This window comes from Camelus bactrianus, chromosome 12, assembly GCF_048773025.1.
Source record: "Camelus bactrianus isolate YW-2024 breed Bactrian camel chromosome 12, ASM4877302v1, whole genome shotgun sequence".
Taxonomy (NCBI): Eukaryota; Metazoa; Chordata; class Mammalia; order Artiodactyla; family Camelidae; genus Camelus; species Camelus bactrianus.
The window spans coordinates 43,385,858-43,674,215 of NC_133550.1; the positions used below are offsets into that span (position 1 = coordinate 43,385,858).

General features: G+C 41.1%; 3 protein-coding genes and 1 long non-coding RNA gene across 45 annotated transcripts; 3 read left to right on the forward strand and 1 right to left on the reverse strand.

Moving 5' to 3' along the window:
* The first annotated feature begins 19,865 nt into the window (after window positions 1-19,865).
* POC1B (POC1 centriolar protein B) lies at window positions 19,866-104,951 on the forward strand. Of its 4 annotated transcripts, none has more exons than XR_012510747.1 (12): window positions 19,866-20,026; window positions 20,694-20,778; window positions 42,020-42,191; window positions 46,369-46,548; window positions 61,757-61,864; window positions 61,992-62,107; window positions 63,250-63,383; window positions 65,450-65,518; window positions 66,234-66,386; window positions 73,659-73,681; window positions 73,978-74,058; window positions 100,875-101,014. XR_012510747.1 is itself a non-coding variant. In XM_074375312.1 (12 exons), exons 1-12 carry the CDS (start codon window positions 20,012-20,014, stop codon window positions 104,324-104,326), a joined length of 1,434 nt encoding a protein of 477 aa, XP_074231413.1. In that variant the 5' UTR covers window positions 19,870-20,011; the 3' UTR covers window positions 104,327-104,951. The 4 variants fall into 4 exon arrangements, 3 of the variants coding, with proteins under 3 accessions (XP_074231414.1, XP_074231413.1, XP_045370791.2); XM_074375312.1 differs by lacking the exon at window positions 73,659-73,681 and adding an exon at window positions 104,222-104,951 and having other exon boundaries at window positions 19,870-20,026; window positions 100,875-101,090; XM_074375313.1 differs by lacking the exons at window positions 73,659-73,681; window positions 73,978-74,058 and adding an exon at window positions 104,222-104,951 and having other exon boundaries at window positions 19,869-20,026; window positions 100,875-101,090.
* On the forward strand, window positions 21,079-25,937 carry GALNT4 (polypeptide N-acetylgalactosaminyltransferase 4). Its single transcript, XM_010952459.3, has one exon. It carries the CDS (start codon window positions 21,355-21,357, stop codon window positions 23,101-23,103), a length of 1,749 nt encoding a protein of 582 aa, XP_010950761.1. The 5' UTR covers window positions 21,079-21,354; the 3' UTR covers window positions 23,104-25,937.
* Window positions 94,240-172,928, reverse strand: LOC105067004 (uncharacterized). 39 transcript variants are annotated; one of them, XR_012510762.1, is made up of 14 exons: window positions 172,130-172,928; window positions 167,731-167,816; window positions 167,559-167,642; window positions 164,628-164,770; window positions 156,009-156,177; window positions 127,742-127,855; window positions 118,981-126,217; window positions 117,758-117,893; window positions 104,924-105,004; window positions 103,616-104,278; window positions 103,126-103,236; window positions 102,183-102,375; window positions 101,576-101,739; window positions 98,127-100,972 (listed from the first exon to the last, which is right to left on the reverse strand). It is a non-coding gene; the product is annotated as an uncharacterized LOC105067004 (long non-coding RNA). The 39 variants fall into 39 exon arrangements; XR_012510778.1 differs by lacking the exons at window positions 164,628-164,770; window positions 167,559-167,642 and having other exon boundaries at window positions 118,981-119,050; window positions 120,427-120,474; window positions 121,108-126,217; window positions 171,715-172,928; XR_012510774.1 differs by lacking the exons at window positions 164,628-164,770; window positions 167,559-167,642 and having other exon boundaries at window positions 118,981-119,075; window positions 120,427-120,474; window positions 121,108-126,217; window positions 171,715-172,928.
* A 218-nt stretch (window positions 172,929-173,146) lies between these two features.
* On the forward strand, window positions 173,147-177,558 carry DUSP6 (dual specificity phosphatase 6). The gene is made up of 3 exons (XM_010952457.3): window positions 173,147-174,001; window positions 174,601-175,038; window positions 176,071-177,558. Exons 1-3 carry the CDS (start codon window positions 173,602-173,604, stop codon window positions 176,376-176,378), a joined length of 1,146 nt encoding a protein of 381 aa, XP_010950759.1. The 5' UTR covers window positions 173,147-173,601; the 3' UTR covers window positions 176,379-177,558.
* Window positions 177,559-288,358: the final 110,800 nt, after the last annotated feature.

Consider the following 288,358-nt stretch of genomic DNA (forward strand, 5'->3'; position numbering starts at 1 on the left):
TTAAGGGGATACAACTCAGGCCATATCACCAACCAAATAAGTAAATATAACGGCAGGTAGTCGTGTGTGGTAGGAAAAGAAAGTGGATGAGACTAGAGCAGTTTGAGGTCAGTTGATGATAATAGGCTTCTCTGAAGAGATGACATTAAGCAGAGGCTTCAGTGAGAGGCAGGAAGCAGTTCAAAGGGGAGATGGGTCAGTCTGAGGGACCAATGAGACAGAGGCTCTGGGCAGAAGAATGCTGGGTCACAGCAGGTAGATGTTTAGGGACCAGATAGAGTTGATCAGGGAGAAAGAACAGACGTTCTTAGTGAAGTAGCCTATAGGCTTCCTGCTCAGTCCCAAGTGGGAACCACCTTGACTCATCTGGTCCCAGTGTCTGGAGGTTACAAAGGGGAGGGAGTCTAAATGTATGTAGAACACTAAGTCTCTCTAATAATAAGAGCTCAAGTCTCAAGAAATTTTGGCCTGTCCCCAGAGACCTGAAATAATTCATTCAACAATTTGCAATAATTCGAAAGCTCTTCCTATGTGCCAGGTACTGTGTAATTACTCATTATCATGGCTTGGCAGAGAAACTGGAAAAATGTCCTTGGATCTTATTTTCCTGGGAGGTAATTACTGCAGTGGTAAGTCAACTAGTCCTGTTGCGGGCTCGGAATACCTTGGACAGAACTGGCCATTTTGTCTTTCTGTTTTGCTCAGTCCTTCTCTTGGAGGGGTCCAGGCCTTAGTCTTTGGTTCTCCTCTCTTTTTACGTTCTCTTTCCAATTATCTCATCTAATCTTATAAATATAATCTCTATGCCTAGTAACCTGAAATTTACATTCACATCCACATATTTACCTCGGACTCTAGACTGATCTATACTTAACTACCTACTTGACCTCTCCATTAGGATGTCTGATAGACATCCCAAACTGACCGTGCCCAAGACTGAGCTCATAATCCTCCTCCCAAGTCTTCCTCTAGCCACAGTCTTCCTCTTCTTAGTTAGTGACAGCTTCATCCTTGTTTAGTCCTGAAACCTCCCAACCATGCTAGACTCCTCTCTTTTCTCAAATCTCCTTTCCAACTCTTCAACAAAGTCTGTTGGTTGAAATTCAAAATAGATCCGAACTCTGACAATTATGTCCATGTCCACCACCACCAGCCCAGTCTAAGCCCCATCGTTTTTCAGCTAGATTATTGCAACAGCCCCCTGGCTGGTCTCACTGCTAATGCTCTCCCTCCTTTGTAGTCTAGGCACAGAATAGCAGCCAGACATTTTCAAAATGTAAGTCAGCTCCTGCCACTCCCTTACTCAACTTCTTGCAGGGGAGCCCCCATTTCAAGGGAAGTAAAAAACAAAATCTTGCAGCAGCTTACAGTGATCTTTATTCTCATTAATTCCCTGGCCTCACATCTACTCCTTTCCTCTTGGCTAACCTCATCCTAATCACACTGGCTTCTTTGGTGTGAACTCTTCAGTTCCTTTCCTGCCCCAGTGTTCCCTCTGCTTGGATTCTCTCCCTACAGCTATACTCATGGGTATATCTACTTTACATCTCTGCTTAAGTACCACCATCTTAGTGACACCTACCTGAACATCTTATTTAAAATTGCAATCTTCCCCACCATACTCCCTATCTCCCTTACCCTGCTCGATTTTCTTGAGTATTTCTTATCACCATATGATACATCATGCAATTTCCTTATTGTTTGTTGTTAATTGTTTGTCTCCTCTCATGAAGCTCAGAAGGTCGAGTTCTGCCTGTTTTGCTCACTCATGTAATCTCAGGGGTCTAGAGTAGTGTCTGGTACGTAATAGATGCTCAGTAAATATTTGCTTTCTGAATTGTTCTTGATGCAGATATGTTGCCCTCCCCACAAAACTATAGACTATATTTAATGCAGTGCCTTGTATTCTAGGCCTTTGATAAATGATTTTGACGGGCTGGTTAGCTAGAAGAATGTACCAATTGTGCAGCATGTCACAAAATTTTCTAATCTAGTTTCTAGTTCGTGAAAACTTTTGTGAGAATGTCATCATTATATAAAACACATTTCATTTTTTCCTTCTTATTGGAGTGTAATAGACATGTACAGTAAGACCTCTATCATGAGTGCACAGCCTATAGTAATTACACGAAATGAAGCCTCCCGTGTAACTAGTGCCCAGAGGAGGAAGCACAGCATTACCAGCTGCTGGATGCCCTCTTGTGCTGCCTTTCCTGACTCCTGGTATCATAGATTAATTTAAGCACATTTATTTTAAAGACTCCATATTGGGATGTCAACGGTTTCAATAATGGTTATATAAAACTGATCGTATAGAATTGATCTGATTTTTCCCCTTGCTGACAAAGAAAATATAAAAAGGAAACATGTTTTAAAAAGCACAAACAAGGCGGGGAGGGTCCAGGTCAGTGGTAGAGTGCATGCCTAGCATGCACAAGGTCCTGGGTTCAATCCCTAGTGTCTTCTATTTAAAAAAAAAAATTAAATAAATCTAATTACCTCCCCCCCCAAAAAAAAAGTTTAAAAAAATCAAAACATAAGGAATTTATCAGGTGCTCACATTTCAGAACAGACTTTCTGGAAAAAATTAATTAAACATAGATGTTGGATGCATCTACTTTTACCACATGGATAGACTATGAGATACATTATTTGTTAGAAATATATGTCCAGTGCTAAGTTATTATTCTTTTATTGCTCTCTGGGCTTGAATATTGATGCTGTTATGTCTGTAAGGATTTTCTCACATAAAGTAGGAATAAGCTTGCTGAAGAATCATTCCATTTAAATTCAGGGGTAAAGAACTCGCACATCTGTGGGTGAGTGTTATTCTGTATCCCTTCCCATCCCAGTTCTGTTCTCAGCACCTCTCTTCCTTGCAGAAGCAGATGACTCAGACTTCCTACTCTTTCCTGCCATACCTCTGGCCTCAGGGAATTCTGCAGAAAAAAAATCAGAAGACAGGGGGCCACTGGCCTGATGTAAGGATAGATCTGTCTAGGGTGGCTCTGCAAGTCAGAAGGAAACCTCCCAGTGGACAGAACTTTGGGCACTATGTCTGGTTGACGTGAAAAAAGAGATAACTTGCGTTTCGTGAAATACACTGTTTCATGGGTAGTGGGTAATGGGTTGGCCAACTAATCAGGTACTTTTAAAAACATTAATTGGAAGATTGGTGCCAAGATCATCTGAAGGGAAATTATGTCATGGACCTCTAGGAATGACCACAGTCCATGGAGCTACTTGAGCCCCGTGTTGGTGCCCCTCAGGGGACACCCACTGCATGGAAGGCTAAGTAAGGAGATGGCCAGGATGGCCTCAGCCTGGTTTGTCAGTGAGCCTCCTTCCCTGGCCGTCTCTGTGCTTGCATAAATGCCCCAAGTCCCAGGAGCTGTGGGAGCAGCAATGGAGGCACAAACATACACTTCCTCTCCCCACAGCTGATCTGGCCACAGCTGCTGCGGAGGGTCCAACCTTCTAAACCAGAAGCCAATGCTGAGCCCATATTTGGCACCGTCTCCTGTGAGTGCCAGCCACTCAGTTTCATTATTTTAGACCACTCTATTTTGAAAAGGGCAGTGAGGTGTCTTTAGGGAATGGTTGCACACTCTGGAGTGTGAGTCCCCTTTCCTGCCCACAGTGCTTCTGCCAGCACCAGCATATGTGTTTGGTAGGCAGCCTGATTCCAACCCCAGGTATTACTCACATCATTGCCTCTGACTGAGGAGCTCCTTGACAGTGAAATAACTGTGATACTGAGCTTACATCTTGAAATCCATGGTTTTTACATCACCTGCAAGCACCTGGCTTGGTGGATGATAAAATGACATATTGAAAGCTTGGTATATAAAGCCGGGAGGAGACAACATCCCACTGTGAGGTTGGGGTGTTCTTCAAGTGGTCAGATTGAGGGTCAATACAAGATGTTGAGTGAATGGCTCCGGGAACCCAGGAGTGGAGGTGAGAGTGGCTTCTCTCCCTGTAACCCTTCATAACCTGCTTCAAGAAGATTTTCTTCCTGTCCCTGAAATGGTGTATCTAGTGAATTTGAGGTCCTTTTGCCAAACAGAGAGGGGATATTTCCACTAGACAGCACTGCAATTGCCACCTGGCTGTTTCAGGCTGCTTGTGACACTATTTAGGGGCAGAGAGTTGGGTGTCTGTGTGGGCTGGTGGGAGTGATTCTGTTTATCAAGGAGAAATTGGATTGTGGCTACAAAGTGCGGACAACGCCACATCTGGAGCCCGTGGGATTTACTGCATTCCCCGTCCAACAGTCATGGTCAGTGGGACCAGTGCAGCCCGATAAAGACAGGGCACTAAGCGCTGAGTCCTGCGGGGCTGAAGGTGTGGCTCCTCCCTCAGGCAAGACGCCTTCACTGCCAAGGCGCCAGTGGAGGGGAAGGGCGTTATGGAATGAGTTGGGGAAGAGGGAAGTCAGGGTTGCCACGTTAGATCTGCTCAGATGCGGGGCTCTGGCCCCTGCATGTCATTGTAATGGTTTCTTTGTCACTCCTTCCTGGTTGCCTGGCACCTGGTGGTGGCTGCAGTCACAGTGTAGTTTCCAGAAAGGAGAGGACTGAACTGTGTCACCCTCAGTGACGAGACTGAGTATCCCCAGTGTTGGGGACTGAGACTCTTTAGCTGAGGAAAGGACGAGAATGGAAGCTGGCTGACAACAGGGTGGCCTGGGCCGGTTATTCTCAGCTGTTTTCTCAGCCCTTCCTGGCCAGGCTCTGTGGCCTGGGACGCTGACCTGCTCCCCGTGCCCTCTGACTGGGAGGCGCTGGCAAGAGGTGGGAGGGCGGGAGGAGGAGGGCCAGGTCAGGGGTGCCTCCCCCCGCGCACTCCCCGCCTGGCCTCACCACAGCCCGGGCAGAGGCTCTCAGCAGGCCTCCGGGGGTGAGGGCTAATCCCTGGGTGTCTCCCCAGATCTGGTCGGTTCTGTTAACCCTGCCCACGCCTCTGTAAATAATCCCTGCGTGAAATGCTTTCCAGTTAAACCCCTGTGAGGGTGCCAGCTGTTTCCTGCCAAGATGTCAATGGATAGAGGGGGAAAGCGCTGAGAAGGGGCAGTGCTGCACCGCGGGCTGCTGTGAGGGGAAGGGGACTCACAGGCCAGAAAGGCCAGCGTGTTGCAGCAGGCCAGAATACACGCCTTTTCACAGGCTGAAGAAAACAGTATCTCTACTGGTCAGAGTTCATGGTTTATTTATTTATTGTTTAAAGTGTTGTCAGGCAATAAATGTGTTAAAAAAGTTTTTTTATGTTAAAAAAAATGGAAAAATAAAGTGTGATCAAGTAGAAAAAGCCCGTGAAGCTAACTGGATTCTGCCTAAGACTGATGGGTTTCTTCAGATGCAGGATGACACCGTCAGCGCTAAAACTGGGAGAGTCTGGGACAAACTGGGGGCGGGTGGTTACCGTTATCGGTGACTTTAGTCAGGACCCCTGAGTCCTTCCCAGATGCCCCTGCTGAAGGGACATTCCAGGCAAAAGAACACTGTTCCAGAACCCTCTGCTCCCTCCCGTCTGTCCTCTATCAATGGCAGACGCCACTGATCATGCATGGCATTCTTCCTCATTAGCCCTACGTGCAGTCTGAGAATCCTTCTTAGCCCAGTGGTTCAGGCAGCCAGTGTCAACTGCTCTGAGTTGGAATGCCAGGCAAGAACCTGTCTGCCACCTCGGAAATAGAGCTTTGACCCCAAACCCAACAGTTGCTCTGGACCAAGCAGAGCCTCCAGAACTCCTTTGCCCCTTAACCCTGGACCTTGCCACAGTAGCAGACAATGTGGCCTTCTGGGCTCCTTCACACCCGACCAAGAGCCTGATCTTGTCTCTCTCTGTGTCTCTCCATCTATTGTCAAAGGCTGACAGTGTGTTGTTAGAACAGCAGCTCACACCTTGTACATTAACAACATGCCTAGCATCGTTCTAAGTGTATTTATTTATTACCTATAGTATAGAGACGAGGAAACGGAAAGTGATCTAAGGGACTGGCCCTGGGTCGCACAGGTAGCATGTAGTAGATTCAGGACTCGCATCTGCTCAGTCAGGCTCTGAAATCTCTTAAGTGTTATTCTGCAGGGCCTCTCACCTTGTTCACCTGGGCGTTCCTGGCACCCGGCTCAAAGCTTGGCAGGTAATCAGTATTCAGTCATTAAATAGGTGCTTAAAATTGTTAAATGAAGATAAATCCTAACAGAAAGCTTTCTCTCTTTTTAAGCCTCCTTTTCTCTGGAGCCTGCCATGGTTTTATTAGGCTTCTAAGCAAGGGCAGCCTTTGACCCAGCTGCTTAAAAACCAGCAGCCTGGGAGGAAACAAAAAGGAATGGTCCGATGTAATGTAGGTCCAATCCAGGCACTCTCAGTCCCCTAATCTATAAAATGGAAATTAAAATGGCATTTACCTCAGAGAGTTGTACTAAATGCTGGACTAAAACTTGGCACACAGTGAATAACAGTGTAAGCTTTGATTGCTTTAATTAGTATTACTACAAATCAATCCAAACGTAGTAAATCTAAGTGCAAAGGGGAAATCTCCCATTCTGGGAGCAATTCCTTTCCACCTCCGAGTTCCCCTGGCTGAGGGCTCTTTCTGTGGAGTCTCTTTGGTCCGCAGTCTGTTTCCTCTCTGGACTGAGAAAGGAAAGAAATCCTTGAGCTCCCTCTAGAGGCCAGTGGTGCTCCAACTCTGAAATCTTCGATGACGTCCTGGGACCCACAGGATGTTTTTTGAGATTTTGTTTATTCCTCCAGATGTTTGTCCCCTGTTCTGTGCTGGATGTGTTCTGTTTGTCCCTCTGTACCTCTCTATCATTCTCCACTGTGCTCTGGCCCCAGGATGCTGACCTGTAGAGATTGCATCCATTGGCTCCCTTGCCCACTGACTTCCAGCAAAGTCCTATCATGCAGACTCCGAGATCTCTGGTGCCTTGGTGGCTCCCCACGTACTCCCTTCAGATCTAGGGACGGAGATGGCTTTGTGCTGTTACTACCCACCATAATACAGCACATCTCAGTTGTTTCCCTTAATCCTGCCCACAGCATTGTAAATAGCCCCTCTGTTAAGCTCTCCTCAGTCTGTGGCATCTGGCTCCTGACAGGTTCTACTCATACAGGTTGACACTCTCATCTCTCTCTCACCTCCCCGGTACCCTGCATTCCAAAGAACCATCTGCTTACAGTTTCCACAATATAATCATGCTGCTTAGCGCTCTAGGATTCTCACATTCACTCATCCATCTGCAGTGCCCTTACACACTCCATGTCCAACCCCAGTACAATCCACTCTCCTCCCTGCCTCTACCTGACCCCAATCCCTTTTCCTCTTTAGAGGTCATGGCTCAATGGGCACATCTTCTATTCAGTTCTTCCTGATCTCCTGCGGTGTACAGTTTTTCAGTCATCTTGTCAGCATCCATGATATTTCCATCCTACTGGGTAGCAGCCTTGCATTTTGGCTGGGTTTCCCTTTTCTCTACTGTCTGCGGAGAATCCTGGGTAGTTTAATTATGTTCCATTGACTGGATTAATTAATACAAGCCTAATCCAGCCAGAACATGACATTTCCCTGGCCATAGGGATTTCTTCACAGGTGTTCTACTCAGCAGGAAACTGAGGATCTTTGATCACTAGTTTCAGGAAGCGATGCTCTCCCCTTCAGAAGTGAACAGGAAACATGTAGTTACATCTGCTGCTGGTTGCCGTCTTGTAACCAAGAAGAACGCCAGCCTGAGGAAGAAGCTAGCAAGGATGGAGGCAGAGCCGAGACAGCCACTGGGAAACAGAGCCATGGCCTCGATCAAACTGGGCCCATGTCAGTTACGCAAAGCCAGCCTGAGATGGGTTTTCAGTTGCACAAACTAAAAATATCAGCAGCATTTGTGTTAACAAAAAAGCAAGATTTGTAGTGTGCATTTAGTAAACAACTTAATACTTTTCTTCTGCCCATTCAAACTCACCCAAAAGGCTATTTCTTCCTCTGTCCTTGGATAGAATCTTGGTGGGGTGCCGGGGGAGAGGGGAGCCCCATACTTTATCTGTTCTTCCTGATAATAAAATGTCTTCCACTCACCTTTAATTCAAAACAGTTTTACTTCAGTAATTAAAATATCCATCTCTATGTAATGATTAAACCTCTGAAATAATCATTCACTATTCAAGCCTCTTCCTTCCCCCAACTCCATCCCCTAAGAGGTGCACTGGGTGTTGAATGGGAGAAAGCAATGTTTCTATTTCCCCACCTAATGGAAAGAGTAGCAGATTTTTGTCTCTATTTCCCCCTTTTTCCCACTTGCTAAGAGGTATCTGGCTCCTCCTGGGTTGCAGCAGATGAGGGAGGAAAGATATGAAACAAGGAAGATCTTCCTCGTGTGGACACTTTGAAGTAATGTGGTGATGGTTCCTGCCCTTCAGATGTTTAAAACCAGCTCTCCCTGAGTTTGGCCCAGAGAGAGCTGTTCTCATGGGCACTTTCCTGGGTTCTCAGAGGACCTCACTGGGAACACTCAGCTGGACTCTCTGTGATGTGGGCAAAGCACTTTCCTTTATACATCACTCTCATTTCCTCCCCAGATCCCAGGACTCTGGCGGTCCATCCTCTTGTTGGGTCTGAGGCCTCTCTTCAGGCTCTCAGCCTGCAGGCCAGCCCTCTTCCTCTCTGCCGCCCATACAGCTCACGGGTGGTCCTGGAGAGGTGCTCCTGTACCCTGGCCCCCACCCTCACAGGGAAAACAGCCTGCTCCCAGGGCAGTCTGGGCTCTGCCCTCACAGTAGCCACCACATCCTCTTGGTTTTTGACTTCATAGGCATGTGCCACATCGCAGTCACTGGACTCAGCAAACCCCAAACATTACCTATCCAGAGGATAGCTTAATCTCCTCTCAGCAGGCTTGAGGGGAGGGAGGGATATCCCCTACGCATTCCCCGACAGGCATGGGCAACGGGGCTGAGACACCAACACAAGGATACACGCTTCAAAAATAATGCTCTTATTTCCAGACTCACCCCTGAGATGGATATTTGCTGAGAGTCACAGAACTGGCCTCGCCTTGCAAGTCCTGCACAGGTGTCTCAATTCTTCCCTTTCAGATGTGGACTAATCACCACCATTGTGATCAGCCTTCAGCAGAAAGGCAGGAAGAATCACTCTGTAACATCCTAACCCACATCCACGCGTCATCCCAGGTAAGAATTCGCTGCTGTGGAGATGAATCCTGTAGAGATGTTCCTTCAAGTATTGATAGCACATCGATGCACTCGAGTACATCAATTCCTCTACTGAACTGTAAACTTGGAAAGTCAGGGACCAAGTCAGGTGAACAAAGCTGGAGGCTCGTGAACCAAATCCAGCCTGGGGGACTGGGCTAACTCATTCTCCAGCTCCAGTTTGTTGCATAGGGAGGGACTGCCCTGGCGGTGAGGGTATTGCAGGTTGGCCAGGAGAGTAGGGGAGGGGGCGGGGCACACAGCTCTGCCTCTGCCCGGCTCCTCCCTCTTCATGTCTGTCTGTCTGGAAAGAGGGAATATTCTAGTTTGCTCTCTTGATTGTAGGGTAAACTCTGCTTTGTTGGGGTGAAGGGCTGGATTGGGGGAGGCTACGGTTGGTTCATTTCAGGAGCCTGCTAGCAATCCTGTTTGGTTGTATACTTAACACGTAAGCGAAATCCTTTACTGTTGCAGCATCTGTGGTATCAAGGCTGGCTTTTCACCTCCATCTCTCTGAACCCTGTAGGGCCCAACTACTTCTCCATTCAGGTGGGAAAGGGAGTTCTTATTGAGGACACTCTTAGCACCATCACAATCCACAGACATGATTTTTCCCCCCACGTAGTCTTTAAATTTTTTCCAAATCAGTTTACAGCTTTTAAAATGTGGGAGAATTGAACTAAAAGCCTAGATTTCCAGCTTATCATGATAATTTCAGTGGTTCGGTGACATGCGTTCCTCACAGCAACCATTTCTGAAACTGAGTAGCAGCGGCCCCCTTTAGGTGAGAGAGGCAGGCACTGTTCAGTTCTCCCCACTGCCAGTCGGGCTAGAGTCCCTGGATTTAGCAAATAAAAATGCACGATGTCCCATTTAAAGTTGAAGTTCAGATAAACAGCGACTTGATTTTATCTTACCATTTTCAACGTATGTTCTGTGTAATTTGCACAGTTCAGTTAGGGCTCCTGTGTTTCATCTGGTAACCTTACAGTCTAGCCTGTCTCATTTTTGTTATTTGCTTGGACCTAGAATGTAAGTGAGTTTTCTACCCTTGTACTCATTTTTACTTATATTTTTATCTAAAATATTGCCTGGTTCCTAGTAGTGTGCTTAATAATGTTTGTAACATGGATACATCAGTGTAGTCTGAGGACCAAAATCATATGCTGTAGAGAGTGTCACTAAGCACACAAGATGGATAAAATGTCATAACATCTCACTGAGCTCATTTTGAAGGAAGATGACACGTTTGTGGTTGCGGGCCAGCCCTGGCCTGGAATTCTGGAGCATTGAATTGCGGGCTCGGCTCCATCAGGGTGTAGCCGAATGGACTCGGGAAAGTCCGTGAGCCTTCGCTGGATCTCTAGTTTCTCATCTTTAATAGGAGGGAACTGAAAGACTTTCCAGGGTCTCTACCAAAGCTAATGTTTTGGGGTTTGTTGTTGTTGTTGTTGTTGTTGTTGTTGTTGTTGTTGTTGTTGTTGTTGTTGTTGTTGTTGTTCTGAATATTCATCAGGAAAAAATTAGCATGTGCAGAATTTGACAGCAGTATTTGTCAGCAGCAGCAGGAGAAAAGTCAATTAGTGACTCTGAGTTGGTGATAATAAATCAGCTCACATTTGAATAGGTTACTTTTTCATGTCTCCAGGCACTATTCAGGAACTCCTGTCTAACACAGGAAATAGAAGCTTGGAAGAGTATATAGTATATTGCTTTTTTTCACTGGTGTATACGTTTATCAAAATTAATCAAATTGTGCATCTGAAATGTGTGTAGTTTACTGTATAGGAATCATACAATACAGGTGTTAGAAAAAAAAAGACGCCATTAACTATCCACTGTGATTTTATAAGAGCTATTTAGTGGGTAAATATATAAATGATCACACCTCATACCAAGTCAAAAAACTAAAACAGTGATTTTTTTTTTAGTTTGTCTTATAATGAAGAAACTATGGTATATAAGGTGAGTTGAGGGAATTGCCAATTATTTGAAACACTATGGACACCAGGAGAAGATCTGCCCATAGTGGTGAAACAACATTATTCTAACAAGTGCCAGGCACTATGCTAAGTGCTTTCATTGAAATCAAGGTTTCTCAGCTTTGGCACTATTGACATTTGGGGCTGGATGGTTGTGAGGGGCTGTCCTCTGCATTGTGGGATATTTAGCAACATCCTTGATTTCCACCCAGCAGAAGCCAGGAGCACCCACACCCCTAGTTGTGACAATCATAAATGTATCTCTCTAGACATGTCAAATGTCCCCTGGGGCGGCGGGGGGAGTGGATTGTTGCTAGTTAAGCACCACTGATTTAAATGATCCGATTGAACTGAGTAGTTCACACAACCCAGCACGGTAAGGTCCCTGCTGTCTCCATTGTGTGGAGGACTTGCTGTGGTCAGTGCCGACCTGAGAGGGAGTCTACCTGTCTCTCATTGTTTCTCACTTAGCTTTCAGGGTGCCCAAGCAGTGCAGCCTGTGCCGGATGCCTCACCAGACTCAGTCAGAAACAGCTTCTGCTTCTCCCTGTCCCCTCTCTCCCTGAGACTCCGGCCAAGTCCCTGGGACTGGGGAAGCTAAGAGACCACACTGCTGTGCTCTGCCCTGCCTCCCTTCTCCCTTTGCTGATAAGAGAGTGTTTACCCAGGAGATAGAGGGATAAGTCTCCAACTGCTATTAAACACTTCCTATCTGCCAGGCAGCAGATGGTAATAATACCTATATTAGCTCTGTGGTGCTAAATTCTAAAATGAATGACTCTCATTTATCTTATGGAAATGAATGGAAATTTCCAGGCCACTCTCCGAGCTTTTCTCTTTCCAATTACTTACTCCTCTTGACTTGAAAACACTTCTGGTACTTAACTTTTCACTAGCATAAACATAGTTGAGTCCTTTACTAATCAGTTACATCTTGTTTGTAATGTTTTCATTCTGATCCTGTGAGGATGACTGATAGAAAGTTTATATTAATATATATAACTATGTATATATATATATGTATAAAATAAGTGGTTATCTGTGTTTATTCATTTAAAGAAATATTTTTATTTTCTTATTTTTAAGTATGAAAAGCAGTGGTTTTCAGTATGTTTTTCAAGTTGTGAAACTGTCACCATTATTTAATTCCAGAACATTTTCATTATCCCCCAAAGAAGTCCCTTTCTCATTAGTAGTCACTTCTCATTCTTTCCTCCCCCCCAGGCCCTGGCAACCACAAATCCTCCTTCTGTCTCTGTGGATTTGTCTATTCTAAACATTTCTTGTGAATGGAATTGAGTATTGTTTACTGGCTTTTTTCACCTAGCATAATGTTTTCATGTTTCATCTCTGTTGTAGCACGAATCATTCCTTTTTATTGCTGGATAATATTCCATTGTATGGATGTACCACATTTTGTTTACCCATTAATCAGTTGATGGACATGTAGGTTATTTCTACCTTCCGCTATTATGAGGAATACTGCTATGAACATCTGTGCACCAACAGTGCAAAAGGGTTCCCTTTTCTCCACATTCTTACCAACACATGTTATCTCTTGTCCTCTTGTTGATAGCCATTCTAACAAGTGTGTATGCTGATTTCGCATCCTGTAACTTTATCAAATTTGTTTATTAGGTCTAACAGTTTTTTAGTAGAGTCTTTAGGATGTTCTATGTACAGGATCATATCACCAGCAAACAGACAACTTTACTTCTTCTTTTCCCACTTAGATACCTTGTATTTCTTTTTCTTGCCTAATTGCTCTGTCTAGGACTTCCAGTACTCTGTTGAACAGGAGTGGTGAGAGTGGGCACCTCTTGTCTTGTTCCTGATCTTGGAGGGAAAGCTTTCAACCTTTCACAGTTGAGTATGATATTAGCTCTGGGTTTGTCATATGTGGACTTTATGATCTTGAGGTATATTTCTTCTACTTCTAATCTGTTGAGAGTTTTTATCATAAAAGTATATAGAATTTTGCCAAGTGCTTTTGTTCTATGTCTATTAAGATGATCGTGTGATTTTTGTCTTTCATTCTTCTAATGTGGTATATCATATTTATTGATTTGCATATGTTGAAATATCCTTGCAACCTAGGATTATTCATCTTTTTGATTATAGCCATCCTAGTAGCTGTGAAGTAGTATCTCATTGTGGTTTTGATTTTCATTTCTCCAGTGACTAATGATGTTGGGCATATTTTCATGTGCTTATTGGCCATTTATACATCTTCTTTAGTGAAATGGCTTTTGAAATCATTTGCCTGTTTTTTAGTTGTGAGGCATACATGTTTGAAGAAAAATAAAAGTGTAACATGATAATAGAATGAAAAGGGGCATGATTTAAAAAAAAAAAAAAAAAGCTTGTGAGACCTAAACGAAGTAAAAGAAGGGGGTCATGCAAAGATTTTAGAGAAGTCAAGGCAGAGGGAACAGCAAGGGCTAGGAAGAAATAAAACATGGTAATTGTGTAGGGAATGACTGGAAAGAGGAGCCACACTAGGGCAGTATCTGAAGCCTCTTTGAGGAGTGTCACTTAAGCAAAGGCCTGCCAGCCATCTTCAATTCCATCTTCCCCTTCATCCCTCTTACACAGTCACTTGACAAGTCCTAGAGATGCTTCACATCAACTGGCCTTCCAATGCATAAGCTTATGATTAGGATGGAGATGGAAAGGAGTGGGGCATGTAATACCTTTTCTTCCTAATGGGAAAAAAGAAAATTCTTACAAGTGGAAACCTGATACAACTGTCAAAATACATGGAATCAGCTAGGTAGATTGTGAGTTCATGGTTTTATTTGTTCTGAAACGGTAAAAGCTACATCCTTTAAAAAAAAAAAAAATCAGTATTAAACTGTAAGCCCTAAAATAGGAGTTACCAGTGTCTCAAGGCATATCAGAAAACCATTTATCAACAGGTACTATTGGTTTAGGACCAAGGACAGCATTTCACAGTTTTTCTGCCCCCTCCCTTCATTTTGCTTATGTCACACTTGCACACATCTATCAATTTCTTTACATTCCTACTGCCAGTATTCCAATAATTCCAGAATGCCCCATGTATTTCTAAGTGCCCTCTATTCTACTGAAATTCATCCCATGAATGGGATGCCTTTATTTGTGTGTTTTCTTCCCCTTCAAAACTTTTTTTTTTTTCAATTGTGGTAAGATAGACACAACATAGAATTTACTATTTAACCATTTATATGTGTATAGTTCAGTGACACCAAGTATGTTCACATTGTTGTGCAACTATTACCATCTTCCACCTCCAGAACATCTTCATCTTTGCAAACTGAAACTGTTTCCATTAAATAGTAATTCCCCATCTCCTTCTCCCCCTCATTCCCTGGCAAACACCATTTACTCCCTATCTCCTGTCCCCCCACCCCCCACCACTTTTTACTAAGTCCGCTGATTGCTACAGAATGATTCATGGATAGTAATAAGCATGGCACCTAGGAAATATAAATGCAAATCCTTAGACTCCAGACCTACTGAACCAGAAGCTCTCAACTGGGACCCAACAATCTGCATTTTAACAAGTCCTTCAGGTAATCCAAATGCCCATTTCCTGTAGGCGTTTCCTGCTAGGGCTTAAGTATTGGCCTGGGGGAGGTATGTGGTTGGATATGAAATAAGACTTGGTTTGAGGCTCAGACCATGTAGCCACAAAGTGCATTTTAAAGAAGTCTTGTGGCATGATTTGCCCAATGGCTCCCAAATATTGATGCACATTATAATCACCTGGAAGGCTTGTTTGAGAACATACGGATTTCTGATATTCACAGCAGACTTTCTAAATCAAAAATCTCTGGGGTGGGGCCCAAGAACTGGCACTTTTAACAAGCTACCTTGGTGATTCATATATATTTGTTGGCAATATGCAGGATAGATAGACACAGGTAAGTCTTGAAGTCAGAAGATAAGTTAGAGATTATGGAAATACTCCAGGAAGTAGAGGAAGAGGGCCTAGAGAGTGGCTGGAGCCCAAAGAAGAGAAAGACGGGAAAATAAAGTATGTTGTAAGGATATAGTTGGTAGGATTTGGCAGCTTAATGTTGACTGACATAAGTCACTCACGGTCTTTGAAAAAAAAGGTTAATAATTTGGAAGGATCTGGTACTTCCTTTTCTATGTATTCTCCTATACTTACAAGGAACTCTATCCAGAAGAGAGTTATACTGCTGAGCAACAGGTTACAAAGTAGTTGACCCTTGAACAATGCAAGGGTTAGGGGTTCCGACCCTCAGGGCAGTTGAAAATCTATGTGTAACTTTTGACTCTGCAAACACTTTTGCTAATAGCCTACTGTTAATTGGATGCCTTATCTACAATATACACAGTCTGTTAACACCTCTTTTGTATATATGTTATATACTGAATTCTTACAATAAAGTAGAGAAAAGAAAATGTTATTAATAAAATCATAAGGGAGAGAAAATACATTTACAGTACTCTACCGACGCCAGAGGTTGATGCTGTTTACAAGACGAATCATCAGTCTGTAGCTACATCAATATTGTCTTATGTAATACAAAGCACCTGTAGATGTTGTACATATCACTAACACTAGACATTAAAAATGAGAAGATAATGTGAAAAAGAAATCCATATTTATTTACAGGTGTGATGATTCATGCATTGATAATGAAGCAGCAGCAAAATGATTGCTTTGTGGTAGCTTAGCGTAATCAATACAAATGCTTTACAGTGGCCTAGCCTATATGCTAATGAAGCAACATAAAATTTTTATGGCATATGGTGTTACAGTCATATTCATAGTACAGTATTGGAAACACTTACATTAAAGAAAAACACCTGTGATAATAGGCTGATATCCAGTTTCTCCAATTACAAGAGATAGAGGCATACTGTATGGTAATGAAATTCTTTGAAAGCAAAGTTATAAAACAGTAAGAAGACTAACACATTATTAATTTAATATTAAATATCACTCACCTTATGCCTATGTAAGGATAGACGACAATCTACATAATTTTATGCATTCGTGACATACCTAAATTTCTCTTAATTTTTTTCAATATTCCTAGGCTACAGTTTGAAAGTTTTTTTTTTAATTGTTGCAAGTTTCCAAAAATGTTTCCAATATATTTACTGGAAAAAAAATCTACATATAAATGGGCCTGTGCAGTTCAAACCCATGTTGTTGAAGTGTCAACTGTATTTTCAGTCCAAGGGCCACATAAGGAAATGAACAGTAGATGGCACTTTTGTGCTGTGCCTGAATCTTCAACCTTTGAAGGGAACTCAGAATGACTCCTGCTAAAATAAACAACCCTTCATAGTGCTCAAGTGGATAAATTCAATTTCTAGTTTGAGGGGGACCTGGAAAAGGAGGGCTAATTAAAGAATCAGTTTTTAAATATTGTGGCTCTCACCTAGGTGAATAAATCTGCAACTTGAAGAGGTCCCCAGTAATTACTGTAGCAAGTAGAATTACATGAATTCAAGCAGGCTTGGGGTTAGAAAAAAAACAATCCCAACTTGGGCCACGTTTCCAAATGTCAACCTTTGAGCTTTAGCTGTTTGCAAAGGTTAGGAATAGCAAAAAGGGATAAAATAAAATATGGAAAAGAATCATAGAAGGTGCAGTCTGGAGTAATAAATGAGGACAGTGAAATGGAAATAAAGAAGATACCATATTTTATTTTTCTATTTGTAATACTTACTGGTAAAATATTGGGTAGGATACAGAATTTTACATATTTACAATACAGTTGCAACCTCCGAAAAAGCATCATGACTTAGTGGTTAAGAAAGTGGAGTCTGAAAGGACCCACTATAATCTAAAGCTCTAAAACAACAACAACAACAAAATAAAACAAAATAAAATCTAAAGCTCTGCCACTTCCTACCTGTGACTAAGCAATGTAATGTCTCTGTGTGTCAGTTTCCTCATCTGTAAAATGGAAGTGGTAATATTTTCTCTCTATAATGTGCAATAGGATTAATATAATTAACACTGCTGTGTGTTATATATTAAAGTTATGAATGTAAACCCTGAGAGCTCTCATCATGAGGAAAAAATTTATTTTATTTTATTTTGTATCTGTATGAGATGATGGATGTTCACTAAACTTACTGTGGTAATCATTTTATGATACATGAAAGTCAAATCATTATGCTGCACACCTTAGACTTATACAGTGCTATATAAGTCAATAATATCTCAACAAAACTGGAAAAATAAAAAAATAATATTATCTGTCTTATAAAATTCTTATAAGAATTGTGTCAAAATTTGTAAGATGCTTAGAAAAGTACCTGGCATGTGGTGAGCCTATCACAGGTAGGCAATACATTTTTTAAAAGTCGGCTTTTAGGTGATGGGACAATAGGTGATTTTTTTCTTGTATTCAATTAAAAACATCTATTTTTTGATAATCGGAAAAAAGTTTAAAAATTTTTTTTACTAAAAGACTTAGAGAAAAATCCATACTTAAAATTTCTCTTTTCTTTTGAGCTAGCTTCTACATCTCCAACTTTTTCTTTTTCTTTTAATCTGCTGTACCCAATGTTAGACATATTTTGGCTTTGAAAATCTTGAAGTCCTCAGAGTTTCCAGAATTATTATTTATTTTATTATTATTATTATTTTATTATAGTCAGACATATATAAATTTTACCATTCTAACTATTTTAAGTGTACAATTCACTGGCATTAAATATATTCACAATGTTTTGCAACAATCACTGCTACCTGTTTCCAGAACTTCATCATCTCAGACAGAAACGGCATCCATTAAACAATAACTCTCCCTTCTTCCTTATCTCCATCCCCTGGTAACCTCTGTTCCACTCTCTGTGTTTATGAATCCACCTAATTGAGGTACCCTATATAAGTGGAATCATACGATGTATATTCCTCTATGTCTGGCTTATTCACCTAGCATTATGTTTTAAGGTTCATCCATGTTGTAGCATGTATCAGAGTTTCATTCCTTTTTATGACTGAATAACAGTCCATTGTATGTATCACATTTTTAAATGGATTCATCTGTTAGATATGTGAATTGTGTCCTCTTACTGGTTTTTGTGAATAATGCTGCTATGAATATTGATCTACAAGTGTTTGTTCCACTCCCTACTTTTATACTTTGGGATATATACCTAGGAGTTCACTTTTTGAGGAACTGCTGAACTGTTTCCCCAGTGCTACATCATTTTGCATTCCCACCAGCATCCAGCATTATTTCTAAATATATCAGACTTCTTTTTTTTTAAGTCAAACCTAGACTGGGAATAAGTAGCAAAGAAAACTGCCACAGTTGGCTAAGTTGTTGGTATCAACACTTTTGACACATCACCTCCTAGATTAGAGCAATGTTTCTCAAAGTACACAGCTGAGACTCCCATGGCAAATATCTAAGGGGCTTATTATGTCTGTGGACCCTCGATCCCACCCCAGATGTGTTGAATCAGCATCTTTGGGAATGAGGTCACCTAAATCATCATTATGCTTGATAAAATGTGAGACTCAGAAATCTAGATTGTTAAGTTCTCGAAGACAGGGGAAAATATCTCAGTCACCTTTGTATCCCTTGGAGCTAAATATACAGGAGATATTCAACAAACATACACTTGAACTAATACTGCAGGCTAAAGCTATTTCCTTTTTGCTTAATTGCTATGTACAGGATTCATTAAAACTAAATTCTATCGCTAGACAGCTAGTAAGAGAACCTGTAATTTCAGTGTGTAGTACACCTTTCATTTGCATAGAACGGGTATCTTACCAGCTGTGGTCTATTATTGCTATCTTGTGCTGCCAGGAATCTTAATTCTAGAGATTATTTTCAGCTGAGTCCCTTCATGCTTTGAGGCAGGGTAAAAAGAGGATATGGACTTGGAACTGGAAGAGCTGTCTATGTGTGATCTTTGATAATTATATGTAAAATATCTAAGAATGAAGTTTATAATTTGTAGACATTGGTAACATTTTGTAACTATATTAACCTCGTAGTTGCTGAAGCTCAAATGATATTATGTGTAAGAAAGCCTACTGTAGAAATGGCTATAGTTACTATATAGCCTAATCTTTAAACAAACAAAATACATGTTTCTAAGTTTTCCTAAAAACGTTAAATATGTTGCTGTATCAATTTGCTGCTCTAAAGCATGCGCAAATGAGCAGATTAGAGTAGAAACAAACGCACAGCAGAAAAACATTAAGTGGATGCACAACATCCATTCATTCGTTCATCACATTTATCCGGCATCTACATGCATATGACGCCGGGCATTGTGTGAAAAATAGTGATTAAATGCATTCAAACCTATCCTCCAGAGGTTTAGTTCCTTTGCGTGTATTAATAAATAGCAAGCTGCCCCACTTCATATCAAAGCTCTTTCCCAGGTTATAACAAGCTGTCTGGGACCCGCTTGAAATTCGCGCGCCCTGTCTCTTTAACGCGTAATAGAACTCTGATTGCATCGATCACAGAGTCGGTACCTTCTCCCCACATCTGTCTCTTTTCTATTCCGGTTACTACTCCCTTTCTGGGTGTCAAGCGGAGTGGGTGGGGGTCGCAGTAAACGTTGGCTTTGGTGTGTGGAGGCACCTGACTCCGGGGCGTCCCGCATGCCAGCTGCGGCGCCGGCGGAGCCTCGGGGCTCGGCTGGCCATGCCTGGAGCACGGGGTTTGACTGGGCCGCCGTTGTTGTAGTGACCGGGAGGTGCTGCCGCTCCGGGCGGACGGTTCCGGGCACCGCACGGTCCCCACTCCTACCCCGGCCCCTCCCTTCCCCCGGTTCCCCCCACCGGCAGGAGCTGGGAGCCGACTGCTCCCCTCATGGCCTCCGCCCCGGTAAGGACGGGATGGGGGACTCCTCCCCGGAGCCGGTCCTGTGGGCTGGGGGGGCCAGGTCGGTGCCGCGCCCGCACCTGGCGGAAGATGGAGGCAGGTGTCCTCAGCCGGGCCCTGAGCCGCTAGCTCCTCGCTCCTCGCCCCGGGGCGCCCGCGACTCATCCTCCGCCACTGGGGCGTCGGGAGCGCCGAGCCCTGGCCGGGCTCCCGGGCGGCTCCTCACCGAGTCTCGGAGCTCCGACAGCCCGGGCAGCCCCATGGCCCCCGGAATTCTCTAAGGGTTCTCGTGGAGCGCCTGCGTCAGAATCACCGGGGAGGTTTTCAAAAAGTACGGAAGCCGGGGCCCCGCCTCGCACCTGTGACTGCGCGCCGGCGGGCGGGGCCCCGGAACGTGTATTTCAGTCAAGCTGCCCAGGTGGTCCCTCTCATTCGCTCGGTTCTGGGAAGCGCGAGTGTAGGATTTTGCCGGCTCTGCGGGGGTAGCTGGCCCTCGGCGTCCCCCTGTAGGGGCGGCCGCGTGTGCTCGCTTCGGACGCTCCCGCTCCGCACCCACCGCGGATGAGGACGTTCCCGGGCCGGCCCCCGGGGGAGGGGACAGCGTTGAACCCCGAACCCCCCAATTCGAGGTCTGCACCTGCTTTCAAAACTTGACAACTTTCCTTCCCAGGAGGACCCCGTTCTGGAGCGTTATTTTAAGGGCCACAAAGCTGCCATCACCTCCGTGGACTTTAGTCCCAACGGCAAACAACTTGGTAAGTTTTATTCTTTTTTTCTTTGGGTAATGAGACGCTTAACCTGTCGGAACCCTTGCCTCCTGTCCACGCTGGCCCCCGGGAGAACCACAGAGGCTCTGTGGGTGGGGGTGGTGTTGAAAGCGTTCGGAGACGCAGTCGGAGCCAGAGTGGGTTCGAGCTGGAGCCACCCCGGTCGTCCCCGCCGCCCCTCCAGCCGGGCCCCGCAGAGTCGCCTATAGGCCTGGACCTGACCGAGGACTTTCGCGAATTAGACACCAGGGGGAGTAGGTGGAAAGGGGAGGGGTTTGTCCTCGGCCTCGGGAGGGTGGGGTGTTGGCTGGAGAGTTTGTGAAAAGTTGAGAGACGAACAGGAGGAAGTGGGGAGAGAGGAGTTGGGGCTGTACCGGAGGCCGAGCACAGAGAGGCCCCAGGTGACCCCTGGGAAGCCCCCGTGGCTGGAAGGGAGCCGAGTGCCTGCATGAAAGGAGGGACCTGCTTGGAAGTTCGTTCCTACCTGAGCCGGGAACTCTAGCTTCGGGTTCGGCAGCCCTTCCCCTGCGTGGTGACTCTGGTGTCCGCGTCTGCGCCCCAGCCATGAGGATCCGGATGGCCGTGAGGTGGACGTGGGCAGGCAAAAGCTGCCTTCTGCTGGCGCTTTTAACAGTGGCCTATCTCCTGGTGGAACTCTCCGTCTCCACTTTCCATGCCTCCTCAGGAGCCGGCCTGGCCAGGGATCGGGGGCCAGGACGGTCCTCAGACCCCGGGAAAGAGGCAGTGGATTTGTCTCGACCGCTTTATGAGAAGCCCCCTGCAGATTCCCACGCAACTGGGGAATGGGGGAAAGCAAGCAAACTTCAACTCAACACGGGTGAACTGAAGCAGCAAGAAGAACTCATTGAGAGATATGCCATTAACATTTACCTCAGCGACAGGATTTCCCTGCACCGCCACATAGAGGATAAAAGAATGTATGAGTGTAAATCCAAGAAGTTTAACTATAGGAGGCTGCCCACCACGTCTGTTATCATTGCTTTCTATAATGAAGCTTGGTCGACTTTGCTCCGCACCATCCACAGTGTTTTAGAAACTTCTCCTGCAGTCCTTTTGAAGGAGATCATCTTAGTCGATGACTTGAGTGACAGAGTTTATTTGAAGGCACAACTTGAAACTTATATCAGCAATCTCGATAGAGTCCGCTTGATTAGGACAAATAAGCGGGAGGGTCTGGTTAGGGCCCGTCTGATTGGGGCCACTTTTGCCACTGGGGATGTCCTCACTTTCCTGGATTGTCACTGTGAGTGTAATACAGGTTGGTTGGAACCACTTTTGGAAAGGATCGCTGAAGATGAGACAGCAATTGTTTGTCCTGTCATAGACACCATTGATTGGAATACTTTTGAATTCTATATGCAGACTGGGGAGCCCATGATTGGTGGTTTTGACTGGCGTTTAACGTTCCAGTGGCATTCTGTCCCCAAACATGAAAGGGACAGGCGGAAATCGAGAATTGACCCAATCAGGTCACCCACCATGGCTGGAGGACTGTTTGCTGTCAGCAAGCAATATTTTCAGTACCTTGGAACTTACGACACTGGGATGGAAGTGTGGGGAGGTGAAAACCTGGAGCTGTCTTTTAGGGTGTGGCAGTGTGGAGGTAAACTGGAGATCCACCCATGTTCCCACGTGGGCCACGTGTTCCCCAAGCGGGCACCCTATGCTCGGCCCAATTTCCTACAGAATACTGCTCGGGCAGCGGAAGTGTGGATGGACGAGTACAAAGAGCACTTCTATAATCGAAACCCTCCAGCAAGGAAGGAAGCTTATGGCGACATTTCTGAAAGAAAATTACTACGAGAACGGCTGAGGTGCAAAAGCTTTGACTGGTATTTGAAAAATGTGTTTTCTAATCTACATGTTCCAGAGGATAGGCCAGGCTGGCATGGAGCTATTCGCAGTATGGGGATCTCTTCTGAATGTTTAGATTATAATTCTCCTGACAACAACCCCACAGGTGCTAACCTTTCACTGTTTGGATGCCACGGTCAAGGAGGCAATCAATTCTTTGAATATACTTCAAACAAAGAAATAAGGTTTAATTCTGTGACAGAGTTATGTGCAGAGGTTCCTGAGCAAAAAAATCACGTAGGAATGCAAAATTGTCCCAAAGATGGGTTTCCTGTTCCAGCAAACATTATTTGGCATTTTAAAGAAGATGGAACCATTTTTCATCCCCACTCAGGACTGTGTCTTAGCTCTTACCGGACACCTGAGGGCCGACCTAATGTTCAGATGAGAACTTGTGATGCTCTAGATAAAAATCAAATCTGGAAGTTTGAGAAATAGAAGAACACAATGGCAGTTTCGTCCTAAGCTGATACTAGCTTCAGGAAAGTCAAAGAGCCTTCAGAGAGCGTCAGTGAAGATTTATTTTATCAGCGTTCACCCAGTGGTCACCTGTGAGAGCTCTGTAAAAGCTGTGGATTATTTTGGTATAAAACACTGAAACTGGGTGCACAGAGAGCTGCTGTTTAATATTTCAAAGTGCCTCACTTATGGGTTGTTTCATTTAAGAGCCTTGTCGATACGGTCTCTTACTTCTTAAAGAAGTTGACTGTGACTTGTGATATAGAAAACATTTAAGTGCTGGACTTAACGATTGTAAAAGTCCAGGCACAATGAGGGATGATTTATGTTGATGGGTAAGTTCACTGCACATCCCATTTTTTAACAAAACTCAGAAATGTGCAGTTTGAGCTATTGCTACTTTGGTTGTACATAGAATTTGAATTTCATTTAGCCAGCACATTAAATTTTAGGTTTTGTTCTTTTTTTTAATTCTAATTTTCCTTTACTCAAAGAGCAATCAAGGAAAGTTAATCTTAAGGAGAAAGGCCTGGTTTAGACATATATGTGTCATCGGATGTTAATTTGAATGTGAGTTTAGAGATCTTTTAAATATACAGACATCTCAGAAGAATATGCCCACATCTGAATGAAATGGGAGATATTTACATTCCATACTTTGCAAACTTGAGCTCTTGAACTTAACTGATCTATATGGATACCTCATATTGCTCTGATGTTGTAAGCTGTCCTCTCTGTGAACTTGTTTGTGTGTGTATAGGGCATTTTCTGATTGCACTTCCTTAAGCTATGAATGTATTGGAGAGAGGGACTCATTCAGAATACTGTGCTTCCCTTTGTTAATGCTTAATCACTTAAAGTAAACACAGTGGGGGCCAACTATGTTTACTGAAATGTGTGAAACTGAAAGTGGGCCCTGTTCCACAAAGGCTGCCGAGCTCTTCTATGAGTTCTTGCTGATAAGGACTTTTAAGGATTGATTTTAAGACAAGGGAGAAGGACTGGCTTGTTAATGGTGGATGCTACCTTCCAGCTCGTTTTCAGCACCTAGCCTGGAGCCTGGCACTTAGGCAGCCGTCGTTAAGAGGGTGAATGAATGAATGAATGAATGTGCCTCTGGTCAGATCTTTTGGGCCTCAGTGTTCTCATCCGTGAAGTATCCGTGTCTGGGTAGATCTCAAAGAGCCCTCCAGCTTCTGGAATGTTACGCTTCTACAGTCAGTCACTGTGCAGTCTTTACAACGGTTTTATCTCCTCCCTGTTAACCTAGGTAATGTTGAGCAACGTTCAGTTCAGTTATGAAGCTGGAAGAGGGGAGTGGCTTTAAAAATTAAGTGAGCTGAGCTCAACTGAAGTGGTTTGTTTTGGACTGAGTGGAAAGTTGTTATGGTCAGTGTTTGTATTCCTTTTATTTTGACAACTGCTGAAACAATTTTTGTTTTCTGTCTTTAATCTTTCAAACTCTAAAAGTGGTCTTTGGGGCTAAGAATATGAATATTCCCAAACAAAATTATTTGAGAAGTAAACATAATTAAAAAAATTATTTTTACTGTTATTCTAATGTTATGTCCAGAAAGCACAGGCTGAATTTAGAATTAAGTTCCAGTTAGTTCACTTTGGTCTAGATTTATGAGAAATGCATGCTCCATAAAGAATCAGTCCAAGTACTCACAAGTTGTTTTCAGTGTCTACCTGATGACTTGGAGAGTAGAACTTTTGCAAAATTTAAATTTGGGAAACATTTTTAGGATAACCATTTCAAAAAGTAAAATTGCTACAGATTTTGAATAGTTTGTTTCTTTTATATTACTTAAAGTGAAAATGAGTTAATAACTTCCTATATGTTATGTAGCAAAGAATTGTCCAAATTCCACGTGCAATGTGCGTGGCCCTGAATTTTGCAGAAGGGTTGATTGGTAGCAGATACCCTCCTAAACCCACCCTCACCCCTTGCTCAGTCTGCCTTATTGTTTTTAAAATCACCCTTTCTCTTTTATTTATTTTTGTTGTTCTTCTTAGCCCCTTATCATATGGGAGATTTGAAATATTCTGGTTGTATTTATTGGAATTGTTTTTATTCTGGTATCTTACTGCTCCTGTCAAAAGGGAAAGGGAGCACCAAGAAGTAAAGCGCTTAGTTCTTTACTTACTTTTTGCCTAAATTGCAGGGTGTGACGCATTAATCTTTGTGGAAGAAAATTTAGGCTAGTGTTTTATTTATATCAATAATTGGGAATAGGTAGGTCATTCATCCCTCACAATAATGGAAGTGAAGAACAAGAAGAACAAGACTTTTGCATCTGATATATAGGCATTTCCGATTTAAGTCCAAAAACACACTGTAAAACTACAAACAAAATATATTTTGATTCCTTACTTCTAATTTATTGGTACCAAAGTTCTCTTTTGCTGTAGATAATTAAGAGTTGATCTTTTAAATTAATTTACATGCTTAAAAGCAGTTTTAGTAAAAATTTGGTAGACAAGAAGTTTCAACTTTAAATGGTCACTATATCATTTAGCGTCCAATTCTGTGAATAGATTGACTACCTAAATAGGCATTTTTAGCAGTCTTTTTTTTTTAATGGTAATCTAATCATCTGCAAGATCTCTATAAGTGAAAATAACTTGTTTGTAAAAGAAAATCTGTCTATGCACCCAGCAGTAGGCTCCTGAGTATTCATTATATGTTGGCAAATCAAACTTTTCTAGGTTGGTGACAGGAGGTTATTTTTAAGTTGTGTATTTTTAGTTAGTTTCAATTTTAATTAACTAAGGGTCTCAATTTTGATTAATAAAATACTTAGCTTTGACTTGTTTGTCCTTTTGAATTGCTGTTTTAATAATACTTTTAAATGAGCACAAAGAATGTTAAGGTTCAGGTTAATCTCTTTTGAATGATGAATTTTTTTCTGGGTGATGAATGGTTTCCATCCTTTTTTTCCTTTTGTTAATGGTGTTTGCAATATTGATTAAGACATTTGAAATAAAGTGTGTGCCTAATTTTTAGAAATGGATTCTGATGATTTTAGTCTATGGGATCACTCCTCCTGTGTACACATTTGTTGATGGTAACAGAAGTAAGTTAAGCTTGTAATTGTTTAACTTATTTGAAAATGCAGACAGTAGAAGATTTTTAAAAAGTCAAATCTCCTGTATTATTTTGCAAAGTCTCATTAACGAGCAAGTATTCTGAATTGGTATTAACACTATTAATGCATTAACTACTCATAGACAAACTGGAAATGATCAGGGATCTCTGGGACCCACTGGGGGCACTATAAAAGGAAGCAGGTGGCCACCTGTGTACATTAGCACAAATTTAAAAACCTGGTCTGAAAAGAAATACGTCTGTCTTATAAACTGCATAGCCTCACATTTCCCTCATCCCTCTCTCTGCATCACCCTGTCCCTAAGTGCATTTCCCGCCCACCAGTAGCATCTTTCTTCCTCTTTAATGATTCCTGCCTAACGCCCTTCAGCCCTTCCTCTCCCAGCCTGACATTGCCTGAGCATCAATAGTCTAAGGGCTCTGTTTATGTATCAAATGTTTTACAGCCACTTTCAGGGTATGTGTAGTCAAGCTGAATATACTTTCACTGATCTTATTTTTTTAATATAGTTTTAAAGGTTATTATAAATACGTGTGTTATGATCTTGCTAATACTGAGAAATATAATCTTCCTAGTAAGTTTCTAAGTGACTGTAACCCTATACAAATCATCTAATCTCTCTGTTTCAATTTCATAAGTGTAAAAAAAAAAAAGACTGGAAAATCCATAGAGACAGGACATTAGTGGTTTCCAGGGGCTGGGGGAGGAAGAAATAGAGAATGATTGCTAATGAGGATGGGTTTTTTGGAGAATGTGGTAGTGGTGATGAGAATGTTCTGGAACTAGTGACAATGGTTGTTTGAATTTGGGCAAAACAATGAGATTGTACACTTCAAAAGGGTGAATTTATGGTGTGTGAATTGTACCGCAATAGAAAAAAAACAAAACAAAACCTTGGTGGAGAAAAAGAGTCTGGAGAATTTCATGTTTTGCAGGAAAGATTGCTCTTTTCTATGTCCCTCTGAGCATTCTAGACTTTAAAACAGGCCAGCAACATTTATTATTAATACTTGAGTCATTCTGTAATTCAGCAGAATTAAGGAAGTTATATATGTGAATTTCCCAGCTTGTTATTAGGCTGCAGGTAGAAATCAGTTTGTATCAGTTTTTCCTAAAATTTCAGAAAAACTTGAATCAATCCCTTTCAACAGGAGGTAGATATTATTATAAAAGGTGAAATGAGTTCCTGAAGTGTATCGTTGTTTATGGCAGAACTGAAGTCTACCAAGGTCCTTCCAACTTGCTAGTAATCTGGTACTGTTTTTCCTTTTGTGCCAGCTTGATCACTTCCCCAGGCTGGCCTGGGAGGAGTGTCACCTGCAGGCCAGCAGTGTCCTCAGCTGTCTGGTCACCATTCTAATCTATTTACTTACACTTACCTAATCCTGTTCAAAAAAGGAATAGGAGGTACTCTGTTTACTTAGTACTCTTTTTTTGTTGTTGTTAATTCTGCTGTGTCAGGTGCTTGGGTGTACAAACAGGTGTACAAAACAGATGTGCTTCTTATGGTGGTATGAGGAATTCACGGTCCAGTGACAGAGACAAATTTAACAAGTAAACATCCAAATCATGTGCAGGTACAACTCGAAACAGGGAAATGGCTGAATGCTGTGAAGAAAGGGAACAGGCTTCTTTGAGGGATGATAACCAGTTTATGGGATCAAAGAACACTTCTGTGTGGAAGTTAGATTTAACTCAAGACCTTAAAGGAAAGTTGCGTAGGCAAAGGCTAGAGGCAGAATAGCATATGCAAAGGTGGGAAAGATCTTGCCGTTGATCAAGGAAATAAAAGAAGGCCAGAATGGGTAGAGCTGTAAACAAAGAAAGAAAGAGAGCTCTGGGAGATGAAATTGCAAGGGGAGACAGAGGCAGCTTGCATAAATCCTTGGAGGCTATAATGGGTTAAATGGTGACCCTCCAAAAGATGTGTCCATATCCTAATCTCTGTAACCTGTAATGTGACCTTGTTTGAAAGAAAAGGTCTTTGCAGTTCCCATGATCAAAGATCCCGAGCAAGGATCATACTGAATTATCTGCCAGAGGCAGAGGTTGGAATGACAGCCTCCAGCCAAGGAGATCCTGAAGGCCCCCGAAGCTGGAAAAGGCAAGGAATGAAATCTCTGGATTCTTTAGGGGGAGTGTGGTCCTGCCAACACCTTGATTTTGACTTCTGGCCTCCAGAACTGTGAGAGAATCCATTTGTTGTTTTAAGCCTTCAAGTTTTTGCTAATTTGTTATGGCAGCCACAGGAAATGAAATTTTAGGTTTTGTTCTGACAGTTGTGGGAAGTTTTTGAAGAATTTTACATAAGGGAATGACACAACTTGATTTATACCTCAAAAATTTCCCTTTGGTTACTACGTGGAGATTGAACTACTGTTAGTAGAGAAATCAATTAGGAGCTATTATAGTAATATAATAATCTCAGCAGGAGATGATGGTGGTTCAGACTAGGGCGGCAGTCCTCTACCTTGGGTGATGGTCTGGGAGAGAGAGAAATTTGGGAGTTAGTAGCATACAAATGGTATATAAAGTCATGGGAATAGGTGAAGTCCTCTGGGAAGAATATAGAATCATGAGGGCAAATGCCTCATTTCTGAGTCCTGAAGATCTCCAGCTTTTATATCAGAAAAGGAGATAACAAAAGAATCAAGGAAGGAGTAGTTGGGAAAATAGGAAGGAAAGCCATTATAATAGAGTATCATGACAGCCAAGCTGTGAATAGAGCAGGGTACAAATGTTGACAAGAGGGGAGAAGATACTAAATAGTCACTAGAGAGAGTTGGGGAGGGAGTTAAAGAGCTGAGCACTGCTGGGCAGTGTGGAAGACCCATGTGCAATTGGTGACCGTGAATTTACAGCGCTCCCAGTCTTCCCGGGGTGTGTCTCACAGTCCTCACGGGCACAGATACAGTCTAAGAAAAGGCAGAGTGGCTGGAATTTTTCCAGGGGAATTTGAAGGAAGGAGGAAAAGTCAAAGGATTGAAGATACGTGTAAGAGAGGGATTATAAATTGGATTAGGAGAGAAATGAAGATGAATAAATTGGATAGTGAAATGAAGATCGTGAAAAGAGAGCCTCGGTGGAGAACGTAGGTCAGTGGATTAGAGTTCTGGATGAGATAGAAGCTGCTGAACAAGAAGGCTCTAAGGAAAGCATGTTGCCCAAGGACGGTGGGTTCAGTTAAGGGTCAGGGAGGTGTTCGTTCTGCCAGGAGCCAGGGTGTGACCATGGAATGGGTTGCTGAGGGAGCATGGAAGAAAAGGTCTTTGGAGAGGCCTGGTTGTCCCTGGGTCTGAAATGTTCTTCGGCACATCACTCTGCTTGGCTGGCTCCCTCTTGTCCTTTGTGCCTCTGCTTAAAGTGCCACTCCATTCAGATCACTCCCTCTGAATTAAGTATTCTACCCCCACACAAAATTCTCGTTATGACATCCTGCTTTATCTGTCATGTCTCTTAGCGTGATTTAAAATGGTATGTTTGCCTGCAGGTTGACTTGTTTCCCTCTTTTCCACTTGAATTTAAGCTCCCCATGTAGAGTTTTTGCCTATTTTGTTACTTAGGACTCCCCACACTGCACCCACCATGCTTTATATGTTGTTGGGGTGAGGTATCTGCTGAAGGAACTAATAATACAGAGAGTTGGAACAGAAAGAAAGACTGTGAGCTGAAGTAGGTGAAACAGGAAAGAGAAAATGATTGTCACTTGAAAGGGTTGTAGGGAACTTGATGTCCCCAAGCAGAGTCAAAGTGTGAGTAGTTAAGTAGGAGGAGGGACTTTTGGAGAGGAGGCTGTATCTATAAGGGAGATCACATGGTGGGTGTTGCTCTGGCCCGGCAGTAGCTCTGGGGAAGGAGAGAAGGCCTGGGTCCCAGGGTCAGCTAAGGGGATATCGGAGCATTATGGAATGAGTGCAGGACGACTGATGACCAGAGGGGCTGAAGGCTTAAACTTTTGGCTATGACAGGGGGCACGGAGCATGAAGTGTGGTGGATTTACACTCAATAGCCTCTTGGAAGGTGATGGGCCCTTGTGTTTCACAGGGTAGTTTGGGAGGTGATAGGAGGGGAAAGGATGGAGGAAACGATAACCTGTGAAAGGCCCTCCCTTATGGAGGCAAAAACAGACAGCTCAGTAGCTTTGCTGAAGTGTGTAGCCAGTAAGCCGCACAGCCTGGCTGAGCCCGATTTCCAGTCACCTTCTGGAGCTGCACTCTTTCCATTAGGCCAGTTCCCCAGAGGGCTGCAGTCAAGTTTATACAAACTTTAGAAGAGTTTGAAAGTATTTTCACATGATTTGCATAATCTGAGCTACATTTTAGAAGTTTCCATTTAAAATTACGTAATTTTAACGTTGAAGTTGTCACCCCCCCGCCTTTGCCCTCTGGGTTACCCTGTCATTGACTCAATCCCTGTTAACCTATGGGATGTTTATAGACTAACTGATGGTAAAGTACAAATTTATTTTTCCTTGTTCTGACTGAAGAGAAACAGAATGGAATTTGGAATTTTTAAGTTATTTTCCTCACAGTGAAACCACCATAAAACTTTGCCAGAAGTTCTTTTTCTGTTATGGTTCTTGATGGTAGCCTGTGCAGCAGCTTTATATACTGTTATAGTTTAAAATATTAGTCCCAAGTGCTAAAGTAATCTCCAGAGTGCACTGAGAGGCAGTTGCAGAGTGCAGTGTTTCTCAGATTTCGACGTACATCGGAATTAACTGAGAAAGTGTTCACAAGTTCAGATTCCTAGGTCTCACTCTAAAGAATGTAACTTACTAGAAATACGCATTTTTATAACAAGGTCCCCAGTAATTCTAATGGAGATAATCCGTAAATCCCTAGTGCTTCTCAAATCATTGGGTTCTTGGTTAAATGCCCAGGCTTTGGAGTCGGATAGAACTGGGCTATCCTTGGAGCTCTGCAACTTTCCATCCTGCGTGACTGGGGGCAGGTCAGTTAACGTCACCAAGCCTCGTTTCCTCATCCATGAAAGAGGGATAATGATAGTTACCTGCTTTGTGAGGGTTAAGTGAAAGAATGCCTACGAAGTTCTTCAGAGTACTTGGCCCGTAGTCACAACTCAGCGAGAGTTTGTGTTGCTGTGATTGTCAGTCCTCATCAAGATATGGGTTTGAACAAGTTAAATTTCTTTAGAATGTCATTACTAAAGATTATTTTTTAAAGGAACCACAACTCCATTGAGACTCTGTTTACACTACCAAGTTAATTACTTAGTGTCAGGTAGCAGGAAAATTATTCCCTCATTCAGGGCAGAGGAATTTCAAGTTAGTGCCACCACTAAATTATATTATTGCACAGTGCTTGGATAGTACCAGCTAATTCTGAAAGTACTGCATAGGGCATTAACGTTTATCTAGTGATGATGAGAATATTGCCATTCTATTACGCAGCCCTCTCCCGTATTGCCGTCTGGTTATGGATGTGTGTGCCTGGGTATTACATTTTCTCTTCTTAAAAATGTTTATGGTGAACTCCTTCTTGTAGATTTCCTTAGAAGATTTCCTTGTTTATATTTCCCTGAAGAAGGTGATCCAGTGTTTCTGTTGTGACCCAAAGAACAGCATGAATCTAGAAATGCAACAGAAAGTACAAAAGCATAGAGACCTCAAACTACACAGTTGAGGTTCATTGTGGTGGTGGATTTTAAAGTAGGACATAATGAGGGTAGAAAATATATTGAAGGACTTCCAAAATAACTGAAAAATTCAAGAATTTCTGTATCAATGTGATTGAGTTATTAGAACTCTCTTGAATATGGAATGAAAAGGCCTGAGAGGGATATACTCCAAATTTATAAAGCTGTGAGAGATACTATATTATGTACATGGAACTTTTTAGTAAATTCTAAAATATGTACTCTGAGCCATCGGTAATTCTTTTGGGAATTTAGCACAGTGGTATCATGCACATGTCAGGAACGACACATGTACATCACAGCATCATTTGTAAAATTACAAGACCCTAAACAACCTAAATAGTGTAGACAGTTTAAATAAATTAAGGGATAGCTGCACCATGGAATACTATGCAGCTGTTGAAAAGGCTAAGGCAGACTTCTGCCTCCAGTCATGACAGTAGCTGGTAACCAAACTTGCTCTCCAGCTGAAACCAACTGTAAAATGAGAATATAGGAGGCAGCTGTTTTCAGGCATTGAGCAACAGAGAATGTGAAGCTGTGCTCTTTGCAAGAAGGAAACACAAGGTGAGCCCCACTCAGTCACCTTGGCTTTCTCCCTGGGGGCACTCTTCGTGCTGCACAGCAGAGAGGTGGTGACAGCCTGGCCGAGCTGAGGCACCAGAAGTTATAGTTCTGGCTGTGACGGGGCTGAAATGTGTGGCAGGATTCCTGAGAAGTTGCTGCTGAGTGGGGAAGGCGGCCACAGGTGAGGTTTGGCTGAGGTTTAGGTTGAGGGTCTGTGAGGTCTAGCAGAGGTCACTTTCTGCCGGGCTGGAGGAGGACTGGTGATCCCAGTGACCATGCAGGGCTGGAAGTCCCTACAGCTCTAGCTGGGACAAAGGGGGAAATCCGGCCAAGCACCTCAGCTGAGACACCAGGGAGACAGGCCTTGGGCATCAGGACCACACCTGAAATAAAGGGCATGCCTGAAAACTAAATTCAGACCTGAAGGAGATCCACTCTGACAACGGATAAAACCAAGTCTGACAAGATCGCAAAGGAGTAAAACTGCACCCTGAACTCTAGTTAGTAGGATTGCTTTCTGCCGTGGTGTGGATGGGTGGGTGGTTCTGAAAGTGTGTACTTTAACACTTGAACAGAAATATATTGAATGTAATGGGAGCCAGGTTTTTTTACTGTGTAAATGTGAGAACAGGGAGGGCTGGCATGTGTTCTGTGGCGTTAGATTGGAAGTGGAGTTATCAGCGTGAACTCATAATTTTTAGTATCTTTATCTTCATTTCTCCCTATGGATAGATACAGCTTTCTGTTTATATCCAACTTCTTAGTTCTGTGTGCCGAGATTTCTGTTTATATCTTATTTCTTAGCTCTGTTCACTGACACACCAGTATCAATGAGGAAACATAGTTTCCAGATCTTGGTTTCTGAATACCATTCTGTATTAAAAGGAATCAGAGCTTCTTGAGGGGAAAATGGCCAATTCCAGGGCTGGCACAGGGAAAGTGCATCTTAGAACATCTTGGAATTCTAGAAATAATAAAGTACTCAAAGAATAATGGATGCACATCAGAAGGGCACCGAGGCCAGCCTTAAGGGGCTCTTGCTAGCCAAATCTGGAACAATATGAGTCAGATGATAGTTTTGAATTATAACCCATTGAGTAAAATAATCTATGAGTCCACATTGACATAAGCAAGTAAATGAATAAATAGATAAATGGAGAAAAAGAGATTCTTCCTTAAAATAATAAGTTAACAACTTAAATATTAGTTCATTAATTAAGCATTAATTAGTAAATTATAGGAAAATTGTGGGTTGGAAAATCATTGAAGGATGCTAAGATTAAGTGAATGACAGTTAATTGAGGAAGAGGATATTTTTATAGTTTAAAGTATCTCCCTACAAAAAGCTTATTAATTACAAAGGAGAAAAATTTTAACATTACAAGGCAAAAACCACCTAAACCAAGTGATCAAAGTTAATCTCACCAATACTAGGACAAACAGGTACCACGTGTACCCTAATAAGATGCACTGATAAGGGCACAACATAATTTCTGTGGCATTCTTGTCAAAAATGGATATCCTGAATCTAATGACAAGGAAACATCAGGAAAAACATTGATGAACTTGCTACAAAAATAATAGGTCTTCAGTCCTCAAAAATAGCAAGACCAAGAGTGATCTATAAAATTTTCCTCTTATTTTACAGGAGACTAAAGACACATGGCAATTAATGTCCTGCATGTTCTGGGTTATATCATGAATTAGAGAAAATAGCTATAATTGGCAAAGTCCATATATGTGCTGTGGATGAGATAATAATCTATTAAATAGTATTTAATTTCCTGATTTTGTTAATTATACTGTGGTTTATGTGAGTAAATGTCCTTTTTCTTAGGAAAGACGTACTGAAGTGTTTAGTATTAAAGAGACGTTATGTCTCTAACTTGATTTCCAATAGGTAAGAAAAAATATGCATCTATAAAAGTGTTTATGTAGAGAGACAATAATAAAGCAAATGGACAATGATGGCAAAATCCAAGGTAAAGAAGATACAGGTGTTTCTTGTACTATCTTGTACTATTCTGTAAGCTTGAAATTACCACAATAAAAATTTATCAGAATCTTCTGATCTGTAGTCAGACACAGTATCCAGAGCACCACTGGCCCCACCAGTGATTGGATAAAGAAGTTATGGTGTGGATATAAATGTATATATATAGTGGGATACTACTCAGCCATAAAAAGAATGAAATAATGCCATTTGCAGCAACATGGATGGACATAGAGATTGATATTAAGTGAAGTAAATCAGACAGAGAAAGACAAATATCATATGGTATCACTTACACGTGGAATCTAAAATGTGATACAAATGAATTTGTCTATAAAACAGAAGCAGGCTCACGTAGAAAGTGATCTTACAGTTACCAAAGGGGGAAGGGTCAGAGAGGGCTAAATTAGGAGTTTGGGATTAGCAGATACAAACTACTATATAGAAAATAGATAAACAACAAGGTCCTACTGTATAGCACAGGGGAGTATATTCAATATCTTATAATAAACTATAATGGAAAAGAATATGAAAAAGAATATATATGTATAACTGAATCACTTTGCTGTACACTGGAAACTAACACAACATTGTAAATCAACTATATTTTAATAAAAAAATTATCGAAAATTAGTGGGGAAAGAATAAGGCTGCTCTCTGTGTTGATGAAGCATGATCTCCTGTACGTAATTCTAAGTGGGCTGGGGAGGGGAGGATAGGGAGCAAAATGCAGAATGACAGGAATGCTATGCTACCATTTGTATAAAAAATAACGTAATATCTTTGTATGGTGCCAGATGGCAACTAGACTTGTGGTGATCACTTTGAAAGGTATAGAAATATCCTATCACTATGTCATGTCATGTACCAGAAACTAACACAGTGTTGTATGTAGATCAGTTATGCTTCAAAAACAAACAAACTCATAGGAAAAAAGATCAGATCTGTGGTTACCAGAGATGAGAGTGGGAGGAGGGGGAATTGGATGAAAGTAGTCAAAAGCTACACACTTTCAATTATAAGATAAATAAGTACTCGGGATGTAGTGTACAACATGACAAAGATAATTAACACTGCTGTATGTTATACATGAAAGGTATTAGAAGAGTAAATCCTGAGTTCTCATCACAAAGAAAAACATTTTTTCCTATTTCTTCAATGTTGTATCCGTACGAGGTGATGGATGCTCACTAAACTTGTTATAGTAATCATTTTATGGTATATCTAAGTCAAGTCATTATGCTGTACACCTTAAGCTCATACAGTGAGGTCTATCAAATTATACCTCAATAAAACTGAAAGAAAAAATAAAAATGACCTAAAAAAACAACATGATTAGACTCATATTTAAGCACACAGGAGAGAGGATACTCATTTTCTCTTAGAATATTCAAGAAAATGCCTTCAGGAAGGGGGACCGGGTGGCCGAGGGATGGACGGAAATTTGGTAAATACTCTTGTAATATTGGAATTCTGTATCATATACATTTATGACCAATAGAAAAGATAACTTAACAACAAATGCAGAAATTGGAGGCAGTGCCATTTCTTTCCAGAAAAAGATACTCCTCACAGAGCAAACCTCTAATTAACTGTAGTTGATTTTGGTTAAATCAGTGAGAGAGCTCGGGTTGACTGAAGTTATTGCTGCTTCTGGCGTCGCAATAACTGTTGGCCTTTTGGACATTATGGAGAGCAAACCATTTGCATTCTCTTTATTGTCACCTCCAGAAACGTGGCACTGGCTTACGTGAGCATGGACTTTGTTCTTTCTTCTGTCCTAGTGAGGATTTCTTGAAATAATGGATTATTGTTATAGACTATAAATAAATTCTTTTTAAATAGGTAGATTACCAGTTAAACTTTTCTCTTAATTTTCTCCCTTTGACATTTTATCTCAAAATAGACCAGTCAGATGACGACTGGTACAAGCTTTGACATTCTGAATGATGTGGTAATGTTTATAGAGGGTGTGGCTCCCTGAAAATGTATGAAAGCAAATTCCAAGTTGACACTGTGCAGAACTGGCTCCAATAATCAAATACCTTCTATCATCATGGTATAAGGGTTTGGCGGGGCAAGGATAAGGAAGTAAGGGGGAAGTTCAGTGTTGGTTTTCATGGTTTCTAATAAGAATGCATTCATGGGGTTTTTGTAGATTGTTGGTCTTTTTTCTGTTTTCTTGAGATTTGGAAGAAAAGGTGGAATGTAGCCTGAACCTCACAGCTCTAACTGGCACATCTCTGCCTCTGGAGTTTCATAATTATTAGGGCTTGGAAATACCACCTCGCTCTAAGGTTTGGCTGTCCTGTCTGTCCTTTAACTCATGTGTTCATCCTGCCCTCTCAGTCTCTTCTCTTTAGTGAACCTCGTGCTGATAATGGCAAGTGTTGCTTTAATAGGAATATGTAGCCATCAACTCTAAATTTATGATTTTGGAGCATCCACTATGGTTAAGATACCCTTTTCCTTTTCAGCCAAAATATGTGAAGGCTCAAGTCCTGTGTCACCTTCTCGGTTAAGCACCATATTCTCATCCCACTGTCCCCTTCCCTTCCAATTCATTATTGCTTCACCAGGATCCTATAATACTATTTTTTCCTGCCTTGCCATGTTGATTATTAGCGACCCTGTAAACCTTCAGTGAGTTAATGAATCATTATCTCTCTCTACTGCCTCTCTCCCATTTTCTCCTCAGCCCACATCATTCCAGCTTTGATCCCACCACTTCACTGAAACAATTCTTACTGCCAAACCAGCATTTGGCCAACGGCCGGCTTCTTGGGCAAATGACCTGTGTAGGTCCTACACTTGTTTAATGCTCTGCTATCACTGTCTTGACATTCTTAATGATTCTTCTGCAAGGGCCCCTAGATTTATGTTTTACACTAGACCCCACAAATTATATCACTGGTCCTGTCCTGTTCAGGCCTGATCTTACTAAATCTCTCCGAAGCACCTGACACAGCTTGCCACCCTTTTGGAACACGTACTGAATTCCTGGACACCGTGGTCCCCTTGCCCCTCCGACTTTACTCATGGCTCCTTCCTTTGCTCTTCCTTATCTCCAGGTTAAGTACCTTCATCCTCTCCTTCATCTAGACTCCTTTCCTGAGTGAGCTCTTCCAGTTTCCAGTCCTTAATGTATTTATCTAGATGGCTGGTGCTGACAGTAACAAAAACTAAAACTAGCAATAATAGCTACATTTGAGTGTTTTCTGTGTGCCAGGCACGTCTTACAAGTATTATTTTCCTTAATACTTTAAATGCCTTAATCTCATTAAATGTCTCTAAGATTCACCTGGGTGCCCAGGCCAAAAGCTGGCACCCTTGTTTTCTTTTCTCTTTCTCTCCCTCACACCTAATGTATTGGCGAGCCTTGCGGACTCTCCATTTACGATGTATCTTGGTTCTGATCACTTCTCCTGAGTCGGGGGGAAGGGGGCAAGGCACAACCACTGAAGGAATAACACAGCATTGAGGACAGGACACACTGGTTAGAACCAAGATGGTGGAAGATTCAACTTCCAGTAGACCTTGAGCCTCATGGCACAGCCACAGTCACCAAGATAGCCCCTAGGCTGACGATTAAAGGTCAAAAAGTGGTTGGGAGCCCAATTCCTAGAAATCCCTCCCCCTCCCCCAAAGTAGTTGGAATAATCCTCCTATTCCATATGCTAATCATATGCTAATTAGCATATGAAATTAATGAGCTCATAATAACTAGCAACTCTGCACCTCATGGTCGCTCTCTCTCTCTTGCCTTCTGAGATGGACCGCACTCTGTGGAGTACGCATCTACTTTTGTTTTAAACACCTCCACACCTCTTAGTCTCTCTCCCTCTCACCCTTTGGAGATGGCCCACATGCTGCCTATGAAGTATGTATCTCCTAAGCTGTTTCCCCTTCTGAGTGAGTCAGACCCCACTCTGTCTGTGGAGTGTATATCTCTCTAAGTAAACTTGCTCTCACTTTACTGTGTCTTGCTCTTGAATTCTTTTCCTGTGCTAGACAAGAACCTGTTCTCTGGCACCACTCCCACTTCCACAGCCTTCTGCTTAGACCACACCACCACCTTCTCCTGGCTGGATTATTGCAATAGTCTCCTAATAGATTTTCTTCTTCCCCTGTGTATACTCCTCACAACAGCCAGAGTGAGAGTTGTTTGTTTTGTTTAAACATTTTATTGAATGTATAAGATATGTACCACAATTGGACAACTTGCTGAATTTTCACAGTGTGACATGCTCATTTTGCCAACACCCAGAGCAAGAAACAACATTACCAGTCCCCTCAGAAGCCCCTTGTGCTCCCTTCTAGCCTTTATCATCCCTCTCTGCCACCCACATAATCTCTGTGCTGACTCCACAGATCAGGTTTGCTTGTTCTTCATATAAATGAAATTTCAGGACACAGTAGGTACACTGTGTGAATATACCACAACTTATGTAACCGTTCTACTTTGATAGATAGTTGAGTTTCTAGTTTTGATCTACTTTGAATAGTAGTTTCACAAACATATCTGTACATGACTTCTGCTAAACATGCATACAAATTTCTGTAGGTATATATCTAGGAGTGGAATCGCTGAGTCACATGGTAAGTGCACATTCAGCTACAGTGGGTTTCAAGACAATTTTCCAAGTGGGGTTATAACCACCGCATTATGTGAGAGTTCTGGTTGTTCCACATCCTCACCAAGAGTTTGTGTTATTTATCTTTCTTATTGTAGCCATTCTGTTAACTGTGTACTGATAGCTCATTGTGGTTTTAACTTGTACTTTCTTGGTGACTAATGGATTTGAGCACTTTTTCATATGTGTCAGCCATTTGGCCATTTGAATATCCTTTATGAACTGACTGTTTAAGCCCTTTCCTATTTGCCTATTGTGTTCTTTTGCCTTTCCATATTGATTTGTAGGATTCTTTATGTATTCTTTGTTATATGTTGGATTAATGTTTGAAAGTATATTCTTCCTCTCTGTGGCTTGCCTTTTCACTTGCTTAGTGGTATCTTTCAATGAAAAATATTTCTTGATTTTAGTACAAATTTTCATTCTTTTCCTGTAGTAATTTTAGTAGGTTAGTATTTTTCATGTCCTGTTTAAGCAATCTTTGCCTACCCCAGAGGCCATGAAAATTCTCTCCTTTGCCCTTTTCTAAAAGCTTATTGTGTTACCTATCACATTTAGATCTGCAATTTGCATGTAATTATTTTTGTGTATAGTATAAAGTGTAGGAGTCAAGATACATTTTTTTTCCTTATGAAAGAATAACCAGTTGACCCAACGTAATGTTTTGTAAAAACCATCCTTTTGTCACTGTCAGAGTGGCAGTTTTCCTAAATAAGATCTCAAGATCCCCCTGCTCAGAGTCCTTCAATGGCTTAGAATTAAACACACACCCCTCACCAAGGCTCCTTACCTTTGCCAGCATCTGCTTTCTCCTCGCTTCCACGGTTCTCTTTCTCCCCTCCCCTCTGGACATGCTGGTCTCCTTGCTGTTTCTCAGGCTTCCAAGTGCATTGTTGTCTCAGGCCCTCGCACATGGGGTTCTTTCTGCCCAGAGTGCTCTTTCTTCACTACTTAGCCTGGATTACTCCTCATTTCTTTGTTCAAATGCCCCTTCCTCGGTAAGGACCATTAATCACCCCAAAGAACATTAAGGATATGGTCAAAAAGTATAAGCTTCCACTGGAAGTACTAGGAATACAATTATGTGATTAATATAATTAACACTGCTGTATGTTGTATATGAACGTTGTTAAAAGAGTAAATCATGAGTTCTCATCATGGGAAAAACATTTTTTTCTCTTTCTTTAATGAAAAATATGAGATGATGGATGCTCACTAGACCTATTTTGGTAGTCATTTCATGATGTATATCTCAAAACTGGAAGGAAAAAAAGAAATAATATATAAAAGTCCTCTGAACAAGAATGAAAATTTGTACTAAAATCAAGAAATATTTTTCATTGAAAGATACCACTAAGCAAGTGAAAAGGCAAGCCACAGAAAGGAAGAATATCCTTTCAAACATTAATCCAACATGTAACAACATATAACAATGAACTATCTCCTATTCTGTTGCAATTCCTTAAGAGTAAGAGGTTGTGTCTTATTTCCTCCTGCAGATCTTGTTTGCAGTGTAATACCTTAGAACTCAAATAGAGTCCTAAGTATAATACATGTGGTAATTCGTTGTTCTCCCTACTTTGTCTACATTAACCCCAGATAATTCAAACCATGATTTATTTAATTATTTGATAACTATAATGGAGCATCAACTTTTTGTACTTTAAAAAAATGGGGGTAATATACAGCTTATGAACTCACTTTAAGTATTTCGTATGGGAACAATGTGTAGGCTAAGTCCAAGTGAATTTTATTGATAGCTCAGGAACTTAAAAGGCTTTCAGTGACTTAGTATTTTCCTTATCAGTAACACTAATCATATTTCAAGTTTATCAAGTTGTATTTTTTTCTACATATTCTATGATCTAGACTTAGTGATTCTCATTGACATGGTTCTATCATTGGGGCTGTTTTGGGGCTACATGGATATATAAAATTTATTTTGGGGGCAAGAGTTAGATCCATCTTTTATTTGTTTCTTTATTCTTTGTCCAAGGCATTTATTTCCACCACTGGTTCCATTTGTTTTCCTTTTCTTAAAGCCTTAAGCTGATGTCTGAATCACATGATTCTTTTCTTAATTGTACAATGTCATAGCAGAGCAAAAAGAGTCTTTAAGATCATTTTATCTAGCTATAAAAGACATTACTGGGTCAATTAACAAGAAAACAGTAGATTAAAGTATTGCCAGTGATAAACTTTCTGAAGTTGATTATTGTGATACTGTTATGTAAGAGAATATCTTTATTCTTATCTAGAAAAATACACTTAAGTGTTTAGGAATAAAGGTGCCATGATGATGTATTTACTTACCCCCAAATGGTGCGGGAAGAAAAAAATTGTGTACGTGTGTGCACGCACACATGCACGCTTGTGTGCAGAAAGAGAGAGTGAGCACGGGAGTAAATTATAAACCGAACAGCACAAAATAGTAACAACAGGTGGGTCTGGTAATGAGTATATTACTGTTCTTTACACTGTTATTATGACTGTTCTGGAACTGTGAAATGGTGTCCACATACACAGTTTTTTAAAGTCATGTCATTTAGCCCTCTTAGGAAGAGCATTCCGTCCGTATGACACAGAAGGTAAGTTGCTTTCCCAGTCACCGTGAGAGACAGAACTGACTCCCAGTCCTATGTCTCTGTTATATTGTGCTGTCTTCTTCTAGTGAATAGTCACCGAGTTCTAACCAAAACAGGAGCCAGTAATCCTGCTGTGTGACTACGCAGGACGCAACGAGGCTTACATATTAGTGATGTGGCTTTGGGTTTCTTTTACAAATATTTCTGCCATTACCTGTCAGACTTACAACCCCCAGCCCCTCTGTTGCCTGGATGTCTGGTTATTAGATATGCTGCCCATTGTAATGAGACATGCCTACTTTGCTTTTTAACACACAGTGGTTTTGTTCTTCTGTTTCTTGATAGCTACTGGTTCTTGGGATACGTTTCTCATGCTATGGAATTTCAAGCCGCAAGCTAGAGCTTTCAGATACGTGGGTCACAAGGATGTTGTAACCAGCGTGCAGTTTTCTCCGCTTGGAAACTTACTGGCATCTGCTTCAAGAGACAGAACTGTTAGACTCTGGATTCCTGATAAGTAAGAGAAACAAAGAAACATCTAACATGCTCTGAATTTAGGAATGAGAGGGAAAACTGGAGACTGGCTGTTCCTTATGCCCTTCTTGGAATGCCTAACCCTCCAGTTACCTGCTCATACTTAGTCACAACCAAGGTGTACTGCCCTTGTCATAAAGTCACACTATTTCATAACATTTTTGTCCTTATCTTTAACTCATAGTTATGTCTTCTATTTGGAAACTATTTCTAACTGTGGAAATATGCCTAATATGTCTTAAGGCGTTTTTCTTGGGGGGAGCATGTTTAGGAAGGGTGATGGTTATCAACCCCTTCATAAACCTGATACAAGCTTTAGATCCTCTCCCCAGAGACACACATTGGTCTGTGGAACCAAATATTTACAGTTTATTAACCTACTGTTGCCCATTCGTGGATCCTCTAGGGGACTTTGAACCTCTTTGAACCTTTAAAAACCCCTGTGCCAGAATTCTTAGACGCATATCATTCACTTTTGGCCTCCAGAATTTTCTTGTTAAAGAACGTTTCTGACAAATGTATGAACCCCATGGCATTTGCGTATGGTCCTGTCCTGTCCTAACAAAGCTCTCTGTAAGAGTCTTTTCAAACCCCAGCTGGTAACCCATCTATTTTAAGCAATTATCGAGCCATGGTTTTTTTTAAAGTTTTTAAACTCTTAATTATATACATTTTCAAACATACATGAAAGTGGAATGGATAGCTTGGCAGCTCCCTCCCCACCATACCCATCAACCAGATCCAACAGTTACCAGTGTTCTGTCAACCTTGTTTTATCTGTTCCTCCTCTACCCCCATTCTTTTTTTCCTGGAGTACGTGTCTTTAGAACAAATCCCACATGTCATATAATTTCCCCCCATCAAGACTTTAGAGATTAAGAAACAAGCATTTTCCTTCACTCCACAGTGGCAGGACTTGCTTTGTGGTACATGACTGAACAGGCTGAGGCACTCCTGAGTGAATGAAAGTTCCCAGGGCACTTTCCTGCCAGTGGACACTTTTTCCCCTGCCACTACCCAAGGGAAACTCCGTGCTGAGAAATCTGAACATTATCTCGAGGTAGCAAAAGCGATTGAGGAGATGCGACATGTTATCATGACAGTGCAGAGGGCAATGTAGAAGGAATTGTAAGGGAAGGTATTTTCTAAGATCCTTAACCTTGGGAATTTAGGACCAGTGGTTTACCGTTTTCAGCACAGCATGCCTCAGTCTCCCATTACTAATTCAAGGAAATCTCGGTGAATAAACTGCCTAAGGGTAGATAAGCTAAAAGCACACTGAATTATTAAATTGTACTGGCCAATTAAAGTGCAGCAGTTAGGCTTGTGTCGCTGTCTGTGGTTCCTCTTTCTAAATCATATCATACTGGGGCCAGGGCAGTAGTGGATCATGGCGATGAGAAGGAGACTGACGAATCAGTTGTCTGTCGCTGTGTTAACAGTCCCCAGAACTTAGTAGCTTAGTAAAATAACTATCATTTCTCACAGTTTTGTGGGTTTCCTCTGCCCTGTTGGTGATGGTTATTCCTCACACAGCCCCATAAAGCTGGCAGCTGGGCTGGCAGGTCCAGTGCCTCACTCACAGGCCTGCAGCTGTGGTGCTGGCTGTTGCTGGGATGCCTTGGTTTTCCATGTGCCCTTTCTCCGTTAGCAGCAGGATTTCCTTACAGCGTGGCAGCTAGATCTAGGACAGTAAAAGCCATAGCTGCTAGACTTTTTAAAGGCTGGACCTGAAACTTGCACAGTGTCCCTTCTGCCACACCCTGTTGGTCAAAGTAAGTGACACCGCCTGCAGAGATTCAAAGGGAGGGGCAGTCGGTGGAGTCCACATCCTGTGGTGGGGGAGTGGTGGTGTGTGCACAGGCATGACGGGAATTGCAGGTGAATGCATACCACGGCTGGTGGCTGGCAGGCTAGGAAAGGAGTGGGAGCCAGGTGGGAAGCAGGTGTGGCCTGGTGCTTGCCCCAGTGGGCAGTCAAGAGAATTCGGGCAGAAAGGGCAGGTCGTTGTGTGGGAGGCGGAAAGTTAAGGCAGGGTGAGGAACTGGAAATCTGCTAAGCACCAGCACAGTGAACACGATGCAGTCTTATCTTGGTTTCTTAAATGCTTCCTGTTGAGACCGGATCCGTATCTGGCAGTCTCTAGGTGGAGGAGGGGCTTTCAGAAAGAAGGCAAACAGGACTGCCTCCTGGAGCATGGAGGGCAGCACTGAGATCAGGGCAGATCTTCGTGATACTGACTGTCTCTTGGCTTCCTGGTCAAAGCAGGTGCCAAGCCTTCTGTTTATTTTCTCTAGACTTCATGCTTAAAATCAGGCTTCTACTGAATTCTATTCACAGAACTTTCCCTTGAAACCTCCCTGAACTAGTCCCTGAATACTCACTCCTATGTTTTAAAAAAATACTGATTTTAGTTGTCCTGGTGTAATACCATATATAACAGGTGGTGGAGATTTATAACAGTCTCCTCTGCTTTCTACAGACCACTGTAAGGGTAAGCCAGGTTGGACCTAAGAACATTTAAGTATTAACTCTTCCCAGCAGAATTCAGCAAAAATGTGTTGAGCTCTCTTTATATGCCTGACATTGTGCTAAATGATAGTCTTTTAGGGATGAGTAAACCATTGTCTTCTAAAAAATTACTGCTTTATAGGAGAGAACCAGGTCTATTTTTTTAAAAAGTACTGTACAATGTAATAAGCAAAATAGATGTAGCGGAGAGGGACGGTGAAGACTCTGGGTTAGTCGAGGGGGCTTTGGGAGTAGGGGGCATAGTCAGGCTAAGAAGGAGTAAGTACTAAGCCACAGGTATATCTGAAGCACTGTGACTGTTGTAAATGCGCAAAGTTCAGTGCAGTGGCAGGATGTCTCGCCAAAGAGCTTGGGCGTTGTACTTTTCCTTGGAGAGCAGCCTGTGACACGTTTACACTGGGATTGACACGCTTGGAATTTACACACTTAGCAAGGTTATAAACGCAGTATGTAGGTGACCGGAGGGGGATAAAAGATTAGAGCAGGGAGACCAGTTAAGAGGCTTTTGCTGTAATCTAGGTGAAGGATATTGAGGGTGTATCTGCTTTAGTGCAAGCATAGCTGGGGTAGAAAGAAGAGGAGGGATTCAGAAGATGTCTAGGAGCCCGTAGCAGTATCTCTGTGGCTGAGTAGGTTTGCTGACCTGTTGGATGTTGGGGAGGAGGGGAGGAGCTGAGGGTAACTTGCAGGCTTCTGCAAATTCTGCTGCCTGATCTTTTTCAAACAGTAATGGTGATTTTCCCCATAAGGCGTCACCTGTATAAATATGACTCTCTGAATGGAAAACTGGCTCGGTCTGAATGTAGTATAAAGTGAAAGCGCCTCGGGACTTGGGAACGTTGACGCGGAGTAGTGTTTCTCAGCCTGTCCCTAATTGTTTCAACATTTTTTCTGTTGCTTCTCCTTAAACACCACACAGTATTTTCTCCAGCATTTTTTTTTCACTATTCTCTTTTTTCTAGATACAAAAAAATACATCTGAAAATTCAAGGTGTTGAGTACTGAAGTATGTTATTACCATTTATCTTGTTTTATCTGTGAATGTAAGATCGGGCCTAGGGGTAAGTGAGGCCTTTAGTTACACCCCAGGGGTCTCAGTTCCCATTCCTGGTGGGTGAAAACAGGAAAGTCAGATCTCTGAGGGACATTCTGTGTGGAGGCAAATAACACAGAGGACATCTCCTTCCCAACCCAGAATGCCAGTCCACACAACTTCACATGACCCGTTTGAAAACACTGCCTTAGAGCTCTTCATTTAGTGAATCTTAGCTTTTCTAGGTTGCAGGTTCTTTAGGCTGTATGTTGCTGTCTCTAGAGGAACAACTTAAAATGCATGTTAGAGATGTGTTCAAAATATTATTTCCCTAGCTTCCAATTAAAACAAAATCAGCAAATGCATTTTAGGGTGAGGACCACCAGGGTCTCTCTTATTAAGTATCAGCTGTGACTTTAATTAACAAAACCAACTTGAAACAGCACTGATGAGGAATACAGTACAACACAGCCTTTTCACACTTTGTTCAGTTTTTAGAAGAGTTAAGCTATTTTATGTTTCAAAGTATGTATACTGATTAGATATTGATTATAATCAAATCCAATGTTATAAATATCAAACTGTTTATTTCCAGGAGAGGGAAGTCCTCTGAATTTAAAGCTCACACAGCTCCAGTTCGAAGTGTGGACTTTTCAGCTGATGGGCAGTTTCTAGCTACAGCTTCCGAAGACAAATCCATCAAAGTATGGAACATGTATCGCCAGCGCTTCCTGTATTCCTTGTACCGACATACGCACTGGGTGCGCTGCGCCAAGTAAGTGCCAAGTCTCACACTATGGTTTCGACATTTTTTCCTGCTAAAGTCCATGTTTTACCACTCAACCCCCAGAAAAGGAGACTGAGGGCAAATTTATTCATTCATCCATTCATTCATTTATTCTTTCAGCAAATATTTATTGTGTGCCTGCTACGTGGCAGGAATAGTAGTAAACAAAACAGTCAAAACCCGCTGCTTTCAAATGACGCTTATGTTCTAGAGAGGGAAGCATGACGATAAACAAATAAGCAATTAGAGATGGTAGGTCAGATGGTGGTAAGTGCTGTGGAGAAAAACAGAGCTGGCTGGGAAGGCATCTGCTGGTTTAAACAGGGTGTTCAGCGACTGCTCACAGAGAGGGTGGCCTTTGAGCAGAGACCCGAGGAGGGCAGGGAGTGAGGCTTGAAGCTGTTTGGGAAAGAAGAGTCCTGCATAGAGTGAACAGGAGTAAAAGGCCTGAAGTGGGAGCCTGGTGCCTGTGTGAGGACAAGCGAGAAGGCTGGCGTGGCAGAGAGCAGGGGGAGGCAGGGGAAAGGAACAGCCATGATGGACACGCTGAGTGATGAGATGCACTGGAGCGTGTTCTTGTCTCCGACTTACATTTTAGTGGGATCGCTTTGACTGCTGGTGGAGAACAGCCTGTCAAAAGTCAGGGCAGAAGCCAGGAGGTGCTGTGAGGGGCCACTGCAGTAGTTCTCATCTGGGTTTGGTCTGGAGTGGTGGCCCTGGAGATTCCAAGAAGTGGTTGGATTTTAGATAATCTATACGGTTGACCCTTGAACAACACAGGTTGGAACTGCAAGGGTCCACCTACACGTGGATTTTTCAATAGTAAATACCAGTGTGCTACACGAACCAAAGTTGGTTATGTCTGCGGATGCAGAACCGCAAATATGGAGGAACCTCGGCTTCAGAGGCCAGACTGATTTTGATTACATGTGGATTTTGACTTTACAGAAGGTCGCCGTCCCAAGGCCTTATGTTGCTCAAGAGTCAGCTGTAGTTTGAAGTTACAGCCAGCAGTACTTGTTGTCATGTTGGACGTGACAGGAAAGAGAAGAACCAAGAATGACTCCGTAATCTTCGGCAGCAGTCTGTTGGGACAGGTGTTAGGAATGTCAGCAAACAGCCGTGGGGCCCTCAGTCCCTAAGACTGTGTATCTCATTTCACCATCAGAGCCGGCCTGGGAGGGAAGAGCTGTTGTTTTAATTTCTCCATTTTGCAGATGAGAAAACTGAGTTTCAAGAGTTAGTTAGAGCTCATCTAGGTGAAACGGATTAAAAACGCAAAGAAATTCTTTTCCACTTCTTAAGGGGGCTAGTTGGTGATGTGTTCACAGCCTTGGAGTTGGGAAGGAGAGACGAGAACCAGGGCTCCAGTGCTGTCGTCTCTCTCTCTCTCTCTCTCTCCCTCCCTTTCCCAAATGCCAGCTTCAGTCTTTCAGACACTCTGGTGTGAGGTCACCACCAACTCTGGGCTGACATCCTCACAGCTTTGTGACCGGAGAGGGGACGCTGCTCCCAGCTCCAGTTAGAGAAGTACCGGGGGTGACTCTGACTCAGCCAGGACCCTGTGTCCATCCCTCCACCAGGAGTGAGATGCTGTGATTGTCCAAGTTCATCCAGGTACCCAACGGAGACCAGCTGCCCTGGCTGGGGAGGAGGGGCCACACCAACCATGTGCTCTGGTGGTGGAGAGAGAAGACAGTTCTCACAGGAAGGGGGCGGGCACAGAGGTAGTCACTGGGGGGACACTGTGGACCCTGCGGTAACCTGGCTTTGTGCCCACTGTGTGACATAACACGCTGGGTGTCCCCAGCTGGCATGTGTTGGGCGGGGGTATGAGCCCAGCTCTGTCTTGCCTGACAGCTCACCTTTGTTGTGCTCTTACCCTTGTTATGTTCTCAGTGGGACATTATCGCTCAGGAGGGGTTGATTATAATTTGTGCTAATGAGTCTAAGAAGAATAAAAAAAAGATAAACAGAAGGTCATACTTTTAGTCAGTAGTTTTTTCTTCTAAGGGTCTCAGCTACTTTTGACTCCAGCCATCTCAGTATTATTTCTGTACATGCTATGTATCTGTGTGGTTACGAGCACGGACGTGGAACCTAAATATATAGGTTCAGATCCCAGCCCCGCCACTTACTAGCTGTGTGACCTTTGGGGAAGTTACCTAACTTCTCACACCCTAGCTTTCTTACCTGTAAAATTAGCATGTTAGTAGTAACCTGCCACCTAGGTTGTCATGGCCTTTAAATGTGCAAATGTGCATGGAACACCCACTTAATAATCACTAGATAAATCTTAGCCATCATCCTTGTCACCATCATTGGATATCTCATTCTTGTTTAATTTTTAAATACATTATGTAACTTGAGTTGATAATTTTCCCTACCCAAGGAAGTAACATGTGACTGTCCCAAGAGGCTGGTCAAAACATTTGTATTTATATATAAAACGATGTTAATATGAAGAGGAGGCAGAGCTCTATCATCCAGTGGATGGGGCCCAGACAACAGAGGTACAGGTGACCGGGCCGGCTCTGGGAGGAGCCATTTAGCTCCCACCTACTAGGTGCCAACTCTGGATGTGTCCATCAGGGAGCTCAACATAAGCAGAAGCACCGAATGTTGATTTAGCTAATCAAGACAGAGTATGCCATGTGCATTCTGACTAGTAATAATAGCTATTAGTGTCCTATGTCTATTTCCTTTCAAAAATAATTTGAAGTGGTTTATGATAAGTGACATACCGATGTATACGTCAGTCACTGGAGGGAATGGGGAGACAGTGCTATCTAGAGCCATGTCACCTTGGTTAGTGCAAATTTGGCACGAGGAGATATAGCCTGAGTGGCCTGCAGCCAGGGTATTAATGGAATGATGGTGGCTGACATAGTTTCATTTTCTAATAAGAAGAATTTCTATCAAGTTGTTCAGATAAGAGAAAATTTTTCCTGGACTAAATGCTAGGAGATACTTTATTCCTTGCCCTTGTATTGAATTCTTTATGTATAATATAAACGTTAAAAAGAAAAAAGTAACACTAATGTAAGACAGAACTTATGAAAGTTTGAAAAGTCGTCAATAATGTGAAGTTTTGGATTTCAAAACATTCCTTTAATAATCATAGCCCCTGATATGTGCCACATATCTGTGCTGGGTTTTAAGTACGTGGAGATGAAAGACACCCTTAGCCTCAAGGAGCTCTTATAATGTAATGGAAAAATAGATACGAATAATTATGAAGGGATGTGTCCCATGGGAAGATGATACGCACGATGATAAGGAAGTGTGCGGTGGGGCGCTGACCTAGACTTGTGTAAGGAAGAGTCACAGGGACATTCCAAGCCCCAAACTGAGGGGAGGGAAGGAGAAGAGGAGGCAGCAGCTCATTGTCTGATGGGAGCAGGTGGCAAATCGGAACCTTGTGCTCTGTCTACCTGGCATCTATTCCCTATTTTCTGGAAACAGTGCCCAAGTGTTCCTGAGGAGCCAGCCCTCCCCGACGGTCCCTCTACACGTTCCAGAATGCCCCATCTCCAGTCCAGCTGCAGGCTCAGCTCAGGTTTGCCGTCCGGAACCGAGCATCCCCCGTCCTATGAGAGCCAGTGAGTCTTGTTGGAACTACAGGCTCTTGTTGTGGGATTGCTACCTTTAGGCTTATTTAAACCTGTACTGCTTTGTGTACGTGCACAAAGAACTGACCTGAGAAAGATGCTGATTCTTTCAGAGGAGAGGGGAGCTGTAAGGTGAAGGCAGAAGACAGAAACTGCTGTCTAGTTACGTGGTGTGGTTTCTGGATGTAGCCATACCTGGAAGTATTTGCTTGCGTGCGTGTGCGTGTCTGTGTGTGTGTGTATGTGTGTGTGAGAGAGAGAGAGATGAGCCTTAAAAAATTCCCTTTCACTTTTTTTTTTTTTTTAATGCGCTTTCCAAAGGAAATAATGGTGAAGCAGAGTTTGGGAAAGTGGCAGTTATCTTTGCATCCAGTCATGGTCCCTGTTTTATCTCCATCCCCAGCACTGCCTTGGTTTTCAGCTTCATTATCCTTTGTGAAGACTTTGGCAATAAACTAAATGTTTTCCATGACTACAGATTTGTGTTTATTCCCTTTCCCCTACAGCCTGCAAAGAGACCTTTGTGAATGCAGATCTGGTTGTGCAGTTCCTCAGGTGAAAACCACCCAGTGACTCCCTGCCCAGGCATACTTGTCCCGGCATATCTGCTCTGTCTTCTTTTATAACCTCGTCTTTTGTCCCGTTCACCATTCACCTTACTGCAGCTACGCAAGGCTCCCCAAGTGTGCGATGCTCTGTACGTTCTGTGCCTCTCTGTGTGTTCCCTTCACGCCTGGGATGCCCCCACTTCCACCCTCCCTTCGCCATCCTGCTTTGCATCTCTTCCTTCGAGAAATATTTCCGGTTCTCTCAGGCGGAGCCTGCTGTGATTCCCTTCTGCCACCACAGTGCCCTGTTAGTGAGGGCTGTGCCAGCTTAGGCCTCTCTTCCCTTTAGACTTTGAATTACAAGTGTTTCATTCGCTGTGTCTTCCCATGCCAGGGACTGCTGTACTTTCTGTAGGTACCACAGAAAGCAAATGAGACAGAATTCCTCCTCTCATGGAGCTCCCTCTACCAAAGGGAGACAGGCAGTAATCAAATATACCAGTGATAAGTGCTCTGCAGAAAGATACTGTAGGGTAACAGGATGGAGCAACAGGGATGGGAGGTGCTCTTTTACACACAGCGGCCAGGGGAGCCAGCTCTGCTAAGGTGGCGTTGACTGAAGTGAGGGAGCTGGTAAGGTGGGTGTCAGGGGAGAGTGTCCAATTCAGAGTCAGATACAGCGAGAGAGAGACTGCGGAGCGTCAGGTATAGGGTGGGGAAGGCTCAGAGGAATGGTGCAAAAACGTGGGTTGAATGAATTGATGAAGGGTTGACCTCTAATGTGCAGGTGGCTTTGGTGGGAGTTTTCATGGGCTCCTTCAGAAAAGAGTCATTTTTGTGGATTTTTAAATATCAAACTCAGAACTGCTATACACACATGTTATGCATGGGGAATATGTGGCTTCACTACTTTTTTGTTTTCTCTGTTGAGATCGACAGTTTTTCTACTCCACACACCTGGTCTTAATGGAATGCCTTCAACTTGCTGGAACCTTGTGGTTCTGAGGATTTTTTTGATCAGTTGTGTTCTTACTGTTTGGAATGAGTGATTCATGTGGAATTCTGCAGAGGCCTCTGGAGGAATGTTCTTTGATAAATAATTTGGTTAAATTTAATGAATAAGGATTTCATCTTTTTGGCAACTTCCCACATACGCGCTTGACCACATGAGTTCTTTGTCACTCATTTGTTACCATCTTTTTTCTTGGCTCATCTTACTGCAGCTGGAGACCAAGAGAGCTGAGAGGGCTTAGTTGACCACTCAGGCCCAGGCTATCGGTGTTTGTGCAGCTTCCTGAGAACTTCACTTTGATGAGGTCATCCTAGCCTAGGACTTTCTTCCAAAGGTCTGAAGGATTAGAAGTCCTGCCTTCGCTCTTTACCCAGAGGTGAGAAGGCTCAGGGGGAATGGAGTCAGGCTTCACAAGTGTTAGAGAGTCTGAAATGTGAGCCAGATCCCAGTTTACTCATTTACAGTGATGACGCTAACTTTCAGAGGGACTGGAACATTTGCCTGCCTCAGTCAGAGCCTTCTTCCTCTGCCGACAAAGTCAGAACCAGGGCTCAGTGGGCTCTGGAACTAAGGCAAGAAAGTTTGTTCAAAAAATCTTGGTGGATAGTTTTCTCAGGTTAGGATAGCGCAATGGGCCCACCTCCTCCACATTACATTCCTGCCAAGGAAACTGCATGATCGGTTCTGCTGGTCAGGTACTGTCTCCTCTGGGCTGGCTGGAGACATGCCGATTGCTCTTGCCTCTGGCGGTTGCTGGGCACCTTCTCTCTGTTGACATGGTGTCTTTCAGGTGGTGCAGTGTAATTGGCTAGTTTCACTAGCATGTGATCTGAGAATATGACGTAACTCCTCTGGGCCTTAGTCTGCTACCCTATAAAATGGGTACTAAGGGGTACCTTCCTCATAGAGTCATTCTGGAAATTAAACAAGTTCATAAATGTAAATAATGTCAGCTATTAACTGGAACTCACGTTCCAGTTTTTTCTCCTAGGGATTATACTGGAGTCACCTTTAGGCTGTGTTCCAAAGTCATTCACACAACTGCACATAATGCTTGAGGTTGCTGCTCCAGGTAACTACTCTCAACCTTTGGATGCATTTTATGTACCTAACTATAGACGGTAACTTTGTTTTAAAGTCCTTGGGTCTGAAAATCTTTGCCTTTTAATTGAAGTGCTTAGACCACTTGAATTTATGTAACTAGTCCTATGGTTAGGATTAAGTCTACAATCTCACTCTTTGTTTTCTATTTGTTTCATTTGTTTATTTCTTTTTACTACTTTTGGATCAATTGAGTGTTTCTTAGTATCCTATTTTCTCCTCTATTGGCTTTTTAGCTTTTCTCTTTGTCTTGTATTTTTGTTTCGTGGGAACCTCTAGAGGTTACAGTATGCATTCTTAACATATCACAGTCTATTCCTGAATTAATTTCATGCCATTCTATATACAATATTAGAACTTATAAAAATTCTAATGTTAAAATTTACAAAAATATATCTCCATTTACCCACCTCTTGACAGTTTTACTTCTGCATAGGATATGCACCCACATACATAAAGGAACCATTTTCTTCTAAAGAAAATAAGAAGCAAAAAGGCTTTTATATTTACGGCCATATTTACCTTTTCCAGCACTCTTTATTCCTTTGTGTAGATCCAGGTTTCCATCTCATGTCATTTCCCTTCACCCTAAAAAACTTCATTTACTATTTCTAATATTACAGGGCTCCTGGTAATGAGTTCTCTCAGCTTTTTGTTTATCCTTTTTAGAGGATATTTTTGCTGAGATGTAGAATTTTATTTCAGTGGCTAATTCTTCTTTCAGCACTTTAAAGACATCATTCCTGGTTTGTGTTTTTTATATGAAAGCAGCATATTCCCCTGTATGTAATGTGTGTTTTCTTTCTCTCCTGCTCTAGGATTTTTGTTTTTAGTGATTAATCTTTTGTTTTCAGTTATTTGACCATGATGAACCTAGACAGGGCTTTGTATATTTTTCTTGTGGTTCACTGGACTGTGTGGATCTATGGACTGATATTTTCATCATGTTTGGAAAAATTTTGTGTTTTCTTCATATATTATTTCTCTACCCTAATTTTTTTCTCATCTCTTTTTGGAACTCCAAGTTCATGTTTGACCACTTGCTATCGTCCCACCATTTATTGAGGCTTTGTTCATTTTCTCAAGCTTTTTTTCCTCTTTGTACTTAAGTTTGCATAGTTTCTACTGGCCTGTCTTCAAGTTCACTGGTGCTTTTTGTCCATGCAGTGTCCAATCCACTGTAAGCTTATCCATTTCTCTGATGAGATTTTCCATTTGCTTGCTCGTTACACCCATCTTTTCCTTAAATCCTTGAACATATTTATAATAACTATTTTAAAGTCTTTGTCTGCCAATTCCAACATTTATGGCAAATCTGGGTCAAAGTTTTTTGCTTCTTTGTATGTTTTTTTAATTTTTTGTTGTATGCTAAGTGTATGAGAGTATGGATCACTCTGTCTTCTAAAACATGTTGAATTTTGTTCTGGCAAACAATTAACTTCTCCTGGCCCAGCTAGATTTTGTTGGATTTAGACTTTTTAGGGTGGATCTAGAGTAGCCTTTATTGTTGAGCTGTATGGTACTAGTGGCCTTTCTGAGGCCTCAGCTGAATGCCTGGAGTGCTCACCCAAATCTGTTCAGAGCTTGAACATCTCTCAGTGCTGTGTAGTCATGGGAATCTCTGTTCAGCTCACAGTCTCCGTTCTCTACCAAGCCTTGTTTCCTTGTGCATAAGCAGGTTTGTATTGACCACTCATTGGGACTCATAGGCAAATTTTGGGGGGTTTCTGCTCTTCAGAGCTCCTCTCTTCTACCCTGCCTTCAAAATTCCAGCCAAGCCCTTTAGCAGATCTGAATTCTGACTCCTGTTTCCTCTGCCTAGTGAGACTACAGCTATTTCTTTGGGCTCTACGTCCTTATGCCATGGTCTGAAAAATGCTCCTATGTAGAAATCGAGGATGGATTTCTCACTTGTTTTTTCTCTCTTAAGATTCATAACCCTGTGCTTTCTCTTTTCCAGTAACTAAAAACAGTTGCTTTGTATATTTTGCTGACTTGTGTGATTGTTTATGCTTGGGGAGTAAGTCTGATAATCATTACTCCCCCCATCTAGAATGGGAAGTTTTGCCTGAGGAATTTACTGGAAATTGACAAGCCAATTTCAAAAGTCATTGTGAATGAGTTAAATGTGCGAGAATAGCCAAGAAAAAAATGATAAGAAAAAATTGGAAGAAACTTGTCCAACCACCTCTCAGAACACAGTATAAGACTATAGGAATTAAAATATGGTGATCATGGTACAGGATTAGGAAAATAGATTGTAGAAAGCCTAGATGCAGACCCCATATATGTTTTCTGATAAAGATGGCATTTCCAATCAGTGGGGAAGTAGATGAATAATTATTTAATATGTAGTTAAGATAATATTAAGTAGCTATTTAGTATGTAGTTAAGATAATTAGACTTCTATTTTGAAAAATATACAGTTGAATCTTTATTGCACACCAAACATTTACAAAAATTGTAGATGAATTAAACAACTAAACATTAAAACTAGTCTAAGTGATACTGCTTTTCCTCCCAATGCATGGACAGTATATTTATGAATGTAGAGGGTCAGTAGAGCAGTGATTTCTCCCTTTAGTATTTGAATTTTAAATGTGCCATGGACTTAAGTCATTAAAATTCTATGTCTGTCTGGGCCCAGTGCTTATTTTGAGTTGTCCCTGGAGCCCAGACTTACTCCATGTGGCACAGAGATAGTGCCCATTACTGTAAGAAGAGGTGAAGAGCTGTGTCCTCTTGTTTGACTAACTATTGTTTGGGATCGTGCATATCGATTCACAGAAATATTTTTAAGGTGTCTCATCTATTGAGATATATTCATGCTTTCAAAATATAAATTAGTATAGTCTTTTTAGAAATTAATTTGTAAAATATTTTAGGAGTCTTTGTTATAGTGATTCCACAATTGGAAATTTACCCTAAATACTCTTTTGTATTCAAAAGAAAAAACTTTGTATTTAAAGATATTGCTTTCATCATAATTTATAATGATGAGAAAATGGAAATCACCAAATTTTCCGAGTAAAGAAAGCTGGTTAAGTAAATTTAAATTACTGTGTAGCCATTGAAAGAGGGATATGTGCAAATAATGAGATGGAAACATGTTTATGTGTGAGGTAAGAGGAGCAAAATTCAGAATTCATGATTATAATAAACATGAACAAAAGATAAAGTACCTCTCTTACACAAAACATTTTGTGACTTTGTTGGGTGATAGCACTGTGGGCTTTTTTTTACTTACTATATTTCCCAGTTTTGTTTTGTTTTAAACAAGCAATTTGTCCTTAATGAGTAATGAAGAAAACATGTGTCATTTGAAATACCTACATATGCAGATGAAAAACAGCATTTTTTTAGTGGCAGAAGAATTTTTCTAAAAGTTAAAATTTTTATAGCTCTGTTTTTTTTTTTTTTAATAGTATATATTGTGAGATGACTTATGTTTCTTTAGGGTGTCCTCAGCCAAAAATAGACGCTAATGAGACAACTTTTCCAACATTACTGGTTTTTTAGCATTAATTTTTAGGGGGAAAATCTGACCTTAATTTTCAATTTTTGCTAGTGTTACAAGTGATCTTTGATCATCTGAATTGCAAAATTTTTTTAAATTTTGCTCAAATACATATAATATAAAATTTACCATTTAACCACTTTCAAATATATAGTTCAATGGAGTTAAATACATTCATGTTGTGCAAAAAGTTGCAAAGGTTTTAAACATTAACTTTTGTTAGCTATAACATTGTTAGTCCCAATTCCCTTAAAAAGTCTTTTTAAATGCCCTGCATATTTACTGAGGACCTCCTCAGTGCCATGGACTGTGTCTGGGGATACAAGACTGAATAAGACAGATACGGTTTCTCTCTTCTTGGAGTTTACATTCTGTTAGGGGAGCAAATAGAATGGTTGTAAGTGAGCTTACTCTAAGACACTTACTGGGGAGCAAACCTTCTGTGGGAGAGGAGTTCAGAAAAGCTTTTCCTGAGGAACTGACCCTGAACAGAGACTTGAAGGAGCAGTAAAGTCCTCTTAGGAATTTTAAACTAGGCCGAGTAGGGAGCAGTGTTTGAAGCACAGGGACCGGCATGTGCGGAAACACTTGGGGCTCGGGAAGGACCTGAGAGAAGAGGGGTGTGGTGCCAGGAATTGTAAGGTAATGGAGTTGAAGAGACAGGACGGCAGATCCTGGAGGACCTGGCAAGCAGGGGTAAGGATGTCAGACTTTTTCCCAAAGGAAATTAAAACTGAAGGGTTTTAATCAGAAAACTTTGATTTAAGATTTAAAGATCACTTCTGTTGCTTGTGGAGAATAGAAGACAGCAGGACCTATTAAGGTTTGAAGAGGCAGGGCCCGATAGTGGATTGGAATGTGGTGAGTGGAGGAGAAAGGAATCAAGCTTGACTCCTAGGTTTCTGGCTTGAGAAACCATTTTCTGAGAAAAGGAACACTGAAGAAGGAGCAGTCTGGAGAGGACGATGATGAGTTCAGATCTGAACAAGTTTAGAGTCAGAGGTGCCTCCAGGATATCCAAGAGGAAACGCTTAGTAGGCAGTTGTACTTATGGGTGGAGATCCCAGGAAAGGAGTCTGGGCACGTAAATGGTAAATGACCCAACAAGTAATTAGCATGTTTTGTGCCATACTTAAATCTTTTTATATCTCTTTTTATCTGTATTTTGTGTCCCAGCAGTTACAGGAATGAATCCTGTTACTACATTCAACAGATGATTTCTTTCTAATGCTGACCAACACTTAAAAAAAAAATAAATGTTTTGCTTATTGCCTTGAACTTCACCTTCAGTATATAAACCCCAAACCCCATCAAAGCAAACTCTGAGACTTCCAATTTTTTGTTTTAATGAGTCTATGAAAGTTTTAGGTCTGAATGCAATCCAAACTCTCTCATTATCCAAATAGAAAGCAGTGGCCAGGGTGGTTCTTAGTTTCACAAGGTTGCATAGCTGGGCAGTTGCAAAGTTGGCCTTAGAATCCAGGACTCGGTACTGACTGAGCAGTCTTACTTTCACTGTTTTTTACTGCTTTCCCCTCTTATTGAATATTTGCTGGCTTCAGAGTACCTCTTACTAACCATATGTTTCTTAAGGGACATCGAACAGTGCCTACTCTGGTCTCAGAGCCCTGAGGGCCAGAAATGTGGGATTTTGTGGGGGTTTTTGGGGGAGAATATTATTCTTTCTGTATTTCCTTCATTCTTTCATTTTTTCCCCACTATGCCTTTTCTATCCCTTACTTGAATTCCTTTTTTCTTTTTTTCCCCTACACAGTTGGAGCCAGTGGGTATGGCTGATATTGGATGCTAAATAGATGTCCATCAGCCCTTGGAATCCAGATTGGTCCTCAGGGACCATATCTAATTCCTAAATGTGGCATGTCTGCCTCCCAAGTTAAACTTCTAGTTCCTTCTCCCGTTTGGAGGGCTGATGGTTTGAGTCATAAGCTCTCATCTCAGAAAGCTTAGCCCTTCCTCCATGCAGCTGCGTGTCTGGTGGGTGTCGGGGTTGTGTGCCTTTGTTGTTGTTGTTTTTCTCCCAGCTTTACTGAGATATAATTGACACATAACCTTATATAAGTGTAAGGTGCACTCTGTGATGATTTGACACATGTATGTATATATTGTTTTTATAGAATATTTGGTCTGATGATAGGGAATATCCAAATGAAATTTTGATTTCCTATGAAAGCACTTTAAAGTTTCTCAGGGATCATGGACCTGTGTGTCTCACTAGTGAATGAAGAACTCAATGACTGTGCATGTGGACCTACAACTTTATATATAGTTTCAGGAACTCCATAGATTCAAAGTTAAAGAACTCCTGTTATGTGACTCTCAAGGACATGTAAACCAGTTTTTCTAGAAAAAAGTTCACGATTTTCCTTTTTTCCTCCAATGAGTACCAATATATTTGAAGGGATTGACTAATAATTCAGTTAACTTCTCCAGTGCCTTACAGACAGTCCATGTCTGCTGATCCATTAGTCACTGTTGTTAATGTCCATCTCGGTGACACACTCTCTGGATGTTTTAAAAAGTGGTTGGGTGGTACTGAGTTAGAGAGTTAGAAACTTATTGGTAATGTCTTGGTAGAAATTTTATATCCTCTTAACAGTCTCAAAATTAATAACCTGGTTAGTTATCGTTTGAGCCCTGACAAAAAGAGGACTGTCCTTTTCTGATAAAAGTCAGGGCAAAGAGAAGCCTGTTTTATTGGTGCTAACCCATTTCTGTGTATCCAATTAAAAATAAAAGGGAGAAGAAGATACAAACCTCCAGCCCCTCCAAAGGCAAAAAAAAAAAAAAAAGCAAAACAAAAAAACACCACACAGAGAGTGTATGCAGGGATTATAATGTGGTGTCCAGAGTGGGTGGCGTGCTTACCTGAGTTCCCCTGGGTTGTGTAGAGCTGGAGGTTGGAACACCCCCTCCTCGGGCACCAGCTTCTTTCGTCCCGGCCAGCTCCTCTCCTCTCCACTTATCCGAAGCTCACATTACTTTCGTTTCTCTAGTGCTGGGGAAATTTCTCCAGGCTATAGCCCCCTGCCCAGGATGAATTTCTGGCTGGTCAGGATACCTTCTTTTCCATATTCACAAGTTGTTTTAAAATCCTATTTCTTCTATGGAGCTTCTCGTGACAAACTGGCACCTTTTTGTTACAAACTGTTTTCTTATTATCTAAAAGTATATTATTTGTGTGCCGTCCCTCCATCCTTCTCCTTATAATGAAAGCCTCATGAGGGCAGGGGTATTATCGATCTCACTCACCACGATATTCCTGTTACCCAGGACGGAGCCCAGTGCCTGGGCTGGCAGGTGCTCAATTAAGTGTTTGAATGAATTAATGAACGGATATTTTCCCCATCAGCCCCTCAAGGTCTCTGATAGGGTATGACATCAGACACACTGGTTTTTATTAAAGGATAGACTGGCGGTTAGCCTGTCAGGCAGAGCCCAGTCACATAGCCTCCTAAGAGCATTTGCCTTGTGGTTTCCCTCCACTTCAGAACTTTCTGTGGTTACACAGAAGCCACACGGAACTTCCTGTGCTCTCATTTGGTTAGTAGAAGAAACCTTTCTTTCTGTCAGAGACTTAAGCAGAGTGGCTGAGAGGTTTGGCTCTAGAGCCAGACTGGCGGGTTCACATCTTCCTGCCTGTGTGACTGGCGGTTACTGATCCTCTCTACTTGCCTTGGTTTAGTCATCTGTAAATGAGGCTGCAATAGCACTTGTTTTGTACGGTTATTTTGAGGAGTAAATGAGTTGCTACAGGTAAAGTGTTAAGAACCATTCTAGGACATAGATGCTCAGTAAATGCAGGCAGGATAATGGTGATGCTGCTGATGGTGGTGGAGGTATTTGGCCAATAACGTCATAGAGTGAGAATATTTGTACTTTGCTTTTAGTCTGATCATTCCATTTTATTACATTGTTTTCACCATTGCTTTCTTAAAATACAAGAATCTGGTCATCTGTTAGAAATATTCTTATTTAAAATGTTCACATTAAGTAATTTTTTAAAAGATAGCTTGTTAAGAAGCACAGTTTGATTCCTTGCACTAGTTGTTTACAATTATTATGCAAAGTTTATTTTCATGGGGGTACTGAATAGGTTGTTTTCCCCAGAGTCTATAGACCAAAATAAGTTTCATTTATTTGGAACATTTCTACAATACTATCTTTCATATTTGAATCTTCTTCACTCCTCACATTTTTTTCTGAAGGGAAAGATTAATAAAATATGTCATCATACAATCAATTTGAACTACCCAGTGTGGAAGATATTTCCTTGGAAGGTTATTTTCTTGAATTTTTAAAGACTAGTTCACATAGAATTTAATTATGCTTCTATATCCCTTTTAAAATATGGTGAATTCATAAATTCTAGATTCAGAGTTTCTGTTAGGAAGAATTATTTTTAGGCCAGCCTTAAGGACAGGGAGGAAGAGGGAGGGAACAGTGAGAGAGAACAAAAAGAAAAACCTTCAGTTATAATCCACACCCTTAGTTGATGGCTTTTACAGTAATCTGGCCAAAGAGGGAAACTACAAGTAAAACTGAAACCTAATCAGTTCTATGACCTAAATCTGTGTTTTTTGGGTTTTATTATTACTAAAATATTAAAATGAAAACACTATTCATAGTTTCCTAATACTCTAAAAAATTTCATTTTCTTTTTGGTCTTCTGCTCTTCTGTCTCTGTTCTAAAATGGCACTTAAGGGAAAAAAAGAACCTTGGAAAGGATCTTAAAAGGAGAGAGAGCATAAAAGCAGTAGACAAGATGTCTGAGAATTTTCTCCTTTGGTTTTTGATGAGGCATGTGGATAAAAGGTGTGTCCATGAAGTTCTGTAGAAGTGAGTTTTCCTATTTTCAGTCGATTGGAGCTGTCTGGCCTCCCCACGAACAGGAAGTTACAGGCTTGGGGAGGTGATTTTTTTGTTGATATCATCTAATTTTAATTCTCAACTCACCAGTCCTTTTCATTGTTTTACAAAAAGCTTCACTGCAGGGTTGGTAGGATGAGTAATAGAGGCTCTCTTGGGTCACATGGATAACAGTGGAAAATGACAAAATAGGAAAAAGAAGTAAAGAGTACTTAAAAAAAAAAACAAGGTACTTGGCTTGGAAGCAGTGCAGACCTAGGGCAGAGGCCATGAAACTAAATTATTTAAACAAAAGAGTGAAAGGTGAAAAGAAACTGGCTTAGTCTACATAGTATGTTTTGATCTTTACAATGGTCTGTCAGTGTCATTTATGTGCTTAATTTTAGTTGGAAAGATTTTGGTAGCAGACTGTAACTTTGCTGCCTGTACAATGACAGTGGCCTGTGGCATTTCATATGCACAGCCTGATTGTGATTGTCAGGGGCCTTCTGCAGAAGTAATTTTTCTTGTGTTTTCCAGGTTTTCACCTGATGGAAGACTAATTGTATCATGCAGTGAAGATAAAACTATTAAAATCTGGGACACCACAAATAAGCAGTGTGTTAATAACTTCTCAGATTTTGTAGGGTAAGTCCAGTTCTCTTTTTGCATTTATATGGTTTTGTTTGCTAAGGAGACATTTAATTATTACAATTCAAATAAAGAGATGAGAGTAAAGAGAAATTACAATATTAAACCATCTTATTCTTCCTAGGTTTGCAAATTTTGTGGCTTTTAACCCTAATGGCACATGCATAGCTTCAGCGGGTTCTGATCATACCGTGAAAATCTGGGATATAAGAGTGAACAAATTACTCCAACATTATCAAGGTAACAGTTCCCATAACAAAATTCAGTTGTTGGGTGGGCTCCTCTGGGAAATTCTTACACCGACGGACTGTTCTTCTTCACGTGGGCTCGGTCCTCTTAGGGAGAGTCATGAGCTGCCTTTGGACTGACTAGAGAACAGTTTGCCCCCATCAGCAGCTTGGTCTGAGGAGCTGGGGTGGGTGCCCAAGTGCAGAGGAAGGTGTGGGGACCTTAAAAATGATGCCAGGGCTGAGATTAAAAAAAAAAAAATTACTGGGAGATTTTCAAACTTTGGTTATCTGCTTTGTATGAGAAGTATGGGAGAGAAATTAACTCAGAAGGATTTTCATGAGCACAAATAGGTGTTATAGCTGGTAGAAAACAGCATTCTACTGTGCCTATGTATTGAAGTTAAAAGAGAATTGAATCGATTTCTTAGAGTATAGTGGATTTGTGTTAAATCCACATTTCTCTTTCTTAATAAATATGGTATTTACCATGTAGCAGTCACTGTGCTAAATCCTCACAACAGCCCTAAGAGGTATTATTATTATTACCTCCATTTTAAAGATAAGGAAATTGAGGCTTAAAGAGGCGAAGTAACTTGCTAAAATAATTGATAGAACTGACATGGGTCTTTCTGTTTACAAAGTACATTTTTACAAAGTACATTGCCAAGCAAACTTTTGATCGCTGTGTTATACTGCCTCCTATTGGAAGGATGGTGTCGAGAAGTGAATTCTCAAGCTGTCAAGACTGCCCTTCTCCAAATCCATCTCCATACTCTTCACCCCTTGTCCCAAGCCACTAATTGGTCATTACATTTAGTTTAAGGCTAGGTTGTATACCTTATGTGAGCTGGTGGTTATCAACTATTGCTTATACTGACAATGTATCTGACAGTTTTTAGTTACGTGGTTAATAAGATCATCTTTCCATGACACTCATTTGTAAAGCTATTCTGACTCGTGAGCTAGAAGCTTAAGCTGTTTGATACCAAACTACTTATTTGTTTTGGGGAGCTATAGGGAATTTTGGTGCTGTGGAGACATTGCCTCTAATTGATTCTTATTTCCAACCTAATACTGATAATAGGGTAAAGGGGCATCTTTAGAATCAAGAATTGTTCTCTTAGCTTTTTGCTTTTATTTTCTACAAATCAGTTCACAGCGGTGGAGTTAATTGTGTGTCATTCCATCCTTCGGGTAACTATCTCATCACTGCTTCTTCAGATGGTACACTTAAGATTCTGGATCTCTTAGAAGGAAGGCTCATATATACACTTCAAGGACATACGGTATGAATACTAAGACTTCTGCTTCTTAAATAATATATATTTTACAGTTTTGATCCATTTTATTATATGGCTTTATTGTTTATCCAAGTGTAGTGTACATTGCTGCTATCACAAAATTTATTTTTTGCTTCCAAGGCTATGTTTTTATTCTCTGAAGGCAATTCTTAGGAATATTATTTATTGTAATTCTTGTTAAAATCAACATGTATCTTTCAGTGGCCATTAAATTAATCCTCCACTGCTGTCTTCATCAGTATGTAGTATAGGTGTGACCGGTTAAATGGTGATGGATACGTTTTCTCCTTACTTCTGATCTTTCCCCTCACATGGAGCCTGTCCCACTAGCTCTGACCCTCTGAGCTTCTCACACCCCGCACTCACTCCTTTTGCTAATCTGTTTGGTGAGTTTAGAAGAAGAAATCTCTTGGGAGCCTGTCCTCTCTGTTTTCCTCTGATACTTCTTGTGGGGAGGCCTGCTGTTGTCCAGTCTTGTCTGTGACTGGATTCTCAAATCTGACTCATTCTGGGATTCAGTTCTAGAAAGCCCATTTGCCCACAGATAAAGCCACATTCTCGCTTTACAAGCCTTCATCAGTACCAAAGGTGATATTCCTTTGTCTCATATTTCACTTGGTTTAGAACCCAGTGGGGAAGTGGGTGCTGTCTATGGAGACTGTTCAATCACATACACACACACACACTCACACTCACACTCACAAAGATAATAATGAAGGAAAACTTTTTCAAGTGTAGAAACTATTCTTCCTTTCTGGGTAAATACTCAAACTTCTCTAAATTTTTTAGAATGCATCCTCTTTTTTTTTCTTTTTTTTATAAGCGGTACTAGGTACTTCCTTTTAACCAAGTTATAAGCTATTTATATCCAGAAATAGAATGGGCTTTGTGGTCTAGGGGAGGTTTTTTCCTGCCTTCATATATCCTGCTGGACTTCCTGCTTGCTTTATTGTTTGTTCCGCAGCTGTGTTAGAGTGAAGCAGAAATAGACACTAACCAGCTCCGACACATGCGTATCCACGGATTTAGGCTGGATAAACAACCAATAAAAGTTGTCAAGGATTTAAATATCCATGGAGGAAGTACAGAGTAATGTAAAAAGATAAATACAATAATATCGGAGGAAAATACTACACATGAAGACGGAATTTTTCACAGTCCGGAGGGGAAGGTGTTTATGAGGCTGTAATAACATGAGTCTACTTGAAAAATAAAAGATGTTCCTCCCCCTCCAAAAAAGTGTTCTCATATAGATAAAGGACATACTGAAAACGAACAGAATACACTAATATTTTTGAGATGAGAAGTCATTACTCTTATCTTGACTGATAAACTGACTGAGAGGTCATGCTGTGACTGTGCCAAGTTGTGGTCTTGTCCGGTTCCACGGCCATGGCTTAGTTTCATGTTCTCCTTACCTCTCACCCAGGTGACTGCAGTAACCTCCTGTCTGGCCTCCAGCCGTTCATTCTTGCTCCAGCTCATCATTCTCACAGTCGTGGTATCAGTGTGCATCGGTCATAGCCCTTCTATCTCTGTCCTGCTCTTAAAACTTTGAGTGGCTCACTGTTGCCCACGTGAAGGGAGAACTCAGTGAAACCTGTTGTGGTCAGGGAATGATGTCTTGTCACACAGCCTCGTTCCCATCACCTGCAGAGTTCTCATTCAGTTTCTGCTCTGATTTGTTGAAGAATCCAAAGCCAGAAAATCTTAACAGATCTTTTGTTTTTTATTCGTTTTTAATTTTTAGGTATTATTTATTTTCTTAATAACTTACACACACAGGCTTTTCTTTAAAAAGAAGAAATGTATGTTTTCTCATTTTTATTAGTATCTCTTTTTCACTTAGTATCATTTAGAGGTGTTTTAATGTAGAGCTGGGTTGTGTTTTTTGCTTCTCTTTGCTGCATTAGTTACTAGCAACTAGGTATTTTCTCACAGACTTATTATATAGATAGTCTGCATAAATTAGGATGAAAAATTAATGCTCCTCTTGGCCGTGAAAACACATTACCAAGTACTTTTTTCTTTTATCTCCCTTTATTTCTTAGGGGCCTGTCTTTACTGTTTCATTTTCAAAAGGTGGAGAGCTGTTTACCTCAGGAGGTGCGGATGCACAGGTTTGTAAATCTCTCAGCAACCTCTTTGATTTGGTCAGAGGAGAGGAATCTGAGACCTCGGCTAAGATTTTTACAACCAGCTAGCTTGTATATGTTACAATGATTATCAGTGAGTTTATATTTTAATTTAATGCCAGGAAGTCTGGTATCTCATAGCTGAAATAGTGCCAGTTCTGATAGTTTTTGGAACTCAAATAGCAGTTATTTTCTTTTGCTCATCTTTACACTTAATTGTACATGAACCTGGAGCCTAATATTGGTGTGGGCCTTTCACTTGAATTTTTGCCTAATCTATTGGCTGTATGTCTCATTTTTCAAATGTTAAGCTTCTTAAGGGTGGTAAATTTAAATTGTTTGTGTAGGAAATCTGCATTTATTTGAAATGATCAAAAGTCATTCAGAGCCAGACTTGTTGAATAAAGTGGATGATAAAGCCTAAAACATGATTTTGGGCATTGGGGGAAAAAAAAAGAGGACTTTAAGGAATAAGGTATTTTCTTAATATGAATTTTATAATGGACGTAAAGGCAATTCAAAATGCTAAATCTCTCCCTACCACCCTTAAAAAAAGTGTTGAGACGTAGTAACATTGTTGGAATATATATATATAGCCTTTCTGAGTATTTTGAGAGACAATTCTATATGTTAATTTTTTAAAAATCACTTCTGCCTGTACATGCAAATCAATAACTGCGAACCTGGTCAATTTTCATAGGTCTTATTATGGAGGACTAACTTTGATGAACTGACTTGTAAAGATATTTTTAAAAGAAACCTCAAAAGATTGCACTTTGATTCACCACCACATCTTCTTGACATCTACCCAAGAACACCACATCCCCATGAGCGAAAAGTTGAAACTGTTGAAGTGAGTACCTTGTGCGTGTTTGTCCTACCATTTCTAAGTGCACACTTGGGAGCTATTGGTCAACTTAGATGCTTGAAATTATACTTAATTATATAAAATCTAGTCCTGCTTTAAGACAGCAGCACTTCAAGAAACAATTACTTTTACTAATAAAATAAAACCATAAATAGGATAGTGTGTAACAGTGCTAAAGCCTGTCTCATATGTGCTTCTTGAAGACTTAGAAATAAAACTTCAAAAATATGTTAATGATAATGGGAAATGAGAAATCAAATCTAAGGCTTCTGGTGACTGTAAAGGCTGGGCGAGCTTCAGATTCTAGACGTGTTGAGGGAGCTCATATGATGGCTGTCATGAGAAAGGGCTGAGGGACAAGAATTTTTATAACAGTTATTGAAATAGGTATGTTGAAGCCCTTTTATAACAACAACAAAAAAATCTCATGGACAGTGAAAAGAAGAGATTTAAGCATTGAACCCAATAATCGGGGCTGTTTTACTGTTTTCCAACATATATTTTCAAATATATTAGTATCTACTTAGCTCGAAATTTTTATTGACAAGTTCCGTTAGGTCCTATAGATTTAAATGTTCTACTCCTTTCAAAGAAAAAATTCATCTTTTCTGGATACTTAGCTGGTCTTAGTCTATTTCTTAGCATTGTGCTTGATTCTTCTTAAATTCTTTTCTCTCAGCAAGAGCTGCTATCAGGAAATCACTATCATCTATTCATCTGAAATCTTCCCCCATCATTGGCAAAGTCTTTCTTTGCTTTTAGAGTAGGTATTTTGAATTCTTAAGACATCATTTCTAAGTGGCAGTTTACAGCCGCCTCCTGCTTGTTATTCATGCTGTGGTTCCAGACCACCTTCTGTGGCCTCTGGGTCCCTCACCCCATGTCAGTTCTTTAATTTTGGTTTGCTTGGTCTTGGTCTTTTCTGTTACCTCAGGCATTTCTGTTAGTCTCAGGGTGTGTGCACGCAAGTACGCAAGTTTAAGCTTTTATAACTTTTAAACCTTTTGGACTGTTTTCTAGATTTTTTTTAACCTAGCCACATTTTGGAGAGTTCTTTCCTTGTTTTTCCATGATGGTGTTTATTTTCAGTTCTTTGCTATAATTTTTATCCTTTCTAACTTCTGATCATCTTTCCATATCCTCTAAAGTGTTTACTGTTGTACTTTACTACTTCTTCGTGCCACTGATTGTATTATTGTTTTTCCCCTTTGATTTCTTTGAAAGAAAGAATGTAATGCAATTTGTTTTTGGTTCGTCACATTTTTCTTTCAGTTTGTACAATTGTAGATGCATTTGTTGATCCTCTGTGAGCGTATGCATCACATAAAATGTATGTGAAATGTATTTTAAATTGACTTGAGTTTCCTTTTCTTGTTTTACCCAAGCTGGCTTTATTGGCTCGTGATGTTTTTTATTCTAGTGTTTCTGTGGCTCAGCTGGGAGTGATCATTGCTGCTGCCCTCTTGCCGGCTCAGCCGCCTCCCTTTCCAGAGTTGAGGGTGGCAGAGCTGCAGGCTGAGCCCGGTCTCCTTACTCCTAACTCAGTGATGCTTCCATGACATCACGCCGCCTCAGTGTTAAGGGCTCAGCCGTCTTCTCTGTGATTTACTCTCAGCCCCAGCCCACTTAAGAGTGTTAGGCTTTCTTTAAAATGTCAACGAGTTGTCTGAGGAGCTCTGCTCTGACAGTGCTGCCAGAAAGCAGTGAAACCAGCTGGGTTGCTGAGTGTGGCTAGGTCAGGATGACCCAGGCCATGTGGAGCCACTCTCCACCCATTTTTCACATATACACTTAAAAAATCTCCTAAAAACTGGCTTTTCATCTTGGAATTACAATTCAGTTACACTGTACAGATTGATGAGCACTGTGACTAAATTAGGTTTGTTGCCTTAAGAAAGTCAGCCTCTGTGTACGGTTTAAATTATCTGTAAGCTCATACATACTTACTGAATGGGGATAGAAGTAAAGTTATAGTAGCAATTGTAGTATCTATCATTTATCTACCTAGAAACATTTTAGAAAATGGCACTTCTGGGAAAACAGATGTCAGAATATATAATTCAGTTTCTAATCCTAGGGGATCAGAGACCAATTCATAAAGAGTTGTGAATCCATTTCTTTCCCTCTTCTTTGTTATGAAAGATGATTAGGGGGAACTAATGCTCTGTCTTCCTAAGCTTAAACAAGTAATTATGATTTGCCACTCTAAATATGGCTTGTAAAAACGAGAGTGTTGAAGAGAATGTCCTTGGAGAGTATGTAGATTATACACACAGACGGTCTTTACAACTCCACTTTCTGTTTTTAGCATAGTTAGCAAAAGGCTTGGTACTTACTGGATGCCCAGTAACAGTATTTATTGAACACTTACTAAATGTCAGCTACTACATTACATTTACTGTGTACTTGAATTAAGTATACTATATGACTTAAATTGGTCAGAATTCAGATTTTGTGATATAAAATGCAGAGAAGTGATAGGATTCTGCATACGAACAACCAACTATTCTTTTTTTTCTTGAAAATCTCTTATAATAAAGCATGAGTGTAAAGTTTTCTGGACAGAGACCATCTTTAATATTATGAATGAATAATTGTTAAATATCAAATTATTTTTAAAGACTTTAAATGAATGTCTAGTAATCCCTCCCAGAGCCAAAAGACTCTTAATTTTAAAATATCACTTAGAATAGAATAGTATGAATCAGAAGTTGTATTGTGTTCATTTAAGATGAGCAAATTTTACTTTGAAATACTAAATTGGATAGATTAGATTTTTTTCCAAAGCTTTAGGCAAGGTCAGTTTACATACATTACTTTGGAAATGTCTGGAAACTAGCAAAACTTTTTTTTTTTTTGAGGTCAGAGTTCCTGATTAAAAGAGTGAAAACATATTCCTAGATGAGGTGAAATCAGTGGCATCTAGGTGACCTAATTTCCCTGACTTCTCTTTTTGCAGTAACCACGAATGTTTCATTTCTGGGTTTGAAGTAACATAACATTCCTATGATTTGTATTTTCTGTGTTCTCTGTGAGGCTCAAATATTTGAATTGCATACTCTTCAATCTTTTGAGTGAGACTGTTTGGACTTTTGCAAAAACCACCCACTTGCCAGCCTTCAGGGTACCTCTTGTTTGAAGGTGAGGAATCCTGCGTAGTGTTAGACCTTGGATACTGGCTGACTGCATTTATAAACTACTACTTCCTGCATGGAGAGAGCGGGTGATAGGCAGATTGCTCTTGGAACAAGTGAGAGAAGAAGGCATGAAGCATAAAGTCTTTCCCTTCACCATGTCAGACAGACCTCTCTTCCGTCCCTTCTGTTCATCTGACAGCAGAGCCTGTGCGCCGTGCCTAGCCTGGGCACTCTGTCTTAGTTAAAACAAAAGGGCTACTTCTTTCTTTTTTGGGTGGGACAGAAGCCCATTTTTAAAATAAGCTATCTTAACCCTGCCTGTGTCGCACAATGTCACATCACTAATTCATGCTGACTTCGTCTTCTTCAGACTGTCACAAGCTGAGCTGCACGTCCCGCCCCTAGACAAGAGCAAACGTTGCTTCTTGAAGGAGGAACTAAAACTTAATGTGTGTGCCTGACACTTTTCTCCCGAGCAGTGCCCTGCTCTTTTGCTTATTTCGGTGGGAAGATGTAGAGCCGTGCTAAGGGATGCTAGTAGATCTTGGTAACAGAAGGGGGTCGAAGTAGCTATTCCAGAATAATTGCAGAAGATAGTAAGTAGGGGTCATGGTTAGTTATTTGAGAAGAATTTGTTAATGTTTTGATGGTTTCTAATTCTATAATGGCCAGGTGAGATTGCCTTAATCTACAAATTGCATAGGAAATGCTGTACAATATTGAGCAGGAAGGAAAACTTCCTTTAACTTAACTAAATATTTATATAAAAATATTTTGTGGCCGTGATTTATAGTTGAAAACTACAGGTGATCAGTTTAAATCTTGGAGCCTGAGATTGGGTCTTTATCTTAACCTTCTATTAAGGTTGAAACATTATAATTTATGATAAAAAAAAATGACCACTCTTCTACCAATTTTGTATTTTAGTTTTAGCCATGGTATATGTTGTTTTGGGCCTCAAAAAATGTTTTTCAGAGATTACCTAATAATAGCAATAGCAGTAATAATAATAATACCTAACACGTGCAACATTATTCTAATTACCTTACATAAATTAAGTTATCAAATCTTCCTAAAAACTATAGAGTAAGTACCATTTTTATCCCATGAGAAATTGAGGCACATGTAAGTTAAATCTTAAAGCTAGTAAGTGGCAACTTGAGAGTTTCAGCCTCGTCACTCTGGTTCTATTCTGTACATTTAACTATTTCGATGCAGTGCTTTAATAGAATCAAAATTTAACTTCAACCTGTTAACGGATAATAAGTATCTATGTGCTAGATACTGCACTGGAACAAGACAGGCAGATTTCTTGCCCTTCAGAATTTGTTAGTGGCAGAGTTTGTGCTCATGGACTTCTCAGTTTGTGGATGTACCAGAACCTCAAAGTGGAATGGTACCTGTGAGGTCATATATACTAACTCTCCCTCGTGCATGAATCCCTTATTCAGTGATGGAGAACTCAGCCTCTCATAAGGCAGCCTACTCCACTTCAAGGCAACTGCAGTTATTGAAGGGCTCTTTCCTTTAATGAAAATGGAAAGCTAAAAGGTACTGTTAATATTCACGGAGGTGAGCTTGCAAAGAACTTAACCGTGTCACTGCCTCGGCATTTTTTCTTCATGGAGAAGTCTATAAGCTTAGTGAGAATTTTCTGCTCCATTTAATGCATGTGGCAGCAGCTTGCAGCAAAATATAGAAAAATATTGTTGCATCAAGACTTGCCCAGCTTGTAGAATCTCAAGGATTTCTCCATGAGAGATGCTGACCATTTCCATGTGATTTAGATTTTTCTGAGTAGTTGCAGTTTCAGATGGCAAACCAGATTGTATTTTTCATTGGTAAACAATTCTAAATGATTATAAATCAATAAAAAATGTTAAAAAAAAATTCTGTATCTACACTAGGTGGCAGTAGATAAAAGAGAATAACATGTCTGCAAGCAGTCTTTTGGAACAGCTAGCCCTAGACTGAAAGGAAAGTGAGTCAGCCTCAACTCTGGCTGATCAGAAGGAGGCTGTGCCGTCTGCTCTGTGGAATGGCCAGAAAGAAATAAAGGCGTTGGCCTGTTGGCCGACTGAGCAGATAGCCCTCCATTCTCACCCTGCACAATTCTAACTCCTTCTTTACCGCAGCGTGGGTGTTGTTGGGCACGTACACCTCTTCCTCTAACACAATTGGCTGGATCTATGTAAAAGCTTCTTAATACTTCCAAAACTACAGCTGTATGCCTCAAACTTGATAAGTGCTTTTGAAATCATTCCACTCCTCTTCCCATAGGCTCAGCCCTTATCACCACAGTCCCTGCTGTCTTGTCCTCGCTATTAATCTCGATACAGGCTAATCTTTCTAAAGCACATTCTAGACTCCAGCTTTTCTGTGCCTTCCCAGATTCCTTCACTGCTCACAATTTGACCCTCGCCACCCTCTCACCCTGTGCAGAAGTATTCTGCCTCTATGCTCAGGATTGCATGGAACCTCATTGCTGTCCCTCTGTTTTTGTCTTCTAAACCTGTTTTAAAGGAGCCTTCTTAAGTTCTGTGTCTTCCCTGGGAAGGCTTTCTCACTAAGTGCTCAGTCAACAGTTTCTTCTTTGAGGTTCGCCAAGACACATTGTTGGTAACTGTTTATTTGATATCAAGTTCTGCTATCTTTGTGGCCCTTTGTTGATTTCTTTGTATTCATAATGTTTAGTAAATAATTAGTGATCACGTGGTTTCTTTTTTTCTTTTGGTCTTTCTGAATTCTGAAATGACTTCCCTCAGAAGTAGTCACCATTCTAGTTAATTATTCCTTTGCTTCTCTTTTTAATTTTACTATATACGTTAGAATCAGTAATTAGATGTTACTTCATTTTGGAAGGTTTTAAACTTTATATAAATGGAATCACACTGCATATGTGTTTTTCTATAGCCTACTTTTCACTTAACATTAAAATCCTGAGATTCGTATGTATGGATTCTGAATTCATACATTCATATGTTGTTTGCACATAGTCATATTTCATTCGTTTTCACTGAGGTATGGGATTCTGATGAATTTACTACAGTAGTAATTCCCATGATTTATGTATTCCACGCTGATAAACATTTGGGGGATTCTGATTGTTGTTTGTTTTTGCCATTACAATGTTGCTATAAACAATGTCAGCATCGAGCTTTCTAGATTTTCCAGTCTACTGGGTGTTAAGTGGTGCTTTGCTTTAATCTTCCCTTTTCTAATTATTACTAATGTTTCTGAAAATCTCTTTATATGCTAGTTAAATGTTAGGTTTTCTATAATTTTTTCTTAGGATTGCTGTTCTTTTCACATTGCTTTGTAGGTTTTTCTTACATATTTTCGATATTTGTCCTTTTTCATTTTTAGACATCATAGTATCTCCTCCTGTTCCATTATCTGATTGTTGACTTTATAGTATCTGTTGTTAAACAGAAATCGTTAATTTTGGAGTAATCAGACAGATCAAATTTTTTTATTTTGTCTTATGGTTTTACTTTTGCAACTTTTAAGATGCCCTTCTCCACCCCAGGTCACAGAGATATTTTTATACATTTACTTCTGTTAACTTTATAGTTTTCACGTAACATTTAGTTTTCTCATTTATCTGCTGTCTGTCTTTGTGTGTAATATTAGGCAGGGATCCATTTAATGACCCAGTTTTCTCAGGTACAAATCATCCTTCCTCTGTTGATCTGTGACACCATTTTTCTTTTGTATTTGTTTTTTATATAGACGGGGCTCTGCTTCTGAGCTCTTTATGGTATAGCTGTCTGTTTGTTTAAGCCTTCTTTAACGTCTTTACGTGAGTTTTATTATTTTTTCCCATAAAAGTCTTATGCATATTTGTTGTATTCTGATGTATTTTAAATTTTTATTGTATTATAAGTGATGAATTTTTAAAATTTGCTTTTTTTTTTTTTTTTACTGTGTGTGGAAGTGCAAACATGCGGTTGTTTTTGTATACTGGTTTGAGATCTTATTACTTTTAATGATATAGCAGTAGATCCTTTGGGGATTTCTTTATAGATAATTATATATGAATGACGATTTTATTTCTTCTGTTCTAATTCTTACATCTTAACACTTTTATTTCCTTTTCTTGTCTTAATGAACTGGCTAGGATATTTTTCTGCATCTTTTGAGGTGGGTCATTTTATTTTATTTTTAAAATCCCTTTATAGATGAATCCCATTGATTTTCTAATGTAGAAACATTTTTTTTCCCCTGGGAAAATTTCAGTTTGGTCCTGATGATCTTTTCTTATATATTGATTTGATAAGCTAATATCTTATTTAAAATTGTTGTATTCATGTCATTGAATGTACCAATATATTTTAGTTTTAGAATATATTAGGAAATACCTCTAAATTGTTACAAATAGCATGCAGTTTCTTATGGTATAAAAATCTAATATTAGCTTTTTTAATATATATACACAGATTAATCCAAAGCTTGATGTAATCGATTTGCAGACCTCCACTCCCCCTGTTGTGGACATCCTTTCTTTTGATTCTACCACAGTAAGTTTCCTTTGGCATTTAAATGGTATTTAATTGTTTGGCACAATTCATTTTCCTTAAAAATTGTGTGGGAGAGGAGATTAAAAAAAAGGCTAAGTAGCCTTACATCTTAACATAGAAAAAACTTTGTACCAGTCATACTTACAATGTGTCTAAATGGCCACAAGGGGGAGCAGCACCAGTTTTAGAAAAGTTTTAATTTGATGACTTTCAATCTAATCCACATTCACTGTCTCATCTCCTATTAGGGTGCCGCCCACGTGACACTCCACTTGCTGTCACAGAACAGATTCCTTCTTTGGTAATTGCCTTTCAGAGGTGCTAAACTTACTTCTGGTCTCATTAGAAGCTGTAATCGAAGTAGCCATTTCCCTTTGTTCATCTCTCTTGATGGATGATGCAGAAATTAAGAAGTACTTCTAACACATGCAATTTTGTTTTTAAAAAATTGCATACATACAGTTTATTTACTCAGTGTGTCCAAAGTCTTCAAAAATTGAGAGTTTTAGCCTTTCCACTTGAGACTGCTTAATCTTTGCAAGGCAGGTCACTTCTGCCGTCAGCTCTGCTAGTCAGGGCAAAAGCAGTCATGAAAACAAATGGGAGGAGTGGCATGGTCTTTGGCAACACTACTGTGATGATGTCAGTATAGTTAAATATTTGGGGTAAATTAACACGTGGCCAGAAAAAACAAACAAACACTTGACGTTACATTACAAACTCTCCACTAGATCTCAAGAATTATACCTATTGTAAAGGAATTCTGCAGAGGACTAGTCTATCTTCAGTCTGTCTTGTATCAGGAAGAAGTCTGCTTATTAAAGGGTCTTTTCAGTGTTAGTCCCATGGCACAGAAAACTCCTAGGTGACTCATGAGAAGTTCCAGAGGCAGGAAGTCAGCTGGAGGGTCAACCTAGGGACTGATTGTCGAAGAAGTCCAGGAATCATTGGTGACAACTGGAACTTCAAGTGGGTCTGTGGCCTTGTCTGTTACAACGTTCATGTTTGTAAAATAACCCTGTGAGCATTCCTGCATGAATAACTTACTTACAACATTAAAAATTAACTAGACACTGAGTTCTTGCCACAGTTCTTACCTTATAGTAGGTGCTCAACATATTTATGGTTCAGTGAATTACCCGAAAGGCATGCTGTTGGAATGTACAAATTGTGGTGAGTTGGATTTTTTCTGTCCTGGAGCTGCTTTCTTTTGAGGTAGTCTTCAGGCTTAATTGCATGTTTCTGGACTGGAGGATATCAGAGATCATCAGAAACCTTGGGTCCATGCTTTGAGACTCACTCTCCCTGCTGGAGCCCTTCCAAGTTTGCAAAGCCTCATGACCCGAGGAATCCAGGTGTTCTTGATAGTGTGCTATAGAGGTGGGCATACCTGTCACCTAGCACGTGATGGCAGGGTGTCTGTCCCTGGGTGGGGATGCAGATGTGCCAGAGTCAGTGTGTCTAAGTCACAGGGCCCTAACTCAGAAGTACAGTATGTGGGACTTTGAGAAGACAGAGCACTGACAAGTGTGCAGTTGTGCTACAGAAAAGGATAATAAGACTGAAAAATACAGTTGTTCTTCACATAAGGAATAATATTAGGCTGAATTATGTGAAATTGCCACTATGTAGGCAAAACGGTCTAATATCAATGATTTCCCATGGTTCAACCCAATATATAAGCATTAAAAGAAAGACTCCACTGTTGTTTGAAGTTGTGTGCTTGATGCTACATAAAAACAAAACAAACAAGAAAACACAGACAAAAGCTTGTTTGCTCTAAATTGGTTTGGGATTAGGCTGCTGAAGTCCCAGCTAGGTAGATTTGTTTAAAATCTGGAAGATAGCTGCTTACTTCCAGGCAAGCTAAAGACTCCTGATTTTGTTTATTTTACTAACACATTTTCTGAAGATATAGGTGCTCCTAAAGCATTTAGATTTTTATGAGGAATATCTTTAAAGTGCTTTCCTTTATATTTTCAAAGTATGTATCTTTCTTTTAGCTCATTGGGTTAGGAAACTAAAGTGAAGTCACTATAATTATTTGCCTTTCCATTAATCTAGTGGTAAGTAATTCTTAATCTGTAATCTCCTCTATATATTGGCTACTTTTCTTTTGCGTCTGCATGACAAATCAGACATAATTGTAAAGGAGATTTGTTTCTATTCTGGCATGAAGCACTATTGTGGTGTGAACTTTGCATGTGATTATAATTTAAAAACCTAGTGAAATATTGGAAGCCAAAAAAAGCAGTGTTTGAAGGTGGTTTGGGTTTTTGTTATTGTGGTTACTGTTTATTTGGGGGGATCGTTTGTTTAGTTTTTGTAGACTGGAAGAGTATTTCCTTAAAAATGCATTTTCATCAAGATGAGATATAAAAAGGTTACTCTTCAAACCTTATTTTGTGAAATTTCTTAGTAGGAGAAAAGCAGATTTATTCCGGTGTAAGAAATAGTTGGCTTCTACTCCTGTTTTGACTTGATTTAATATTATATTCAGGATGATTTATAGGTTAGAGTGTACTGCTGTCTTGTCTGTGCTCTGAGGCCTTCCTACTACAGAGGAGAAACGATGGCATACAAACAGTTGGTGTCTTCGAGGCTTGCACTTGTGTCTCTCCTGCCAGGCAGGAAATTTGATACAATATTTCAGGATCAAAATAAGCTGTTGCCAATCTGTATTTTTAAAGCTATGTTGTAAAAAAATGTTTCTGTAACGGGATAGATATACTGGCTGTCACATAGACATAGTTTTAAAATGTTGATCTCAAATTTCTGAGTCTTTATTCCAATTATGTTGTCACTTGTCATATCCTGATTTTTTAAATATTATTTAGTTCAAGATTCTCACTGAGTCTTTTACTATTTTCATTTATTTGTCATCAAAATTGTAAGAGGGCATTTAGCATTAGCATTGACATGTGACACGGCTACGTGGGGTGTTCCAGATCCTCCCGCATCGTCAGCCCTTCTCCCCTAGAAGGCAAGCAAGACTGGAATTTCTCTTCTGTATCTTACTATGAAGTATTAAAAAAAAATCCTGGCTAAACAAAATTTGTTTAAAATACTCAATGATTATTAAAATTGTTATTTTTAGGTAAATATATTCCTAAATTTTGATGTATTTTACTATTATTTATTCCACAAATGAACAAAATGAAGTTGACAATCTTGCTAGTATCCTTCTGATTGACTGTCAGAACACTGGGCTCTTCTCAGAGAACAGGAGGAGTACTCTCGTACTCATTTTGGCAACTGTGTAGGTGATGGGCATGCCTTTCTTTAGGATTGGGACAGTTTTCAGGTTAAATTAATTCTTCACAATAAACTGAGAATTTACAATTTCATTATAGGAAAAAAATCAAGGTTTATAGTCTTTTTTGCTCCATCAGTCAAAATATTTAAAGCCAAACTGGATGGAGGGGTTATCCGAGATACTGAAGACAGGATGTCATGCTGGCTGCCTGACCTCAAGAAACTTAAAACCTAGCTAGAGAGGAATTTCGTTAGTACAAGAAACAAGTGGCAGTTTCAGTGTACTTCAGATGCCAAGTGTAATGATTGTCAGTTCGTGACCTGACCAGAGATGGGTAAGGTTTTGATAGGGACATTCCAGCTGGTGGAAAGTATAGATGCCTCAGAAGTAACTGAAAATACAGTATGTACCTCAGTAATAAAAGTGCCCCCATCTAATCCTGAGTCTTTACAGCGCCTGACTCAGTGGATAGCAGCTGTGTGGTAGGATACTGGGAGCACACCCACTCACACACTTTTGGTTCTCAGTGTTTCTTGAGTAATGATGTGCCACTCACTGTTCCTGACTTTAGAAAATGTGGACAAAACAGAAATACCTGCCCCAGAGAAGCCTACATTCTATATTCTAGTGGCGGAGACAGGCAATTCACAGATTCAAAAAAAAAAAAGACTGTATAGTATAGTAAATGGAAAAAATGCAATGGCGTGGAAAGCACTGAAGTCAGATAGGAAGACGGGTGCATTTGGATAGTTTGGCCGGGACAAGAGTCCTGTGAAGGGCGACGGTTTAGTAAAGAACTGAAGGAATGAAGGGATCAAGTGAGATGAGTATCTGGGGAGGCACTCCAGGCCAGTGAGAGCGTGCCAAAGGCGAGACTGGGAGTGAGGAGGAGCCCCTGGAGGGTTTCCTTTGGGGGTGGGGGGGCGTGATCTGACTTACGTCTTAACAGGTTCACTCTGGCTGCTGTGTTGAGAATCAGCTGAGGGTGGTGGTGGAGGGGAGCAAAGAGACTAATTAGGACACTAATGGAACAATCAGACAGGAGGCAGGTGTCCCTTGATCCAGGGTGGTAGCGGAGGAGGTGGTGGTGAGTGATCTGATGCTGCATGTATTTGGAAGGCAGGGCCAAGAGGATTTCGTGACAGACTGGATGTCAGCTGTGGGATTCCCTGTCTCCTTTCCCCAGGGAACAGTAAGGTGCAGCCCTGAGTAATTTCAGGTTAGCCCAGATCATCTCTCATCATTTTGCCAGAAGGGCTGTTGAGAGAAAAAGACTTGTGGTTTCCTGTCTTCTTTTCTGGGATCAGGAAAGTGATCAGCTGAATCAGTGCAAGAGATACTGTGCTGTTTCTGTGACTTTGAGAAGCACAGTCGTAAAACATAGTCTTCCTTCCTAAGTGTCCTTTGGATTTGCATTTTTCAGCAAAGTTCACTAGTTTCCCTTTTGGAAAAATTGTTGCATCAACCTATTTTTAGGAAGAAAAAGTTATACCCTTTCATGGAGGTTGTCATATGGTATATGCTCTCTGAAAAAATGTTAATGTATTGACAAAATATATGGACATAAAAAGAGTAAAAGTGCAGATACAGAGAGGATATCTCCATGGATGTTGTGGCAACAGTGCATCCTGGTAACTAGACAACATTGCGTAACTAGTTCAGAGTTATTCCAGCTTCTAACTGCTTATGTAAGCAAAGATTTGGAAAGACTTACTTGAAAGAACACAGTGTATGCAAACTTAAATGTCTCAAGACTAAAATTTATAACTTTAAAAGTGTAAAGTGGTAATATACAATGTGTTGTCCCCAGATACCCCATTTACTTTTCCAGGAAAATGTATAAAAATCATGGTGCACAAACCTCCTGCTTCCACTGCTTTTCTGCATGCTAGCATTCCTGTATTTACATATAGACAACCTCTAAATTTGGAGGAAGGTGAAGTTCTAAGTTTTTAAACTTTGCAATGGTTTGTAAGGTAGCATTTGATTTAGAAGCTTAGTGCATATGATTTCTGAAACTAGGTATGTTCGTAAGTTTGTTGTTGCTTACTTAGATTTAGGAAAAAGACATTTTTATGGTATCTTTAGGCAATGGTTCAGTGGCCCGTGGTGTTTATCTTCTGCCCACCCCCACCTTGAGTGTTTGAAAGAAGATGAACGTAGGCATGTGTAAAGTCTGCCTCTGGACTCACTAGTTGCTGGTGCTTTTCACAGTCTATCCTCATTTTATTAAATGATGTTTAGTTTTCATTTCAAATGATAGTGAATATGTCGGGTGGGATACAGTGAAACAGTATTTTTTTTTATCCATTGACTCAAAAAGTTAGTGTGTATACATACATATATTCATTTTCATATTCTTTTTCATTAAAGGTTATTACAAGAAATTGAATATATGTATGCATATGCATGACTGGGACATTGTGCTGTACACCAGGAAATGACACATTGTAACAATTAAAAAAATAAAATAGAATAAAATTAAGGTCACACATTCTTAAAAAAAAGTTAACATAATTCTAAGATGCTTAGTAAAAAGAGGAATGCTTATCGGGCTTGAGAAGCAATTTTAAAGCATCACCCTTAAAACGGAAAGAAATGAAGTAATTAAAGTGTCAAAGCTTTTAAAAAGAAGACATACAGGATAATTAACAGAAGTAAATAAGAAAAAATACACTTCCACAAATCTCTTTCCATTTAGAATAAAAATAACATTTATATTTTTTTCAGATGCAAGTTAGAGAAAACATCAGAGAAGAAGAGATTATTTCCAAATTAGTTGCATCCTTGCTTTTGAAGTACATCATGACCCATATGTTATAAAAACTACCAACAGTTGTGACTGTGATAGCTGACCTTTAAAAAAACGTGTTTTGGGATTGTAAGAAAAAAGCCAACCAACTAAAACTTTTTAGTCTGTTAAAAGAACGTGGCTGGGGTTTTTTTTTTTTTAAGCTGATTAACTAAGACAGTACCACTGTAAAAAGAGATTAATAGTGTGGATCAGAGGCTTTCTTTTTTCCTCCAAATAAAATTTACTTTTTGATTTAAAAAAAATAATAATCATAAGTCCCCAGTGTTTGATTTAACTTTCCTGAAGAATTTGCTAATTTGAGCTTCTTTCCCTTTAAGTTTCAAGGTCACAGGGAAAGAAAGCTTATCATCAATAAGTGTTTCCTCTTAGCGAAAAGTTTATACTGATTACATTTTTAAGCATGATCTCACTTAAACGATACTTTATGCAGTGAAACTGGTCTTTATAACCTGTTGATAAAAGTGATTTAGGACTTAACTTTTCTTCATGAAATGTAAAAAAGAAGAGGGTGGTGTGGAATTCTACAAAAGGATTTTATAAAACATGCTGTTTGGGAGCCCAACAGAGTAAATAAGTTTTTGAATTTCCTTTAGAAAATTAGCACATTTTTGGGAACTGGAGGTTTTGAAGTTCCAGGTATTATTTCTGCCTTCCAACTTCCTGAGCTACTGTATTTCTAAACCGCCACAGTCATCTGGACAGTCCCGGGCCTGGGAATCTCAGCCGCATCCCCGGTTCCCACAGCTGAGACTGAGGCATGCCGAAAATGCCCGACAGCCCTCAGCCCACACGTCCAGGAACAACTGGTTCCTTCCTCTTCCTGTGGAAGAGCAACATCCTCTGAGATGAGAGACATGCACCCTGAGGAATGCAAGAACAGCAGTGCGCTTTTCACACAGGAAATGACTCCGGGAGCGCTGGGAAAGGCTGGTCTCCTGGACCGGCAGCCCGAGCTGAGCTTCCTGCTGGCCTGGAGGAGGGTCTGCCGCGGAGCCAGATGCCATCCGTGGGCCTGTCCCAGTTCCGTGGAAGGTAGTGAGCCGCGCTTTCAGCTGCTGAGTACATCTGCAGCCATCTGGTTTTGAGTGATTTGGTGCCGCTTATGCAGCAGAGCCGGTTGGCTTTTCTGCTGCTTTATTTAGCCACCTGACAGCTACTTACTTGGTGGAAGTAGTCAGTAAGTCTGCCAAAGTGAATTTTTCAGTCAGTTCTTTGTGCTACAGGAATAAGTCAGATAATGTAAACTATATTAGGGCTTCAGAGAGGTTAAAATCCTCATAATCTGAGTGAACTGGTATGGATGCCCAGTGCTGGTCTCACCTAGTTCGTTCTGTCTTTCAGTTTCCTCGCGTTTACTTTCTGAGATAGCCAGGCATCAGTAGAAGACATCGTACAATGTGCACAATCATACATCCTCAAGCATACATGAAACTCTGTTGCTTTAAACCAACCCACCCACCAACCCCTGTCATTTAAAAATGAAGATTGACTTGAAATGACTTTTACAACTGAAGAATGTTCTGGTATAATTTGACCTATTTTCCCCCCTAATTCCTACAGTATTTTCTTTTTCCTTTGCTTGAGATAATGATGGCCGCTACAAAGGCCAGTTTTTATATCATGCTTTCTTTCTAAATTGCTTTCCAAATCACTGCAGAATTTTGGTGGGTTTCAGCATTTATGGTGGCAAAATTCTTTTACTTTTCATGTATTTGTTTGGATTATTTTACTGAAGCACATAAAGAGTTACTTGTTATTTGTTTTAAGTTGAGGAGAGATGGAGAAGGAATGCCAGGCATTTCCTCTTCCTTTTCAGAATGTCTTTTTAATGAACATTCCTCTTCCCTTCTCTGAACAAACCATCTCAACTCAGCAGGGGGCCTCTGAGTGTCTAGTTTCCAACAAACCAACCTCTGTCCTCTGTTCCCCCAGCCCCAGAGAGGTAGTTGCTTCATGCCTTTACTATGTCTTCTCACCTCTGTGCTGCCTTTTAGCCTTTGCAAACTTCCAAACCTGTTTAACTAGTTCCCTAGATTAAGTTCTCTCTGCCAAAATAACTGTCGTGGTTTCTGTTTTTCTGCTGGATCCTGAATGATCATCCTAAAGGTCCTAAAACATCCTAAAAAATAATAAGATGTACGGAGAGAGACTTCTATTCAGGAATGTTTATTTCAACATTATTTATAACATCAACAACAAAAAACTGACACAAGTCAAATGTCCTTTAAGAGAGTATTAGCTAAATAAAAATATAGTATATTGAGATGGGATATTACATAGCCATACCATGTTTAACAACTAAATGCAATGTGTGTGATTCTGGATTTGATTCTGGGTCAGTGGATAAACTGCTGTATAGAACATTTTTAAGACAGTTGATAAAAATTGAATATGGACTTTACCTTCTTGGTAGGGCTCTGCAGTTACTTTTCTTTTACTGTTTCCCCAAGGTCCCTGACCTCACCCTAACACTAACTTTCATTTTTTTGTTGTTGTTCTTTGTTGTTGCTTTTTAAAGAAAGAGTGTTTGTGGGAAGAATTGTGTGTGCATAAGGTTTCTTTGCTATTGTTATTGCTGTTCATTCTGGTGTGTGCAGATATTATTTCCTTTGTGGAATAGTGTCAGTTTCCATCAGATTTGGTTACAGTGTGATTTCTATAGAGTGAATTCTATTTTCCATTGACTTTTATTTTTAAATAGAGCTATGTTTTCTTGGTAAATATTCTGTTTATTGGGCAGGAAATCATGGGCAAGGCTCAAGAGCATGCCCAAGCCCATAATATTTTGGAGTTTTTTCTAGAGATTTGAGGCACTTTTTTTTTTTTTTTCAACTGTGAGCCTGTTTGTAGAACCCAAGCTGTCTCCTCCAACCCTCCTTTTTTCTCTTGCTGTTAGTATTGCTCAGATCATGACTACCCACAGTGACAAGGGACCTAGTCCCTCCAAGTTCAGGGCTCCTTGGGCTCAGTCCCCATCTTTTCTTTGGGAGTGATTATGTAATAGGGTTGTGTTACAGTGTGACACCTTGTCCCCCATAGGTGGACCTTTCAAAAACATCTTGTAATTCACTTGGAAAGTTTTTCTCTTTGAAGCTACAGGTTCAGTAAAATGAATCTGTGCCCTATTTTGTATATTCTCTAATGTTGATATTATGTAAAATAAATTCATTTTAAGTGACATCTAGCATCAGGCAAAGTATAAGAGTAAATGTTATTCTGTATTCATAAATCTGCATTTTAGGGATAATAAAAAATAATTTAATAAAATTTCAGGATAATAAATGATTAATTACTTCTTCTAAACAGAACTAGAAATGCATTAAGATACAGGGAAGACATTTGTGTGCTTTGGAAAGTCAGTTGAAATTTTGAAGAATTTGACTAAGAAATGCACTTACCCAGATTTCTTCTTTTAGAAAATTCTGTGTACTTTCTCTAAAGTTCAGTCGATTGTAAAATTACCGATAAAATTCAAACTGTTAACACTGTTTAAAAATTTATGTTGTTTCTTTTTCAAGAAATTGTTTATATACATTAAGTGTTCTGTGAATTATAAATGCCATAAAACTATGGCTGTTTTACATTTTGGGCACTAATCTATCAGATAGTCAAACCCTCTTCCTCCCAGCTCAGGGAAAAACAATCTCTGATATACAATTAAATGACATGAAAAATTTTAAGCAAATGGCATTATTTTTTCTAAAATCACTATTTTTAAAATCAAGTATACTGATGGGTTTATCAAACAAATGAGAAAACATTTTTCTATTTAAAAATAATCTCCTTTTAAATGTATATGAAACTTTATTTAGAGAGCAGTAGTTCTCCCTAAGATACGTGATTAATATTTTAACCAAGCATTAAAATTTCTTATTTTATGTTATTTCTGTTACTCTGTGCTATGACTGTTTTTATGTATTTACTAGTCGAGAAAAATGACATTCTTGGGGTTTATCACAAACGGTGTTTTATTTGTTTAGTTTTAGTTTTTGCTTTGGCACTTTTTCCAGGCAGTTCTCTTGGCAACAGTGGCATTGCTTCTGCCTGTCATGAGTTTTATGCAATTAAGCTCTTCCATTATATTCCCCATTACAATTTATTTCATGCAAATATTCTAGCTGCTGTATCCAGCTAGTTAACATAATTTTAACTACAGCATTTTTTGTCAATTATTTTTTAACTGTAAGAAAAAAATGAATTTTATGAGAATCTAAGCAGTGAATTCTGAATGGAAAGAAATCAGAATGTACTAAAAGTTTTTGTCTTTTCCTCCTGCCTCTACCCTTCCTGGTAGCAGTCCTCTCACCAGGGTGGAAGAGACTTGGATCTAAGCACACTAAGTAGGATTTAGTTTTTTTTTCCTCTGCTCTTTATACACCTGGCACAAGAAAATCTGGAGTGCTAGTAGACTGTATATGGAGACTAGCCAACCAGCTTGTTAGAGTAGAAAAACCAGTGTTAATTCCTCTCCTGCCATAGCTCTGCAGACCCCACATGAATGCATCTTGACAGCAATAGAAAAATCTCTGAGTAATAACCACAGATAAGCTGGATTTCTGCAGGAGCTGAGCTCAGGGCAGCGAACCTTGTGGTTCTGAGCATCGTGAAGGGAAGTGACTTGGCCTAAGTCAGAGGCTGGCTCAACAGACATTGTTCATTCATTTCTCAAAAATGAACATGTCAGGCTAGATAGGAGCAGGGGGTTGGCAGGGAGGAGGATGAATGTGGGTTATAGTGATAGCTGAAGCCATCATGGAGAGTTCCACAGTGCACTGCAAGTATAAATTGTGGACTTGTGACTAAATCAGGAGTGCAGGTGAGGTGGAATCAGAGAAAGTTTCCCTGAAAAAAGATGTTTGAGCTGAGATGGAAAACCTTGCTATTCAAAATGTGATCCGTGCATGGTTTGCTTGGGCATCATCTGGGAGCTTATTAGAAATGCAGAATCGTGGGTCCCACCCCAGACCTAAGGAATCAGACTGAATTTTAATAAGATTCCCAGGTGATTTATGTGTACATTAAGGTTTGAGAATGGCTGGTCTAAAGCTTCAGTAGGAGTTGGGGTGAGGAGATTAGGAGTACTGGAGTGTTCTAGGCAGAGGGAACTGTGTACGGGAAGACTGGGTAAGGCTTGGTATGCTCTAGGAACTGAGAAGAGGGCTGGAGCCCAGGGACAGGTAGGGGACTGTGGTAGCATGGCAGCCAAGAGAGGAGGGTGGCAAGAGGATGGGAGGGTCACCACTGTTGAAAGCCAGAAGGATTTTTAAAATGATGAATTTAGCAGAGATTTTTGGTTACCTTTTGGGGAGCTTTTTCGATGGAGTAGTACACGTGCAAGCCAGTACGAAATGGGTGAACAGTGAGTGGAGGGGGCGGAGTGAGCAAGGAGACAGCAAGAACAGATTATTCTTTCCTTTATTCAAGACATTCACTGAGCATCTATTAATACCAAGCAGTGAGAATGTACAGATGAAAGGCTAAGTCCAATAATAGTGATATATGCCTGAGCTGCTATGGGAGCACATCAGTAGAGTGGTTAAATAAAGGAGTGTGTGTGTGTGTGTGTGTGTGTGCATGCATGTATGTGCGTGTGCATGTACGCGCATGTGTGAGTGCTGGAAAATTTGGGTGAGGGACAGAAACATTAATAAGAGATAACTTCCCAGAAGGGTTTGAACTTGAGCTGATTCTTTAAGAACTTGCTGCCAATATGGAGAACAAGGACTGAGTTCAGTGTGTGCATAAGCAGTAGGGCTGGAGAGGTGCTGGTGAATTCAGGGAGCTGTGGACATTTCTGGTTGGCTGCAGCACTGGGTGGGGTTGAGGAATAGCAAGAGAAGAGGCAGGAGAGAAAAGGTGAGGCTGGATCATGAATGACCTTGAATGCCGTTTGAAGGTGTTTGGCTTCCCCCTAAGAATTTTAGGAGGACCAGTGAAGGATTTTAAGCAGGAGAGTGACAAGGGCAAATTTGGTTTCAGACCCAGATTACTCTGGAGATGTGAGAAGCAGGGGTTAGAGGGAGGTGAGACTGGAGGCATGAAAATTAGCAGGCAAGTGCAGTAGTAATCCAGACAGGGAGTGAGGACTGCTTGATCTCAGCAAGAAGAGACTGAGCGATGGATCTTGAAGAGAAAAAGTCAAAAGTTCTGTTTACCGATTAGACATAGGAGGAGAGGGAAGAGTCTAGAATACCTCCCAAATTTGGAGCTCCTGGGTAGTTAGTGGCATTGTTTACCAAGGTGAGACAGAGACGGGGCTTGGGTATGGAGTATCCTGTTCAGAAATACAGATCTGAGAATCTGTACTTGAATGATCAAGCCATGCGGTCCCATAGGATGATCCCTAAACTGCAGCTTCATAGTGGATACAGTAACGATTGTGATAAATAGGTGATCATTAATCTCATCTCATTCATCCAGGGGATCATTAGAAGACTGTTTGAATAATGATGGTTATTTGGTAAATATTGTGACTGAAATATAAAGCAGGTAAAACTGGTTGCTTTATAACGTCTGTGAGTAGCAGGTGTGCTTTAGTGGTGTCGCGTGGCTTCCGCCCCGAGAACTTCCTGCTCACGCCTCTGTGTATGTGTTTAGTGTTGATAAGTTTTCATGATTCTTAACCACTCTTTTTATGAAGTTGTAGAATCTAGTTCATATTCTCATTGACTCATGATGTCTGTGAAAAGTACTTTTGAACTTTATAGTAGTGTTTGAATATTATTTCTCCTAGACCTTTCCCCCCCATGGTAATTGGTTTAAAAAAGGAAAGAAAGAAAAACAATCTTTCTTTATAAACACAGTCATTGTTTTTAATCCTTTGGTTTCTGAGTTACTTCCACCAGCAAAATAAGAAAGGAGGAAAACACCCACACCTTTCTATACACAAAAACGTAAGAAAAAAATACATAGTAGGGCTATCAAACAGTAATACTGTTACCATAGCATCCTGTTTTCAGTTATTTATAATGAAATATTTGTTACTGATTTTCTACTTGTAAGCTCTTTGTCCTGAAGATTTTATGCCATAGATTTTCAACTATGTCCAGTTACATAATCTTTATCAAAAGATTAAATATTTTAGATGCAATTAATAGATTTAACTGCTTGATGTTAGATTGGCTTCCTGTATTATTAGGAAATCACTTTTCACCCATTGAAATGATGGGACCAGAAATTTTAAGTAGATATTGGATCTTTATCTACTGTTTTTAAAAATTATTATATACATTTCTCAGGTAGCTGCCTGAAAATGCAAACCTTTTTTAAAACCTATATCTGAAAATGCCTTAATATTTTGTTTAGGATTTGCAGAACACTGGTTTCCATTTTAAATACATATTCAGCATGTACTTGTTCATTTACTACTCAGCTAACATTTTTCAGTATGGCTCGTTCATGTATTTATTGAACTGTCATCTGCCTATAAATAGCTTATTAATTAATTTGAGAAACCAGACACATAGGAAAATATTTTTTAAATTTGAATATAATGGATAAATATTTTTAATTCAACAAGTTATATTAATGCCTTTTGTGTATCTTACATAGGAGGTACTCACCATATTGTCAACTATCTGAGAAAGTGAGATGTGTATTTCACCTTCTAGAAGGGTGCAGTTTAGATTTCAGTGGAGTAGGGAAGGACCTGATATGGTAATATTGGTAATGATAGGTAACTGAATACAAACTGTAGATTAAATTCCTTACCTGTATTCTTACGATTGTATAATGTAACCCAGTATAATTTTCTTCATTTTACAGTTGAAGAAACTAAAGCTTAGGGAAACCAAGTAATTTGTCCAAGGTCACACAGTCACCCATGGAAGTAACAAGTTTAAACCCAAGTCTGTGTGACTTGATGTTCTATCCCTGTACCGCCATATTATATCATAGCATGGATAATTATACAATACCACAGATATCAGAAATGCAAGGAAAACTGAGTATTGCTTTTAAAAAGCAAAATTGAATTTTTATAAAGATTTAGGGCAAAGGCAAATTGCATCTATTTGGGGAAGATGAGGAATGATTTCATTACTTTTGCAAGTGCAAATTAAAGTCAACTAATATAAAATGCATTATGTACACTGAGATCACACAGGAAGCTTTCACTCCCTGCTTTTTGAATGATACAATGCACAATAAATAGACAGAAGGGTGGTTCTCAACACCCAGCTGTGAATATACATTACTGTTATAATCACAGTTGTCATTAATGGTACTAAAATGTTCACATTATGCTAGATGGTGAATAGAACAATAAATAAATATAATATTTGCCCTCTAAAAATGTTCTGTAAAGCTTGCCAATTTTCTGAATGTAGCTTTGTTAAATGATTGCATGGATTCTTGCGTTAAAATTGCCTCTTCATAGTATTAAAACACAGAAAGGAAGCTAGTCTTATTCAAGTGAGCAAAGCATGAGTTCCTTTGTACAATTTAAAAAAATTATCTCATGACTTTTAACACACAGCTCATTTCTTTGAACTTGGCACTTGAAGAGTTCTGAGGAACAGAAAATAGGCCTGTGAAAAAGGTCAAGGAATGGCATTATTTACCTCAGAGAGTAAGCAAGCCCAGGAAATAATTTTTCAGAAATTTATTCTAAATAATCCTTCTGATTCTGTGATGATTTTTGTTTCATAAAAATAATGAGAATAGTTATTTAGGACACAATGTGACTTGTTGGTTTGGTTGGCTTTCTGTGTACATTATTATGATACGAAAGTGGTAGTGCTATATTATTCTTTATGTCTTTTCATTGAATTTTTTAAAGTATAGTTGGAACTTAAAAAGTCAGTTGTTCTTAGATAAAAAGAGAAGTGTTACAGACTCACTGTCAGCGCGTTGCTGTGGGGTTGCACGTCTCACTCACGCACACCTGCAGCGGCTTCCCGCGAGTGCTGGTGTGTGCACAGAGGGGCAGCTTTCACAAAGGTGAACAGTGGCTCTTTTGAGATATCATATGGGTGAAACTAAACCAAATATGACTTTCCAAGTCAAACTTCCACTTTTTCCCAAGATGTAATCCTTACTTGAATATGAAATATCTTTTTAAAAAGTACACCATTGTACACTATAAGCTATTACCAGCCTCAGAATATAGATTCATACACACACATGACCTTTTTTGAACAGGGTGAAGTATCATTATAAATAATGGTTTATTTCTAATCTAGTCATTTCAGCATTCTGCATAAATTATTCTTTTTGAATTCTGTATGTAAGAAATAATAATGAATCCCTTAATCTGTAGACCTTTGGGTTATAGCAGCAGAATTCACAGAAGACATAATGGCTACTTGTTCTCTCAGGAAATTTACAGAAAGTTTTACTGGTGTTATATTTGTCTAGAAGACTGGAAATAGCATTTTTATATTAACTTGGAAGAGAGCGCACTAATTCTAGTTCAGTGCCTACCTGCTCTCTTCCTCTACCTCCCGCAGATAATTCTGGTCAGTATTTTATCATTAATTAAGATTTATCTGGTGCAGTGCAGATTGTAGACTCAGCACAGGGCAGTAGAAGACAAATCTTCCTGTAAGGGACTCATAGTTTATGGTTGCCTAATCATGTAAGAAGTAGAACATAGAAGGAATTTTTTGTACAGATTTTCTTTGTCCTACCCATTCATGGCTTCAAAATTAATAAGCTTCCCTGGAGATGAGAATAAAGATTAAAGACAAAGACAGACAGATTTGTGGCCTCAGCTGTCTTTTTCAAGGGCACTGAATTAATCATTCAGATATTCTGGTTGATAGCTGCACGAGGGTGGGGTGAGGGGTGTTTTTCAAGTCTTCTGACAAAAATAAAAATTCCGATTTGGTTTGAAGAAGAAAAATCAAAGCCCTCAGTAAAACCTTATCCCCAAGGCCTCTTTTTCTCTTTGAAAAAGATGTATGATTTTTCCCAAGGGATAAACAGAAGGCTTTCTCAGCTCAGCGAATTTAGTTTGGGAGACACAAATTTCACATGACACTCTCTGATTTTACCCTAGAAGTATTTTTAAATCAGTCATATTTGACCAGGTGTGTATGTCCCTATAAGGATACACAATACACTGTGCAGATATGTAAGATGGAGGAGAGGTGGTCAGTTTTCTCCTTCAGGACCTATGGCCTTGTCTTCCTAAGAATTTGAGAAATGGAGAGAATTCTGTGTTGTGGTCCTGTGACAGCCCAACATGGGTAACTCTGTAGCCCTCTTTTCTGTTGTTCTGATTAATCTGTCCACTCCTTGGTTAAAGCTGGCTTTTGATCTCCAGGAAGGAACCAAAGACAGAGCAACACTCTGAGTCACTTCTGAAAGACGGCCATCCTCTCTCGGTCAGGACTCTCAGATGAACTCACGGACTGTCTGAATCCTTTGTGCTGATGGTGGACTTAGTGTAAAGCCTCCCACTCACTGACCACCACTTCCTCCAGTCTTCCAAGTCTGATAATTCAGCAACCCCAGGAGGGCCTCCCTCCCATCCACAGAGCTTCTGCCTTTCCACTGCCCACCTTCTGTGTCTGTGTGTCTGCTTGCCCTGTAGTCTACCCTCATAGTCACGCCCTTGCCCCTTTCTCTCTGTTGTACTCACCCCAAAAAACTTTAGCCTGGTTAAATCTATTTCTCTGCCTACTCTCCATCTGCACGCAAGCAACTGGATTTGACTAGACAGCCATGCTGACTGCTCTCCCCTTAAATTTATTTATACAAAGCTCCAGGGGCACTCAGTACTGCCTAGCAGTCATTTGCCAAGTAGTTATCCTCTCGCTGCCCTGTGGTATCAGTGTCCTCTTTCTGCTTGGTCTTCTCCATCAGCACACATTTGAAGTGTATTTCCCATCTTTAGGAAGGAAAGCTTCATCTGACCCCTCATCCCTTTCCAGCTCCTGTCTCACTGCTCTGCTCCCCTTTATAGCAAAACTCCTCAAAAGAATGGCATATGTTTAGTCTTCATTTCTTCACTTTCTACTCTTCTGAATCCACTCCAGTTAAGCTTCCGTCCCCACCACTCCAGTCTTGTTAAAGTCCCAATGGCTCATCCAAATCAGCCTTTCGCAGGACTTGGTCTAGTGATCACTCCCTTCTCTTTGAAACTCTGTTCTTACTGGGCTTCTGGTCCAGTACCACCCCTGCCTCATGGGCCACAAGTCACCTTTCCTGCTCCCTTCCTGCCTTCTGAAAGTCTTTGCAGTTGTTCTCTTGTTTGGCTCCTCCTTCAGTGATCGTAGACCCATGGTTGTAAACACCATGGCCGAGCACCCCAACTCCAAGGCAACAGAAGCTTCTGCACTTGGTCCCCTTCCAGACCTTTCCTTATGTACCTCTTCAGCTGGCTGTTCATTTGTATCCTATATAAAAACTGATAAACATATCTGATCTGATAACTCCCAAACTTATACCTCTAGCCCCAGCCTATCTACGGAAATCTAGAATCATGTATTTCCAGTTGTATCCATGACTTTCCCCCTTGGAAGTCTAATCGGCATCTCAAACCGTAAGATGCCCAAAACTTACTCTCTACTGCTCCTCCATTAAAAAAATACATCATCGGTGGAGCCAAACTGTAATGTAATACTTTACCCAGAATAACTTTTCTTCATAACCCTTGTTACTACCTGACATCACACGTCTATACATTTTCCTACTTCATTCACTGGAGTATAACCCCATGTCAACAGGGTCTCTTTTGTTTATTCATTTCTTGTAGTAGGCAGAATGATGGTCCATAAAGATGTCTGTGTCCTCATCCCCAGAATCTGTGAATGCATTTCTTACAAGGCAAAAGGGGCTATGCAAATCTGATTAAGTTAAGGATCTTGAAATGGGAAGATTATCCTAGATTATGGTCCAGTGCAGTCACAATGGTCCTTACAGGGGAAGGAGGGAGGTATAGGAATTAGACAAGAAGGTATGTCAACGGAAGTAGAGATTGGAGTGATGTGACCTTGAGCCATAGAATGCAGGCATCCTTGAGGAGCTGGAAAAGTCAAGGAACAGATTCTCCTGTAGAGCTCCAGAAGGAACACAGCTCTGCTGACACCTTGATTTTGGCTCTGTAAAACCTATTTGGACCTTCAGAACTTTAAGGTAATAATTGGTGGTGTTTTAAGCCACTAAACCTGTGATAATTTGTTACAGCAGTGGTGGGAAACTAATACACTCCTATATCTCTGGCACTTAGAATTTTCCTGGCACATACGTGTAAATATAACAATTTGTTTGAATAAATGATATGTCTTCATTATTTTTATTTATTTTATTATATATATTTTTTATTGAAGTCTAGTCAGTTTATACAATGTGGCAATTTCTGGTATATAGCTATAGCATAATGCTTCAGTCATACATGAACATATATATATTTATTTTCATATTCTTTTCACCATAAGTTACTACAAGATTATGAATATAGTTCCCTATGCTATATAGTATGAACTTGTTGTTTATCTATTTTATACATATTAGTATCTGCATATCTCAAACTCCCAATTTATCCCTTCCCATCCCCTTTACCCCAGTAACCATAAGTTTATTTTCTATGTGAGTCTGTTTCTGTTTTGTAAATAAGTTAATTTGCCTTTTTTTTTTAGATTCCACATACAAGTGATATATGGTATTTTTCTTTCTCTTTCTGGCTTACTTCACTTAGAATGACAATCTCCAGGTCCATCCATGTTGCTGCAGATGGCATTATTTTATTCTTTTTTTATAGCTGAGTAGTATTCCATTGTACAAATATACCACAGCTTCTTTATCCAGTCATCTGTCAATGGGCATTTAGGTTGTTTCCATGTCTTAGCTATTGTAAATAGTGCCACTATGAACATTCGGGTGCCGGTGTCTTTTTGAATTAGGGTTCCTTCTGGATACATGCCTAGGAGTGAGATTGCTAGGTCATATGGTAAGTCTGTTTTTAGTCTTTAGCGGAACCTCCATACTGTTTGCCACAGTGGCTGCACCAAACTGCCTTCCCACCAGCAGTGTAGGAGGTTCCCTTTTCTCCATAGCCTCTCTAGCATTTATCCTTTGTGGACTTTAGAATGATGGTCATTCTGACTGGTGTGAGGTGATACCTCGTAATTTTGATTTGCATTTCTCTGCTAATTAGCAATGTTGAGCATTTTTTCATGTGCTTATTGGCCATTTGTATGTCTTCACTGGAGAGTTGCTTGTTACGTCTTCTGCCCATTTTTGGATCGGGTTGTGTCTTCATTATTTTACATCTCATATAAAGATTATTAAGGTTTCTAATCCCTACTCTAAATGTTATCATTGAAAATTATCTATTATTTCTTTGAAAAGTAGTATTTGCTCTTATTTTTGTCCAGGCAAAAGATATCCTTTGTTATCCTAGCCTATTTCAGGCAGGCATTTTATAAGTGTGTATGTGCGCACGTGCGTGTGTGTAGTGATTTAAAAAAATCTCAGAATGTCAGGAATGGAAAGGATTTTTAAAGGGCATTCGGTTTGAATTTCCTGATGTTTGTATATTTCTCACAATATCCCTTAACAAGTGATCATTCCAAGTCTATTTTAGAACCTTCAATGATGGGAAACTTACTTGAGCTGGAAGGGTCAGACCACTTTTGGATAGGCTTTTCTGACTTTTGTCTGTTTTGTTCTCTACTTACAGAAATAAACCAAAACTAGAAATGTTAATTATAAACCAAAATTGACTTATTTTAACCCTTTATTAAGGATATATCTGAAGTTCAGGTTGCTGTTTATCTTTACATGTAAAAATGCCTACTTTTGCATACACACTTGTCAGAAAATCCTTATGCTGTTTCATCAGAAACCATCAAATATACTTTGGGATAAAAATCAAGAAGTGATTTGCAGTTAAGTCATAAATGCTTGCGTTACTTCCTCATTGTGCCTCTGAGAAGGCATATAAAACTGATTTTTTTCAGTATGATTCAGTAGAGAACTGTATTGGCTTAACTTTGGACTTTACGTCTCTCCAAATACTGTCAAATTATTACTAATTACATTTTTGTGAATGGCTCAGCTGATTCAGGACAGTCTGCTAAATTTGGCTCGACAGATGTTGAGCCCTGTCTGTGTCTCATGCACTATGCTGGGCACCTGAGAAAGAAAGATGGCAAAGGTGTGCCTCCTCCCCTCAAGAGAGTAGCCCTGATAATCTAGTGGGGAATACAGACATGGAGACACAAGTTTAATGAGAAGTGCTAGATGCTCTACTATGAGGGTGAAGTGGCGCCAGTGATTCGTTCTGACTTGCCAGCCCAGACAGTGGGTGAGTAGGAAGGGGAGGAGGAGGAGGAGAGGAGAGGAGAGGAAAAGAGAATAAATGTAATGCAGGAACTTCTGTATGTAACTGGGCACCACAGTATCTTGAATGGTCCATCATTAATTATATAAGCAGTAATAGTTTAAACGTGTGGCCCTTAATCACGTTGTGGAATGGTTAACTTCCAATAAAAATTTGCTTTCAAATGCCACAATTTTTACTCTTTGTTGATGCGTTAAGAGAATTAATTCTCTAGTGTAAGTGACAAAGGGATATTTATGCATTAAAATTAACCATGTCCTTTAAACCTGTTAAGAGCCGTTCGTCCCTGTAATGTGACAGGCTTCTCAGGGCTGGCGGAGTAGCTGGCAGCAGTTAGCTCTAGCTTTTCCTCTGTTGCATGTGCTCAGGTGGAAGTGGAGCCTTGTCACCTGCAGAAACAAGGATTGCTCAGTTACTCAGGTTTATCCTGTGCACTCGGTGAGGCTGCGCTTCCCATCTTTGAGACGGCACCCCTGGGCTTCTCCAGGGAGGACTTAAGGGTGGTGACTGCCCTGCCCTCCATTTGGAGGAAGCTGTTCCCTGGGAACCTGTAAGCTCCATGGAGGCAGGTGCCACTTCTGACTTGTTCTTTGCTGTAGCTTTAATGCCTCCCGTGGAAGGCCTTCATTTGTGGAATGAACCAGTGAATGCTATTGTTATGCCCCTGTTCTTCAAGTGTCTGCAACAAAGAGATGCGGGGCCATATGTGATTTCTTCCTTGAATGGACCACCACAGCATCCGATCTTTTCTGTGTCTTGCTGGCATTTGTTTGCTGTGCTTCTTGTTTATCCAGTAATGCCAGCGATGTGCCGGGCACTGCGCGGGATGTAGGCCTGCTCTGTCTCAGTTCTCTCACCGCTACAGAGAATCCTCCTCGATTGCAGGCGTCACGTTGTCCTCACATTTAACACTGGTAAATGTTTAGTGTTGTGTCAGTGTCCGATAAGCATTCCCCCAAAAATGAGTATTTAGCAGCTCTGAGGTAGAAGAGGCCCTCGGTGTCCTGGGAGCGGCAGGTACTGCGGCCTCATGTGCCACACTTTTCATAACCCAGAATCTTGAACATATTTTCCCTTTACAGTTTTTTTTATTTTAATTTTATAAATGAGTGCGTTGAAACCTCCCCAGGCTGTGCACCCTGCTCTTCCCCTGTGCAGACAGGATGGTGGGAAGGAATCTGCTAATATCCAGGCTCCTGTGCCTTTGAGAGACAGGAGGACAGATGTGTCGGCTGGCTGATGTTGTGGGATGGCAATCTTGCACTTCTCCCCTCTCTGCCCACTCCCTTTTTCCTGTGTTTATTCATCGCCATGTGTCATATGATAGTAATGTATTTCTTTGCTGATTCCAAACAAGAAAACCATTATTAAGGGAATATTGAGTTCTTTCCTGCCTAGACTTTCTATGGCTTTTAACCTTTTCTTTGCCCATTTCCTATTGCCCTTCTTCACTAACCACACTGACTGCAACCCCCAGGGTCAGTGACTGACTTGTTAATTAGATTGAGGCCTTTTCCCATGAATGGCCAGAGCTGCTGCTACAGTAAGACCAGTGATATCTGCAGCCGTGTGTACATACTTAGGTGTGTTGTGATCCGTGTGAGAAAGACTGTTGTGGTCATAGAGTTTGGTTTCCGTCTGTGAGAATGGTGATAAACTCTGCACGTAAGTGGTTAACATGTTCAAAACTATTCAAGTTTCTGCTAAGTCCAGGGGGTACAGTGGTGAGAAGAGTAGGCACAACACAGTCTAGTGAGGGAGACAGACAACAGACAAGGAACAAATACATAAGGACAAGTCAGATCAGTTACGGAGGAACACGTCAGGATGCCGTGGTAGGAAATGAAAAGTCCACCTTCATTAGGCTGGTCGGGGACTACTTTTCTAAAGATGGGACAATTAAGCTGAAATTTGAAGATCAAAAAGGATTCAGCCATGCTAGGAGGGCAGAGAAGGCAGAGCAGAAGCAATGCTAAAAAAAAAAAAAATCTGTTGGGGGAGGGTATAGCTCCAGTGGGAGAGTGTCTGCTTAGCATGCACGAGGTCCTGGGTTCAATCCCCAGTTCCGCCATTAAAATAAATAAATAAACCTATTTATTTCCTCCCCTCCCCCCCAAAAAAGCAAGACAAACAACAAAAAAATGTTTTTAATAAAATTAGATTAAATGTTTTAAAAAGTCTGACCTTTGAGCAGGAGTTATACATTTTAGGGTGGTTGTGTATGGCCATCCATACATTGTCTCTGGCCAGTGAGGGGCTGCCTGGGATCAGGAATGCAGACTGTGAGTCAGGACGTCATGTCCCGTACTCATCTTTTCACTGCTCTCATTTCAGTGTTTGCCGCCAGTCAGTAGCTGGGGCCCAGGTGGGTAAGTGCTCTATGTTGTTTCCTAAGTTCCCTTTGCTCAGGATGAGAATAAGTGGGCCATGCGTGCTTCTGGGCATGACTAGTGAGGGGCATTAAAAATCCTGTATGTTAACTTACTCTTCTATGATCTATGATTGCTAGTTTTGTTTTTTTTAACTTTTTTTTTTATTGAGTTATAGTCATTTTACAACGTGTCAAATTCCAGCGTAGAGCACAGTTTTTCAAGTTACACATGAACGTTATTCATTGTCATTTTTTTTTCGCTGTGAGCTATATGACTGCTAGGAGTTTTGCTTATGAACATTTCAGGGATGGCTTTAGCTTTTCTTCATCATGTGGAGTTGAGTAATTTAAAGTGTCAGTAGGATTGCTTGGGATGTCTGGATTTTACTGAGCGCTTCATACCCAAAAAAGTCATTTCCATTCAGGTGTTTTAGGTTAACACCCTAATAGTGTCAGGCACATCACAAAGGTGGAAAATTTGGGGGTACAGAGCATAACTGCTCAGAGACCCAGAGGTTTTGGAGGCACATATAGCCTGGTAGGCAATATAGGAAAAGTGTAAGTTCATAGATGTCTGAGGGAGAAAAGTAGAAAAGATAAATTACCAAATGACTGAAGGCACCAGTATGTCCGTTTCAGGAGAACAGGTCTTGGCTCTTGCCACCCGCTGCTGGGCTGTCACCGTTTAGAGCAGTGCCTGGCACAGAGGGAGCTCCAGAAATACTGGTTGTGTGAACAAACAAAAAGAGCCTGAGCAGATACACTCAGCTGGGTAAGAGCAGCATGAAGTGCCTTATGCGTGTTTTAAAATGAACTTGAACTGGGAATGCCGGATTTTCAGTTTTTTATTTTCAACAAATGGTGAGTTAGTAATATTATGACAGAGGGAAATTTGAGGTTTTTATCTTCCCCCCAAAATGGTGGGGAGGGTCATGGAGAACAGTGGCTTTGAACCCACGGTTACAGTACCTGGAGTACTTGGCATCTCTTGGATTTATGACTGGTCATGTTCCATACACCTTTCCTACCTGTGTGGCTTTGGGCAAGTTATTTAGTCTCTCTGTATCTCTTTCCTCATTTGTAAAATGAGAATAGTGGTAGAGCATACCTGAGAGGGTTATTGTGAGGATCAAACCAGTCAGTGTGTGTAAAGCCCTTGAAACAGTGCTGAGCACACAGGAAGCTGTGTATGTGCTGACCGCCACCTCTGTGTTCTCATCGCCATCATCAGAAGTGTGCTTCCCGCATGGAACGCTCCTATGTCAAGTGGTAACCAGAGATGAAGACTGACTAAAATTGTAAAACTTCTGTGATTTCTGTGCTGCATATATTTGGATTCTTTCTTTTCATAATAGCTTTAATGAGATATATAATTCACAGGCTATAAATTCGACACTTTAAATGGTACAGTTTTTAATGGGTTTTAGAATAGTTACAAAGTTGTGCAACCATCACCACCATCTAATTTTCGAATATTTAATCACTTCCCAAATAATTTGAGTATTTTCATCATCCACATACCCTTTATCAGTATCTGCCCATTCTTCTCTCCTCCCAGCCCCTGGCAACCACCAATCTGTCTGTCTTCGTATATTTGTCTATTCTATTTCATATACATGGAATCACATAATATGTGGGGTTTGTGTACAGCTTTTTTAACTTAGCCTAATGTTTTCAAGGTTCATCAAGTTCAACCATGTGTTAGTACCTCATTCTCTTTTGTGAGTGATTGATATCCATTGTGAAGGTAATAGCACATTGTTTTTTCATTCATTACCACAGTATTTTGATGCAGGTAGGGTGTTACCATTTTATTGACTATTATGAATGCCGCTGCTGTGATTTTCATGGACAGGTTTTACACGGATGTTTGTTTTGTTCCTCTTGGGTACATACCAAGGAGTGTAATTGCTGGGTCATATGGTAATTCACGTTTCACATTTTGAGGAATTAAAAACTGTTTTCCAAAGTAGCCGCACCATTTTACAATCCCCCCAGCAGCATATGAGGGTTCCAATTTCTCTGTATCTGCACCAACATTTGTTACATTCTTTTTTATTTTAGTCATCCTACTGGGTATGAAGTGGTATCTCAGTGTGGTTTTGATTTGCATTTTCCTGATAGCTAGTGATTTTGAGCGTCCTTTTATGTGCTTATTGGCCATTTGTATATCTTCTTTAGAGAAATGGTGTGTTCAAATCCTTTGACCATTTTTAATTCGGTTGTCATTTTGTCTTTGAGTTTTAAGAATTCTTTATATGTTCTTTATGAAGAAATCTCTATCAAATATATGATTTCCATAAATCTTCCCCAATTCTTTGGGGTTTTTAACCCCACTTTCTTGGTGTTGTCTTTTGAAGCACAAAAGTTTTAAATTTTGATGAAGTGCAATTGATTACTTGTACTTCTGGGGTTGAATCTAATAAGCCTCAGTCTAATCCAAGGTGAGAAAAATTAACTCCTATATTTTCGTCTAAGATTTGTATCATTTTCGCTCTTACAGTCTACGATCCATTTTAATTTATATGATGTGAGGTAGGGGCCCAGAGTCTTTCTTTTGAATTTAACTATCCAGTTTTCCCAGCACTTTTTAGTGGAAAAAGACAGACTATTCTTCATTAAATTATCTTGGCAACCTTGTCAAAAATGAACTGACCATAAATGTAAGGGCATATTTCTGGACTCTCAGCTCTATTCTATTGATCTGTGTGTCTGTCCTTATGTCAGTACCACACCATCTTGATTACTGTGGTTTATTAGAGAATTTTGAAATTGGGACATGTTAGTCCTCCAACTTTGTCCTTCAATATTATTTTGGCTATTCCTGGTTCTTTGCATTTCTGTATGCATTTTAAGACCAGCTTGTCGATTTCTTTTAAAAAGGCAGCTGAGATTTTGATAGGGATTGCCTTCAATCGGTATGTATCTATTTGGGAAGTATGGCTATCTTAATATTAAGTCTTCCCATTTATTTAAATCGTCTTTAATTACTTTCAGTGATGGTGTGTTTGTAGTTTTCATTATACAAATCTTGTACTTTGTTAAATGTATTCATAAGCATTTTATTCTTTTTGATAATAGATGGATTGTTTTCTTAATTCTATTTTCAGATTTTTCATTGCCTTTTTTATTTTTATTGTGGTAAAATATATATAAGAAAAATTTACCACTTCAATCATTTTTAAGTGTACAGTTCACTTGCATTAAGTATTCTCAATGTTGTGTAACTATCAGCACTATCTATTTTGAGATCTTTTTCATCATTTCAGATTCTTTACTCATTAAGCAACAAGTGCATAAACTCCACATTTCCCCTCCCCGCCAGCTCATAGTAACCTCTCTGAATTTGCCTGTTCCAGGTACCTCATATTAGAAGAATCATACAGTATTTTCCTTTGTGTCTTCTCATTTCACTTAGCATGAGGTTCATCCATGTTGTAGCATGTAACAGAATTACATTTATCTTTATGGTTAAATAATACTCTACTATATGTATATACCACATTTTGTTTATACATTTATCTGTTGATGGGAACCAGATTGTTTCTCTTTTTTGGCTCTTGTGAGTAATGCTGCTGTGAATACTGGTGTAAGTTATCTGTTCAAGTCCCTGCTTTCAGTTCTTTTGGATATATAGTTAGGAGTGGAATTGCTGGATTATATGGTAAGTCTATGTTTTAACTGACGGAGGAGTAGCCATACTGTTTCCATAGCAGTTGACCATTTTATATTCCTACCAGCAGTGCATGAAGGTTCCAATTTCTCCATATTCTCACCAATATTTGTTATTTTCCATTTTTTAAAATAATCCTAACAAGCTTTTTAGTGGTGGAACACCTGATCCTTCAAACAGATAGTGTTTAATTGAAAGAAAAAAAAAATTTCCTCCATTCATTTTTAGCCTTTTTTCCCTTCTTTTAATTGTAATTTCCATAATTTGCTGTAGTTGAGGATGAACCACTCAATGTATTGAAAACATTATATATATATATATATATATATATATATATATATATATATATATCTCACTTTAAAGTTTGGAAACTATTGACACTATCTTTTCCATCTATCTTTACTATCAAAGACTACGGAAACCACTGTTAGAACTCTACCAGAGAAGGGTGAGGAGGTCTGCGGATATTTCTTGAATCCTTCTTTAATGTCAGAATGTTCACCTACAAACTTGAAAAAGAAAACAGAAGACATGAGCGACCTCCCTCCTGAGAGCCAAAGAACCATCCCGCTCGCTGTGGCCGACGCACTAGAGCACATCATGGACCAGCTCAACGTTTTAACACAGGTGCGCTGGCGTGCTTTGTGCTGGGGGGTGTGCTGTGCAAAATAATCCTGGTTACAGCAGGCTGCAGAACTCACAGAGCAGGGGGAAACTGTCTTAGCACAGCAAGCTCAAAGGTGGCAATCAGTATTGCAACACATGCTCTGCTGAGGTAGTTGCTCTGGCAAGACCTTGTGGAGGCGACTGTGAAGAACTGTGATTGTACTGCATGCTATAAATGTATTTGATTATGGGCACTAATGTTCTGCCCTAAGTATTTTTGATGTGGTTTATTCAGATTATTAGGACATTGTCAAAGAAATATATAGGGCCATAAGAAAAATCTATTGGGATGAATCATTTCAGTTAGAGTGAAACAGTGGCAGTGTTTGTAGTCCTTCACTTTGAAGATGATATTCTCACTGCCCAACATCTAACTTCCAGAGCTTCTTACTGTGATGCTGTTTTCTTTAGGAAGTGATCGTTTTTACATCCCCTTTTGGACTTACCTAGTCCTGACGCCAGTTTGCCTTTGCAGAGAGAACATCAGGGTCTTCCAGTTCTTGGTCAGGAGATACAGGTGTCATTTAATGGAAGCTCTATATTAAAATGGACACATCAAAGGCGGTCCTTCCAGCTCTGCTGAGTCAGTGTTTCCTCTGAAGAAGTCATTCTGTTCACCAAAGAGGAACAGTAAGATACTGATACTTGTCAGAGCAGACGCTGTCCCAAGTTTTTAGAAAGGCTATAATATAAATGCAAGCTGTCAATTACTTTTCCAGAGTAAATACTTCAAGTTAAAATAGCTCTTGCATGGAAATTATCTAATTCTTGTTCTCAGCCCTGGCTGTGCATTATAATCACCCGGGCAGTTAAGATGTCAAGATGTCCAGTTCTTATCTCCAGAGAATTCAAGGTCCTGGCATCGCTCTTTTAATACTCTGTTTTGGGTTCAGAGCCAGTAATTAAAATTTTTAGCCTTTAGATAACATCTCAGGGCCTTTGGCATTAAGGGCCACATATGTGGATGTGGGTCCTGACAGACTGTGGGAACGAGCCATGTGAGACCCTGGAGTCAACATAAGATTTGTTCAGTGAAAATCATAGTAAAATCACCAGTTTCCACGTTGCAGTGTGGCGCTAGAGGTGACTTTGTACGTATCAGACACTTCTTTCCTTCAAAGGCAGTTTTTCTCTCCATGCCAGCTCTGACGTCCTCACTGCACTGTCCCAGTGGAGGCTTCTCCCAAACCAGTCTTCCTAGTTTGTCCTCTTCCAGCTCCATGGCCCATTTCCCCTTTTCACCTGACTCAAGGGTAAATGAATTATTATAAACTTTATTGAACTGTTATTTTTTAATGTTGAAAAACTGGGGGTGGGGGAGGTTGTTTTTTACATATGAAAATAGTTAAAAGCAGGCAAAACACACTTGCAAAATGGGAACAGTGTGAATCACGGGCAAGTAGCAAGTAAAATTAACATGTTCTAACTCACTTTAATTACAGATGACTGAACATCTAACTCAGCTGCAGTGTTTATAACTGTACTGAATTATAATCAGAGATAAAGTGAAATTCCATTTAAGATAGTAGCAGTGTTAAAGGTGCTCTAGCAGCAGCTTCAGCATGTGGAACTGCAATAATGTATGTAAAGTATCGGGCAATATGCTTGACACCCGCTAGGCACTCAAGAAGTGGTGCCTAGTATTACCAGCATCGCTATTAATTTCAATGAGTTATTACCAATATAATATGGAATACGAAAGCAAAAGCTATTAGATAAAAAAATCATTAAGACTGATTACCTTCAGCAGCTGATGGGGAATCAATTCATTATCTTGAAACTTGTTGACTAAAGTAAGCCTTCATCCCGCCTTTCCTGTATGAACCCTACCACCAGGTAACCAAATAATATATGAGGGAGGTGTCTGTCTTATAATTTATCCCAACTAGAATATCAGTGGCAATCTCCAGGATCGATAGGTCTAGGCACTGAGTAGTTACTCACATCACGAAAAAACAATCAAACATTGTGCCATCTGATAAAGCAATATACTTACCAAGGGATCCAGCCTGAGTCTCAAACCTCTGAGGCTAGAACAGACTAAGCTGCATCTGGTGTACATAATCCTTAAAGTCCAGACTAGTATACACTGTACAGGTCAAATGGCCTGAAATAGAGGGAGAGGGTGGGGATCTGTAGAGTAAAAGACTATAAATGACATATCAAATCTTAAAAATGGGTAAGACAAAGCTATAGCATCTAGGGGTGCACACTTAACCATAAAGACATGCAGAAAAGGGATGACTACAGCAGGCAGGACCGTGGCCATCATGTCTAGTTCTTGACCTGCGTGCTGGTCGTAAGGGTGTTTTTCTTGTGATAATTCATTAAGTGACACATATTTTTTGCACAACTTCCCAAATCTATTTTATAGTAAAGTTTTTTTGGAAAAGATTGAAGATGCAGTAGTCAATATCACAAAAATTAGATTTCCCAAATTTAAAAGAAGTCATTCATAAACGTGTGTCAAGTAGTCACATACTTACTTAGGAGCTGAAGGCGTTAGGATAGCTGAGATTCATCAAGTCCCACGTGCCAGGCTGCGTAAGCATTTTACATGCTGTATTTCAGTCTTCCTGGCACCTCTGTGAGGTGCTGTTGTCGCCTTCTGGGTGCAGAAATGGGTGCCAATCATATTTTCAAAGTAAACTAGGTATCCAGCTGTCTGGGATAATTAACATAGGTATGGTCCATTGTGGACTGACTGACAGGATGGCCAGTGATGCCGTTTAAGTAGCACCTGGGCCAGGTATATGGCATTCCCTCCCAACCGCACCCCCGCATCCCAGGTCACGTGCAGCCTCTTCCCTGGCGTTGATGCTCTAGGTCAGACGTGAGAATTGTCTTCAGAGTCTTGATCGTTTATTCCTTTTTCCTCAAATGCATCATTGTTTTTTCTTTTCCTGCTCGACAGTGCCTCGCCCCGTGTAGGCTGAGGAAGGAGGGCAGGTTCTGGGGCTCACGACTGAGCCAACCTCCTAGCAAAAGGGTGGGCATTCCAGTTCTGAAACAGGTTCTCCTATGCAGAGATCGCCGTCCTCATCCTCACCACCAGGCACCAGGCATTGATCACTATGTCCTCCTTTTTGCAGACTGTTTCCATCTTGGAGCAGCGACTGACTCTGACAGAGGATAAGCTGAATGACTGCCTTGAAAATCAGCAAAAGCTTTTCAGTGCCATCCAACAGAAAAGTTGAGTAGAAAAGTACAAGCAGGGGCATGAGAAATGAACACATGTGCGCATACGCAGGAAGGTAGTGCGAGATGCTTCATGCAACACAACCATGTGCTAAACGTCATGGCGATATCTAGCCATGATATTTGATTTCAAATACTTTCATTTCAATATCAAAGGACGAAAGGCAGAAAAGGCATAATAAAGGCCTAAACACACAAGTCAATGTCGAGGACTAATTCAAACCATTACTATTTATGATTGCACTAATAAAGTGATAAATATTCAAATGGCTCTATATTTTCCCCCATATTATTTTAAATGTCAGTTTCCTGGTACAAAGGTAACCAAATCTCTTGATTTCATTGTTATTTCAAATTGACCATGTTCATGCAATTCCTTAAAACAAGTAGTGTATTCCTTTAGTAAACAATACCCTTGGGGTTCTGAAATAATTCACTTGCCTCTAAAACAGCATTTTATATGCAGAGAATGAGTTCATGATCTGACTTGCATTTCTTTCAGTTTAAAAAAAATTATTCTTTCTTACCTGTGCGTTAAAAAGACGATCTCATAAAACTCCCAAACCACAAAATTTCCACAGCAAGAATACACTTACCTTAATTAGCAGCAGCATATGGGACATAGGCAGTGGGTTTTGATATAATTTATTGTATACATCATTTATCTTTTGACCAACCTGAAAGAAAACCAAGAGTTAGAAATATGTGAAGCGCACCCATCTTTTTCTTTTGTAGATGAATGCACTGAATGATCTGGGTTGAATCCAAACCTGTGATCCCAGTTTACAAAGACCAAGCATGATTTCAGAATCCTCAAAGCCCAGAACAATGCAACAGCAGTATTTAACGACATACATACGTGTATGTTCACGTGCTTCAGAAGCGGATAGGGCGGTTTTGGTAGCTGAATAGAAGTACTTTAAAAAAAAATTCCCATCGTTATCTTCCTTTTTTTTTTTTTTAAATGAATTGTGATTTGAAACAAAATGAAAATGAGCTGGACATTCTAAAAGATCTTGGTTACAAATTAAGAATTTTGTTATAGAGATTAAATTGAAGAAAAATGAATTTAGTTTGCATTTCTGTTAACCTGTATCAAGAACAGAGAAGGTGGGAGAAAGCCATCCACATTAATGATGCCTGAAGGCATAACATGGGGAATTTACTGTCTATGTTTTGGAAAAGAAACCGTGAAGTCTTATTTATATACGAGTATATATTTAGAAATCTTTCTCAAAGCAGTTTTCAATTGTATTTATGAGGTGGTTTTGTTTATCATCTCGTGTTTTTCAAGTGCCTTTTATATGATACTAAGTGTGAACTTCTAGACAGTTTCAAGGGTTTATAAAGACCAAGTGGCACTGTATTTTATAACCTCATCGAGAAGACTATGAAATGTCGTACTGATTTGTTTACTCTTTTTATATGCTTCAAACAATAAAGGCATTTTACCTTTGAAGAAAGTTGTTTCTTTTTAAACGATTAAAATCTGGAAATACTAAACTTACCATCTGGGTCACTCAACTTTAAAACATTCATAACAATCTCCCGGAGAACTTGTCAAAACAGTTTCCTGGGCCCTATCCCTGGGGCTTGTGACTCACCAGGTCTGGTGGCGCCCAGGCATTTGCACCATTACCAAGCTCACAGGAGGCCTGATGCCCCTGGCCTCGGGCCCACACTTCAGAAACCCCTGACTAGCTCTAGCCACTTCCTGCAACACAGTGTGGCCACATGCTTTCCCAGTCACAGACCTTCGTAAGTGATAGAAAAACAGCGATGACATAAGTTTAAATGCTTAGACAGTTTTTCAAAAGGGTTATTTTAGAATCCCCCCAACACACACCTTGTTTTTAAGCTTTGGAGGATTCGTCATCAGAGTCCAGCCTCTCATCTGTCCTAGCTTGTGTGTTTACATCCCCACTCGGAAGATGTGGAAGGCAGTTTCTGAACATGTCCCAAACCAAACTCTGCTGTGCCCCGCCCCCCAACCACCACCCACCAGTCACCCTCCCCGGGCCGTCCCACCTCCGTGAGTGGCAACTCTCCTTCGAGGCATTCAGACTGAAGCCCTCAGTCATCCTTGATTCCTCTGTCTCATACTCCACGGTCCATCACTTCAGCAAATCTTACGAGAATGTCTGGCTTACCTGGTTATTTCTCACACCTCCACCAGCCACCGGGGCCCAAGCCACCATCGTCCCTCACCTGGATGACTGCAGTGACACCCTTGCACGGCAGGTCAGAGTGGTTCTTGAAAAGCCTGAACTAGAACACGTGGCTCTTCAGCTCAGCTTTCAGGGCTCCCCATCTTACTTGGGGTAAAAGCCCCAGACTGGACAGTAGTGATGTGCTCCCCTCCCTCCCGGGTCACCCTTACTCACTGCCCTCTGGCCACAGTGGCCTCTTTGCTTCCCTGAAGAAGCAAAACCGCTCCCACCTGAGGGCATCTGTACTTGCCATTTCCTCTGCCTGGAACTCTGTCCCCAGGGATCCCTCATAACATTCCAGCCCTGCTCACATGTTGCCTTTCCCAAGGTGCTCTTCCTAACCACCCTTATGAAATGGTGCCCTCCATCCACTCCCTGCGTATCTTTGGTACGACACAGACTGCAACACAGTTCCATTCTACCTCTTCCACTGTGAGCTGACCTTCTCAAAAAGCCAGCTCTGTCATTAGACTCCCCACCTAGCACAGTGCCTCATTCATAGGAGGAGCTCAGCAGATAGGTGTGAACTGAAAAAAAAAATGCACAACCTAAAAGCTGAGAATAATGTTTCATTCAGCAGACTTACTGAGGACTTAAGCCCACAAACTTTCAGCTCTGAGGGACTGTTTCTGAAGAGGTAAGACAGGAGCCAGGATACATAGGAGTTTTTGAAAGAAAAACAAAAACAGGTTGTCAGAACATCAAAAGATTACTGTTAAAGAAAACCAGACATCAAGTTAATGAATCTAGCACTTTTCTATGTATGGGAAGATGCAAGAGTCTGAGCTTACTAAAATCATTCCTTTGATGTGCACCTCATCTAGGGCCAGTATCCTCTTTTTTTCCATCCTGAATCTCCTTGGGGTACTGTCGGGGGCCGCTGCAGTGGCTTTTGGCTTGATGGCCACAACATCCTTTGTTTACTGAAATAGCAGACAGCATTCTTTATCTATGCCACTTCCTCTTGGTCATAAATTCAACCAACATTTGGAGGCATTTCATGACCAACTGTGTCCCACAGCACTAGGAAGGCTCACTCCTAGATCAGGTGAAGATTCTGTTGACAGGCCACTCACTGTGCTGATTCTTTTTGATTAGGCCCTACTGATAATCTAAAATTCTCCAGATCGACTGTCTTACCAGTCAGTTACGATCCAGGAAATGTTTTCCTTTGTTGCTTCTTCCCATATTTAGGGTTGCACGATTACTAGTATTCTGTGTAGAGTTATATATATGATCAGTTGCCTCAAGACTTTTAGCCAGCATTAATTCTGTCAGAGGCCTAGTTACACACTGGGTAATGCGACAATCTTACAAGATAGACAGGATTTAAGTAACAGAGCTAGTAGCGTTAAGTCATAGTACAGAGGAGAGACACAAGGCATAAATAATTTGAAAACAACAGCAAATTGAAACAATGACCAGTATAACGGGTTATAATCTGATCACAATAAGCCATCAAGTCCACAGGAGAGCCAGCCAGAGAAGCCAGATTCTGGAAGGATCAGGGAGAGAGGAAAAGATAAATGTTTCATCTTCATTTATAAAGGCATAGATCATCAATTTGTTGTAGGTCATAATTAAGAGAAAAGGTTTTCTGGAAAACAAAGATTAACAGCCAACATATTTCAGAAAAAAAAAAAAAGTCATAAAATTATCACATTTATCACTTCATTCAGACCCATGGAATTAATTCCTGTTGATCTGGATGAAGTCATCAGATTTTTTTCATTAGAGTTTTGTCATTTCTAACCTAGGTCAGTGGTGTGATATAAGCTATCAAACTTAAAATGTCATAAAGTCCTTTTTATGAATCTTCATGAAGATCTTCATTTCATAAAAGCATCAGAGTAAAACCATGATCGTTTGTAAATACCAAAAGACTTCAAATGGCACAAAGATCTGATGACAATGCCACTGACAAGAAACTTCGATATTTGTGTCGTACAACATTTTAAGATAATAACCAGAATTATGACTGATAACATACTAGGACATATCAGAGGTTTAGGAATTCCATATAAATTTTGGAATATCTGTATTAATGACATTTACCCATACCATATAATCGAACATTTATCTCCAATCGCTTGACAACACTTCAAGTACTTGAACAAGTGAAACAAACCTCACTAGTCTAATATTCCTCTGAGATGCCTCAGGGTTCCTTTGAAGCATCCCAGAGTTAGCTGAAGGTCAAAAGAACTTCAGTTAGAATTTGATATTTGGAAAGTTTGTCGAAAATAGCAAAAAGGTTTCCAAACACTTAGTCAGACAGGATCATAGGTCACTGTGAAACAATACTTACTCACTTAAAGTGAAAAAAGACTTCAAAAGCAAATACAGATCACTTAAATGTAAAGAAAGAATCAAAAGCAGTATTCCAAGAAAACTTTGTTCTCTTAACAGAGAAGGAACTGAATCCAGTCCTGCACCAGTTTATTTTTAATAACAAAATCAATTTACCTGATTAAATTTCATCTAATCCCAGCCTGACCGTGCACAAAACTCCTTTATCAGGGGGCTCCCTTTCCATAAACCTTTCTGTATCCATATTAGTTTGTCCCTTATTTTTCAACTCAGAAACAACCAACTAGGACCAAACAACAACAACAAAAAAATCACTCTTTCTGCTTAAAAAATATCTATTTTCATTCCTCATACCTTCTTTTGCTGAAAACACACATCCTATTTTCCTTGCATATTGAAATGTCTCCTCTATTATTTTGAGTAGCTTTAATTACATATTATAATCTTAACTCTTAAAAACTTTAATCATCTCTAGTGAAAACCAACAAGCAACAAGTGATTATGAACTGTTGGTTCCAGCATTTCCTGATTGGAATAACCCTCGAGAAACTTACAACATGTCATAGCATACTTTCCTTCCTCATTTTGGTACGTGTCTAATAAACCCAAACATCTTTAGTTTCCCTCTTGTAAGGCAACAAAGGTAGGTGAATTCAGACCTGTTTAGCAATTAATGTTCCAGCATTTTATCTTATTTGAAATGAAATGGACATACAGTGAAGTCCCTTCATTTAACTCAGCAAAACTCAAGTTACCAAAAGTCTGGAGAAACTATTTTAGATAACATACCTAAAAGTAATCATTCCTGAAGCGTCCACCTGAAAACCCGTCATTTACTTTTATAAAACATGAAAATATACCCACTTCCTTTCTTGTTGACAAACTCTGCAACAGGAATAACATGAACTTACTGACCTTCAGTAAACCACAAGCTTAAGCTAGCTTTAATGCCAGATATTAACTTAATATTGAGTATTTCTTAGAGCACATGAACTTGAAATTCATCCTGGCCAGTTTCTTTTATATTTAAAAATATTTAATTTGTAAGTGCTTACTTCTAAGTCAATTAAATAGAGATCTTTTATAAACATAATTTTGATAATATTTTCTGGAGGTAGAGTCATATATATAATATACACATAGACATATAAATAGACACAACTAGAGATCCCATAACTTTAACACTTAGATATGAATCAGATATACAATATAAACTTATCAGCTTATAAATAACTGTTGGAATAAATTTAATTTATTTGCTCAAATGACTAAGGCTTTAACTCTTTGTGGAAAAGACAAGAATTTCATCTGGCCTTTACTGAACACTTTAAGGAAGTTAGGAATTAGATTTTAGGTGAGGGAGTTTCTCCACCTGAGTTTTGAGTTTAAAAGGGCCATGTCCCCCCTTTTTTTCCCCTCTATTTCAGATTCCGATTGAACTAATTAGGCTCAGTCTCAGGTCATTGTGGACTATATTTAGATTTCTGATTTGTAGAGATTTGCAAGACAAAGATAGTTGCTTTTAATTCATCAAAGAACTGGTCTGCTGCCTAAATGATAATTAAAAGATTGATTTGCCCAACTACATTTTCTTTATTTTTTATATCAGTGAGAAGATTTCCAACTAAACTGAAATTCAAAAGTTCCACGTTCTAGAGCTTCAGGGTTTTGTTTTTTTTTTTTAATTTTTTTGTTGTTGTTTGATTGTTGTTGTTGGGGGGGAGGTAATTAGGTTTATTTCCTTTATTTTTTTAAAAAAGGAGGTACAGGGGATTGAACCCAGGACCTCATGCATGCTAAGCAGGCACTCTATTAATTGAGCTATACCCTCCTCTCTAGAGCTTCAGGGTTTAAGTCACCAAGCCTTCAAAGCTTACACAAGACATCCAACAAAGGCCCTCTTTCTGAGTGCACAGGTTAGACCCAGAGCAAAGGTTCTAGTATTTGTTTTTTATTAGCCCTGAATATTAGCTTCCAGTTTTTAATTTATATTGTACAGGCTCAGGTAACCCTATTAGTTTCCTTTAGTATATTTAATTATTCTTTCCTGAGGAGCAGATCCAAATGTCCCGTCTTATAATACTGTTAGGGAGTTTAGATAGAAATGAACACTGGGCAGGGGGAAAGGAAAGGGAAATGAACCATCCAGAACACAAGGAACCTGAGCTGTCAGCTAACCAGGGCGCAGGGAACCCGAGTTGTCAATCAATCAATCAATCACAAAACCAGGATAAAAAACAGGAAAAATGAGGGAATGGCGCCATTTTTCCTCTCCTGGATTGGCTCGCTCCCAATCCTCAGGAGTGAACTATCTTTCACTGTTTTTTTTTAATTCACTAATAAAAATCTTGCTTATATCACACTTTTTGAAAAATTATTTTTATTTTCAGGTGACTAAGAACCGAGGTAGTAATTCTTACTTCCCTTTTCCCGGTAACACTGATTTCGGTGCCATGACTGGGATTGCGCGCTTCAACCTAATCTTTCCTCCTCCATCTCCCTCTCCCTCCCCGAGGCCAGCGGAGCACAGGCTCCTGGGGCCGGGCTGTGGAGGCTGGAGCGAGGACAGGGTGCGGGGCTCCCAGCGGCCCTGGGCCAGCCAAGCAGCCAGCGGCCCGTCTGGGGCCGCGCGCCGCCTCCCCCCGCCAGCCCCGCCCGCCACGGAGCTCCAGGGGCAGCTAACCAGGCTTACTCCAGAACCACGGTAAACGCGTCACTTCTGGCCCTTACGCTGGACTGGCCTATAGAGAAGACCGCTGACCGCCTGAAAACCAGGAAGAGGAGAAGATGACACTGTGAGGTAGACAGCTGACTCAAGACCCGGGGCCAGGCCTGTGTACCGATTACTTTATCACTCACACCTTTACATACTGGTCTCTATCCTCGGCTGGGGGTCCTTGCTTCTGCTTTCTGACTTCTGCTATCGAGTTCTCTGAAAAACACCCTTGTTCAATCTCTGACTCTCTTTGTCCCACTGGTCACTGCAAGGTCCTATGGCTCCAACAGGGGTGCCCTCCTCTGAGCTATGACTTACTCACTCTCTGACCTAAAAGAGAACTCCCAGTTTCCCAGTGCGGCTGGGCCTCGCCCCTGGTGCCACTGTTTCAACCTGTGGTGCCCTGGGGACTCTCGTAACTGTATTATTACTCTTATTCACGGGCCAGCAAGTATTTGGCCACGGCTTTCGTACATGGCTTGAGTAACACTGTCCCTGGTGGCCTTTTCTAGAAAACACCACCGTGGACAGTAACCATGGGCTGCAATGTCTCTGACTCCTTTCTGGCTTCATGTCCCTCCGGGGACACTTGCTCAGGCAAGAAAACATCTCTGCCTTAGAAAACTGAGCTGCTGGAGTTCTAGCTCAAGTTCTCCTCTCCTGCTGCCTTCCCCATGCAGGAGCTTCCATAGGGGCCCTCTACCCCTAACTCCCTCCTCAATTTTTGTCCCCTTTCTCCGGCTGTCCCAGTTAGGCAGCTCTCCTGCTCCCGGATCACCAATCACCCACGGGGTTAAAACTGACTATTTCCTTGGACTGCGGAGACACTCAGCTCATGGTAAGACTGTGGCCGCTTTCCCCATCCAGAGAGGAGGCCAGGACACCAGGTCCTCCTTCTGCAGACCAATGACCTGGGGACGCCAGACTCTCTTTGGTCCATGGCTTCAGGGTACTCTTGGCTAAGGCAGAAGACTGACACTTCAGACTACAGCCTGTGGGCTTCACCTCGGGACGCTGAGCTCTGAAGCCCCCGCTTCCACCAGAGTCCTGCCCTGTAGATGGAAAGCCAACAGTTGATCCCTGCTGGGACTCCCCTGGGCTACATCTTAGCCAAAAGCATGGCCCATAAATAGGAGCATAAATTCAAGCACCTTGCTCCAGCTTAATCTCCTCTACAATACACAAGGCAAATGGTCTAAAATACCATATATTCAGATCTTTTATTTGCTGAGGGACAGCAATAATCTCCTAAAGAAATGCAAAATAGCCATCTTGGCCATGGTTGCTATCAGCAACCTGCTGTCTCCAACACCTCCTTGAGAGGGGGACTCCCTTAAACGTACATCCTCCCCTGCTCTCCCTACCATATACCTCTCATTTAAAGGATAAATTTCTCACCCAATCTGCCCCTGATATAAGACAAAAACTCCAAAAGGCAATCCAGGAACCCAGAGTAACTCTTGATAAATACTAACCGTTGCTGCCACAGGTTTTGTTTTGTTTTTTTTTTTTTTTTAATTGAGATCAGGTACAAGAGACCAAGGCTCAGGAGAAGGAAAGAAGGAAAGAGGCCAGGCCTGCCCAGATGAGCAGCCACCGTCCCTAAGTCCTCGGCCCCCAGCAGCACGAGACAAGCCTGACGATCAACACAACATCTGCCGCTGACCTGGCCGTGGGCCAACAAATGTCCCCGTAAGGACAAACCTCCAAGATCTGCCTGCTTTTGGTGTAACAAGCAAGGTCACTGGGTGGCCCTCTGTCCCTCAAGCCAAACGGCCCGTGGCGGAGAACCAGCCTGCGACCTGCAGATGGTTGTCCGGGACTAAAGCAGCCCCCTCCAGTCAGCCCCAATGCAAGAGATCTCCATCCCTGGGCTGCAGCCGCGGGGACAAATGGATGTGGCAGGTGGGACAATAACTTTCCTTTTGGATACTGGGGCCACTTACTCTGTCCTAACTTCCTTCTCCAGACCCTTTCCTCTAGACCCTACAACACACCTATCCTTCTGGTCATTAAGAAGGATGGGACCTACAGACTAGTCCAAAATTTAAAAATCATAAACGAGGCTGTAAGTGCCTCTTCATCCCGTGGTTCCAACCCCCGATGTGTTACTGCAGACATACCTCCAGGAGCCCAGTGGTGCCCCACCTTAGACCTAAACATGCTTTCTCCTGGGTACCGCTTAGTCTCCAGTCCCAATACTTATTAGCCTTTCAGTGGGACTCACCCAGTGGGTGTCAGCGCCAGCTAACCTGGACAGTGCTACCACAGGGGTTAGAGATAGTTCTCACCTCTTTGGGCAAGCTCTGGCCCAAGATTTACAGGACTTACAGCTTTAAAAGGGACTACTCCCCAACATGTAGATGACCTACTTATCTGCTCCCTTACTCAAGAATAGGCTCATCCAACATGCAATCCAAACTCTTGACTTCTTGGCCGAGTGGGGATATAAAGTTTCCAGGTCTAAGGCCAAAATGGTCAAGCAAGAGGTAACTTATCTAGGAGTTGTTCTGACTCCTGGAAACTGTAGCTTTTCCCCTGAAAGAATTCAAGAAATCTTACAACTCCCTAATCCCATTACTCAAAAACAGCTCAGGGCATTACTTGCACTAACAGGTTACTGTAGGCTTTGGATCCCTAACTATGGGTCTATAGCCCAACCTCTATATGACAGTTTAAAGGGTAAGGATGACTCAGTACCCCTCCAGTGGGGTCTTTCCCAACAGGAAGCAATGGAAGAATTAAAAACTCTCCTAGTAAGATCCCTGGCCTTGGGGCTTCCAGATCCCACAAGGCCCTTCCAGTTCTATGTTCACGAGAGAGGAGGAATAGCCTTGGGGGTCCTCACCCAACAGCCCCTGGGACACCTCTCCAAGCAGCTAGATCCCACTGCCCGAGGCTGCCCTTCCTGCCTAAGAGTGTTGGGAGCCCCCTCCACACTCCTGGAGGAAGCTTCTAACCTAACTGTGGGGGCCGCTATACAAGCATAAGCTAACCACCAAGTTTCTGATCTTTTAAAAGGCAAGGGACATTTCTGGCTCTCAGATGCTCAGCTTCTTAAATATCAGGCATTATTTTTGGAAAACCCAGATACTACTGTCTCTGTCCGTGGGACACTCAATCCTGCTACACTATTACCATCACCAGACGAGTCTCTTCCCTTCTACCTATGTCATGAGACTATCCATTTCTCTAGGAGCTAGAACAGATCTCACTGACCAATCCCTGAAAAACCATGATGAGATCTGGCTCACTGATGGGAGCCACATATTCTTGTGAACCTCTTAGCAATCTGCGACTGCTTCTCAAGGGACACTCTGAGTCAAACTTCAAATGGCTATACAACAAGGTAATCAACCAGCCAAGACAGCTTTTATACAAGCCCCTCGATGGACACCGACCCTTCACTCACCACCTGCCCAGTGACAGCCAGCTAGTCTGGGACCCCATCATCACCCCAGATCAGCAGGAAGTAGCTAGAGCGGTCGTCACCCTCTATGTCCCAAAGATTTGGGGTCCTATGACTAGAGCGGGGAATGTTAGGTAGTTTAGATAAAAATGAGCACTGGGCAGGGGGGAGGAAGGGGAAGGGAACAATCTAGAGCACAAGGAACCTGAGCTGTCAATCAACCAGAGCACACAGAACCTGAGTTGTCAATCAATCAATCAATCACAAAACCAGGATATAAAAATAGGAACAATGAGGGAACGGTGTCATTTTTCCTCTCTTGGACTGGCAGCTCCCAATTCTCGGGAGTGGACTATCTTTCACTGTTTTTTTTTTTTAACGTCACTAATAAAAATCTTGCTTATATCATGCTTTTTGTCTCTTGTCAAAAATTCTTTTTCTTCGGGTGACTAAGGACAGAGGTAATTCTTATTTCCCGTTTTCCGGTAACAATACCAAGCTGGGAAAGCATTCCCAGTGAGACATAATGTCCATCAAACAATGCAATTAGGCAGAAGAGATGTAACCATCTCATATAAAGCCTGTTTAAATATACCAATTTTTATAAACTTTCATCTCAGTTCTATCAACTTTCGTACCTTTAGCTTTAGTTTCTGTTAGGATCCAATCAACAAGCCTTGGTCTTACAAGGAGTCCTAAAAGGCTTTTTGCTCCCTGACCATTTTATTTATTTTTATTTTTATTTTGTGTGTGTGTGTGTGTGTGTGTATATATATATATATATATATTTATTTATTTATTTATTGAAGTATAGTCAGTTTACAATGTTGTGTCAATTTCTGGTGTACAGCACAATCATACATGAACATACATATATTTGTTTTCATATTCTTTTCAAAATTTATTATTTGTTGTATATGTATTTTTTTTTATTGAAGTATTATCTACTTCTAAACAGAAGGCTCTGGGGTCCTTAGTGAGGGGTTGAGCCAAGGGACTCAAGCCCTTTTATCTATCTTTCAACTTGATTAATTGTTGGTCAGGTATCTCAGGGTAATTTTCTTCCAGTCTTTAATTTATATATATATAATTTTTTTTTTTAACTGAGGTAAATAGAGCAAACTTGTTTGGAGCCCTTTAATGCTGGGGACCAAAAGGGGGTCCCTTTGGCCCATCCAACCTTAGGTAACGTTGTTTCAAATCCTTGTCTTAATCCCATTAACATCCATTTTATCTCATGTCTTAATGACCATCTAAAGATTTCTTTATCCGTTTGGGACAAATCCTGTTAAAATTTCCACCTTGTTGGGAAGAAGTCTCTAGACTGTCCTTCAGTTTTTTCTTCCTTCCCTTTTAATCAATCTAATTAAAATTAATTATCCAAATGTTTCCATTAGCATCTGTAAGACCCTTTGAGGGGAAGCAGAGACCACAAATAAGGCTTCCCAAACTGTATTTCTGTCTGTTTTAAATTAAGGGAATTCTTAGGTTAACCATTCTATGTATTTCTTCTATACTTTTTTCCACCTTTTAATGTGTTTTTCCCCCCATAGGTACCAATCAAACAGCTGTTTATAATGAGAGCTGTCTAAAAATTTACCAATTTAGAAGTTACTCCTATTTAAAGGATCCATCATCTGGCCATTGACAAGGTGTCTTAATAGTGTCTCAAGACAACAAGATGCAAGAGGTGTTCCCATAAGAAGAATGCTGCCTAAACAAGACCCAGAAAGTTTACTCCCCAAAATCGTCTGAGGCCTTCGTTTTACAGGCAGATGCAATGAAAGTTAAAACGACAAAAGCCCCTGTGAGCTGGCACAGACAAAAGACTGCTCAGAACCCCAGTCTATTCGACTGGCTGCCAAGTGTTGAAGATCAAAATCCTGAAACGATGTTTTATCAGGCTGGCTTTCTCTAACTTAACTGCATACGCAGTAAAAAAGCCCCATCTTAGTCATTTTCAGGGTGATATTTTCTTTAATTCCCCATTACGTAAATACTTGTAAGTACAAGTTTTGTACGTACAGAAGTCTGGCTGGGGTATTAGTTGGAGGCTGACAACCTGTCGTTCCTTTTTCTTTCATTTTGAAAGCTTTGCTCCCCATCCCGAGGTGGGTCTGTCGAGATAAAATCGCTGGTGATGACTGTGTGCTGGGCTACTGTGCTGTTTGTGAGCTTAAGTCTAATTTTTACTAAAGAGTCGTGTCTGCTCTTAAATGTCCTGGTTTCTCCCTCTGCAGCCTAAGACCACCATGGGTGCTCAGGTCTAGAGGTGGCCACTGAGTACGCATGGCCCTGGCTGAGCAAGTTTTAATTACAGTCAGGTTTCCCTACAGGGCAGCTGCACAGTATGAGGGCATGCCTCCACCACTCCCACAAGCTCCTCAGTTGCCTGAAAGTCACTGCCGGCCAGAAAAAAGAAGCCCCTTCTTCAGAGCTGAAAGCTCTCATGAGGTATCTTCACGTTTATTTCTACAAGCTACTAAAGTAGCCAATTCAAGGGGAAAAAACCACAGGCCAGACTCCCACCTAATTACTCAGTCCAGTCCTACTCAGTGTCTTTCAGCAGAGCAAAGTCTTCCCAGTCTTTCAACTGAGAATAAAACCACTGTGTCTAAACTGAGCAAAAATCTTCCCAGTGTCTTTCAACTGAGGATAACCGAGGTACTTCTCCTTAAAACCAAGTTTCAAGGATAATCTACTCCAGAGAAGAGTGTAAAACCACCAAGTAAAACTTAGGATCATCAGCCAGTAATGAGAGATCCGAGAATCGAGGGAGACTCACCCAAATTCATCTGGACTCTGAAGAGTAGGACGGGGACCAGAGGCCCCTGCTGGTACCAGATTTCAGATCCTCGTAGAGTCCAGGTGAAGGAGAGAAGTCTGCTCTGGGTCCCTTAGTTGGTCGCCAAAACTGTCGACTGAAAAAAAAAAAAAACATGCAAAACCTGAAAGTTGAGAATTATGTTTTATTCAATGGACTTACTGAGGACTTAAGCCTAGGACATAAACTCTCAGATAGCTCTGAGGGGTTGCTTCTGAAGAGGTAAGGCAGGAGCCGTGATATACGGGAGTTTTTGAAAAGAAAAAAGAAAAAAAAACAAACAGGTAGTCAGAACATCAAAAGATTACTGTTAAAGAAAACCAGACATCGAGTTAATGAACTTTGCACTTTTCTATGTACAGGAAGATGCATATGCATGTATATGCATGGGAAGAAGTCTGGGCTTATTGAAATTATTCCTTTGATGTGCACCTTAAATAGGGCCGGTATCTGTTTCCTCCATCCTGAGTTCCATTCTGGGTGTGCCACTGGGGTGGGCTGCAGAGGCAGATGGCTTGGTGGCGGTGGGTAACCTGTTTTAACTCCACCCTGAATTCCCCTCAGGGTGCACCGTCGGGTGGGTGGGTGCGGCGGCTGATGACTCAACAGCCACAACATCCCTTGTTTACTGAAATAGCAGGTGACATTCTATGTCCACATAGGTATTGACTAAATGAGAATTTTTATTTATTCAAGTGTTTTTAAAACATTGTTTTCCAATTCTCTTACAGCCAAAAGCAGTTAAAACTGGGCTGAGTGGACTGGAAGAAACAGAATGTACAAAAATTGAGATGATTGATACTTGGTGCTCAGCGGGCACGGCTCTCACCTATTATTTGCAGCACAGTGCTTGAAGCCTGGAAGACCCGCGTGAAAATTCTGGCTTTGCTTTTTCTTTAGGAAAGGCACTTACAAAGCTTAGTTCCCTTAATTGTAAAAGGTGAACGTAATGTGAATTTGTTTATGAAATTAGCACAGTAGCTGTCAGAGTTAAGTGCTCAACAGCTGTTTTGCTATTTATCATTTTGTTTCCCTGAGTTGCATTTCCAAACAGGATTAACTGTAATTGTGGAAAAGATACAGGGACCAATGTTAAGTGGCAACAAATGAAAATGTGAGATTTAATCCAAAGTTAGTACTTCATTTTTAAATTTCAACGGAAAGAATATATAACAGAAACTTGCCTTCCATACACAGAAAACTTCACGATTCAGGCCAAAAGTTGGCCACTGAGTAACCCCAGAGGAACTCAGCCTGAGAATACAAATGCCATAATTACCTGAAATAAAAGGCAGGGCGAAAACAGGAAGTGGGAGAAAGGTCTGGAATGTGAACCAAGTGTCATTAAGACAAAGGCTTCCCTGGAACTCATACTATCCTGGCCTTTCACTATTTGCTTACTGCCTTTTAGGTAAAAGATAAGGCAGTCCAGAGCCTCATTATCACTTCATTCATGAGTGGAGCAAACTTGGAGTCCGTTGTTTTCCGAGATGGTTTCTATGCATTTAAGGGGTGTTAGACTGCACCTCACAGGCCTGCAAGCTTTGTAGTTGCCCAGCCTCAAGACTGAAGAAAGAACCTGGAGTCAGCAGGGATGTCAATGGTTTATTGGCCAGGGAATCTTACACATCCAAACCAAGAGGTCCGGGAGTGACACCCCACCGTATATGGCAGACAGGACATGGTAGCCATCTTTGCTACCGGCGGGAGGAGGCGGCTCCCATCAGCTTCCAGGGAAACCAGCAGCTGGGGCACGTCTCTCGGCCCCTCAGGTTAATGAGCACCACGAAGGCAGCCGTTTCCCTTTAATAAACGAGCAGGTGGAGCCGTTCTGGTCTAAGGATTAGATCAATCACGAGCTGGGGCCGGGGGCAAGCACGTTCACGTGAGTGGGCTGTAGGTTAGGCAGGGATGTACAAAGAGTAAAAGAGCAGCCACCTCGAGTGGCCTGAGCACACACTCCACCCCGTGCACCCTGTACGGCTCTTGCCACCTTGGCCTGCCCCTCCCCCACGATGTCTCTGGGGTCAGGGATGAACAGGCACACAGCAACCAAGTGCCACAAACGCAATCAGACAACAGCAGTTAAGGGGTAACAAGAGTCCAAAAGGTGGGCAAACTTTGGAGCCAGGCACTTATCAGGTCAATTTCTCATGGACTGAAGCCAGAGGAGGATGACAACAGCATCTCGCTGCAGGCCCGGCAATCAAACTCATTCCACAGCGAGGCCACTGCTGTTGCCCAGTCGGTGAACAGACCCCTCCCGCTCAGACTAGGGATGACATGGAAGGTGTCCGACAGGCACGGTACCAGAAGATCATGGCCATTAAGCAAACTACAAGCAGTAACAGGGTTCTGCACTAATACTGCCCCTGCCTGGGGTTCATCCTGGCCTGCAGTACCGTTCTGCCTGTCCACCCTTAGTCCCCATAGCTGGTGCCAAATACTGGAGAGGCCCAGAACAACAGAGCCCAAGGTTAACACAATGGTGCCTTTCTCCACCCTTACGGGTCTGGATTAACTACTTTAGCAGTCTTAGGTGGGGCCGGGTACCTAAGACGTGGAACCTACTAGTCCTTTTCTAATCCTCTTCCCCATGGGGCAGCAAACCCAAACCACCGGGGACTTACCTGCCAGTCCCAGGGCCGCTTTATAACGTGTTTCTCTGAGGGTAGAGCCTGTGGCAAGGGGAAACATGGTCATTGTTCTGACCAATAGCTGGCAACTGTCCTTCAGGGGTCAACAGTTGAACTCAGATTGTGTTTTGACTAGTTGCCTCTGGGTTAACCTGGCAGAGACACTGGGACCACTGTGCCTGGGGTGCTCAGTTACAACTCATAGGGCTTGAATCAGCCCCCCATCCCTGTGTTGAGAGAGCACATTTCCATCTGAATCGCTAAGTAGCCCCCTCATCCTTTCCATCAGCCTGGGGGCAGTATGGTTGTAAGGTAGGTGGAAATGCTTGCGTGTGTCATTTTCATAGCCCCATTCCCTGAACTTCACGGCCAGTAAAGTGTGGGGTTTTTTTTGCATTGCTGGACTAATTCAGGTTGGCCTTTTGTAAGGACTTCCACCTGTCCTCAGGCACTACAGGCTGCATAGAGCTGTTGTTCCCTCACACTATATCGTCACTCTGTCCCCTTCCATAGCTGGGACCAGAGGCCCAAGGGTACTCATTACTTTGCTGTTGCCAAAGGCCCCAACCAAACCCTTCTGGGTAACCGGCCACGTCCAATTCACAAGTCTGTCCCTGTAATTGTTCAGGGGTGGTGGGTCTGGGGTATGCCTGTATTTTGTAAACAATCCAGGACCTTGGGTTTTGTCTGTATTCACCAGCCATCCCTGTGCTGTGAGTGCCAGGCTGCTACCTTAAACTGGAAAAAAGACTGAGGTTAACAGGATATTTCAACATAACAGAAGAGAAAGACATCTCTCTGGCAGCCAGCTGGCCCAGGGCCCACGTGCTAGAGGACGCAGCCCTGGGACTCCCCCCACGGCTTTCAGGCCCCACAAGCCAGTGGACAGCCAGGAGCTCCCTGGAATGCTCCAGTCCTGTCCGCGTTTCCCGACACCTTGGTGCTCACGGGAGTCTCCTCGGCCTCTTGGCCGGCTTGCCAATGGTTGGGCTGCACCCCGAAGGCCTGCAAGGCCTGGACTTGCCCAGCCTTGAGTCTGAAGGAGGAGCTCGGAGACAGCAACGGACACATCAGTGGTTTACCGCACAAGGGGTCTTACCTGCCCAAACCGCGACGTCCTGGAGTGACACTCGCGCGGTGTGGAGCCGCGCGCAGGACGCGGCAGCCATCTTCGCGCCTTGGGCCGGGGTGGGGGAGGGGAGTGCCCATTTATAGGGCAACTGCCGTAAGGCGGGCTCATCAGTTACCAGGGAAACCAGCAGCTGGGGCATCTCCCTCAGCCTCTCAGGTTAACGACCATCACGAGGGCAGCTAGTGCCCTTTAATAAACTGCAGGTGGAGCCATTCTGGCCTAAGGACTAGAACACTCACTAGCCGGGCCGGAAGCAAGCACCTTCACGTGAGTGGGCTGTGGATAAAGCAGGGGCTGGCTGACCAGGGGATGTACAAAGAGCAACAGAACAGCCATCTTGAGTGTCCTGAGCACACAAGAGGATTAGAAGATATACTGTCCCTGGGTAGAAATATTGGACTGCTGAGGAAAAAAAAAAAAAAAAGAGTATTTGGAGGTTACTGACAAATAATTATGCTCAACTCATGAGCAAATTTAATGATAAAAACAGATGGGTCTATAGTAGATATTTAAGTCGAATTACATCAATACACTATATGCTTCATTTTCCCTGATGGCGTGCCCAACATTTTGCTCCAGCAAGTCATGAGGTCTTAGACTTCATGCACCAGAGGATTTATGAATGTACACTGAATCTAGGAACACAGCGTAACTGCCAGGTTTTCTGTCTTCCATAAGCCCCAACTATGACTCAGCCAGATAACACAATGGTAGCCTGGTCTTACTAGGAAAATAGGTCACTGGCTTGCCAAGAGGCAGAGGTTGATAGGGGTGGAGAGGGTGTGTTTAACTACTTTTTTCTTTGCAAAATCTTATCAGAATCTTGCCTTTTCTTTTGAGTCAAATCTCAGGCATGTTCCTATTAAAGATAAAGACTCTGATTTGAGATTCTCATAATAAGGTAGATTTCACAACAAAAGCAGTAAAGAAAAACAGCTCAGTCATCTAAAACTTCTAAACTGATAAAGCAAAAAGTATATGAATAGGAAAAATCGGCAGAAATGCAATATATAATATATAATTAGGAATATCAACAGTTCGGAAGTAGAATTTAATTAATCCACACGACATAAAGTGATATAAAATTAATAAGGCAGATTTAACCTATGTGCCAGAAACTACATGGAAATACAAGCAAGCTTGGTTTTGTGCCCAAGTGTATTTTAGGTAAAAATTGACCATATTCTGTACCACACAGTTTAAGTTAAACTCTGCATTCTATATATCCAGAAAATAAATCAAAAAATTAGAAATAACAAAATAAAATACTCAATCACACAGAAAGTATGAAAAAAAAAAAAAAAACTCAACTAAATAATATTCTGGCCAGAGGGCCAAAATGTACTGAAGAATATTTTAAAATACAAATAGAAATGCAATATGTCAAATTAGATGGGATACTGCCAAAACAATAAAAGTACAAACCAAGCATCTCCCTAAAAATGTAAAAAGTGATCAAAACAAGTAAAAGGAAAATACAACAAACCTGTATAAGGAAATGTGAAAAACTGTTGGTGTTTTGAACATTTTTAAGTGAATCATTAACCAGAAGAAAAAAAAAACTTGTTTTTGCTTCAAAAGGAGTTAATAAAAACATGGTTAACTTAAAATTTGGTCATTTAGGTTACCATTGAACATTTTTAAAGTAAGTATCAGCCATAAGTCAGAATGTGAAAATTGGAGAAATCTAATGGAAATGTGATTTATGTTACTGTTTATTTTGAGAGTTTTCTTTTAGTGGCTCTTGAATAGCAGCTCAGTATGCACTTTTAATCTAGCGTGGTGTTGACAGGAGATGGAACGTCAGGCTGGCTTTTATGGAGCTGCTTTGACACAGTTCTTTTTACTGCCATGCCCTAATCCTTCTGCAGACTCCTGGTTTGGAAGCAGACGTGTGCCTGGGACAAGTCTGAAGTCTGTGACCAGGAAATTCTTTCCTCCCGTCTCATTCTGTGAACAGTAGTTTCTAAGAGCTCTCATTAAGAAAATTAATCACCCGTCTCATTCTTCTACCTCTGTTCCAAAAGTGACACAAAACCAGGAGCTGGCAGGATGAGAATGGCATCTATCCACTTCTAAATATTTACTTCAAAATGATTTCGTGTTAGCAAGATGACACATGTAAAAGCTCTTGAAAAGAAAAAAAAATTTGGTATGTATCACATTCAGATGAGACGCCACTCTGCCTTACTCAAGAAACCATTACTGTTTGTCCAAGATACTCCAGGGGCCAGGAGGACAGAGAAGGAGAAGCACGTCAGTGGGGTAAGGACTCGGGGAGCTCTCTGCTGAATACACAGGGGGACCCCGCCGCGACTGGGCCAAAGGGCTTCTTGTTGAGTTGACTTCAGAAATACTTTTGCATCTTGTAATTCTAACGAAATACAGCCGCTATCTTATTAGGTTGTTTCCTCTGCTTAATCCCCAAAGGAAATCCCTTTGCTTTTCAAGGATAAAAAGTTAGCAGAACAAAGAGAAACTCAGGGGAAGCGCCTGAGCTTTTGCTACAGAATTTCACTGAAGCCTTTCCAAGACCCGAGGATGGGACCCGAGGGCTATTCACTGTTGATTCCTACACCTGGACCGAATGTCAAGGTCTGCGAGGAGATGAATCATTTAGAAACCCGGCGTTCTTGCAGGGCGCTGTCGCTTTTGTAGAACTCTAACAACAACTGTGTCGAAGGCAAAAATCACATAAAAAGTTCAAAGCTGTTAAATCCTCTTTCAGCAAGTAAGACTCAGAATTGCTGAGGGCAAAGACCCGCAGTGTCTGGTGATGTTGATCATTCTTTCTCTGAAAAGAAGAGATTAAAGATATGACACAGGGAGAGAAGAGACAAAACCGCTTGAGGTGGCAGTTCTCACTCAGGGAACGCCTGTCTTCTTCATTTTCGTTTCCACTTTGTGCTTAAATGGAGTGATTTAGGCAAAAGAAACAGAACTTGATTTTGAACCATAGAAATCATGATCAGGAGAAACGCGTACACGAAAGGAGTTGTGGGCACCAGGCTCCCAACTTAGTTATTTCCGATACAGTACACGCTTATTCAAGAGAGCACATCCCAGCTCAGCTCACACGCAAGGGTGTTCCGGAATCAGCAATGGGAAGTAGTTACACCGTCGCTGTAAAAAGCGAGAGGTGATAAAATCCTACATTTATTCACTGTTGATATAAGCATTTGATGTTTTAGATGGACTGGAATAATCCAGTTGCTGTAAAGCCAAAACGTCTTGTAAGCAGCTCTTCCCAGCCCCTGCTCTGTACCCCCTGTTATCTACTACTGTTGATCAGGTTGGCTGCTGGCTTAGCCAGAGTTGCAGACTGGCATTCAGCAGACGTGTTTTGTTTGGCCTCTGTAGTATTTTTTTTTAAAATTATGTGTCCAGGTTTAAAAAGCAAACAATTTCACATGAAAATCCAGATTTCTGGCTTCCATTGAAAAATAGGAAGAACTGGTATTATATGAATGTCATACAATACACATTACATTTTATAGCTTACATCGGTCCATATCAGGCATCCAGTTTCACATGGTGCTGCCTTCCAGTCCACTTGTCTGCTTGTCTTTGGGGTCTGGACCTGCTGTGTTGAATCAGTATCTGAAGAGTGTGGCTTGTGTGTCTCAGAGGTACAGCTCTCATGATCCTGAAGGCTTGGAAATGGTAGAACTAAGGAAACACACTTCTTCATTTGGAAGAAACAGAAATACTGTGACAGACAAGCGCCAGAACCTGGGTCACGAGCACAGTCCCTTCACGCCTGAGCCAGCCCTCTTTCCACTGTTCTAAGCTGCCTCCTTTGGTTTACATTTCAAAACGATAAATATATTTCAAAAACCATAGAGCTTTAAAATAATCATATGTTAAAAGTGGGGAAAAGAAAGAAAAATCACACTCTGTATGATAAGAACAGTGTTAACGTGTTGAGAAAAGACTTTGGGCAGCAGCATTGGGGAATTTTTTTCTTCTATTTTCCAAACTTTCTTAATAATTATGTATTAATTTTTATAATGAAGTAAAACTGTATTTTGAAACATTCTAAACAAATCGAAGCAGACGCTTTGCCTGGTCGTGACCATCCCACCTCCCTGTGCCAGAAACTCACTTCCTCTTGCTTCCCCGCCTGAGACGGGAGGGGAAGTCTGGGGGTGGCCCAACATTTTCAGAACCTTCAGTCTTGAACACAGTGGTGGGAAAGTGCCAAGCAGAATTCTGGAGGCAGAGTTACAGATTCTAACCTTGAGTGGAAAAGAAGAGAAAAAAAAAAAAAAAGCCAAACAAAAGCACAGGCCTTTTGATGCACCCAGTTACAGCGACCTGCATTCGACAATATCCTAAAGTTGATGCAACCAGTAGGTTTTCTATTCCCTGCAGCCAAAAAATATACATAAGAACATTGAAATTTTCTTTCAGGTACTTACCTTCCAAATCCTATGGAAGCAAATTGAAATAGGAGCCAATCCTTTTGATTATCTTGCCCAATGAAGAGGAGTCATCAGGAGATCAGTAGAAAACTCCTCATCGTGTTCCCCTCAAGGGCATACAGAGCATCTTCCATTTTCATTCATTCTTCACAGGTTTGGTTTTAACAATCCTTTTGGGAGTCCTGGGGCCGATCAGGTAGGGAAATCCTTGCCCTGATAATTCAAAAAGCTGAAAAGAAGGTATATGTTTGATTTCCTAAAAGTGTTCTGCTTACGCTGGAGACGCAGAGCACACACTTAGGATGGGCTGCCTGTTTGATGTGCTTCATTTGTGATGCTGGTTATTGGGGGTGAGGAGGTGGGACTAAGAACTTTAGAGAGAGGCTGGCGGAGAGAGAGGAGGGCCGAGAAGCTGCAACAGCTGGCAGTCATTTCAGAAGGATGGTTTAAATGTTTGGAGATGGTTACCCTGGAGAAGAGAAGACTTGGAAAACACGAGAACTCTTAGTTAAACTCTTGTGGGTTCAAGGATTGGAGATTCCTTCGATATGTTTCTTGTGATGCTGAAATTTTTAGAAGGATACATGTGAAGATAAAGAAGGTAAGAATCACGGAGACAATGCCCAGCAGGGGCCAGTGGAGGGGAGGCCAGCTTACCCCTTGGCAGGGAAATTGTAGCTTAGAATAGAAGATGGAACACTTAAGACCAGCTCCTACCCTGAGACGCTATGAGCCTGTGATTTTCACCTGCTGAACTGGCTGGTCACTGCAGAAGTAACTCTGGGACCAGAGGAGACTCACACATCTGAGATGGCCTTGAGGAGTCTTGTGCCTCAAGGCTCTGACTCTTCTCTGAGGCAGCTATTCGACAAGAAATAGGCTTAAGGGGTCACTTGTATCCCAAAGTGACCCTAAAAAATTTTAAATCCAAGTCATTACTAGGGTTGGATTAAAAGAGTAGCAAGTACTTGATGGTAGGAGGCCTAAGTCTCTCAGCTGGTGTCACTATTTTGAATTGAACCAATAAAGTCCTCACATTGAGAGTGTGTGTGTGTGTGTGTGTGTGTGTGTGTATGTGTTTGATCTAACACACCTCATCACATAGTAATTTATCAAATGAATTAGACAGTAACTTAATAACAAGGGGCTGATAACTTCAAGAATGGCAACCAGAGTAGCTGTAGGAGTAACTTGTGACATTAATTTTTGGTAATTTCTTGGGTCTTTTCCTCTGGGGCAGTATTTAGGGGAAGGAAAAGAAGCAGGGGCAGGAACAGAAGGAAGAAGAGCAAGTGTTTAACCAGGCACCTGCTCTGGGACAGGCCTGGGCACTTTCCAAGGCTCCCTACAGTGAGCAGGCTGAGCCCTAGGACCTGTCTCTCACCCACCCAGGGTGATGGTCCATCTTCAAAAGCCAGCTGTGGTCCTCTGAAAGCACAGCGCTTGTGGCATTAACATGGACTATTTCCTGGGAAGGAGGGAAAATCCGACCCATGTTGATTTCTGTTCTTTGTTTGCATGAGATCAAACTCAAGCCTGGATGAGTATTGGCAACTTCTTGGCTGTAGCCCAGCTGACCCAGGCAAAGTTACTTACAAATATCTGAATTCACTGATGCTCTTTGGGAATTACTGCAAGTGTAATAATGACACATTGCTCAGTTCTTAGCACTTTGTGAGGATCTGCCTTGAGAAGGATTTTACTTCAAAATTAGGAGGCAAAAGGTTGAGATGAAGGCTTAAAGAAAAACCACCTTTGGAATTCAGCCTCCAGTGGGGGAACTGGCGAGCAATCTGTGTTCAGTCTTCTTTTCAGAAGTGTCCTGATTGTAGCTGTGCTCCTGGAGACCCGGGCTTGCTGGGTGTGGCTAAAGAAAAAGAAAAATCCAACTGTGGGAAAGCATGCGAAGAAAAGAAGAAAAGAAAAAAAATGGAAAAGGCAACTCAATTCACTGGCCTTGTTATCCTCCCTCAGTGGGTCAGCCAGTGCCTCTGCCCCTGCCGTCAACACTCAGAGGACCCCTTCCTCACCCCAGGACAGGCTAACCAGGTGTGGAACTGCCTGAAATGCTGGTGATCATCTCGGGAGCCTTTTGTGGGGAGAGGCTTACCCAGGCCAACTGCAACAGCCCCAGGCCTCTGCTGGCTTAAGTTCCACCTTGTGGAGGACATCCTGATACCTCCGCCCCCAACATCCATCCCACCCCGTCCCCACTGTGTAGCCACCGTGTATGAATGGGTGAGCCCCGGCGGGTCCAAGCTAAGCAATCCCATTTCCCTGGATCTGGTGGTTGGTTCAGGAGCAGTCTGAGCAGGATGGGTACAATATGTTCTTTGCCTGTCTGTGAAGGCGGAAGGATTAGACCCAGTCGCTGCTTACAGCATCTTCAAATCTGGTGACGGAAGTCCCCCTACAGAGAAACTGACACACACAAGAAGGCAGAGCTGCAAGAATAACAAACAGACTGAGCCTGAGGCCCGGCTGCTTTCACACCTTTCCCATCAGCATCCTCAGTGGTTCACACAGCCTTTGGGACCAAGTACCTGGAGAAACACACGGTCACTGGCTGTTATGTGATAGATGTTAAGTGGGAGGGAAAGCGTTCCATGGCCAAAAATGTTTGCAACATACTGAATGACACAAAATGCAGCCATCTGTAAGCCATTTAGAAACGAATCCATTTTATAAATGTCCAGGAAGGAGCGGCTACATGAAGCATTATGTAGACTTTTTCAACTCAGAACCAAACGGACTATTTGTTCTTGTTGCCGTTTGTTTTCTGAGAACATATTAGCGTTTCAAGAAACAGTCTGGAAAGCTTTGCTGAATCACTGTCAGGTATTTACACCCTAGGAAGTAGCAAGGGAGAGAAGACAGCAGGCACTGGACTTGGAATGTGAGAGAAGCCAGGACAAGAAGCAGAACTGCATCCTTCCCAGACCTACCCCAAAGCTCCTGGAACTGAGAGGACTTGCTCAGAGGGTGATGTGCTGGCTGGCTGTGCACCATCAACACCCCGGCCCCGGCCCATATGCAATTCAGCAGGCCTGCAGGGGCCCAGGCAAGGGATATACATATATAATACAGATCTAAATAGATAGATGTTATCTTTCTATATCTTAGACATAATATAATAGCTATCCATAGATACAGATATTTGCTACAGACACTTTTGCTTTATTATTATCTACGTATCTATCTTTCTCTACCATCTGTCTAGCTAGCTAGTCTATTTTCTTGAAACAATTGAAAAGTTGCAGACAGGAAGCCCCAGTCCCACCAGAAGTGTCAATGTGAATTTACTAAAAGACAAGGGCACCCTTCTGCATGATACCCACAATTCAGCCACCAAAAGCAGGAAGTTAGATTTATATAGTATCACTATGTAATCTGTTCATCCCACTCACATTTCACCTTTGTTCTAATATGTACCCCCAATTCTTTTTCTTCTGTTTCTCGTTCCAATTCAGGATAATGTGTCACATTCACTTTTTTTTCCTTTCTTTTTTTTATTGATTTATAATCATTTTACAATGTTGTGTCAAACTCCAGTGTAGAGCACAATTTTTCAGCCATACATGCATTCACTTTTGATGTCTCTTTCGTATTATTCAATCTGGAACGATTCTTCAATCTGTCCTTGTCATGATGACCTCTAAATTTTTGAGGATTTCACACCAGTTATTTAGTAGAATCTCCCTCCAGTTGGATTTCTATCATGTTTCCTTATGGTCAGTGCTATTTGCATTTTGGCAGAAATTATCATGGAAGTGGGGCTGTGTTTCTCTCAGTATGCCACATCAAAGGACACAATGTCAATCTGTCCCATTCTTGGAGATGCTTATTTTGATCTCTGGTCAGAGTCAGGCAGGTGTATTTAAAATAATAAACTTGAGCTAAAATGCCACCATCCCAACTACAGAGTTACCTTTGCTCCAGCCACACACAAGACGACAGGAAAAGAGCACAGAATGAAAAGGAAAGCGCAAGAAAGTGTATTACTGAGGACAACCAGACTTTCTCTGTTCAATAATTTCCTTGATTATGAGTGAGGAGAAAAACATGGTTTTTCTTTTTCTCCCTTTGAACAGAAAAGGGCATGTTATGGTTGGCACATTCAGGAAGTATCAAGTTTGCTGTTAAACAGATTATGAAACAAGTTAACACAACATCAAACCATGAGATTATTCTAGGTCATGTTTCTGTCGCTTATTCAGTCACCTATCTGCGTGAATCAATTTTAACCTCCAAAGTTATCCAGTGTGTAATCCAAACATTCATAGTGCATTAAGTTGCAAGTGGATCAGAGAAATGCCACCTTGGGGCTGGAAATTCCAACTGTGGAGCAGCTGTTTCAAAGGTAGGTGGCACCTTTCAGACACAAGGCAGACAGCCTTCTAAAGAACACTCAGGATACCCTGTTTGGAAGGGGGCAGCACCAGAATCCCTTTCTAGAAGGGGCTTAGAACAGCAATCTGGCTAAAAGAGGGATGGCTAAGGCTTGTCTTCAAGCTATGTCATAGGCAGAACACTTTTAAAACTTAAATTACATACAACAGATCAATAAAAGTGCGTAAGTCTCCAAATTTGCTTTTAAACCCACCTTATATACTACTGAGACAATGTCCATTATACACACCAAGTAATACGATTATTTTTATTTGTAGTTTCTTCTATCAGGCCAGTGGGCATTATCGATTCAAACCAGGTGGTGTGTCACAATTCAAGCAAGTCTCAGAACAAAGAGGCCAGATATACGCACCCGTGTTAGCAGCAGGCTGGTGCAAGCCTTGGACAGCTCCCTCTCCGCCACTACAGATGTCAACCAGCATCTTACAGGCATAGACTGAGGGGGACTTGCTGACATAATCACGGCAGGATTGTATAGGCAACATCTGAGTTCTATCAGGCAAGAGGCTACTGCATGATGTGGAGGGACCCAGGCTAAGAGACCTCGGACCTCTTAAGAGTCACCAAAAAAATCTAAAGGTGCCACATGGCAAAGGAACATTGAGCAGGTTCTTATGTTGTTATTTTCTCATTACAAGCTTCTCATTCTGCTTATTACAGAAAAATCAGGAAATATAATCAATAAAAGTATCGGCGATCCATAATCCAATTTGGCATGGACTACCAGTTTTAAACACGTAGATACATATAGACTGACATCGACAAATAAATACATATTTCTAAAACACATGGAAACTTTATACTAAATGTATGCTCGATAGCTTTCAATATCAATGTATACACTTGAAAGTCGGCACAGATTAATAAATTGGTTAAATATAACCAATCTGCTACTGTGAGCCTCTTAGATTGTTTGTAACTTCTTGCTGTTGCAAATAATCGTGCCAGCGAACATCCTGGCAAAGTTCTTTAATCATTTCCTTAAGAAAAAACTTTGGAAGTGATGTTGCCAAGTGAAACTTCATGCATATTTAAGTTTTCTTTCTTTCCTTATTTCCTTGTCCTTAAGTAATATGTGTTTATCTCCTTAACAAATGCTTCCTATTTCAGTGAGAAAATAGAAGATCATTTCCACTCTCCCCCACACCACTTCTCCCACCTTCCAACATCTGTGGGCATGAGCCCTGCCCTCCTTCCTCCTGCAGAACTGGCCTTCCTCTGGGCACTGGATCCCAGACCCCCTCACCTGTCCATAGACACCGCTCCAGCAAGCCTCTTTTCTCCTTCCTGCACCATCAGTTCTTCCTCTCATTCCTGTGGCTCATTCTCACCAGCATGCAAACAACTCTTATTTTTCCCATCTTTAAAAACAAATGCACAGAACCATTCTCTTGGCCCCATTTCCACTTCTAACTACAGATCTATTTCTCCTCTCCCCTTTGCAGCAAACTTCAGAAAGAGTTGTCTTCATTCAATGTTTTCCAATTCTTCCCCTTCTTTCTTAAGCCCACGTTAATCAGACTTTCACCTGCCCTCTCCACCACAGCTGTTCTTGTCAAGGTCACCCATGACCTCCAAGTTGCCACAGCCAATGGGCAACTTGCTTTCAGCCTACCTAGCCAATCAGCAGCAGCTGAAACTGATCATGAATCCCTCTTCCTTCAAAGGGTGTTTTTCCACGAGGGTGCAGGACACCATGAGCCCCTGGTTGCCCTTCTCCTTCACCCCTTCCTTCTCAGCATCCTGGCTGGCTCCTCCTCATCTCCATGATCTTAACTCTAGAGTTTTCCAGGAGGCAGGGTGTGGACACCTTTTTGCTGTTTAAAGGCAGTCTTGTGGTGATCTCGTTCAGTCTCTTCGCGACAGATACGTTAACAAACTCCCAAATGTAACTCTCCAGCCCAGGCTCCTTCTCCCACCTGTACCCTCCCTCCCTACTCCAGATCTAACCACTCCTTGACACTGCAGGTACAGCACGTGCAAAACTGCGCCCCGGGCTTCCCCCGTCCTGCTCCTCCCACAGGTGTGTCTCAGTCAGTGGCAACTACAACTAGGCCATAAACCTCGGAATCCTTCTTGATCTCTCTCTGTCCCCCACACTACCCATCCAAAGCTTCAGCAAACCCTGTGGGTCACACGTTCAGAATGTATCTCGTACCATACCACTGTCACCATCACTCTGGTCTGAGCCACAAAACCATTTTGCCTGGATTGTTGAAACAGCCTCATGACTGGTCTTGCTTCCACTTTGCCCACCTAGAGACTATTCCCAACATAGCCAGAGGGGTAACCCTGAAGGATGTGACAGATAATGTAACTTCTGCTCAACATCAGACAATGACTTTCCCTCTCACTCAGAGTACAAGCAACGTTACTGTAAAGAGTCTCATGTAATCAATCTCTCTCCTCTTGCCTTTCTAGCCTCAGATCCTGTTACCTTCCCCCATCCTTGCCTGCTCGGTCCTCTGCCTCAGGGCCTTTGCACATGTTATTTGTTCTGCATGGAGGGCGCTCACCACAGACACCTGAAAGGCTTACTTCCCCACCTCCTCTTCATTTTTGCTTAACTATCACCTTTCTCTGAGCCCTTCTTGACGCTTGTTTAAAAATCACTTCTCCCACTCCAGTACTCCTGATAGGCTTCTCCACTTTCTTTTTCTCCATATCACTATATATTTTATTTATTTCCTTTGTTGCCTAGATTCCCCCTGCCGCCATGAGAATCTAAGCACTGTGAGATTTGTCGTTGTATCTCCTGCAGCTGAAACAGCCCCCATTATTCAATATATACCAATCGAGTGAAAAAAATCTCTCCAAAAAGTCAGAAAAGTAAAAGGAGAGAATTAGAAAGACACCCATATACTTAAAAAGGAAATTTTATTCAGCCGTGGGAAAGCAAGCAATCCTGCCACTTACAATAACACGGATGGACCCTGGGGGCATTATGCTAAGTGAAATAAGCCTGACAGAGAAAGACAGATACTGTGTGATCTCACTTAAAAGTGGAAACTAAAAAAGATGATAGAAAAGAGAGAAGAGTGGTGGTTACCAGGGGCTGGGGTGAGGGGTATGGGGAGGTGTTGGTTAAAGGGTACAAACTTCCAGTTGCAAGTTGTGGGGGTCTCATGTGCAGCAATGGTGATTATAGCTAACACTGTAGCATATGCTTGACAGTTGCTAAGAGAGTAGATCTTAAATGTTCTCACTACCCCCCAAATGGTAATTATGTAACATGATAGAGGTATTAGCTAAAGTTATGATGGTAATCATTTTGCAATATGTAATTATCATATCAACACACCGTACTCCTTAAACTTATACCATGTTACATGTCAGTCAATTATATCTCAATAAAGCTGGGGAAAAAAATCACCCATAAGCACACTACCCAGAACCACCGTTTACATGCATATACACTCTCATTCTTTTTCCTTTATTTACATGTATTTTCAATGGGGGTCACTTGATACATAATTTTAAAACCTGCTTTAAAATACTTGATATGCATATAATTTAGACTTTGAACACATGCCCCCACATAGCCTTTCAGAAATACCAAGTTACACCTTGCCAGGAGTTCATGAGGGTCCACTTTTGCATCTTCTCCCTCAAATTTGAGCTTATCAGGTTTGTTTTGTGTATAATCCAACCAATATAATAAGTTTGACTCTGATATTGAAATCTTTCTTAGCTGACTTTACTTTCAGTGTCTTCCCAGTTTCCCCTGTCACCCTTATCACTTCTCAATGAACACACACACACCTCCTCTTTCCTAATAATTGCGGGGAGTCAAGAGAATGAAAAGGGAACACTCTTGCTGGAGAAAATTTCCAGAATTGGAGAAGCTAGCTTGTTAAAACTCAGAAAGCCTAACAGACTGAATTAGGTTGTGTGGCTTAGCCGAATGAGGCTACAAGCTATCATTCGCTCGTGACATTCTGACGACTCACACGGACTACTGCTGCCCTGTATAGTCAACCGGCTGTGCGCTGTGTGACTCCGGGGTGGGGGTTGCCACGGACACAGATTTCAGTGAGAAGTCACCCCCCTGGGAGTCATGCCATGTGGCAGCCCCCAAAAGGTCTGGCTAGATTAAGATCAATTCAGTTTTAGGAATCATTTCTGAGATGCTTTCTTTCCCTGGCTCTGCCCTTCCCCCTCATCATCTATCGAGCATTTGTCTAAGAAAAGCAGACTTTCTATTGTGATAGTGAAGTTTTTTAAGTTATATTTTTTGACCCTTTCTCTGGCCAACAAAGAAGAGGATGCAAGCCATCTGGTCCAGTAAAACGACCAGACGTGCCCGCCAAATGCCTTTGCTCACAGGGCTTTCCTGGGGGTGCTTGGGAGGGAAGCAAACAGCTGAGGTTTGAACCCACCTCTGGTGGGTCAGGCAGCCTCTGGCCTCTCTGGACCCTGATGCCTCGTCTGCTTTATCTATCTCCTTGTCCCTCAACCCCAACTCGAGCCCCAGGGAGCATGTGACGGGTCTCAGGTGTTTGAATTGAGTATTTTCTCATTGCTGGAAGAAATTTTCAAACACTTTTTAGACCTAAGAATCTCTTTCTACCAGACCAGGAATCCAACAAACCCTTACCAAAAATGTTAGCAAACAAAATAGGTCAAGGTGGAGCTGCTCTGGCTGAAAAGGTCCTACTTCTCCCCTACTGGGGCTCTCTTGAACCTGTAGGCTTCCCAGAAGCAGAATCTGAAACCCAGGCACCTCTGCTGGACCTCACACACAAAGGGTCCTCCTTCCTCCCGTCCCCATGCAGCCTCTGTTAGATTCCCCTGGAGACCAGAGTGAGGCCTCTGCTTAAGGTGCAAAATTTTAGAAGGGAAGCACCAAAAAACCCCCCAAAATCTCAGCCATCAAGACAAAGAGTATTTTAAGGTAATATTTTCAACAGTCAAAAATTAAAGCAAAAAATCCAAGGTGAACAAGATATTAATGTGTTAAATGAAGACGGATCAGTAGTGGCACCACGCTGAGCCACACTGGAACCTGAGCCAAAAGGACACACCAGCCGTACAGACACATAATCTTGATAATGGTCTTTATCTTGACTCCTGGGTTTCTGGTGTCCCTTTGAATTTTGGGCCCAAAGTGAGTGCCTCCCTCCCCTCACCTGCCTCTCCTGGTACCTGTCCATCCATCCCTCCACACTGTCCTACAGCTGGCTGCTTCTTGTAACTCTCCTCCCCTCTTAGACTCCCTGCGGATACAAGGACCAAGACATACTTGTCTGTATCTCCAACATATGAAGCACGTAGCAGGCGTTTAGTAAATTATCTTTGAAGAAATGAATTGGACCAGCAACCGTTGGCTGTGGGTTTCTCCCATCTCCTCAGCTCTAACTAGCCCTGTGATCCTGGGCAAATCATAACCTCTCTGGCTTGAGCCTACTCCTCCATGAAATGAAAGACTTGGTAATCTCACATGCCCTTCTGCATCTGTCTATAGGAGTCATCCATCTGCAGAGTCCAAGCCTGCCCAGACATTCCTTGCCTCCTGGTTGATGGCATCAGTAAGGCAGCTGCAAGCCTGCTGGGATCTTGCAGCGGATGACGGAGCTACACGGAGCTGCAGGCAGTGGGGCTACGGTGTCACCTGTAAAACCCCCCTAGGCCGGATAATTGCTTTGAACTTACATGTTGCTGGGACTGTATTTTTAAGCCATTTAGGGGATAATTTCTCCAGGAATGCTGTCCTGGTTGGGAAATACAAGCACTGGCCTTTAATTAGACCAACATATGTTAAGAAATACTTTTCTCCTTCAGTTCCATTCCTGTCAGCCTGTTGTCTTTACATGTGGGGAAAGGCCACAGAAGTACTGAAAAGCACATTATGTCTTCCCACCATCCCCTGTCTGTGACTGAGAAGAAAAGAAAGACAAGAGTAGAGCAATTCACCGCAGGTGCGGAAACACGAACCCACGGAGCGCCTACGTCCGTCCACCACGTACGGGCTTCTGTGGGAAGCACTTCAGACAAGGTGCCTGTCCTCAGAGACTTTTCAGACCTTTCCAGGAGAGAAAACGTGAACACAGAAGCACCCTAAGGTGGGGAGATGACCAACTACCAAGATGGTAAGGGCAGGAGGAGTCAGACTAGTGGGAGGAAAGGAGGAAGCAAACCGCCTTTAGGTGTCTACTGTGTGAGGACTTGAAAACCTTCCCTTGTGTTATCTGCGTGACTATCTTTTTTAAGCATTACTATCTCTGTTATACTAATAAGGACTCTAGACTTGGAGCAAAAGCCAATCCGGAAGCACAATTTGCTTTCCCAAAGTGTTCATGTGCAAGTTCTCCAATATGTTGGAAATGGATTACCTGACCTGGACACTTAACCCGATGAGCAAACATTGCTCATCTCACTTCCCCCTCAGTGACACAGGCCTCGGCTTCCAAGCGGATTTTATTTAACTCTCTAATCCAAGGAGTACCTGCTCATTAGGCTATCGCCAAGGTTGGGAACCTCAGGCTGGGGAATTTAAAACAGGCCATTAGTCTTACTTTCACACCAGATATAATTTAAGCCTTGTCACTGGGCCATCAGACACAAAGGCTCCCTACATCTTATTTGGTAGTTCCCAAATTTGGCCACTGGATTCAGTGACCAAAGCTCCCCAGCTGGCTCCCTGGGCTGGGATTTTGCCTTTCTCCTTTGCAGAGGCAAACTAGATCCCGGAGGTTTCCATCAAGGAGGGCTCCAGGGGAAAGCAGCCTCCTCTGTCATTCTAAAGCCAAACCCTTGAAACAAAAGCTTTGGGACAGCAAAGCCTATAAAAACTTGCTGGGAGCTTTTTTCTTTTGTGTCTTTCCTTTTTTTTTTTTAATGAGTTTACCCTGTGGTTGTTCTACCTCCCCTTCCTCCTCTACCCTTGACCCCAGGCAATGGCAAAGGGGGTTGAGATTTAACCATCCAGGAAAGCTGGCAGTTTGGCAGCCTTGGAATGTGGTGGCTTGTTTATCTAGGGGCCAAACACGGGCCAGAAACACACACATCCCAGGCCTCAGCTTCAGTCTGAGGGACCCAACTTCTCATTGGGAAGCAGAGGAACTGAACTAAGTTCTCAAAGATTCATAAAAGTGGGGAGGGTATAGCTCAGTGGTAGAGTGCATACTTAGCACACATGAGGTCATAGGTTTGATCCCCAGTACCTCTGTTAAATTAAAAATTAATAAACATAAAAACAAACCTAATTACCTCCCCCACTAAAAAGCCAAAAACAAAAAATTTTTAAAAAAAGATTCCTAAGATACTGGCCTGTGCGCCTGACCCACCAAGTATTTGTACCTGTAACATAAAGTCAGCTGGATCAGGGGATGACGGTGACTCACCCAGCATTTGCAACTTTTGAGGTAGCAATCCTATCAATTAAAAGGGGGCTTTTAAGATCTTAATTTTTAAAAAAAAACAACAAAAAACAATCCCTTTGTTTTTGTAGGATGAAAATTCTATTCCACACTGGCTCTGTGATTTTTTTTTTTAATTATCCAATGAAATCTTAGTAGAAATATTGGTGCAGAGCTTTTTGAATACAAGATGTAAATCATCACCACAAAGGCTAAGAATATGAACCAGCAGAAAGTATCTGATGGGAACTGTGACGTTTCTGGGTAAGTGGCTGGGATGGCTCCTCCATTCAGGCAGCACAGACTTGCTTTGAGTCAAAAGACACACACGTTTTCCTGGCTCTCAGCTTGCAGTCAAGAACCTGGTGCGTCTTCCCATGACCACATGGAGTCTGGGCAGCGCTGGTGGAGCGTGCCCAGGAGGCGGCCAGTGAGTCCGCAGGGTTGCCCAGGAAGGTGGAACATCCTCTTTGGAAAACACTAGGGACTATAACAGACCCAAGGGGAAGAAGGCAGGATAAGTGGACAGCATGGTCCCTGAAGAGCTGATAATTTAACTGTAGGAAAAGAACCTAAATTCAGAGAACTTATCAACAGCCACTGGACGATAACTGACACTTACTAGCATGGCAAAGCACGACACGGCACACAGGGCCGGCCATCTGTTCCTCGCCTCCACCACCTACCGCAGGTACCGTCTGTGCCTCCCCCCCGCCCCTTCCTTCTCCTGCTCAACTTCTACGCATCCCCAAAGACTCTACTCCAGCATCAGCTGTTCCAGGAAACCTCCTAACATCCCACAAACATGTCTGTGTTTGTGCTTCTGCATGCCTAGCTTGACCATTGCCCTTGCCACATTTTTACTAGGCTTTTTTTCCACGTGGACTGTGACCTCCATGAGGGCAGTGATTAGGACTGACGCATCAGCTCCAGGACCAAGCCCAGTGAGAGTAAATACCCAGCAATAGTTAGAGGACAAATCGATCCACAAATAACTGCTGAGGGTTTGCGATGACAAGGAAGGACAACAGCGTAACCAGGGAGAGCTGCTCAGAGGAGAGCTGAGTAACGTTTGAAGGAAGTGGAACTAATTGGATTGGCAGGAAGAAGACTGGGTATAGGTTTATGGGAAATAGTGGCTGCACTGCTCAGCTCTCACAAAACATCATATGGGGATTAATGAGAATGGAATTAATAAGAGAGGAGAGAGAATAGTTGCAGGACGTGGAAGTACTTTGTATTCTGGATTTGATGGGCAGGCCATATAATTCTTTCCATGACTGTAGTTGAGAGAGTGAGCCAATGCCAGCAGTGCCCTGATCAAATTCTCAACAGACAATCCATATTTGGCTTATTTAAATTCCCTGCGCTTTCAGTTTAATGCAGCATTTCCTTCACGTCCTGTCCGAAATCCTTACGCGTGTTTCAGCGGTGGCTGCAGATTATGGCCATGCAGGACAACAAACCTATCCCCATAAAGAGCAAAGGTTTTTTTTTTTTTTTTTTTTTTTTAAAAAGGCCGCAAGATCTTTATCTTGAAGGAACTTTAATCTCAAGTTTATTATGATTGAGCATCATTTCTCATGTATTTTCGTGTAATGGAAAGCCCTTACTCGAGTCCTGCCATCACAACAGCACCATCAGGAAGAGGAAATGAGCAGGGTTGTTAACCAGAACACGCTGTCCCTTTTTAAACATTAACCATTGTTCAGGTCTATAGACCTGGCGGCTAAAGGCAGTGATGGGAATCCAGAATCACATGCAAAAAAATCCTACCTGTGGAAAATTTTAGAGTTCTCATATCTGCCTTGATCCCTGAGATTATTATAGCATGTGTATATACACATATATACGTATGCATGTAAGTATCTACATACACATACATATCACATTTAAAAATATACAGCACACATTTCTTAGAGAAATAGAAGTACAACTAAACTGACCTATCTCTTATCTGAAAATAGCTCTATCTGACCCGTGTCATGTTTAGACTGAAGTCATCCCAACTGACAGCACTGAAGCCAAGGAGACATCACGCCATTAGAGCACGGCTGTGGAAGAAGTCTGTGCTCCACGGGGAGCTCTGTTTCAGCAGTTAGACAGAACTTGAGCATCCTTGTCACTTGCTGGCCCAGGCTGGGCCCATGTGTGTTATCACTGATTTTTATAATTCAAGGAGCACTGTTCGCTGCTCTCCTGATTTTATTTATTTTTCAATGAATATGAATCATGGAAACGTTTAAACAATTCTATCAGAAATGTGATGGCTGCAAACCATCAACATCACTGTCATTTTCTCATTGAGCACTTACGAGGCCAGTTACGGTGCAAACGACTTCTATACATCAGGGCACAGGACGTGGCGCTTGCTCCTATTCCTGTACTTCTCAAGGTGAATTAAAATACGTTACATAAGCATCTGTCTCCACTAAATCCTGCCACCGCTACAGCCCCCGAGTACAAGGCCTAGGCCTTATTCATTTTGGTCCCCCAGCGTGCTGCACACATTGGACACTCAACACGTTTGTTATATAAATAGAAACAACTTGAAGTGACGAAGTCATATTATTTTGGGCTCTTAAAACAATTATGGTCATGCTATCTTGATACAGTGGTTTGTCTAATAACGAAATCTGGAAACAAACTATATCTCAACATAGGGGAACAGTTAAATATAAGGAATAGAATAACTACTTTGTGATATCAGGGTGACCTCAGAAGCGAAGATTTGTGAAGAGAAATCTTGTAATCCAGAAACAACTTGCGCCATGATACTAAGTTGCACGTATGGTTTGCATACAGTTTGTATGTACAGCAACCGTGTTAAAGAAGATATTCATAGAGTTGGAAAAATACCTGAAAAAAAAACCCAACAAAATTCTAATGGTAGTTAAGGTGGAATAATTGTGGATGTTTTTTCTTATTTTTCACATTTTAATTAAAATCTTATATTAAAAATGTAAACAATTTTAAAAGAAGGAGGGTGGAGGGATAAATTGGGAGTTTGGGATTTGCAAATACCAAGTACTGTATACAAAACAGATAAACAACAAGGCCCTACTGTATAGCCCAGGGAACTATATTCAGTACCTTATAATAGCCTATAGTGAAAAAGAAAATGAAAAGGAATATATATATATATAACTGAATCACTATGCTGTACACCAGAAATTAACATACTGCAAACTGACTATACTTCAGTTTTAAAAAAAAGAAAAAAAGAAAAAACTAAAAAAAAAAAGAAAACAGCAATGATAGTATTTATCATTGGTTAATAAAATAATGGGTGATATTATTTACTTAGCTGATCCTCAGTGTCAAAAACTTTCCACCATCAACCTATATACTTGCTTAATTAAAGGTTTTCTAAAATAATACAGCAAAATAATAGCAGCAAAACCATTAAAAATCTATGTCTTTTTTTGCCCCCCTCAATGGTTTAGAAGACCCATTTGGGTCAAATACTATAAACATCTCTGTGGAATTCCTCAAAATCATGCTTGGTCTAAATGAGGGCTCCTCTGACAGCTGTCCCTGTCCTGTTAGCATGCAGACTGTAAGTAATACTACTACTGAAAGGCTGGCTGCTTAACTTCAATGCTGGGCTGGTTTACAGGGAGGCAGAAGCTTTCTCACGTCTGTTAGACGTGAACTGTACAGTCCGGCGGGCCACACTGCGGGGACCAGGCTGGTAAAACAGACACACTCGATACACTTAGCGTAACAGAAGCACTTCTACCACAAAGGCACTGCCAGGCAGAAGCAGAAATGGCCTGTGTGTCGGGAAGGCTTTCCTTCTAAGTGTCCTGTTGGGGTTTCAGATTGGAACTTCCCCTAGGCTTTCCACCTTCAGATGCTCTCTGGATGTACTGAGTTCTCTTCTTGTTCACCCTGCCTGGCCACAATTTTATTTATTTTATTTTATTATATAAAACAAATAACATATATAATAAAATAAAATAAAGGATGCAATTAGATATATTATTTCCCCACTGCTCTAAGCCTTCTCAGGTCCTTTGTTACTTATTTGTCCCCACAATTCTATCAAAAATATACTGGCATCTTTTGAAGCAGGGTGTCTGTCTTGTTAGCAGAAAGCTCCTATCTTGTTTTAAACACTAAAGTGTCACTTTGCATAGCTCCTGGGTTTAACTAACCTTTATTGGCCAACATGAGAGTTGCCCAATTTCTGGTGGGATAGAATGGGACCTTTCCACTGAGTAAAACAAAATACTAATAAATAAATGTACACCCTAAAAGAGCGCTGGTTCTGCACAAATTAGAAGAGATTATTTGCACACCTCAGGATTAATGATCAATTAGCCGAAGTCCTGATCCTATTAGAAATGCTAATCTCGTGAGAACAGAGAGAACCAACCACTTGTGAAAAGGCTGAGCCGTCCAGGCTGTGCCTGGCCCCACTGTCCTGGCTTTGTGAGAAAGGAAGAAAAAGGGGAGGGGAAAGAATATGTGCTCAGCGCCCACTAGATCCCAGACATTGGGCAAGGGGCTCTCACACACTCAGTGTAGTCAATCCTCATGCCAATCCTTCAAAGCAGGATTACAATCAGCCTTGCTCCTGATGGAAAACCTGAAGATCAACGAGATTAAGTCACTGGACCTGGGCCACACAGCCAGGAAGTGACAAACCTAGAAGTGGGGGGACTTGAACCCAGGGTTTTATGAGTCCAGAGTCTGCCATGTTCTCGTTACAGCAATTGTGGGGTTTGGTTAGACAGTCGGTGGCAACGTTCAGGTTATTAAAGACCAAAGATCAAGGTACAGGTCACCTCTGCATGGCTGAATCCAGTCTCCTGCCGTGACTCCAGGACTCACTCCCACGCTGACTGTATCACATATATTTGAAATGAGAAGTCACGTTATCCCAGATGGACTCCAGCATGTCATGACCTTTGGCATCAGGATTTATGGCCACGGCCCTAATGCTGAACATGTGACCCTGTATCTTTTGAGCAGGGGCTGGCCCATGAGTAGAAAGGGCTTGAGGACCGAGGAGCCATTCTCTCTCCCTAACCAACTTACATTTTTATGGAAATTCCACCATTATAAAATCATTCCTTAGGACGTGCTTTCTCCTCTCCAGAATATCCTATTGAAGTACATAGACCCTTAAAAAGGCAACACCTGAAACTTATTTAGTACCCAGCATCCTGGCAGGAGGTAGCTGGGTGAGGCCTGGAGGCCAGGTACTCCAATAAAAAACCAGGTAGGAGAGTTTTAGAAAAGAAATTTCTCCTTTACTGCATCCTCCCTCACCTTGTGTTCAGTCCTGTCAGTATGTTTCAATTTTTCTCTTGATAAAGTATCAGTAATCATGAGACATTGGGGACATGAGTTTAAATCAACCAGACATGGAAACATGAAATGGACTCAAATGATTGGTTTCATAGAACCACAAACCAAACTAACTTTTAACATTTGTATTTTTAATAAACATTTAATTTTAGAATTGTTTCAGATTTATAGAAAAGTTGTGGAGATATTAGAGAGAGTTCGCATTTATCTTACACCAGTTTCTCCTGTTGGTGACATCTGACATCAGCACGGCACACCCGTCACAACTGAGGAACCCAAAGTGGTATCACATTACAGACCAAAGGCTGTACTTGATTCAGTCTTCCTTAGTTTTCACCTAATGTCCTTTTCTGTTCCCATCCAGCTGTCATGTCTCTTTCAGCTCCTCTAGACGGTCAGTTTCTCAGACTTTCCCTGTTTGTGATGACCTTGACAGTTTGAGGAGTACTGGCCAGGTAATAAAGAAAATGTTTCAATTTGGGTTTATGCGACATTTTTCTCATGGTTAGTCGTGGGCTTTGGGGGGGGGACAACCTCAGAAGGAAAGTGCCTGTCTCATCACACCATATCAAGGGTACCTGACAGACCACTGTTGACTGAACATTTATTTTTAAAGAAAATAAATCATGTGACAAGCCAGTCTGAACAAGAGCCAGACCTGTCCATTTTCTAAAATGACTGAACAGCACAAACTCAGATTGCCAAACTCTCTTGAAACAAATTCATGTTTCCTTCAGTCCAAGTTTCTGGCTATAACATTTGTGCAAGCTCCTTTTGCAGAAAACATTTGGCGCTCCTAAGAAAAAAATGGCTCTTAAATATAGAATATAGTTAAGATGTTACGTATGAAGAATGTCACTGAACCGCCTGTGAGTGAGAGCTGTCGTTCCCGAACACCAGCTGTGGAACCCTGCCTGCTGAGCCCGCAGGCCCCAGGTCCCTGGAAGGCAATATTAGCAATGAACCAGATTTCCACACTTCCCGCCTCCCCTGAATTCACAGCATTGCCAAACTGCCGGGCTGCTGCTAGGAGTTGGTCCCATTACCTTGTAGGGAAAGTGCTGGCAGAGCCACCTTTCCTTTGTGTTGCATAAGAACATCATCTTCATTTCAGCGATTTAACTCTGATTAAATTTAGACGTCAGCCTTTAAAGTTCTCTGAGAAGCTTTTAAACTCAGAAAGGGAAGAGGCATGCCAGTGGGTTCTCTGCAATCCCTTCCTACAGGCTCCTTTCAGAGCAGCTGGGTGAAGCCCAGCATCACTCAGAGAGCGGCCGTTTTCCAGGCAGGGAGGTGCCTGGTTGGAGCGGCTTCTCCCACTCTGCCTGGCCCTGCTGGGGGAAGGTGGCGGGGGCTCCCTGCACCGCCTGCATCTTTCTAGTTTCAATTACTTCCTTCACTTTCTTGATTCTCAGGTAAATATAGTCTGCAGTGGGTTTTTTTTTAAATTTCACTTTTATTACTCATTTTTTTTTTTTTTGGCTCTTTCAATTTTTCCTCTCTTGCTAAACCATCCTATATTTTTCCTCTTCCTGTTTTGGCCCTCCCGTCCCCAGCCCTTGTGCTTTCACTGAACACCCAAGGCTGTTTCCCCTGATGAGTGTGCTTTCCTGTGCTCTCCACTGCCTTCCTGCCATTAGGGTGAGTGCAGGGGAGCCGGGATGCGATGGCACAGCCTTCTTCCCTGCCTGGGGCTGAGGCAGGCCCACTGCAGGGACACACATGGTTCCTTCCCCAGGTCTCCTCCCCACACCCCTTTTAATTTGTTCTCCTAACAATCTCAAGGGTCTTACTGCTGCAAATTGCATTTTAGGGTTTTCATCCCATGTGTTCTGCATGCTCACTGTGCAGAAAACTAAGCAGAACTACCAAATGACCTAAAAAGAGGTCCTGGGAATCCCTGCAGTGGGTTATGGCCACTGCAGATGGCACCGTCTTCCATTTACGAGGATCCTTAAAGGATGTGTAAGAAGGAGTTTTGTAATCAGGGCCATACGCTCCAGGCTTCGTTACCAGGACAGATCTTCCACATTACACAATCCCCAGGTGCTTTGATCTCTGCTGTCCTGGTCAGTATACTCAGCTGGATAAATAACATTAGTCCAAGCACAGCTTCCTGGACACATGGTAAAAAGTGATAATGTCTTACATCTTCTAGAAGCACAGGTGCTTCAGATCAATGAGGCAAATCTTGTGGAAACAACTAATGCTAAGCCAAAAAAGCTTTTATGTTCACAGGTTCAGAACTGGAAGGTAAAAGGAATTTTCTGGGAGCGAAAAATATTCCCTTTAGAGCTAATGGATTGTTAACATTCAGCATGGTTTATTGTGCTCTTAAAAAAGAAGAAAAGAAAAACAACCAAAACAACAAAAGTAATAAAACCTGCACCATCACCATCAGCTTATTACAACAGTTAACTTTCTGCTTATGAGATTTTCAAAGACGACTCCCCTGAAAGCTTGACAAAATACACTATTATGAAACAGATGATCATTCTCCAGGTTTGCTCTTATCAGAACAGATCCAGGTGGAACGGGAGACTCCTACTGGAATATGGCTCACTTCCGATTGTTTAGAAATGTTTCTCATGACTGACTAGATAGCTTCATAATTGGGTTCATGAGGATAAATTTGTCAAGATTCCACTCCACGTGGCATGGATATTCTCAACTCAAACTCTCAAAAGATACTCCTCTGTACATTCATAGGCAAATACCAAAAGACTCATTCTAGCTTTTCTCCAGTTGGGAGCAGTGATGTAGAAGCAAGTCTCATTCTGTTGGTAAAGACTATTGCGTGACTTTAAGAAGATCCTTTATCGTCAGGGTCTCTGCACTCTCGTGCTTAGACTAGGGTCTAGCCCTAATAATCTGTGTCCCTAATTAAAGCAGTGATGAGGAAAGAGGGTTCTGCAGTCAAATAGCTGTGGTTTCAAATAGTGGCTCCACCCTAAAGCAGTTATGTATTGTTGGACAACACAGATAACCTTTTGGAGCCTCAATTTCCTCATCTGTAAAATGGTTACAATAATAGCACCTTCCTGAAAAGGTTGGGGGTAAAGGTTAAATGAGACGATTACATGAAACACTTAGCTTAGGGCCTGGTATTATAGGTGCTGGATAAATGTTAGCTCTCATTCATGGAGGCCACATTATTACAATAAGCGGTTTATCTCTATGTGGTTTCCACCTTTTTCACTAAATTGATCAACTGTTCTTGGGATGGATCAGGCGGATGAGCTATGGAAGACCGAGACGCTTACTGTTATAAATTCAGAGGCATCAGCATTCCTGCTTCTAGGGTTTTTGATGCAAAACAATAATTAGGTGTGTTGTGTCCTCTCTGGACGGCTTCCAATGAACACGACTATCTACTAGGAAAGCAAATGTCCCACGGGAAATGTGGGGTTTTTTTTCCTGAATGGTTTCTGAGCCAGGATGAATAAGGTTCAAAAATAATAATTTTGGACAAATGATAATAGATTATAGGGGCATGTACCTTCTAGAAGTGTATGCCTGTCAGGGGAAATGCTTTCTGTCCCAATCAAGATATTACAGCTAATCCCAATTAAACAGCAGCAGAGCACTTTGTCATAGATGAAAAAGCCAGCAGTGAGTTAGGTGGAAGGGGAGACGTGAGGCCCGTGGTACTGACCAGGGAAGGGAAGGCCAGGTTTCTGGCCCACTTAAGCTAGCCTAGAACACTTGTGAAAGTGTGAGCCTCAGTGTTCTCATCTGCAAAATCAGGATACTGCCTGCCCCGTCCTGGTCACAGGACCAAAGGAGATCAAGTGCAAGAAAGGGCTCTCCAAAACCACGGAACATTCCACAGACGCAAGGTACTCATTTAGATTCCCAAGGAGAAAAACAAATACTGAACTAAGTCATTGGAAGCAAAAGCCTCCCTGAAAGATATTCATTCTCTGAATTTATTCAAAATCAAAGATTTCCTATTTTGATTTTCCTCATATGAAGTGTACCAAACACATCGCTACTTCACACAAACAACCATTTCCACCCAGGGAAGTAAGGACACCCGAATCCCCTTCTCCCATTGGACAGACCCAGGGGCTACCTATGGGCCAAGCAGACTTGAAATCACATTTGCTTTGGTCTCCCTCCTCGATAGCAAGCACCTTGCCTGCCCAGTTCATCAGTACCTGGTCCAGGACAGCACAAAGAGAGAATATATTCTGTATGTACACGGAATAGGCACTCAGCAGATGTTTGCTGAATGAGAGATGACACAGAGATTCTTCCCTACTAGGCTGCTACAGTGGTGTCTGCAGCAAAAGCAAACAATGGAAGAAGAACGGAGAGAAGAAAGGAGAAAAAGGAGGAAGAGGAGAAATTTTAACAGGTTGAGGAGGACTCTGGTCAAGGTTTCAGGAACTCCCTCTCCCATGCACCCCTTTCCCGGCTCCCTCTTGCACCCTAAACTCCATGGGGAGAAGGCTAGTCACTGCTGATTCAGGATACTTTTCAAACCAAAGCTGAAAACAACTTCAAAAGAATGTGACATCTTGAACAAGCAATTCTCCAAGGAAGACATGCAAATGATCAATAGGCATATGAAAAAAATGCTCAATATCACTAATTATCAAAGAAATGCAAATCAAAACTACAATGAGGTATCACCTCACACCAGTCAGAATAGCCATCATTCAAAAATCCACAAATGACAAATGCTGGAGAGGCTGTGAAGAAAAGGGAACCCTCCTACACTGCTGGTGGGAATGCAGTTTGGTGCAGCCACTGTGGAAAACAGTATGGAGATTCCTCAAAAGACTAGGAATAGACTTACCTGCTACTTATCCTGCTCCTGGGCATATATCAAGAAGGAACCCTACTTCAAAATGACACCTGCACCCCAATGTTCATAGCAGCACTATTTACAATAGCCAAGACATGGAAATAGCCTAAATGTGTATCAACAGATGCCTGGATAAAGAAGATATGGTATATTTATACAATGGAATACTATTCAGCCATAAAAACCAACAACATAACGCCATTTGCAGCAACATGGATGCTCCTAGAGAATGTCATTCTAAGTGAAGTAAGCCAGAAAGAGAAAGAAAAATACCATGTTAGATCGCTCATATGTGGAATCTAAAAAACAAAAACAAGAAAACAAAGCATAAATACAAAACAGAAATAGACTCATAGACATAGAATACAAACTTGTGGTTGCCAAGGGGGTGGAGGGTGGGAAGGGATAGACGGGATTTCAAAATTGTAGATTAGATAAACAAGATTATACTGTATAGCACAGGGAAATATACAGACGATCTTATGGTAGCTGAAAAAAATGTGACAATGAATATATGTATGTTCATGTATAACTGAAAAATTGTGCTCTACACTGGAATTTGACACATTGTAAAATGATTATAAATCAATAAAAAATGTTAAAAAAAAAAAAAAAAGAATGTGACATCTTAAGGATACCAAATGCCATGACCAGGAGATGCTGCTTATAGGGAAGTAAAATACAGTCTGATTCTTTTTCAGTTGCTGTCGTGCAGAAACAGTGGTTCCAGCTGACTTTAAAATTGCTGCCTGAATGAAGGAATGAGGATCTTCTGGGAAATACAGGCTTCTAATGGAGGGTTGTGGTTTGAAAAGGTTCCCACGCAGTGATTTTTAAAATGCCTATTGACCTCACTGCAGCGGCTGCTTTTCCATCATAATCTGTTATATAATTACTGTGCAACTTCGGCGCTGCCTCTTACAAAACCGATTTAAACTTACCCACCTAGACCAGCATCACTGACCTTTTTCTAGAATCTGTGGGGCTTATTGGAATTGCACTGGCAGAGCTAGAGAATCTGGGTGATTTCAACAAAATTAACCTCGGGAAAATTGGTTCAAGGGCTCCTTTTCCTTCCCAGGCTTGCGATGGATGCTGTAAAGCCAACGCTTGAATTTGAGTGGCTTGAGAAAAATTGAGTTTGGTGCCTTAGTAAGTGTTTGACCCCAACTGCTTCTCACCACTTTCCAAATCATTGCATATTAAAGCCTGCAGCATGTGAGAAGCTATTTTAGTCCGAATCCTGTGATGGAAATAACAGAAGCAGAGTTTGGATATCTTAAGCAAACAAATGAATTTACTGGAAGGATACAGCAGAGCTCACAGAGCAGAAGGAGAAGCCGAGAAGTGGCTTTGTAAAAGGATGAGAGAAGCTCTAGGAATTCAGGTGTTAGGAACCACCAGTTCCTTTGGCCATTGTTACCAGAGCAAATGATTTAGAAGCATTCTCAGTTTTTGTGTCACTTCCCTCCACACTGAAATTCCGGGTCAAGAGCATCTGGGAGACCCAGTTACAGTTATGTGTGCGGCCTCCCCGTGGGGTAGGCACCAGGATGGACCAGCACTGCTCCCGCGGGGAAACGCGGGTCTCCAGGGAACAGGGCAGGCCCCCCGTCAGGCTGGAGCAGCCTGGCAGGCGGGGAGAGCAGTGCTGAAGGCAGAGCCCTGGCGTGGGTCCTCCTATTCTTACTCGCCCTCCTCCAGCTCCGCCTCTCCCTCGCTGGCCCCCGTCTGCACCGAGCTAGCACGCCAGCCACGCCCACAGCAGGACCCCCGACCCCCAACAGCCTCGGAGGTGCGAGTGGCTTAGAGTTTTTGCAAAAGGAGAAAAATGGGTAAAAGGAATAACACTGGAGAGAGGAATGGGTATCATGCCCTCCTTTCGAGCTGCTGAGTTGGTTTCAGTTCTCCTCGGGCTGACAAATTTTTTATTTCATTTGAGGAAAACTCAAATGATACTGCTCCTGCAGTACTACTGAATCTGCTATTTGTGATTCTGTTTAAGTGTAAGGAGAAAACAAAGATACAGTAATAGCCGATGATTTTTTAAATTCCTTTCCTAGAACTGACTTCTCTAAACTTTTTTATTACATCATTCAATTAATTATAACATGTGTAATTAATTTAAAATGTTCTTTTATTGATGAGACAAACAACAACAAAAAATGGAGGGTGCCAAAGAAGTAGAGAGGTTGCTGGGCAGACCCACCATCCTCATCCCCACCCCCACCCCCGCCGCCACAAGGCAGCACGCTCATTGCACTCTAATCCGTGATGGCTTCTGCTCCAGGGCTTCCATCTAAGTGACCTCTCAGGTGATACAACCTAACAATCTATCATGCACCCGGGACTTCATCCCAATGCAGCCCAGGAATGGAACGAAACAGCACACACTGGAGAAACCTCTTCCAGTATTATGCCTGACAGGGTCTAGTTTGGAGAATATCCAACTCTGCTGTTGCTTCACAAAATATAAGGGCTTGTGGCTCTTTATCTGTTACATCTTTTAAAGCTTTGGGATGTTTTACACAGTTCAGTAGAAAGTTAATAATCGACTTTGATTCATGTTAGAGCAAACCAGTGTGCTCGTTCTGCTTTTCTCTTTTTCCTTTCAGTTCAAATTCCCTCCTCTAGCCCTGCAAATTTCCCTCATGCCTCTGACACTAGAAGCCCACCAAAGCAGAATGGAGCCGATGTTCACTGGACACCTGTCGCACGACAAGCACGACAAGTGTCTGCATGTATGTGTTCACTTACACTTGTAGTATCTTCAGTGAACATGTGTGCAACCCAAGATCCAGTGAGGCTGAAAAACGTTTCCAGGGTCACACAGCTAGTCATTGGTAAGTTCAAGTTGGAACCTATGTCTGTGTGATTTCAAAGCACATTCTTTCCACTGAATTATGTCAATTAAGATAGTTAGATATCAGTTCAGCAGGACCTACTACATATCCCAGGAACAAATTCATGCTAGGAGTTCCTGAAGACCAAAATGCCAGAAGAGATGGCTGAGTGGAAGCAGAAAGAATCTTGTATCTGACATACAGTCTCTTGGTCCTCTCTCTTTCCCGTGGGGAGAACCCAGAGGGTGAGGGAGCCGACTGAGTACCACTGAGTTCAGTGTTGAGTGGCTTAGGTCAGGGAGAAGGATCACCACAGGCTGGGAAACCATAAAGTAACTGTGGAATCTTATAGACTGGACAAAACAAAGGTTTCATTTAAACGGACACTGATTCATTCTTTCATACAATGAGTATTTATTGTTGGTGTCTATGAGTGTCTACAAGGGGCAAGCAACCAGAGATGAATAAGGCACGGTTCTCCCTCCAAAGGCTTCAGTGTCTACTGGGAAGAGAGTGAAGTTAACAAGCTGTCAGAGGACACTAGGATAATATATATTTTCACTGCATTTAGATGCCCCTTCTATAATCAGTGTGTCGTAGGCACATGCTGGGTTTTGACCACGCATTATTCACTTCAATTTGACTTGCTTTTGGAAGGATCGCCTCTCCCTCCCTGGAAGGTCTGGTGAGACTGTTAAACCTTGCTGTCCTCAACCCTCTGCTCACCAACAAATAGCCCCCTCACCTAAGCTGGAACATTTACTCCCTGGAATGAAAACCTTGAAAAGAGGATAGAAAGATAGAAAAAAATCTGCAGAAATGACAGAAGATCATTCATTCTGGGGCAGGGCACTGACAACAGTGTTGAATGGTTCCTAAACCTATCCCATCCCCTCCCCCGCCAGTTGGTTTTTTTTTTTTTTTTTAATCAATTTCAGAGTCTTCTGGTCCCCCCAGAGAGCTGACAAAAATCCTTCTGATAAAGTCACCCTTTTTTTTTTTTCCCAACAGAGGTACTGGGTACTGAACCCTGGACCTTGTGAATGCTAAGCACCCACTCTACCACTGAGCTATCTCCCCCACCCCAGCTAAGTCCCACTGTTAAACAGCAAAAAGGCAAGATCCCCTTGGTGAGTTATGGGTTGTCTGGGGGCAAGACTAAAGGTGGGGAGACCAGTTAGCAGGCTCTTGTAGCAATCCACGTGAGAGATGGCCAGAGACTGAACTCAGTGGCTGGAGAGTGAAAGAAGGAAAGATGGAGTCCTGAATCGGAAGAAACAGAGCTAGCTGGACTTGGTGACTATCGGGTGCAGAGAGCCAGGAGTGTGGAGTGACAGGAAGTCTTTCAGGGAACCAGCGTAGGGCAGCTCCCCTCAGCTCTCTTCTGTTGTCTGGAGGTTATGTTCTGACCTGGCCTTGGTTCTGACAGCATTTTCTTACTTGCTAAGGCTGCCCTCTTCCCCTCTAGCCTCCTAGCCTTGGGAGGAACACATCACTTCCTCCTGAAAAATCATCTCCATTATCTAGGAAACTTGGCAGGAACACCAAATTCCTCTCTTTGCCATGCCTCCTAAGCCCGCAGGGTACATGTTCAGTAGATTCTTGGAAGCAGTCCTGGCCAGCACGGCGTCCTCCAACGTCAGCAAGCACACTCTGATGATGACTGTGTGTCACAAGGATACTACTTACTACACTGTGATCCCATCTGCATCCTCACCTGCGTGACCACAGCCCACGCAGTTCACACAACCTCACCACTCCTTCCCTATGGGGATTCCCAAGGGGTCCTGTGCCATCAGCTCGGCTACAGAGGAAAGGTGTTCAGGTAGTCATGGGCATGCGGAAGGAACCCAGCAGCGCTTGGGTGTGCAGAGATGGACTCAGTGAACTGTGCTCTCTCGCCTCAGAAGGAGCGCACAGAGCACCAGCAAACAGCACCCTCCGTGAGTCAGTGCCCGCTCTGCCTGCCTGTCCTTTGCACCAATCTTTTGAACCAGTAAATACAGGAACACCTATAACTACAACCTCTTATCTGCAGGAAAATAAGCCAGTAGGAAAATTGTGCAAGACACTGAACAAACCATCTACAAGAACCAAGGGCTCCACCCTCCTGAGAAAGCCCCTAAACCCTAGATTTGGGGCGCTAACTTTGATGGAAAAGATGAACTGACCATGCCACTAGTTGGGTCTGTCTTTAGTTTCTCTTTTTGGAAGATGTTTTAGAACCTGAGTATTGAAAAAAAAAAAAAAACCAAAAACTGACAAACCTACTAGTGGCACTTGGAATATCTCATTATTTCCTGGATGATCTTCTAAAATTTAAAAGCAAGCTATTGGTGTGTTCTAGTGGCTCTTGGAACCCCAGCATTTTCAAAACCATGTTACTGAATAACTCCTCTATTTAAGGTTGTCCAAGTAAATAATGTGCTACAGACACTCAAACTGTGAAGGAAATCTTGATGGATGGTAGAAAAAAAAGAAACAAAAATATCTCGCTCACAGTTTATGCTCCCAGGCAATTTTTGCTGGGTGATTAGATTACTGTATTTGTTACAGCTTGATCACCTGTATTTCATCTCAAATAAATTTTCTTCAGTTTCTTTGCCAACAAAGCACACTTGAGAAAAATGCCTCAAAATTAATTTATACTGCTTCACTGGTTTTATGCATTTTATATTTAAGGAAACAACAATTAGGATATTTCCAATGAAGAAAAGAACTCCATTTAAGCTGCCACAAATGTCAAAAGTTCCTGGCTATGCTAACACTTATGTAATTGTCCTGGAAACCCCACGTACCAGAATAGACCTACAACACAAGGCATGACTCACCGAATATTTCTATGCACATACTCTCCCGAAAATGCACTCCAGTTGGTTTTTTTTTTTTTTCCAAAGGGGAAAAAAAAGAAAAAGACAAATTATGGTACATCAAATCCAAAAGTTCTTTCTGCAATTTTTTTGGAAAGTACTGCCCTTACACGATAGCATGAGAAGATGTTGCCGTTTTCATTAATAAAGCAGCCAGATGGGCTAGCATTAAAACAGGTTGAAACTCTGAAATCCTTCCTGAAAGAAAAAAAGTCACATAGAGAACATGTGGGCTCTCAAGTTTCCAAATGGTCCTCATTTCCTCTTGCGACTTTATTCCCAAGTTTGTTTTTGAGAAGTGGTGGCTGGTAGCATATGACTGGTGTCCCAGTCTTGTGAGCAATGTTAAGGAAAATGACACACGCCAGAAAATGCCAATCAGGACAGCCAGGCCTGGCCCATACCAAGGCTCAGATACTCTGAGAGCTTTTTTTGGACACTGTCTCTAGGCCCAAATGCTTGTGGGAATTTACTAAAGCATACTGCATAACTTGTATCCCCAAAAGCCTATGTTTGGTGCTACTTTCAATACCAAGCGAGTGCGTTTTTCAATAGCAATCATCAGAACAGAGTTGAGGACTCCAATCAGAGGTGAGCCAAACCAGGTTTGTTCATGGGAGGGTTCCAGGGGCAGTTTTGCCAGGCAGCGGAAACAGGTTGCAGATGGGTATTCCTCTTTACGCAGCGGTGGGGCAGTTTAGCCACATGGTTGTCATCAGAAATTTTCAACAAGAGGTCTTCAGTCTGTATTCCACCTGAGGGAGCCAAGAGGAGTCTGGTGGACAGCAACCCCCAGAGGACCAAGCAGCCATAGCTGGAAATGCAGCGAGAGCTCAGAGCAGAACCCGGAGCCCAGCCTACCAGGGATGGGTGAGGTGAGCTGCTCACATTTCCTCTGCCTAAGAGCAGACCTGGGCCAATACCTGGGATGGGGCTGAGCTGCAGTGGGCCCCCATGGTCTTAGCCCAGGGCTGAGCCTGAATTCAGGCAAAGACACCAGGCAGATGGCCAAATGCCGCCCACACCAAAGTCCTGGTGGCTCCCAGCCCTGATTTTTCTCCCACAGTGTCATCCCTTTTTGCAAGCTGTTTTTGTTACCTGAAATTCTCAAGCTCAAACTCCTCAGGCTGTACATTCTTCAGGATCCAGTTCACAAAGCATCTTCTCTGTGAAGCCCTTCCTGGCTCCTGACTGTCTTGTCCTGTTTTTCTTAACACATATCTCACCCAAATAGCCTCCAAGCTTCTTGCCAAATGTGCCTTGGCATCTCCTGAGCCGAGCAGAGCACCAGCATAGCATAAGATCTGAATAAGTAATTGATGATAACTAAATGAATGGAATGACTGTACAATTCAGTTCACTGAACGGAGTAAGTATTTACTAAATGAAAACTGATCAATAAACAGGTTAATGCCTAAACTGATTAACAAGTCCATGTATTGACAAGAGACACAAAATAATAACAGACGCTAACACTTGTGTCCTGCTGACTGTCCTGGGCTCCCGTGCTTAGTCCTTTGCATAGATTATCTTCTTCCATCTTCACAACTCAAGAGATAAATGCTCTCATAAAAACCCATTTTACAGATGAGAAAATGGAGGCACCATGCTAGAGTCTTTAAGAACGCAGCCTGATCTGGGAGCTGTTTACTCTACTCAGCAGTAGGATCCTGGGCCCTTCACTAGCCACAGGGGACGTGGTGACTGTTGACGGTGGAGGGAGATGTCATCCAGCTCTTCTTGTCTCTTTGCCTCCCTCCCTCTCCCCTCCCTGTGTCTTGCATTAACAAGAAGAATACATTCCACGCAGTTCAACTGCTGGGTCCCACATGGTACCTGCCCCTTCCTCTCCCGATGGGTGAGGCCGTACTGGAAGGGGCAAGAGCTTTCGCCCACTGCCCCCAATTCTCCTTTGAGCTCTTTACCTTGCTAGCATCAAGGTGTAGCTGTGGCAGAAGCTGAAGTGAAATGATAAGGCATTTTCCTGTTTGTTTGGTATTTGTGTATCTCCCTTGTTCCGAGACCCCCAGAAGTAGTTACATCTCCCTCTTCAGTCCATACTCCACCCCATGAGGTAAGTGTCCTTATCCCCAACAAACACAGGAGGCACCTGAGAGTCCCAGAGGTTTAGCAATTCGTCTGGTGTCCCAGAAGCTGGACACAGAGCCGGGATTTGAACTGAGGACCATCTGCCTCCAATGTGAGGCAATTCAATAAATACGTATGACACACCTCTTTTTTGGGGGTGCTCATGAACACACAGCATGCTGTCACTAAGACCCTTTGGTGTCAGGAACATGCCTGTAATCACCTTCTCAGGCTATTGGCCAAGGCCTCCTTTAAAGCACGACTCTGGTGACAGCTTTTTGGCTTCCTTATTAGAAAAAGTCACAAAGATGCCACTCACTGGTGTGATGCTAGCGCATGATGGCGAGAAGCCACGCATGATGGCGAGTACGACCGTCTCCAGCTGAGAAGTCCAGAATCCTTGCCCTGACTTCCGCCCTTCTCTCCTCTTCTGCTCTTGCCAGACTAATGCGCTCGCTCAGAGTTTACATACAGCCATTTCTGTCGACCTGTTCGTGACGGATGATGAGAGCCTGTTATGAAACAAGGCACCAGTAGGAGACAGGAGCCCAGAGCCCACACCCACACTGTTTGCTTTGTGAAATTCCAGACTGTTGAATCTGCTCTACCTCAGCCTAAGAACTCCAGATTCCACTTTTCTTAATGACTTTCCCCTCCTTAAATGCCTACACAGTTATCTCTGAAAAAGGAGAAAAAGAATAGATGAATCATGTGCAGGAAACGGGGGGAGGAGAGCTGTGTGGCTGGAGCAGCATATGGCTGAGCGTGTGGGCACACAGCTGTCTGTGTTGTTCCTTCCACCACCCTCTGGAAGCAAGTCCTTTGGACGTGTACTTTCATTCCAGGGTGGGGGCTGCACCCGTTTCAGGTACTAACATGTAATTCCACACCTGCTCAGATTCTTCTCGAAACTCCAGGGGAAGTGGGAAAGTCAGGCTTGGCTCACAGAGGACTGTTGATCCTCTCCCTGAAGTTGTGACGTTAAATCTTCTAAAGAAAAGGTAATAAACTACTTTCATTTCATGGCCACAGAATTTCTCATGCTGTCTTCTCTCTCCTGCAGGATGTGAAGTGAGTGTGTGAATATTGCTTGTGTCACAGTGTAAACTCTCTAAGCTCATAAGGGATTGACAAATGCCCAGGTGGGAGCTGGAGGAGAGAGACATTCAGATAGAAATGTGCATTAAGCCGGTAAACACAAATTGTTCTTGGTGGGGCTTTTGATGGTGGGGGTCATGGAAAGGACATACAGACACTATGATGTTGGGGACAAGTGCCCGTGTGTTGCTCCCCACAGTTAGCTTCTTGCTGCCTCTATGACCATTTCGCTTGGATAACTAAGTTTCTAGAATCCCAAGAATCCAAGAGAACACACATTTTTGAAAAACTGACTCTTTTCAGAAGGCTTCATTTAGGCCCTCCGGTTAGTTCTACGTAAATTTCCCAAAGTTACCTGGATGTATATACTAGGATAAGTAATTGTGGTTATTTTAGTTTTAGATGTGTGCAACTCATTTCATCAACAGACTCTCTCCCATTGATTTTTCCCCACCACGTCCCTCACTGCCACCTGCCCTCCCTCCCCTAGAACCATCGCACAGGACCCTGATGTGAGTACAGAGGGATAAGGGCTTGAAGGGCTTGTCATTTTTTAGTGCAAGAGGAGTTTTGGTAAAATATGTGTCTAGAAGTTGAGGTTTCTTAGCACAAATTATTATCTATCACTTGTAACAAAGAAATGTGGTTAAGAGCATTTTTTATTAATGAACACTCCTTTAGAATCAACTTTTATAATAAAAGTCATCTGATTAAGAATGAGTAAACTCAGTCTAGAAATCAATCTGAATAATCATACAAAATATTTCAGCAATCATAAATCCTGCTACTAATAGAATTTCCACCCCCATACTGATGATGATTTGATGACTTGTTTATCTCAAAGTCATTCATATTAACCTTCACAAAAGCACTCATTCTTGGACCCTCAAAAGCTTTGAAATTATTCTTCATGATTTAAAAATACGACTCTACTGGACTAACTTTTGTGCCCCTCAGGAAGCTCCAGCTCCACCTGACCCCCAAGCCTCAGCGTCTTCCTGAATGGAGAGCCTCCTTGGGGTGGGTGTAACAGGAGTGAGTCTCACTAGCTCCCGGCCCAGGGAGACCGACCAAGACTCAGGTGCCTTATGGAAGACTATTGCCCTCCCAAGCTTTTTTCCCACTTGGCAGCTTCCTAAGATGTGGAATCTGGCTTCCCTTATGGCTCACTAAAGTGGCTGGGGAACAACACAGATATGCAGGGGAGATAAATTTTGAATCAAGGGACCAGAGGCCAGGAAGAGAAATCCTTCCTTTCTCCACCCCCACCCACTGACGCCTTACTTCTCCTTCTCAACTCATCCTGAGTGTCACATTATAATGAAAACTGTTCTCACTCCTCAGGCTTGCTGGGGGTCAAAGAGCATTGGCTTTTGTTTGTTTTGTTTTAATCTCAGAAGAGTATCAGTCATAAACTCAGCCTCAGCCATTATTATCTAACCAAACCGGGAGGGAATTTTAACTCATTAAAATAACAGCCTTAATATACACTTCCAGCATTCACAGCCCTGAGGCAGCTGTGACAGCAGAGTGATGGCACTAAATGTCTAAGAGCCTTTATCCTCAACCCCACCTCTCCTTAAGAAGATACTATCTGGTCCACTAAGTAGAGAAGTGAAAAAGTTCCCTTTCTCAGTCTGGATGTGGTTTCAAGTGTCTTGTTTCTAATTCCCAAACATCACATTGCTCTTGGCAGCTGATACTCTTTAGCTGTTGATTAAAAGATACATATTTTACCCAAAATAGAATATCCTGCATCAAAAGGATTCTGAATATTACTTTGACCTGGCTTTATCACAAGTACACATCACGAGTCTGCTCAGAGTGAACCGCGAGGTCAGGACACAGAGGCCGAGGATGGTATCAGAGGTACCACGATGCATGGAGATGAGGAAGTGGATCGGTGAATAGCAGGCTGCGAGCACCCACACCAAGCTGGGCAGAGTAACCCATCTGAGGAAAGAAATGCTCGCATCCAGCCGTATTGTGGTGAGATGAAACCCACTCACAGGAACGTTAGGTGAGGTGTAGGGAACGTACTTTTCAACCCACGGACCCTTCACTGGTGTGCTAGTTAACTTTAATGCAGATTTTAGATCTCCAATCATCCTTCTTATTAGGAAGAAAATAGACTGTAGGCAGCAGGCTGGACTGAAGGTAGAATGAGTGATTTCTTTTTTTTTTTTAAATCATTGTCTTAGTCAAATTCCCTAGAGAATAAAACCTATGGCAAAGATTCCTCGCCAAGGCTCTGTTGGAAGGTGCAATCCCAGGGCTGCAAAAACGAGGCAGAGAGAGAGCTAAGGCAGAGAAAACAGCGGTGCAGACACCAGGTGGGCATGTCAGGGAGCTGGCCACAAAGTCATAGGAAAATACGAGCCTGTTGTTCATCCTGCAAGTCACCTTGAAGCGATCCACCCCTGGGATTACTAAGCCCCTCTACTTTTTTTTTTCTATCTAAAACTAATAATTGAGTTCTGGTGTTAAAGTTCAGTGGCTACAACCAACTTGATATTATGGTTGAAAAATAAAGCATAAAAATAAAACAGGATTTTTATTTTACATATTTATTTACCAATCAAAAAACTGGAAGAGAATGTGAGTATATCACTCACAGGAAAGGAAATTCAAACAGCCTTTAAACACAGGAAAAGATGCTCTACCTGACTCTTAGTGAGAGAAATGGAAGTTAAAGCTGTCATGAGATATGAAGACTCATCTATCTGACTAGCACAAGGTTTGGGGGCACACTGTGTCAGCTAAGGCACAGGAAAAAACAGCAGTGGCGGGAATGCAAACTTGTACAATCTCCGAAGGAGGCGGTTAGGTGACAGGAAGCAAAATTATAAATTTGCACACTCTGACCAAGCAATTCCACATCTAAGAATTCATCCTACAAATACACACAAAGTGGACACGTGTGTAAAGAGCCTATGTACCTCAGCCTTTGCCTGCAGTTGCAGACAGGATTATGAACAATCTCAATGCCCACCGAGAGGAAGGGTGCATACATAAACCACGCTGTGCTCACGCAGTGAGATGCCATGTGGCCATTAAAAAGACTGAGGGAGCTCTATGTTTTCTGATGTGAGCCCACCTCCAAAGTGCGTTCAGTGAAAATCAACTTGCACTCCTGTAGGCTGCGTCTGCTACAGCTGTGTCATGACGCCACCAGGAAGACTAAATGTATATGTTTGTGTATGGACAGACTCTCTTTGGGAGAACCCACAAGACTGGTTAACAGTGGCTGCCTCTGGAGAAAGGAACTAGAGGTCTAGGAGAGACTTTTACTCTATACCACTTCTTTCGTTTTGAATTTTGTTCCATGCACAATGATCATCTACCCAAATATAACTCAGTAATGTTTCATTTTTTAAGAGAAGAAAAAACTGTATAATAAATGTAGATATTTGAAAAGGGGCATTCATCTCGTTTATGAGAAAACTGTATTCTGCAGTTCCATGTCATCTGGAAGCAGCACTTTATTTATTTATTTTTTCATTTATTATAAAATACACTTACAGGCGGTTTTAGGTTTAGGGCAAAATTGAGCAGGAAGTACAGAAATTTCCCATATACACCCTGTCCCACACATGCACAGTCTCTGCCGTTATCAACATCCCTCACCAGAGTGGAAGCAATGAGCCTACACTCCGATCTTGTTATCACCCAAAGTCCAAAATTCATGTCAGAGCCCACTCTCGGTGTTGTACACCCTGTGGATTTTAACAAATGTATACTGATGTGTATCTGTCATTATAATATCATACAGAAACACTGCCCTACAAAACCTCTGTGCTCCACCAATTCACCCGTCCCAACCTCCAACCCTTGGCAATCACTGATCTTTTTCCTGTCTCCATAGTTTTGCCTTTTCAAGGTCATATAGTTGTACTCATACAGTGTGTAGCCTTTTCAGATTTGCTTCTTTCACTTAGCAATACGCATTTCAGCTCCTTACAAGTCTCTTCATGACTTGGTAACACATTTCTTTTTAGTGCTGAATAATACTCCATTGCCTGGATTGACCACAGTTTGCTCATTCACCAACTGAAGGACATCCTGTTGCTTCTAAGTTTTGGCAGTTATGAATAAAGCCGCTATAAACATCTATGTGCAGGGTTTTTTTGTGGACATGTTTTCAGCTCCTTTGGGTAAATACTAAGGAGTGTGACTGTATCATATGAAGAGTATGTTTAGTTTTGTAAGAAGTTGCCAAACTGCCTTCCAAAGTGGCTGTGCCATTTTGCATTCCCACCAGCAATGGATGAGAGTTCCTGTCACCACACGTCTTTGCCAGCCTTTCGTGTTGTCAGTGTTTCAGGTTTTGGCCACTCTGACAGCTGTGCAGTGGTGTCTCACTGTTGTTTTAATTTGCACTTCCCTGGTGACATAAGATGTGGGGCATCTTTTCATGTGCTTACTCATCATCTCCATATCTTTGGTGAAGTGGCCATTAAGGTCTCTGGCCCTTTTTAAAATCGGGCTGTTCATTTTCTTACTGCTGAGCTTTAAGAGATCTTTGTACATGTTGCATAACAGTCCTTTATCAGATGTGTCTTGTGCAAACATTTTCTCCCAGTCTGTGGCTTGCGCGTATTTTAAAAAAGAAGTGAATAAGCCACCTTTAAAAATTGAAACTGAAATTAGAATTATCAAATGGCCACGTTACTTTATTAGTAAATGAAGAATTCTTTATTCGTATCTGATTCTCTGTTGTCAGCACAGCCAGGTCTCCAGTTGTTTTCTTTGAGAGCTTTGAGGTAAAGGAATCTAATGTGTAATGGATGAGTACGTGCAAATGCAGACTGTGATGTTGTGATATTTACATTGCCCTTAAAATAAGAACTAATTTGTGTGAGGATTAAAAAGGGTTATCCTTCTGTAATTTGTAATCTCTCAACTGCTTTGTGATGAATTTTGCCAGTAAGTTTTTTCCCAAAAATGCATGTTGAGAGAACAAGTGAATCAGAATAATTTACTGTACCAGAGCAAATATTTCCATTTGAGAGAACTAATCATTTATTAATTACATAACAGTACCTTAGAAAGTAGTGAATATTACCTTCTCCTTATGTGTTCCTGACATGTCTCGTTATACAACGTTATAATCATTTAGTTTTCAAGTATAAAATGGAGACCTGTGGAGTTCCTCAGGGTAAGTCCAAGTCGTCCCACCCAGGGATGGAAGGACTCCGTCGGTCACCTAACACCACCATCCTTTTGGATCTTGAACTGTACACTATTCTGACAGCACACTGAACGCTTCCTTTGCAACATTCTCTCTGAGGTCTTGTTCCCACCTTTTAGCTTCTTCATGTCCCCATGTGATTGATCTTCTTATCCCTCAGAAGATCTTGCCTCAACTCAGCAGATGTATTACCGTGGAGTTTTTTGAAAAGGTTGAAAACAGTCATTTGGGCAAAGTTGAAAGCATTTTCAGCCTGAAGTGCATCCTGTAATAGATACCAGTGAGACTTTTCCAAAAAGAGGAGGCAACCCGGCTACGGTTCTGGGTGGTGAAATGGAGATCTAGTTGTCAAAGAGGCCTGCGTAACAGGTGGAAAAGGCACAGCAAGGTGTCCCTTTCTTCCAAGCCAGACTCCCAACACCCCAAACGCAAGAACAACCTGAAGGCATTATGCCCAACTTTTTACTTAAATGACTGTGTTTAACTCCTTCTACTAACATGGGATGCCGCCACCCCATTTTAGCCGTAAGAGTAATAGGAGTGACATGCCTTATACTTTTATTTGTAATGAAAACCAACAGGGAGACAAGATCTTTCTTTACAAAATTTTACTTTACGGAACAGTGTTTGTAACCACACACGTTGCAATGGCATTTTCGTCCTAAAGGCCACGAACGATTGCATTAGAAATGCCACTTCCTGGGTTGTGAGCACTTGGAGCTTCAATAGAAACTTCTCTCCAACAAGTATTTCTGACACTTTTACCCAACTTTTCTGCAGGTTTGAAATTTTTATAATAAAAAGTTAGTGGCAAAAGGTAATTTCTTTCTAGAAATTGGCATTTAGAATAACATTTCCCCCTCTTTCTTACCTACCACTACAAGCACCTCTCAGGACCTGCCTGTGTGAGATGAGATAAGGACTTTGTCATTTTCTATTCCTAGGGAGGGATTCTGGGTCACAGAAGGGCTAAGTGATTGTCCTACCCCAGAAATAAGAGGAATAAAATGAAGCAGGATGGTCAGTACGTTATTTTGGGGACAGGACTATCGAGATGGTAGAGCATCATTTTCTTGGACAACTGCAACTGCTTCCTAATTGGTCTTCCCACCTCACTTTCTCCCCTCCAGCCTACTCACCCCCTTTGTTACCAGAACCATATTCTGAGATCATGCCACATCTGCGATGTGTAAATATCTGCGATGACTTCTCACCGACTAGACAAAAATTCCAAACTTCTTAGCAGGACACCCACAGCCCAGGCCCACCTGGCTTTAAACTACCTTTCCTGTGTTCTTTGCCGCTCTGTGCCCTCCAGACCGCTCAACAGCTCTCCCACGGTCATGCGTGTCCATGGCTCCAGACCTCCGCTCGTGCCACTGGCTCGCTTACGAAGACTGCCTTTCTTCTTCTATCCTTCTGGGACTTGGTGGGAGGGGGGTGGTTTCTGTTTATCTATAGGGATCTACCTCGAATACTATGTTCTCTGGGCCACTTCCCAACACCCAAGGTCAATGAACCCACTTCCTCCTCTTGTTCCTACAGCCCTTTTATTCTATTGCAATTACTACATTTATTTTCTTACATTCTAGCTACCTGGGGATGTGTCTAACCTCCCCAATCAGACTTACTTTTGTGACAGCAAGGTCTGACTCTTACTGATTTCCATACACTCCAGCAATCATTTCAGACCTAGACACACAACGGTGCTCAACGAAACACATGAGGCTGTTACCAAGAGAAACCTTTTAGGCAAAACCACAGACAGATCCGGGTACAGGTTCAGGCCTCTTGAAAAGAAACCAGAGTTTGTGCCAGCTCAAGAATTGAGCTTACAAGGACAAGGTGATCAGTTATGTCAACAGCTGTACTTTTCTGTTAAGAAGTTCTGATATGTGTGGGTGAAGTGCACTAGCTGATTCATCCTTCCAGGCAACCTTTAAGAAAACGTCTGTGCTTTTGGACCAGAGCTAATGGGTGAGGAACCTGGATGTCTCGGATATCAGGTGCTTTTCAAAGCGTGGTCCACCTGTGAGAGCCACTCCTGGCTCCTGCCCCTCTCCAGACATCTCAAGAGTCGCCGAGGGGGGCGTGGACCAAAGCAAGTACCTCCAGCTTCCTCTAAACATTTATTCCAAGACCCACTGGTCTGGCTGGAAACCTCTCCCTAGACAAGGGGAGTGATGGGGAGTGAGTGCTGTGAATTCTAAGCCTGCGGTTCTCAGCTCAGGTTGCAGACTAGAATTCCCTAGGGGAACTTCTGAAACATATCGATGCCTGGGATGCACCTCACATCATTTAGATCAGACGTACTGGAGATGGGACTTGAGCACCTGTATTTTTCACAAGTTTGCTTCTGAGCCAAGGTGGATGTTGGATAAATGTCAGATTCTTTTGATAAAAATCAGAGACCTCTAGTGGTAAGAGGCCCCAGATTTAGGTCACACTCCTCACTCTCACTATAAAAGTACATTTCATACTAAATTTAACTAGACGGAAAAAAAAAAAAACATTTTGGCAAGTGGGTACAGTCATCTAAACTGAGTCCTCTCCACCTCTCTGCATTTTGATTAACATCACCTTGCATAGAAGGGCCAGGCTGAAGGAAAGACAGCAACGTTCCAAAATAAAGCCCAACGGTCTGCATACCTTAAAGGGGCGACGGCGGCGGGGGGAGGGGGGAGCAGGGTCCAGGCTCCAGGTCTGGAGGCTGAGTGGGTACACATGCACGTGGGCTGGCTGCCTTCTTATATCTCAGTCATTCAAGATCCACAGGTCCTGCTGTACCTCCTCTAACAATGATACATCGTAAGTGCCACCAATTTCAGCAACAGAAATAATTTTTTAACACCTTTTATACAAACTTCTCTAAAAAACCCACAGGTTACTGAGCTAAGGTATTGGTTCATATTAGAGAATGTTACAGCTAACTATCCATCTTTAAAGCATTAGAGTGCTATGGTAGCAATCCTGAATTACTCAAAGCAAATTACCATACAGACAACATAACAAAAGAGCAGAGAAATCCCCATCATAAAGGCTTTTTCCCTGGGAAACTGGTTAGGTGAGGCAGGATGGGGGGTGCAATAACCTAGCAAGGCTTTGACTTTAGAGTTTGGGTAAAGAATCTAAAACTTCTGATGGCTCCAGAAAAACCTGGCCGACTTACACCAAAAGATGCACACTTGTCAGACATTTAATAAAAATAACCTTGGAATCACACATGTGCAAAATTACTGTAGAAACTGAGCTAAGCAGGTGGCTCATTCAGTGAAAGCTAGGTGTACTTCCATCATGTGGCCTTCAGCAGAGCACTCTTCACCCACGAGTGGAAGATTCCTCCCCGTCACGGGAGAGTGGCTCCCAGACCCAACTCTGACCCACCCCCTTCTCCCTCCACCTAGAAAGCACTTGCTGGATAGGGTGTCAGAGGAAGGAAGGAACTTCCCAGGGGAGATTTCTTAGATGTGGGAGTCCTTAAAAGCTTGAGTACATAAATGGGTGCTCCCATCAGCGACAGCAGACCCAGATCCCTGAGAATGATGGTCACATCGCTTGGGCCAGTACACTTTCCATTCACCTCCTGCAGACCGTGCAGTCAGTAAGAATGGCTGTGAGTGATGTGACCATCAGCAGATGAGTCTCAGACTGCTGGGAAGTCCCTCCGAAGCAACCAACGTCCACAATGTCCTCAGTTTATCCAGACCTCTCAGCAGACTGAGAAACCAGGATTTCTGGGCTGCCTATGTCAGCAACTAAAAGGGATGGTAAATCAACTGATTCTGTTCTTTAACATTCTTTTTAATTAGAATCTTGCATGGATTTTTTTTTCCATTTCTAAGAACAAAACTGACACTTTAAGGTTTTTCATTAAATAATCCCTTTTTAGCAAAGTCAAGAAATAATTATTAAAAACTGTGTGTATGTTTGTGTGTGTGTATGTTAACAATAAAAATGGGTAACTGTCAATGAATTCTTGTTTCAGGACTGTGCCTACCCCTTTACAAATACAACTCACTGATTACAATAGTCCTGCGATAGACTATCTTCACTTCACAGGTAAGAACACTGAGGTATACAGAGACTATGTGACTGCCTGCAGAGTCACATGCTAGAAAGGTCCAGAATCCAGGCTGGCCTGACTCCAGAACTCTCAGTCTTGATCAGCAAGGTAAAATTTAACACATAACGTAGACGCTACCATTTTATAACCGGTTGCATGAGGTCAATCCTATCGAGCAGGGAGCAGGGTATGCTAAAGCAGCTTTGAAGGGACTGAGATGTTTGAATTCCAGTGTGATGACCTGACATCTGAGCCCAGCCCTCCCTGCTGTAAAGCTGTGTTAAGAGTATTCCTGCTACGCAGAATGATCGTGGTAGTTAGAGTAAACATGGACAAAGCTTGGTGTGGAATTAACTGTAGCTATTATGTTGTTATTTTCAGGATATATTCAAATATCACTTTTGTAATTACCTCACCAAATGGCCTAAAACATTTGAACTGGAGTCTGGAGGCCCCTGGGGTTCCACTAACACATTCTTGGGGAATCTGTGAGCTCTGAAGCGTGGTACACTGAGCTAAAACATCCTTGTATCGTGGACACACATAGTCCTTTCCACTGACTGCTGAGGCAATACTAAGTTGGCAGGAAATTGTACCTCCTTAAAAAAAATAATTAGTTCTTGTACACAACAGTTATTTGTACTGCTCACACCTGCGTAAATAAAGGAACACAAGATGAGGAGAAAAGTCACTCGAGGAAACGTGGCCCACACAAAGAGGTACAGGGCAGGTATTCTGCATGGCCAGTGCCCAGGATGTTGCACACAGGAGGCCTCATGACATGACCAGGGAAGGTTCTGGAAAGATGAATATATATATAGTCCCTCATCTCCCCAGAAGGAAATGTAAGCCTAATTTCCCACTAAAGGTCATCGTGGGTCTTTCGAAATAGTACAATGGGAAGCAAGGTACAACTGTTTCTTTTCCAAAATGAAACAAAAAACAAACCAAAGAGACCAACAGTAAATGAGCTTGGCTACTGCAGATGCAGAGGTGCCAACCTCCCGACAACTTCTCACATGGACATTGACATGTGCTTTTGCATTTCCTACTTTGTGAAAATAAAGGATAAGAGGGAAGAATCAATGAATGTTTTCCCACTGGAAGGAAAGGGACACAAACACCTGAGAGAAGAAACCCATGCTGCTATCTTTCAGTGAATTTCCTTACTAGAGATGAACTTTCAAAGAATATTCCTGATGAAGTCTCTGTGGGATCCTGCTCGTACACTGATGGGTATTCCACCAGGTGATGGGAAGCAGAAACACAAGAAAGCTGATGAAGGGCGTAATTCTTAAGAGCTTAGCCTGACTGGGGCCAAGGTCTGAACGCCACAGCAGTTCATCTGCTCTTCCAGGTTGTGCCATTCTGGCAAAGGGTGAAAGGACCGTCTCCTTTGTAGGGAAGGACCACTCCGTCCCTGTGCCTGTGGATGTGACTCTGACACTACTGCTGTCAAGTCTAACCTCCCCTGTCTTTCCCCCCCATCACTGTGTTATTTGGGAAAAATCACTAACCTGCGCTCAAGGAGACCCCGCAGCTTCTCACCCTGGGATAAGCTGCACAGAGCAGCCGGAGGCAATTCAATTGCAAACCAGGATCTGCAGTCATACGAAGTATTTTACTTTGTGGCTCATATTTGTAACCCGCTTTGGTTTTCTCCATGCACAGCCCATCATTTTGTGTTACCTGAGTTTCCAACTGTTAGTCCTTCGGGCCCCTCGGGTTCCACAGTTCCTGCTGTTCAGACAGAAGCTGCTGTCTTTTTGAGGCACCTGTCAGGAAAGCTCAGCATGAGTTCTGTGAACCCCATATGCCCTTTATTTTAAGTCAGACTATTTCTAACACATTTCTTAAATGCAGTTAAATTCTATTCGGAGGTTTAGCTGTTCTGAAAGCCACCGACTGTCACTTTGAGGGCCTCCCCGGGACCTCTAAAATGAATCCTGAATATACCACAAGATTCCATCTTAAGTCAGACCTTCCAAAACACGCTCTCCCTATTAGCTGAAAATCTGTTAAACTATTTTCACATGATGTGTTAATAAATGTCACTGCAGTCATACAGATTACTCCAAGAAGATTAAAGGTCATGCTAACCCTTTTAGGTCTCGTAAATCACCAGTGTCCTCAAATGCAGGAAAATTCCTGCAAAGGAGGAGTTTCTCCAATAACCAAGCGAACATTTATAACTGAAAGATTCATTTTTAAGGAACTTTCCAGGGGGAAATACCAGGAAGAATTCAAGCACAAGTACTCAGTGCACATACACACACACCACACGCACGCACACACAGACACAAGGCTCTATGAAACTGTTTCTGTGCACTTAGGAAAATGGATCAGAGACAGTCTGCTGTATTCTCCAACCTTTAAATACAGCCCTCTATATGTCAATGACACTCTAAGCAGGGAACTGAGGTTCCTGGAAGTAAGGAAGCCTATGGTTCTTTCAGTCACTAGAACTCTCTTGAGAGAACGTTTCCTGGGGGCCCAGGCAATGGGGCCAAGATGAGGAGATTCAAAGCCAGATCACTAGCAATGGTGAGTCTGCTATGTGCAGAAATGAAGCAGTGAGTTTAAAAAAACATCTTCCTATTTACAACAGCCAAGACATGGAAATAACATAAATGTCCATCTACAGATGACTGGATAAAGAAGTTGTGGTATATTTATATAATGGAACACTACTCAGCCATAAAAAGAATCAAATAATGCCATTTGGAGCAACATGGATGGACCTGGAAATCATATTAAGTGAAGAAAGCCAGAAAGAGAAAGAAAAATACCATTTGACATCACTTATATGTGGAATCTTAAAAAAATGACACAAATTAACTTACTTACCAAACAGAAACAGACTCACACAGAAAACAAGCTTATGGTCACTGCGGGGGAAGGAGGTGAGAAGGGATAAACTGGGAGCTTGAGATTTGCAGGTACCAACTATTATATATAAAAGAGAATAGAAAGCTATACATAAAATAAACTAGAAAAACAACAAGGTCCTACTGTATAGCAGAGAGAACTATATTCAATATCTTGTAGTAATCTATAATAAAAAAGAATATGAAAAGGAATATATGTATGTATATGTATGACTGAAACATTATGCTGTACACCAGAAATTGACACATTGTAACTGAGTATAATTTAATAAAACAACAACAAAACATCATCTTTTGAGTACCTACTTTGTGCCCTACCCTCGTCGTGTGTCACCTTGGCTGTCTCTAATCCTCACAGTCCTCTGAGGTAGGCGTAACTACTCCCCCTCTTATACACTGCTGAATCCCTTTCCTTGCTTTAGTTTTCCATAGCACTGTCACTTTCTTATATACCATATAATTATTTATTTTGTTTATTGTCTGTCCTCAGGAGAATGTAAGCTCCAGGAAGGCAGGTTTTCTTGTCTTTTATTCACTGCTGCATTCCTGGAACCTAGAGTGAGTGAATGAATGAATGAATGGAGGCCCAGAGAGGGTGAATGACTTTCCTCTGTCAAACTACTCATTGGAGACATTTGAACTCAGGCCTATGTGCTACACTGACTCACATCAGGAATGGTTAGTTGTGAAGATTAGAATCTAAGACATACTCTAAGGAAGAGCACAGCATTTACTGGCTGTCTGACTAATGAAGGCAAAGAAAACCACCAGATGTGAAACGAGCAGGAAGGAAATGAGCCTAACTTTTGATCCTTGACATCTTGTGCGGAGGATAAAACATAAATCTGTGAAGCCCAGAAAAGCCTAGTGGTCAAAATTCAAAACGCAGACCTCAAAATGCAAATTTCAGCAAGGAACAGTGAAGCACAGTGGGCATGGTCTCCACAACATCCTGTGTTATGAGGATGTGGAAATCCTTAAGGGTCTGGAGTCAGGCCTCAAATCACCATCCTGCTGTTTGCTACTGTGTGACCTCAGGAAAATTCCTTAATCTCTGTAAATGGGGATAATTTATATGAGTTTCCCGAAGACTGATGGAGATACACATGTATCCATGCCCACCATGTGGTAAATGCTCACTGCATATATTACTTCTACTGGATCAGTTCAGTGTGGTTAGAGAACAGGGTGTTTAAAAGGGTACCAGTAGAGGGAAGTTAGAAAAGTAACTGGGTATACTCTGTATTTGACCGTGTTAAAGGATTTTGACCCTGGTCTGTAACAGCACCTGCTTTTCCTGACAGTTGAACTGAGATGGATTAAACAGCTTAGGGTAGTTCCTCAGAGGATTTCTCCTTAGACTAGGCAGTTCCAGGTGGGCTAGGGCTCAAAGGGCATCTTTGGGATGGAAAGGACACGGGCCATTCTGCAGGTTAGGAGTTCAGAAATTAAAAAATTAATACCAACAGCCAACGGCACACTAACGTTGTTAGGACACTTCACTTTACCCATTTAGTCATCACAGCGATTCAACGAAGCTGATATTTTTATTATTTTCCTGATGCCAAAGTGGAAGACTGCAGCTTAAAAGAGATAGATGATACAATCAAGGTCGCACATTTAGGAAGGGGCGGAAGCACCATTCAAACCCGGGCCGCCCCACTTCAGAGGTCCTTTCTTTACACCGCACTTCTTAGGCCCGAGCGGTCAGAATGCCATTTTATAAAATGTGCTGAGGGACTGCAGGGTTCAGAAACATGGGTGAAGCGAAACGTCTGGATCTTCAGGTTTGACAAGTGTTACGACCATCCTCCCAAATTGGTGCCCCAGCTCAGATAACCGCACTTTAAAAACAGCTAAGTAGAAACCAATTTCCCTTCCTGCCTCTTCTGTTGGAGTTCCTGGGCTGAAAGATGTCACTCTTGTCAGGCCAGCCGCAGGGTATCCTGCCTCTCCTCGCCTGCAGGTAGGTCCCAGTGACAGGAAGGTCTTGGGGAAAGGGACATCTGTTAAAGAGGTGGGAGCGGATCGGAGGCGTCGGCTTCAGCGCAAGCCTCCTCCAGCTAGAACTGGATGATATCCAGTGAAATATGGGAATTCTGTTCCAAGGGATGCCCAAAAAAGGCGCGAGGAGAGGAGTGCGGCAACCCCCACCTTCGCCGAACACGCTCCTCCAGGGGCGGCCTGCCTGCAGCAGAGCTCCAAAATTGGCAACCTGGGCCTCGCAGCCGCCTTTTTTTAGCCTACATTCCCCAAACCAGGGAAGAGGCGGGTGACTAAAAATGCAAATTGGAGCGGGGGCGGCAGCAGGCAGGCCTGTGGGTGCGGGGCGTCTGGCGAGGGGAGACCCCACGACCTCAGGTGCCCTCCGCTCTATCAGCGGTGGGCGCAGAGCGCCGGGAGGGCGCTGGGGAAAGCCGCTCCCCGCCAAGCCGCTGCCCCCCCTTCCGCCTCCCCGGCGGCGGGACAATGCGCGGCCTCTTTTCCGCCGGGGGTTAGGGAGGGGCGGCCGGATTAGGGCCCGCGCCTTCCGGCCGCTGCCGCCCCTCCCATCCCCCCGGCCCCCCGGCCGCGCCGGCCGCACACAGGTGGTTTTCCGCTCGGGAGCGGCAGGCCCCGTCACTTTTATATAACAATAGAGGTCTGCGCGCCGGGAATGCGCCTCCCTGCCGCCGCCGCGGCCCCCGCCCGCCACGCCTCCATCCGGCTCCCCGCCCGCCCTGCCCCGCGGTACCCGGGACGAGCGGGGCTGGCTGGCTGGCCTGGCCAGCACCTCCCCCATTACCTGCTTTCTCTGCAGCGCGGCAGACACGTTCCCCAGCACTCCCAGCTCTTCTCTGGAGCAGGGGCTCCCGGCAGGCACTCCTCCTCCCCCCTCACCCGCCTTAGGCCGCTCAAAAGCCCAAATCCCGCTCTCGGCCCAGCGTCCGTCCTCCGGGGTCGCCCGACGCCCCTCACGGGCTGAGCGCGGAGGCCGCCGGTACTAATGAGAAGCGCAACGCGCAGGTGCGGGCAGTGCTCCGCCAGTACCCAGCGACCCGCAGAGGAGGGGGCTGCTGCTGCAGCAGGGAAGTGGGTAACCCGTCTCGGAAAGTGGGAGTGGGGTGGAAGTCTCCCCTTTGACATGCCTCTCGGTCTACAGTAATCAGTCGCCAAGCCTGTGAGCCCCCGCAGGGTTCAGGCCTTGCGGGAGGACTGACCCAAGCGGATGGTGGGGCAGCCGGCCCGGTTCTGCGCGCCCAGGTGCACCTCGCCGAGGCAGCCCGTCCTGGCCGGTTCCTCTGTTGGAAGCTGAGCTCGCTGCCCAGAAATGATTAACGAGCGCGAACCCCCAGCGCGCAGTGGGTGACGGCGGCGGGGGGAGCTTGGGTCCCCGGAACAATGGCTCCTAACGCCCCAGGCCGTCGCAGAGGAATAAAAGCATTGGACTGCCCAACGAGTTTGTTTCTGCAGCCTTCACTGTTTAAAAAAAATTAATTAATTAAAAAGCTATTTTTTAAAAAGCTTGCTACCTATTATCTGGACAACCAAACATTTGTTTCTTTGCTTGCTTAAAAATGTTTCAACAAAATCCTGGTTTGTTTCAAAAGATGTTGGATTAGCATTTAACACCTCATCGGTCACTAAAGCCCAGGCAGTTCACCAGCCCCAACACAGCCTCGGCTAAAAGAACATCAGAGCAAACAGAACTGGGCTTTTTAAACTGGCAAACAAATGCCACACACTGCCTAAGGGGGAAGGGGGCGGTTAAAGTGAACTCCAGTCCAAATGAGTTTAAAGGGAATAAAAAGGGAAAAAGTCAGCACAAGTTTCCCTAAAGCTAGCTTGCGCGCACAGACGTCGCGAACAAGGGCTTTTGTGCCTGCTAATTGCACCATTTGTGCGCAAAAGTTCCGAGGCGAAGTGTGAACTCTCAACAGAAGGAAACATGAGACAACTGAAGTGCCCTGGTTTGTGTGCCCTGCTCCTCCTCCGCCGCCGCCTCCTCTTCTTTCTCCTTCCTCCCGCCGAGCCCGCTATTGCAGCTTGTTTGCACTGGAGCTTATCCGGAGCGGAAATTCCTTTCCGTTTTTGTGAATGACAAACTCATTAACAATTCATCAACACAACCTGTTCCAGCCGGCCCGTCCCCACGGCAACAGCCCCTTCCGCAGCGCGCTCATTGGCTGGCCCGGAGAATGTATCCATTGAGACGCTAGCTGTTTGTATCCATTGAGGAGCTGCCTCGCGCAGGGGGTGTGCTAGTGCTGAGTCCAAGGGAGAGTGAGCAAATCGAGGCTTGAATAATCCGAGAAAGACGCCCGGGTGGATTTGAGGCGCAGCCTTGGAGGGAGGGATTAGGAGCCGCTGGACTGTTTTTTTTTCCTCCCCTCTCAGTAGCACGGAGTCCGAATTAATTGGATTTCATTCACCGGGGAGGAACAAAACTGTCTGGGCAGCTTCATTCAGAGAGATTCATTGACACCAAGAGCGAGCGGCTGCAGCCAGGTGCAGAGGGAACCACCGGCTTCACTTCTGTCTCTCTTGCCCCAACAGCTCACCCGGTTTGGGAAGGGCGAGGTGGAATTAAAACCCATCTCCGAGAGCGGCGGCTTCTCGCGGCGCTCTCGGCCTATGCCTGCCCCGAGGGGCGTCTGGTAGGCACCCCGCCTTCTCCGGCAGCTCGACCCCCATGATAGATACGCTCAGACCCGTGCCCTTCGCGTCGGAAATGGCGATCAGCAAGACGGTGGCGTGGCTCAACGAGCAGCTGGAGCTGGGCAACGAGCGGCTGCTGTTGATGGACTGCCGGCCGCAGGAGCTGTACGAGTCGTCGCACATCGAGTCAGCAATCAACGTGGCCATCCCGGGCATCATGCTACGGCGCTTGCAGAAGGGCAACTTGCCGGTGCGCGCGCTCTTCACGCGCGGCGAGGACCGGGACCGCTTCACCCGGCGCTGCGGCACCGACACCGTGGTGCTCTACGACGAGAGTAGCAGCGACTGGAACGAGAATACCGGCGGCGAGTCGGTGCTCGGGCTGTTGCTCAAGAAACTCAAGGACGAGGGCTGCCGGGCGTTCTACCTGGAAGGTACGTGCCAGGGGAGCCCCGCTCAGGGGGCAGGGCGCGGGACACGAGGCTGCGGGCTGCAGGCGGGGCACGCGGACTGGAAGCGCCCCTGCTGCGCTTGGCTGGCGCTTCTGTGCCAGGGGCTGTCTACCGGCTCCAGGCTGCGAACCTCACTTGCCCCGGACCGCGAGTGGGGCCCGAGCAGAATCGACCGGCTTCCGGCCACAGGCACGGGCAGTTTCTAACTAGCTCTCCTTCCTACCTGGAATATCCTTCACCTCTCCGTGCTTTCTATCGTTAGATTTTTGAATTCAGATTTGCAGGACGGCAGAGGTCGTTGGGGTGCAGATTGGCACCTTCCAACCCCTTAAAATATTCAGAAAAGTTGCCATTTTGTGCATTTCCGGACTAAAAAGAATAAAGGTTCCCAGGGGAGGCGGGCCCATTCGTTCTATTCGCAAAGGTGCAGATTTAAGTGTCTTTCTCTTATATTTGGCTTGGGGCGGGGGGAGCGGTTGGTAGAGCGCTGTGGTGTGTTTCTGCGCCCGGCTGCGGCTCTCAAAGCTGTGAAAACTACTACGGGATCTCGGGTTACATGATTGCTTTTCTCGTTCTGGCAGGTGGTTTCAGTAAGTTCCAAGCCGAGTTCGCCCTGCATTGCGAGACCAATCTAGACGGCTCGTGTAGCAGCAGCTCGCCACCGTTGCCAGTGCTGGGGCTCGGGGGCCTGCGGATCAGCTCCGACTCCTCCTCGGACATTGAGTCTGACCTTGACCGAGACCCCAATAGTGCAACGGACTCGGATGGCAGCCCGCTTTCCAACAGCCAGCCTTCTTTCCCCGTGGAGATCTTGCCCTTCCTCTACTTGGGCTGTGCCAAGGACTCCACCAACCTGGACGTGTTGGAGGAGTTTGGCATCAAGTACATCTTGAATGTCACCCCCAATTTGCCAAATCTCTTTGAGAACGCAGGAGAGTTCAAATACAAGCAGATCCCCATCTCGGATCATTGGAGCCAAAACCTGTCCCAGTTTTTCCCTGAGGCCATTTCTTTCATAGGTGAGACTAATTAACAGTCCCCTTTTAGACTTTTAAGTGCAAAATTCCTAACCATTCCTAAAGTCTAAACTGTTAACCTCTCTTGTTGCTTGCTAATTTGTCAGACTGCAGGTTTCTAATGTTCCAAGGGCGTTCTTAATTCTGTTTTATCTTCTTCCTAAGGAAATGTGTCTTTGGACAAGGCTGCAGACCACAGGTGTATTTGAAATGCTGTCTGCTTCTTAACTCTGAATGCAGTCATTTGAAAGGGGGACCATTCATAAGTAGACAACAGAATTTTCCTACAATCTCTGGACTCTAGGGGAGGGCCAGAGAGACGTGCTCGTGGTAGACAGGAATTCTAGCATGGCTTTATAATTTTTAAAAGCCCTGGGAGTTGTTTTAGGACACCCAGTTGGTTGTTGGAAAGCCCTGTGAATGCTAGATGTTGTAAGTCAGCTGAATGCTACTGTGATGCCGGTGAACAGTGAGGCAGTGAGGGTAACCTGAGCCCAGCAGGAAGGACTGTGGGCTGAAAGCCTGGAGAAGCGAATCTCCAGGCATTGTAGTGCATTTCCTATTACAAAGGAACTCATTTTCAGGCCATGTCGACATCCTGTTCCTCCTAATGGGCTGTCCCCTGTGACTTCCCTCTCTCTTTTAAAATGCCTGAATACCTCCATTGTTAGCTGCACAACAGTTGGAGAATAATTTAATAGACCCTTGCAGTCTGCTTGTCTGTATAAAAGGCATTCACGACCATATTGCAGGGTTTCTGGTATTCACATGCTGAGGCAAAGAATGCACACATTAAGGAGTTTTTTGCTGGCAGAAACTTAATACAAAAGCTCCCTTTTCAGAAAATATCTGAAATATGTAATTGTGCCCAGTGTCCATGTTTTATCACAGTGATACATTTTCTGCTGCCTGCAGGGTTCAACTGCCGCACACGATTATTTTTTATCTTTTTATTATTATTCAGTTTTCAGACTGATTATTCACAAAGCGTGGTTTTCAGTCTACTGACATTTTGCCTTTCTTGTGTGTTTTCAGATGAAGCTCGGGGCAAAAATTGTGGTGTCTTGGTGCACTGCTTGGCTGGCATCAGCCGCTCGGTCACTGTGACTGTGGCTTATCTTATGCAGAAGCTCAATCTGTCCATGAATGATGCTTATGACATTGTGAAGATGAAGAAATCCAACATCTCCCCCAACTTCAACTTCATGGGCCAGCTGCTGGACTTCGAGAGGACGCTGGGACTCAGCAGCCCCTGTGACAACCGCGTCCCGGCACAGCAGCTCTATTTCACCACCCCCTCCAACCAGAACGTCTACCAGGTGGACTCCCTGCAATCCACGTGAAAGGCTCCCCACTGGGATGTGTCCGCTCCTTTAGCAGTTTCTCTTAGCAGCGTCAGCTGGGCTGCTTTCTTTGTATGTGGCCCCAGGTGTCCACATGACACCAGCTGTCTGTATTAGACAAGGTTACCACGTGTGGAGTCGGTTACCACAAAGGGAGAGATGTGCTCCATTGCTGGAAGAACAGGACATGCTGTACAGATACAGGCAGAGTACGGTTGCTCCACACTCCTGTGTACAGCCTACCCCGGCAGGGACTGGAATTCGAGGCCTTCCAGGTATATAGGGTAGGACCAAATGGTAGGGTTAGGAGCATGTGTTCTTTAGGGCCTTGTGTGACTGTTTCCTTTTGCATCTGGAACTGACTCTACATTGTCTTCAGTGAAGACTGATTCAACTTTGCATATCGAGGAGCCAAAGAGAGGTTTCAGCTCTGTATCTGTAGTATCAGTTGGCAAAAAATAAAAAGAAATAAATAACAAATCAATCAAGTGAATCTGATACTCCATTTGATTATTGTAAATATTTGATTTTGTTTGAATTGTGTTTGTTTTTCCTTTCATGGGTTTAAAAGAAATCATCCAAAGGGAGAAAGAGCAAGTATGCCACTTCTTAACAAAAAAATAGAAACTTTCACTCTTTTGTAATCCAAAGGAGATATCTGCAGCAAGCTTGGCTTTACCGATTCTGAACGAGATTTTCATGGACATTTATATTACAGAGACCTTGTTATGGTGCAGTCTTCAGTCTATTCCTATATCTTCCTTGTGATTTTTTTTTTCTTTTAATGTAGTTTGACTATGCCTTACCTTTGTAAATATTTTGGCTTGTATTGTCTCAGAGGGGATATCTTGGAAGGATACCAAAACAATGGCTCACTTTTTTTCTTTTTAAACTTCAGCTGTGCTAAACAGTATATTACCTCTGTACAAAATTCTTCAGGGAGTGTCACCTCAAATGCAATATTTTAGGTTGGTTTCTTTCCTTTTTCAGAACAATGTGTGTGAAACTGGAAGTGTGTGTGTGCGCACAGGCAGCCCGTCGACAGGCGAAAGGCATATGATTGTGGAGGAGGGAGACTTATGTGGCTCCATTAAATTCACGGTATAAAGTTTTGAGCTGAAACTTATTATAAGAATGTAAAACCTTAAATTATTAATAAATAACTATTTTGGCTATCAAATGTGTATTTCTTAAAATTCTCTCCTTAATTGTACTTAACATAGGAAGGGACACATTTTAGGACTTTCTCAGTTGGGGACTGATGTTGGCCTGTAAAATACCTGTAGGAATAAATAGCAGGGCAGAGTTCTCATCTTTTTAACTCCCAAGAATGTTTTTCAGGTTCAGTCTATGAAATTAATCTTTTGCTTTGAATAAAAATGACAGAAGGGATTGACTTTTTCACTCCTGGACATCTAGTTCAGAGGCATCTAGTTAATAGGCATCTAGTTCTGGCTTATTTAAGAAAATTGAATTCCTCTTAAAGAATGAAGCCATAGAGCACAGCTTGCTGAAGTGTAAGATTTGGATATTCATGAACAGTCACAAAGAGGGGGCACCAGAATAACAAGGTGACTGTCAGTGTTAGCCTCTCCTTCCCTGTGGGCATCTTCTGCTCAATAATACTTAGACACGCCAAGGAGAAAGTAGAGCTAATTCTTCAGGTTGGTAAGTGTCTGACAGTTGTACCTGCAAATTATCCTACTGTTGGAACAACAAATAAATCAGGAATGGTGTCTCCCCTTTCCTTTCTCCTGTACAGGGCAAGGCATAGCTAAGCTTTCTCACTGAGCCTGGATGCGGTTACCATTTCACGCTGGCTCTTGAAGCACTGTCACTCGGGTTCTTATGTGCTTCGCACTTAACTGGTTTAGAATGTGGGCCAGAAACCCCTACTGGACTTGATGTTGAGGTTATTTTGAACAGTTTTCTTTCTAGGTGAAGGCTTAATAGCCTGTCATTTTCCTGGGAACATCCCTCTCCTAGTCCTGAGTGTCTAAATACACAAGTCAAAATAAAAGTAAAGGGCAGGTGTAGGAAATCAAAAGAACAAGATCATACCTACATTACGAGCCCTTTTTGAATGAGCTTAGTCCCTTTATCTATAGGAGGGGAGAAAGATGGGCATACCACCCACACAGTCCATGTGAGATGCCAGTTGGATTGTTTGGTAGGAGGCAAGTGCCCTGATTCTCTGCAATCATATCAAGCTGTACAGAGTGACTTTTAGCAACTAAACATGTATGAAAGGCAAACAGTAACAGTGCAGAAAAATACTGAAGTCAGTCTCCCATGTGGGTGCCCTAAGTCAGCCGAAGCTCCGAAAGGAGAAGTGGGTTGCAGTTCAACTTGGCTCCTGTTAATCCAGTTCTGAACGGTTTCCGCTCCTGGCATTCCCTAAACTGCCTCTTCAAAGTAGGGATTTGCAAGCAGCCTTAGCAATTTCCTGTCCAGCTGCAGCTCAAGTAGCTATGTGCTTCCCCCCGCCCCCAACCCGCCGCCCCTTTTCTCTGATTTCTCTCTCTTTTCTTTTTCCTTCTTTTTTCTTTAATATGGGCGGTGGATAATTTTAGTGCATTTCCTCTTTGTGGATTCTCATCTCCTTTCCTCCTAGAACCTGCAGGCAGCGAGTTCCTACCGCTCTGCTCCAGCCGACAGCTGGCCTCCCCAGCACTTCCTCTCGCTCCACTGTGGGTTTGTTGTTTGTCAGTCCACTTCTGAAATTAATAATGTTTTCTGGCCAAGTGCCATAAGCCATTACCACAAAGGGGAAGTAACACATATGAATAGCAGGAAGCCACGCAGGGTCACAGTGTGCGCTGAACCTGCGGAGGGAGCATAATTGAGCCTGGCCCATTCAGCAAGTGTCTGCCAGTGGCTAGGGGAGCAGGAGCTCCCAGCATTTCAGCAGCTCAAGCTGTGAAAAAAAATTGTTTCCAATAAATTGGTAGCAAATGGTCTTTGTCATCAATCTGAATAAAACAGGGAGCAAGCAGAGTTTAGGGCCCCCATAAAGTTGCCATGTTTGGGATTGCTCCCCCCTCCCCACCGCCAACCTGGCGTCTTGTTTCATAAGACTGGTGAACAGAGGGGTGCCGCCTCCCCTCTGTTGCCACAAAGGGACTCATGGTGAAATGGGGGAGGAGGGGGGTTATGGTTCACACAGGCCAGAAGATTCAAAGAGCGATTCTCTGTCTTTCCTTTTCTTCTATGGAAGGTGAAAGGTTGTAACTGACAGCATGGGCCCCCACCTAGCCCTGCGCCTCCCTTTCTCCCCACTATTCCTCTCCATTCCTTTGGTTCCTTTGTGCTCGAAGGATCCAGGGGAAGGCGATCATTTTGCATCTTGGAGTTGGGCTCACTTCCTGAATGGAGCCCTGCACGGTTACTAGGGCAACCTTTGCCAGCAGCTGCGGCTCCCCGGCCTCCCTCCTTACCTGCTGTCCCCATTAGTGGCTTCCTCAGGTCTCTGAGAAAGTGTTACCTTTCCTGGCTTTCTGCATGGGGCTGGGGGGGTGCGGGTGGATCTTTCCAAGCTGCCGATTTTGGGGGGCTGCAAGAGACAGAAAAATGTGCAGCTTAGTAGTAGAAACTGGTCTTAGAGTTAAAATCAGACTGAGAAAGGGTTATCTGGGGATAGAAATACCAGCACAGCCTTCAAAGCAGTGGAAACGGAGACCCAACAATTAGAAGACCTGAATGCTAACTCTCACTCATGAATCAGATAGCCCTGGGCAAGTCACTGGACCTCACAGAGTTGCTTTTTTCTTTGTCTGTAAAATGAGGGAGTTTTTACTTTTCCCTCTAGGATTCCTTTATAATTCTAGCATTCTGGTACACAGTACTAGATGACAAAATGATGCAGATCAGGGGAAACAAATAATATTTATTAAGGGTGTTACATACTGTAGTTCATGTACAATATTCTCTCATTTGATCTCAAAGTGATTCTGAGAGAGGTCCTATTATTATCCTTATTTTTCAATAAGGAAATTGAGGCAGAGAGACGCCAGCAGTGCTTAAAGTCACCTCGCGGGAACTGGCAGAACTGAGCTTTGAAGCTTTTAGCTCTTGTGGTAAACTGCTTGTCATCTGCATTTGCTTGTCTCTATAAAGTCCCGTGAGGCTGGCCAGGAAGTGGTGACCCCATTTTACAGCCGAGGAAGTGGAGGAAGCAGAGGTTAAGTGACCTGCCAAATCAAACCCAAATTCAACAGCCAAATCAAAAGAGAGCCAGAGGACCCCGGCTAATGTGTTATCAGGAGAGGTATCCTGTCTGTGTAGAAGCTTCCATCCTCCCTCTCCATGGGGAAGTTGCCCTATCTTGGGCCCGTGAGCACATCAATTACAAAACTGATTTTCCTAAGGATCTCGAGAGTGGCTACTGGCTGTCCAGCCGGCCTTGATCCCTGACAGTCCTGCTCTTGCAGGATCACACAGGTGAACCAGAGGTCGTTTCTTCACCCTGATCCCTCTTGGAGGGAAGCTGGGGAGGGGGAGGAGAGATACAGAGAGAGACAGAGACAGGGGGAGAACACAAAGGGCTGCAGAATAAGAGAGGCAGATTAGAAAATAGTGCAGATGTGGAACACAACAAGGGCAGGCCACGTAGCACCTGGCTGTAAGTAAATATTCTTGAAACATCATCTTAAAAAATCAGTCTTCAGACTTTAAACTGCTTCAAAACGATCACTCTGGGTGTAAATTAAATGCAGTTCCTCACACAGTAATAATCATTTCCCAGAACGTTCTACAGTCTTTCAAACACCCTTACTCTTCTTGTGTTCCTATCACAGTTGGCCCTGAATCAGTCCAATTTTGGTGACAGAAACTTCAAACTTCTTTAAAGTCCAAAACTGATTTCCTAAGAGTATTTAAGGGCACAGAACAAAGTTCAAACAATTCACAAATATTTATCCAGGCCTTGATCTGTGTTGCACAGAGTCCATGAAACAAGGTTAAAATAAAAGGCAACCGAAGACTTAACAAGTCCTCAAAAGCTAATGAAGGCAAAGTCATGTCTCGAAGTGTTAACTGCTCAATCTTTCTGCTAGTGCCCCAAATCAAAGCGGAAGCCCCAAGGAACTATGGTGCAAGTCCTTGTATGACTGTATCTGCTGCAACGGTCAAAATAGCATTCTAGATCCTGTATTTTATTTTTTATATGGGAATGGACGAATAACCCACATGTATGCAGTTTGGCCTACCCACTTCCCTATTTTGTCATGGTAAATACCTTTAGAGACTCTGTGCAGTCTTTGTTTCAGACCACCGTACCTCCACAAATGAACTCTCAGACACACAATGGAAAAGAGAAGAAATGTACATTAAATGATAATGACACCTAAAAAGCAACAAGCCAAAAAAAAAAAAAAAAAAGTTGCTTCTTCTAAGCGAGATTTCTTCTTTTCCTGTGTTTGGAGACAAAGTAAGTATTCATTACATTAAAAATTTTTCATGAGGTCTACCTTAACTCCTATTGCAAATACTACCAGGAGAAGGAAGAAAGAGAGGAAGGCACAGAAAGGGGTCTTTGGGAGCACAGAACTCCAAGGACAGTTGTAGCAGGAATGTCCCTTTATCTTATGCTCTGGTTATTATTGCTACCTAACAAACCACCCCTAAACTTAGTGGGTTCAAACAACAATCATTAATTTTGTTCATGGGTCTGCATCTGGGCAGATCTCAGCAGGGAAGGTTGGTGGCTGCTCATTGCGGGATCAGCTGGGTAGCCCAAATCCTCATTTCCGAGATGGCTCACTCACATGGCTGGCAATTGGTTCTGGTTCTCAGCTGGGAGCTCAGCCAAAGGCTGGCACCAGGGAGTTTGATTCTCCCTCATGTGGCCTGAAATTCTCTCACAGTGTGGTACCTGAGATCCATGGGTGAAACCCCAACAGTCAGGTGGAAACAGTGACTTTTAGGACTTAGGCTCAGAAGTCACTTCCTCTGCACACAAAGACCTACCAAGGTTCAAAGAGAGGAGATGAAGGAGGGGCAAGATTCTGGGAGAGCATGTGCGATGGGAAATATGATCACAACCATTTTTGGAAAAGAGAGCCTGCCATGTCTTACATGGAAGCTGCTTCCCCATGAATGTGGGACTCTAAGAAATAATAATAAGCCCTCAAATTAGTCTCATGGCCTCATCTTGAAAACATCATAGTTGTCAACAATGCTGCAATCATTCTTTTAATCTAACTCTCTTTTTGTCTGTCTCTAATGTTCATGACAGAGTAATACCATCAAAACAATCACAAAGATTGGCCCATGAAATAAAAGATAAAATAGTTCTACAAAAGAATATTAATGTTTCCATTTGGGTAGAGAAAAATGTTATGCTTGTGACAGAACCCCCCAAGTTACTGAGTATAGTGATAGCACATTATTTCCATGCAAAATAGTATTCAATTATATTTCATAGTGTTCCATTGCAGGAGACCATCTTCCATGGATGGACAGTTGGGATTTTTCCAGTTTTAACTATTATGAACAATACTGCTAAGAATACTTCTGTTCACATTAACCTGATAGCCATGTGCACGTTTCCCTGGGGATACAAGAGAATGGAATAGGTATAGGCTGGGTACCTCCCCGATTTACACAACGACAAATTGTTTTCAAAGTGCTTGTACCAATTTATATTACCACCAACAGTGTTTGAGTTTTCATATTGTACACTTGATATTGTCAGACTTTTTAAGTTTTTGCTTATCTGGAAGGTAAGTGATTGATAATGATTTGATGACTTATTATGATTTTACTTTTTGGTATTCTGATTCCTAATGAGGTGGAGCGTTTGCCTGGTGTTGATGGACCAAAGGATATTTTATTTTGCAAAGTGCCCATTCAGATCTCTTGCTGAGTTGTCAGCTGGGTTACTTCCGTGGTTTTTTTTTTTTTTTTAATTATTTATTTATTTTAAATTTTAATTTAATTTTTTTTTAATAGAGGTACTGGGGATTGAACCCAGGACCTTGTACATGCTAAGCATGCACTCTACCACTGATCTATACCCTCCCCCATTTTTTCTTTAATCGATATAAGGAGTGCTTGGATATCCTAAATGCTAGTCCTTTATTGATTTTATATATTAAAAATATCAGTGCAGTGCTTTTCAAACTTTGTTCCTCTGGTCCTCCTCAGGGAAGGGCATAGGTGCATATGGGGGCAGATTCTACACTCTATAACTCTAAAAAGTGCCAGAGAGGTAATAACAAAAATGGCAGTGGCCGACCTGCATGACCTTACATGGAGCACTTAGGGCATCAAGGGATTTGTGGCTAAAAATGTTTGAAAACCACTGAATCTATTTAACAAACATGGAAACAGTCAGAGAGATTGAGTTGAAAGACAATTATCTAGACTTAAGTGGGGCTGGTCGAGAAGCATTTTAAGAGGTACTAAATCTTGCACCAAATTTTGAAGAGGGGTGTTTTTTCCACAGACATGTGAAAAGGATGCTAATTATGCTTAGATTTGGGAGTAGAAAAAGCCAACTTCTTTGTAAGGCACAGCAAAAATATTTTTCAAGTTGTAAAACAGACAGCAAAAATCAGGATACCTGGAGATATGGGGGATGAAATTGAACGAGAGTTTGCAGACTGTAGAAAAAACTGCAGTTTTTGGTTGGCTTAGCCTCCCTTCCTAGTTGCATCTTGAATTGGAAAACCTCCAGTGCTTTCCCCCTTGTGTGTACGACCTTATTCTCAGTTAGTTTGCTAGAGCAGCTCACAGAACTCGGGACAACACTTAACTTACATTTACTAGTTTCTTAAAGGATATGATTAAAGACTACAGATGCACAGTTAGATGAAGAGACACATAGGGTGAGACTTTATGTTTTCCAGTGCAGAAGCTTCTGTCTCTGTAGAGTTAAGGTGTGTCACCCTTCCAGGAAGGATGTGTTCACCAAACTGGAAGTTCTTGGAACCCCATACTATTGGAATCTTTATAGAGGCTTCATCGTATAGGCATGATCGAACATTAACTCCCTTTTCAGCCCTTTTCCATTCTCAAGGTAATGAGGGGCAGGGCAGAAAATTCCAAGCTTCTAATCATGGCTTGTTCTTTCTGGTGATCAACTCTCATCCAGAGCCCACCCAGAGTCACCTCATTAGAACAAAAGACACTCTTATTGCCCAGGAAATGACAAGGGTTTCAGGAGCCTCATGTCAGGAACTGGGGACAGAAACCAATATATATATTTCTTATTATAAATCACAATATCACACATCTAGTTACAGAATTCTACTGTATCAGGGAGAATTAGGTTCAGAGGCCTATAACAGAGAACAAAAACTAAAAATCATCAAAACTCACGAGGGTTTATTCTCTTCTGTAAAAGTCAGGAGGTGGGAAATCCTGACCTGGTAAGACCAAGTCGTGGGATTATTTGAGACTCAGGCTAATTCTAGCTTTGATCCCCACTGTCACAAGGTGGCGGCTCCGTGCTTGCCATCATATTCACATTCCAGTCAGGAGGAAGGAGGAGGGAGGGAAGGGAAAAGAGTGCACTTCCCTGCAAAGTCAGTTCCCTTAAAGAAGCTTCCAGGAAATCCTGTACCAGACTTGTATTCTATGAACTCAATGGTCAGAATTAGCCACATGGCCATAGCTAGAGAGACTGGGGAATACAGACTTTTAGCTGGGCATGTGCTTCCCCTAATATAATTGAGGTTCTGCTACTTGGGAAAAAGAGAAGACTGAATGTGAGTCACCCACTTTCTTTCCTGGAGAACACCCTATCCCCACTATAGAGGCAGGTACCTGACCCAGGCCAGGGCAAGAAGAGGGTCTCCTCATTTTCCCATCTCAGTAATTGGCTCAGGGATAAGACATGATTCAAGTTCAACCAAGCCAATAACACTCTGGATTTTGGAAAGGATTTTTTCTTAGGGTTGCTAAGCCCTAGACCTACTGAGTTAGAATCACTGGACATGAGGCCCGGCAATCTGCTTTTTAATAAAAGGTCCACAGGTGATTCTTTTGATTGGCTAATTTGGGAACTACCACGTAAGCCATAAATATGAAGCCAGTTAATTTAATCTAGCATCTCCTCTCTCAGGAGCTTCACAGAACAGCATAAAAGGGAGCTTACAAGGTGTCTTTCATAACATGGGCATCAAAAGTGTATAGTTTAGCTGTAACTGCACCATAAGCTATTATGAGCTCACTACTGTAGACTCTCTGAGAGTTACAATTTTTTTCTAGTTTATTACCTACTCTATAGAGTAGTATTTGAAAATATAAATTGTCCTAAAAATACTTTATTTTAATTTCACCAGGACTTCTAGGTCTGCTTTGCTGGGACTGTGTTCACTCTATCAGAACCCTCTGTGATTTTAGACTCTGACCCACCAACTCTCATATTTTGTCTTTTCAGGCTGACGTGTTTTAAAGTCTCTCTGATTTCTTCAGAAACCCTAATAAGTGACCTTCTTTGGATACATTCCAGTTTCATTATGACATTTTTGAGGTTTAATGACTGGAACTCGACCCGGTATTTCTGAAGCAGACGAATTCTGGTGTCTCAGTGTGCGTGTGTGTGCGCGTGTGTGCATGTGTGCGAGCGCTCACGAGACTGTGCTTTCTGTTTTGTTTTTAACATCCTTCCTGATGATGCTTGCTTTTGTGACTGCGACAATACTTTGGACCGCCTTCTTCAGGGAATGCTCTGCAATGATGCCATCATCCTTTTCCTGGATCACGTCTGCACTTGGAGGCCTTGGTCTCCCGAGAACAAAGTGGGCTCCCTTTTCCTGTGGGCATTACGTGCAGCTGCCTCCCCTGAGTGTCAGTGTTCTCTGCCCACTCACACAGCTGTGGGAGAGCTTCCCAGTGTTTATTCGTGTCACGTTGGTGTTTCAATTATCAGAAAATCTTGGTGTCATTTATCAATCTGAGATTTCACTTTATGGATGTCTACATCGCTTCTGGAAAATGATAAGCAAGACCAGTCCATATACAGATTCGTGAAACACACAATTTTTAATATGTCCTCAAACAGAAGATTAATCATCCCTTTAACGTGCTCCTATAATACGCATCAGCAATCCACAAATAATAATAGAATCTGATTAAAAAATAGTGAGCCTCCTATGAAAATATAGCTTTATGATAATTAAAAAAAATCTTTGCTCCCTGCAACCACAATTCCAGTGAAATTGCTCTTCCCAAATTCTTCTCATAAGGACATTTTGGAATTGCCACTAATTTTTACCCAAAGTTTCACATTCTTAAGGCCCTTCTAATTCCTTGACAAAATCAATCAAAAGTTAAAATGTGTTGTTTTTTTTTTAAAAGAGATGCTGGCTGAGTGGACCATAGGATATCTCAGTTCAGATCCCGTTCTCAGCCGTGGGATGAAAATTACAGGCTCGGTCAGTGGATCCAATCCTCCCAGCTGAGACTCCAGCTCTTTCACTTATTAGCCACGTGACCTTGAACAGGTTACTTAGTCTCTCTGAGCATTGCATTTCCTCATCTGAACAGTGGGAATAATAGTAACACTTAGCTGGTAGAGTGGTTGTGAGCACCGAATGAGACAGCAGATGTAAAGCACCTAGTACGAAAAAATTATGATAGTAAGGCTCTGGGGAGTGGAATTATGGTATATAATTACTCATTCATTTATTTATTTATTCAGTAATAGACATCCTACTGTGTTCAAGAAATGTTCTGGGGCTATTAAAAGATAATAACTTAGATACAAATCTTGACCCTTAAGCCTTGAAATGAAACTAATAATGAACATAAATCATTATGGGGTATAGAGTGACAAACAGAATAAAGTTAAGAACATAGATTCTGGATTTAGACTGCTGTAGGTTCAAATATTAGCTTTATTCCTAACTACCTGTATAACCTTAGACTAGTTGCTTAAACTCATTAAATTTTCCCTCTTCTTATCTGGGGAAAAAAAGATGGAGATAATAAAAGTATTTACCTCAAGGTGTTGTTATCAGGATCCAATGAGAAAATGTATGTAAAGTACTTAGCACTTTTCCTGGTGCATAGAAACTACTGTCACCTATGTCCATAAAACAGATCCAGAAGAGGTACTACAGGAATTCAGAATAGGGAAATGCTTTTTATTCTTTGGAGAAGGGAAGGGTCATGGAAGACTTCCTGCAAGTGGCTGCTAAATCTCAAAGCCAATTTATAAATTTACCAAAGTATGCACATTGAGCTATTACCATGAGCCTAGTCCAGCTACCCCATCAGGGAGATTTCATAGTGATATTAAATTCCCATCTTTCAGATGAGAACACAGAAATTCAGAGAGTTTAAAATAAGTAAATTGTTTGACTCTGAAGCCCAGGTTTTTAACAGCTGCTTTTTCCTCCTTTTCAGTGATGTGGATACTGCCTGCCCTTCCCAGGATGGATGAGGACCCCGGGACAGCTGAATTCCTCATTGCAAGACTGCTGACGAGCATGGAATCACAGTCAAGAGAGTTTGTAGCATACTTCATCCAGGTTATATTAGTGTCAAGACAAATATTCTTGCTCTGTGGTAAAACAATCCCAAACCAACCCAATCCATACCTTTCAGTCACTGGAATGTTCAAGTCTCTTGGAGGATGCTGAGTAATCCTGACAAAGTTTTATCCTCCGGCTTTCTTGTCCTTGTCTTTCTTTCAGGAACTCCAACACCTTCCACGTTGTTAGTCAAGCTATAAACTACAGCTAATTCAAAAACAAATTAGTTACATTACTCACAGATTACTCCTTGTTCTACCCTAATCCCCTGATGAGAGGCAGGAAGCTCTCCAGTTCCACTAATAGTATACTGACGGGTCATTTTCTGATAGTGAGAACAGAATCTACATTTTTGGAGCCCTTTTTTAGAGCCAGATGGATGCTCTATGCAGACTGTCTCCTCTGATCTTACTCTCATATAGGAGTTAAGTACAGGGCTCTGGAGCTAAACTGCTGGGGTCAAATCCTGACTCCATCACTTACTAGCTGTCTGGCTTAAAGCAAACTGGTTAACCTCTCTATGCCTCAGTTTTCTTATCTGGAAAATGAAAATATTGTAGGGCCATAGTGGGAAACAAATTAATTAATATACTTGATTTTGGACAGTATCTTTTTCACTTTAAGTAATTAATACATGTTAGCTCTTTTGGGGAGGAAAAACTTTTCCTCTAAACTCTTAGGTTCAATGCTTGGAGACCTGTGGATCAAACTGACAAAAGATGGATTGGCAAGAGAAAAGACAAACTTTTATTCACATAGGTTTTCAGGAGTTTATAGGAAAATATGACTCAAGGAGGTGGTTAGAATTTAGGGCTTAATACTACCTTAAGAGATGAAGGGGAGGGGGAGAAGGGCACTTACGGGAAAACAAATGACTTTTAGGAAAGATAAATGGGCCCTTAGGAGATGTGGTGGTTTTGTGACAATGTCTGTTAACGTGATTTCCTCTCCTAGTGCTGACTTCTCTCCAGGGATAGAATCAATCTTCCCTGGTTGTGAATCTTCTGGGCAGGGCATTTATGACAATTGAATTCTTTTGGGAGGATCTACTTTAAGGCAGATAAAGGGAGTTTAGGAAAAAAAATTCTTCCCAGTGATCTATTCTGGATCCCTTCAACCTTATCCTCCCCATTCTGCAGATGGGAAAACGGAGGCTTAGCGAGACTGACTGACCTGGGATCACCGAGGCATTAAACAGTGGGGCTGGGCTGTGAACCCAGGCTGATGTGACCCCAGAGCCTTTGATCTTTCCAATGTGAGAGATCAGAGATAAAGGAACTTTAATTTTGTCTCAAAATCCTTAGGAAATATAAATTCTTTGGAATGAATTTAAAATACCTGGGCCTCAGCTTCATCATTTTTGCAACATGAGGTGTTGAATAATAGAGAACTTTGAAGGGTCTTTCTGCCTCAAAATTATTTATTTTAGGTGGTTTAGTATAATGTCTCATAGGAGAAGAAATGATGGCCATGTTTCTAAGAGTGTACCAGAGGAGACACTCTGATATGTGTGCACAAATGTGTGCCCGTGTTCACTCCTCCATATGTGTACACCTGCGTACGTGGTTCAGTTGCTCTAAAAAAGAATGATTGTCTTTGGAAGGAAAAGGGAAGATCTTAAGATGTAGATAGTTTTGTTGTTTGTTTCTATCACACAAGCTGTTGACCTCGGATTCTGCACGTCCTCAGGGAGTGCCTCTCCAAGGCCTTTTCCAAAAGGTGATTGGCAAGGAAGTCCTTCTAAAAGAGATAAGTGGCTTCTTAAAGTAAACTCAGAATAAACGGAGTACAAATTCTGTTTACTAAATATTTCCTGGTTGATAGATACTAACGTGCAGGCCTGCATGGCATATTCTTTGAGGAATGGAAGAAAGGAGAGGTTGAATTCTGTTTCTCTCTCATTTGGGAAAGGTGTTTGAAAGCTGCCCCAGATGGAAGATTACATCATTTCAGAGCAGTAACTCATCTATACAAATAGATGCTACCATGTGGGAGGCGGGCTTACCTTGGAGACCACTGAGAGATGTGAGAGGCTTTTGAAAGTATGCGATACAGTTTGTTAAAATGTGTTCTTTGTAGTTTATTAAATTTGTAGGATTCTTTGCACAAGCACAAACGTTTCTGTGCAGTTTACTTCCCTTTTTGCCAAATACACTGCATTTTGCGTGGTTGTATTTCAGCATTGCAAGGTTTTGCTGCTGATGGTTATTCTAACCAAAGGCTTTTCCCTCCTCACTCTGCGGGCAGATGGAAAGGTTGGAGGCTTAAGCCAGCTGAGCCAAACATTTTTTAATTATTTTTTTTCCTTTTCTTTTTCTTTCTCTCTTTTTCAAAAATCTCTTCTTTCTTAATATTTCCTTTTCAGATGTTGGGCCCTAGTGATGTTAATTTAGTAGCATGATTCTTATATTGATTCTGACTTTTCAAGATGATTTCCTCAGCCTCAGGCTAGGCCGGTTTAATTCTGATTGCCTGGTGCAGTGAGGCCTATAATTATACTAAAAACTAAGCTAATATAGGAAGAGAAATCAAAGGATTACTAGCTGAGACCCAAAGTTGTAAGATAGTGAAAGAAAAACAGTTTGGCTTTTTCCCCTGACATGAGAAGAAACCCAAACCCAAACAAGCAAACCAACCACACAAAACAGAAGAACTGGGTTCTAATCATAAGACGGACTTTAGGAAAGAAAAGTAGACAATCCATTTATTTCGTACCTGTCAAGAACTTTGTTTTTCCCACCAAAATAAATCACAGGTGTACCTACAAGAAAAGAATAAAACCCTAAAAATTGCTGATCATTGGTTCAGATTAAGGAATAGGCTTCAAAACATTAAAACAAAAAACAAACCTCTTTCCTTAAACCTCACTTCTCCCCATCCTTTCCCTACAAGTTGATTTTCTCACACTCCTTAAGTCAAAAAGTGGCCTAACTCTAGTTTCTCTCGGAAGGCATGACTTGTCTGAGCTTCCTCTGTCTCTTTGTGACCTTCTGATGACCTGGGAGTTCCACCCACTCTGGGTAAGTCCTTTTCAGGCCTCAAATCTGCACATCAGTGGGATTCAGTTTTCCTCTTGCTTTAATGGCTCCTCAGACACCCCCCCCCCCCCCCCCCCCCCCCGCTCCTTTGGCAGTCCCACACATTCCCTTTCTTGTTTCTCTAGCCTTTGAGGGCGACAGCCCACCTCTCCTCCCTAGCAGACAGGCTTGTACGGATGGATGGTGATTGACTGATTTACAGTTCTCCTTATGTTTTGTTTCGTTGTTTTGTTTTGTTTTTCTTCTCACCTGGGTTTAAAAGCCAAATTGTGTTTTTCTTAGGCCTTTGAAGCTCAGCTAGTAATCCTTCGACTTCCCTTCCCATGTTGGCCTTTGTTTTTTAGTATAATCATAGCAAGAAATTATAAACCACTCCAAAGTTTGACAAGACATACTTCAGGTGTTAAAAATATGCATAAAGGATTTTTGTATTTTTACATAAACAGGATTATATTCATATATTTTTCCTCAACCAGCTTTTCTAGCTTTGACAACTTATAAAGAACCTCTTTTATCTTCCCTAAGTAGAGTTTTATTTCATCTTAAAAAAATTTTTTTTAATTATATTGTATCCCATGGTATGAATATACAATCATTTATAGGATTGACATTCTATTGAGGAACATTAGCTTGTTTATAATTTTTCACTCTGATCAGCAATACCATAATGAAAATCACTGGTTTATGCTTGCTTAATTATTTCCTTTGGATAAATTCCTGGAAGTGGAATGACTGGGTCAATGACTTCACACATTTTGTATCTGATTCATATTGCCTGCTTGCTCTCTTTCAGACTGGCACCCTTATCTCATTGGACTTTGTTACTTTTTATTGTCTCAGTGAGTAGGGCAGCACCTATTTGAGAAGCTGAGGTTCTCTCCCCTACCTTAGGACATTATGCAACACCAGGTCAAACGTCTTGATGGCAAAAGTATTGATGATAGGGAAAGTAGGGAGATGAGGAGGACATCATGAATTTTCCACCTCCAGCTAACTTCTTCATCTCATGAATTGGGAATAGAAGAAACAATTAACATGCAGGAGAAAAAGCAAATTTTATTAGAGCCCTGTGGGACACATAAATATGGTCTAGGGTGTTTTAACGTCAGCTTCTGTTCTCTTCAACCCATTCCTCTCAAGATAATGAGAGCCTCCAGTTTTGTGCCCTAAATGTAGAAGAAACATTGCAGAAGGCAGTATCCCAGCACAGGAATGAACAGCCAGGGTGGAGATGGGCTGTGTACTTATCGAGGGCCTGCCCTCTATGGTCCAGGTGCTTCACACAGATCGTCTCATTTGATCTCCATAAGAACCCTTTGAGCTGGGTAGTGGTGGTATCATTGCTGTTCTGTATTTACAAGAGGAGGGACCCTAAGCTCTCAAAGGGCTAGCCCACTTGATCAGAAGTGGTAGAATCTGGTTTGGGGTGGGGGGGTGGGTTATCTGCATTAAGGAGCAGCTTTCTCATCCGAGGGAGGAGCTGGGGAGGAGGGTGGGGCAGATGGCTGGGTGGGAGTGGGGGACAAATGCCTTTGTGAGCCTCAGGGAATCTGTTGGCTGTGTCTCTGTTCATAGATCAAGACTCAGAATTGTCCTAAAATGCCCTTGGCTTTTGGCGACAGTAGGGCCTATGTTTGTTTCCAGAAATCGCAGTAGCTATCACAATGAGGCTATGTTCATATGTAATCAGGTTTGACAGGAATTAATTTTTAATAAGAAGTTCCATTCAGATAAACAACTGCCCTTTGGGGCCGTGTCAGGGTCAGTTGCCCAGGGCTGGGCATGGGCACAGTTTGTGCTTTTGGCTGTGTCCTGGGGAGTGTGTGTGTGTGTGTGTGTGTACAGGGGGAGTGGGTGTTAGGATGGGGGGGTACTGACTGGTCTTACTTAGATCTTAAGTCAGCACCAGGCATTGGTCTTACCAGAAGCTGGGGGAGGCAGCTAGCCATTTAGAATTGCCATAAAGAATAAGTATGGTGCCCACACCCCCGAAACCCCTTCTGGTTCTTCATTCCAAGTGCGTTTTCAACACATTTAAGGTCTGGGAGAGGCTTAGGCTGTGGCCTTTACTGTGGTCTTATTTAGTGCCACTTACTCCATGCTGTTATTTAATTTTAACAACAACCCTCCATGGTACCATGTCATCAGTCCCATTTAATAGATGAGGAAAACTAAGTCTCAGAGAGGTTAAATGATTAAGACTGCACATTCAAGTGGGAAGTTGGGAGTGGAGCTCTAGAGTCCCTGCTAAATCATTCTGCATCCTCCTTGTAGAGACAGATCTCCATCCTCACGTTCCTCTGGGACCAGTTACTGGCATCTTGGAGACACTGCTGTTCTAATTCTATCATGTTTACTCCATCTTCCTCACTGAAATTAAACAACCACATTATTTATGACCTGCTACCGATTTTTCCCCATGTCACTCACTCAAACTCTGTGTCACTCACATCCCTTGCCTGTTACCAACACCAATAAAGTCATGTTCATACCAATTTTTGAAGATCTGGGGATTCTGTGTTTTCTCTCTTAGAGGCTGCTTCCAATTTACTGAGGAAATACACACTTTCAGGGGTTTTTTTTTTGGTCCTGTGAAAAGGCAGAATCTCGAGGCTCTTCCTCCTCAGTGTGGGTGACACTGCCATTTCCAGCACTGCAAAATTATCCTCCGGCCACCCCCAAAAGCTTTATCAGGAGACATGGTGACTTCTCTCCGAAATTACACAGGTTGGTTTAAAAATAGAGTGCAGGGTCTCCCTTGTCAGGAGCACTGTCAGACTGCCCACGTTTGACAGCCACTTCTTGGGTACATGTCAGAGCGTTTTAATTTTTATGGAAAAAATTCTGCTTAAGTTATCTGGAGTTACCTGAAACTAACAAAAAGGTTCATTTGAAGCATCATAGGGGCGGCTTTAAAAATGTCTGTTTCCTGATTAAGACTCATGCACGAATGGATTCTCTACACTTCATCATCTTTGCAGAGGGACTGCAAAGCACGAAAATGAATTTTAAAAATATATTCCAGCGGAGGCGAATGTCCTGACGGGAAGAGTTCTGCTGTGTGGAAGTGGATTCAGTTGGGAGGTACAAAGTAGCTTAGGTGCTGGGAATAGATCAGCTTGCCTACTGAGTACACAACAAAGCGGAGTTTTTAAAAAATGGAACAAATAAATAGAAGACAAAACCCAATAAAAACAAAACAAATACAAATAAGTTCTGCAAGTAAAAACAAATTAATTAAAAAAAAAAAATAGAAAACCACCCCACATAGACATGCTGGGAAAGAGAATGTCCTAACAACTTGCGTAAATATTCTCCAGTCCAGTCTTTTCCAACATGATAGGATTGGTTGAACATCTTGTCCTTTGTGTGCGGGAATGTAAAAATCTCCATTTTTTCCATAACCTTTTGCCTCTCCGTTCCTCTCCTCTTATCTGTACTGTCCGTTCCTCCCTTATATGGCTGTCCTCGGAAGTCCAGGAATTTGAGTGTTATGTGAAAGGCTAATCCTAATTGGGCTCAGTGACATTCCTTTCAGATGGGAGATATATGGGGGTCGTCCTGTGAAAGATCAACAAGGACCGGCATCTGCCGCCTGCCTGCATTGCCTCCTTCATTCAAGTCTCTCTAAATACCAGGCTGGGCTCAATGGCCCCACAGCCCTGTTATCCCCTCCCCCACATCCCTTCACTCAGCCCACTGTTTCCTTAATTAGCAGGGCAAAGACGATCTCCTAGCATTTCTTCAACCTTCAACTTTGCGAAAACATGTTTTTGTTTATTATCTCCTTGATTGCATCCAAAAACCTGTGAGATCAGGAGGGCAGGAATTAATCAATCATGTTCGGTTCATAGCTGAGAAGCTTGAGGCTTTCGTAGGTTCTGGTGCTGGCTGATGATTTGCACAGCTCATTAACGACAGAGCCCATTTCCCCTCTCCCAGCCCCAGGCTCCTTGGCGCCTTAGTTGGGTGGTTTTCCCTAAACAGAATGCTTCCTGACTTTGGACATCAGGCACCATCTGTGGATCCAAGTTAGAGATTATTTCGTAATATGAAGCTCATCCAGCTTTCTGCCTCCATATTAAAGAAGCTTTCTTTATCTCAATCTCGATGACTTCATACTTTAGAAAGTGTATTAGTTTCATCCATTCAACAAATATTTATACGGTCTTAGTTTGAAGATGTAGCAGTGAAAAAAACATACAAATTCTCTACCCTCGTGGCGCTTACATTTCAGTGGAGGAGACCAAGACTTAAAGAAATAAATACATCTATGCTAGGTCTGGTGGTAAGAAAGGCTAAGGAAGAAAATAAAGCAAGGTGAATGAAGTATGCATTTAGATGAGATGGTCGGGGAAGGTTTCTCTGCTACAGTGATGTTTGATACCTGAGGATTTGAGGCAGTGGGTGCTGCAGATAGCTGGGTGAGAAGGAAGCATTCTAGGGAGGGTGACAGCATGTGCAAAGGCCCTGGGGTGGGAGAATGCAAACAGGATAGCTGACTGGAGCTGAGAGGGTAGGTGAGTGGTGGGAGATGAAGCCAGGGATGTGGGCAGGGGAAGTGGCAGTGGGATAGAGCCATAGTGAGAATTTTGGCTTTAACTCTGAATGAGATGGGACACTACTGGAGGTGTTTGAGTATGGGGTTCTGGTGTCAAAGAGGGCATTTTGACAAATGTCTGCAGCCTGCTTGGCTGGGGCCCAGCTCTGACCCTTTCCAGCCCAGCCTTTGTCCCACTCAATCTATTTTTGTTGTTCACCAGTGGTGGCTACATAACTTATGTGGCCTAATGCAAAAAGAAAACGTGGGGACGTGTTCAAACAATAAGGAAAAAGATACAGTTAAAGGTACTAAAATATAAAGCTTTTTTCTTCCTTCTGCAGTCACTCTCTTAGCTTGTCATAGTGTTTTAAATTTGCCGTTTAATGTAATTCTAAGAGACATTAACATTTAAAATTATTAGCATTAATTCTACTGTTCATCTTTATATTGCACAATGCCAATATAAACACCAGCTTTAAATGCAAATGTAAGAGCATTTTACTTGTATGTGGAATCACCAAAATTATACATTTCACGTTTTGTACTTTGTATGTGCATATGTATTTTGTTTCTGCCAGAAAAGAGGAAATGCTGCATAAAACGAACTCAACTGTTTCTTCTTTCTTGATATGCAACACATACCAACAGTCTACCTTTTGCTTACTGATGAATAAGAAAGCACTAAAAGGAAAAGGTACTACTGGTTGCCCTAATTTTTCCTTTCTCTCTATGTTACCATTTTTAGGGTAAGTGGTTAGCTAATCCACGGAAGTCCTAGGAGTAACAAAAGATGTGCTAAGATGCCACAGCCTTCTTTCTGCATGTGGAGCACATTCTGGATGGAGTGGAAGACGCGGCCCCAAGGTGTGGTCAGCACCGCCACTTACACAGCCGTGGATGTTATACACTTACCTTGTACTTGCTTCCAGTCGCACTGAACTCCCAAATGTTGGGTCCACGTGATTTCTGTGCTCAGGAGGCATCGCAAACGCTGTGTGCAAATGCGGAGACAATGAATGATAGACAAGCATCCTATGGTGTACTTCTTTTCCCCGCTGTCTCACTGGACCTCACCTAAAAAGTTCAATGACAATATCATTAAGAATTTTAGCACGGTGACGTCAGAACATTAAGCCAAAAGCAGGACCCAAGGGGTACCGGCTGCATGTCCATGGAGCTATCCTGTTTTTCACCCCACTCTTTCTAGAACCAGTCTGGTCTTAGGGTAGGAGAGATTAAAGGGCTGCCTGAGTGCCTGCCCTATGACTTGGCCTGGTGACAGTTCACCCTGCCCGTGAGCAGCGCTGTGAACCAAATCTGGTTGAGAAGATGGTTCTTGCTTGGAACAGAGAGAGTTATCCCAGAAAGCACAAAGAAATATGAGAGAAAGGAACAAAGGAGAGGCTACTTAACACAAGTGAAAGGGAGAGAGCAGGTAGGGATGAGGAAGAGAAAATAACTGATGGCCAAGGCGGCTGCCAGAGATGCTCCCTGACCATCTTGGTGTGGGGGGTGAGGAACCCGGGGCTCAGAGAACGGGGGCCAGCTTGGGAACCCTGGTGGTGTTGGCTGAGTTCAGTCTTAGGGCTGTTGGTAGGGGTCACCTCAAAGAAAAGGGACTACCGATAAAACTGAGAAATAATCAGGGCCCAGGAATAAAGAGGCAAAGTTGGATATGAGTAATTATTAATCTAAAAAGGGATCTGGGCATTAGTTTCCTGATTTTTTCATAAGAAGTGAGGGAGAAATAGTGACTTCAGGATAGTCATTGTGTGTGTATGAGCTCTAACTATCTTTTCATGCACATATATCTTTTATACATGGATATTTTTTCTTTCCTCTCCCTTGGGGGAAGGATGAATGAGTAGAATTACCCGGGGGCAGGATAAAATGTCAAGAAAAGACAAGCTTTCTGAATTTGGAGACAAGTGAGAAATTTGGGCTTCAGTTTCAGACTAGAGAATCATGGCAGGAATGAGACATCAGAAAGGAGCTGGCGGACTGACATTTGTTTGTGATTTATGGAGAAGGTCGTGGGAGTGGAGGTGTCTCCTCAAAGAAGTTGAAGCTCAGGAAACTTCTAGAGAGATCATCCATCTTGGGGAGAAGGGGTGAGGAGGAATTTCCCTGGGGCAAAGATCTGAGAAGATCCTGAGGAGAAAGCTGTGGTCTAGTTGGTGTCGCCCATAGACCAAGGCAAGAGGGGCCTGTCTTGAGTCCCCTGTTTACAGGGGTCCTGTCCTGGGATACCCTGGGCAAGGATTCTGAGAGGCCAAGGGGACAGGCTCTCTTTCAAGACCACATCGTGAATGCCTAGGCTCTGCAAACTCTTGAGGCCTAAGTGCAGTGCCCACGTGGACATCCGCCCTAGGTTTATCCCCCTGATTGCAGGCTGTGGTGCACGACTAGGCTGCGGGGTTGCCAAGGGCCAGCTGTTAGGCAGGGTTTGAACTGCTTGGATGTGCCAGCTGGGTTATCCCCAGGCTGCTTGTGGGGCTGGATGGAACTGAGAGATGGAGAAGGGGTGGGTGGGGGACAGAGGAGGGCTCTCCCCATGTCTCTGTGTTTCAGTGTGCAACTCTGATGGGTCCAAAAATACCAAATTTGAACCTGACCTTCCTTGTTATTAAAAACATAGAATTGGGGGAAGGATATAGCTCACTGGTAGAACGCGTGCTTGGCACGCATAAAGTCATGGGTTTGATCCCCAACACCTCTGTTAAATAAAAAATAACAATAATAAATAAATAAACCTAATTACCCACCTTCTAAAACTGAAGACTGAATTGTTAAAGCCAGAGGATAGAGTATATTTTATTTACCCATTTATTCACTTTTTTTTTTACCTTTACTTATTCCCTTGGTATGTGGGCATTCATTTGTTCTCCCACCCTGGCTCTGCCTCCCTGTGGATTCTTTCATGGCTTGGCTTAGATGAAGGTGGAGGGTGATGAAATTCTGCCTTTTCCCTTCCCCCAACACTGTGATTATTTTGTTATTATCCTTAGCAATTAAGATGGAGACCCTTAAAGACTGGATAGCAGATTCTTCCTGCCTAAATATATTCTGAATTACTTCCCATTGTGTGAATGGATATAGTTGTTTTTAAGTGAAGAATAAAAACATTTTGATGTTTTAGGCACTATTTGTTCCTTTGATCTGTTCCTTGAATGTGAGGGGAAAAAAAAACGGAGGGACCAGAATTACTGGTTAAATTGAGTATCCTGTTTCTGCAGATGACAGGAAGGCATTCCTTCCTCAGGGAACTGGGGCTCAGAGATCCTCTGCAAATCAGAGAAGCCAAGGTCAGTCTGTACAGCCTGCTTTTCCCTCGTCCTTTAAACTCAGATCCCAAATCTCTTTTTCTTTCTCAGACTTGAAATTAGGAGTTTAAAAAAAGAGAAGTAAAACAGCTTGGGTAAGGAGAGCAGTAGATCCTGAATGCTCTGTTGATTTAAAGTTTCAACTTCTGCTTTGGCCCAGGACCTGGAGGCAGAGCTGAGGCCGTTGAGGGGGTGGGGGTGGGGGGGCTTTAAGATTCCTTTCTGGAACACGTGACAGGGCCAATGTATTTTACGGCAGTATGGACAAGATTAACAGATGTGGTTTCGGTTCTTGTCAACAACATGAAGACGTATTTCCTGAGCAATTCTTAGTGTGCTAGATATATGCTGAACATATGATTTGCATTATCTCATAATTAGCAGATTCTAATACAATTATTGATTATTGTTCTCATTTTACAGATAAGGAAATGGAGGATTTAAGACACCTGCCCAAGATTCTAGAGCTAGTCAGTTACTCAGCTGGACCTGAAACCGGTTCTTTTTGATAACAAAGTTCATGCTTTTGACCATGAGGCTACACTGCACAGCTTTCCAATAGGAGGTTTGAGGTTGGGTCAGTTATTGCATTTAATTTGTAGAAGAGCAACATTTAGGCACATTATCTTGTCTGACTTTTTCGATGAATAGTTGTGAAAGCACAGATCCAGAGAGGACAAGTGACTGATTTGGGGTCAAACAGCTGGTTAGTGGCAAAACTAAAATTCAGGTTGTCCTAGATTCTACATTGGCAATTATTCTGCTACATTCTGATGAAGGACTCGTTTGAAAGTGCGGTTGAGTGACGGTGGGTGGGGAAAGTGGGAATGTTCCCTTTTAAAATTCAAACGTGGAGCAGACCGCCAGCCTTTCTTATTTCCCTGCTTTTTCTTTGCCTTGTAATCTGTTCCATGAATTCTGAAAGCTTTCACGAGGAAATCCATTGCTTATGGTTTGACCTTAATATGTCATAGTAGGGATGAAGGTATGTGGTGGTTTCTCCTGCAAAAACAAACATCAAACAGGGGCTTTGTTTCTGTGGTTGTTCCAGCAAACTGTCTTCCTTCTTTTCCTTGGTAGGTAGGGTATAAAAGGTGAGAGAGGCATGCCCCAATTTTCAAGTACCTAATTTACACTTGACTTCCTGTGTGAACAACACTTTGTTCTCCATCTTGCCTAATAGAAATTGTTGGGGAAGGTCACATGATGTCTCTTATTTACTTAAAAAATTTTATCTATTTATTTATTTATTTTTCTTTCTATTTATTTAATTTAATTTTTTAAATGGAAGTATAGTTGGTTTACAATGTTGTGTTAATTTCTAGTGTACAGCATAGAGATTCAGTTATATATATATATATATTTCTTTTCCTATTCTTTTTCATTATAGGTTACTAAAAGATATTGAATATAGTTCCCTGCTATAGAGTAGGACGTTGCTATTTATCTAGTTTATATATAGTAGTTAGTATCTGCAAATCCCAAACTCCCAGTTTATTCCTCCCCTCTCCCCTTTGGTAACCATAAGTTTGTTTTCTATGTTTGTGAGTCTGTTTCTCTTTTGTAAATAAATTCATGTAATTTTGTTTTTTTCAGATTCCACATATAAGTGATATCATATGGTATTTTTCTTTCTCTTTCTGGTTTACTTCACTTAGTATGACAATCTTCAGGTCCATCCATGTTGCTGCAAATGGCATTATTTTATTCTTTTTATGGCTGAGTAGTATTCCATTGTGTGTGTGTGTGTATCACAATGTAAATTGCATAAAAAAGACAAGTTTTAAAAAGGAAACTGAAAATTTTTTGAATCTCCTTTTACTTATGGTTTCCTTTGCTGTGCAGAAGATTGTTAAGTTTCATTAGGTCCCATTTGTTTATTCTTGCTTTTATTTCTTCTAGGAGAAAATTTTTGAAATGTATGTCAGATAATGTTTTGCCTATGTTTTCCTCTAGGAGGTTTATTGTATCTTGTCTTATGTTTAAGTCTTTGATCAATTTTGAGTTGATTTTTGTATATGGTGTAAGGGAGTGTTCTAGCTTCATTGTTTTACATGCTGCTGTCCAGTTTCCCCAACACCATTTGCTGAAGAGACTGTCTTTATTCCATTGTATATTCTTGCCTCCTTTGTCGAAGATTAGTTGACCAAAAGTTTGTGGGTTCATTTCTGGGCTCTCTATTCTGTTCCAATGGTCTCTGAAAATTTTTTGAAACATCAATCTACTATATGGATTCAGAAGTTGTTTCAGTTAGCTTTTGTAGTAGAACCAATGTTCCCAAAATGCGGTGGCCTAAATCACAATCATTTATTTGCTCACAATCCTTTGGGTCAGCAGTCTGTGCAGGGCTCAGCTGGGACTGTGCGTCTCAGCTTTCACTATGGCTGGAGTGGGGACAAAAACACATGGTTGGCGAAGATGTCCGCGAGGGTTCCTTACATCCCCACCCAAAGGCCCCTTGGTAATGTGACTGCCACTCCTCTCACCAAATAGAAGAGTTTATTTCTCTGCTCCTGGAATCTTTAACCAGGTGACTACTCTTGCCCGAGGGGGCACTGGCAAACATGACAAATACTTGCATGATGGGGGCTTGCTCTCTTGCTGCTGGGAACCAGGAGCCCACCTTCTAAAGAAGACTAAACGAATTTCCTGGAGAAGGAGAAGCCGCATGGAGAGACGGGCCAACCATCTTCACTGCGGAGGCTGTCTTAGACCTTTCAGTCCCTGTCAGGTTGACCCAGACCAGAAGAACTTAGAGAAATAAGTCATTGGTCCTAGAAGCCACTTACTCTTCACTTTTTGTTTTTTGTTTTTTGTTTAAAATATCACATTTACTAACCAGATCAAAAGTCTTAGGGATTACAGTGATTTTTTTAAAAAATGATTTTTGTATTCTTAACAGCCTGAATGATTCCCTAGCAATCTGAGGCAGTCTTAAGAAATCTTCTCCCACAAAATGGTGTTACTGGTATCGCTGCCTGACATAGAGCTTGTGAAACCATTGTTGTAAGACAAAAAGTCCTTTCTGGTGAAGAAGTCAGTGAAAGGGAAGTCGAGAACGATGTGCCGGCACCGTGGATTTCCAGAGCTGCTCTAAGCAAGGGCTTTCGCCCCGTCTCCCAGCAAAGGGGATCAATAGCTAAAAAATACCTCCCGAAAATACCTTCAAATGGCACCTGCAACATATTTCTAAATGAATAAAGGTCAAGTGTGTAAACTAGACTAATGGTGCTTAAATGAGTGAAAGAATTAAAAAACAAAGAGGCAATCTGGAGACTCCTTTTACTTCCTCTTGGAATATAACTTTTCTTTAAGAAGAACAGGGAAAATCCTTCCTACTCTTTGACTTCCTGGGTTAGCGGATATTTTCAGGCATTTGGTCTAATCACATCAATGTCTTGAGAAAAACGTTCCATTTGACTTTCAACAGATGTTGTTCATGCATAAAAATCCACCAGGAAATACCTTCTGTTGTGAGTTCACTGTGGATGGAGATCAAACAAGGAAGTGCCTGTTTCCCCACGTTTTCCAAGTTCCTCACTATGGCTCCATGTCCACTGGGACAGACCAGGGGTGGCTGTCTCTAGTGGTTGCATGGCTTTCTGGATCAAAGCCAGCACTAAAGCGGGGCATTGCTCCTGTACACCATGTGTGGCTTGGGACTGGGGCAGCTCCCGGGACACAGGAGGACTGGGCTTGTGGTACGGGGGCCATAAGGATTAGAAGGACTGCAGGGACAGCACTGGAACTGGTGGGTAAGAAGATTCCTGGGGCATGAAAAGCCTAAGCCATTCAGTTTGGGAGTGGTTCGTTTGGCAACTAAAACTAACTGGTATATAAATAGAACAACCTTAGAAGATTGTTTGGAGTATTACTAATCATGAAAACAATGCCAATGCCAATGCCCAGCAGATGAGAACAGCATAAAAATTACTACTACTATAGTAGTACTATATAATTAACATATAACATTGTATTCATTTTAGGTGTACAATATAATGATTTGATATATGTAGATAGTATGAAATGATTGCCAGAATACATTTAGTTAACATTTATCACCATACTTAGTCACTTTTTTTTTCTTATGATGAGAACTACTTAGATTGGCTCTCTTAGAAAGTTTCAAATATATTCTACAGTATTGTTAACTATAGTTACCATGCTGTACCTTTTATGCCAGGACTTACTGAATTTATAATTAGAAGTTTGTGCTTTTTTAAAATTGAAGTATAGTTGATTTATAATGTTGTGTTAGTTTCTCGTGTACAGCATAGTGACTCAGTTATACATATATATATTCTTCTTCATCACAGGTTATACGAGCTATTGAATATAGTTCCCTGTGCCACACAGTAGGTCCTTGTTCATTTTATATATGGTAGTGTGCATCTGTTAATTCCATACTCCTAGTTTATTCCTCCCCCTGCCCTTTCCCCTTTGGTAGCCATAAATTTGTTTTCTATGTTTGTGAGTCTGTTTCTGTTTTGTAAATAAGTTCATTTGTGTCATTTTTTTAGATTTCACATATAAATGACATGATATTTGTCTTTCTCTGTCTGACCTACTTCACTTAGTATGATAATCTCTAGGTCCACCCATGTTGTTGCAAATGACATTATTTTTTCTTTTTTTTATGGCTGAGTAGTATTTCATTCCATTGTGGTATTTAAATACCACATCTTCTTTACCCATTCATCCCTCAATGGACATTGAGGTTGTTTCCATGTCTTTGCTATTGTAACTAGTGCTGCTATGAACGTTGGGGTGCATGTATCTTTCCAAATTAGAGTTTTTTCTGGATACATGCCCAGGAGTGGGATTCCTGGATCATATGGTTACTCTATTTTTAGTTTTTTCAAGGAATTTACATAATTTACATAATGACTGCAGCAAACTACATTCCCATCTAGAAGTCTGTGCTTTCTGACCACCTTCATCCATTTCACCCATCCCCCAACACCTGGTAACCCCCAGAGGTTATTAAAAACTACTGTTATTAAAACTAACAAGGGTGTTAATGAGCCTGACAACCAAAATATCCTGTATTTCCTATACAAAAAGTCCTTGTTGGCAAAGGTCAAAGGATTTTCATAGAATGACCTCATTTAAATGTGTACACTCTGTCAAAAAATGTTTGCCCTACACTTCCATTTGTAATTGCTGACATGTATTCTATGTTACTTAGAGATATTTCTGAGGGGATAGTGTTAATAGAAATATAATCAAGTACAGTATCTGTAGGAATTAGAGATACGAAGGATTGGCTAACTTTTCACATAGAAGGTGAAGGATTGGCTGGCTTTTCACAATTTAGTCAGATTGCTTCCCTCTGGACATCTCAACTATTTGAAGGGAGAAAGGATTTTTACTGTAGGGAGAGACAAAGGAAGGGAGCACTTTGGAAGGCTGGGATGTAGTGGTTGCAACTAAGGGGTGTGGATCAGTACAAATGTGATGAGTTCCTGGAGAAGACGTACAGGAGCTGTGTAAACAGTGTATGGAGTGGGTGATGGTGCTGAAGACAAGGTCTTGGGCTGGTCTTGACTTCAGGAATTGAGGAGAAAATTTCCTATTCCTCTTGCTTCCTATTCCTCAAAGCCCATCACGTTGGAGTTCTTAGCATAGGTTAGATACATTATGACATACAATAGTATTTTCCCAAATATGTTCTTTGTTTCATTAATGTCTCAAAATGTTCAGATGTTAGAGATAAGGAGTAAAATAAATCTGACAAATATAATATATTAAATTCTACTTTTTATTGATGCATATTAGTAACAATGTGTTGAAGACTTTAAGAAATACTATAGTAAAGACATTATTCCCTCTTTTTAAAATCCAATGCTTGTCAATTCTGTTTAAAGATAGAATTATTTCCCTCTATAAAGTGTTTTAACATCTCATAAAACTGGCTTTCACTTGAGAAAAGCTGAGTTAGTTGGCTCAATTCAACCTGTAGTTATGTGTATGTGTGTATATATATATGTATGCATGCATATGCTAAGTATCTTGGACAGATACAAAGATATGTTAGATATGGTATTGGTTTCAGAAAATTAATAGGCACAATGGGGAATATAAAAATGGTACACAAAAATATTATATGAAGTAGAAAGAGATAAGGGCTGTATCAGTATTTCCACTGGAAATAACAAAGCCCAGCTCAAAGTGGCTTGAATGGTAAGAGGGAATGATTGACTTAAGTAACTGGCAAGTTCAGAGGGAGAGCAGGCTTAAGGAGCTTGTTCTATCAGGATCCTGGCTCTATTTCTCCTGCCCTCCTCTGGGTGTCAATTTCATGCTGGCTTTCTTGATGGGAACAACATGTCTTTCCACCAACATGAGTCATATTATCCTTAACTTTCAAGTCCAGGAAAAGAACGTCCCCTCCTACAGCCATTGGTCAAAAGTCCTAAGATTTGTGCTGACTGGACCCCTCCTGAAACAGTCCATATGGCCAGGAAAATGCCAAATACCTGCTGGTTTAGGACCAAGTTACCTGGATCAAAGACTAGGTCAACAGAGATGAGATTACTCTGATCAGCACAGACTCCACTCCAGGAAATAGGGGTGGGCTCAATCTCACTGGAACCCTATGGCCATTACCACAGATCGGAGAGGGTAGAAGGGATGTGGGGGGAAATAACCACAATGTCCACCATGGAAGGACCACAAAGAGTGCTTTAGACCTGTGGATCCAGTGATGGGTTCCATCTGTTGAGAATCTTGGAGTAGGTTTTGATCTGGTTGCTAAGGGCACGAGTTGGCTGTGGATATGAAGGAGAGGAGGGGTAAAGGGCTTTCCAGGAGGAGGGAGCTGCATGAGTCAAGTCAGAGGGGCAGGGCATGGAGGAGCGTGAGTGGAGTGCTCTTAGGCAGATCCATTTGGATGGAATAATCACAACAATGTTTTTATGGGAAAATTCCCTCTGTGTTCCAAGTACTTAAAAAATGAGGTTTTGAAACTCAACCCATTAGTAATTTTGGGAACTCCCTGCTCTTTTGGTGACAGTGGTAGCCCTACTGCCATTTCTGATTGTTTATGTTTATGTTTCATATGTTTATGTTTACATAAACTTGGTACATCCATGCAGAATCTTTTTAGGAAAACTATAGACTTGTTTGAAAAGATGCCAGGTTAGTGCAGGATTGACCAGTGCCACATTTTATAGCAAAGTATTTGTTGACAGAAATAAAATGAATTCCTTTCTACTCCCTAAGGACCTCTTGCTGTTTGTATATTATTATATGTAATAATTTAGATTAGACATAAAATGCAGTTTTAAAAGTCAGATTTTGGAAGGGATGCTGTAAATTTTCCTGTACTAAGTGTTTAGCATTTTGAGTAACTAAAAAGACCATCATCCTGTTCTTAATTTAACATAAATCGCCTAGACAAAATTTTACAGCTGTTAATAGACTGAAGTACATTAACAGTATGAATTAAGGAAAAAAGAAGAGGTGTATGCTTTTGTGTATGGAGAAACCAGATGTGCAGTTACCTACCTGGAAACAGGAAAATAGACCAGTGGATGCTCTAGTATATTTTGAGCTTTTTAAAATTTCTCCTTGATTTTTTCTTTTCATTTTTTAAAAGAGGTCTTCATATTTCTTTATTTAGTTTAGTTTTTTGTTTGCTTATTTTCGCTTTTTTAATTGAGGTATAGTTGATTTACTATTTAGCCATTAAAAAAAGAATGAAATCTTGCCATTTGCAACAACATGGATGGACTTGGAGGGTATGATGCTAAGTAAGGTAAGTCAGCCAGAGAAAGACAAATACTTCATGATATCACTTATATGTGGAATCTAAAAAATGAAACAAATGAGTAAGTATAAGAAAAAGAGACAGACTCACAGATCTAGAGGACAAACTAGTGATTACCAGTGGAGAGAGGGAAGGGGGAGGGGCATGGTGGGGGTAGAGGATTAGGAGGTACAAACCACCATGTATAAAATAAATAAGATACAAAGATTTACTGTACGGTGCAGGGAATATAGCCAATATCTTTCCATTTTCCAATCATTTTAATTTATGCATTTCTTCTTTTCCTTAAAAATCTAGCCTAGCATTCTATGAACCTTCCTATGAAGCAACCACAGGACATTTTTAAGGGACTCAAGTCAGTCCTTATCACTGCCTTTGATGTATAGTCCAGTCTGTCCCTGAATAGCTCCCAGCTTTGGTAGTGGTCATTCTGTTTCCTCACTAGTTGACTCAAAATCCGTAATTACCTCTAGGTCCAAAGGAGAGGATTAACAGACCTTATCCTAATTGCTTATTTTTGTAGAGTTGTTAAAAAAGATTTGGGCTCCAGAAACTGAGGGTGTAGCCAGACAGAAGGCAGCCTGGAGTTCAAAAGTCTTGTAATCTTTGGCTCCACAGGCCTATAAAATTGAAGTGTTGACTGAATGCAAACAGCCTGCAGTCTGAGAGGCCCAGGCCCAAGGAAGGACGAGGGCCCCATGGGTCATCTGAAGAGGCGGGCGGGCGGTGGTTCATAACAATTCTGGACTGACCTATGAATGGACGGCTCCATTTGATCTCCTCTTCCTCGTGGATGCTGGAGCTCTCTGCCACACAACAAAGCTTCTCTTAGTTCCCGTGTTCCTGGAATTTAAGAATAAATGAGGTCTCTTGCAAAGGCCTGGCATGAGAGGAATAAATTGCAAATATTAAGGGATGTTGGTGCAGTAATAATGCACTTTTGTTTCCTGGTGCCACTCGAGGTAATGATTATAGGCTTGTAATTTGTGAGCAAGAAGATTAAGTTCAATATTAAAATGTTATTACAGGCAAGTAGGAGCAGGGGGCTCTTTTGGGAAAATGCAGGAGATCAGTCACCTTCTCACCTCAGAGTATTATAGGTTACCGGAGGTGATAAGATTTAACAAGTATGGAAAGTTTTGCAGGTGAGAAAACTGCTGCTGGAAGCTCTTTCAAGTGACTTTCTTAACAACAAAACTTGCTTTCTCACTCTCCACGGGGTTCTTAGGAAATCCCTGGGTATCTTTACAAAGGAAATTTTTAGTTTTAAAGCATAAACTACATGTTATACCTGATTGATTTGTGGAATAAAAGATACATTATTTAAGAAGATGTAATACAATACCGTATTAAAGCTGGTTATAAAAAAAAGTTAAAAGAACAATGGAGACGGAATTTTTTTTTAAACTAGGCAGAAATTACAAAGGAACAATCGATGGTTATACTCTGTTTCCTTTTCTTTCTAAGCTGCATTTTTTGTCAGCAAGATAATTTTCAATGATTTTAGCAGAAATCTATTTTAAGTAACTTTGAAAAAAGTATAAATGAAAATAAATAATTTAAGATGTTTCCAATAAATCTGTTTTTTTCCCCTTCTTCCTCTTCAGAGGAAGAATCTGTTTTAGAAAATCTTTGTTTTATATTATATTCATATTTTGCTTAAAAATAGGTACATTCTACTTAGTATTTAGACTTTTATGAAGTCTGGAGATTTCCTAAAATTATGTCTATATTATCAACCCCTACACATTATTACATTTAAGTTTCTCTAAAGAAAAAAACAGAGTTTTATACCTAAGGGCATATTTCTTACAACTTGAACTCATTTGTGATCTTTTAAAACAAAAAAACTAAAATAATTTAAGGTACAAATTTATGAAGAGAGAAATCCTTTTTAGGGAGCTTTGATTATTCCCATCTTTTACCCCCATAAACAAGCACTTCTGAATCTGTTATATTCTAGACAGCACTGTCTCTTTGACGATGTGTCTTGCATTGGCAAGATTCTGACTTCCTGAACCCTGGAAAATTTTTTCAACACCTATCGAAAGTCTCAGAAAGTAATTCCTGCCGTTATCCATTTAGAAGGAACGTCTTAATTCTAAATGGAATGACTGACTAATCTGCAAAAAATTATGTCAATTCTGCATATTTTTGGACCCAAGTCTCTGACAGCAGCTCTTTCTCCAACCCCAGGACATTGGTACTACAGGTAGTCAGAGAGAGTGGTTGGATGAAACGTGTGACTTGTGTGGCAGGATTCAGGACTTAACTCACGTGACAATTTGGGTGTACAGAGAAACACAGCTGATCTACTATGTCTATAGCCTGTCCCCTTCTAGAGCTCCCACCTGCCGGTTTGTGACAAACCTTAACTAAATTTCCAGTATGTTTTAAAATTAGTTCAATCTGACAATTTAAAGGACCCCTTTAGGTTATATTCAGTCTCTCATATAAATAAAAATATTCAGTGTCAGAGTTTCTATTTCCTCTTGCCCTGTTTCTAACATTGAGTGGCTGTGAGAGGAAAGGTGAGTGTTGCTCAAACTTGTGCAGCCCTGAGACGAAGATTTGGAGGTATTTACTGTGTGATGTCTTCTGAGCTCCAAGGTCATGGCCGTTGATTGCTGAATTCCCTCCTGGCTCTCAGAGCTGAGATCTGCAGCATATGAAACTATGGGCTGTTCTTTTGGCTCAGGAAATGCTACCAGCGTGGACTCAGGCTGTTTTGCGTCAACCACCCAGTCTCTAGCAGTTCCCCCACCTGGCTTTCTGTTCTGGGGGTCCTCCTCAGCTGTGGAATCCTTATGCTTTGCTGTGGTGGGCTCCATGGTTGGCATCTTGAATTTCACTCTGGATCCAAGCAACAGGGAAATGCAGGTGGCTTGGGAACGCTAAATCTCAAGGCTTTTCTACCTACCCACACTGCTAAGGTTTCTCTGAGTGGCTGAGCTGCAGACTGGATGCTCTACTAAGTGGTCTCCTTTCAGAGTCTAAATTGGGGGTAGCTGATCTCATTGGTGACATATTATCTCCTTTCCTGGTGGAAGCCAAAATGCAAAAAATTGAAGTGTCATGATTACTTTTTTCTTCTCTTCTGTTTTTCACCAATCTTATGTCCAGAAAAGGACAAACTTTCTTTTACTCCCTTTACGATATACCCTCTGTTGGCTATAGAAATGGCTTAGCTGTGAGAGGATAGGCAATCCTTCCATATCATGGTAGAACTCTGTGCTCTAAATCCTCCAGATTCAATTCTTGGTATCCTAAAGGAAACATTAAAGTGATCTGGAAAATCTCTCTATGCAGTATGTCTGGCGAGGCTGTTGTCTTAGCACATTACCCTGTTTTGCATCTCAGAAACTACTTATAACTTTCCTACACCCTGAATTTGCTCTGCAAAAAATACCTATGTTTAACTTGCATGAACAGTATCCCAGTCAGTGGCGACCTCACTTTGAGGAGCTGGGGAAATGAGCTGAGATATGTTGGGTCTGTTCTTTTTTTCTGTGACCCATGGCTTCAGCAATATTCTTGACATTTTGCTAATTAAAATGGAAACTAAATGTGTCCTTATTATGTGTGTGTGTGTGTGTGTCTATGTATGTGTATGTGTGTCTGTGTATATACATATACATATACATATACATATACATATACATATATATACACATACATATATTCTCTTTTGGCCAAAATATAGCCTGCTCAAATGTTCACCATCTATTTTACCTCCCACTTCATTAATCGCTTTCTATTACCTAATCCTTCTTTATCTTTATAGCACTTAGTCTTAGTGAACGTATGTATTTTTATTTGCTTGCCTGCTTATTTTCTGTTTCTCTCACTATGATATAAACTTGAAAAGAGGAAGGTTTTATGTGTTTTGTTCAGCATCGTATTCCAATGCCTTAAACAGGATATGCTCATATTAGGGACTCAATAAATATATGTTGAATAAATGAATTTATAAATAAACGCATGAATGAATAAATCTATATCCAGACTCTCCAGTCAGATGACTTTTGCTTTTCCTTCTAGGTTTAAGGTCTCTCCATAGGCTTATTAACAACAGCTGATTGTCAATGATATTACTCTAGATGATTAAATGGTCATATTCATTGAGCTTAATTCTTTATTTCAAAATGTTTTTGAGCCTGAAAAGCTCATTAGCCTGTTCTCTGGGATTGGAGAAGTGGTATCCTGTTTGTGGAATCAATGGAAGATAAATTTATGCAACATTCAACAAATGCTATAAGCTCTTAATAACACCCTATTCATTTATTCATCACTACATTTTGGTGCCAGCACCACTACTGGACACATAGTAAGCATTCATTCATGTTTATTGAATTGGTTCAGTATAAAAAGTGAGTTCAAAACTTCCAGTTGTGCTTTAAGTCTTTGCATAAATTATCCAAAGTCACTAAACCCCAGATAAAAGTATACTGTTCATGGTATGTTTACTCTAAAAAACAAAGATTATAAATTCTAGTCTGCTTTACTTTGTCTTAATTTAGGTCCTGTTGTTGAGGCATTTCATAGCCAGCTAGAAAAAGCCATTGTCAGTAAGTTCCTTACCATTGACACTTCAGTTTAAACTGTGCTTCGTTCCAACATGCTAGCTGGTTTTAGAGCAGCAGAACAGAACTAGTCACAAATCATTCAGGAAGCCCTTGTTACGGTGGTTGAGGATTGGCACACTCACTTGTTGACTGCATGGGATGACTGATGACTTCAACCTCCTATGCTTGAAGGGGTTGGCCACAAGAATTGTCCAGCTATCCAGGAGTAAGTTGTTCCAGGCCTGTTTCTACAATGAACACAAGTGCTCTCTGCTTTCTCCTGATCATGGCTGTGAGTCATCTCAGCTGCATTCCCCTAGCCATTTGGCTCTCTCGGAAAGGCCTCACCTGTGTTTAGGGCCCGGGCCTGGGGAACTGAGATCTGGCCAAATCACCATGGCCACATGACTGCTGACATATTCCGGCATTTCTCCAGTTGTTCAGTGAAGCAATCCACCTGAGTTATCCTAACTCACTGACGATGCCAGTAGTGCAGTTTGGGGAACATTTCAGCCCCATAGATTTAGACATGGAGTCAGATCGTGCTGTTACTGTCTGCTGATGGTTTGCTGGCATAAAAGTTACACTAATTTTCCATCAGTGTAGTGTGTATATAGTTCATACATAGTAGGCCACTTAAAGCAAAGAGGGGCTGATGGAGAAAAGTCACTTTGTTCAATTAAGAAATGTGTATTAAACACCTATTTGTTATCAACCACTGCACTCAGTAGCCGAGAGGGATACAAGGAGAGCAAAAAATGATTCTTAGACTCATGAATGTATCTAATATTAGCTATTTTTATATTTGCATATAAATAGTACATATTTTGACATGAGAAGACAATTTGTACTTTTTGTTTGCATGTGATATGGGATAAGAGGTTTGCCTTAGACTACAAAGCGTTAAGGAAGATTGCTGATTGATGACTTTTTTTGGTCTTTTGGAACATATAGCATCTCCTAACATTTCTTTTGTTCAAGTACCAGAGCCATTAAATATAGCACTTAAAATTGCATAATAGAAATGTGTGGGTTTTACTGAAACAAATTAAATAAAACTAAAATATTAAAACGTGAGTTATTGAATGGGAAGTGTATCTGTTTTTTAAACATTCTTTGACATTTATTTTCTTTGGATCTTTTTTTTTTTTTTTTTTTTGCTTTCTTTCTTAATGTTGAAAGTACCCAGAAGAAAATCCTATCTGTGGAGACGTATTTTATTCTTTGCTGAAGCCTGCATGGTTTTCACAGTTCCTTTCCGTGTCCAATGTAATAAGGATGATATTTTTAACTTCAAACTCTTGATGATTATTTTTATTTCTCAGGAAAATCCTTTTTTCCACCCTTCTATCCTGCTCACCAGCAGAGAGAAAACAGCACCTTATAAGTCTTCCTTTTTGCCTACGGCATGTTTCATAATGCCAGTGTGCTTCACTTCAGCTCCGCTTCCAAATTTAATTCATTTGTTAGGCCTATTTTTACCTTGAGACATGAAATCTGAATGTGTTGCTAAACTATCAGAGAAAGTGCTTTTCTTTGTGCCTTCCATCTAAGGCAATGTGTGCTTTCCTAATGGTATTATTTATAGCTGTGGGCTGTGACAACGAAGCACAGACCGGCTGCCTACATCACATGTCACACTTTTTTTTTTTTGGTTGGAGTAGTTAGTCATTAGTACTGAATTGTCTGGTCACGAGCAGGGAGAGAGCAAAAATGCAAAATTAAATATACTTCATTTTCACAGTTCTGCTGTGAAATCTGTGGAGGAAATCCCTGAGAGGTGTAACCTGACCAAAGGGTTGCAGGTATATGGTGTTACTCAGCATCTCTTGCCTCATCCCTTCTGCCCTGGAAGTCTGTGTTTGTGACCGTATTAGTCAGGATAGGCTAGTTTATGCTGCAGTAACAAACAACCTTCCCATCCCACTTTCCAAATCTCAGTGATTAATCCTCTACACCATATCCTTTTGTATTGGCTGTTGCTCCATTTCCTGTCATTGGATGGAGCAACCTTTATCTGGAACACTTGGTCCTCCTAGCCAAAGGAAAAGAAGCATGGTGGACCACTTGCCGGATCGGAAAGCCTCTGTGTGACATACCTCATTTCTATTTACATTTCACTGGCTAAAGCAAGTCACATGATCACTTCTGAGTTCGTCAGATCAGTATATATATATATTCCTCCTTCAGGTAGGAGTACCAGGATATTTGGTGAACAAACTACCATAGTGGGGATTTATTTACCTTCATTTGACAATAGTCAACAGAAAGTAAAAAATTTTCAGACAGGGACTGAATCTGGTGACTGAATTTGGCAAAGAACTAGTATCTTTTCTTTTTCTTTAATTTTTATTTTTTGAGGGGAATTAGAAATGAGGTAGAAGGCCTCATTGTTTTGAAGATTAAGCCCTTGAAGGCCAATTTCTAGTGTATTTACATACACGTTATATCTGTATTCATTATAACTTCAGGGTGTCCAGAGTTTTCATGACTGTTATTTTGTCCTTGCTTATGTATCCAGACTCATCTCTCACCACACTCCTGCCTCTGACTCTAGGCTCTGGCTGCAATGAACTATTTCCTATTCTAGGACTTCCCTTGGTACACCTTTTAGTTTTGCCTTGTTTGGCCAACTCCTCCCATCCATTAGAACTTAAAGTCAATATCACTTTTCCTAGTCTTAGTCAGGTGCCACTATGTTCTAAAAGAAGGCTGTCCATGTTTATCTTTACCATAACATTAATCCCATGGAAATATTATTTATCAGTTTTTCACATTGTATACAATTCATCATTGCCCTGGGAGGCCCACAACTGAGCCTGATTTTGCATCACTCTCCTCCACTGACCCTGATGTTCCAGCCACACTGGCCTTCTTTGTTTCGTATAAATAAACCCAATTTGACTACATCTTAGTACCCTCCCACTATCCATTCCTGCTGCCTGTTCTCTCTCGTCTTCAGAACACTGGCCCTTTTTTTCATTCTGGTCTTAGCTTAAGTATCAGTCCCTGAGAGATGCCTTTCTTGAATCCTCAGTCTAAAGGAGCCACCCAGACTCTGGCTATCATATCACCCTGTCTTTGCATAGCCCTTATCACCACCAAGTACCTTCTTATTCATTCATTTGTTTATTATCCGCCTCCTTCTATTAGAATATAAGCCTCAAGAGAGCAGAATCTTTCTGTTCTGGTTACTTCTGTCTTACTAAGGACAGTGTTAGTTATTATTACTGTTAAGTAGTCAATAAATAGCTGTTGATTTTTGAATGAGTTCATGAGATTATAGTAGTTTTTCAAAATCAAGGTTAATGCTTTCATTGTTGTAAGCATTCAATAAATATTTATTATTAAATACACCAGTGAAATTCTAGAGGTTCTTCAAAATCCATGTGAAATCTTATCTTCTGTTGAAAATTTTCACCCATACTATCAATCTTTCATAGCACTTCTTAATATTTTTTAATCTAGTCATAATATCTTCTCATAGTATTTCTATTGATTTCTGTATGCCTCTGACAATGACAGTGTCTTTTACTTTAACTCCCCCTTTGACACTTAGCAAAAGTTTAGAAAAATATATTTTGGGGTAGATTTTTATTCTATTGGTGGATTGTGTCAGAAGACTTTGTCAGGCAAAGTATTACTGTCATAGATTACTCATATCAAAAATGAATTTAACAAGTCAAAGACTCCTACAAAGATCTTGAATCACTCAGACCAAATTTTCATGACCTTCTATGACAGCCTGGAGAGTTAATTTCCATGACTCTATGGAAATTACTTGAGATGGACTATTAAGAAGATACCATATGATTTGGTAATCACTGAAGAAAACTTTTCCATAGTTGGATTCAAGCCTAATTTCTTACTCTTGCAAATGAAACATGCATCAGATTATGGTTTTAACACATTTCCACTTCACTACCAAGGTATATAGCCTTATACAAGTTAGTGACTTCTCTGTGTCTTGGTTTCTTCATCTCTAGGTAGGAGATGATAATAGTATTTACCTCTCAGAGTTAAGAGGATTCAATATGTTAATATATGTAAGTACTTAGAATATTGTCAGGAAAAGAGCAAGGTGCTACACATCTGTTAGCTATCATCATCATTATTTTTAACAATCTAAGTTAAAATCAATGGTGAACTTTTAAGAGATGTTTAAAATTTAAGTTTTTAACTAGCAAACAAAAACAATAAGACAAATTTTAAAGAGTAATAGGTTGGTCCAACTTTCAAGGCTCTTGTTACATATTTTAACTGGTTGTGACATAGTCATGTAAAAAGATCCTTCCTTGATGTGGTAAATTCATCCTTTCTGGTATGGAGATCAATATGTGGGGAGATCAAAAGTAAGAAATACAGGATTGTTTTGGAAGAGATTTTCAAGAATTTATCTTGTCAAGGGAAAGCACTAGCATGATTAAGCTCAAAGAGATAGCAGTATTACGCTATATTTTAGTAATATCCTATCTCCCCGTTTTGATCCCACTGCTTTGACTATTCATATGCGTTGACCTGTCTCAAACTTTCTTTGCATGTTTCGTTTTTTTTGTCTCCCTTTTCCTTATTTTCTTTTGCCTTCCCCAATCATCTATTCTCTTTCTTCCATTCACCCATTCTCTCTCTCTTCCTTGACTTCTTTCTCTTTTCTTTTCTCAATTAAATTGTTTATAATTTTTTTATGGATTGAGAAATAATGGGAATATTTGCGTTAAACATTACTCATAAATAATCTCCATGGAATAAAACTGTCACTGTCTTAAATTGCACATGGTAAAATTTGTTATTGATTAAAAATTAAAGGAAGAATAAGATCTTCTTAACAATGTTTAGATCTACAAATTCTAACCCAGGAATATTGAACTTGGTAGGTAAAACGGCTACAAAGGAAAACTCACAAAGAAAGAAAAAAATCATTAAAAATTAATATGACAAAAAACTTGATGAATTAAATTATTTTATAATTTAGATGGAAAACAAATAATGCCAATAAATTAACCTCAGTTAAATAAAGAAGAAAATTGAAAAAATATTAAAAATGGTTACAGGACTACCTTGAACAAGGAATAATTTGGCTTAGTGGTATTTGCTTTGGGAACTAATTTCCTGATGAAAATTTGATCAACATTGACCTAATCTGATCAAAATGTTTGTACTATAAACAGTCTCAGGGTCAAAATTTCTTCAGAGGCAAAAACAGCTGGGTCAAAATGGGGTTGAACTATAACTACTATTTTGTAATCTGATTTTTATATAACAATTTACTTTGTAGAACTTTCCATGTCATTGAATATTTCTCTGTAATATTTCAATGACTACATATTCCATTTTGTGAAAATGCAATAGTTTACTTAACTAGTCTTCTATTACTAGACTGTTTTAAACTTTCTACTATTACCAGTTTGTGAACAGCATCTTTATAGATAGGTGGCACACTTTTTAGAAAAGGAACATTTCTTGAATCTTTCTATTTCTGTATGGATTTCAGAAATAGATATTGTCTGGAAAACTGCTGTGAAGGAAAAGAGACTCTGTATATCTTTCTGTTTCCTTCATCCAAGTTCTGGTTATTTGGCATTGACTATTTATTAAATAAGAGCCTTTTGGATTAAATTACAACTTTTTAACTTCCAATGTTGTCTGAAACTGTGACAAAATATGAGATAGCATCTGATCTTGGCTTTTAAAGTAAGCAAACCCAAAATACCTCAACTCAAATAGCTCAAAAACAGCATGAAAGGATGGAAATGTCATATAGGAGCTGCTAGGATTTGACCCGTTGCAATTTATTTGACTTATGCTTATTCCAATGCTATTTATAGTCAAAGGTAAATATAATTTTAGGTCTCTTTTTGAAACCACAAGCAGAACCAAAAGTGGTTTCTGTAAAAGGCCAGAAGAAACAGATGGGGGACAAACTAATTTCATACTCATTGGCTAGCAAAGTAAATACAATTCATGAACAGTCATTGAATGAATGAATAAGTAAGTTAGTGAAAACTGAACATTAATTTCATATCTTATGACAAGCAAGATATCTACAAAGTCTATCACCCAGCACCTAATACTGCAAGTTCAGATTTTCAACATGAATTCTTGCCAGATGAATGAAGAAATAAATTCACACGTTTGCTTCCTTGGACACCACTATTTAAAAACGTCTGAGACCAATGTGATCACATTGTAGTGCTGGTTACACCAGGTAGCCAATGGCATGGACTTGGGCTTACGGTGACATTGTGTGACTGGTGATGAATACTTTGAGGAAGTTAGTTTACCTAGCAGAAATAACCAGAGTATAAAACATCTACAAGGTGCCAGGCACACTCCCTTTCTGTAGATGAAGAAACAGAGGCTGAGAAAGTTAAAAACAAACAGACAAAAGGAACAAAAACTCTTTCAAGGTTGCACAGGCAAGAGATTTAGCTGAGATAGTTACCTACTTCTTTATGATCCCAAAGGCTGTGAGCTCGACTACACCCATTGACTCTCTTAAATTTATAATCCAGTATTTCTTAAAATCACTCATAATCCCAGTACCCAGAGACAGTAGCTGGTATTTTATAGAATTTTAGGAATCCTTTCCTTATTTTCAGTAAAAGATATTTGGTATTACACTTTCCATTCTGTATTGTGGTTTCCTTTATTTAATTTTTTTTTCTTTTTCTTTCCACGATTTATTTGAACATTTCCTCATGATATACACCTTAGTGGCAACTTCCCCTACCAGAAACCCAAGGAAATTATAAAATCTTTGAGGGGAGACATTTTAAAAAAGATACATTAACCACAGTGTTGAGGGTAATACTGGGCATAAAGGAGATAATAACAACTATTACAGCTAAATAATATAGTGTTGATTTTGTGCCAGGCATTGGTCTAATTATAATATGGATTAGTTTACTTAGCTTTTTTAAAAAATCCACGTGGCAACATTATCAGTATCCCATTTTCCCTATGAGAAAAGTGTCCAGGTCACTTAAGGTCAGTAAGTGGTGGAGGCAGGTTAAACCCGGTCAGTTTGGCTCTGGAATCCATGGTTCTAACCACTATGCTCATCTACCTAAAATAGATCTGCAATGAATACTTGTCAGCTCTAGGAAATGGGAGTAAAGGTAATTGTGGGTATGCTTTGACATTCTCATGTGTAAAAAGCCTATGTTCATCCCCATTGCTGAACTGCCTGAATTCTAGATTCCTCTGCTAGGCCTTCTAATTTAAAAAACCATCCTTATTTCTCCCAATTTCTCTTTGAACTTTTGATCTGGTGAGACTGGATGCATGACTACACCATATCCATCCCCAGTTTTTAAAACTTGACTCTATCCAAATTTTCTCCACCATTGAAGACAGTTTAGTTCCTGGGTCCTCCACAAAACATTCCCTGTGTCCTTCAGGCTTGGTTTCCTGTCTCTTCTTTGGACTCTTCTGGTCTTTTTGTCTTATTTCTCTTCATACTCCTTAATGTTTCACAAAAAGACACTTTGATTTGTAGTAGGCAGGAAATTAATATTGCTTTGCTGAGTGAAGAAACACCCAAGTGAGTAAGTGAGACTTACACTCTTTTGCAACTGATTGCATCTGCTGTAGTCTTATCTCTGTAAATAGACTATAAGCTCTTGGCAATGCAGGATCAACGTTGACCATTTCTCCATCCCCCAAGCACCTGATACAATCTGAATCAGCACAAGATCCTTAACCAATACGGTGTTATTGTGACTCAGCATGGAGTCCATAAATGGTGAAGATGGTGACCTCTTTCTTTTTTGACAGTATCACTTTGCTGAATTGGTTATAGAGAATAAGACTTACTTATTTTACTCTTTTATTGGATGCACTTACTTTCTTATTTATTTGTGTTTTCTATTTGTTTGTTAAGAATATTTAATGAATGAATCATTTTCAGGGTTAACAAATTGAATTAAAATTAAAAAATATTTTTTAACTGTTGCCGGTGTATAGAAATGCAATTAACTTTTGTGTTTTAAATTTATATTCAGCAACTATTCTAACCTCATGTATTGATTTTATTAATTTAACTATAGATTCTTTCAGATTTCCTATTCATGTAGTCATACTGTCTGACAATAATGACAGCTACGTTTCTTCCTTTTCATTCTTAAAGCTTCTATTAATTTTTATTGGCTTATTTTATTGGCTAGGATATTTAATTTAATATCGAATAAAAGTGGTGATAGGAGGCATCATTGTCTTGTGCCTTGTCTCAAAGAGAAAGTTTTTGTATTGCACCATAAAGTGGGAATTCTTGAATCCTTGGTTTGGTGTTTTCAGCCATTAGCCTTTAAATATTGCTTCCGTCCCATCTGGTCTTTATCTTTTTCATGAATCCTGTTGTATGTTAGAGTTTATTACTGTTATCAGTTCTGTCTCTTTCCATCCTTTTATGTCTCATTTTATTCTGAATATTTCTTTTGATCTAGCCCTAATTTCACAAATTTCCTCTTAATCTCACCTAATCTGTTGTTAAATGCATCCACTGCATCCCCAAATTCAATTGTGCTTTTCAATGAATTTATAAAGCTTCTATGTGGCTCTTTGTTAATACTTTACAGTTCTCTGCCAAAATTCTCAATCTTGTCTTTTGTCTCCATCAACATTATAAATAGTGAATGCTGTATTTTAAACTCTGTGTCTGATTAAGTCCAATACCTTGAAGTACCTGTTGCTTGATTTCTATTGTCTGTTTTTTCTGGTGCTTTTAATTTATGTGATTTTATTTCTCTTGTGCCTGGTTATTTTTGTTTTATTTAGGATATTGTGCAGAATTGTTTAGAGAAATAATCTGAGGTCTAGGATAATCTTACCTTTCTCTAAAGAGAATTAACATTTGCTCTGCCAAGTTTCTGACTGTGTTTGCAATATGGCAAGTTTCAGGTGTGGAAATGATGTAAAGGTGTCCTGCAGTTCCTTAAAGACCTGTTTATTCTGGGTTCATCCTTAAGAAGTATCTTTCAGAGTCTCAACAGAGAGCAAGGAATGTTCACCGGGGCCCTCCTCCTTGGTGGATCCTGGCCCCAAACTTTGTCCCCCTTGCTCTGGCAGATTGTTAAAAGTACTCCAGCTCAGTTTCTCAGCTTCTCAGCTTCTCAGCCACTTTATCTGAAATTGGCATACATCCCCAGGGGAAAAGTGGCCCCAAATGCAGAAATTTTCTTTCTGGGATTCTGCCTTTTCTTGCATCTTTATACATTTTCAGTGCTATGTTGGCTTTTCAATGCCTTCTAGTAGAAATATTTATATCATAGGACTTGTCCTCATTATGTAGTCTGCTATTAGTGAAATCAGAATGTCTCTGTTTTCTTGACTTTTCATTTTAGATTTTTTTGTGCTCCACTCTCTATACTGTTTAAGGGAATGAATCTCTTGAAATTTACTGTATAGTCCTGCTTTTTTTAAAAAAAAAAATCACTGCCATGTGAGTTGCTTGGATATCTAAAACCCTAGCTACTTAAAGTGAACAGAGTGATGGGGGTTTGTTGTAAAAATGGACTGGACATGTTCACTCATACCAAAACACAGCTGGAAAAAGTTGTAAGACCAGTGTTGAAAATAAGCTGTTAAAAAGAAAAGCATCCTGTCAAATTAGACTTTCCTGTATCACAAAAATATTTTATTCCTTTTCATTACAAAATACTGTTTACCTACATAGGTGTGATGATGTTGGCTTTTCTGCTTAGAAAAAGAAGACTGTAATATCATATTTGTATTCCTTAGCAACTCTAAAATAACACATCATAGCATATTAATAGAAGAAAAATAGCAAATTGATCAAGGGACAAGTTTGAGCTTCACATTTCCTTTGGATTTTTAAAAATAACAGCCAGTGGAGAAAAAAATATAACATTTTTTGGGAAGTTCCCTTTTAAGGTTTTTATCAGAAATAACTATGGACAGGATTTATGCCAAACAGAAAGGTATCCTGTTAACTCTGAGAGACACAGTAAAAACAAAAATAAATACTAAATGGTGAAAATAATTGTTTCCCTAGGACTAATAATATATTTTCGTTTCCAGTTATAAACAATGGATATAGATGAGGCTCTATCAAATCCAGAGTGATTTTTTTTCTAAACAATGCAATTCAAATCAGTCCTACAATGGACACCAATTGCACCTAGAAGCAGAAACTCAGTCATCATATGACTTACAAGAAACTACCTAACCTCCATGCTTTGACTCACCCTCTCCCTTCCTTCATTGGGTTCCATCACCACCCGGCTTTCTTTGTATTCCTTGAACACACCATAAAATTTTGCACTTGTTGGTGTTTCTACCCAGAAGCTCTTGTCTTCAGCTTTTCTGTTGGCTGGCCTCATTTTTGTTGTTCAGGTTACAACTTCAATTCCTCAATTAGAACTTTTCTCACAAACAGTCTAAATTAACCTCCTCTTATCTTCGCTGCCCCTAGCTCAATCCATTCTTACAGCTTGTTCCATTTGCTTCATAGCAGGAGCAAAATAAATCCTGGTACTAAGACTGTAACGAAGTTTCCAGTTACCATGACTACCTTTAATCAACGTCTATATGTCTATATCCTGAATCTGGCTAAAAATGTGGACTGCTGTTATCTGGCATAGATTTTGGACTAATAATTAAATCCAGTTATATGAAAAGTCTACCACTCTCTACCAAGGGAAGTTTCAGTTTTCACCTGTGGTAGGTAGAATTCTAAAATGGCCTCCAAGATTCCCACCCCTTGGAGTACGTACACTGTACATACCCAGCTTATGCCTATGAATATAAGGGGCTTCACTCCTGTGATTTAGGTTATATTATGTAGCAAAGGGGAAGGGATTTGGCAAATGGAATGAAGGTTCCACTTGAACTGACTTTGAGTTATTCAGTAAGGAGATAATCCTGAGTGAGTCTGACCTAATCGGATGGGCAGCTGCAAATTCGGAGCCTAAAACATGAACACGACCTACTTCTGTACCAAACTCCTCAGGAATGTGAGTAAGTGCAAATAATTTAACCATGTTAATTTCATGGCATTAGTGCAATCAGTCCTTCCAGAAAAATGAAGAACTCTTTATAATTTAATAAGCCCTTCCTAGTTTCCCTCTTTAAAGCTTATTTTTTAAGTTTACCATGATCTCAAAACAGAGGTCCCTCAGGTTCTTTATATCAATTGCAGTCTGCCAGTGTCTGTCACACGTGGTAAGGCCCCTTTAAACCTTATGTGATAAGAACAATGTGACATAGCTCCACAGACCTGGAGCCTACAAAATAGTAGGCTAGGCCAAAAATCAATGAGGCTGAAGGTAATTGTGAATTTTTTTTTTTTTTTTTTGAATGGTAAATGTTTTGATGGCAAGACTCTTGAAACTGTTCTGCTGATACAGTCACATATTTGTGTAAGAGACAGCAGGAGGCGGATATAGTGCTAGCCATTAGGTTGTGTTATGTTTAAAAGGAACATTAATTCTATTGTTTCTGGTTTAAAAGTAAACTGTATCCACAATGCCTGCCGAGACTCCATCCGATGTTCCGCAATACCCACATTCATTAAGCACTTTATTGCCATCTATTCATTTCATCCCTTTGTCAAGCCCAGGCTCATTCCACAGCCACCCACCCACCCCGCCCCCGCCCTGTTCACCTTGAAGAAGGGGCGCGTTTCCCTTCCTTCTATGTGGCTTTTTTTTTGGAGGGGGGGGCCGATTCCTAATTATTTTCCTGCATTAGTTGAAGCTGCTAGCAAAGTAGCTCCAAGAACAGACTTAAGAGTGACAGATTTTGACTTTCATGTAAAATTATAAACGCGTGTCCATGGAAACAGAAAGGAAAGCAAAACCTGAGATTCCCTTCCTTTTTGTCTTGCCGTGTGGCACCATGAAAAATAACCAGTGGAAACAGTTGAGAACAATTACATGTTGCAGCAAATCCAATATCCCAGGTGTCAGGAAGGCACCGTTTCACAACCTGTGGATTTTTGTCTACTGCTGAGGAGATGCGCTTAAACACCGTGCAGCCGCTATAAATCTCAATGTGCGATTCTAACCTATCATAACCTGAAAGCATCCGAATGTTAGGTTTTAAGAAATATTTGTTTGGCTAGAATGAATGTGACAGTTTTGAAATGACAAAGATGCATTTATCTGTGGATACTTTATTTATTTATTGGTGTACTGCTGTGATGGCTGTGGAAATTTGCCATTGACATTTCCTTCAAGAGAAGCTGCTGGCGAAACATAGTTGATGGAGACCTTCGGCTGCCCTCCCTTAGACTCCATCCTAGTGGCCACTTTTTCGATGGCTGTCCCCAACCAATGACCAGATGGCAGGAAGATCTGGGACCTTTTTCAACAACCAATTTTGGCTCAGCAACTCCCCATTCATCTGGTGGAAACTTATGCAGAATTGCCCTGAAGGCTGACACTCCTCTACCCCATCCCCCTTCCTTCTCTCTTTGCATCTGGCAGTGGGAGCCTCTCCCTGGCTACGCCTGCTCCCTCCTCTTTATCCTTCACTGGTATTCCCCCAACAAATCTTTTGCATGTCTCATCACACTGTGGTGTCTGCTTTTCAGTGGACCCCAGCTGGCACAATGGCCTTTTTCCAGAAAAGAATGTAAAATGGTTTATGTAGGGACCAGTAATACAATAAGAGATTTAAAATAGGCATGGAAAATTAGGAAATGGGAAAATAAAGTTAAGAAAGCTGAATGGAGCCCAAAGGGGGTTATTTACAGAATGAATATTATATATGGGTCACAGATTTGGCTCCAGGAGTGAAGTGTATCTGCCAACAGAAATTGGAAACATGTGAATAATATAATTCCTATTTTACAATTTAGAATAATAACTAATAACCTATAGAAGATGTTGGGAAAATAAAAATTTCTTACTGTCAAAGCAATTTTGACCATGTCTTGATTATCTGTGTTAGGGACTTATAGGAGGGGTATAGATATAGCCAGTTCATGGAAATTTTAAGAAATCAGTTCCATCCGGTATTGGATACACAAGCATATATTGTGCAAATATATAATGTATTTATAGTAGATTTTCTTTTTCTAATATTTTTCTTAGATTCATATTAACATTAGTTGGCATATATCCTAAATTTTACGATGTGTGACAGTAGTGGGAAGAAATGAAAATATCTTGTGGATCTTTCACAGTGGGAGCCTCATGACAGCTATTCTTTGAGAATATGTTGGTACCAGCAGGCCCATCATGTCCTCACGGTTCTTCATATAAGTCAAAGTGACCAATGTCATCTCAAGCCAATCTCGGCCTGAAATCCATGTCTGAACAAGTGTACTGTACATTCAGCGGTCATAAAAATAAACTACTAATTAACTTTACTTATGCACAATATTGTATTCTCCTCTGATGACTAACCTTTTACATTATTTGTTGTGGAAAAGTAACTTCTTGTCAGCGAAGGCTCTAGGGTTAGAGTAGACACTAAGTTGAGCGTAAGTCAGCACTGCAGTTTTGTTGAAAAAGGTCAAACACAACACTAGAATATATAAATATAAATGTGGAACCCTGCATGGACAGAATAACACTAAAATGCTCTCTAATAGGGAAGCAGAATAATAGTGCTTAAACACCACGAGCTGGAGTTGATGAAAGTTAGCCATCATTGTCATATTACCGTCTTCATTTCTGTCTATCAACTCTTACTCTTTCAACCCTTTTTTAGGGGAACATAATTCAGAAAGTTTTAGCCAATTACTTTGAGCCAGAAGACAGGCAGACTCAATCTACAGTTATTACTGTTGTCCCTCTAATACTTGTAAAATACAGTATAGCTATGATGATTGCTTGCTTCATTTTATCTCCATTTAAAAATTATTAGCTCATTACCATATATAATCTTTGCTTTTTACCACCAAACACCATTCCAAGCTTGACTTGGGAGGTCTACTGATATCACATAATGATGTATATTAACTAGAGTCAGTGTTAGAGCATTCAGATGATAGGTCATATGCTAAGCAGTACAATTTAGGGAGAATTCAGGAGTTACTCAGGAAAGAAACAGAGCTTGTTAAAGCGCCAGAAGATCTGTAAGAAATGGAGATACAGAGCATTTTCCTGCTGGAGAAACCAGAATTCTAGCTAATACGGCTTTGAAAAAAATCAAGGTATCATTTACATACAGTCATATGCACCGATCTTAAAAGTTTCATGAATTTTTAAAGAGTGAACGCACTCAGATAAACAGAATCCAGTTTAAGATAATACTGCAGTCCCAATAACCTAGAAACTTCAATCATGCCCTGTGAATAAGTCATTAAGGTAGCCCTCAAAATAACCATTACTCTGATTTCTGGTCATTGTAGACCATTTTTGCCAGTTTTTGAAACTTCCCTCTGTATAGTACTCACTTTTCTTTCTTTCTTTTGTCCTGATTGCTTTAGTTCAACATTATAGTTTTAAGTTTCATCCATGTTATGTGTAGCAGAAATTAATTTTAATATTTATACAGAATTGCACTGCATGACTTACCCATTCCATTGATGAGGGACACCTGAGCTATTGCCAGGTTTTGGCAGTTATGAACAATGCTGCTCTGAACATTCTTTTATATGTCTTTTGGTGCACATAGATACACTTTCCTATTGTGTTTATCTGTCCTAGATTATGTTCAGCTTTAATAGATACAGCTAGATAGCTTTTCAAAGGAGATGTATCAACTTGCACGATAACCAGAAGTGTATGGCATTTTGTTTGTTCCATATGCTTATAGACGAGGGATATTGTCACTTTGCCATCTTTAGCTCAGATCTAATACATTCCTTGTTAATCAGCTGCCATATTCATGAGATAGTGTTCTGAGATCAAGAAGATTTTGGAGATAGAAAAGATGGAGAAGAAATATTTAAAACGTTATGAAGGGACGAGGACAAGCAACGAAACAAAGGAGAGAAGGGAAGGATTACCTGAGTGAGCTGCAGAAAGACTCCTTGTGCATTTTCGGCACCTTCGGAAGAAAACTTCTTCCACCTGATTTGAAGCTCTGATTCCTTGGGTTACAAACCTATGATGATGGGGGAAAGGTAAGTAAATAAAAATAGTAAGCAAATGTAGAATAAAAATTAATAGACCTTCTCTAAGTAAGACCTAAATGTCACTGGAAAGGTCTAGAAGGGAAGTAGTAAGTATTAAATATTTTGTAGTCTTATATATTTTCCCTGTCCGCTGCTTCCATCTAATGCATTTACCCAATATCTTTATGAAGTATTTTTGATATCAAAAAAATTGGAGATGGAAAAGAGAAAAAGGTGATGTCTGATTCCTTCCTTTTCTTTCCTTTGCTCTTTCCCTTCAGACTTTCTTCAGGCTCACCTAACACATCTTTTCTCTGGGGCGTGAAGTGAGGGTGTCAGAAGTGGTTCACCACCCTGTGAAATCTCAAAGGTCCAAGCTAAGCCATCCTCAAGAAGCTAAAGTACTGTTGGCTTATAATGGAGGTGACATGACACTGGATATCTTCTGGGCAAATGACTTTTTATTGATTCTGTTCACCTAATCTTCTAGCTTTGAAGAAAAAAAACTTCTAGTTTAATGGCTTTTTGAAGGGAAGTTCCTAAAGGGTTAAAACCTTCCACATACTTAAAATTTATTGTTCACCTGAGTAATTTTCTGTTTAGTAATGCTAGCTTCAATAAAAAACTGGTAGGGGGAGAGAGACACCATTGAACATAGAGAAACCGTGTCTCTTTGGGTTGGCTTGCTAATTCTGTGCATCCCTCCCTCGCCCCCCGCCCCCTCTGCTAGCCATCTGGAAGAAGGGAACAGGCTTCAAGTTAAATTTGGCGATTTATGAGGCATAGGATACAGAGTTGCTCTGTTCATTTGAATTGAAAATTGGATCCAATTCTGGAGACTTCACGGTAAGCATCAACCTTCTGGATTGAGCTATAAATCTGGAAATGACTCTGTAACATTATTTGCTTTGATTTAATGGGGCAAAACGCTGTCTCACACCTAGCAAAAAAGCAATGGAGCAATAACACTTGAACTGCTGTACTTGTCATCTTTTCTTTTGGCTAAGAATGCTGAATAACTTTAAAAGATTTTTTGCCCAAATTAGCATTAAGTTGAACTGGTCTGATAACCTGGAATCTTTTCCAGGAAACTTCATTGGTGCTGTTCTCTTTATGTTAGCAAGACACTGTCTCTGTTACTATCCTAAATTAGCTGACGGCATGATTTGTGGACTGAAAGTAAGGGGAAAGAGAGGCATACTGCTGCAAAACAATTAATACAACATTGCACAGAATGCCAAAACACACACCTTCTGCTATTACTATGACTTACTTAATCTCCTGTTAATATGTATTCTTATACTACTTGGTACTGAAGGCTTGAGAATATTAATAATAATGTTGGTGAGAGCTGGATTTTCACCAAGAGCATTTTTTACTTTGCAAAAGCAATAATGTTAGAAGCTAAGTGGGTGTCTGTACTTCTTTTTGGCTCTCACAGAGAATTTTTCTGGGGCTACAGGAATATTGGATACTTATTTCCCAGGTAGAACATATCCAAGTAATTAAGAAAATGGACCTAATCTATGAAAAATAGATCCACAGGCCAGCAAGGGTTTAAATATTGGCTGGCTGAGTAATCTCTCTTCATTTTCCTCTTTCTGTTTTTTAAGACAATGTAGACAACATGGAATAGATAATGAACCCACTCTCTGCACGATGTTAACTTCTGCACCACCCAGAGTCCAAAGGCTAAAGGGGCAGTAGAGATTGTCTAGTTTAATCTTTCCTTTGTACGGACGAGATAATATGTGGTTCAAGAAATTAACTGGGGTTGAACCACACCACCTCTCTGCTATCTTTCAATCATCAGATTCTGTATATAAGTCTATAAAATGAGTTGAACTAGAGATGAACAACCATTGACTGTCACTAGGTACATGTTGTAAGAGCCTATGGTTAGAGGAGTGGTTGCAGGAAATCCTTTTATTTCATATTTCATATCTTTTACTCTAAATGAGTTAAAGTCACTTTTCTGAGTGCAAAAAAAATGAATGTGTGAATGAGAATTGGACCTTCTCACATAACATGTTATTTAACAATGAAATATCTTCCTAGCCATCTGGCCATCCACTAACTTACTTATTCAATAATCATGTACCATGTGCTTGACAAGGTGCTGGTTGCCAAGGCTGCAGGGTAAACAATACAGATTCGGTCCTTGCCTTCGAGTGTGACACTTTGACCAGTGGGGACACAGATCTATACAGACACGTATAAAATGTCCCGTCAATCCTAAGGTACACATTCCACTGCTGCCCCCCCCCCCCCATATTTTAATGTATTTGACCTCAGGACACATCCTAAAATTGAAAGAGTGTCATAGCTTAATTAATATCCTTTCTGTTCTCTTCATGATATGTAATATAGTGGCGTGTCTAATAACTGCTGGCATTCTAAATTCGATGCGATATTGAATATATACATATGGCAAGAGCTCCGAAGAAAAAGTGTTATAAGGGAGACTAGCTGGGAGACGATTTTGGATTGGTTGGTGTGGGAAGATGTCCGGGCAAGGTGATGATTAAGCTTGAGGGAGGAGGAGGACCCGGCTGGGTGAGCAGAGGAGACAGGAGGATCTGAGGAAGAGAGAATAGACTTTGTGAATCCCAGGGTGGGAGAGAGCCCGGCCTATCTGGGGAACAGATGGAAGGCCAATGCTGCTGGACCATGCAAGCAGTAGGGTCTTTCAAAAAGCCTGATTCTTTTAGCTCCTTGCAAATGTTTATTCTGGAAAGACCTCTTTCAGATCAGCTGTATTGAAGGCCTTTCCTTTGTGTTTCAGTCATTGTATGGTGCAGCAAAGGCTTGCATAAGCTCTGCCACTGCTTGGGAAAGTCAGTCCAAATTTAACCTTTTTGTTTGAATGGTTTTTTACCTAAGTGTCAGGAGCACATACAATTGTAATTGCGCTGAGTAATTTGGCTTTTTTAAAAAGACTGATGTTACAAGGTGATGTTTCTCCTATTTTGGCTTTATTTTTCTTTGATGACTTGCCATTTTAAAGCAGATACAATATACCTTTTTAAACTGAAACTCTTTAGGGAGAAGGATTATTGAAATTATGTGATTTTAACAGGAAAATAATTTTGCTTGCAATTGTACCCATATAAGATAGTGTTAATAAAATGTGGTGGTTGTGTTAATGCAGATGTAATTCACAGAGGCTCAACTGTGAAGAGCAAATAGTTTTCTGCATAAAAACAAAAGTAAAAAGCAACAAATAAAATTAAATGTAAGTAAATATAAATGTAAAAAATACCCTAAAGTCTAAAACAAAGTTTGCTCTTTTAAATAGGGAAACTGAAACCTGATTTATAAGTAAGTTTGTTAGCAATCGTTAACTGCTACTATCTCCAGGATGAATGGCTGCATATAGTCAAAGAGGCTAATCCACGTTAATGTAGTTTTATTGAAAAACATTTTTGAATCCTCTCCAGGATGAATTATATACCTCCTTCCTCTGTGTGTGATTGAACAATGATTGGTTTATCTCAGGCACATTTATACAGTTGTCTAAAACTGAAAGAAGGGGATGGGGGTATAGCTCAGTTGGTGGAGTGCGTGCTGAGTATGCACGAGGTACTTGGATCAATCCCCAGTACCTCCATTAAAAAAACAAAAAAACGAAAATGAGTAAAATCGAGAAACACTTTTTTCAATGATCAGGTTTACGGAATACATTCCCAAAAAAGCCACAAAGTATTGCATTACTTTATCATATTTTAAAAATTGATTTTGAGTTTTTTTACACCACCACTAACAACCCCCCCCCCCACTTCCAACCCCAACCAAAACCTCTACGTAAATAAGTGCTAAATATCTTCACCACTTGACTCTCATCATTTTTTCCATGATTGTCTTCCAGGCATCTGTTTTGTGTTCCAAATTTGTTTTGCTAGAGGTAATTTTATATAGGCTTTTCTGAATGGTGCATCCACTTTAAAATCCAGGTGCATATTTGCATGAAAGCATTTACAGAAAATAAAGACGATCCTATGAAGAGGAGGAATGACTGAGATCTTTAATGAAAACAGTGCGGTTTCTTAAAAGAGTGGTTCGCTGCCAAATTAGATGTAGGTGGGGTCAGGTCTACCTCCATGTGTGCTGTGCTGAGGCTATTGAGAAGAAATTGTCTCCATGAAGATCCTACAATATTTAGAAACTAGCCGTAAACCCTGCTGTTTCCCAGGAAGTGCAGTAGTTTAACTGAAAACTCCTCCATTCTGCTGGGATTTAATTGACCACACATGGTGGAGAATGAGAGGGAAACTCAGTGGAATACATTCAGTTCCTCTGAGTAAAAAGTCATCCAACCTAAACAGGAAGGAGCAAAATGTGAACGCTAGAGGATGGAACAAAATTGCTCTAATTTCCAAGGTGGAAAGACTCAGATGGCTTTGTATTTTCTTTAAGTTTTTCACATAGAAATGGAAAAAGCAGCAAAGCCCAGCTGAAAAGACTACATTTAAAATAAAATATGGAAAACTTTAAAAACAGAGCTCTGACAGTGAAAAGGGGGAAAATAACTCTTGAAATTTTACACTTAATAATTCATGTTTAATTCAAATAGAGATGATCAATGTGTTAAATGTGTAGTAACCGGCTAAAATCCTCATGTGACATCACATACATCAATTGTGACTGTGCACTTAGATTTAGAATCAAATTGTTTGATTATTTAACTAATATGAATGCTTTTCACTGGGGGCTACTAGCATTGCAAAATGGTGTTAATAGACCTGGTGAAACAAAGAAATTTAAAAAAGCTCCTAATGAGAATAGCAAAAGCAAGGCAGTAAGTTCACAAGAGAACTAGCCACAAGTAAGCTGCTACTATAATGGGGTTTTTATAGATTAAAGACACATTTCCATACATGTATGAACCACTTTTCCTGTTGGTAGGTAGAGGATGAAGTAGAATACCAACACAGGAGTAATATCATTGGTTTTTAGTCTTGTATCTGCCTAGCTTGTGACCTTGGGCACACCACCATAACTTTCTGAACCATTGGTTTTTTATTTAAAAGAATGGAGAAGGATCAAAACATTTCCTGTGACACTTCCTATGAGATTCAGGTAAGAGAATGCATATCAGCACGTGGTAAATGTATCATTAAAGCATCAATATCAATAAAGAGGTATGTTATCACTATTATTATTGTTGTGCTAAAAATTTATGATAGGCAGAAAAGTGTTGACCTACAGTGCTGGCTTCTACTGCTAAAACAAGTCCATGTTTCTTTCCAGGCCTCCAAGAACTGCCAAAATTCTATCGTTCTCATTGGTCTTTCCAAAAGGTGATGACGAAATCATTTAAGTTAGACAGCCAAAAGTTAGCTCTGAGAATTAATTTTGGCTGATTGTACTCAAGATATTTAAGTTTGTCAACAGTTTTTGTTCTCCCAAATGTTTCATAAGGTTAGGAATTTAAAAAGAGAGAGGTCTTCTTGATACAGTCTTTCCTTCTTTTCCCTTTGGGAAACATCACTTTGCTTCACCTTCTTCATGCCGAAGTTGGCCAGGCTTGCAGTTTGGGAACAAACACAGAAAAGTCCCTCCCTGACTGTAAGGAATGAACACCCCAGGGAACTGACCCCTCCCACCCTAGTCTCAAAGGCCAGATGGGCTCTAGACAAATCCTGAGGGTGCAGGCAGTCTGGGGTAGTGAGGGTCAGCTGTGGTGCTGGAAAGTCCCTCTCTGAAAGACACGTGGGGTATCTAGAGTCTGGGGGCTGAAGAGGGCAGAAATGGGACTAACTTGGTGGATTTTGGCTTGTGTCCCTACAGACAGAAGTGTACTGCTTCTTAAGGAGCCAAACCCCAAGGGTCACTGATTAGTGGGCTGCATGGTACAGGTAAGGTTACTAAGTTGCATTGGTTCCCATAACTTTTGTTGCACACCTTATGTTTACAAAAAAGCTCTTTTCCAACAAGTTCATTTCATTGGGGGATTATTGTCAATTAACTGAGCATGACAGGGAATGAAAAAGATTTTTTGTTTACTCTAAGGCCAAAGATGCAGACTCAGGAGGATGTGGTGAAAGATTCTACTTCCTGTCTATTCAAAGAGTGTGAATAGACAGTTTACATAATAGAAAATCCGGTAGGCTCACATGTGGCAAATCATATACAGCCTTGTTTGCAAATAACAAAATGCAAAATGAAAGAAGTTACGGTGTATTTGAAAGTAGATTAAACTCACCAAAGTAAACAATAAGAAAACTCTAAAATTGAATTCTTTCTGGTGATCAGTGTGTCTAGGCTATGTGCTGTGGTGGAAAAAAGCTATTACATTTGGAATGTGAAGTCTTAAATTTGACCTAAACCATAGACAAGTTATTTACCCCTTTGAAGCTCCATTTTTTTTTCTCATCTTTAGAAGTGTGAATAATAGTATCTATCAACCTTATTATAAGGTTTATAACAGATTCAAATAAGTGAATGGAAGAAATTTTCAAATGGTAAATCTATGTATAAATATGTTTTTCTTTCTGTATTTATTAACAGATTAATAAGACAGGTGACAGATTCCAGTTACTTTGTATCCTTTTCAGAAGCAAGTGGGATACAATTTATGCTAAACATATTTAGCAATTTCACTTTTGGACAATGTCAATGAACTGGCTAAATAAACTGTCTCAAAATAACATGAGAGCATTAATTACTAATAAAAATTATAATTTTGTGGACACTATACATTCACAATAAATTCAGATTTAACCATGTTCCTCTCATTTTGCTGGGTGATTTTGTAATGTTAGCATAATTTAATCCACAAAACAATCTTGAGAGGTAGACATTATTTTTCCTGTTTTAACATATGGGGAACTGAAGTGTGTCTGAGTTCATTTAGTAGGGTGATATTTACAAAAAAATATAGTTAATTGAAAAAAGCTGAAAAAAAGGGCAGTGTACGTGCGTTTTACTTAACATTATATGTGAATATCTATGAGGACCTTAATAAAGAATAGAAGACAGTTTGAAGAAACAGAAATGGTTTGGAATAGAATGAATATCTAAACATTTTAAAACCACAATGCCTTTTATAAATTCTAAGATAAAATGATACCCTCAAGGAAAATTTTGTTGGTATGATTAAAAAAAAACCCCACCAAAATAAGACACTATTACCCCAAGGGAAAATTAGTTTAAAAATCATTTAAACTCTAAAAGATATTAGTGTAATTTAATAGTAAAACTAATCTTGCCACAAAACCAGAGACACTGTGACTTAACCTGACACCTAGGGGACAAGGGGAGTTCAGATGATAACCTCCCTGAAAACTAGAAAGAAAAATGGTAGGGGTAAATCATGTCACTTATCATCCCCTAACAAAGGCAGGAACACAATCCTGGAGCATTCCGTGTGTCAGTTAACAGTTAATATGTTATCTGCTCAGTGACATTAAGATGTGGTTCCTAAAGCCCTTTACAAAGACGTTGGCTCTGATGAGTGACAGACAACAAGCCGGGGCAGGCTGGTGAAAGGAAATTCAATTATATTGCTTCTAAACTGTGCATCCTTTGGGTTGAACTCAGATTCAAATACCAAAGAGTAACACTCGACCCTGGATCTCGTTTAGGCAATGCTGAGAGATTTCAGGATTTTGTCTGTGCTGGAGAGGTACACACTTCAGGGCAATCAGGTGGCAGGACCCACAGAAGAATGAATGCCCTTGAATGAGGAGGATGATGGCTGGCGTTTGTGGTCTAAGAGGCATTTCAGAAGCAGGCAGGTCACTCTGGGCCTCAATAGATAATTCTATGCATAATAGAACCAGAGCAGGGATGGCTTTTGTCTAAAGAGTAATTCGAAAAACAGCTGTTCTCTTTGTTTACTCAAGTAGACTGGTCTCCAAGGGGTGGGGGCAGGGGGATGTTCATGCATCTCAGAGGTTGGCTACAGGCAGTAACAGGGTCTGGAAAGAAAATCCTAGAACTGTTATTTATTTCTGTCTAAAAATGTCAGAAAGAGATTCAGCTTACTAGCACGTGTAGAACGGTTGGTGCCAGTACTCCCCAGCAGCCTTCCTGGTTGGGATGTTGGGTAGGCTTGTACTTCGAACAGTGTAGAGGGTTTCCTGAGTGGGGACTGCAGGTCCATATAAGGTGGAGATGCAGAGGAGGCCATTATTCTCACTCTTTTGTTTGCTTTTAGAATATTTCAGAGCAGGATTTAATAAGTGGCTTTTCAGATTGCATTAATCCTGTTTTCACTGAATGAATGCTCACCAAATAGACACGTAGCCTGAAAATGCCCCTTGCAAAGAAATTGCAGATTAAAAAATACTAATCTTGTAAGCACAAGTGAGCAATGGTAACATTAGAGAGGTGGCTTGCTGCTTACTCCTCGTATGAGACATACGACAATGGGAAAGCAATGATCAAAACTGATCTATCAAGAATGAAGGTACGTTTTTTCATTTATCAATAAATGATTTAATATTTAAAATATGGATCCACATCCACTATTTTTTCAGCTTTGTCAAGGTACAGCTGACAAATAAAATTGTAAGATATTTAAAACAGACAACATGAAAGTTTGATAAATGTATACATTGTAAAAGGGTTCCCCACATCGAGTTAACTAACTCATCCATTGCCTCACATATTTACCCTTTTTTTCTTTTTTGGTGAGAACATTTAAGTTCTACTTTCTTAGCAAATTTGAATTATACAATACAGTATTATCAACTTCAGTCATCATGTGATGCATTGGTTCCTCAGACCTTATTCATCTTGTAACTGAAAGTTTGTACATTTTACCAACCTCTCCCCATTTCCCCTACCCCCAAGCACCTGGCAACCACTTTTCTACTCTCTGTGTCTATGAGTTCAACTTTTTTTTCTTTCCTTTTTTTCGATTCCACATAAAAGTGATTCTCTTTGGCTTATTTCGTTTAGGTTCATCTGTGTTGTCACAAATGACAGGATTTCAGGTTCATCTGTGTTGTCACAAATGACAGGATTTCCTTCTTTTTTATGGCTGAATAGTATTCCATCAAGGTGTTTATCAGGTTGGTTTCTTTTGAGGTCTCTTCCTTTGCCTTGTAGATGGTTGTTTTCTTCCTCTTTGTTCATGTGATCTTTCCCTGTGGGCATATATGTCTTTATCTAAATTTCCTCTTCTTACAGGGACAACAGTAATATAAGATTAGGGTCCAACCTAATGACCTCACTTTAACTTAATCACCCATTTAAAGACCTTATTTCCAAATATGATTACATTATGAATTATGAGGGTTAGTACTTTAACACATGAATTTTTTGAGGACACAATTCAGCCCATAATAATAGCCATTAAAATCAAGTACTAAACTGAACGTATAAACAGGCTTTCAAGCCACGGATCATGGTTTTAAACCAATATTTTAGAATGAAGTATCTTTTTCAAAGTTATATACCAATAATAAATACAAATTATTTAAAAATATTCTATATTCCAACTTGACCTCATCCTTTAGAAACTTTTGGGTTAGGTTTATGTTCTATGATATAGTAGTTTTCTACCACTAATTCAATAATTAAACAAAGGCTGTGAAGTACCTGTCATATGCAGGTCCTCTGTTCGAGGCACTTGAGACATATCAGAGAGAAAACCAGACCCTTGGCTTTGTGGAGCTTACGCTCTAGTGGGCAAGAGACGACATTAAGTCAAGAGCATCATCATTAAGACTGAGGGACATATCTCCAGCTACTGGGAGTGTTGCCAGCTGTCAGCCGTCTTTGGGAATTGCCCCTGGCTGAAGAAAGCTGTCTCACCCAAAGTCATGGACTTTTCCCAATGCAGCCTGCATTTACAGAGGTAAAAATGCCCAGACAGCTAGACCAAAGGTCATTCCAGCTCGAGGGCTCCCTGCGGGGTTGGCTGAGGACTTTGTTCAGACTGAATCACAGCCCAACCTCTCCCTCTGCCCAGACTTGCTGCTTTCACTTTCCCCACGGTCTAGAGTCTAGTTTCCTGAGGAATCCAACATGAAACAAATATGATGTTATATATATTCTACTCTACATAACATTATAATAGAATATACTTGTAATATTCTAGTATAGTGTTATACTGTCTTACTGTTAGTCTTCCTCATTAGAATGCAACTCATAAGAGGAAGTAATTTGTCTCTTTTGTTCACTGCTCTATCCACAGCTCCCAAAACAGTGCCTTGAAAGTATTTGTCCCCCAATAAATACTTGTTAAATCACTGAGTAAGTTTGCAAAGTCAGAATAAAAACAGTACTGAATTCACAAGTTAAAATTGTAACAATCCATGAGCAGTCTTTCTACAGTGCTGGGCATATAATATGCACTTAACAAAAGTTGGTAATTATTATGTTATTATGGTATTATGTTCATTTCAAAGATAATTTTTCACACTCATTTTTTTTTAAAGCCAGTAATTCAACTCTATTTGTTTATGTGTCACTTAATCAAAAATTTATTGCCAAGAACTGCATTAGGAACTGGGGCTACTAAGAGGGTAGGAAACCCTCCCTGCCCTTAAAGAGAATTCAGTTCACCGGCATGATCACAGGTCACATTTCATTAGTTATTCCATATTCACCCACTTGTAAACTAGCTTCTTTTGTATATTCTTTCCTTTGTCAAGTGGTCTAACATGTGAGCTTCAGTACTTGTTTTCCAAGTGACTTTTCTCTTTTTCAAGTATTTGGGCAGTACTTCTCAATTGAAATTCGTTTACACACAAATCATTGGGCAACAGCTAGTTGGAAATGAGACAAAAAGATTGTCATATTTCAACCGACATGGTCAAGTTTTCTTAATCTGCTGGCTGTTTATTATTATTATTTTCAATCAGGACATTTGGAAAGGGTTTCATTTGCTAACATTTTCAGTGAAAAATCTCTTTGGCTAAATGCTTCCAAGGATTCCATCAGAAATTTGCCATCTACTTATCCTTGAAGAATTAGCTTAGGTAGTCCATCCTCCAGGAAGTCTTCCCAGGTTAAATTAGCTACCTCTCCTCTCTGCCTCTATTATACCCAGTGGTAGCTTAAGCCATTATTGCACTGTGCACATTTTCGTGGAATTCTGCTTTTGAGTCTGTCTTCTTCACTGGCGGAGAAAGTCCTCTAGAATTGGAAACCTTGTCTTATATATCATTGTGTCTCTCATGCCCATCGCAATGCCTGGCAAGTAACAAGTACTGTAATAATAGGTAACGTTTGCTATGTAGGCAGGCAGTGTCATAACTGCTTTACAAATCCTTATAATGATCCTCTCAAGTAGGTACTATGATTAGCTCCATCTGACAAATGAGGAAACTGAGGCCCAGATAACCTGTCAAGATTACCTGGCTAGTAGTGATCCAGACAGAACTTGAACACAGACAATGTGGTCGTGGAGCCTGCAAGCTCAACCACTGCGCCCCACTGGTAAATGCATTTTGAATTGAACTGTGCATATAAACTATTCGACACAAGGGAAGAACCACGGCAATTTAACCACAATTTAAGCTTAATGCTTTCTTAAGTTCAGACACTTTCATAAGTAGGTATCAGTTCTCAGAAGTAAAGCTTTTTCATATTTTCTAGTTTAAAAGTAGAAGAGTCCATGGCTTACTGAAGTCCTTAGGTCTGTATCCCTACAGTCTTCTGAGAAGCGGTACAATCAGCTTTGGCTCTGCCCCATATCCTGGGACAAAATCTATACTCAGGAATAATAATAGTGTAAACCAACATTTAGTGAGCATTCATGGTGTAACTCACAGCTTGTCAGTGGTGAGTCAGGAGTGTGAATCCACACCGATCACTACTCTGAGCCACTTTCAACAGGACCTTGCTTTGTTTCCTTTATCCACGATTTGGAGCTCAGTAGTCAGCATAATGGACCACGTCCTTTCGTGTGGTGGCTGTCCTTCTTCCTCTGCCTGGTACTCCAATTCTTCTGGGACTGGGATCATGCCTCTTAGCCCCTGTGGTTGAGTATCTAGTACTGTATTCTAGGACTCTGAGTAATTGCAAGTTGTCAGATCTCCTTCTCTCTCAGTATTCTTGTGATCTATGTATCCCTGATGCTTGGATATAAATGAGTAGATTGTTTTAGGTCTGGGAGGGACCCCAAAAGTCACCAATTACAACTACTTGGCTGGTACTTGAAAAAGACACTTGCATCATTCCTGCCAAATGGTTATGTGAATGTTCTTGAAGATCTATTCCATCTTTTGATTATTCTACTAAAAAATTCTATGCTGACATGTAGTCTTGCCCCCATAACTTCCACTACTAGTTTTGGTTCTACTGATCATACAAAACCTAATCTATCTTTTTAGTAACAGACTTTACAATATTTAAACACAATGCTATGTTCTCATGAGTGTTCTTAATATCCATCCCCAAGTCATTTTTCTTATTAGATATTGTTTTGAGTTCCCTTGCTCTGACCATACAGGAAGGGGAAGAGAAAATCGTTTGGAGTCAGACACACCCAGCTTTGAGTCCTGCCTCCGCCACTTAACTGGTTTTGTACATTTCAGTTTCGGTTTCCTCATTTGTAAAATGTTAATAATGACACATAGTTTAAAGAGGAATTGCGAAATTAAAAAGGTGAAATACAACACTTGACACAGAGCAGACACTCGAATAAATGTAAGTGCTGTTGTTTTTATCACCATGTTTTTGTAAGTGGGGATTGAAGAGCCAAAACTGATGCTCAGATGTGATCTGATCATCAGCAAGCAGACTAGACTGTCATCCTTAGACCGTGATGCTAAGGATTATACTAAGACAAAAAACAGTGGTCTTCACTTAATGTTTTCTGTTGATATTTATTATCTCTTGAGGTCTTCTCAACTATCCTGCCAGGGAGAGATTATGCCCATCTTACAGACGAAGGCAGAAGTGCAGAGAGAGGACCTGCACAAGGTCACACAACTAAGAAATGACAGGGTTGAAGCAGCCCGTTTGTCTGACACCAAGACCTCGCTGCCTCCAACATTAGACCTTCACTAATTTATTCTGTGCTGGCAGTCAATACATGGTGGACTCACATCGCACTTACTACTAATGGAGGCCCCTCTCCTGTCACTGCACATTCTTAAGCAAGGTATTGTCCACTTTATATTCAATAGGTTTATTTGTTTGTTGCCCAAATGCAGGTATATTAATTTGCAATGGCTAATATAACAAAATACTACAGACTGGGTGGGTGAGACCATAAAAATTTATTTTCTTACAGTTCTGGAGGCTGGAAATCCAAGATCTACGTGTCTGCAGGTTTGTTTTCTTCTGTGGACTCTCTCCTTGGCTTGCAGATGGCCTGGCCACCTTCTTGCTGTGTCCTCACACGGTCACCCCTCAGCCTGTGGATTGTCAGTGTCCTAATCTCCTCTTCTTATAGAGACACCAGTCAGGTTGGATTACGGCTCACCTTAATGGTCTCATTTTAATCACTCCTTTAAGGGCTTTATCTCCAAGTAAAGTCATTCTGAGGTGCTGGGGGTGAGGGCTTCAATATATGAATTTGGTGGGGATGCAATTCAGCTCATAACAGCAGGGTCTCACACTTATCTCACCAAAAGCCTCCATTTGTTAGACTTGGCTTATTGTTCATTGAAAACTTTTTGAACACCAGTTTTGTTCACCAGCATTCATACCACTTCTAAACTTGCACCATCTGTAAACTCAGTGTGTGTTCTGCCTGTGTATCTTCCCATTAATTAACAAAAAACTGAAGACAACAGAAGTCATTACAGAAATGGAGGGATGGAGCTCGATGATGCCATCCAACTTGCCACCCTCCTGCTGCCTGTTCCACCCTGTAGGTTGCTTGGTCTTCATTTGCTGCTGTCAATGGTTTGGTTATCTGATCATTCTCTACACACTGGTTTTAATTTAACACATGAAGTACAGGTACTGTGTTCAGGCCTATTCTAATAAGAGCATCACTTAATTCAGTCGTTTCCATAACAGAAAACACATCAGACAAGGAGTCAAATGGCCTGAGTTCTAGTCCTGGTTTTATAATGATCTGTGTCACATCAGTATACTATCTGGATTCTCAAGTTTCTCACCTGGAAAAATGGGATAATGCTTGCCCTCCTTCAGGCTTTACAGAATTGGTATCTGATTCCTGTAAACACCTACGTGGAGCCTCTATAAAGGCAAAATGTTAGCCATCCATGGCAGACTGTCAGCAGGCATTTTAAGGTTCACATCTGTCAGCTTATTCTCAGGCCAAGTGGTCCCAGCCCCAGCCAGAAGATGTTTAAATCATCCATCTCCTTGAGGCTGACCACTCTTTCATCTTTTCTTTGTTTCAGGACTCTTTGGAGGAGCATACAGTACAATATTTTTGAAAAATTAAAATGAAATCAAAGAGTTGCTTAAAAAACTCAGAGCTAACCTAGAATTACATATCATTGACCTAGGAAATGTGGGTTAACTTTAAAATCTTGAACCCAATGGAACTAGGAAGGTAAGTCCATTTTAGGGTCATCCTGTGATGCTTTTCTAAGTCAAATAGGAGAAACATTTTAGAATATACCTCTCTATTAATGGATAATCAATATACAGAATAGATGCATCCTTAAAGCTTCCTGAAAAACACATTTCTGTATATTTAATCATATTTTACTATTTATTTCTAATATAATATAAGATGTGATATATATTCTTGTGGAAACTATACATTACACTATCAGATTGAAAAAAAGCTGCCTGGGTCATTTATCCATTCAGGGCAGGATCTAGGCTTCTAAATTGTGTGACAGGGGGACACCAAGAAGCCTTAAAGGAGGTTAAGGTAGAGGAAGGAGGTGAAGAGAGGACTTGCATTCACTGAACATGTACATGTCAGATTTATGTGCTATTTAAACTCTCATTTAATCCTGACAACAATTCTGAGGTAACATAAATATAGCAGCTGGGAGGAGAATATATATAACAGTTGGAAATGTCAGCGTACTCCAAATCGGCTTCTTAAATTGTGAACCACTTCTGTTGATCCTATTTGTGGAATATAACATTGAAAAAATTTTAAATTAAGATTAAAAAGTAAAAAGAAAAATCCTGCTTGCAAGAGGAGGACCAATGTCACACTGGGTAACATAGCAGGTTAACCATCTGGTAACTGGTGCTGCTTTCCATAAGGTTGTCAGTGTCATCCCAGTTTTTCAGATAAGGAAATTGAAGTCCAGAAAATTCAATACTTGTTCCATGTCACACGACTGGCATGTACTGGAGTGAGGATCCAAAGCCACATTTGCCTTCTGAGTGTCTGCTTTTGCACTATGCCCTGAACGCACTGGACTAGCAGGCTGAGATCTCCCCTTGGCTCTTGAGTCCTAACGTATGACCTTGTCGGTCAATTAGCCTCCCCAGATACCAAGTTCCTTCACCCCGGTTGGGGGTAACCTCAGCGTGGATCAGGTAAGTAATCTTTTCCAGTCTTTGAAAAATTATGAAGTGCTATACCAACCCAAAATAGTATTTTTCAAAAGACTCTGAAACCAGATTATATATCAAATTCCTTTCCTGATGTAGCACATTTAGAATCCAACAGAGCTGTCCAATGGAACATTTTGCGACTATGGTGTTCCATATCTGTGCTGTCCAGTGCAGTAGCCCCTTGTCACATGTGGCCATCAAGCAGTTGATATGTAGCTACTGTGACTAAAAAACTGAAGTTTAAGTTTTATTGACTTTTAACTAATGTAAGTTTACACTAAATTGCTACACATTGCTGGGGGTTGTTCTAAAGCATCGTGCATAATGTTGGGTGATTTCACATACACGTATGGATTCTGAATGACTAGTTCATTTTTATATATTCCAGGCATGATCACTAGTCCTTGATGATGGAGCTGGTAAACTGAAATGGGTGTTTACACGTCCCTTAGTTCTCGTATCTCTGAGTCAAGTGTATTAGGTCTCTTATTTTAGGTTTACGAAAACTCAGGGTATTTTAAATTCTCCGGACTCCAGGTGGACGTAATCAATCAATGAATATATGTTAAAAGAATATACATGATGTAATGAGTATATCTCAGTTCCCCTTTCCCTGACTGGGCCTTTCTTATCTGTCTACAGTGGAGGGAATCATACACCACAGGCTTAGACTGAGGTTCAAAGGCATCTAGTGTGTGAATGCCTCTGGCACAGCACACAGTAAGACCTAAATAAATGCCAGGCTCTCTTCCCTCACCCTTGGGATAAAGTGCTGCTTGTAAAGGGAGGAGCACAGTATCCATGTAAGTGGCCTGTGTGGCTACATGTTCATATACAGCTGGGTTTCTTCACTAGTGCCATTCAGTTCTTTGGTTCACAGTTTGTAAGTTTAGCTCACTCATTGGGATAATCTTTGTCCAATTCAGTTTGCATTTGTTTTTGTGATTTTTAAAAATATAAAACCATATATCCAGAGAAAACTCTAATTTGAAAAGATACATGCATCCCAATGTTCATAGCAGTACTTTTTGCAATAGCCAAGACATATAAGCAACCTACATGTCCGTCAACAGATGACTGGAAAAAGAAGACATGGCATGTGTGTGTATATATATATATATATATGATGGAATGTTACTCAGCCATAAAAAAGCATGAAACATTGCCATTTGCAGCAACATGGATGGACCTAAAGGTTATTACATTAAGTAAGCCAGGCAGAGAAAGACAAGTATTATGTATCACTTATACGTAGACACTTAAAAAATGAGACAAATGAACTTTTTTACAAAACAGAAATAGTCTCACAGACATAGAAAACAAATTTATGGTTGCCAGTGGGGAAAGGGCGGTGGGGGGAATAAACTAGGAGTATGGGATTAACAGATACAAACTACCATATATAAAATAAACAACCAGGACATACTGGAGAACACAGGGAACTCTATTCAATATCTTGCAGTAACCTATAATGGAAAAAAATCTGAAAAAGAATATACATATGTAAAACTAAATCACTTTGCTGTACACCCGAAACTAATACAACACTGTAAATGAACCACACTTCAATAAAAAATGGTTTGAAAAATATATAAAACCAGAGAGAGTATTCTCTTCACTCCACAATGCTATCTTCTTCCACCCGAAAATGACTCATTGTAAAATACATTTAATTGAGAGAATTTTAATTTCTATAAATATAAAAAAACCCAACTTCTCTGAAGTAACCATACGATTTTTTTTTTTTTTTTTTGATTCATACACGTTAGAGTTCACTGGAAGAGGAGGATACTCTTTTCTCCTATCCCTCGGTGTGTGTGGGAAGTTGTGAATCAGCACGACTATAAATCTCCAGAAAAACTTATAAGACAGTGACTACAGACGTTCTTAGCTTTGTGACTCAGGGGACATTTTTCTTCAGCGCTATAGTCTTAGTCACCTACTTTCTGGAAATGAAAAAAAGAGAGAGAAAAAACTGTACTAAGAGAAGTTCTAACAAACTTAAAAAGGGCTCCTCTGACCTGTATCCAAACAGCCTGTTCTTATCACTTTCTGGAAGTTCCTGTTGCATTGACATAGTACGTACTGCTTTGATTGTATCTGGCTGAGTAAAGAGCTGTACATTTGCCTTATTCTAACTGATGAGATCTGGGGGAAGAGAACAGTGTTTCCTGGTTGCTCCAAAGCCCTGAGAGATGATTTTGTCTTTGATCATATTTCTCTGCTTGTCTTCTTTAACTCAAGATTGACCTTAAATCCAGGTCCTTTTTTTTCCTTAGAAAGATCCCCAAATCATTTTCAAAGTGAGAGCATAAACAATGTTTCAAAAGGTGACCATTATGAGGTCAACTTTAAAACATTCCAAAAGGAAATTTAAAATATTTTCCTCATATTCCTTCCACCCTGACAAAATGACTTTTATTTCAGTTCAGGCATTATTAATGCAATTGGTCCTAGTAAAAAATGTGTCACTCTGTTTTAAGCTAGTTTTTTTAGTGAAGAGAAAAATAGACATTACAGCAATAAGCCACTACAATATTTTTCAGATAGAAGAGAGTCATCAGGAATAGACTATAACTAGATCAGAATACAATTAGGGATCTAAAGGTCATCATCATGCAAGATTATTTTAACACAAGAACCTGTTAGAGGTATTAAAGAATTATTGTGAGCTATAAATGTAACAACAAAGTCACTAGAACAGGTATCAGGAGAAACGAGTTCTCACTTGAGTTCTGCTGGTAACCAGTTGTATGATCTTGAGTAAATAATTCAGACTTCTTGATGTCTTTCCTCATCTGTGAAATAACATTAGAGCTCCAGAATCTTATGACTCAGAGGATTCTATCTTGTATAAGTTTGTAGAAATAGATATGCAGGCCTTTGTATATAGAAATAAGTGCGAGGAGCCTTTCATCAATAGGTCATACTCTTGGGATTAAGCTGTAATAATATCAATAATGGATTCGATTCAATCTGTCTACATGTTCTCCTACGTAGTTCTTCTTGGGATCAAGGGCAGGAATCTCTCCTTCCTGCTTGTGATGAGGTGTCCTGTCTATGAGCGTGTTAACTTTGGTCTCCCTGACATTCGACTTGAACCAATTAAATGAATGATGTAGCAAGTGCAGTTGCCACAGAGTTTATACCCAATAATGGCCCCAAAGGATTACACATGGCTGGTCCTTGACCCAATAAAAGGCAGTTATAAAAATCCACCAGGCAATTGGAAGCTGTCAAAAGTCATTTCTCAATGAGTCATTTGTCACTGTTAACAAGAATGAATTAGGAACAAGTGGAAAATATTTGTTATTTTTAAGGCAACTAAATTTCAACAGATGAGCAAAAAGTTGTCATTCCACACTGATGAATAACAGTTGGATTATTTTGAAACCAACAATCCTTGATTCCTTCAGGAGCACTTATGAATGCCTATCACTCAAACAGCTTTCTGGTTACCAGTTTCCCAAAGCATATGTGGAAAACCGCTCTCTGCTATTGATGTGCAGCTGGAAAATGTGATGTAAGATTAGAGCCAGGTACAGTCAGACTGGAGAAGTCTAGCCTGGATTTTGTTCTTTTCACAAATCCTTTTCTTCATCTGTAAAGTGAAGCTCTTTTTAGATAATCCCTCAAGATCACGTCCGCTCTAAATATCTGTGACTTCTGAACTTAATGGCCTTAAGTAAGTGGTAAAATCTCAGAATCTTCCTGTTGATCTTGAAATTAGAGGAAAAGTCATTTGTTTGTGACAAATTGCAATCAACAAATTATCTCTCTAAACTATATAGTTATGGTATACTTGTTCTAGGCTTTGTGACTTATGAATGATAAACTCCTGATCTCTGCATATTAAATCATTTTTAATTAGCAATTTAAGTAGTTTTATTAGATAATAGCTCACAGTTTGAAATCCTTATCTAGAGAAGGGTTATTGACCTGTTTTCCATTGGAAATGAACCTTGGATGTAAGCTTTCTGTAATTGTGAAATATAGAGTCTATAGGCATGTAAGTATTCTAAAGAAAATCCAGAAAAAAAGCCCTCACAAAAACCTCAACTCTTTCCATATGAATAATGATATCCTTCTCAGCTTAATAGTCTATAAATCTTGTTTTATTTTCTTTAAAAGGTGTTGGATTGAAGATTCTGAGGAAGCCACTGGCTATAAGCCCTAGTGCTATAAGTTATTTGTAACATACAATTTCCTGGTGAATAACTCCATTATACTTAAAAAGGCAGTTTATTTGCCAGGTTTATGTGTTTGCACAATTATGAAAGGGTTTTCAGATTTAGATAGAGTCCAACACTTGAAATTATTGCAGACAGCCTTGTCATAGCTACAGCTGTACATAAGCCAAGATCCCTTGGAGATGGTGAAACCACCAAATACTACCATGCTGGCTGAGCAAATACTTTGTGCTTTCTCCCAGGTTACTGATAATTCCGAAAGACTGAGACTGCTCTATCCAACTGAAAGATAGCTGTGGTGAGGGAGTTATCAAGTTAATAAACAGGGGATTCAGATATGGGCCCTGAGATGAAAGGTTAAGAGGCAGGGTTTAAATAGCAACTTTGTTTAGTTATCACTCACAGATCTGTTCAAGAAAACCACCTTGTGCAATACTTAAGATCACAGTTTACACTGAGTAAGGGCTATACACTGAAGGACAAGACCTTTTTGTGATTAGCATTTCTTCTTACTTTGAATAATTGGATTGGTGTACATGGACAATCACAAACCATAAATCATCATTGGTAAATGCAACTGTGATTTTCGTAAGTACTTCATTGGTTCTTCCTCCCAGAATCTTAAACCTTCCTCAGTCAATAGTTTCACATGCTATCACAGTTTCTATGTGGGAACGACTACAAGCAGCTTGAAATATTTGGGGGCTTTTTCAAACATCTAATTGAAATCTGTATTCCTTTAGTAAAAATCCCCGTTTTCTCTTTTAAGAGCTTAAAGATCTATAGCATTTCTTTGTTTTTTTCTCTTTGATGAAGAAGCCTCTTTTGAGGGGTTATAACTTTTGAAATGTTATCTGTGTCTCTAAATATTCAAGCAGATGCTTCTCATTTAGATATTTTTTTTCCCACCTGGAAATTGGCTGCTCTGGCTCCTGGATTGGAAATGGCAGTCTGTACACATCTTCTTAATCTTCTAACACAGAGCATCATGGATACACATGGTATTACTTAAACCAACACCCAACCTTTGTAACTGCACACCTGAGGACAATCTGCTCATTTCTTTTGCCATGACACCTACCTGTGTGTATTTAACTCAGAAGCCAGAGATCATAACAGCCCTAGTTTTATACAGTGAATTTCTAGCTAAAAAAACAAAACAAAACAAAAAAACCCCTCAAACCTACTTTGATTTATAAAAATGCTCTCCATTCCAGAATTTCAAGAATCTAAACTTTGCAAAAAAAAAAAAAAAAAAAAAAAAAGCCAGCTATAAGTAACAGTTTTGGATATTAAACTGTCCATTCCAGAATTGCTCAGAGTTTAATAGCCCAGTGCTTTCTGAGCACCTGTTCTTTCTGTGTATCTGGAGAAGGCAGGTGGTATCCTAGAATTACAGATGGTGAATCAGATAAAAATATGGCCAATGTGTCATAGGCATTTCCAGCTTATCCTAATGTACTCCTTTCCTTTTCCCAGCCTCCCTTGTGGTTAAGGTTAGAGACATGTGAGTAGTTTTGGCCAATAAATTGTGAGCAGAAGTGCCATGTCTGTCCTGTTTGCACAAAGATATCAAGAGATAGTTTGCTTCCTTCACTCCTTCTTTTCCCAAGAGTTTCAGTGGTATAGCTATGAGACAGAGGAGAGTGACATGAGACAGAAATAAACTTACTGGGTTAAGCCACTGAGATTCCGGGTTTGCTATTGTAGCAGCTAGTATTAATTAATAAGATAGGTGATACTCCCTATGTTAGAAAGTTATTGGAAAAGCTAGGGCCATTATCTAGATCAAGAAATCACAAACCTGACTTTGAATCAAAATCAACTAGGGGAACCTTAAAAAAATTCCTATTCCTGAGACCCATATAAACAAAAATTTGGAGGGAGGACATATGAATCAATATTTTTATCAAGCTCCCCAGATAATTCTAGATCATTCTCCTCAAGTCTGAACTTCTGCTCCTCAACGTCAAACTCTTTGATTATATTCTGGGGTGATGAGATGGAAAATTAAAAATGATCAGAGAGAACCAGTGGTTTTTAGAGCTAAAACAGGGATCAGCAAACTATAGACCCCAAGGGCCAAATCTTGCCTGCAGTTTGTTTTCATAAATAAAATTTTATTGGAACACACCCACACTCATTGGTTTCCATATTGTCTATGGCTTCTCTCACTGTAAGGGCAGAGTTGAGTGGTTGCAACAGAGATGTTATGGTCTGCAAACCTTAAAATATTTAGTATCTGGCCCTTACAGAAAAGGTTTCTGGACTGCTGATCAACATGATTGTCTCTGTGCTTGAAAAATGTATGAACTCTTGATTTGGCTCTGCCCATAACTGAAAGACTCAAGTTCTCAGCGTTCTTGGTAAATGTAAGAAGGGCTGGTCATAGAAACTTATTTAACTTTTGGATCAGCTATATATTATGGTATCTCCATGCTCCATGGAAGAGTTTAAAGTCATACAAATTCTCATACTATCTCTGTTGAACCAACAGAAACAAAGCCACAGGAAGACAATTGTTTCAACAGAGTCTAGAAAGAGGTGGATAATATTTATAGGGGAAAAAATTACAGTTTCCAAATATATCTGGATTCTTATACTTCTTTCTTACTACAAATGAAGATAAACAGGATTAATATTTAATGGGACCCATTTTCTTTAATGTCTATCTTTCGTTCATGCTCAATTTATATCAAATACTTGGTACAACCCCCAAATTTAAAATAATCTATAATTAAATACACATGTACATAAGTACATTTAAATATGCATATTTAAATACACAATTAAATATAAAATTTCAAGCTGTCTGGTCCAGGAAATTCAAATTTAAAGTGCAATTCTCAGGGGATGGCTATTTTAACCAGCTCCAAATGCAGATTTAAGCTAAAGATCTTTTCAGCTTAATGTATCATCATTGTGGCTTTCCTTTCTTTCCTGTCCATTTCCCCAGTAAAATACTACCAGTCAGAAACCTAGTGAATCACAGCAAAGAAAGTGAATATTCTTCCTTTTTAGTGAACAAGAGGAAAATTCTGTCTTCTTGGCTAAATAATCTCTATTATTGCTCAGTGAAGAAAAGAAGTATGAGTCTTATGTTTGAATCACAAAGAGCCTCACCTAGTTATTTTTGAGGCCCTCAGAAGGAGTTCTGAACAGCTCCACTGCAGAGCAAATACTGAGGTTAGAGTGGAATATAGGTGAAGAATTGCAGGAGCTTTGATGCAGTAGTTTTCTTACACTTAGAAGGAAAAAGTTATGTTTGAGCTACGTTCCCTCACTATGTTAGTTTAAATAACTTCTTGGAACTAGAGAAAAAAGAAAAAGCAAAGCAAAACATACAATTTCATTACACTCCCTAACAGAAATAATTGGTAACATGTGTACCTAATTTTGATTACTCACTCTTCTATTCACTTCTCATTGGTTAATTGAGAGTGGCAGTCCCAATGAAACAACCCCTAGTAGCATGTAATGGCTAATTGTGAGCAGGTTAGAAGCCTCCTTTGTCTTTGAAAAGGTCTCTTAACTCTCCAGGACATGTCTGTTTGGTATTGAAGTCATGACTTGGAATCGGATGATTTAAATTCAAGAAAGTCCTTTAATACTGAGGTTCAAATAAATGAATTTACACCTCATGTCATGTGTTTAGTAGGTGACCAAGACCATGTGCTCTTTACTTCCACTTAGCAGAGAATTATAATGTGTAAGGGATTTAAATTAGGCTGCAACTAGCCTTGCTGTGACAGGAAAAAGTAATGTGGTTAATCCAGTGGGCTAGAATAAGAAGTGGTTCATTTGGGTCGTTGCAGTGACTTCTGATTGAATTCAGGTAATTTCTTCTAAAAAGAGTTCATGCTTCTCTTTCGTCTACTTCTAACTCCAAAACTCCACACCCACTCACTGATTGATGGAGTTAATGTTACCAAATTGCTGGGCTAAACAACATGTCTCTCAAAATGCTTTGACCAGAGGGTTCTATGAAAATATCACGCAGCCAGGCATGCAGCTAAAATTTTGGACTTCTAATACTGGGGAAGAAGCAGAGAACAAAGTTAGAGACATCCAACAATCTCTACCAGGGTCTATCCATGCAGAAACCTAAATAGCTGTGTGTATCTCCCTTTCACACTCCAAGCACATTCACCCCTGCTCTCAAGGGATTCAATTCAAAACCCCATCCAGTTATTGCAATAAACTCAAAGTTTAGGATCTATGGGTGACACTTGTTCCCTTCTATGAGGTCAGAATAGAGTTTCTTTTAGGTGCATACTTTTCTGGTCTTATCTTAACAGGAGTAGTACCCTCATAACTGTATCATGCACTCCTATTTGGAAGAGGAGAGAAGGCAAATACTCCTCAGTCATCAGGCTGTAACAGTTCTCAAATCCTGCTGTACCAGAGTGAAGAGGGAATAAAGATGAGTAAGTCTCCTGCTTAAGGCAGCTGGTGGCTCTTGGTTCTTACATTCTGGCAGGAGCTTTCTTCTTCCATTATCCTCCTGGACCCCATCTGAAGCAGACCTGGGACAATCATGTTCTCTTTCTCAGCTTCCTTCCTGCTGGTGGAGGATTTGGGTTCCAGGGGTGGCCTTAGGGCTTGAATGATCACAGGCTTTGTCAAGCCAGGCTTGTGGTTTACTTATTAACCGTTGTATTTTCTGCTCATCACTGCTTACCTGCATTAGTTTGCCAGAATGAAGTACCACAGATGGGTGGTTTAAACAACAGACATTTATTTCCTCACAGTTCTGGAGGCTACAAGTCCAAGACCGAGTGTCAGTAGGGCTGATTTCTTCTGAGACCGCTCTCCTCAGTGTCAAAACGGCCATCTTCTCCCTGAGTCTTCAAGTGATCTTCCCTCTGTGTGTGTCCATGTCCTAATCTCTTCTTATAAGGACACCAGTCATTGAATGAGGGCCCATTCTAATGGCTTTATTTTAACTTAATTACCTCTTCACATATCCTATCTCTAAATTTAGTCACACTCTGACATACTAAGGATTAGAACTTAAACATATGAATTTTGGGGACCGCAATCCAGCCTATAAGACCCCCCCCCCCTTATGGTTATTTAGAAAATGAGCTTCATGAGATGGCAACCCCTTGACTGATCTTTGTTGCTAGGCTGGCTCCCACTGTCTGTCAGAAAACTCTCATATGACAGAGGCTGAGAACAGATTTATCTCCTGCTAAATCAACAATTCTCTTTTAAAAGGGTTCAGTTTGGGAACAGAAGCAGTTAACTTTTTCCTTCTTAAAAGGCCCCCAATTTAATAGGCTTTTCCAAAAACGTAGGTTGCAAACCATAGACAGAACTACATTCACTCCCGTTTCTGCAACTGGTTAGTTCTAGCTGGAGTTAGTCTTGCTCAGAATTCTTTACTAAAAGGGCAAAGAACCAACATTTTGAATTTTCAGCCATGTGGCCGAAGGCTATGGGTTGGGTTGGCTGGGTATAATAAGAGGCAGTTTAATCAAATATTGAGCCATATTGGAACTTGCTTGCTCACTGCTTGGTATCATACTTTTAAAACAGTGCTAAACATGAAATCTGTTTGGCTATAACTGAGATTCAAAATAACAGTGGCTTAAATAAGATGTAGTCAGTTCAGAGTTGATTCGGCAGGGCCAGACTACAGATACCTGGGACCCAGGCTATTTCCAACTTTCCACTTCATCATCTACTGGGCGTGGTTCTTACTGACGTGGTCCTAACCTGTGCTCCTGCATCCACGTTCCAAGCAGCAGGATGGATAAAGGGGAAGAAGGAGCAGACCCGCTCCCTTTACAGACACATTTCAGAAGTTGTACCTATAAGTTCTGCTTCCATTGCATTGACCAGAACTTTGTCACATCACCCCCTCCTTTCTGGGAGGGAGTCTGGGAAATATGACTGTATTTGGGGTTGCCAACTTTTTAAAATAGTTATCATTGGGGAAGAAGGCAGCATAGATATTGGAGGACAACTAGAGTCTCACAACCAGAACAGTTTGCTTCCACTTTAATCTGATTATCTGAAAGTCTTGTGTGCTTTTTCCATAGCTCTTGCGGTTCACAGTGAAGCCACTAAGGGACAGGAAGAGCCTGAATTTGTTCTGAACTCTAAAAATCAAACTGTATTCAGGGTTATATTAAAGTATATTTAGTGGTATTTTAATTCCAGCAAAAATTGATCTGTGATGTATGGTAATAAATAACAATAATGCATATTAACTATTAAGAACTTGCAATATACCAGGTACTATGCTAAGCATTTCATCTACATTTCCCATTTAGTCTTCCAAGGACTGTGACAGTGCATCCTCCTGGCATCATTTTTTACATGAGAAACTAAAGCGTGGAGGTGTTTAGTAACTTGCTCAAGGGCACGTGGCTTCTAAGTGGTAGAGCTGGTATTTGCTATGTGTATGACTGGTTCTAAACCTGATGTATCGACCTTCTTAGTGTATTAAGGGCAATGGTTCTGAACTGGAGGCAATTTTGCCCCCCCAGGGGCTGTTCGACAGTGTCTCAAAATATTTTTGGTTGTTACAACTGGGAGGCTACTACTGGCATCAAGTGAGTAGAGGCCAGAGATACTGCTCAACAACCCACAATGCACAGGATGACCCCACCCCCCAATAAAGAGTCATCTGGCCTAAAGTGTCCTTGGTGTCACAGCTGAGAAATCCTCATTACCTAACATATTTGGTGGATGCCTTGGTCCTTCCTAAATGAGAGCAGATGATTTAAGTCCATTGCTGATCTCTGGAAATAGGGAATTTCCATTCCTGTGTAAAGGACTACATTTTTCTTAGTCAGTAGGGATCAGTTCTTCATTTTAGAATTTAGTTGATTTACATTTGCAGGGGGGAAGATTGAGGCTTTTGAAGGTGTGGGAGCAAGGAAATTTACAGAGAGAGAATACAAAACAGTATTTGGAAAGTATTTCATACCCTGTACTTCTGAAATTTTTTAATAGAAAATGAAACTTTCATCCCAATTCAAAAAGAAATAACTTCAATTATCCATCCACTATCTTTCTTTGAAAATGACTGTGTATGATATGTATTTTTGGAACATGAGCTGACATTTGATGCTACAGTTAGGCAGTTTGGTTGGATACATTTTAAATACTGTACCTGCTCTAACACCAACAAGGTAACTTTCCTCTAAACAGGCATTTGCTAAACACTTAAAGTAAACAGACCTGGTCCTAGGAATCCCAGGTAGAGATGACTCTGACTTTTTACCCATAAGGAGATTATGGTTTATTGGGGAGAAAGAGCCAGCAAACTAGTCATCCTACTAGGAGGGATTAAAGGACACAACGGGGGTCAGTGACAACAGAACAGGATATGGTACAGCAAGGCGTGGGGACTATGTGCTCACAGAGGAGAAAACTTCTGTCTCTGTAGGGGAGATGGACAAGACAGCGAAGGCTTCCCAGACAAGGGGAGAATTTAGTTAATTCTTAAAGAGGATCAGGAATTGCAGGGCAAGAATAAGAGGATGGGGAGGGAATAAGGGGAGGAAAAAGTCCAGACTACCTGGTACAACTGTGGAGTTTTCTCCTGAAACTCAGCACATACTCTGAGACAGGACTGCTTCTCCCCAGAGAAGGTGGTACCTTTCTCTTTGCATACAATTTCCGTCTATTTTCTGAATCTGGCCTCTAGGACTGCATCTGTATAGAGCGGAGGTCTGTTGAGAATTAGCGTAAATGTATCCTGACAGTGATGGTGAGGACTGACACTCATGGCATTGGATGCAGCCCTCGTAAAGCCAAGGAGGAGTGAAATGTCCTGGCATAGCTCGTACAGTAGGCAGTGAAACTTACGGAGCTGCCAAAGCGCTATCACCTGTGCTTTAGGAAGAGCCCTCCCTGGTGGACTGATGCTGCCGGAGATGAGACTGGAGTCAGGCGTTCACTGTAATGTCACTGGGGCAAGTTTAACTTAGCGTAAGTATAATCAAGACCAATTCCATAATTAGCTTCAATCCTTTGAAACTGACATAAATGGGGAGATCACCTGCTATAAACATCTTACTGGCAGCAGGATATGAATCATAAATAATCCAAATTTGGAGGGAACAATCATCCAAATATGTTTTTTTGACACGAAGAATCAATAAAGTGACCCATGCATCTCTAAAGGCTAGAGAACACTTCAGAATACAGTTTAATTCTTCCTTTACAAATGTTAACTTTACGAGATATCTTCAGAATCTGGATTTCCCCCTAACTGTTTGGGGGAAATTTATCATTCACCAATTTGTGTGTGAAGTAGGAAAAAAAATTAATATGATTCTGTGACATTTGTGATTTGGGAATTTTTTAAAAATTCAGAAACTAGCAGTTTCATTAACTCACAGACTATTAAAATTAGAAAAGACCTTAGAAATATCTTTCAACTTCCTGGTTTTACAAATGAGAAATTTGAGGTCCAAAGATATGGGATTTGCCCAAGTCCACAGTTAGCTACTGGCTGATCTGGGACTCGAACTTAATTTTCTGCCTTCTTAGTCCAGAATTCTCTCCATCAGAAAAAAAAATTTTTTAACCTAAGGATTTTAAAAACTAGTAGTGATTTCTTATTTTAAATTCATAGCAGTTTTCTCCAGTTCTTCTGTCGAATCTGACAAGGGATATACTTCCTCTTAGTTATGTTGCTATTAAACAAGTGGTGAGGACTGATCTTCGGTTTGCTTGTGTTTTGGTTTTCTTCTACTCTTGAAAGGTCTAAAAATTCCTGTGTATTCTCTTGTTCTTGTTAGAAAAAGTGGGGAAACCCCTCTGTAGTCAGAGAAGAGAACCAATTGTGAATGAAAACATTCGTGAGGTTAGGACAAACTCTTTTAAGTTCATGAATATGCACTTAATGATAAAATATTCTGCATTTCCTGCAGGAGAGTGAAATAAGTGGGAAGCTCAGATAATGAAATAAAGTAGCATACGAAAGTCTCTTAAATAGGTTGGAAAAGATTTCCATTAGGACTTTGCAAAACAGCATATGGTTAACCCATTCTTGACTACAATATAGGAATTACTATTTTTTGGCCCAAGAGATACTCTCTCCCAGTCAAATAGGGGGTGTTGCTGCTTCATCTGACCTGGTGTATGAAACCCCAGGTATGGTTTATGAAAAACCATAAACTCTGTGTCAGAGTGGGGCTCTTTCTTCTTTTGGAGTTCTCCAGGCTAGTCCAGGCTTGCTCAGGGGGCCCTCCCCATAAGTTTTGAATTTTTGAAAGATCGAGGCTAAGTGCTGTCATTGTTCCAATAGGGCTCTTTTCTCCAACTCTTTTCTGGGTCAGCATATTCAGATTTTCCCAGATGTAGCTTGGCCTCAGTAAGACTCGATGACTCAAGTTTCTGTTACACAAACAAGAAGGTTTATACTTACTACTTCAGTTTCTGTTGCTACGGTCTCTATTCATTGCATCTTATCCATAACTTGATCCACACCACATCAAGTGTCATGTTAAAAGGTATGTTGTTTGGACATTCAAAAATGTAGCCCGTTTTTGAAGAAAGAGTTAAACCATCTAGACAACGTTCCCTCCTTAATTTTAAGGAACACACGTTGCTAGTGGTCTCACCTCCACATTCATTCTTCCTCTCTTCCTGAGCTTTTATGGACACAGGACTTCCCAGCGTGAGGCTGCATGTCATAGTCTCCCTTGTAACAAGTGTGGCCATGTGACTAAGTTTTGGCCAATGAGTTGTGATCTGAAGTATGTGTGACTTATGCGCTGTGCCCCGCAGCGGTGTGTGGTGTGCTCCCTGACATGACCTTCTCAGTGCAAGGGAGCTGCCTAGAACTCAGAGGTGGAAGCCACACCTTGGAGAGGGCAAAGCCACCCTATCAGCCCTGTACTATTATGTGAGAAAGAAATGATTTCTCTCTATTTAAGTCACTGTATTTTGGGTATTTTTGTTATGTCCTCTAAGCCTCATCCTGATTAATATACGTTGCTGGAGTGTCTAAAATCATTGCAAACCATTTACGCCTGGATGCAGAGGAGGCTGTGCAGACATCTGTAGCAACTACAAGGAAGAATAAGCTTCCCTTCCGGAGTATGTCTCGATGGCAGAATCATTCACAGCCCAACTGCTGAATGGGAAACGACAAGTCCACACCTGCCTGGAAGTTCACTCACTTCTGTCCGGTTCTGCCTTTGAGGAATTTATTACCTAAAACTAAGCCAGGCCCTGATGTTTTCTCAGGCTGTAAGGGTCTCAGCTGACGATGCTATAATGACTTCAGCTTCTGAAACTGGAGGATGTTCAGAAGCACAATTTGGGGGAGAAGAAAATCAACATCTAAAGCAGTCATGGTGTGCCACTGAGCTTAGCCAACTCATAAACATTTCCCTGAGTCCCCACTAAAGCCCTGTAACATTGATATATCTATGCACTGTTTGCAGATGATGAAACATACTGTCAAAGAATTTAAGATGCTTTTTCAAAGTTACACAGTAAGAAGAAAAGCTAAGACTTGAACTCAGGACGTCGAGTCCCAAGGTTACGCTTTTTCTCATCGTAAGGGGTGGTCTATGGAAAGAAAGAAATCCCCTTATCAGAGACACTAAAAAATAAATTTGCTTGATACCCTAGGTACTCAGCAAAAATGCCATCTCTTTAATTTCCACTCCTGCCCTGGCTTACATGCTCTTCCACTGGTGTACCATCCTCTGCTTTATTTTCATGTAGTGGCTCACCTGGATGTGCAGAAACGGGGGGCTAACTGGGAACCTCACAGTATCATTCCTTGAATAACGCTGACTCTAGACAGAACTCTACCAAAATGATGACTGGTTTTTAAAGCCCTTCACAGCCTCTAGCAGAGCGATTCAATTCTTTCCCAACCTTCTCTGGATAGAAATTCTCCCTTTTATATGCCTCAAATCCTTTATGCTGTAATTTGGATACCATGAACATTTTACTGAGTAAGGAAGATGAGCAGAAATACTTATTATTCTTCATTTGAGTCCTCTCTGTGTTAGAAATTTATTGTTTCTTTGTTTTTTTTTAATTTATTTTTTAAATTGAAGTACAGTTGGCTTACAATACTGTGTTAATTTATGGTGTACAGCATAGTGATTCAGTTATACATATAAATATATATTCCTATTCATATTCTTTTTCATTATAGGCTGTTACAAGATGTTGAATATAGTTCCCCAAGACCCAAGTAGGACCTTGCTGTTTATCTGTTTTATATATAGTAGTTAGTATTTGCAAATCCTGAACTCCCAATTTATCCCTCCACCCGCCTCCTTTCCCCCTGGTAACCACAAGTTTGTTATCTATGTCTGTGAGTCTGTTTCTATTTTGTAAACAAGTTCATTTAGAAATTTGTCACATTACTCTTTTATTTCCTCCTTTGGAATAATAATCCAAGTTCCCTTAACTGTCCTCCTCTGCTTCATCTTAGATCTTTGTGGGTTTCTTTGGATATAACCCTTCAAGTTTCACATTTTTTATCTGTGGAACCCCAGACTGGGACAGTAGCCATTGATACTGTTACTTTCTCTGTACACAGCCCTGCACTAAGTGTCATCGTAGTGCGAATTCTTATTTAACCTCCACCACCATTACATGTGCAAAGTACTATTGTTAGCTCTTCTACAATGGAGGAAACAGGCGCTTAGAGAGATTAAGGTGCTGTCTGTGCTTAAATACGAGAGGAGATCATTTAAAAACCTACCGCTCATGAAGGAGGGGATCAGTCTTCACAGTCTCTCGAGTTATATGGCTCTTCTTCAACCTTAAAGCCTGAGATGACTTCAGAAAATTCTGGTCTCTGTAGCTCATAGAAGTCACCTGCAGAATCCCTAATAAAGGAGACAAAGAAATTCAACAGAGATTTATTCATTGTTTTTGTGATGGGTGGGTATAGAGTGGTGATCTCACAATTGCAATGGTTGGATGTCATCACAAATAGCCTTTAAAGAGAGGCCTTCCAAAGCAAGATGCCAGTTATTATATTACATTAAGTGAACACAACAACACAAATATTCACCTGCAGGAGGAATGAACAAAGCAAAGTATCGATGTTATGTGAATGGGTAATTGTGGTTTGGGATACAATTTCTGATGATAACATCAAACAACCTATCCGGAAGCGAAGATGATCTGTCATGAAGACCATGTCAGGTGACACCAATGCCAACACTGTGTATGAAGAATTTGAAGAAAACTGTTTCTTGAAATGTGAGAGTGAAAAAGAAGTTCTAAATTGAGGTTTCTATGGTTTTATATTTACATGACTAAATTAATAAATTTAGTATTAAAAAGTAGATGTTTGATTAGTTCCTCTATATTCCGAAAAGTTCATACAATTCCAGTTGGTAGGAAAAGTTGGAGGAATTCCTAACATTCAGGAATGTACAATAACTTATCCAAGTTCATGTAATGCAATAGCTGGGATTTGTGCCTAGATCTGCCTGATTCATGGGCTCACCGTGAGTACATGGCACAATGAATCCCTAGAATCCTGACCTGAGGACTGCTGTCTGTATTTGTGCTGCTGGATTTTCTTAAGTGTGTTTTAGCAAAGCTGGTGGATGGAATATATTAAATTGTAAGAAATTAAATACCCCATAGGTGTGTTAAGTTTACTATGTACAGTAGAATGAGGAGGGTTCCAATATGTCCTCAGTAATGAATGCTAAGATATTAGTCCTTCTTGTCCTTCTGTTTAGTAGCTCATTTTTATGTTTAAAAGGTAAAGTGTTTTTTTTCTCCAGAATATTTTTTTTGTTCATAGCCTCAGTCCACAGAAGGGAGGGTGGACCTGCACCAGGAAATTCCACTTCCAGGAGTATTTCTGACCCATCATGATGTAAACATTACATAGAGTCTTAGATCATATAACCTCTCTGCCCTGTCTCTCCATTTGGGGAGGGACATTGATGCTTTATACTCACCTATCTCTGTGCAACCCCCGACCCCCCTAAAAAAAACTGGGAAGATATTTGAAACCAATCTTACGCAATATCCCTCTTGCCTTAGGATGAGTAATTACACACGATGGAAAACACATGAAAGTATCTAGTAAGGCTATTCGCTTCTTCCTCTCCCATCCACATACCACTGCCATCCACTCCCATATCTTTTGTTAAAAGCGAAAAGCAACTGATATAAATTATGATACAACTTGGTCTAATGTACCAAATATTTTATTCCATTTATTGCCACAGGCTACTGAGGCTTGCCTTTATTCCCTTCTATAGGAAACTGACTTCCTCTTCCCCTTGGTTGAACTCTACATGACGGAAGCCAATTTATTAGGTCAGTGGCAGTTACTTGGATGTTCAGACATATGGGACACAAAGTGTTTCATTCTGTTTTAAATCAGTTCCTCCTGATGGGCTCCATTCTTTCTACCATTTATGCCACAGGTGAAGTAATGAAGATGCTTATTGTGGCTTCCTGTTAATATTCTAAGGCCCAAGGCTGTGAACAGCAGGGTGTCTGCTCTCCAGCTGTTTTTCCAACAGGAAGAAGGGATAAAATAAACAAAGCATACACAGTAGTCCATTGAAACCACAGGTAATCCACAGCTGCACTAATAACAATCCAGGGTTACCAGACTGGTCCACCATCATAGATCCCCATCAGCAAAAGCAGCCTCAAAATACTTTGAGGATAGTTGGTAGTTTCTTTCAAGTCCTTCATATCCAGAGGCAGATAACTTGTAAAGCCAGATGTGGACCAATGAGGACTAACTCTCCTGCTGGTCTAATGATTTTTAAGTGGAATTCTATGGGATGGAATGAGGGCAACCATGGTTATAAACATGCACAAATTGCTACCATATACCAGTTTGGTCTTGAATTTGAATTTAAAATTTATCTAAATTGACAAACACTTTAAAGTAGGAATCTATGTAACATTCTTGCTAATGCCTTAGTGCTTAATATTAGCAAACAGTATTTCCCCAGACCCTTAACCATAATCCAGCTGATTGAATTATGCAGAATTCTTATTATAGACTTATCTTTTTTAGTGATATAGAAAATGTGGATAATATGCAAGCTTCATGTGAAATGTTTCTTGAAAAAGGGCCTAGAGGCTGATTCCTAAGCTAACTCTGTGTAGACATGTAAGTTTGGAGTCTGAAACTAGTTTCTTTCTTTGATATGATCTTGATAATTTGAAACCTAAGGCAATAGATACCACATAATGCCAAAATGCATTGCTAATTCATGGCCAAGCACCTGACTATTATTTTCAGTGTTCATGACGATGCATCGACAAGGGAAGATCAGCTTACCTCTTCATCATTTATAACAGATAAATCCTAAACTTTTGAAATCCTGCCAATGAATTAAAGATTCTACTTTTTGACAAGGTGTACATTTATTCATCTAAATGAAAGCAACACTCAGTACAGGGCCAAGTATAATTCAGAATGAAATTGAAATTGGATTAAGCAAGCCATGCAAAGTCACAGGCTTGAATGGCCATAGACACTGTTATGGTACCGAAATGGATTTACCAAGCCAGTCATGCTTACCTGCCTGATGGTGACTATAGAAACACTCATGCACTATTTCATCAGAGTTGCTTATTATGCTCAGAACTTATTTCCAACCTTATGGTATTATTTTTCTTGTTATTTTATTTTCTGATAGCCCCCATTAACTAGGGAAAAATCAGTCTCTGAGTAACATTGTCTGAGAAGTTTAAAGGATACTACAGTTTGACTTACAGATAAATGGATGCTTCAAAACTTGCATTTGTACATCATGGACTTAAATTCAGTAAATATTTTGAGAAATTATTTTTTGCCAGTCATAATCAAGACTTCCTATAGCGATCTGAATTTATTAAGAAATCCAACAACATGCTCCTTAGGTTAAGAAATTGATGACTGGATTAAAGCTAACCATATCATCCCTGCTAACAATATGATACAGTAGAAAAAAAACACTGAGCTTGAAGTTGGCAGGCACAGGAACGAATACTCTCTTGACCTTTTCATGCATTGTCAACAAATATTGATCAGGAGTCTGATATGTAAGAGGTTATTGATCACTGACTCTACCCAACAGCATATGAGATAAGGATTACAATTCAATTCCTACTTTCAGGGAGCACACAGACTTGCTAAGAATATAGACCGGAAAACTAAGTATCGCTCCACATCGGGATGAGTGTGGAAGAGAACGGCCTAGCATGAATTTCCTCTTCCATTGTATTCTGATTTCTTTTGAGGGGATTTACCTTTCCATCCACTGTGAGGATGATTTCTAGTGACCATCTCCCATGAGGGAAAATGGAAGAGGATGATCCTCCTCTCCCACACTAGGGTGGTCGCAGGCTGGTGGGGCTGCTGGTCTTGGGATCCAGGGTTGGCCAATTAGACACTGTTCTAGAACTTTGACACCAAGAGGGAGGGACTATTTTCCATGACTCTTTTGGCTAAGAGGCAAATATGCCCTCTGCTTCTTGCCTCTAACTCCCTTGGATTTGGGGTATTTCCAAGCCTGTTCCTCCAGCTACTGTTGAGCTTCTGATAGACTTTCAGGAAGTTCTCTTTTATTAAAGCTACTTTGAGTCTGTTTCTAATGCTTACATTTAGAAATCATGAATCAGTATCATAATCTAGAATGGGGGTGAAAGGAATAGTAGCTTTGACAAAATGGCAGCTTGGAGAAGCTAATGCCTGAGCTGTGCCTTCAGGACAAGAAGGGGTTTCCTAAGTAAGGGAGTTGGAATGGCATTGTAGGTAGAGGAAAGAGCATATGTAGGGCCTGGAGGTTAGAGTGGCTGGGAGCAGATGTTTCTCAGAAGAAATGCAAATAGCTTTGGTGGTGGCTGAGTAGTGCGTGTGTGACAGCTGAGGCCTGGACGTCCTGGAAGAGATGTATGATAATCAGCTCTTTCCTCTACCAGCAGAAACTATGCTTTAGTCATGGTGATGGTACCTGATACGGAGACTGACCTTGAGAAGGGGCTTCGTAAATGTTCAGTGAAAAAGAATGACAGCTGAGTTCAGTTCCTCTGAGGTACTTTCTCCAAAATTTTAGTGTGGGAAGGACTCTGTCAGACTCTGTGTACCTGAAGTGGCCAAAAATCTATGTGCCATCTGGAGGCTGTCCCTTAAAGCTGTGTAATTCCATCCTTGCATGAGGTAACATTGCACGTAGGACATTCCAGACAGTTGGGTTATTTCCTACATTTCCATGCCTCTGAAGAAAAAAAGACTAAGTGGTATCATGCCTCTTGGCTCCTTCAGTGTTTAGCGACGTCTCTGGCCAGGAAAGTTTCTCTCTCTCACCTACATTTTCTATGCGGCAGCTCACCTCACTTCCTGTTGCTCTCCTGCTGGAGGATGTGGGCATTATGCCCTTGTCAGCCTCCAAGGTAATAACGGCCCTTCACATGCTGGGCTTCGATGACTAAATCGCCTTTAGCTTTTCCTTCCAGCTCTCTTCGTCTGTTTCCCAGCCTTTAATCATCTCTGTGGGTCTCTTCTCAACCCTATCCAAGTGCACAAAGTACCTCTTAAGGCACTTTTCAGCCTCAAAACAAACACCAAAGTTTCCAGCCTTGTTCAAACTGGCAAAATAAGATGAGACTTTCTAAGAAAAACTATTTGGGGGAAAAAAGGAAAATACATTTCAGGTGTTTCTGGAATATGAAATGACACACCAGTTAACCAATTAACTTGGAAGAAATCTTTCAATACTGGTGTTCTCAAGCTCATGTCATTTTAGGAGAGATTCTTGTCAAAAGATTCCCCAAAGGAATCAGAAAAGGTCAATGTCAGAAATGTTTCTAGAACATGTCCTATGTTCCAGGCATTTGGCATGGCACTTCGGAGCCAAAGATAAATGAGATGTGGTTCCTACTATGAAAAAGCTCACAGGCTAGTAGTCAAAGCAGAAACTAACTGAAGCTCATTCAGTGCACCAGATACAATAGCACAAAGAATAGGATGAGGAAGAGCCAGGGAGGAAAGGAGGAAGATAGCATCTCTAGCTGGTGAGGTCAGCTTTGAGCAGATTCTTGAAAAAGGACTCAGAGCTTTCCAGGTTTGGAAGGTAGGTGAGAAAGGATGTTTCTTTTCCTGGCTGAGAGGACTGCGTAATAAGAAGTATGGAGACGTGAAACAGCATGATGTGTTCAGTAGCTGGCAAAGGACAGGGCAAGCCTGTGGCAAGAGAAGAGGCTGGGAGGATGAGATCACCTGGGGCTTCATGTGCTACTCAGAGGGTTGGGATTGTTCACGGCAATGGGAGCCATTAAATGCTTGTGAGTAATGTAATCATTTAGGAGGAAGCTGCTGATTATTCTGAGAATCACTCTGCTAAGAAGAGCACATTGGAGGAGGGAGATGGGGCTGGAGTGGGGTTGCAATAGCTGTAGGTTGAGGCTGGGAGAAGAGATGACTGAATGAAACTAAGCAATTTTGAGGAATTTCCATGAAAGTTGGGAATGAGCAAGTAAGGTGGATGCTTAGAGAACATGGTGGGTAAGATAACTCTCGAACGATTTCTCTATTTCAGTTTTAGCTTCCAGAGTCCAACTCCACCAGACTTCAGGTCATACAATTGAACAGCTACGAGGTTGCCTTCCATAGCCAGTGGGGAGAATATTCCAGAATTTGTGTCAGTTTAGGGCTCACAGAATGAGATAAGGAGCTCAGCAGAAAATGAGACAATTCAGCAAATGACAACATCATCCAGGGTGGCCCCCAAGAAGGGAAATAGAGCATTTAGTAATCTGTGGGATTTATGTACTTAGGATCTGTATAAGATCTAGGAGACAAGACAAACCCGAGAAAGTATGCATTTCAGATGCAATCAGACCAGGACTTTACTTACCTAGTGGCTGAGAACAATGGGTGACAGTTGAGTGAGTGTGCAGTTCTGTGATTGCCCAAGTGTGTTGGCATTTTGTCACATTGTGGCTGCTGTGAAAAAAGCTCTTTCTTCGGCACTTCCCTTCTCTGGAGGCTCGTAGTCATGGGACTGAGGGTGAGAAGGAGTCTGAGTGAGTTCTGAGGACAGGTCAGGGTGACTGAGGGAGTCTGGAGTGTGTGTGCTGGGTGAGGGGAGAGGGTGATGAGAGGACACAGAGCAGACCCGGAGAAAGGGGCAATCCTTGTAGGTGACAGGGACTCAGAGGCATAGGGACTCAATGGCACATTTGGCTGAGTCTTGAGGTTTAGGGGATGACGGAGAATGAGGTCAAGCTAGTGAACTTTCTGTCAGGGGCAAGTTCCAAAAATTCATCTGCAAGTCTTTGTCAGTTTGGTTTTAGAATGCTTTGTGTTGACATTTGATTATTTTTCTTAGAAATCTAAGGCACAGAAGGAGCCCTAGTCCAGTGAATAAGTAAAAATGAATTCTTAGGATTGCATTCGGAAAGCTGGCTTCTTCTCTGTAGTTACTTTCTTTGATTCTCTAATCTTAAGAACAGCAATCCCACCAATAGCCATGCTAGGAGTCCGGTGCTTTACATATATCATCGTTCATTTTACAATAATGCTGTAAGGTGGGTTTGATTTTAGAGATAAGGACTCTGCAGCCCAGGAGGCTGATGAAATGCCTGCAGCTGCTCTGCCAGTCAGTGGGGGAGCCAGCATGCAGAACCAGGTCTGTCTGATTCTAAAGGTTCATCTCCCACAACCTCCTCCGTCCTCCCACCTCCCCCAGCTGGCTCTGAAAGTTTTGTCAGAGTTGGCAAAATAGGGTCTGCGGCTGGCTTGTTGGAGATCCTGGCCAGCAACTCACCAATGTTTTTCTGGCTCTGCTGGGCTGGCAAGTGATCTCTGTCAGGATTCAGACTAGAGCAGGGGAAGGTGACGTTCAGGGCCTGAATCATACTGCTGGCTGGCCTTGACTTCAGAGGCCAGTGTTCCTGTGATTGTTCTCTCTCGGGCTTTAATTTATGCCCCTGCCAAACTGTAGCCCTGGTGTCTAAGCCAGAGAGAAAGGTGCACACCAGGCAGCTGGAGGGTTATTAGGCAGCAGTACAGAAGCCTGTTTAATGAAGGGCACTGGAGGGCGTGAGCACGTATGGCCGGGCCCTCTTTCTTTGAGTGCTCTCCCTGGGTGGACGTGGTGTCAGTCATACATGATATGATATCCCTCGGAGGAGGTGATGAGACTTTGCAGAGCTTAGGTGCTACCAGTTGGCATACCTTTAAAAAATTGTATTATATGGGATTTTTTTCTTGGTTCAAAGGATAATCTTGGATTATAAAGTCAGTCAATGGATAGTTTTGGGGCACTGACTATATTTGAAGCACTATTCTTGGTACTTGGGATACATCATTGATTAAAATGGACAAAAATGATTTTCCTCATCAAATGTATAGTCTAACAGATGAACGTTACTCTTCTACGGACATATACTTACAATCAATTTCACTCATTTCCTGAGTGTCAAATAAGTGAAAAGCAGGAGACTTCAAAAATGAATAAGAAGCTAGTTCACAGGCTTATGCTCAGAATAAGACAAGGATGCTTACAAGTATATTATGATGCAGAATATGATAAGTTCTACAATGTAGATATTAAGAGAGTGAAGTGGGCTTTCAAAAGCAGAACAGATATTTGAACATCAGAATTAGGCCTAATGGAGGGGGTGGCAGTAGTGTTGCTTCTCAAAGGACAGGTAGAATTTTGACTGGTGAAGATGGGAAAGTCATATCCGGTGGAAAGAGAAGCATGGTAAAAATGTGGGTGTGTTTGGGGAGGATTGAGAGGCCAAGTTTGAGAGATGAAAGCTGGGTGATACTGTGGAAGGAAAATAAGTAGCTGGGCCTTGTTTTTGTAGAAAAAGGGAAGTCATTCGAGGTTTATGAGTACAGAGAAGCATGATCAGAGGACTTCTTTGGAGGGAAGAGTCATTGATCCTTTGAGCAATTATGTGCTAGGTACTTTAACTTACATTATTTTATATACCCCTGAAATGAACCAGCATTATATGGAGCAAACTGAGGATTAGAAGGTTTGGGAAAATCGCCCCAGATCACACAACTAGAAAGAGATGAAACTGCGATTTGAATATAAATCTATCTGGTTGTGAAATTTTATTTCCCCAGTAGTAGTGTTTACAATCATCCATGTGAGAAGAAACAAGAGCTTGAATGAGGTTGGAGGCAATGAGAATAAAAGGAGATGAATGTTAAGGAAGATGGTTCGAAATCATATGTTGGAAATGGGTCCTGGGAAACCTCTCAATGAGATTTATGAGTGGAGGGGAGGAGAGATAAAAGAGGGGAAGAAGTCAGTGATGACTGAGGTTTTCACCTAGTAGAACAGTGGCGCCTTTAATAGAAGCTGAGGAGTTGGGTGGAAGAACTGGTTTTGTAGAGGAAGAGAATGAAATTGGTTTTGAAGATGCTTGCTTTGAGGTGTTGGAGGGACATCCAGATATCCAGCTAGAAGACTACCCTGCAGGTCTGAGCTCTTGGCCCAAGAACTGGGAGCAATCCATGTAAAGGTGACTGTTCAGTTGGATGATATCATTGGGGGAAGAGATGGAAGGGCCAACCAAGGTTAGGCACTGGGTTTCAGAGTAAAAAGAGCCAACAAATGATTCAATTCTTATTTTTTTGAAAATATAGCCACAGTAAGAGAAAACAAGTGTTTAATTAACAATAATATCCAAGAGCCTTGAGGATATGGGTTTTTAAATGTTCCACAGTGACTCCCATACTCTCTCGTGTGTTTGTTTGAATAACTTTTGGGTTATTTGCATATGTGACCTAGAATGGCTCCTTGGCATCACAATAGTGTTGCTATGTGTTGATGCCTCAGTCCGTCGTATCTATGAGGCTTGGGGTGTTTCTGGATGTGCACTGATGACTCAGACAGAGGCACTCCTGTTTGGGAATCTTTGAGCAACATCTCCAAAAGCCCTGCCTTTTTTCCCCCTCATCTTTTCCATTTAGTTCCTGGAGGAGAACATAATGATGTCTGGGGTCCCGAGTAGGAAGGTACTTTGGGATAAGGCACGGTCAAAACTTTAACCCCACTGGACTCTGAGAGCTTGGATCTGTCCCTCTCTTAGTAAAGAGCTGGAAAACCAGTTCAATCCACTTTGGAGAGGTTATGGAGGAAGACAAATTCAAGCAAGTGATTCATAGATTACAAGTATCATGAAAAACAGGAAACAAGGAAGTAACACTATAATCAATCCTAACAAATGGTAAGTGAATCCTCCCCTTACCGGTGGCAAAAATTGGCTGTGAAGAGTCATGGTGTCCCTTCTAAAGCATCAACATTATTGAATTTATGAAGTGCTGGTTCATGGTGTTTCATTTGCCTTCCCTGCTTTAATTTTTCCCTCTACATTCTTGTGTTCTTTCCTCAGTTCACTTGTTCATGGGCTTTGTTTGGGTCCCTGCCTGGCACAGAGTGAACATTCAATACATTCTGTTGAATCCTTCAGGTCAAAAGTCTACTTCTCCATCAATTCATTCATTCTTTCTCTTATTGGATATCTATTGAGTATTCATTATGTACCAGATTCTGTGCCAGTTCTTAAGGACAAAAAGATGAATCCAAAGCTGTTACTTTCCTAATGAAGCTCATAACCTAGTGGCACAGCAGTGACAAACAGAGTTAAGTTCCACTGGGTCAGCTTAATCACAGATCTCTGCACACTTGACACGGGCTGTAGTGGGGAGGATGGAGAGGAGGAGGGGCAGGGAGAGGTCAGAGGAGGCTTCCGGAAGAAGGAAGCCTCCCTTCCTGTACTTCAGAGATCTCCCGGTATTGATTATTTTTTTGCTCTTTCTTATCTTAGACCTCTTCCTCTCTAGTGCGTCTTTCCCACCAAACTTTACACTTGTTCAAGCTTCTGCTGTCGTGAGAAAAACAACTCTCCTTGGTCCAACATCCCTTTAGTTACTTTTCTCAACTACTTTTTCCTTCTCTCTTGCCTTTCACTTCCAAATCCACTGAATTCTGGCCCTCATCTTCACCCTTCCCTCAAATTGCTCTCAGTAAAGTGGCATCTTAGTCACTAAACCCAATGGAGAATTTCTAGAACTCTTATTTGTCTTCCTGGTTACTTTTGCTGCAATCAACACACCATTCATGATCCTCCTTGGCTTCTCTCACCCCCCAACTCTCCTGGTTTTCCTTCTGCTTCCCTGACTGCCCCTTCTCACTCTGTAATAGACTCCTCTCCTTACAGAGTATCATTTAAAGGTTGGTACTTGTTGGAATTCCTGTCTTCTTGAGAAAATTTGTCTACTCTTATGATTCTAGTACTATTTTTATCATGATGATTCCGGTAAATTTCCCCAGCCAGGATCAATGTTCTGAGCAACAGACTTTTATTTCCGCATTTCTTTATCTATTCAACAATTATTTACTGGTGCCCACTATGACCAAACACTGTTTTAGAGTGACAGACTCAGCAGTAAACAAAGTCCTTGCCTATGTAGTATTTGTATTCTAGTAAAAAAGATAATTCTCTCTCTCTCTCACACACACATACACTCTATCAATGGAGAAAAATAAGGAGACTAGGGAGTGCTGGAGTAGAAGATTTTGCCCATTATTTAGGGGGAGTCAGAAGATGATAATTAAGCAGAGAGTTGAATGAAGAGAGGGCAGGGGATGAGCCAATGCAGATAACTGGGGGAAGAGCTCAACTGTGAGAGGAACGAGCAAGACGAAAGGGTTGTTACCATCATTCTCCATCATCCTTGCCTACGGTGAGTAAGACATCCCAGATGATGAGACTCTTCTACTGGGGACCAGAGGTGGGTCACTGGGGGAACAAGTGACTAGTGTCACTTCTATATTTTTCCTTCTTCCCCTTATACTCAACAAATGCTCTTTCTTTTCTTGCTTCATGATGCTGAATCACACAGGTGGGCTAGGAAGAATTGAAATAGTCTCTGTAAATTACTGGCTATCCCAGAAGCCATTTGGCAACAATTATCTTCCCCCACAAAACCCCTCCTCCACCCCTGTTCTCACCCACAGTGACGGGGATTGTCATCCACCCTGTTGCCCAAGCCAGAAACACAGGCATCACCCTCCCTTACCCCCAATAGCTTATTCATCACCAAGTTCCTGTAGGTGGCCTTTTCTCTCAAATCTATCCACTTCCCTCCATCTCTGTCTCCTCCGCATAAAACCAGTTACTGTTATCTCTGATCTGGATTACCGCCCTGGACTCCCTGCTGGTTTCCTCTCATCTTGTGAGCCCCTCCTCCAATCTATTATCTGTAGGCCAGCTGAGGAGATGTCTTTAAACAGAAACCTAACTTTAAACTTCTATGGCTCCTTATTACAGGAAAAGATCCTATACTGCCCCCAGCATGCCATACTTCAGTGAAACAGAGCTATTTTGGATCCCTCAGAAGAACCATGTTCCTTCTAACACGTGTGTGCCTCGATGTTATCATGCTAGTCCCTTTGTCTGGAGTGTCCTCCCCTCCCTCACTCCCATTTACCTGGCTAACTCCTATTCACACTTCGAGTCTTGACTTGGATGTCACTTCCTCCAGAAAACTTCCAGCTTTGGTTCAGTGTCTGTTTTAGATGCATCAGCCCTCCTCCAGTCATTGTACTTGTCACTGAGCCATACTCATTTGTTTAATTGCCTGTACCCTGACAACAGTGTGTGTTCTGTGAAAGTGGGGACTGCATGAGTCCATTTTATCCCCATAGTCTCATCTCTGTCACAGAGTGGATGTTTGATAGTTATTTCTTGGATGAATGAATGAGCAAATGAAGTGGGATGAGAGCAAAATTAAAAGATGAATACAAGTTACCCAGACAAAGGGGCGGTGAAAATAGAGTGTTCTGAGCTGAAAGTACAGCTTGAATACAGACACAAGTGAGAAACATGGTGAATGAATCCGGTGTTTCTGGGTTATTAGCTTGATTATGGAATTAGCAAGGAACTTCAGAGGTAGTTTTGAGAGACCAGCCAAATTGTGGCAGTTTGTGGGTCAGGTTAAGAGGTTTAGATTTGCTCTTGTATGAGAAACAATGAGGAGCTTACAAGGTCTCCTTTTAGATATTTAATGTGGGCAGCTCTATGAAGATGGAATTTGAGGGCAGCAAGAATGGAGACCAGAAAGAGTGGCTAGGAGGCGTTCTATTGCTTTCTGCCTCTGCCTTAAAATATAACAAATGGTTTTTCATCCCAACTGCTTTTATTATTATTATTATTTTTAATTTTTCTTTTTTAAAAATTTATTTATGCATTTATTTTACAATACATTTAAAAATTGAAGTATAGTTGATGTATAATATTATATGTTATAGGTATACAATATAGTAATTCATAATTTTTAAAGGTTATAGTCCATTATAGTTATTATAAAATATTGGCTATGTTCCCCATGTTGTACATCTTTGTAGTTTATTTTGTACCTGTTAGTTTGTACCTCTTAATTCTCCACCTCCATCTTGCCCCTTCCCCTACTCTCTCCCCACTGGTAACCACTAGTTCCTTCTCTATATCTGTGAGTCTGTTTCTTTTCTGTTATATTCTCTAGTTTGTTGTATTTTTTTAGGTTCCATATGTAAGTGATATCTTACAGTATTTGTCTTTCTCTGTCTGACTCTTCACTTAGCATAATGCCCTCCAAGTCCATTCATGCTGTACACCAGAAACTAATACAACATTTTAAATCAACTGTACTTCAATTAAAAAGCAAACAAACAACCAACCCATTTAAATTATGGGCAGAAGAACTGAACAGACATTTTTCCAAAAAAGGAAATGCAAATGGCCAACAGGAACATGAAAAGTTGCTCAACATCACTAGTATCAGGAAATTTCATCCTAACTTCTAATGTTAAAATTTTATGGTAGTCAGAAATCTAAAATGGCCCCCAGGACCTCTGCTCCCTGGTGTTACTTCTTGATTATGTTACATTACAAGGCAAAAGTGGTTTTTGTAGATGAAATTAAGTTGATTTATCAGTTTTCCTTAAAATAGTGAGATATCTGGGCTGACCTAACAAGATCATATAACTTCTTTAAAAAGTAGAGTTTTCTCTGGCTGATTGCAGAAGTCAGAGAGAAGTAAAGCATCAGAGGGATTCAACATGAAGGAAATTCTCTTGTTGACACCAAAGATGAAGGGACTGTTGAGGGAAGGAACCCAGTGACCTACAAGAGCTAAGAGAGGTCCCTTGCTGAGAGCCAGCAAGGAAGCAGGATCTCAGTACTATGACTGCAAGGAAATGAATTCAGTCAGTGACAATGTGAGCATGAAAGTGGATTGTTTCTCAGAGTTTAAATAAGAACTCAACCTGGTCCACCCTTTGATTTCAGCCCTATCCTACTGAAGAAGCAGACCCAATTGTGCCATGCTGGACTTCTTATCCATTACTATGAGCTAATAAATAGGTGCTTTAAACCATTAAGTTGGTGGAACTTTGTTTTGCAGCAGTAGCAAGCTAATACAAATTTCAGCAAGATACTCTCGTATGACTGTCCATTGTTCATGGAAGAGTTTTAGCCACATCTTTTGTTTTAGAAACAAGTCTTTTTAGACAGATTGTAACACAAAGGTAGCAAACACTAGGACCTCACAGAGTGCCAAATACCATGTTGAACACTTGACAATGGACATCTCACTTAACACTCACTACTGCCTTGTGAGAAGTGAGATTGACTATACCTATTTTATATATGAACCAACTGAAGCTCAGAGAAGCTACAACTTGTCCAGGGTCATTCAAACAGCAGCTGGCAGATCTGGAACTTGACCTCAGGTTGCCTTACTCCATCATATAGACAGACTTGTCAAAAGGTCTAGCGATTGCATTAGTACTCACACATTTAGATCCCATTTTCTCTGAGAAGGATTTGATGGGCTGGATTATAAACTATAGGACCAGACAATGGGAAAGATTTTCAGGTTCAGTTTGTGCAGTTTCTGTCTGAGGTAAATTAGGGAATCACCTTGGGCATAGTATCAATTTGCTCTCTTCTGTATTTTCTTATAATTAGACAAGGAGAAGGAAGAAGAAAATGAAAAGTAGTTGCAGGGAAATGGTTAGAATTAATAAAAAAAAATGGGCTTGATGTGGGTTTAAAGGCTGTTTGGTCACAGATGTATTCAATTTAGCAATCCCCTGTTTCATGTCCATTCAAGCACGGACAGGTGTCCTTTTTTTCATGTGTTAGAGAACGCTTGAGGCTGTCTGCCTTGTGCCAAGAAAAAAAAAAGCAATTAAATATTTTAATATTTCCTGCCTATAAACTGCTCTCTGTTTTATTACTTCAAATGTACTGGATTTAAAAGGAGGTGTGAAAGACTCCTGAGCCATTAATAAAAGGCTGCAGCTGCTCAAGGAGAATAATGCTATGCATTTTTCAAAGGCATGATTTCCGTCTAAGCACCTCCATCCGCAGACTGATGATTTATGACAGTCCTGAAACTGATACAGAAGTGTGAGGCAAACAGTTATGGTGCTTCCGGAATTTATTTGGGCAGAATACAGACAATGAGTTCTTTTCCTTGGGGAAAGTATAAAGGAAAAAAGGGAAAAAATATGAAAGCTGCCGTTCAGAAGTGATGGTGCAAAGTAGAGCCAGCACACGGTAAAGCAAATCTTTTCCTAGATTCAGAGGTGGATTTCTTATGGTTTGGGTTGTGAGATTCCTGTTCTTGGATGAACAGAATAAACAGTAGGGAGTTAGTGACTGATTTGAGTCTTTGAAGGCTTCCAGAAGAGACACATCCTAAAGTTAAAAGGTAAAAACCACAATGTGCTTCTATCTTTTCTTACAATCAACTAAAAGGGACCAAAGTATCATTTCCCAAAGATCTTTAACTTTATTTTTCAAAGAAAGATTCATTTTTTCTTCTCAGGGGTGGTGTGTAACAGAAGTCAAAGGATGAGGGATGTTGGAGATTCAGCTCAACCGAGCAAGCTTTTGTTAAGTGATGGTGCGTGCAAGTCCCTGCGTGGTGCTGGAAGGATGTAAAGAAAGCCCCTGTCCTCACTCTTTGTCTTATGCAGATAACTTGGCCTTCTGTATGGACACCTTAACATCTTTGTGCTGGGAAGATGTTTCTTAAACCTTAGCCATTTCCTTGCCACTTTTGCAATTTTGACTGTGAGCCACCTTATTATTTACTTCCTTATTTTATTTACTTCTTTAAATAATTCAGCCCATGGTTTAAATTCAGCCTCCTCTTAAGCAATAGATATCTGTGAAATCACAGGTCTAGTGTACTAGTTAAATAAATCTTTTCAAATGTATCTTCAAATAAATAAAGCTTAACAGCATTCTACCCAAAACCACTGGGTCCAGAAGTATTTACACATTTAGAACATTTTTAGGTCTTACAACAAAAATAAGGTGCATGTACTGAAAATTATGTAACGCCACAATGGGGGTACGGGTAACATATTATAATCAAACAACACTTCCACAGAGAGGCATGAATATTTGCGAAAGATAGAATGTGGAATGAATAGAGGTGTAAATAGCTTCGTATCAGTTCAGATCTGTTGGAAAACTGGTTTTCATAGCTATGTGGATTTCATAACTGCAGATAAAGAACTGTGGACTGTAAGTAGCATTTTAGAAAGTTTGTATACCGCAGAAAACAGAATTGTCCACAATGTTCAAGGTGTGAATTATATAACCTTTCTTTTATATATGGGCTAAACTTCAAAAAAAAAGACACTTCTTTTAGTTGAAGGATGACATACATTGAATAAGAACTTAAAGAGCACTGATCTAAGCACACAGCCCAAATGACTTTTCACGTGGACATATGTACCTACACAACCACCACCCAGATGGAACACAGAACACTTCTGGCACCCAGAATTTTTTTCTGTTCCTTTTCAGTCAGTACTCCTCCCAGCTCCCACGCGATGATAACCACTCTTTTGAGTTCTATGCGTGAGTTCATATAAATGGAACCATATGACATATACTCTTACATCTGGCTTCTTTCACTTAGCAAAATGGCTGTGTGATGCTTTCATGTTATTGTTTTATCAATAGTTTGTGCCTTTTTATTGTTGTATACTATTCCTGTATTAATTTTTTTAATTTCCTAGAAAGTTACATGTAAACATTTTAAGTTAATGCTTTCTTGGGATCGAAGTCTTCTCTTTTTCTTCAAAAGACAATCACATACAGAAAACTTGTATTGGGAAATTTGAAAGCAGCTGACATTTTTAATGCCGACTGAGACTGTATCCCTTCCAGCTGACATAGAAAACATGCTCATGTTGTGATGCTGTATATCAGTAGTGGTCAGACTCATCTCCCATCTTGTTTTTGCCACTTTGGTGAGTAGAAACCAGCTGTTAGTTAGCTTTGTCAAATAAAATCAAGACCAGGAGATTTCAAGGAAATATTTTGACTTAATTTTTGCATAGTGTAAAACTTTAGAAAAGGAAATTAGAGTCCATAATGCTATACAGCTAAATTGTAAGACATGAAGACTTTTTAGAAAGGAATTTATACTAAATTTGGGATAGAGCTTTATGTTCAGGTGAACTCTTTGTGGAACGGAGTGAGTGGGGATGAGTTGGGAGCCATTGTGGGAAGTTTTTTGTTTTTGTTTTTTTAACTACCTCTTGAGTTCTCTTACAGCTTGGCTTCATTGAAAACATTTGAGTTGGTGTGAATTACCGGAACATGAGAAGCACTCATTCTCAAAATACAAAAACACATTTCAGAAGCAAATAGAAAGAATTGTTAGACTTTTGCCTCTCTATACTGATATGGAGAGTTGAGAGCTGAATGGCTCAGGTCGAGTTAGAAACGAGTTTGCCTGGGTTCATCTAAAGGGTCACACTATGACCTTGACTAACACACTGAGCACTGGCTATAGAAACACTCACTAATTTTAAAAAATATATCAGAGGAGATGAAAATTTAGAAGTCTTGTATATGCATTTCGTTCACATTATCACATGAGAGGCAAAAGAACAAAATAACCTGTGGGTTTAAAATTCTATGTCCACCATTGACTACCTGTGCAATCTTAGTTAAGTACATTAATGTCTCTGATTCTCAGTTGTGATTTTGCTTGGTTTTTCTTTATAAGCAGCATTTTCATAAGTGACTGATCTCAGAAAGGACCATGCCAGTGAATTTTAAAGTAATAACTAAAGATGATTAGAGAGCCTCTCATTTCAGAGTGCAGAAAAGCCCTACCCTCAGTTACCTGGCTGATACAGCAGGTTTCTACAATATCTGTTTTTAGGGGCTCAAGGTATGTTGTGAAACATAACATTTCTCTGGGTCTTTCTTTAGCTGGCAGTTTGCAGGTCATATTCAATAAAGAGATCATACTTAGTGGGGATCATTTTCCCAAGAACTCAGCCAAAGACCGACAGAGCTGGCCATGGGATTGTGTTTCCTAGTCATTATTCCTTTGGTGGAGTACTGGGATAGTTCACAGAGAGTTAATTGTCTGAGAGGTTGAGTAGGTTTTCCCCCAAAGAGACAAAGGGGTGGGGCAAAGAAACCCCAGAGAGTATTCATTACATGCAATTGAAAGCTAATCATCTTTTCATGGATAACTACTCTCCAGAAAGAACAAGCCAAGCCACTTAAAACCATCTACATCACTCACTGGTCAGTTAGGATCGTCATGCTGAAAAATATTGCTATGCTTAATTTATTTGATTATATCTTGCTTTATAGACTGTCTGATGATTAGTGCAGGTTCAAATTCAGGGCCAGGGTTTATTTTTTTCCCCAATAGATTCTTTTTCTCTGCTCCCTTGCACAAATCTAAGGATATTTATCACAAGAGGAGTGTACTAAGGCTCCAAAAGAACACCAACTGAGTCGGAAACAAAATGAGCTTGACCTTGGTCTTTGTCAATAATTGCTTGATTCTATTGGCTCTGGTCTGGGAAAGGCAGGTAATAAAACACCAATTTGATTTTAAGAACACTGCCTGGAGATGAGAGAAAGGCCCTTCATAAAATATTTTCCATTTGTCCTGATACCTAGGACAAACATCTTTTTCTTCCTTTCTGCAAAAGTGACTAAAAAAATTCAGGTTTTCATGAAAAATTCTGAAAAATTTCACATCTAGCAAAGTGGTGTCTGATTTGGGCAAACTCCCTTATTCTAAAATATTTGGTGACTCATCTTTATTTTTGATTCTTATTTCTGTACTAGCAAATCACTTTATGATAAACTCTATAAATATTTATTGAAAATTAAATGATTCAGGCACTGTGCTTGGTGTTTCATGTATAAAAACAAAGATGATCAAGTTGAATTCAAGTCTTCTATTGATAAGACTTATTGCCTGAATTTTGCTTCCTTAAAACCTTTTGCATCTCGGCCAAAAAACTATGTTTAAACACAGAAATTCAGGTGAAGGGATCACCTCACTGTCTAATTTTAAAACCACATGGATGACATCTCTCTTTTGAGATGCTGAAATGGCAGAGTTATTTTGTTTTACTAAAGGCGTATTTTCTTTTCCTTTTAAAGACATATAACATGATTGTTTTTGCTGGTAAAAGAATGAGTTGGGTTTTGGGATTTTTCATGACCAAGTTAAGTAACCCGGAGCCTTGGTGCTAACAATGAAAGTGAGATTCCCTTTCACAGAAGGGCTGGGCCATTTGGAGCTGATGATTCTGGTCTGGCTGATCCAACAGGTTTTTATTTCTCAAAGCTTTGAGCGCTGTGAGTCAGAGGGAGAGGAAGAGAGAGGGGGGACATGAGCTCACTAGAGAGAAGCTGGTATTAGAAAAGAAGGGAGAGATTGTTTTTTTGGACCCAAACCAGAGAAAGGAGTGGCTGTTATGGAAGCATGAAAGCATAAGCTGAGCTGTTTGTGAAGTTGGCTTCAGGGCCTCAAGGCTCATCTTCCACAGGGAGCCAAGTCATTGGCCACCAGCCCAAAGAGTGAGCTGGTTCTGGAATCTTTTTGCTCTTTGCTTTTCTCTGCCTGGAAACTTGAGTTGAGAAGAGGGAGTCTCCCTTCTGGTCCTGACTCACCTACACCATACTTCGTTTCATACAAACGCTCTCCTCAGTGAGATCACAACTGATGAACTCATCTGGATTCAGGAGCCAGAAGAGCTTTAGCACGTGAAGATCTGCCTGTGGGGCCCACGACATGGACTGCTGGATGCCCTGGTGCCATAGGCATGGTGCCACAGGAGTGTATGGGCACTTTCTCTGCCCACTCCCTACTCCCAATTTCAGTTAGTTAGTGGTCCAGATTCTCCCCAAACTAAACTTTTTACCAGATTTGCTAATCAAATGAAAAATAGACTGAGGGTGAGATTTCATCTCTCTATTCTTATTAATGGAGGAATTATGAGAGGGTGTATATTAAGTAGGACCCATTTCACACAAGTAACAGAAATGCAACCTGAACTAACTTAGGCAAAAGGGAAGAGTTAAGCTCGGATGGGGTCTCCAGGATTACTGGAAACAGGGACCCCCTGGATCTCCAAGTGTTCTCTCTCTTCTAGCTTTCATTTCTACTCCTTTCAATGTGTTTTCCTACAGGCCTCCTCCACAAGGTCACCATGCTTTTGGGCTCAGATCCTAAGCCATGATAACAGAGAGGGATTGTCCCTTTTCATTAAATCCCAATTTTCAGAAGATTAAGAAAGGTCCAGTTCAGGCCAGACATAGGCTCGTTGATCAGTGGATGGGTGGTTGTAACTGGTAGCTCTTACCTGGACCATATGGTGGTTTAAGGGAGGAGTACTTTCCAAAAGGAGATGGAAATAGGAGGGAGTGTAGAGCTTGCCAAAAAAGGAAAAGGTACTGGGGACATAAAAGAATACAGCCTTGTTAAAGAACACAAAATGGAATGTAAGATATAAAAGGAGAAACTTTAGTTGAGTCTGGGTTTGAAAAATTCATAAACTTACATAACTAAACATTGACTAACTTAGAATTGATGGTATAAATTGATAATTAGGTCTCTTTGGTTAAAATTTTAGCCTGTATTGTGGGAGGGAATATATAGCACTGAATGTTCATTTCATGGTGAGATCAAAAGCAAAAGAGAAAGAATTCTCTCCCTCACATTCATGAACCACCAAAGTAAAGATAATTTGGCTCATTTCTTTTGAAAGACAGTGCAGCTCTCTGATGACTCAGTGCAAACTCTGGGTTAAATCCAGAGGTATCCAATGCTCATAAATGGAGAATCTCTTAGTTTCATGGTTCTCGATTATCTGAAGATGGCTTAACTTCTAGAGGTGTCAGTCACTCAGGATTTTTATAAAACTTTACCAAATTTAATTACTTTGTGGGATGCCTAAAACTATACCTACAAATGGGCAACATAGGATTTCATTTCATGGTTTTCTCTAAATGTTTACTGTTTGCCATCTATGTAATTTTTATGTTTTAATGGATTTTTAAAGAAAACTAAAGTATATTTGATTTACAAATTATTAGTTTCAGCTGTACAACACAGTGATTCAATATTTTTGCAGATTATACTCCATTATATATTTTTACAAGACAACGGCTGCAACTCCCTGTGCTATACAATATATTCTTATTGCTTACCTATTTTATACTGGATATATTTTGCCTAAAAATATTCCTTAATTAGTTCCACTAAGGAAAAAAGGTGTTGTCCAACCTAGGTTTTGAAGTGGGAGTAGAAGCCTAGGTCAGAGGACAGAGGAACATTATTTGAAGTATTAAACTGATCATTGAAAATGGCCAGGTCCAATCTTGAGACCACTGGAAAAGATTTCTGGGCTTTGATTAAAAAAAAGAAGTGGAATGCAGAGCTCATCAGTGTTGAAAATGCACCAGTAAAGCAGCAACCCCAGGGAGCACTGTGGAATCCAGGTGATGAGTGTTCATGCTTCTCATAGTAGGTAGCCTTGCACCTGAACCTTGCACCAGGCCTCCATGGTCCTGACAATGGCTCCATGTGAGATGTACAATTGAGAAGCATGTGGTTGACATGGAAGGGCAAGTTAATCCTAATTCTATTCTCATTACCTAGAGGAAAATGGGTCTGGTTGTTTGGGTCTTCTTGCCTTTAGGACACAGTGAATCCTTGGCAAGCTGAGAGGTATCCCTTATAATTATAGAACCTAAGGGTTTAAAGGGGAAATAGCCATAAAAGTTGTGCATATCATATATGTGACTTATCTCTTTACTAGGAGCTTGTTTAGTTGGTCCATTCAACAGTTTACTTTGAATACAGGCATCGGTTGAGTTTTTATGCTTCAAGCATCTCTGAAGTTTTGTGTTTACCTTCCTGCTCTTCTTAGCTTTGTCTTTCTTGTCAGACTGGTGAGCTCATATGTATCTGTCTAAGCCCAGCTTGATTGCTGCCTTCTCTGTGAAATCTCCCTGACAACTCCCAACATCCCCCTGGTTCAATTCTGTACAAACCTTAGAATATCACTCTCCTTGTTGTTGTTAATAATGTAGTAAAATTGAACTTTGCTCTAAATATTTTGGTCTAAAAGCTAGTTGTGTGAAGGACACATTATTCCTCCCTCCCTGCCCCTCTCTTTTCCCTCCCTCCCTCTCTGCCTTACTTTTTAAAGTTAACTTAAAATCTGACCAAGGAAATGAAAGACTTATACACGGAGAACTACAAAACACTGAATAAAGAAATTAAAGATGACTTAAAGAAATGGAAAGATATTCCATGCTCTTGGCTTGGAAGAATTAATATTGTTAAAATGGCCATACTGCCCAAAGCAATCTACAGGTTTGATGTGATCCCTATCAAATTACCCAGGACATTTTTCACAGAACTAGAACAAATACTCCTAAAATTTATATGGAATCACAAAGGACCTAGAATTGCAAAAGCAGCACTGAAGAAAAAGAATGAAGTTGGAGGAACAACCCTCCCAGACTTCAGACAATACTACACAGCTGCAGTAATCCAAACAGCATGGTATTGGTACAAAAACAGACATATGGATCAATGGAACAGAATAGAGAGCCCAGAAATAAACCTGCAGACTTTTGGTCAATTAATCTTTGACAAAGGAGGCAAGAATATACAGCCTCTTCAGCAAATGGTGTTGGGATAACTAGACAGCTGCATGTAAATCAATTAAGTTAGTACACTCCCTCACACCATCCACAAAAAATAAACTCAAAATGGCTTAAAGACTTAAACTAAGATAAGACAAGAAACTAAAGTTAACTTAAACCACACAATCCCTGCTTTTATATCCAGTGCCTACCTAACACCTCCACTTGAATGTTTAATAGAAAACTGAAATGCAATGCGTTTTTTTTGTTTGTTTGTTTTGTTTTGTTTTTTTAAAAAAAGGAGGTCTGGATCTCCTCAACTCTTCCTCCCAAGCTGCTCTACCCAGGTCAGTCTCTCCCAGAGCAGATGACAGCAATTCCATCCTTGGAATAGCTCCAGTGGAAAAAATCTGGAGTCTTCCTTGACTACTCTTTTCACCTCATATCCCACATCCAGTCTGTCAGGAAGTAATGTTGACCCAACCTTTCAAATATATCCAGAATCTGACCACTTCTCATCACCTCTACTGCTCCCACCATGTTTTCTTAACTAGATTAAAATGCTTCTAACACATCTTCTTTGTTCTTTATTCTGTAGCATTTTGCAACTTCTAACGTACGATATAATTTACTTTCTTATTGTATTAATTGTTTATTGCTATCTCCTCAACCTAGAATGTAAGCTTCTGAGGTCTAGATAGTCGTGTTTATCCCTTCTGTATCTCTAGCACTTGCAACCTAATAAATATTTGTAAGCTGACTAATGAATTTGACTCTTAGTGGAATGAACATGTCTCTTCTGGATCTTGTTTTCCCACCCCAGCTCTGAGGGAGGGGTTGCAACAACTCTTCAGGCAATGATGGTGCATTGGAGGACAGTCCTCTTTTGTCATCAGTCCCCCCTAGAACTTCTGAATGTCTCAGCTGGAATGGCTTCTTCCCAACTCTGCTGCTTTGGTCTCACTTTTCATGCACAGGAGTCCTGGGGGTGGTCAGAGCCCCTTGCTGAAGGCCCAGCCTCCCTTCGTGTTGCCTACAAGCCCAAGATCCACTGTCTCCCTGGGGAACCATCAGAGGGGCCCACTGGCCCCACTACCTCCAACTTGTTGACACCTGCTTCTTTCCAAGGTAAAGCAATCAATGTCTTCCTTCTATCTCTGTCCTCAGGGCCACTTCTGTCTCTCGGAGAATTTTGGCATCTTCGCTTCAGTGAACTTGGGCTTTTCCAGACACCAAGAAGCAGGTTTGTCTTCAAGGAGCTTCTGTCTTCTCCTCTGAAGAAAACTTTGGAACTGAGTCACTGAGGTCCTAACAACTTTTTTGAAACAGGGCAGGAAGGAACCTTATCATCCCACTCTTCACATATGATACTGGAGTTTTAGTTTTACTGTTCTTTGCCAATCACTGGGGATTATCACTACAACAATCCTTGTGCGCCTGGAGCAAGACCCACTTATTCATGCTGGATTATGCTTTTAATACATATTTGAATTTTATTTAGGAGTTTGGCATTCATGCTTATTCTGGTAACTGTTAGTAACTGAATCAGTAGCAGTAGGAGTTTGTGTGTGTGTGTGTGGTTTGTGTGGTTTGTGTGGTTTTAGTGTCAGGATAATGCCAGCTTTGTAATGTAAATGAGGAAGTTTTGTGTCTTTTTTATATCCTGGAATTGCGTATATAGTGTGGCAAGCGTTTATTTCTTAAAAGAATGCAACCATATAATAAATTAACTCTGGATAATTTTTTTAGGGCTAGTTTTCAAAATAAATGTTTCACTTTATTTTGGGTATATTAAGTCTGTGTACGCTTGTTTGTAAGTTTTATACTGTCACTTGATTGAAATTGTGATTTCACTGTTATTTTAAAATTCATAACATTGAGTGACACATAGAATTATTTCTAGAGAATGTTCTCCTTTGGAGTCTTCCAGAGGATGTTCCTTTATCCCATTTCTGCACTAATTTATAGGCTTTTTAAAAAGAATTCATCCTGGAATAGAGAGAAGTCTCTTTTGTAATTCCATGTTTATGATCATCTAGGGCTTCTAGATTGTTCCTCATTGACACTTCTGGTGCCAGATGAATTCTCTCCTAGGATCAAAACTGGAGAATACTTTCATTACATTAGGTAATTGATGGGCAAGTCTTCTTGCCCACCTTTCCTCATTGACCAGGATTTCATCTAGGGTAGCTTTGTGTACAGAAAAGGGATCTGGTTTCCTGCTACTTTCTGCTTCTCTTCTTTTTTGAACAAGCTTTCCTCAATGTGTTTTCTGCAAAATCTTTATGTAGAATATTAAGAGTTATGTTAGTAAGCTTTTATCTAGGCAAAAGAATTTAGCCCATGATGGATACAAATTTAAACATACGTATTTCCTGAGGCAGATCTCAAAACTGCTAGGTGTACTGTGAATACCCAGGGAGAGGTTATGCATACTTTCCTCAAATTCTTTGTTCACAAAACCTTCTAGAAAGCCATTTCATGGTGCCACTCTTCTGTGAATCTTATTTGGGGAACTTCTGTAATAGAACAGAGTACTTGGAAATCTATAATGCCAAGAACGATGGCTAGAATATTTTCTGTACCCATTCATTTTTAGACTCTTCACTTATTTTTGTCTTCAAATTAGTCTCCAAATGGCTTTCAGAAGATGCTGAGTGGAGAGCTGATGGATTTTGGCTGCCTCAAAATGCCACCCAAGAGCAGGACTACAGTCTCCTATCCATAGTCAGAGTGAAGAGGTTGGAGGGAGAACAAAGAGGACTTCCAGGGACTCCTACTATATTTTTCTTTGTATTTATAGGTGGCTGAGATATTCTTTTTCAACAGATGAAGCACAGGCAGGTTTCTGAATTTCTTAAAATTCAGCTGCATTGTTAGATTTGATAAAAATCCCTAGTAGATTCTTAGGATAGGCTACCAGTTTTAGTTTTTGGAGATAATAGTAACTTTTCCCTTTAGTCATTTTCCGTGTCATCCTAGGTATTTTAGTGGGGAGTTAGGATAGATTGAAAAACCCATTTTAAGTCTATTTTCTCCATACGTATTCCTTCAAATCCTGTGAACCAGTAATTACTATCTGTAGCATCTGAATTCAGGAAGCTGAAGGCTCAGAGAGGGAGGAGAAGCAATGGAGAGTGGGGTGAATTTTCTGCTACTGCTGACAGAATCCCTGCAGCTTTCACACATCCTGGTCAAAAATGGTTTTTCAACTGGACTTGTACTTACAGTTTTGTCCTCCTTAGGAACTCCCTATCTAGATAACATCCTTTAAAAAGGGCTATAGCTGCTGCAGACAGGCAGGTCTGCTTACTGGTTCATTTGGGGGTGCTAAGCAGCCCATTTTTAAAGTCAGTACCTTGTTCAACTATCTTTTGCTCTCAGCATTCATTTAGACTCAATTTCAGAAGCTGACCATCACTAGCAAGCAATCAATATATCATCACCATTCACCTTCAACCACCATGCTTGGTCCTTGCAGTGAACCTTTGAAAATAGAGAGAAAAACTACAAGAGTTTCAGACCAGTGCCACTAAATGTGTGGCCTTTGGACTGCCATTGGGCTGACACCGGACTATTCGTTGTCTGCAATAAAGCCAGTACGTCAATTGAAAGCAAGAATTCAGAAAAGCAATTTGACTTTTCCTGCTTCCAAGGGTGCAATCAGTGGGCTTGTCCATCCAACATGGACCAGTTTTGTTAGATGCTGTTGGCCTCAGGTGGTGGGTAGCAAGTGCTATGAGCTGTTCCCTAATCTCGTCCTGATCCTTTGGTACAGAGACTAAAAAGCCCAGGTATAAAGGGTCCATCACCCTTTTCCACCTGCCAATCTCTGCTGGAGGCTTTGTGACCTTCAGACCCTTCCTGGCTCACTTTCCATTGTACAGAGACATGTTCCCTTTCATGGTAATGACCCATAATCCAAATCCAAAATGCTCAGAATCTGTGAAGGACCCATTAAGATGGTGAAGTAGGGTTTTCTCCTCCCAGTTGCTCCAGTGAGAGTGACAGCATGTTACATGTCTTCTCTAGCTTGCTTCTGGTTCAGGTTGAGGAATGGCAACTTGAGCATGAATTAAAGCCTTTCACTCAAGTGTCACTGAAATGCCAAATCTATCCCTGGATTGCGTTTAAATCAGGAGGCCAGATTGTTTAGCTGTGGCCCAACATGATGTGGCAGAAGCCAGGTTCCAGGATGTGATAATACATTTAGCACCATCTGCTAAAATTTCACACTGGTGGAACTATGAAAATGATTTTTTCCCCCCTGAAATGACCATTTATTTATTTATTTAATCCCCCAGTAGAACATCTGTTTATGTGATACCTTGGGTATGCTGTGACCCGACCAGTAAGCTGATTCATCCAATGAATTCACCTTAAGAGGAAGTGTGATTGTGTGTGTGTATTTGCCATGTGTGTTAGATCCATCAATATCAAATACTGACTGCAGTTGCAGATGTCTGTTAAATCGCAGTGCTGAACTGGTGAAGGGTGGGCTGTGACATTCCTGAGAGATTCAGGTATTAAACAGAATCTGTTCCCAAGCTCTTAAGACAATGTAAGATGAACAGTCCTTTCTCCCTGTCATCAAAAGCTTTTGATTTTGACTGAAATCATTGCTTTCAATGTCCAAGATTGTTTCCTTTCTTAGCGCATCTGCCACCACTGCTTCTTAGCAGTTCAATGATTTGTTCATTTAAGAAACATTTATAGGGCACCCATTGGGTATCATGTATGCTAGATCTAGGCTGCAATCCTTCTAGGGGGGACCCACAGTGAATCAGCAAAGACAGCAGATTACATATTATGATAAATGATAAGCGCACAAACAGAATAAATGGGAGCACGGCAGGTAGGACGCTTAAATCAAGAAAGAAAGGGAAATTAGGAACAAACTTTCCAGTGTAGGTGGCATTTGGACTGAAATTGGAGGAGCAAGAAATAGCTACAGAATGTATGCTTGTCTGTGTGTCCTCACATGTGCACATATGTGGTTTGTGTGTTGGGAACACCTTCCATGGAGGAGTGACTGTGTAGTAGAGGGCACAGAGGTGTCGATGAGGATGACACACTGGAGCAATTGTACGTGAAGTGTCCTCCCTAGATCACAAGTGCTGCAAAGAGGAACTCTCTTATTCAGCCATGTACAGCCAGAGCTTGGCACCTAATAGGAGCTCAATAAATACCTGTGGAACAAACATACGGCCTCAAGTACTAAGTCAAGAAATTTGAACTTTTCCTCCCAAAATATGACAGCAAGATATAAGCAATTGTAGTTGGCCTTTCTGAACACTTTTATGATTTTTTTTTTTTTTTTGCTGTCCCTAAAGGGACAGACTGCCATATAACAGCTATTCCCATCCATTTTCTGTCATTCTCATTAGACTCACTTGTTCTTCCCTGGCCAGTAATTATTGATTGATTTGACAACTCTCTGGTCATGCCGGTGACACACACATTGGTGTCAAACATGGTCAGGCACTAAAACTCTCATAAACTCTTTCAGATAATCCTTCATGACATTCTCCTAATAAGAGGTGCTTAAAGCATTTTTTGAGACTATTACTTTAGTCTGGAATTTAAAGCAAATAATATAAATATCTTTTTATGTCAAAAGGTCTTAACACTTGCAAATGTTAGAACTGATGATTAATATTAAGTTAAATTGTTGAGTCATAGCATTAAAATCTGTTGAATATTTATCCTAAGAAAATTTCTTCCCTTTCATAATTAAGCCAAGAACTAGGAGATCTGTGTAAGTCCCATAAGCAGAACTTGAATGTGTAAAGACTTAATTCACTGAAAATTGATAGTTAGCAACTAACCAGAAACTAGAGACATGCTTGATTCTGGAGTTAAGATCAGTAAAATTAATAAAACATTACCTTTTTTTGAGTTGAAGAAAATGTAAGTTTCAAAGCCATCTAATAATTTTAAATGTTCATTAGGTTAAAAGACATTCAAATTAAAATTAATTTTGAAAAATATTATTTCTTTGAAAGATCAAGCTATTGTATTAGCTTGCTTTTGAACTCATCTTCAGTGGTTTGCTTTTTATGTCTCTTTGCAGATATTTTCCTAGATGTCTTTCTCAGTGCAAGCACAGTATCTCCCTTCTTTCCAAACTTGACTCAGTTCATGTCTTTCAGGAGGATCTCTGGTTAACCTGTGTTTCTCCCAGCCCTCACCTATGTTGCACTTAGATTGTTCTTTGGCATTTTCACACAGATTTGTATCAATCAAATTAATCTTCTGCTGATTGATTAATTGATCGATTGTATTTATTATGTTCAAGGCTTTTTGGTTGCAAGAGACAGACCATTTCTAGTAAACAGAATTTATTGAAAGGATACCAGGGACTCTCGGAAATATTTGGAGGCAGGAAAGAAAGTACAACCAGGCTCCAGGAGGCCCTGAGGTTGTAAAATCAGTACCTGAGTTTGTTACCTTCTCTCACTGAATGACTGGCCTCCTAACTGTACTTTTCTTTGCCCTCCTGCTCCTATCTGCTTTTTAGATTTGCCACCTTCCTCGTGGCTGCTCTGTTCACTTCTGCTTGGATATAGCTTTTTCTTTAAATGGGTCCAGGCCTGGCTTTGGCTCTATGCCTGTCAATGTCTCTCCACCCCAACCCCAACCAACCATCATCTCACTATCTCATTCGTTAAGCCTAATGCTTCATTCCCTGGTTGGAGAATCTGATTTGCTCAGCTGAATTATGGATGGTTTCTCCTTAGGACAAATGTTTACACATGAGGTGGTGGGGCTCACTGGGTACAAACCAGATGGATTCTCTGCAAATAGGTTGTGGGCAGCTGGCCATGATTGGTGTCTCAAGTACAGCATTCTCTCCTAGCAGCCTCATCCATGTTCGCAAATGTTTCAGAAAGGCTACCCAGCAGACTGTGACCTACATTAGTGACCCAGCAGTTCTGGGCTTCAGTGGTCTTCCCTATTTTGTGCCTCTACTTAGTTAAAAATATTGCTTCTTTCTTTCCTTATTTTTACAGTCTACTTCGATACTAGGGTGGGAAACAAGTGCTATGGACTGAACGATTGTTTTCCCCAAATTCATATGTTGAAGGCCTAACCCCCAAAGTGATGGTATTAGAAGGTAGGGTGTTTGGAAGGTAAACAGGTTTAGAGGAGGTCATGAGGGTGGAGTCCCATGATAAGATTAGTGCCCTTACAAGGGACACCAGAGCGTTCACTTCCTTTCTCTGTGCACACATACTAAGGAAAGGTCAAGTGAGCACACGGCCAGAAGGTGACCTTCTACAAGCCAGGAAGAGGGTCCTCACCAAGAAGCAACCCTTCTGGCACCTTGATCTTAGCCTCCAGAACTGTGAGAAAATAAATGTCAGCTGTTTAGGTCATCCAGGCTGTGGTATTCTGTCATAGCATAGCCCTGGATGACTAAGCCACCAACGGTAATGGTCTTGCTTCCATTTTATAGATAAAGCCCTCGGTGGTTACACAGGCTGCTCAGGTCACGCAGCTGGGGCCAGGATTCAAAGCCCTGTCTCTCTGACCACGGACCATTCTCCTTCCACCATAGTTCTCTGCCTTACAAAGTCTCGTGGTTATAAAGGAAAGAAGAAAAGAAAAGAAAAAGAAAACTCCGCTCCACTTACCAAAAGTAAGTTTCAATTATTTTCCCCATTAAATCAGAATATTTTATTCAGTTGAGAGAGAACCTTAGAAAACTTATTTCAAGTATATAAATTAGTCAGGGAACTTTTTCTCTCCCCCTGCCCCCATTGGAAGAGTTTCTACTATATGCAGTAGTTTCAGCCTCTGATATCATTATTATGAAATTCAAAAATAACACTGATTTTCATTTTGTTTGACCTCAAAGTGTACCTTGGATTCTCGCCATCGTCATAGGGAACATACGTAAAGCAGTTTGAAAGTCTGCTTTCTTCTCAGTCTGGCCTATTTTTTTTTTCCCAAGCTATTGGGTAACCAGTGGCCTTTTCAAATTTCCCCAGTTAACATATGACTAGATATGATAATCTGGAATTACGGCATATTAACTTTAGGAGCAAGAGCTCCTAGGAGTCTGGAGACCAACACTTCAGTTTGGGCTCTGCTTCTTAATAACTATGTGACCTGGAGGAAATCCTGTCTGCTCACTGAGCCTTGATTTCCCAGCCCATGGAAGAGAATAATCAAGCCTCAATCCCCCAGAAGAATGCTGTGAAGATAAAATAAAATAATGTATGGGAAAGCACTTTGTAAATTGAAAGGTAATATAGAGCTGTAAGTGGATATTATTATTTATTTTATGAGCCAGGAGAAATCAAAGCCCTGGTTTCCTTGCCAGGAGGATTTTCCTCACAGCTCTAATTCTTAAAGCTTGGTTTTGCCGAGGTAATGAGTACTTTCCAAATAAAGATCCCTTTTATTGCTTTGGTTTTTGTGAACTTCCCTTTACTCTGATTCAAAGTCACATGGGAAGGTGCTCTTGTAAAGCCATTGTTTAATTTAGACTTTCATTCTGCGGTGTATGTCCGGCTATTCTCTGGTTTCAGTCTCCGAGGAGCCTCTGAGGGCAGACTGTGCTTCATCCCCTTACATATAGTTTGGCAGCAAATGAGATGTTTTCAACAGGGGTGAAAAAAACTTGCAGTAGGTAACCTGTCACCTCAAGGAAGAAGCACATCCTGTTCTAAAGAAGTTGCCTCCGAGCTGGCCCGAGAAC

What these genes read in the sequence shown, in the direction of transcription:
- POC1B (XM_074375312.1), top strand. An exon ending in CAGGAGGTGCGGATGCACAG is followed by an intron (nt 65,519 to 66,233) that starts GTTTGTAAATCT and finishes CAATTTTCATAG; the next exon opens with GTCTTATTATGGAGGACTAA. An exon ending in GAAAAGTTGAAACTGTTGAA is followed by an intron (nt 66,387 to 73,977) that starts GTGAGTACCTTG and finishes ATATATACACAG; the next exon opens with ATTAATCCAAAGCTTGATGT.
- GALNT4 (XM_010952459.3), top strand. Translation starts at nt 21,355, where the DNA reads ATGAGGATCCGGATGGCCGTGAGGTGGACGTGGGCAGGCAAAAGCTGC.
- DUSP6 (XM_010952457.3), top strand. Translation starts at nt 173,602, where the DNA reads ATGATAGATACGCTCAGACCCGTGCCCTTCGCGTCGGAAATGGCGATC. An exon ending in CCGGGCGTTCTACCTGGAAG is followed by an intron (nt 174,002 to 174,600) that starts GTACGTGCCAGG and finishes TCGTTCTGGCAG; the next exon opens with GTGGTTTCAGTAAGTTCCAA. An exon ending in TGAGGCCATTTCTTTCATAG is followed by an intron (nt 175,039 to 176,070) that starts GTGAGACTAATT and finishes GTGTGTTTTCAG; the next exon opens with ATGAAGCTCGGGGCAAAAAT.